This window comes from Canis aureus, chromosome 29, assembly GCF_053574225.1.
Source record: "Canis aureus isolate CA01 chromosome 29, VMU_Caureus_v.1.0, whole genome shotgun sequence".
NCBI classification, from domain to species: Eukaryota; Metazoa; Chordata; class Mammalia; order Carnivora; family Canidae; genus Canis; species Canis aureus.
The window spans coordinates 19,756,691-20,045,048 of record NC_135639.1 but is presented as its reverse complement, the minus strand read 5'-3'; the positions used below and the strand labels follow the sequence as shown (position 1 = coordinate 20,045,048).

Below are 288,358 nucleotides of genomic sequence, written 5' to 3'. Positions count from 1 at the left end.
TTGGGTATGTGGGAGGGAAAGAGTGTTCCAGATGGATAGTAAGGGGGAAAGCCCCAAGGTGAGTAACCATGGGGAGGACACAGGGAGAAAGAACACAACCATTCAGTGCACCATCTGGAGTGGGAACGGTGCAGCAGGGGAATGAAGTCAGTTAGGGGAGTGGGGTCCAGATGGTAGGTGTTTGAACTTAGGCTGGGATTTGAGTGGGATTTGAGATCCAGTCTGTGGACAATGGGGAGTCATAGGAGGTTTTAGAGCAGAGGAGTGGTGCAATCAGAAATGTGCTTCAGAAAACATTCAGCTGCTACATACATGGGAAATGTATAAATGTACTGGAAAAGGAAGAGACTTGTAGCAGGGATGCTAGTCTGAGTAGGTCAGAATTAAATGAACAAAGTGAACAAAATGAAACAACAGGGGTGCAGCCGCATGGGAAGGGAAAGAAAGGATTGTGAGGGCCCCGAGATTCCACACAGGGAGTGTCAGAGAGGACAGACACCTGGGGAGCTGGGAACGGTAACACTTCCTGGGTGTTTATCAGGTGCTTGTGCCAGGCACTGACTCACATCTGAGCCCTCAGGATCTTCATACACACCCTATGAGGTGGGCATCCCCATTTCACAGGTGAGGTCACTGAGGTACCAAGAAGTTAGACAACTTGCCCCACACACACACACGTGCAGCTGGTAAGTGGCAGCACTGGGATTTGAACCAGAGCATCCCTGCCTCAGCTCACACCCCTCACCACAAGACTGGGCTGAACCATAGCATTCCAGCAGGTTAGGGCAGGGAAGGATGAAGAACCAGAGGAAGTGGAAGGCATTGGAGAGCAAGGCAGAGACTCTGGGGAGTCCATGGGTGGAGGGGGAAGAGGCTCCCAGAAGGGAGCACTACTCACTGAGCTCTCGCTCTGTACCTGGAGCCATGCCAAGCACTTTTTTTTTTAATTAAGATTTTTATTTTAATTCCTATAGTTAACATACGGTGTTATATTAGTTTCGGGTGTACAATGTAGTGATTCAACAATTCCATACATCACTCATGCTCATCACACTGTGTGCTCTTCATGCCCATCACCTGCTTCTCCCATCCCTCCACACTCCCCTCTGATAACCTTCGGTCTATTCTCTATAGTTAAGAATCAGCTTCTTGGATTGTCTCTTTCTCTCCCTTTTTCCTTTGCTCATTGGTTCTGTTTCTTCCACACATGAATGAGATCATATAGTATTTGTCTTTCTCTGACGGACTTATTTTGCAAAATAAGTCTCTAGCTCCATCCATGTTGTTGCAAGTGGCAAGATTTCATTCTTTTTATGGTTGAATAATATTCCATTGTGTAAATATATATCACATGTTCTTTATCCATTTATCAGTCGATGGACACTGCTTCCATAATTTGGCTGTGGCATATAATGCTGCAATAAACCTGGTGGTGCATGTATCCCTTTGAATTAGTGATTTTATATGTTGGGGGGCAAATACTAGTGGTGCATTTCCTCGACTGTAGGGTAGTCCTATTTTTAGCTTTTTTAGGAACACCAAGCACTTTATTTTTTTTAAGATTTTTATGTATTTATTCATGAGAGACAGAGAGAAAGAGAGGCAGAGACACAAGCAGGCTCCTCACAGTGAGCCTGATGCGGGACTCGATCCCAGGACTCCAGGATCACACCCTGAGCCAAAGGCAGGCGCTCAACTGCTGAGCCACCCAGGGATCCCCAACACCAAGCACTTTAAATGCTTCCCTCCCTGAACACAGTAGCAATCCTGTGAGGGAAGTACTTTTACTTTCATTCCAATGTTTACAGACAAAGAAATGGAAGCCCAGAGCTTGTGCAGGAGGTTCTGGGGTTTAACATAGGGTCTGTTTAAAAATAAATAAATATAAATAAATAATAAATAAAAGGTCTGTTTGTCATCAGAGTCAGAACTGTTACCCACACTTTGCCAAGACTGACACAAGAATCCACACAAATGAGAAAAAAAAAAAAAAAAAAAGAGGCCACCATCTATGGCTACCAAGCAGTGGCACAACCACATGGCTTCAGATCCAAACCAAACACTTCTCTCGGTAATTAATGCTAGTAATTACTCTGGCAGAACTAGGGGAAGCGGGGCCACACCAGGCAACCCAGCAAGCGTTCATCCTACTGAATGGACGCTGGCTGCATAACATGCAATGAAATAATCAAAATAAATGAAATAGAAATAAAATGGTGGTGAAGGTGGAGCCAGACAACCATTGGTGGGAGAGAAACAGGGCACAAGGAACCAGAGAAAATGAAGACGGAGCAAGCTTCTTCAGAAAGTCTGAAGATGGGATCCCTGGGTGGCTCAGCGGTTTAGATCCTGCCTTGAGCCCAGGGCGTGATCCTGGAGACCCGGGATCGAGTCCCACATCAGGCTCCCTGCAGGGAGCCTGCTTCTCCCTCTGCCTGTGTCTCTGTCTCTCTCTCTCTCTCTCTCTCTGTGTGTGTGTGTCTCTCATGAATAAATAAATAAATCTTTAAAAGAAAGAAAGTCTGAAGACAGATAAGCACTTGAGAGGTGGTGAGACCCGCTCTACCTGGAGCAGGGACAGCTCTTTGTAAATACCTGTTGACTCATTATCCAAACCAAGGAAGGGACTATTTGGAGGGGAGGAAAAAATACTGAGTATATTTGCAGTCAGAAGGAGATGACCCGACTCGGGGAAAAAAAAAGATTAAATGCAAATACAGGGGAACCTGGATGGCTCAGTCGGTTATGCATCTGCCTTCAGCTCAGGTCATGATCCTGGGGGTCCTGGGATGGAGCCCCACATGGGCTCTCCGCTCAGTGGGGAGCCTGCTTCTCCCTCTCCCTCTCCTCCCTCCCACTCATGTTCTCAGTCTCTCAAATAAATAAATAAAATTTTTAAATGCAAGTACAAGAGGAATTAACAAAATAAATCAGGTTGGAGAGCCTCGAGGGTGCAAGTGGGAGAAAAGTCTGCCTTGAAAGGGAGGAGAGGAACTTTCTTCTCCAGAAAAATAATAAAATAAAGGCATGGTGAGGCAAGGACTTACGGGTCGGAGGTGGACAGCTCTCAGCTGAGGGGATGGAAGAGCTTCAGGTGAGGCCAGGATTCAAGCAACGTCCCTCCCATAGGTCCCCAGCAAGTGTATATTAAAACCCTTCCCCCAGAGCGGGGTCCCTAAAGCCGCCAGGACATTTCCTAAAAGGGAAGAGGTTATAAATGATGACTAAGCCTGAAGCAGTGAGCGGGCCCCAAGCTAAGCCTTAGTGGACCCAGCCCCAGTTTGACCGTTGATTTGCTTTGTCACCCAGAAAAGGCACTTCCCCCTCCCCAGGGCTCAGTTTCTCCTCTGCCAAATATGGATAAACTTGATGAGTGGGTTTCAAAGTGGCCCAGGGTAGACAGTGGTGAAGTGTTCGCAACATTCTATTTAAATATAATGCTTACACGTGTCACATACACCTGTCTCATAAGTGCACCATTCTCTGGATTTTCACAAAGCGGGCATGCTGTGAAACCAACACCCAGATGAAGAAGCAGAACGTCGCCAGCAGCTCCGCAGCCCCTTGTGCTCACTTGCAATCACGAATCCCCCGACCCAGAGTAAGCATGTCCTGTGCCCTGGCCGCAGGGATGAGCACCCCCTCCCTGTGTCTGTCCTGTCCCTGCATGAGGCCTGGAGTGCACTGGCTGGGGCCCAGATTCTTCCATTCAGCAACCCCCATGGTGCTGTGCATAAGGAAGATATTGGCAACATTCCCCCCAAAAAAACCAAAGTGACAAAAACGAAGGCAATTTCATGACGTTTTCATCAAGTTAAATGTGTTTAAGTTAAATGACTGTGTTTTATTCGGAGATAATGTTCTTCCATCTGTTTTGTAATAAACCTCTGTCCTGGAAGTTTGGTTGGTTTTTGGTTTTATTGTGGATGCATTTGTCTTTGTCCCTGTTTAGCACATTCAGCCTCTCGATTATATTGTGTTGAAATCTGGCTGCACCCGGAAATCCCCAAACATGGGCCCTGCTGGTGTGAATGAGCTGCGGGGTCCCAGGTGCTGTGATTCATTCATTGGGCAGGGCTCCTTCAGGATTCTGAGCTTCTTGGTTCAAGCCTCTCTGATGGCTGAGTGTGGAAGGAGACAAGTCCGCAGGTGCCCAGCGGTGCCTGAGAAGCCGCAGAACTAGAACTCCTGACTTTTCTTGAGAGGAGGATGGAGAGAGGAAGGGCAAGTGTGTAGCCCACACACACTGTGTCCACACAATGATGGTAAATGATAGTGTCAACTTCTCTTCAAAACAGACCAGATGAGGGATCCCTGGGTGGCGCAGCGGTTTAGCGCCTGCCTTTGGCCCAGGGCGCGATCCTGGAGACCCGGGATCGAATCCCACGTCGGGCTCCCGGTGCATGGAGTCTGCTTCTCCCTCTGCCTAGGTCTCTGCCTCTCTCTCTCTCTCTGTGACTATCATAAATAAATAAAAAATTAAAAAAAAAAACAAAAACAGACCAGATGAGAGGCACCTGGGTGGCTGAGTGGTTGAATGTTGGCCTTTGGCTCGGATCGTGATCCTGGGGTCCTGGGATTGAGTTTCACATTGGGCTCCCCACAGGGAGCCTGCTTCTCCTTCTGCTTGTGTCTCTGGCTCTCTCTGTGTGTCTCTCATGAATAAATAAAATCTTTAAAAAAAAAAAAAAAAAAGCTATTCCAGGGGAGGGGCCTTCACGAAAACTCAGATCCACTTTCCCCATGGGCATGCAGTTACATATATATGCAGCTGAATCTCCTTCAGAACAATTCGTTATAAGGCAACCCACCTCAAATCAATCAATCTGAGACTATGTGTCACTTCACGTCCTTGTACAGAGATGCACCAAGAGCTTCTTTCTGTAGGTAGTATCCTGGTCCATCTGCCACAGGACTTCTTACAAACATAACTTTTTTTAAAAACCTTATATATTGCATAAAGCAAAATATGTACTTATAGTTCTCTATAGTCGGTGTTTTTGCCACAGGTCAACAGGGGGGCAATCTTATTTTGCTTTGGCTATCCAGACTTCAACACCCACCATTCCTTTTCTGTTAGTCCCTCCATCTCCTGTTTGGGAGAATTCCCCATCATTCAAGGCTTTGGCTGAAGGTAAACCCAGCCCCTGCCACCTCACCCTGCCTCCTGTAATAGCAGAAGGCAAGGGGTGGCACTGTTTCTCCACTGCCCCCTGAGGCAGGCCAATGACCCAGGCTTCGCAGGGCAGATGCTCGTTCCTGGGACCCAAGCCTTGGCCAAGGGGTGGTAAGAGAGAATGTTTGAAGGGCAGATTCCGCACAGAATCACACCCTTTTGACACCAACTGTTCCTGATGCCCAACACCAGTGCCACCAACCACCCTCCATAAACCTCTTCTCCTTCCACTTTTTTTTTTTTCTAAATGTGGAAAGAGGCCATTTCTGATTCTTACAAATGATAACACAGCTGGTACTGTTCCTACCACATGTATAATGTGGCCATATGTCGGCCCAATAAGCTCTACCTCCAAAACATCACAGATTCTTCGATATGTTCTATTCTCTCTTCCCATAGATGTTCAATGAAAAGGTTGAGTTACACTAACTGATACTAACAAAAGAAAGAGAAAGGAATCTGATGACCTCACAAGTCAAAGTATCAAAGCTAGTATGAAGTTCTCTGAAAAGAGGCCAAATTTGTACCTTAAATTTCCCAGAATGGATTTGGCTTTAAATAATCCAGTGAGTTAGCATGCTGAAGTGCAAGAATATAAATAACTCCACTTCACATCTGCCTCATGAGACATTATGTCTTAGGTATTTAATTTTAAAGTCACACTGAACATTATGTTTCAGTTAATGAACCTTGCTTCATAAGGCAATGAAAGCATTTCTGCCAATTAGCATCAGGTCTACCTTATAGCCATGTCCGCTAATTCTACACTTGCACACTGGGGTAGGCAGAGAGAAGGTAATGACTTCCCTTTCGTTTCCTGCACATGGTTGTTTTCATCCACTGGTACCTCACACTTGGTCACCTCTCTACCAAAGGACACATGGTACCTCACTGGTCACCTCTCTGCCAAAGGACAGCTGGCACATCTACATCTGCATCTGTAAATGCTATTCCTTGACCCATGGTCATGGCAAATCTAATTTCCTTCAGAGCAGAATCAGCAAGAGCACTCCTCCAGATCCCCAAGACCTCCCATCACATCCAGGTTGTGCAAGGAGTGTGTCCAGCTCTGCAAACATCGGCTGCCTATGTAGGATCAGCATGAGGGTGGGGATGGGCAGAGAGGTAATAAAGCCCCTCAGATAGGAGCACAGTCTCCAGAGACACTGCCCAGTGAGGTTCCTGGTTCCATCCTTTACTAGCTGTGCCATCTTGAACAAGTCATTTATTTCCTTCCCTCTTTAGCTTCTTTACATCCAAAATTGAACTGTTAGCAGTGCCCCATTTTATAGGGTTTGGGGGAGGATTATAGGAAAGGACAACTGTGTAGTACTTAGAAGAAGACCCACACTTAGAAAGTTCTCAGAAAAATAAGTGTTTTCTATTGCTCTGCCTCCAACATATGTACTTTGTAGAGATTTTTCTGCCAGTCTTTATAACAAACCAATAGACCCAAATGTTCCTAATCATCAGTGTCAGGGTTTGGTTTGGTTTGGTTTGGTTTTTGCAAGCAACGCACCTTCCTTACCAGATGTTCTTTGAAGCAGGCACCCAAGATGGTGATGGGCTGCCTTGTCACCCAGGCTCCCTCACCAGGTTGCAGCAAGTCTAGTGCTGTAGAAGTTAGTAAGCAATGTGCTTCCGATGCCCTTGAAGGAGAAGGCTAGACCACGTCAGGGAGTGGACTAGAAGGATCAGGGATCGGATCCCTGCCCTACACATCCCTGGGGCAGGCAGCAACACAGCAGTGGTGCTGGAGACAGAGTGAGAGGCAATGTTCCAGGCTAGTGGCAGCTCCGCCGAGCCCCGCAAATGGCAAGTGTCCCACCACATATGAAGGAACATGGGGTTCTGTAGTCTGCAGGTGAGAAAGACAGGGAAATAATTGGCACCAATGAAGCTGGAACATTCCAGGTCCCGGGAATGCAAAGATAGAGGAAGTGGAAGAATGGAAACTAGTGAACTGGCACTGACTAAACATTTTGTAGAAGATGGTACAAGCAGTCTTTTTAGCCATTCCCATCCCCATAAGTAAGGAAGAAACTAGTTCAGAGAAGCCAAGAACCAAGCCAAGGTCATACAATGGGTAAGTGATAGGTATTCTCCACCCCACCACGTTAGTACTTCTGCCCTCATGAAATCCAGGAGCCACCAGAAGGTTGAGCAGAAAATAAAAGCTGGAGCTCAGGCAGGCAGGATCACTCAGAAATCCAGTCTCTGTCATAGAAGTGGGGACAAGGGAGAAACCCAACTGACAGAAAAAAGGACTCAGAATCAGCTCTGCATTCAGCTGGGCAGAGGATGAGTAAGGTCCTGGAGTCTGAGAGAGGCCAGTCCTGAAGGTGGGAGCTAGAGGACCTCATTTTTAGACTGAAGGGATGAGAATAAGAGAGGAGAAGCCAGGACATCATGACGGTGGTGAGAAGTTAGAGGGTATTGGTTATGATCATGGAACAAAAGAAATCCACCGGCTCATGTGGGGTCTCAACAAAGGATTCTGATCTTACTGGTGCTGAGCTCCAAACCACTAAACTAATCAGACTTCCTGAGGCTACAGAGTGCAAAACACAACACATGGAGAGGGCAGAAAAGGTTTCTAGGGTCTGAATGAACATAACCCTTTAGCCTTTGCTTAAATAGGAAACAGCACTGTGGATGGGAACCCATAATGTGTATTTCCTGCTGCAGATAATGAAATCCACATGGAGTTCCCTTGTCCAAGACAAAATGGGACAAAGTCAGGGGAAAGCCACAAAAGGCTGCAAACCAGAGTCCCAGAGGGAGAGGGATAGGAAGTGAGATTGTTGATGGTGAGGATGAAAAGGCTGCAGCCACTGTGGAAGACAGTTTGACAGTTTCCTACAAAACTAAACATACTCTCACACACGCACCAGCACTTGTGCTCCTTGGTATATACCCAAAGGAGTTGAACACATGTCTGGACAAAAACCTGCACATAAATGTTTAATTCAGAATTGCAGCCTTATTCATATTTGTCAAAACATGGCAGCAGCCAAAGTGTCCTGCAGAAGGTGAATGGATAAACTGTGGTAGCTCCAGACAATGGAATATTATTCATCGCTAAAAAGAAATGAGCTACCAAGCCGTGAAAAGACAGAAAAGAATAGAGGAACCCTAAAATGCATACTTCTAAGTGAAAAAAGCCAATCTGAAAAGGCTACATACTGTGGGATTCCAACTCTATGACACCCTGGAGAAGGCAAAACTATGAAGCCAGTTAAAGATCCGTGGTTACGGGGGATCAGGGAGTGCGGGATGAATTGCTGGAGCACAGAGGATTCTTAGGGCAGTGAAAAATTCTGTCTGAGGGGCACCTGGGTGGCTCAATTGGTTACACCTTTGCCTTCGGCTCAGGTCATGATCTCAAGGTGCTGGATGGAGCCCTGCATCCGGGCTCCCCGCTCAGCAGGGAGTCTGCTTCCCTCTCCCTCTCCCTCTGCCCCTCCTCATCATTCGTGCTCTCTCTCTCTTTCTCATAAATAAAATCTTTTTTAAAAACTCTGTATGATACCATAATGATGACTACATGCTATTATTATACATTTATCCAAACCCACAGAATGCATAACACCAAGAGCGAAACATAATATAAACTATGGATTTTAGTCATTGTAATGCATCGATGTAGGGTTATCAATTGTAACAAATGTACCACCCCAATGGTGTTAATAATGGGAAAGGCTGCCCCTGTGTGGGGACAGGGAAATCTGTACCTGCCTCTCAATTTTGCTGTGAACCTAAAACTTCTCTTAAAAAAAAAAAGAATAAGTCTTTAAAAAAAAAAAAAAAAAGGCCAGAGAGCAAAGTTGTGACTTTCCAGCCTCTGGCACGGTGCGCCATCCTGGCAGAGGCCAGCTGGGGTCGGCGACTTCACCTGGATGGACTCAGGCAAGCCTGGAGGTCGGAGGCAGGCACGGATGTGCCCCTGGGCCAGAGCACCGCGGAGGCCTCAGGGAAGCTCTGCAGACACCCCAGCCTGTCCCACTTACACTACAAACTCCCCTGTGCTGTGGTCGCACCGGGACAGGTGTCTCCGTTGAAGCCCATGCCCCATGGGACATGCATCGCTCTGCACCCATCACCCGCAGCCCGGGGTCCCACCCGAGCCGGCATTGCGCGCCATCCTCCTTAAACGAACTACCTGCATCCCTGCCTGCAGTGGCTTCTGAGAGGACATTGCGCGGCAGTGTCCTGAACACCCGTCGCTCCGCTCCGGCACGTCCTCGGAGGCCGGCCCTCTCGGCCCTCTCGGCCCTCTCTGAAGGACCACACTGCCACCTGCCGACCGCGCAAGGCCGCCTCGGCTGCAGCTGCGCCCCCTCCGCAGGCTTGCTCAGAGGGCCGGGCGGGGCGCCCTCCGCGAGGCCCCCCTAGCCCCTGGGGGGCCACACTTCCAGCTGTGGAAACTCCAGGATCTCCCCCCTATGGTTTCCCAAGCATTCTCCTTGGACGATTCATCTTTTTCTTTATTTTTTTTTTTTCATCTTTTTCTTTAAAAACGTTTCTCTTGGGGGCACCTGGGTGGCTCAATTAAATGTCAGACTCTTGATTTCTGCTCAGGTCATGATCTCAGGGTCCGAGGATCGAGCCCCGAGTCAGGCTCCGTGCTGAGCGCAGAGATTGCTTGAGATTCTCTCTCTCCTTCCTCCCACCCCCCCTCTCTAAAATAAATTTGCTAAATAAAATCTTTTAAATAAACAAAATATTTCTCTTGTTCAGAAAGGTGTCCTCCCCATCCCCCTGAGTGTATTGCAGACTCTTCTGACCCTGGGAGGAAGGAAAGGGAGGATAGGACGTTGGAGATGTCATCTCCCACTCACTCCCTTTCCAAGAAGCTTTACCACAGCCCCAGATCACCCGAGCAGGCTTGGTCAGGTTTTCTATAAAGAGGTTTATTTCACATTCTAACAATTCAGACATGAGGATACATCTTAGAGTCATAATGTCTCTGCGTGAAAACCTTCTTTGATACCTTCTGGGGAGATTGAGAAAGCACCAGCACCCACATCTCACTTTAAATAGAGAATTGCATGGTGTGTGAATTAAATCTCAATAAACTGCAATTTCAAAACCAAGTCCCTCAGGCTGGGTTGGAAGTCATGGATGTCCAGGCTGCTAACATGCTACTCCTCTAATGGAAAAATAAAATAAAAATTCCCTCAGAAAAAAAAAAATTCCCTCTCAATAAAAAAATATGATAGAAAAAAACAAGATGTCTTCCAATAGGTAGAATATTATTCAGGGATAAAAAAAAATAAGCTATCAAGCCACAAAAAGACATGGATAAATCTAAATATTGCTAAGTTAGAGAAACCAGTCTGAAAGAATCTACATACTATATGATGCCAATTATATGACCTTCTAGAAAAGGCAACACTACAGAGACAGAAAACAGGTCAGTGGATGCCAGCAACATGGGGAACAGGTGGGAAGTCTGAGTAGGTGAAGCCCAGGGGACTCCATGAAGGCGGTGAAACTACTCTGTATGATCCTGTAGGTGTGGACACACAACACTGTACATGCACCAAAACCTGAACCATACAGCACAAAGAATGAATGTGAATGCATGCACACTGGAAAAAAATCAGTTAAGAGTTTGGGAGGCCCCAGCATGGAATGAGGACTGTGGCAAGACGCTCCAACTGCATTCAAATGTGTGAAGCAAGCTCACTGAAGGGAGAGGAAGGAGGGTGCTATCTTAAATCACTTTGGAAATGAGTGGTGTCTGCAAAACCAAAATAAAAGGAACTGCATGGAACTGCATATAAACACTGAACTCGAGTTGATAGAGTTTTTCCCACTGTGGCACAGGTTCACAAACCTAATACTGCCACACCTGTACATCAGAATTCAGCAATTAGGTAAATGGATGGGGATGGTTGGAGCCAGCTTTCACACTGGTGGAGTGGGAGATTCCAGAGAAGCAGGGGTGGGTGATCACGGATTAGAGCTGGAGATATCAATACCACATCTAGCTTAATGTAGACACAGATAGTTACATGTAGAAATTGATATATAAGTAGATAGATAGACAGACAGACAGAGATAGTTAGTGTACATACATACATTTCCTTGCCCTTGGCTGGGAGGGCCTACAAACAATGACAGTCCAGTAGCAAAGAATCCATCCATTATCCAGATGGTAATTTTAAATACTTTTCTCCAATAAAAGGAACTATGGCTCCTTGGAGAAATGGCTGATTCTAGAACTGAGGTGAGAAATACACAAGATGAGCCTGGGGCCGGAAAGTAAGAACGTGCCTAAACACACACACACACACACACACACACACACACACACCTACGGAAGTGTATCAAAAAGACAAAGGAACCAGGTGAAAGAGTTCCCCATGGCCAAAGCTAGAAGAATTTGCAATAAAATTCAGTAATATTAATTATAAACCAAAGCATAAGTCAATTTGGATACAAAACAATAATTGAAAAAATGAATGTGAGAAGAGACAAATTTTCTATGCAGAATTCCAAATAATTGATGTAGACAGTCCACCCTTAAGAAAACTGAGCATAGCTTAGTGGGCTACACATAGTGACTTCCTTCCAAAGAGTACAGTATGGAAATAGGTGATTAAGAGTGACTATAGGGGAGAAACCAGACAAACACCACCTCAGCCAGGTGACCAAGGTCAATAGCAATAGGAAAAGTCATATTCTAAGTCTGTACCCTTGATATGACGCAATAAAAATGACCCTTTATCTCTGTAGTTTTCCTCCCTAAAACCCATAACCACAGTCTAGTCATGAGAAAAATCGCAATAGGGGGACATTCTACAGAACTCCTCAAAACTCACAAGGTCATCCAAAATGAAGTCCAAGAAACACAACTAAGAAGAGCCTAAGGAGACATGACAACAAAATGCAGTATGATATCCTGAATGGGATCCTGGAACAGAAAAAGGACATTAGGCAAAAAACTAAGGAAATCTGAATAAACTATGGTCTATTGTTAATAATAATACATCAACATCAGTCCATTAACTGTGACACACGCACCATAATATGTAAGATGCTAATAACAGGGGAGCCAGGGTCAGGGTGTAAAGGAACTCCCTATACTATCGTCACAGTAAATTTAAACAGTTCTAAATGATAAAGTGTTTTTTTTTTAATAATAACATGAGAAAATCAGAGAAGGAAAAAATAGGGGAAAATAAGCAGAGAATTCAAAACAGGGTGCTTAAAAATTTGGGTGTCCCAGGTAACTGAGTACTTGTACTTTACCTGTCTAGTAGGCTAGTGTTTTGTGCAGAATTTTTCACGTAGCCCTCACAAATATGCTAACAGGGGCAGCCCCGGTGGCACAGCGGTTTGGTGCCGCCTGCAGCCCAGGGTGTGATCCTGGAGACCTGGGATCAAGTCCCACATCGAGCTCCTTGCATGGAGCCTGCTTCTCCCTCTGCCTGTGTCTCTGCCTCTCTCTCTCTCTCTCTCTCTCTCTCTCTCTCTCTGTGTCTCTCATGAATAAATAAATAAAATCTTTAAAAAAAAACAAATATGCTAACAGCAAATATCATATCATCCCCATTTACAGACGATGATGGGGTCAGAGAAAAGTAGGTAATTTGCCCCATACCAGCTATTAAGAGGTGGGACCAAATCAATCACTCTTGTAATTAGCTCAGCTGTAAACATATTTGGGATGCCTTCACCACTGGATCGATCGATAAATATATAGTGAGTACCTCCTGTGTGCCCAGTCCTGGCTAGTCCCAACGAGCTACAAGTCTAGTTGGAGAGATATGGGAAAAGTTTGGTTTTAACAAGGAAATATCCACTACCGTTTGTGAAGAAAGCAAATGCAACAAGAATTTGGAGCAGGGACTTTCAGCTGGAATGATCAGGAAACACTCATATAGACTCCGAAGAAGGGAGAGAATTAAAAGGACAGGAGGGAGCCCCTCGCAGGGTGGCTGGAGCCAGTGGCTGTCCCTGCTGGTAGGACAGGGACTGGGGATGCAGCACTTGCTGGAGGAAAGAGCCCTGGCTGGAGAGCCAGACCAGGAATCGGTGCAACCCTGGTGCGGGCCTTCAAGCTGACCTGTTCCCTCCTAAGATCCCTTCTCCCTCTTAAAAAATAATCATAAAATAATAAAAGATAAAAGATGCTGAGAGTCCACACTAACAATTAGAAAGAGATCCTCAGGGATCCCTGGGTGGCTCAGCGGTTTAGCGCCTGCCTTCAGCCCAGGGCATGATCCTGGAGTCCTGGGATCGAGTCCCACATCAGGCTCCCTGCATGGAGCCTGCTTCTTCCTCTGCCTGTGTCTCTGCCTCTCTCTCTCTCTCTCTCTCTCTCTCTCGTCTCTCATGAATAAATAAATAAAATCTTTAAAAAAAAAAGAGATCCTCAGCCATATGACGCGGTGAGTCTTCTGCAGCATCTCCTTTCATGAAGAGAGTGGATGCGCACACCTGAGCCCCGGTGTCTGAGAGGTGCCGGGCAGCCATCCTCTCACTGGGCAGCGGTCACTGGACTTGAGGCCTGTCCTGGGGTGACAGGCCAACGAGGAGACACAACTGCTGCCCAAGAACCAAATTCAGGTCCCACATGTTTGTTTGACCCACACAGGTTTTGGGTTTTTGTTTCACGTGAGATTGGTTACGGATGTTTAAAAACTAGGGTATGTCACACATACACACACAAGTTTCAGCTCCTCTTTAAAACCACATTTAAAGGGCAGCCTGGTGGCTCAGCGGTTTAGCACTGCCTTCAGCCCAGGGCGTGATCCTGGAGACCGGGGTTCGAGTCCCACATCAGGCTCCCTGCATGGAGCCTGCTTCTCCCTCTGCCTATGTCTCTGCCTCTTTCTCTCTCTCTCTCTCATGAATAAATAAATAAATTAAAAAAAAAAAAACATTTTAAAAATATCAAAATGGGATGTTTGGGTGGCTCAGTGGTTGAGCGTCTGTCTGCCTTTGGCTTAGGGTGTGATCCTGGGGTCCTGGGATGGAGTCCCGTGTCAGAGAGCCTGCTCCTCCCTCTGCCTATTCTCTGCCTCTCTCTGTGTGTCTCTCATGAATAAATAAAGTCTTTTTAAAAATTTAAAAGTATCAAAATGAAAAATAAAATCACATTTTAATACTTCGCCTGTGAGCCTTCCTCATCACAGGGCATGTGAGGTGCAGGCGGGTACCTCCTGCCTCCTTCACACCAGACACAAAAAAACACAGGATACAAATGTGGGACTCAATGAATTATAATGAACACCCCCCGTAAGTATAACCACATGTTACTTATCACCAAAAATGTTGCTGTGAACAATTCTAGATGGCAATTGCACATTTTTTTTTCTACTGTTAAGTTACTGGATCATTTGTTTGAATACTAAAGGATTTATTATTTTTCTTTAAACTATGAGAGCTTTATTACAATATGTCCTGTTGGTCATTCTGGGCCTATTTATTCGGTTTTGGGGTGTTCCTCTGCAATGTGTAATTTCAAACTTTTTGAGTTTTTTAAATCTTGGAAATATTTTCTAAAGTTATAGTTAATTTTTGTTCTATTTCCTTAAGTTTTCTTTAGAGAAACCTATTACATAAATATTAAATTTTTTGCTTATCTTTTATAACTGTCAATTTCTCTTAAATCCCTTTTATTCATTTTGGTTTTATATTCATTTTGGTTTTATTTTTTGTTTTCCTCTTATTCATCTTCTATTGATCTTGAAACATTGTTGCATTTATTCATTTCGGTCTTCCTGCTGGTTTTTCCTTCATTTTTAAAATGATTGCTTTTTCTCATTCTTTCTTGAGTTCTCAATTTCCCATCTTTTCTAATTCTGTCTTATGTTGTTCTGGCATGTTATTTTTCAAACCAAAGATATATTTTTGAAACATTATCATTTTCACTTTTTTATGGGCATGCCTTGATGATGCGATTTCACCGTAGGCAGGTCATTCTGCACATTATTTTTAAGTTCATAAGAGCACTTTACCTCAATCTTTTTTTCTGTAGCCCATTTTTAGGTGAAATTAATTCTCCTGAACTTCTGGAAGAGAGACTTGAACTAGGATAGTTTTATTCAGGGCTCTAGAGCCAGCGGCCTTTGCTGTTGACTTTGTGATATGTTAAAAGACACAGCACTTACTTTCTGCAAGGTCCTGGCTCTGTTCCCACTGGTCCTCTTTCCTTTGTCTGTTCTGCACCAGACCTGCCTTCTCTGGGAGCCTATCCCTAGTTTCTCCTGAGTGTGGGACTTTGTCCTAGGCATTCCTGGGACACTGCCCGCTCCAGCCCTGCTGGCCTTACCTCAAATCCCTCCTGCTCACCTACTGATGTGTGCAAACCACCACCACTACACACCCTCCCCACTCCGTGTTTTGGTGACCACTCTTGAATTGGCTCACTGAGATTTCAACTTCCTGATGGTTATTTGGGGGCTCTTGGCAGACCTTCGGCTTCCTCCTACACTGATGCTGACATGCTCACAGCAAGGGTTTGTGGGGATGCTACACCTACATCTGGTGTAGACCTCATCCATGAGTTTTATTTTTGTTATCCCAGCAAAACACCATTCTTATGGAGTGATTTGGGGAAATCCAAAAACTACAACACGACTGCCAAAATCTGCATTTTTGTTTTTAAACACAGATACTGTGCATTTAATCCCTACTCTGTACTCCAAATACTTTCACACCTAACAAGCACAGTATGGGCTTTAAATGCCAAGCCCCTCCCCTCACCCCCCCCCCTTCCCACCACCACCCCCATCTCCCCTAGGAGCAAAATAGATTGAAATAGATTCAATCTATTTTGCATGAAAAATGTTACAAATTGCTTCTCACTGACTCTTCATGTCCTTGCTGGCCTAAATCCCCCAGCTGTGTGGAAACAGCAAGGGCAAAACCGTCCTCCCGGCTCACAACCATGCCTCCTTACACAATTGCCCATTCCTGTCTTCGTGCTGCCAGGATGGGCCCTCAGGCTGGACAAGCACAAAGGGCTGGGTGGTGGGCAGGCCCCTCACACAGTACAAATGACATGGATGGATTTTACCAGAGGGAAGTCAGCCCCTGAGGGCTGTCCACAGCACAAACCCCATGTCTGTACCCCTCCTGGAATCCTCACCACCTTGTACATTAAAACTTCACCAAGGGATAAACTGAACAAGAAAAAAAAATCAACTTCCCTGGAATTATTCCATAAATTTAGCATACTGCCTGCTTTTACACCTAAACTTTTTTTTTTAATCATTTATTTAAAAGTAAAGAAGAGTCTTTTGACTCACGTTTATCTCATCTTCCCTTTAAGCACTTGCACATTGTGGTTTTATTCCGATTCTCCATCTTTCTGGGATCAGCTTGCCTAGTGTTGGCACTTGGCCTTAATGTCAAGACACAGATCCAGGCAGGAAGTTCCAGGAACCTGGCACCAGGAACCTTTGCTTCTTGGGCGTGAGCCAATTAAATCAAACTTTTCTCTAAGGCTGCCTTGGGAAGTGACAGGCTTAACAGCCTGCTGAACAAACAGTGGAGCTGCTGTCACACTTGAGTTATGGTCTGCTTGAACTCCAGATCAACTGCAATTCACAGCTCCCGTTTCCTGAGAGAGGAAAACCTTCAGGATATCAGAAGAGATGATGGTCTGAGTCCTAAAGGAGAGGTCTTCTGACTTTTAGAGGGATGATGGAGGAGAAACATGATTAATACATCCTATCATTTAAGGAGAAACTTAAGTCCAATCCTATGGGACACAGAAAGAGGAGCAAGTGTCAAACACACATATTCAAGAATTGATCTTTGGTGGATCAAAATGCATCCTGTTATTTTGAGTCCACATCACAAATACAACCTGAGAACTAGCCATGTATCTTGCTTCCTCCCACATAGCAGGTGGAACCAACGATCCTTGAGAGAAAAGAAGAGAGGAAGGACAACGGAAATGTTGGCAAGTATTTTTAGGCACTCTGTCAATTTAAGGATCATCGTTATCAGTGAAACTTTCCCTGCTGACATTCTGGTTCTGAATGGTAAAAATAGATTAGATCACTCTATTTTCTGCTTCCCCAGCTGCAGAAAGTAACAGATATTGCCAACCATGCTTTTGGTGGATGGCCGAAGCATGCTTATATTGTTCATCTTTCAAAGCCATTCGAATCCAAGATATGGTTTAAGATTTAATGAGATTAGTTTTAAAGAGCTAGCCATACAATGAAATATCACAAATAATCAGATCTGTGTGCACCAATATAGAAAAATAATTGGAGGGGATTCCTGGGTGGCGCAGCGGTTTAGCGCCTGCCTTTGGCCCAGGGCGTGACCTGGAGACCCGGGATCGGATCCCACATCGGGCTCCCGGTGCATGGAGTCTGCTTCTCCCTCTGCCTGTGTCTCTGCCTCTCTCTCTCTCTCTGTGTGACTATCATAAATAAATATTAAAAAAAAAAAAGAAAAAAAAGAAAAATAATTGGATATACCGCCAAATAAAAAAAAATTTGGTAATATGTATAGCATGACCCAATGTTTATGCATGTGATGTGTGTGTGTGCATGCATACATATTCTTTCTTTTTTATGATTAAGGAGGTTATTTAATTTTAATATTTTTCAGATATTAAAACCATAAATCCAAAATTGTAAAATATTCACGTATTTTAAAAATTTCCCTCCGTTTCAGAGAACTTAAATCCGCATTTTGAACTGATAATCTCATCTTGACAGCAGAGAAGATGTACTTTCAGAAGTTACTAATTAACCCATCAAACCAAACATAACTTGAATTTCCTAACAGATTAAAACTAGATTTAGGTTGTATGTACACAACACTATCAATTCAGTCAAAGAGGTTTCCATTTCTAATATTCAGTGTTAAATTCAGACTGGAAGCAGTCTGTCACTTTTTTAAATCCAAGTATAATTGACACACAGTGTTGTATTAGTTTCCACATACGTATTCTTTTATACACATATACTTGTTCTACATGTTACTGAATACTTAGCACAAAGAAGTTGGAAAAAACATATACCAGATTAGTGGCTGTATCTCCAGGGTATGTCTTAGGTTGGGTTCCTTAAAAAGCAGGCCCTGACACAAGGATTTGTGTGTAATTAGTTTATTGGGGGGATGTCCCCAGGAAATACCGGTGGGGAAAAGGAAAAGTGAAACACAGAAGGAAAGGAAGAAAATAAAGGGTGTGTTCTTGAACAAGTTACCGTGGTGGGCAGCGGGGCTCCATCCCACTGGGCAACCCCACGAGTCAGTGTAGACCACACCTCAGACATCCCAGTCAAGGGCTGAAGAAGTCTGTTCTCCTGTGCCCAACTATGATGGTCTGTCATGGAACATCAGCTCTGCAGCCCTCTGGGCTTGCCCCATGTGTGCAAGTCAAGAGAAAGCCCAAGGATGGGGAGTCGCAGGCACTTACCACAGAACACTGTGCACAAGCAAGGAAATATGATGGCTTTGGTGTGCGGGGGAGACCCCGCAATGTGTGACACCGGATGGACCACAGAAGACTCACTTTTGACATACTCACCAAAATATTGGGTTTTCTAGAGAAAAGAAAGGGAGGCTTTCCAGTTAAGCCAGAAAATATGTGGGGAGGCCAGGGATCTGCCCTCAGAGGGAACCTTCTACCTAGAAAACATCTCCCCCAAAGGCCACCAGCCCTAGGAATGAGCTTGTCTAACACGCAGGGTGGACAGTGATGCGAGGAAAGACACGGCTGAGACAGAGTACATTTTGACATTTTATTCACTGATCATAAATACAGTCCCATGAATCAAGGAGATTGTGAATGATGTACTAGCACCTGGAACCATCAGAGAGCAAGCGCGCAGGGCTTCACCATCACGGGCCAGAGAACTCACTGTGGCTGCTCGAGGCGTCCCCCCGGGTCAAGTGTTCAGTTTTGGGGGGACCCTCCTTCCAGTGCAGCAATTTTATTCTTGGCTCGTTCTCAATAATTAAAAAAATCATAAAAGATCGAGTGTTTGCAAGAAAATATCAAAGAGGATAAGAAGATTTTCAGTTCTCCTTAGAATCTCAAAGTAAAAAGGGGAAGAAAGGAAGGAGAGGAAAGGAGACAGATGTCAGGAATCTGCCAGGTTTCTTCCCTTCCCTGGAGCATCTTACAAAAACCCAAACCAGGGAGGCATTAATGCTGTTTGGAGATGGGCTGTGTCTCCCTGATGAGCCACTCGAGAGCTTCCTGGCGGCCCTGCTTCTGCAATTCCTTCCCGATCACATCCCTGCAGGTCAGGTGGTAGTTGTTGAGCCAATCACACTACAAGAAGGGAGAAAGCCAAATGCGGTATTCACACCCCTCCCAAGGATTCCATGGGCAAACAGGGAGGCCCCGAGTGCCAGGATTACAAGTTGAGGACAAAGATACACAAAACCTTCTCCCCCTACTTAGGGACAAGTGACTTCCTCGTGTTCTATTTCCCTGGAAATCGATGGGACAAGGCCACATCACTTCCGGCAAAATGCTTCCAGAACAGTCTACTGCGTGTGAAGGAACCATACTTACCTGAGAGCAAGTCATGGTGTTGGGCTCCCCTGAGTCAGAGTAACCTGGAACCAGGTATTCTTCTCAACAGGACCCCCAGAAGCCACAACCACAGGACATTGTAAGAGGGATGGGGCAGGCAATCTGGTAGGTTCTACGCCCACCTATGTGGCCTTGTTCCCAAATACCTTCGCCATCTCAGGGTGGCAGTGGAGGAGAGAGTACTGAAAACTAGCGCTGAGATGGCCAGTAAGAGCCCTGCTAAGAGACATACCTGAAGGTGTCCCACCAATGCACTGAGTTTCCTATTTGTATCCACTGACAAAGCTGAATAAACTAGGATCAGCTGAGCCCCTATGGGTCTTGGGAGTGTGGCTATCTAGATGAACCCCAAACCTTTGGCGACCAAGGACTGCGGTGCTACAGGATGGGGCTGGGAGCTTAACTTTCAGACACTCAGCTGAATGTGCCCACCACCCCAAGAGATTTTTTTAAAAAGAGGTAAGAATGAAGGAGGTCTGACAGGACTTGGTGCCTGGGTCAGAGCTGATTCCCGGCACCTGATGGTGAAAGTTCTGTAGCCATAAAAGGGTGAAGTCTCCCCCTTGGGGCAGGGTGGGTGTGAAGGCTAGAGTGAAGCAAGTTCTACCCAGAGGACTACCACCTATTCTCTTCACTGTCCATGAAGTGGGCCTGACCAGACACTCAGCTGCAGTGAGGATGGCAAGAGTAATATCATCATCTATGCTGCTGTTGTGATGACCCACACACCATGTGGGAAGGCAGTGGTATTACAAAAGGATGGACATCAGGGACTATGGTCTTGCCCACGTACAAGGATGAGCTCAGGGACTAAGATGGGCAGACAGATGCAGTGGTACTGCCAGGGGGCTCTGACCCAGCCAGGGCTCCACTCCCCACTATTAAGAATCTACTAGCCCCTGCTGGGAGCTGGGGAGCAGGACAGGGTGTCAAAAGCTAGCAGACTGCTATGGGTCAGAATGGGCTACAAGACAGCCTGCAGCCCAAGGCAGCCAACCCTGAAGCCAAGGTCAAAGTCCCCTAAGACCCTTTCAGTTGTACCCACATCCTCAGTGGGGCCTGACCAACATCCCAAAGGCCTTGAAAGTCTGCAGCCGCCCATGTTCATGACCAAAGTCCTCAGCTGCCATCTGGTGATAAAGAATGGGAATGCAAACCCAACCCACAAAGTCCCTAAAGAAACCAAAAAGACTGTTTGGGAGATGGTAACGGGCATGACCAAGTATCATAAAAGCCAAATGGAAAGAATCTGGTTGTGGGTAGTAATGTGCCTTCAAAGAGAATGAAGCCCCAGATTTATTAAGGGGTACATGGAAAAAGATTCTTTTGCTAAAAGAAACAACAAATGTACTCTGCTTGATATGTTAAATACATCTACTGCTCTTTGTAGGAACTTGCTTATGATCTAAGGCTAAGAAGATACTATCTGCCCTATAAAAACTAATTGGTAGAAAGAACAGTTCAGTGACTTGGCCGTGCACAGTGTAGTAATGAACCAATGATGACAACAGAGCCCACTGGTCTATGTCCAATGTCATGGGGTGGACTGAGTTAGGTTAACAAAACTCTCCCTCAAAGAAGAATGGCCTTGCTCCTCCCCATGTACTATTTCCCGGGACAAAGTAGAGTATCACTGGGAGGAATGGCTCCTGATAGTGCACTTTATAGGGACAGCAAAGACTGTGTGACCTAGAGTTATGTGGTAGGAAGCCACTGCCATGGGCTGCCGAGAGGAGAGTGACTTTTTACAGGATTGCAGGAGAATCCCTTGCTAAGACCCTGGAAGCTGTATCCAAGCCCATGAGAAGAGACATTGGCTCCTACGGTGCACCAAGGATTCAAAGCAGGATGGCTTCCATGCCCACTCATATGTTCATGTTCCCTTTCACCTGAGTCACCCTAGGGGGGCTCAAGACGAGCCCCTGGATTGCTGAAGGAACTCTTCCTGCCAGAGACACACTGGACCCTGTGCTGCCGACAAGCTATCTCCTGTCCAGCACCATCTACATGCTGAATAAAGCCACAACAGTACCCCTCGTTTAAGTGCCGTGAGTGGGGACATCTGGCTGGTCAAGGACAATGATGGTTAAGCAGAGGTGCCCATGCTAAGCAGGAAGTAGATGGCCTTTTTCTGTCACCCATCTGTGAGCTGGATAAGGGAAAAGAGGCTTCTGGCTGGGGAGTCCCATTCTACAGTCCAACAGCGAGGCTTCCTCAGGCCTTGGAGGCATTTGCTCTGGTGCCAAGCATGAGGCCCAGATGCCTGAAGGGGCACTTCAAGGTCCCCAGGATGAGGCCAGTGGCTCTTCTGGGCAACAAAAATTTGCTCCTACAGTAACCTGTCATGCTTGTCCTGCCTTTGGCTCCCATCAGTCACCTGCCTTGCTCTGGAACTTGTGTCCTCCTGGCTTCTGGCTTGGGAACGGTTTGTCTGTCCAGTGCTGACTGTTCCTGCCCTGTTTCTGACCCTTTTCTCTACTCTGATTTTCATCACCTGCCTGATCCCTCAGGCCTTACTCTGGGTCCCGGGGCCTGCCGCCTCACCTGGCCCTGTGGGCCTGGACACCCACCACAGGATGTGAGGGGGGGTTCAAGACCTGCAACCCTCTGAGCTTGATAGTGGGCACCACTGTGCTCCAAGCTTTACAAAGAGTTTCACAGCCTGGAGTGACCAGATAGTAGGCACCACCTCTCTTCTCTCTGTGTGAAAACTGGGCATGTGATAATAGATTTTGCTTTTCATTCCCTTAATGTTTCATTCAACACGAGAAAACAATCTGGCATATGCAATGGCCAACAGGCCCTACCACCCATCCGGCTTTTCAGAGAGAAGACGCGTGGACCATGGTTTGCTAAACGCACCTCAGCACACCTACAGGTCTGGGCCTCAAGGAAAGCAACATAGACCAGTCCCAGTCATAGACTTGCAGCCCCACAATGGTGCAAGGAGGACTATCTCTACCTGGAGAGCCAACAAATAAATGCAGGACAAGCACCTATAGTCCTCAGGAGACCCAGGATTTTCAGACTCAGGTGGCACACACCTCTAAAAAAGTGAGAACAGACTAGAGAATATGAGGTAAGCTCTCCACCCCCACTCTCATTCTGTCTCTTCCAAGCCACCCTCATTACCTCTTTGTCTGTAAGAGAATCCACATCTATCATTTTGGTCTGTATTGGAACCAAAGTTAAAGGTTCAAAGGTCAGGCTTCCCCGGTTATTGAAGTTATACTGTTGGAAAAGGAAGAAAACACAAGTTTTTACTCCTCTCTACCACAGTGAACCACCATGAGGTCATTCCCCCCAGACATGATCACCGCCCCCATGCCCTGGGGCCAGGTGTGACTAGGAAACCAAGAAGGGGTAAGCCGGTCGGCATTTTCATAGGCCCAGGAGGTACAATGAACCCAGTTGATGCCACTGTCCTCGAGCTGCTCCGCTATGCCAAGGAGGGGGCTGTCAGCAGCAGGTCTGCAAGCTAATGTCCACTGTGAAAGAGAAGCAGCAGGGGCAGAGCATGGTAGAGTCTGGATGAGGGGCATCATTGGTTTGGGTTCTCAAGACTCTATCGGAGTACAAGTCCCCAACATCACTTTTATTTAAGTTAACCATGTGTCCTGCCTTGACTAGCTGGTCTCATCAGGTGACTGATAACAGGTCTGTCCATGCTATATATATAGCATGGAATGGCCAGGGCACCTGCCAGCATGCTGGGTCTCTGCTCCTGGCAAGGCCTGTGGGACTGAGTGAGGTGAGAGGCCACTCACAAGGACAGTGACTTCAATGTGGAAGCAGAGAGCAGGCTTAGGAAGCCACTTCTTAAAAAAAAAAAAAAAAAAAAAGGAAGCCACTTCTTGCCAACTGTTCCATTTCCACCATCACCACAGAACAGGAATAAATGGGTCTTCTAGGTAAAGCCTAGCACCTCAAGCCTTGTAACCTCTTGATAATAGTGATGGGGAGGTGAAGCACCTGTCTTGTGGAGGGCAAAAGACCTGTCTAATCACCAGCCTGCGGGGCCTGACCCATGGATAACTGAGGGTTCCTCAGTTTTACCCAATAAAAATCATCTGAGACATTTGTTGAAAATACAGTTTCCAAGCCCTGGCCCCGGGTTTGGGAGGAGCCGTTAAACAAGCACCTCTCTCAGCCCCAACACTTGCCCCCAGTAGAGGAAGCATCATGACAAGAAGCAGTCTCCAGTAAACTCAGAGAGAGCTCCAAATCACATCTGGCAGGGGCCTGCCTGGGGCCCATGAATTCCAGCTGTGGATCCCAATTCACTAAGGTTTTTCTTTCTGGTTTCGCAGAGGAGAGTAATTTCTAAGGGACTCCCTGATATCGGGGCAAGGAAGATCCAGTTTGGCTCCAGAATGGCACATTCGTGGCTCCAAAGACAAACATCTTCATTTTGCCTCATTAGAAATTAGAAAAATTTTAAATAAATTAATAAATAAATAATCACCTACCTTGGTCTTCACAGGAACCACCAGGACAACATTTTCAATGCGAATTCCAAAAGCCCCATCTTCATAATACCCCGGCTCTAAAAGAAATCAAACCCAGAAATGAAAAGCAGCCCATGATGGACACGTGCACACAGAGGGGAAGGGCTTGCTCCTGGAATGACAGTTCCACTCTGAAGGAGCAGGGGAAACAGGTCAAGAGCCCACTCAAGTCCAGCCACAAGAGCCCAGAGATGCCTCCTCCATAAGGCTACCCCCAATAGGTACTCGAAGAACAAAAAGGTTCCTAAGTCCCTGAAAACAGGTGCCAGGGTAGGGAATACAATTACAGAGGGTTCACCAAATAAATCACTGGAGCACATTCACGATGCAGGCATTAAAATTTATGCAGAGATCTGGTAATGATGTGGGAAAAGTAGTACATTAAGTAAGAAAGTAGAATACAAACAATATGCCATCCAGTAGAATCGGAATGATTAGAAAAAAAAAGATACACACATATATAAAAGACCAACAGCTATAACATCAAAATATTAAGCAATGTTTCCCCCTAGGTAGTTGGATTCCAAATGATTTTCATCTTCCACACACTGTCCCACAGTCTCACCTTTTCTAAAATGAACACGTACCACTTTTATAATCATAAAAAGTTGTCTTGTTAAATTCAAGGTGACAAAAGGGGGAAATTATATCCAATTTACTTTAAGATCATCAAAATATAAGAAACAACAGAGAGCCTCATACAGGCTCAAAGACCCGTGCACACCCTGGATGTGAGGGACACTTACCATCAGTGACGATCATGCCTGCCTCCAAAGGCTCATCAGAAAAGGTTTTATAACTGATGCCACAAGGACCCTCGTGAACATTCAGAAAAGACCCAACACCATGTCCTGTTCCGTGCAGGTAATCCAGGCCAGAATCCCATAAAGCTGAGCGGGCAAACGAGTCAAGAAGGTGTCCTGAAAGACACATAAGAACCACTTGATGATATTTGTCCAGTACTTTTCAATTTGCAAAGCACTTTAGAGATTAGATTTATTATGCTTGGCTCCAGAAAGTGAAACAGAAACCAACGTGTAAAAGTTACTGGAGGGCTCTGATTTCAACCCAGCTTAAGAAAGAACTAACAATCAGAGCTCCCAAGGACGGCCACTCCCCAGCCAGTCTGGAGCTCAGTCTAAAGCTAGAGAACTGTTTGTCCAGGAAGCCAGTGAAGGGGCTGGATACCTTGCAGCAGCTCAGGGTGTTGATGATACAGACATCCCCTTCCTGGCTCTGGGATCCTGAGGCTTCAGGATTACAAAGAGGAGACTCTAAACAGACTACAAGGAAGTAGATGCCAAGGGAGATGAATGCAGGCCCAATCTAAGCAGATCCAATGCCCAGCCATCAGTCCTCATCTGGTATATATGTGAAGTCAGGTCCCCAGAAAAATAAATCCTGACAAGGATCCCAAAAGGAGGCACTGGTCCACTGAGGCAGGACAGATAGGAGGCTGTATCAACCTCCACTCAGGTCTGGAGGCCTTCAGCCCTGGCTGCTCTCTCCTGGGATCCACCTATATGTCTCATCTAACACCTTAGGTGGTTAGGAGAGGTACACCGCTGATGTCAGGCCCAAACCGAAGCCTGGCTCCCTGGGAGGTTCCCTGAGCTCAGTCAGTGGTTCTAGGAGACTCCATGCAACACTAGCCCTGGCTGGGCCTTACATGACAAGAAAGGAAATGTTCTCCTACTCAAATTTAGACATGTTTGGTGCCTGAACAAGAAAAAGCCTGCCATATGACAGAAGGAACCACCTACCTTTGGTTCCAGTCGGGAAAACGGCTGCACTCACAGCTATGTGGCCCTTGAGGACATATGTGAAGCATTCCTGCCAAAGAAAACCCAGGAGGCATGTTGCAGAATGAGGACATGATGCTTCGGTCCTGTAGTTTCCCGGCAGTTCAGAAAACCTTGCTTCTGAAGGTTTTTAGCAACACCACAGAGAAAATCAGAGTAAAAAGAAAAAACTTTGGTGGAAAAAAAAAGGTGGGCCATAGGGCCGATTTTTTAGAAAATCCTGAAATTAAATTTAGTTAAAAGAGAACTGTCAGAGAGATGAGTCCACAGGTCCTTCCCTTGTAATGAACATTCTGATACACTTTAAGCCTGAGAAAGACGAGGAAAAGTAACAAAAAATCCTGATGACACCAGCTAACATTTACCGAGCTAGTCCCCTGTGCCAGGCATGGTACTAAGCACTGAACACTAAACGCCACACGCTATGCTGGAGATTCTGTTGTCACCCTCACTTGACACAGATGAATTAGCCTGCCAATGGTGTAGCTCGTAATTGGCAGCATCTGACCTTGAAGCCAGGCGGTCTTGCTCCAGCATCTGTGCCCCTTACCAGTGTTATACTCAGGGCTTAGCCCTACTGCCTGGAAAAGAAGAGTGCTGCTTGGAAGTTTAGTGGCTTGCCAGTAAGGTACAGAACCATGACTAAACCCACACCCTTCAATCTGGTCTCGAGCTCTTTAGCCTGCACAAAAGAATCATGCCAAAGGTATGTGGCACGGAGGTCAAATTATTTTAAGGTGCTCGTGTCTACAAACAGATGAGGTACAAGACTAAAACTATGAAATCTGCTCTGCAGCTTAGCATAAAACTCTTCCCCTGGGATATACTTCCTATAGGAGCTCCTAGAAAAACAGATTCACTCAAGAGACTCAACCAACATTCACCTGGTAGGGACTGATCCAGGAACTTACCAGGGTCATGGCACCTTTACAACCAGCCCTGGAGGCAGGTATTCTTACCCCCCTTTTTATGGAGGTGGTCTAAGTGCTTTAGGCAAGTCACGGGGCCAGTGTACAGCAGAGAAGACCTGAAGTCCAACCTCCAGACTCCTGGTGCACATCCCTCTACCTCACTGCCATCTCCTCTCCACGCCAGACAGCACAACCTAAGCAGTGTGTACCATTGCAGGGGGTGCCTGAGGTAAGCCATAGATGGAAATGCTGAACTTAAAAGAAGGCAGGTGGCTTTCAGAATCAAATCAAGACCGTGTGTAAAAAGCAGACGTTTCACTACCCCACTCCCATCTCCATAGAGATTTCCTGACTCAAGAGAACACTGACGCTGTGTAAACTGAAATCTGAGTGGCTCTGACCTTAGCAAATGGAATGCTTTTAAAATTTCTCCAGTAATTAATTAAATGGACATCACGAAGCAGATAAGCCAGGCTCCAGAGTAATGAGCTGTTTTACTAACTGACAGACAAATTTTACTTCATTATACAATTCCTTTTCATAAAAGCAATGCCATTCTTAAGAAAACAGGGAGGGCTCTCTCGTTTTCTGCTCCAGCTTACCTTCTCATAGGCTGTAGGGGTCCCAAAATGCATGGTCCGTGTCACGTCTGTCGTCCCATCCCTTTCCAAAAGAAAGGACAGATTAGTGTTCACTAAAAATAAGCTTTTGCTCAGGGGCACCTAGGTGGTGTAGTCAGGCATCTAACTCTTGGTTTCACCTCAGGTCATGATCTCAGGGTCGTTGAGATCAAGCCCCACATCGGGCTCCATGCTCAGTGTGGAGTCTGCTTGAGATTCACTCTCTCCCTCTCCCTCTCCTCCTCCCCTCCGGCTTGTGGTCTTCTCTCTATCTCTCTCTCTCTCTCTCTCTCTCTCAAATTAATCAATCTTTTAATAAATAAATAAAATGAAACAAAGTATGAATGCTAGGATGGTCGGAGGTAGTGAGAATGAACTCTGTCAGGCCCTGACATAAGCACTTTTGGTCTACAATGTGAGGACAGTCTCATCGGAGACACTATCACGGGGTTATAAATGAGGGGGAGGAGGACAAAGTAAATAGGAGCAAATAGGAGACTGCTTCTATCAAAACAGGGCCAACCTCTAATTCCTCCCATCAGGACAGCAAAGGACTAGACCCTAAAAATACCCAAAGGCATCTCTTAGAGTGGACTAATTCACACCCCTAACATAGAAATGGGAATTTTGCAATCCTACTAAAATTTAAAACTGAATCATCTCAACACCCTGAGCTCTAAGCTATTATCATTAATGGTAACCAATGTGTCCCACGCTAGGCTGTTATTTCCACATATGTGGCGGACCCCACCAAATAATCAGGCTCTCCAGGGACACCTGGGTGGCTCAGTCGGTTAAGCATCCGAAGCCCCATGTAGGGCTCTGCACTCAGCATCAGGTCAGTGAGATTCTTTCCTATTCCCTCTCCCTCTGCCCTTCCCTCCAATCTTGCTCTCATTCTCTTTCTCTCTCTAAAAAATAAATAAAATCTTTAAAAATAAAAAAAATACTCAGGCTCTCCATCAGCCACAGTCCCAACTGCAGTGGGAATGGAGCATTAAAAGGCCTGGCTTGTGCTCTCTTAATGCAGACAATATCTATTCCAGCTCCTTCTCCTGGGTTCCACATTCAGATCCAGCAAAATCTTGGGTTCTTCTCTGAGAAACTTTCTAGAGGCTGAGTATGAAAGCTGCGAGACATCAAGATGGAAATTCAGAAATTCAGGGGCAACCCTAGTTTCTCATTTACTCATTTAAAATTAATCCCTCACTTCGTAAGGCCCTGGGGCCGCTGCAAGTCCAGAGAGCTAGCACGCAGTTTATGAGCTACGGAAGAAGCCTTTCCAATGGTTTTGAAAGCTTGCTTTCAGTTATTTATTTAGTATTTAACAACTTCCGGCCAAGAACTAAACATTTCTATCAAACAGCCTTTTGTGGGAAGAGTCACCAATGGACAAGTTCAAGCAGGGGTGAAAAAAAGGACAAGACATGAGAATGATTCCATTAGTGCCTGGAGCAGAGTGAGATTCCCAGCTGAGCACCCTTGGCTGGAGCCTGGCTTGCTCCCTATTCAAGTTTTTTTACCCAACCCCAATCAAGCCGTAGTTCACTTACTTGTACTGAGCTCCCGAGTCAATCAGGTATACTTCATCTAGGGACAAGGTCCTATTCGTCTCAGGGACAGGCCTAAGAAAGTTAATTAAAAATTAATTATTCCACAAATTTACTTGCTGAATCTGGGAGAAGACATACAAGAGTTCCTTATACTACTCTTACAACTTATGTAAGTCTGAAATTATATCAAAATTAAAAGTTACCCACACAATTATTCCAAATAATTTAATCTTCTAGAACTACTCAAAGACCCAGTCAATCTATCTCCACAACTGGATAAGCAGCTCAAGAGAGGGAAGAAGAACGTATTTCTTCACATCTATCTCTATTTGTATCTGGAACAAAACAGGTATTCATGTAATAATTATAAAAGCTACAGAAATAATAATCAATAGATTCAAGAGGACCATGCTATAGTCCTGAAAACTGGGAATGGAGCGGCCAAGAGTCATTGTCTCTGGGTGTGGGAGTCCAGGCCCCTGCCTCAGATTCCACGTCAGGGGCCTCCCCATGTGCTCCCCACACCACCAGACAGGCAGAAGGTAAATGTCTCAGTTTGGGAGAAAAACTAAAGGGATTTTAACTGGGAAAAGGAGTGGATCACAATGTTCTAATGCCGAAGCACTTTTTTTAAATGAACATGAAGTATTTTTAAAGAGTGATCTGATTTCCAGATAGTACCACTGCACTGGGAAATGCTAAAGGGAGCATTCCAAGTCTCTGTCCTGCATCTGAGAGAAGGACTCCTTCATTTCCAGGCACCACCTCCTCTCTTCAGCACCAAGGGCATCAGTGGTCACACTCAAGCCAAACGACTGAGAAAGACAATCAGATATGGAACCAGCTCCAGCGCCCTGCTTCTCAACAGGCTTCCCACAGCCCACAGGGTAAAAATGCCAAAGCAGAAGCAGACTTCTCCCCCTCCTTGATCTGAAATTTTTTCATGTGTTAATTATATGCAAAATTCTAGGATAGTATCCAGCCAAGAAATTCATCACCTGAATTAAACATAAGACAAAAAAAACTATAGTCCTTTTTACATTTTAATTTTGGAACAGAAGCATTAATGTAAGAGAACTGCACAATCACATCTGTGACTGTCTCCCACACACCACTTCAAAATTTGCCCCAAGACTAAAAGGTCTAAAAGCAATTATTAAAAGGGGGGGGGGGGGGGGGGCAGGGATCTCTGCCTATATACAGCCCGGTGAGACAGACCAAGCATTCCTCCACTGATTGTGTATATCACAGACATGAAGCAAAGAACTCAAAATGCTCAACACAAGGCAAAGCGATTCGACTGGACAAATCTGAAGCTAAAGCCTAATGACCAAGCCAAGTTTCATTTCCCAAACTCATCAGTGCTCCTCCCATCTCAGAGTACAGGGAACACTCTGTGCTGTGAGTCCACAGGATCTTGCACATCATCTGCTGATATTCCCCATAGGCTGGGTGCCAAGCTTCAAGCCCGCAGGGAGGAAAGAAAGGGTGCTACTTACCTCCCTATCACAAGAGGATGCTCAATAACCTAGTGATAAGTTTTTCAGTAAGGAGGTGATGGATGGAGCTCACAAGATGTTTGGACTCATACATCAAGAAGGCTACCATTATCAGGAAAGACAAACACTAAAATATTCTGATCACCATGATCAAGAGCTATGAATACAGCTTTTGTGACCTCAGAAAGGAAAGAGGGGACAACCCATTTGACTATATCATGGAGAAGATCAATGCCATACACCTGAGGTCAAGGCTCCCAAAAGGCAGACTTGGAGATTTAGAGGAAACAAGAGATAACAAGTCCTCGTGTCCCATATAAGAACAGTTTCAACAGACACATAGAGGTGGGCATTGGGGCCTCTGGTAAAATAATGTCTCTCCCCTGCTCAGGCTTCTGTGCAGAAGCAGCAGCAAAGCCAGGCAGCGTGCTCCTCCGCATGCCTTACGCGTAGTGAATGATGGCGCCATTGGGTCCCGTACTGGAAATCGTTGGGAAGCTCAGGTCCACAAAGTCAGCCTGTTGCCTAGAACAGAAAGACACAGAGAGCAAAGCGGCTTAAAGGATTTTATTGTGCCAAGAATCAGGGCCCTCTCAGTCTCATTTAACTTGCCAAAGAAATAACCATAAGGTTCATGCCCCCACACCCCCAGACATGGTTCCTTACCTGCGAAATTCCTCGGCTTTGTCAGCAGCTGAGATCTCAGACACACCACCTTTGGGCACCTATAAGAGAGTTGCTTATAAACCATCTGGGGCAATATATCAATGCATTTCGTACATATTAAAGGGCATGCATTAAAAGCTTATTTTTTTCTTCACTTCCCATGTCCCAACTTTCTACCTACAGGACACAGCTGATGTCTCATCTTTAATGAGGGAATTTCCAAAGACTCTTATCAAAACTATCTAAAGTAGAAGGGTTTCTATCCTTTCAATTTTTGATTCAACTATTTGCCTCTGTGTTATGCCCTAAAACCTCCCCAAACAATCCATCTAAGTTTAAAAATTCAAAAGCATCTCCTGCTAGGATATCGTCCTAAAAAAGTCATCCTAAATAAAAAGATAAACACAAAGATAGTATTACAAGCTGATAATAGCGCAAAAAAAAAAAAGCTCTAAATACTTGAAAATAGGAGGAATGGCAAATTGGTCTAACCACTAAACACAACCTCTCTATTTGGATCCATTTTTCTGTTGCTATTGTTTTTTATTTTTTGTTTTTTTGTGGTTTTGAGTGTAGGTGACACACAATGCTATGTTAGTTTCAGGTATACAACAGAGTGATTCAACATCTCTGTGTTACATTATGCTCACTACAAGTGTAGCTACCATCTGTCACCACACAATGCTTTTACAATTTGGATCCTTTTTTTTTTTTTTTTTCCAATTTGGATCCTTTTTAAAGGCCTCAAAGCACATGGAAAATGCTCACACTATGGTACTAAGTGAATAAAATAAAATACAAAATCATATCTATACACTGAGAGACATGTAAAATTGATTTACACAGAACAACAGCCAGAGGGAATAAAATAGTTACACAGGTGGGAGTAAGGGTGATACTCTTTTTCCAATTTAAGCTACTTTTAAAGAGTTGTTTATATAACACTTAAAGGGAACATGAGATTGTTTAATAACAGCACAAAGCAATCCCCCTGCTGTCAACCATAAGGAATGAAAAGGTAAGAAACTCATGGCCGAAGAGTCAATATACTATCCAGAGTTTTACATCTCAAATTGAAGTCTAAAATGTACACAAAGATCTTTTTCTCTTAATACAATCAGCTTGTCTATAATATTATTGTGAGTCATTTTTCCTTATAATGAAATTCCACTTATAAGACAATGCCTTGACCCAGAAAAGGTCCTCTCAGTTAAGGAAATTCTTTCTTCATCAATGTTACTATTTTCAACAATTAAAAAAAAATTCTAAATACACACCAAATTTCCTGAAAGAACTACCAAGAGAGAGTACTAAAATTAGATCAAGACCTTAGACCTCAGGGTCACCAGAGCAGAGGGCCACGGTTAGAGTCACACATTTACAGCTTCTGAATAATTTACAGCCATGTGGTAAACAAAGACTAAGAACCAACCTCTTTCTCCAGCCAGTTAAAGAGTTCACAGAGGGCAACAGCATCTTTAATCTGTGCAAACAATGGAGACATTTTTTTTTTAAAGTTATTACTGCAAATCAGCTGGGCAAATTCAGAGCCCAGCCCTAGCAGGATACCGAGAAGGCTGGACCCACAGGGCACGCCCTCTAGCCATCAGGACTTTTCATGTAGGCACTCCCTATAAACAACTGGGCAGCAATTCCCACCAGCAGGGAAAGGGCACAACCAGGAAAGGCCCTCCCGGAGAACAGGGGCAAATCCCTCAGCGGTCAAGCCACTGGCAAAAGCCATCTGTGGGCCTTGCATCCTTCTAGACCCACCGCTGGCCTTGAAACATATGCTGGGCCTTTTAAGAGACATCATCATCAATGCCTTTTTTTGTGGTGTATGTTAGACTCTGTAAAGATCTAACCCACTGAGTGCTTGATTTCATTCTCTCATTAACACTGGAAGGCTCAGAGAATTTCTGACCTTGTGCCAGGCTCAAAGCCATGCGGCAGGCGAGGGACTGGGATGGGCCTTCTGACACCCGCTCTTCTGCACAGGCTGCTTTACTCACGTGAGCTCGTCTCATGCCGTCTGATTCAGCAGAATTCTTCACAGCTTTGGCAATGCAGATGGGGGTGTAAGGCATACAGCATCGATGATCCTAGGGGCACAAGGGCCGGGAAATCAAACCCGGCTCCACGCACCCCAGGCCAAGGCAGGCACGGCTTCACCCAGCACATCACATGTAAGACAAATCATGTGAAGAGCTCCCACTCAGGACCCACCTGGCTGTGCCTGGGGATTGAAGACCCACCCCTTTCGGTTGAGGACTCTGAGCATGACGAAAGGGGCTTGAGCTCTTCCAAAAAGATAAAGTCCATCAGAGTATTTCTCTTCTATTGCCCCCATCCTCAGCTCTTGGACACTGCTGGCTGCCAGCCATCAGGAAGATACTGCTTTTCAAGCCTCCATGGTCATGGTCATGATCATGGTCAGACTTCACTAACGATCAAAGCTTGACCGAAATAACCCCTTTCTTGCTGCACAAAGGAGGCTTTTTCCCATTGTCTGAGGACACACACGACTGATGAGGGAGGGCTCCCACTCCTTCCTCTATCTTGTTCCGGGATCACACATCACCTGCTCTTCATGGTATGGGAAGACCCTATCCAATTTAAGAATGAGTTGGAACCCAGCCCTGTGTTATGGGAGAGGGATTCAGGACCACATCTGTGCTCTTGCACAGAGCTTGTTGAAAGGCATTCATTCTCTCCAATCTCATTCCCTCACTCTCACATGTAGACCTCCTGAAACAAAGAAAGCAGGCATGACCCCCAAACTCAGGTCAAGACTGACTCACACGTACTATAAGGGTGGTAGGGTGCACTCGCAAGGTAGGTCTAGGCTTTTCCCAGGATGGAGCAGAGAGGAGATACCCCTGGGCTTGCCAAAGGCCACTTGCAGCCAGAAGCCCAGGGCAGGACAGTTGAAAAGGCTACATACATCCAAGGTGGCCTGGATTACAGTCCTGCCTTGAGCCCTAGTGAAAATGAGCAGACAGGTGTCCACTGCTTAGCACTACCCAGCAGGGACTCAGTAAAGGGCAACGCTATCACTATCATTTGACCTTCAACCAGTCTCTAACTTCCCATGCCACTCTGGGTCCCCAGCCTCCTTAGCTGGTAAATGTGGTAGGGAAGGGGCATATGTTGTGTTTCCCAGATTTCAGGTGTTCTCATACCACCTACTCAGCTCCCACCCTGGCTGCCTACCCTCTAGACCTTTATTTACTTAATACTTCTTTAGACCATCTTTAAATCAACTTAGTTTGTTAAACTCTGTCTTAAGAAATAATTTTTATAACATCATGGTCTCAAATGCTAGAAATATTTTTTTCTAGTGTACACTAAATTGCTTTTAAAACAGGTAACATGGGCAGCCCAGGTGGCTCAGCGGTTTAGCGCCACCTTCAGCCCAGGGCATGACCCTGGAGACCTGGGATCAAGTCCCACGTCAGGCTCCCTGCATGGAGCCTGCTTCTCCCTCTGGCTGTGTCTCTGCCTCTCTCTCTCTCTCTCTCTCTCTGTCTCTGTCTCTGTCTCTCATGAATAAATAAATAAAATCTTTAAAAACATAAAATAAAAAAATAAAACAGGTAACACTTAAATAAACCTAAGCATTCATATTTACCACCTAAGATCCTCTCTCATGCTACATTTTGGAAAACACAGAAGACTCAATGAGTTCTAAGGGCCCTCAGACCCTCAAGATGGCTCCAGCCCAAAGGGCTCCTTTAGGGACAGGTCATCCCTAACCTGACAGCCAGTCCCAGAGATCGTCCAGAACAACCTCTGTTTCAAAGACAAAGCTGCAGGATGCCAGAACTGGGAAGGGGCTGGCAGCTGGTAGGTGCAGGCTTTGAACGGGCCTCAGCAGGGTTACCAACCTTGGGGATGGCCTCGCTCACGGCATAGCTGGCCTTGTCGCTGACCCACACTTTCTCCCTTGGGGAGAGATTGGCACACAGAGCCTTGAGCTCGCTCAGGATGGACTTGTAGGGAAGCACCTGGATTCTGTATTCGGCTTCCAGGCCCAAGTCAAAAAGCAGGTGCTCCTTCACACTGGGGTCATCTATGCGGTCACCATCAATGAAGAGCCTGCAGAGAAGCGAGAAGTGAGGTGGCAGAGAAAAGAGGGCATGTGAGCGAGAGGGAGGAACATGGGCCCACAAATACAACAGGCTCCGTCTTTTAGCAATCAAAACCAAGCAGCTTCTCCTTCTCTGTGTTCCTTTCCCACATCCTGTTCACCAAGTTGTCTCTATCCCTGTGTATGTTATATCCATCCACCTCGTTCCTCCAGCCAGTCCCCGATGTCCTTCCTTCCCTCCACTAAGATCTCTATAGTCTAAATCCCATCCAATCTGTCCAGCTTTGACTCCAGCCCTGCCCAGTCACAGGCCAGGTTCACGCTGCCACCATCTCCCTGCTGGATTTGTGCCACAGCCTCCTAGCTGATCTCCCTGGATCCAGTCTTGCCCCTAGCCATCCCATGTTCACAGCCATAGTATTCTCTATGATTTGCAAACCCAATCATGTGGTTGCTTGTGAAATATCCATTCAACAGCTCCCCAGTGTCCTCAGAACAAAGGTCGGAGCTCCTGGACTTGGCTTACAGGCCTTCCTTTCCATGGCCCCTTGGCCCCTGCTCGCCTTCCGGCCTCACACTCCTGTGTTCCAACCACACTAAGCCACTCCAGGTCCTTCACAGCCATCGTGCTCTCCCCTGCCCAGAGCCACTGACAATGCTGTTCTCCTCTGCTTAGATCACCATTCCTCATGGCCCCCATTCACCTAACCAGCTCACATGTGCCCTTGATCTCTGCTTCAGTATTACTTGTCAGTCTCCTGTGACCCCCCAAGTTTAGGCCAGGCCCCATATCCATCCTACTGATAAGTCAGTGCCCACTTACATGCCTGAACCCCCTGAAGAGACACTCATCTCCCCAACTCTAGCCCCAGACCCTATCTGTCTGATGCAACCTAGCAGCCAACAGAGACTCTAGAAACTCATAAATGTTATGTGAATAAAGAGAGCCATCCAGATAGAAGCACAACCACAAGAAGGTCACAAGCAATTCCTTGGCAGATAAATAGACAATTCAACAAGGCATAACCATCTTCCTGTGTCATTTCCGACCTTCAAATGCCTGAGTTTATCTGAATTGTGTACCCAGGATTGTAGCACTGAGCCTATCCATCCCTTTGCACTGGCTGCTACAAAACCTAGAATCCAGTGTATGGCCTGACCAAGACTTTGCAGAAGCAATCTTGTGAACTAACCATTCCGGTTTTGTTCTGATGTCCCTGCCTATTTTTTTTCATCTCCTAGTACTAGAGATACTTTCATGGATTTCAAGTCATCTGGAAGATTAAGAAAGAGGCGAGATGTAAAAAACACCTACTGTGTAGGAAGATCAGAAGGGAAAGGGAGAGAGAGGCAGGAAAGGGGAAAAGCAGAAGAAAAGCAATGCATCAGCAGGACCTCAGGCAGCGATGGGGTTGACCAGGAAGGGAGACAGAGCATCTGAGGAGCTGTGAGGAAGGAAGGACTCTCCCTTGTGGGGCAAACACTCACATGATCGTCTCCAATCCTATGATTGCATAGGAGAAAAACACGGGATTGTGCTCCACGTCCGATCCTCGGAGATTGAACAGCCCTTAAAAAAAAAAAAAAAAAGACTCTGTCACCTGCCTGACTTGAGATTTTAACAGGAATTTTTAAGTACTTTGGCATCCATGGAAGGCTTCTACAGAAGGATTCAGTGACACTCATCTCTCAGAAAAGCAGGAAACCTTGTTTCCTGGTTTTACCTCTGAGCTGCAGTTGCTCATGTCCACCAAATGATGGCACCAGATCTGTTCCTTATGCTGCCACAGCACTGCCCCGGGAACGGAATGCAATGGAAGTTAGTCCAAAAACAGGCAAATTACCCTCCAAACAAAAGAGTTGAAATGGTCTGCCTGGTGGTGACCAGCCAAGCCTGGCCTTGCCACAGGGAAAACCTTTGGCACTCCCAAGTAAAGGGAAAAGGGCCAAGCACTCTCTCCCTTCTGAAGACATAGGGTAGAAAAACTGAGACCCACCCACGATGAGGGAGCTCAAAGAAGGCCCTCTGGCTAAGAGTCGAGGAGCTCCACGGAGGCGGAACTTCCCAGCACAGGAACAAAAGCAGTGAGTCAGCAGGGCTTAGGCCCATGAATGAAACCCAAATCCAAGCCCACCCAAGGGTAAACTGTGGTACCAAACCAGAGTGGAGGACCTGCCTAGAGCCAGTGTCAACGGGCGTTTGGGGAAGTCATTGTATGTTTAATCAGTACAGGGGCCAGCAGAGACCATAGCTATGCTCCCATAGCTTCCAGCTGCCTAATTCTTGCTCTCCCGAAGAACATAATGTTAAAAAGACCCTGGTGAGAAAAGAACTGCCTCTATTTTAAAATAATGGCCTCTCACAGTAAAGCAATGAAGCAATATTTTTTACCTATCAGACTAGCACTTTTTTAAAAATGACAGTATCTGGGACTGGCAAGGGTGTGCCAGGGCAGGCATATTCATATCCACCGTAAACATTTCTGGCAGGTAACTGGCAAGATGGGTCCAAAGCCCTACCATGTACATACCCTCTAACCCGTAATGCAACCCCTAAAAGCCAACCACAAAATAAGAAAATAATCAGAAATATACAGAGACTCTGATGTACTAAGATTTTGATGGTAGCATCATAATAAAGTCATGGGAAAATCAAAAATAACCCAAAGGCCATCCTTAGGGGAATGGTTAAGTAAGTAAGTTATGGATAACCATATGATGGGATATTTATATTTACTTAAATTATGATTATATATGCTTAGAGTATACAGAGACATTAGAAAAATCAAGCTGTAAGACATATACGCACAAAATATTAATAGTGATTATCTCTAGGTAACAAAATTATAGTGGATATTTTTCTCTTCTTTTTATTTCCTCTACATTTTCCACAATAAGAATGTGTTTCGGGCGGCCAGGGTGGTTCAGCGGTTTAGCGTCACCTTCAGCCCAGGGTGTGATCCTGGAGTCCTGGGATCAAGTCTCACATCGGGCTTCCGATGTGGAGCCTGCTTCTCCTTCTGTCTGTGTCTCTGTCTCTGTCTCTGTCTCTCTCTCTCTCTCTCTCTGTCTCTCATGAATAAATAAATAAAATCTGTAAAAAAAAAAAAGAATGTGTATTTTTTTAAGATTTTATTTATTTATTCAAGAGAGACACACAGAGAGAGAGGCAGAGACATAGGTAGAGGGAGAAGAGGCTCCCTGCAGGGAGCCCGATGTGGAACTCGATCCCAGAACTCCAGGGTCATGCCCTGGTCCCAAGGCAGGTGCTCAACCGCTGAGCCACCCAGGTGTCCCAAGAATGTATTTTCTTAAAATCAAAGGGAGAAATTAACTTTACATTTGTTATTCTAGCCAATATCTAGGTAGTTAATTAAAGATATCAATCACTGATATATGACATACATGTCAAACATCACTGATATTTGACAAAGTTTGGGGGTTGGGGGTTGGAAAAACAGGACAGTGTGTAGTAGGGTATCTTTCTCTAGTGAGAAGATAAACAGATAAGGTAGTGCCTCTTCTCAGTTACCTTGGGTTAAATCCAATCAGAAAACAGAAGACAGGACAAAAAGAGTCAACCAAATGTCTTCAGGTTCTAGAGGATGACAAGGTACTAAACAACTGCATAAGGGTTATTTAATGTCTAAAGATTCAGAAACTGCTATTGTTATCAAAAAGGTTGGTGAAGGGACGCCTGGGTGGCTCAGTGGCTGAGCATCTGCCTTTGGCTCAGGTCGTGATGCCAGGGTCCTGGGATTGAGACCCACATCAGGCTCCAGCCTGCTTCTCCCTCTGCCTACGTCTCTGCCCCTCTCTCTGTGTCTCTCGTGAATAAATAAATAAAATCTTAAAAATAAAAAAAAGTTGGTAAAGAATTTTCAGTTCCTGAGTTTTCTGATGTAGAAATATTTCTAGAACATCCGCACTGTGAAGACCTGAGGGAAATACAGGAAAAGTGTAGAGAAAAAAAAACAATCTCCTATGATGCCATTTCTACAGCTGGAGAGACATATGAATGTTGACAGACACAAAATGTTGGGAAGAAATGTCCTTCCTTGGTGGTGTCATAGTCCTGAAGAGACTGGCCAGAGGTGGACATCACAGATTTCACATCAGCCCCAGGCTATAATACCACTCTGAGCCACGCTATGTCCCTCTCTCCCATTCTCTATCATTCTTTCTCCAACCTACTTGGTGTATTGGGTACTCATTTGGTGACGTGGTCTTTGTCTATTCCCTGGCCACTCAGAAAGCAGACTGGCGTGAACACCCAGATTCCAAGAGAACCAAGGGAGAGACCAGGTAATGTGCCCACACAGCAGAGCCAGAGCACTTACACGCAATCTCATCCAGGGCAGTGACCACAAACCACACGACATTCCTCTCAGCCATTTTCAACCGAAGGTCTGCAACCTTGTCCTTCCAGGAGATGCCTGCAAGAAACAAATGTGCTTGTGACTCTGGCCCTGCACGGGAGCCAAGTGAAAGAACCCATCCCAAACATTCTTACCCAGGCCATCTTATACAGAGCATGCTGCCTGAGGAAACAGGAGGCCTGGACTCAAGCCTCTTGTCCAAGCCTGTTGACTTTCGAGAGCCCTGACTGCCTCACCCACAAAATTAATGCATTTGTTCATCCAACAAATGTCTCTGAAGTATCTAGACTTCGTGGGCATAGATATCTGCCAGACATTGTGCTCATCACTGCAGTCACAGCTCTAAGTGATACCCAGCCCCTGCCCTCATGGGGCTTACAATTTAGAAGGGAAGACAATCAATACAGCAATAGTTATCTTGTGTCAAGACTGAATAGTGGCAGAAGCACAGGAAGCTATGAGAAGATACTGCCCAGCAGAGAAAACTCATCCAGGCTTAGAGGCCCAGGGGAATATCACCCACCACTTGACATTCTTGGAGCTGAGAGACTCACCTCGTGGTGCTAAGACCTAGGAACTCCCTGCAATCTGACTCTGTGACTATTAACTTCCAAATCACCCTTGTCCCATCACAGCCAGGGGCTGGCTCCCTGCAGCTCTCCAGATGAAACTGCAGCCCTAGAGAGGCGCACCCCTTCACCACCACTATCACCACCATCACCCGCCATGAAACAGCACTGACAGCTCAGGTTACAAGCCTGCCCCTGGGAACTGGGGAACCATCTGGTTCACCCAACACCTGGCACAGTGTCCTGCACGTAGGAGTCACTCACGTTTGCTGACCAAAAGTCTTACCCCCAACATCTGTTCTCCCCTCTCGTACAAGTAATAGGTTGGAGCCTCTGAGTCAGTTAAAAGAAAAAAATTCAAAACATGCTCATGGAAAATGTTTAGCTGACCCCAGGCCACTCACTGGACCGATCCCCCTCAGTCTGTGATCCCCTCCGGTGAGGGCGTCACAGGGAAAGCAAGCTGGGGGCTGCCCCCGCAACCAACACGGCTTTGAAGATCAGCTCGGGAATGCTGTTTAAAACTTGGCAAGAGCCTGGGCTGTAATGCTTTCTTCCCAGGACCCCTCTGGGCAATCTGCCTACATTCCAGACATCCCCCATCCACCTCTCCTCTTCTGTTTCTACCGCACAGCTCTCTCCCCTGCAGCCCCACCTCCCTGGCCTCTCTCTGCATCCCTCACTGTTCTATAAATCCACACTTTCAGCTCCCACCAACAGTTCACAACTTGCTCTTCACCAACCACTAATATACAGGCCAAAGAAACCCACCCACAACCCAAAGCCTCTAAAGCAGAAGGTTCTAGATACAGGGTGGGGGGCCTAGGAAGGTAAACCTCCAAATGCGGGTGGAAGAAAAGGAAATGGAACCTAGAAAGCCCCCAGCCCTGTTTCCACTATCAGACATGTTAGAGGCAGTTAGCAACAGAGTGGTAAAAAAGCCATCTTAGCAGCGGCCAAAGGTCTGCCCAGAAGAGCGTGGCAAGCATAAATTATGCAAATAAGTGGCAAGTAGGTGGCCACTGTGGAAACAAATAAAGCTCCTGCTTTCATCAAATGCCGCACTGTGCCAGGGTGAGGCAAAACCGCCCACCAGCTCAAGCTGGATTCTGATTCAGAGGACTGGGATGGGGACAATGGTGACGGGCAGGGAACAAGGGCTGGGGGCCCTGTTGGGCGCAGCAGCGTTCTGACCTGTGTAATCCAGGCCCAGTGCGAGGAGGGGCTTGCATGGGCGCTCAGGACGGTCTGTCCAGATTTTGTCCACAAGGTTCTCCTTGACAGGAATGAGGTGGTGGCCTGCACTTCTCAGAACCTTGGCCATCTTCTTCCAGTAATCTGGGGAGAAGTACACGTAGCCCAACCATACATGAACCAAATGCCATTTCAGCTGAGGCAGGCAGCAGTGCCTTCTGAAAAGCGGTCCTCCCATGGCCTAGCACTGGGTATGCAGGATGAGTGTAAAAAGGTTATTTTCACCACCAACAGCCTTCCCCTGCCTCTCTGCCAAAACTCTTCTCTTCACCTTGACCTTTATCATGACATCAAGTCATGCTGAGCCCCTAAATGATCCAAGTCCACAAGCAAACAAAGGGAATGGAGAGGCATCTAGAATCCACTTCCTCCCCGACACTGGAAGGACCCCAGCTCACTCACCTGTAGGAATGATCAGTGGGTCCACACCAACCCTGGATCCTTCAGGAAGTACACTCACCAGCCAGTCTTCCTGAGTTGGTGTGTCCTTCAGACCTACCAAGGGAAGAACAGGTAAGAAACAATTCCCAATGGACCCAAGCTCATAGTCCTACCCAAAGGATGCACTTCACCAACATCATGATCCTAGGGTCTTTATGAAGCACCTTCTATATGGTAGGTTGGCAGCACTTAGAGAACCCAAACTTTGCTTAATCCTGGAAGATTGCAAGAAGGATAAGATGATGTATTTAAAAAGTATATGATGGCACCAGGGGTGCCTGGGTGGTACATCTGGTTAAGCGTCCGACTCCTGGTTTCAGCTCAGGTCATGATCTTAGGTTTGTGGAATCTAGCTGATGTCAGGCTCTGTGCTCAGCACAGAGTCCGCTTAAGAGTCCTTCTCCCTCTCCCTCTGCCCCTCACACTCACGCTCTCCCTCTCTTTCTGAAATAAATCTTAAAAAAAAAAAAAAAAAAAAAGCATAGGAGTAAGAAGACAAAAAAAAAAAGGAAAAGGCAAGATTTTCATTCATAAAAACAGCATCCTGGGAATCACTACAACACTGGCACATATGTCATTGCAAAGAACATCTTCTCAGCCTTTGGTCACTTTATCACTACTGGTCACTTGATGAACACTTGGGTCGTGACTGGTGAAGGCTGGGAACTGGGAACCCCCCCCCTCACATCTCACACCAGAAAACACAGGACATGGTGCTCTCCTCTCACTGTAAGGTAGGGTGGCAGATAGGAGGCTCCCACCCCTGAACCAGGCCTGACTGGGGTCTGAACACAAGTCTCAGCAGCAAAAAATCTTTCCAAAGATTACAAGAGGGCCACACAGGTCTCATCACCATCATCTTTACGATGGCTCCTTGGCTTCCCAATTCCTAAGAGCAAACAGCCCTTCCCATTTCCAAGAGACGAGTCATGGGACACCAAATAAACCTCAAGAAAGGAAGTGAAGTTATTTTTGATATTCCAGTTTTTCTTTAATCTAAGCCAATACCTTCTACATTTGGATGTATGCTTCTTAACTGATCAGATCTTTACTAAAAAGTTAACATCTTGGGGAAATAGATCTATATTTAGAGTGAAAGTTCGTATATTCTAAAAACAGTACTTATCTTCACTGTTTTCCCTACTGACTGCTGATAACCACATAACCACAGAGGGGAAGTTCAAAGGTTTATAAAGAAATGAGCTCATGAACCTCAATTCCAAAAAACTGCCTAAAAGCTGGCACTGAGCTGTTATTTTGCTATTTGATTCTTGGCTATTTTTTTCCAAACCACTAAAAAGCCACTTACTAACGAAGTTTTCTTTTAATGCCCTTAGTATGACTTTTATAGGATGAAGTCATGCTATTTCCTAGCAGACAGATATCTGGCAAAAACTCAGGGATGAATCACTCCTCAACCAAACCCACCAGAATTGCCCTACACAGGAGAGACGCCTGAGGAAAGGGGGGCTTGGGGAAGACACAGCCAACTACAGGGAGACTTAGAAGGAAGGAGGACTCGTCCGCCAGGCCACCACATACCTACGAGATGGAACAGGCAGACCTGACAGCTAGAGATGTGGGCCCCAAAGAGAGATACCCATACCCCAGGGATACACTGAACGATCCCCTGGGGTGTTAGCAAGAAGTATTAAGATGTCTATTTGTATTTATTTTTGTCTAAAAAAGAAAGAAATTAATCTTTGCTCACATTTGAAATGCAGATGTTTATATATAAACATATAAACAAGTATACATATATGTTGAAGGTACATGAGCCAGAGGCATGCAATAAACAAGTTTAAAGGCCACTAGCCTATCCATTTGTACCAGCTCCAGAGCCCCCAGATGTCTGCCTCTGTGTGTGCATGTACACGTAGATATGAGAGAAAGAGTGTTTTCTTATGCCATGAACTGGAATGTGTCCCCTCAAATTCCTATGTTGAAATCCTAAGGGTGGAGTTCTAATCCGATAGGATTCTAAAAAGAAGAAGAGAGGTTCTCCCTGCCAGATAAGAACTCAAGAGAGAAGGTGGCCATCTGTAAATCAGGAGGAGGGCTGTCACTAGAACCTGAGCATGCTGGCACCCTGATCTCAGACTTCTAGCCTTCAGAACTGAGAAAATACATTTCTGTTGTTTAACTCACCTAGTCTATGGTATTTTGTTATGGCAGCCCAAGCAGACTAACACACCCTGAATTCTCAAAAGGGCCCATGACCTCACAAAAGGGTTAAGATCCAGAGACCTTGAGGAACTCTAGGGTCCCTTCCCAAAGCTGGCCAAGTAAAGTTGGGCTGGCCACACCTCTACACACCCATCTTCATGAGCGTCCAGTTGCTGTCCATCTGCTTGGCAGCCTGGAGAAAGTAGCGTCCATCAGTCCACATGGCCGCATGCTCTTCTGTAATGATGGCCGTGCCTGGAGTAAGGGAGCAAAAGAACGAGAAAAATTTCTGACGACCACATAGAAGCTGCACACAGTGGCAGCAGGCTGAGAAGCACAATGAGAAGTACCAGCTCCTGTGCGGCCAGCCTACCACCACCACTCACGCCAGTGGGGCAGATGGGCCTCTGACTCCAGGAAAAACTCTAGGCAAGAGAAGACAATGCCACTGAGAACCAGCTGTGGGTCAAGCTTTGAAGGAGACCGCCCTCAGGCAGCCCAGGTTGATGGGTCCCTGGAGCTCCCCATCTGCACAGCACGAGTCAAGAGGACTATGTACCTACGGTCAAAAAGGCCTCATGATCAACAAGACAGAGGGGAAACGGACTCCAGCACAGTGGTCACAGTGCTCTGCTCCACCAGTTACGCCAAGAGAACTGCTTCACCTTTCCTGAGAGAAATCAACTGGACTATCAGTATTCACAGCGACTCCTGGATGCCTCCCATCCCTACCTGCCCTCAGTCCCTACCGCCTGACAGAACTCAGGGCTTCTGGCAGACGTACCAGCCAAAGGCAACCCTGAGGTGCCAACCAACACAAGCACTTAGACCAAAGGAAGCAGTTCTTTGCCAAGTCTAGCTAGCGTAACACAGGAGAGTCTGAAGGGGGGGAAGCACCCTAAAACTCAAGGGCACAGCAGTTTTGGAAAAGTTAGGGCAGGGCACCAATGTAGCTCAACATTACCCTTTGTTTTTTAAACTGAAAGTGAAATTACTGAATCTGGAAGTCAAGCACTTAGAGAATGACATAGGACCAGCAAGCTTAGGGGGGGTTCGGGACGCTGTTAGTGTCCCATTTCTTATTCAGAGTGCTAGTTACACAAGTATTTTCAGTTTAATTGATACAACTGTCTGTATGTATGCTATATTCAATAAAAGTCCAAAGCATTTTTAAAGAAAAATTTTTTAAAACTTTAATAGCAAAAAAGAAAAAGAAAACTTTAATAGCAAAAGCATCGAGAAAAGGGCCACTAAAAGGTAAATTCAGAGAGTTGGGGGATGCTGGGAGTTCACACCTTTCTGTAGAGGCTCAAGGGGGAGTGTCTGGTTTGCATTTTCTTTTTGGTTCTATCACAGGCTGAAAGTTGGCCTGGTTATTTTGGGGAAGCAAACAAAATACAGAAAGAACAGAGAGAGAATTTAGCAACTCACCCGCAGAGCCATCAAATCCAGAGACAAAGGCCCGCCGACAGTCACATGGAGCAATGTACTCACTCTGGAAAACAGAAAGGATGCTGAAGTGGACCTAGAATGGCCACATGCTGACTGTTCTCCATGTGCCCGGCTGTGTGCAAGGGGACACAGCGGACTCGGTTGGCAAAGCCTTGGCACCTTCAAGGAACAGTCTAGCTGAAAAGTCAAGCTGAACATGAAGAAAACTCTGCTCATGCTGCAGAAGACCCTAATTAAATATGGGCTAAAAGAGCTATTCCCACTAGCCTCTATTTCTTCTTCTGGAGAACAAAGCAGATTAAGACAAAACATAATAAACTGCTCTTTTCTGAGATCTTACTCAAAAAACAAACCAATAGCCTTCTCTCTTCCTTGCCACTGTCATTTAGGCATCTGTTATTTTTCTGAAAAGAAAGGCTGAATTTCTGTTTTAGGTGCCAATAGTTCTCTTAGATCTCTTTAGGCATGAGCTTGTTTCCGAACTTCTGGGTGTATTCTCCTCTAATGTGGCGTCACCAATCATTCCCATACAGACCCTGTCCCTTCCCATTAGAGAATAAATGGAAACACTTCCTCTGATCCAGGAGGCTTCAGCAAAAGAAAATGTCATGTCCCAAAGCATGTTTTTCCCATCCCCTTGCCTCTAAAAGGAAGGGGTTAGAGACTGAACAACACGGGAAGTTCACATTTCTGTGCAGATGGTGCCTGGTCATGGTGGGACACTTCTGGCAACACAGTTAAACACAGTAAAGTAACTTCCCCAAAGGTAGCAGGGGCTTTGAACTCAGGCTCTGAAGCACTCTGCTGTGCTGCACCCATGTGACATGTTATCTCTCGTCTTCGCAACAACTCTCTGGGATAAGACTACTGGCAAATGAGAAAATTGAAGGGTGAAGACAGAATCTTTAAGCAACTTGCCCACTCACAGGTTAGTAGCTGGGCCAGGATCTGGTGTGCTGGAAACCAGAGCTGCTGTTCCTTCTACTGTTGGCAGGGGTCTTCCGAGCTAAAGGACCGAGCAGGGTTAAGAATGCTGATGATATGGGGCAGCCCAGGTGGCTCAGCGGTTTGGTGCAGCCTACAGCCCAGGGCCTGATCCTGGAGACCTGGGATCGAGTCCCATGTCAGGCCCCCTGCATGGAGCCTGCTTCTCCCTCTGCCTGTGTCTCTGCCTCTGTGTGTGTGTGTGTGTGTGTTTCTCTCTGTGTCTCTCATTAATAAATAAATAAAATCTTAAAAAAAAAAAAAAAAAAGAATGCTGATGATAGGGAATGGGGCTGCCAGACCAAGGCATTTTTTAGGTCAACACAAAGTAGGGGTGAAAAAGCATCCATGTCTCGCTCCCACTCATTTCACCGAGGCAGCTGCAGCCACAGCCTCAAACCGGCCAGAGGACCACTCTCCATGGAGATGCCCAAAGGGCCAGCAGAGGAAGCCATGACAGAGGGAGCCATGACAGATGACAGAGCTCAAGGTCACACCTGCCCTCCAGCAGACCCAGCTGCGTGGTCTACAACAAGGCTCACTGCGTCTCTCAGGCTCAGTTCCTCATTTCTAAAACAGGTCCCCTCAGACTGCGAAAAGCCACAGCAGGCACATGTTTTATCCCTCAAACACAGAGGAATGCTTGATCTTAGCACTAATACCAGCAAGAATGGCCGCCAGCAGCATCTATGAACTGCAGAATTCTCATTTGGTTATTAACGCAGTAATCATTGGGTGCAAGACTAAAGAAAAAGAAGGCAAAAATGGAGGGTAGAGGAGAGCTCCCGCTCTCCCAGGATCGTTGTGAGGAGCAATAAGTTAATGTCTAAAACGACTCACCAGAATGCTGAGAGTGCTGCAAGTGTGCAGTGGAACAGATAGTATTAGTTTCTTCATGAATGATGAAAAAGTGTCCAAGAGGCTGGGAAAACTAAGGAAACAAAAATAACCTCCATGCTAAAACTCACAGTACACAATGGGGAAGAGGCAAGGGGCACTCCTGATGGCCAAGGAGTCTCCCCTGCTAGAGGCTCAGCCACCTGTGACACACAGTGAGGCTGCCAGCAAAGGGCTGGCAGAGAAGGGACTGCTCGTCTGGGCACAGGCAGACTCTTCCACTCAAGCACGCAGCTCTCCAGGAATGCCCCACCCCTAGCGGGACAGGCCCTCTCAAAGGAGTTGCCTATCAGCAAAGGCAGGAGGCAGGTTTCTCCAAAGGGAGGTGGAATTAACAGCAGGTGGACATGTTTGGTTTGGGATCAAGAGGAGGTCTGGGCAAGAATGTCTAGACATGACCTAAGTAGTCAACCTGCCAGGAAGCCGTCACTGACCGAAGCTGTCACCTCTATACCAACAAACTAGGCAAAAGCCAGACAAGCACTGGGCCTGGGCCTCCTACTTTTCCCCCAGCTGTGAGGCTGGCAAAATCCAAGAACATTCTCCCGGGAGATATAATTAACCCAAAACCTTAGCATGCCAGGAAAGAGAAACAAGGAAGTAGAGCTATTGGCTTTTTCTCCAAAAACACCATTTCTCTCCATCTCTTAAGACCAGCACCCAGTTCAGGCCTCCATCATCTCCACCTGGACCAGGGACCCACCAATCCATTCTTCTCACACACTCAAGAGTGAGCTTTCCAAGATGTCTACATATGCCATGTTAGCATCCTGCTTAAAACCTACCAAGAGCTTCCCATCAAACTTAGGGTAAAATCCGAACTCCAGCCCAGTCCCCAAGGCACTGCCTGACCAGGCCCTGCTGTCCTCTCAGGACTCTCCTCCACTCTCTCCACCACCTGAAACATTCAACCCACACCACCGGTTTTCTGCTCTTTCCCAAACTCGTTCCGGCTTCAGGGCCTTTGCACAAGCTCTTTCTTGTGCCTATCAAAGTCCCTCTCTGATCGTGGCCTGGCAAGCTCCTTCTCGTCACTACATTTCAGATCAGATATCACCTCACAGAGGGGCTTGCCTGAACCACCCAAAGTGGCCACCTGGCCTTTACCTCTCTGTATAGCACATTTTTCTATGCTCTTCTTCTTTCTTACATTATTATTAGCCTGCCCCAAAATATAAGTTCCATGAGATCAGAGTATTTGTCTATTTGTGACTGCCCCTGTCCCCTATCACAGCATAGGTAGTATATATTCATCCTCAATCAACATCTGCCGAATAGGGCAGCCCCGGTGGCGCAGCAGTTTAGCGCCACCTGCAGCCCGGGGTGTGATCCTGGACACCCGGGATCGAGTCCCACGTCAGGCTCCCTGCATGGAGCCTGCTTCTCCCTCTGCCTGTGTCTCTGTGCCTCTCTCGCTCTCTCTCTCTGAATAAATAAATAAATAAATAAATAAATAAATAAATAAATAAATAAATAAATAAATAAATATATTTTTTTTTTAATATCTGCGGAATAAATGAACAAAGCGGAAGGAAAGATGAGCCTTTTTCTCTGTACCTAGCTAAAATCTTAGCCTTCTCTTTGAAGACAGAGGAAGGGCTACAACCTAAGGAATGCAGGTGGCCTCTAGAAACAGGAAAAGGCAAGGAAACAGATTCTCCCCTGGAATCTCCAGAAAAAATATAGCCCTACTGACCCACTGTAGACTCCAGAGCTCCAGAACTGTAAGATAACAGATTTCTGTTATTGTAAACCACTAAGTTTGTGATAATGTTATAGCAGCGGGAGGAAACGAATGTACTATTCAGACCAGAAGGGATTGTAACTGTGGTTTCAAACTCAAGTGTCTTACGGTACAGGCAAGTAAACTAGACAAGGAGGATTAGGAATTGACTTTTCCAGACAGCAGCTCTTCTCACCTCTGATGCCTGTCATGCTGGAGTACAGGCCACATGTTGCCACCCCTCAGTATTTCAGAAGCTAAATATATGAGTGTTGATGAAAGGTCACCTATCTTTCAAGTGTTGGCATCTAATTCAAACAAGTAAATAATATTCAGCCAAATAAAGCACAACTATAAATAAGGAAAAAAAGCCTTAACCACCCCTCAAAATCCAGTTCAAATACATCCTCTTCCACAAAGCTTTCTAGCCCACTCCACTCAGAGAACTCCCACACGTCAGAAATTTGCAGGACAATCCACACTGGCATTTATCCATGCCCTGCCTTGGGTGATGATAACAAAATCCCTACTATTGCCAACAACTATATTCCCCTCTAGGACTTCTTTTCTCAGGTACCCAGGCATCTAGGTGGGGTCACATGCCTAGTTTTCACCAATGAAATGTAGGGTTGGGGTAATGTCTGGGTCAGGGCAGTAAAAAGGGGGTGTGACCTCTTCATACTCCTCCGCCTTCCACCCACTGGAGTAGTGGTGTTAGAGGATGGAAAGAGCCTGGATCTCTGAATGACTCTCTTCCTAGTAGAAGAAAGTCACCCACCAACCAAGAACACCCACTCCAGACAGCTATACAAACAAGAGATAAGGCTCTACAATACCAGGCCACTGAAACTCTGAGATGTGTTACCACAGCTAGCATTACTCTAATTAATACAGTAGATAAAATCACTCTGTGATAAAAATCACTACTCCAAAAAAGTTAAAAATAAAAAAATCACTACTCCACCCTAGGAGAGAGCCTGTTTAAGAGATACAAAACAGGAAGCTGACTCCAGGAAGAATGGAAGTAGGACAGAGGTTAGGAAAATCTGATTCAAGTCTTCCAGAAGGAGGAACCATAAAAATAGCCAAAAACTCAAACTGGCAGTCACCTCTGACAGAACATGACCCTTTGATTAAACACACCCAAGAGCAGAATAATGAAGCCTTACAGATGGGGGGGATAAAGAATTTGAATTTCTAAAGGGTAGTGCTGGCACAGTTCTGGCCCCACTCAATGATTCTCCAGGTTTAGGGCCAGAGGCGCCCACAAATCCCAATGTTTGACTTAGATAGTACATGAAAGCATTCAGATTACCAGAAAGAATGGACAATTTCTCATTGTAAAAGTCCCCCTGGGCCCAAACTCATGATTACCACATCACTTGTCCTGGGTTTACAAAGAACAAACTCTTAGAGTTGCAGAGGACAGTGAGACGCAGACTCCTGGAGTGCCCAGTCCTTGCGTAATTATGCATTTGGGGTGCTCTCTAGCACGGAATAGTGTGTGGGTGTGCATATTTATGTTTTGGAAAGTACACAAAGGACAGAATTCAAGATTCCCCTTCATTCTCCAACACCCTCCCTTCCCCACCCAGAGGAGAAATTCCATCAACCCTGAATCTAGCCTGAAATGAAACAATTAGGAACAGAGAACAGCAGCTTCTCTATTCCTGAGAAGGCTGCTGCGGCAGGTCACACACAAAGCCAACCCTTGCTCCTTGTCTTCACAGTCCTGGCAAGGCCCCAGAGTCCCACTTAGCAGTCACCCCAACTATGCCCCACCTCTCCACAGGAACTGAAACAAGGAACTCCGCATTTCTCATTTGTTTCTCTGGATGGCATCACAAACTCTCCCGGGTTCCAACCTTCCCAAACCCCTCTGCCATCTGCCTATAAGGTCCACATTCAATCTGTGCTCTACTACTTCTCCCTCCAAATCCTTCCCGTCCTCTCTGCTCCTAAAGGCCACCACCAAGTCCAAGGCCTCTGTACCCCGACTCCGGGATCCTGCAATGGTCTCCCAATGGCTTCTTAGTTCCCAGAATGTCCCTTCTCCAATCCACACTCAACACAGCTCCTTTGATTATGTCACTGCCTTGTTCAAAAGCCCTCAACAGGATTTTGAACTCTCAGTTTCCTCATCCAGAGAGATGAGGCTCAACAGGCTTTTGACTCTCAGTCTCCTCATCCAGGGAGAAGCCAACTAATTCTAATATTCTAATATTCTGGGATCATTAGCAGGGGATGAAGAGCTGGGGAGAGCCTGGAATATCACCTGTGGTTCAGCCACTCTCATTGTCATTCCCCCAGTTTAACAAGGAACTGCTTTGGACGGATTAGGCCCAAATCAAGATACTGGACCAAAAATAGCTTTAAAATGAGAAAAAAAAAAAAAAGAAGAAGAAGAAGAAGAAGGCTCACAGACAGCACCCAGAACCAAGAATAAAACTTGGCTTACCTTGGCTACAAGGACATCTCCTACTAGTAAACACATACATTGTATCCTAACTCCAGGTAGAAGACAAACTGAAATGCCAACACACCCTTAACCAGAAACTTTCAACATTTAATTCAAATAACATTCATGGTCCAGTCTTTCCTACAACAAGGCCTCCCCTGGAGGTGAAGGCTCACAAACAAGGCAGAGCTGTAAGGAGTCTTTGGCTGGGACTCTACAACAGGCTCTACGACCCTCTCAGAAGAGAGACCCAATTTCAGACAGCAGTGTGCTAGGGGTCAGGGATAGTGAAATTTGTGGGCCACCTTCTGGGATAAGGCATCCCCATATAGCTAGCTGGTAAAACATTATTTCTGACTTTGTCTATAAGTTGGTTTCTGGAAAAGACAACATTTGAATCAGCTACTGGCTGATGATTGCCACCCCAATGTGTTTGGCATCCAAGTCATTAAAGGTCTGAACAGAACAAAAGTATGGAGGAAAGTCGAATTTGCTCTCTCATTTAAGCGGAAACATTGTCTTCTTCTGCCCTCAGACATCAGCATTCCTGGTTCTCGGGCCTTTAACTCAGACAGGGACATACACCACTGGTGCCATCTGCAGGCTAGAGAACCAAGAACGCTGGGGGTGTAGTTCCAGTTCAAACTCGAAGGTCTGAGAACCAGGGGAGCTAATGTGGGAGCCCATCCCTCAGGATGTCTCTCTATAAATAGGTATCTCTATACATCCTATTTGTTGGGTCTCTATGGAGAAACCAGACCCATACAAGGACTTACAGAAGATCCCACACCAGTTGCCATATAATGTGCTCCCACCTCAGGAACCACCATCCTGCTCAACACTGAGATAAAACAGCTGCAATCCAATCAGTCCAGGGCAACTGCCTGATGCCTGAAAGGCAGAAAATGAAAAACATCACTGGTGCATCAGCATCAGCAAAAGCATCACTGGTGATCAGAATCCATGTGATACGAAGCCCAAGTCCAAAGGCTAAAGCCTGAACTGACAGGAGGCAGGAAAGACCCATCAGAGGAGGCCCAAGCAGGGGGAAAAAGGATTTCCTCAGGAACAAGGCTAGAGTCTGCCCTTCTTAAATGCTGGGGTGCCTGTTACCTACACCTCCTACCATGACTCTGGCCCAGGCTGAGTTGGCTGAATTACTTATTCATCCAGTCCTGAGGCAAGATGAAACTTTGGTTCCTACGAAGGTAGCGAATCTTGTTCATCTATTCTAAAGAACAGAAGTGAATGGAAGAATTGCTATAAACCCCTGCCCTAAACTTGCACCCAACTCCCCCCCACCTCCCCACTGCCTACTAAAGCTAACGGTAATGTACTCCTCCACCATTGCTTCCTCACATGCCACCAACTCCCGCTCTAACCAGATCTTCTATTTCTCCTATACTCATATCTCACACTCTCTCACCTCCCCCTTCATCCACTTTTACATGCAGAACCCTAGTCTTTGGTGGCTTCTCCTCTCTACACAAGGATCTCCCTTTCCTCTCACCTGTTTGAGAAGCAAGTAAGACCCATCATAGCATGAAAAGTGCTGTTATGGATCAATGGACCAAGGGATTCCATAGAACACTGAGTCCCTGAGCCTACCCTACCCCCTGAGATGACTGTGGGAATTCCATGGAATTCCAATTCCATTTAAGTCTAGAAAATGCTGAATAAATACTTCATCCTCTCCTTAGAGTTGCACAGTGCACATTTGCATACTGAAAGCCCTGAAAAGTCCTACAGTTAAAAAACCATTCAAACGGGCCAAGGACTTCAATAGACATTTCTCCAAGAGCTGTACAGATGGCCAACAAGCATATGAAAAGATGCTCAAGGGCAGCCCCGGTGGCTTAGCGGTTTAGCGCTGCCTTCAGCCCAGGGCATGATCCTGGAGACCCGGGATTAAGTCCCACATCAGGCTCCCTACATGGAGCCTGCTTCTCCCTCTGCCTGTGTCTCTGCCTCTCTCTCTCTCTCTATCTATCTATCTTTAATAAATAAATAAAATCTTTAAAAAAAAAAAAAAGATGCTCAATATCACTAATCATCATGAAAATGGAGGATTAAAACCACAATGTGATATTACCTCATATCAGTTAGGATTCCATTATTGGGGAAAAAAGAAGAAAAAGAAAATAACAGTATTGGCAAGTATGTGGAGAAATTGGAACCTTTGTGCACTGCTGGTGAAAAGGCAAAATGGTACAGCCACCAAAGAAAGTAGTATGGAGGTTCCTCAAAAAATTAAAAATAGAATTACTGGGGCAGCCTGGGTGGTTCAGCAGTTTAGCACTGCCTTCAGCCCAGGGCGTGATCCTGGAGACCCAGGATCGAGTCCCATGTCAGGCTCCCTGCATGAAGCCTGCTTTTCCCTCTGCCTGTGTCTCTGTCTTTCTGTCTCTCTCTCTGTCTTTCATGAATAAATAAATAAAATCTTTAAAAAATAATAAAAAATAAAATAAAAATAGAATTACTGGAGCACCTGGCTGGCTCAGTCTATAGAGCATGACACTTGACCTTGGGGTCCTTAGTTCGAGCCCCACATTGGGGGTAGAGTTTACTTTTTAAAAAAATAGAATTACTGTATGATCCAACAATTCCACTTCTAGGTATATATCCAAAAGAACTGAAAACAGGATCTCGAAGAGACATTTATATACCCTACAGCATTATTCACAAGAGCCAAGAGCTAGAAGCAACCTAAATGTTCATCCACACATGAACAGATTTTTTTTAATGTGGCATATAAAAAAAATGTGGTATACGCACACAATGGATTATCATTTGGCCTTTAAAAAGGAAATCCTGTCATATGCTACACTATAGATGAACCTTAAAGACATTATGCTAAGTGAAATAAGCCAGTCGCAAAAAGATAATATTGTATGATTCCACTTATATGAAGTATATAAAGTAGTCAAACTCTTAGAAATAGAAACTAGACAGGCACCTGGATGGCTCAGTTAGTTAAGCATCCACCTTTGGCTCAGGTCATGATCTCAGGTCCTAGGACTGAGTCCCGCTTCGGGCTCTCTGCTCAGCGGGGAGTCTACTTCTCCATCTCCCTCTGTGTTTGCTCTCTCTCTCTAATAAATAAATAAAAATCTAAAAGGGGAGGCGAGCCCGGTGCATGGAGCCTGCTTCTCCCTCTGCCTATGTCTCTGCCTCTCTCTCTCTCTCTCTCTGTGTGACTATCATAAAAAAATAAAAAATAAAAAATAAAAAATAAAAAATAAAAGGGGAGGCGAGGGTGGGAGTTGTTCAACGAGTACAGAGTTTCAGTTCTGCAAGATGGAAAAGTTTCAGAGATCTATTACACAACAATGTGCACATAGTTAACACTATTGTACTGTACACTTAAAAATAGCTGCGATGACAGTTAATGTTAAGCTTCCTTACTGTAACAATAAAAAGAAACTGCTCAGCTCATTTACTATTTTCTTGACCACTGAATACACTTTATCCAGAACATCTTATGAGACACAATAGAAATACTATGGAATACTATTGGGGGAATAAGGCTCTAAACATCAAAGTATACTATCTACACGCTGTTGCCTCAAATTATCCAATCCCTTTGGTTATTCATTTCAGCCTTTCATTTGCTCCTGAGGCCAGGAAATCTTATGTTTCCAGGCAGGGGTCCAATATTCCTGCTATCCCAGATTAACACTGGCCTGATATTGTCACAACCATGCAGTCTGGCACCTTTGGGGAGGGACAGAAAAGAGGCCAGTTCAAGTTGACATTTTGGGGAACTTTGTTCAACTTAAAGTAATACTCTTACACGTTTCCCCTCCATCATGGTAGACCCTCATCAGTCCTATCTACACTACATGCCATCCCACAAATGCGTGCACACGCACACACTAGAGTTTTTTGGGACGGAGTCATCAGCTCAAGAAAATACAAAATACACCAAGTTACTATGTTAATCAAGTTCTCACTCAGCTGGGTGATGGGCACTAAGGGGGGCACTTGGCGGGATGAGCACTGGGTGTTATGCTATATGTTGGCAAATTGAACTCTAATAAAAAAAATTTTTTTTAAGTTCTCACTCAGGACTCTGGACTTGGGATTAAGGTTCTAGCTCAATCTGGTATCTTCAAAGTAAAAGATCAAGATATAAACGTGGGAACTGTCAGATGGACCCCTATTTATCATCTACCTTGTTGCCTAAGAAAGGGAGAAACTGATCTATGGCAAGAACTGAAACCCTCCCATCCCAGTTGTTCTTGGCCTCCTGCATTCCTGCCCTCAGTTTCCATGAGACACTCCATCTGAGGCCCTGACATTCCACAAGTCCAGAGACCACCATTCATAAGCTAGAGTTTTGCCAAAGCAGTGGCTCTGCCCATAAACCTTTATAAAGTCTTTTTATTTTTCAAAGGACCTCAAGGCAGTTTCTGCAACCTATAACTAATGGATCCTAGAGCACCAGCTGTATTTCCCACCATTGCTTATGCCCTCGTTGGGCTTTTGCCATGGGAATTTGCCATGTTGTTTCTTCAAAGTACTCCAACCTTCCCCGCTTCTCTGCCTTTGCTCCTACTAATCTTCTCACCTAGAATCCTTTCCCCTTCCTCTATTTATCCAATTCTACCCATTCTTCAAAATCCAGTTCAAATGCCTTCCCTGCTCTTGAAGCCATCTATCATCTTCCCTTTCACCCTCAAACTTCCACAGTGTTTTGTCCAGATTTTCTTGATGGCACTTCCACGTCCCACCTTGAATACAGACATGTCTCTACTCCAGTACTCAACTGTATGCTTCTTGAAAACAGGACCATTCTCATCTTTGTGTCATGTACCATACCTAGGGCAGTGCCTTGCATATAAGCAAAGGCTATAAAAAATATATATGTATAGATGAGTCTATGGAAGAATAATACTTTGTATATTGTCTCATCCCTCTGAACAGTATTTTGTATACTGTTCCCTTTGTAAACCTGCAGTCCCATGACCATGGTATAGGCACTTAAACACTTGCTGACTCAATGACCTAAAAGAGTAGATACTAGAATCCTTCCACCCTTCTGCCCTTCAGCCCCATCACATGCAGTCTCCACCTCTCTAAACCCAACTCCTCCCATATTTAGATCACTAGTGTTCTCAGAGGTAAAGGGCATTTACTGAGTTGCTTCCATCAAAGGTAATGGTTGGGGAGGAAGGAGAGGAGAAGGTAATATTCAAAATTATCCCTAAAATCTGTTGGGGTATAGATCATGACTACTTTCTGGCTGTTCTTCCAGCCATGTCAGAGGGATGGGAGGGATAGTCTGGATGGGGAGAAGGGAGGCAGGACAGGCAATTCTTATAAAGAAAGGGTGTGGCAAAAGAGATGGGGTAAAGTGTGTCAGCAACAGAAAGGCCCAGACCTCTGCCCCTTCATTTGTCCACTAACGCTTCCACAAGTTATTGAAAACTGAGTGCATTCACTGGAAATAACGGAGCCAGGAACAAATCCACAAGCATTCATGAGAGCCTACTAGACACAGGTCCCTGTCCTAAGCCTTGGAGGACATGCTCAGCTATAGACTGACAACTAGAATCCTACAAACACCCTGGGGATGAGGGAAAAGAATGAAAACAGAGTAGAGGCTGATGAGGTACATCACTGGCCCATCTCCACTCAGTACCTGGTGGGCATCTCCCGATGGGATAATGTAGGCCTGGATCGGTTCTGTCACATACTCTGTGTTCCTCATGGCTTGTCGCAGCTGCCGAAGCAACTCTGAGGTTACCTTTGGAGCCATCCTGCCGTCTGCAAAAACAGGAGAGTTAGTTCCAAAACCAGCCTGCTCTATGCAACTCATGACTAGCTCAAAGAGAGCCCTAGAGACATACCTGCCAGCTGCCTCACCCCAGCTGCATCTTCAAACTGACCACCTCACCACCAGACCAAAACCAAAGGTCCCTAAAACTCTCAAGTTTATAGTTTTATATACCACTTCCAAACAGCCATTTGCGGCAAGTAAGTTGAGCTACTAATACCCATTTCCAAATTGATCAGTTACCCCTTTCACTTCCAGGACTATATTACAAAGAGATATATAAATGCACAAAGATACCTGTTTATCTTTGTAGTTTTTTTTAAAAAAGTAGAGAAAAATACATAACTAGGTAAATAAACTATAATACATATAATACGTATAATAGTACACTACTAAAATCATTAAAAGGTACACAGACCAAAAAAAAAAAGTTATACAGACCTGTATTTCATTTGCAAAGATTGAAAACAGATTACAAAATATGTATAGATCGTTCTTATTTAAAATTCCGTATGTGTATATCCACAGAGAAGTTTCTAGAAGGCCAGTCACCCCAGTGTTAATGAATGGTTACCTTTGGACAGGGGGATTTTTATTTTCTTTTTCTGGTATCTTACTGTTTAAGTTTGACTGCATTAAAAGAAGTATGTTTTATGTTTCAGTTAAATAGCCAACTATAGATGAAGAGTAGAAAGGTCAGACCACTACAAGTCAAGAGTCTAAGTCATGTGCTCTAGTGAATACTTACTATCAATTGGGTGTGCAACGTCAAGGAGAAGGGGACAGGCCTCAGTGGTCTGTGTTCACCTCTCTAAAATATGGTGAGAGCAGAGTAGATCCAAGGTTTCCAAACTGAGCCCTGAAAAAATCACAGGGGTCCCTAGGAGTCTATCCCAATAAAACTAGAGTTTTTTGGGACAGAGTCACCAGCTCAAGAAAATACAAAATAGAAACAGAAATATGAAAATCATTAAAAAGAAAATGTTAAATGTGGTCTTACTAGAATTCTTAAAATTTTACTAATTTCTAGGTACTCAGAGCATTGCATCGACTATTTCGATGTGATAAAGGCACAGATGATGCAAGCAGACTTTCAAATCACTTTAGTTAGTTCTTCAAAAAAATCTTTTCTCGGGATACCAGGGTGGCTCAGAGGTTGAGCGTCTGCCTTCAGCTCAGGGTGTGATCCTGGAGTCCCGGGATCAAGTTCCACATCAGGCTCCCTCCATGGAGCCTGCTTCTCCCTCTGCCTATGTCTCTGCCTTCTCTCTGTGTCTCTCACAAATAAAATCTTTAAAAGAAAATCTTTTCTCAAAAAATATTGGTATCAGTGTACAGTTCTGATAAACCATACTGTATAGTAACTATAGATCTGACTAGATAAGGACTATATCTAACTATAGTCCCATGAGTTATAACAAAACAACTTCACAAAAAGCCAATTATAAAACAGCAACCATATTTTCCTAATCCCATGTAGTGACACAAAACTATACTATTAGAATTCAAGTAGAATAATGAGTTTTTCCAGCTCATTTTTTAAATAGATTTTTTTTAGAAGAATTATAAATTCACAGCAAAATTGAGCAGAAAATAGAGTTCCTCTATACCTCCTTCCTCCCAACATACAAACATCCTCACTGCCCCCCTCCCCGCCCCACAATCAAGGCCACCGCCAATGGAACTAGAGAGCCTTATGTTGAGTGAAATAAGTCAGCCAGAGAAAGGCAAATACCATATGATTTTCCTCAGATGTGGAATTTAAGAAATAAACATGAGGGGAGGGAGTAAGGAGAGGAAAACCAAGAAATAGACTCTTAACTATAGAGAACATGGGTGAAAGGATGGCTTTTGGGGATTAAAGAGGGCACTTGTAAAAAAAAAAAAAAAAAAAAAAAGAGGGCACTTGTGGCAGCACCTGGCTGGCTCAGTGGTTGAGCGTCTGCCTTTGGCTCAAGGTGTGATCCCGGGGTCCTGGAACTGAGTCCCACATTGGGCTCCCCACAGGGAGCCTGCTTCTCCCTCTGCCTGTGTCTCTGATTCCTTCTCTGTGTCTCTCATGAATAAATTAATAAAATCTTTAAAAAAAAAAAAAAAAAGGAGGGCACTTGTGATGAGCATCCAGTGTTCTAAGTGTTGAATCACTAAACTGTACACCTGAAACTAATATCACACTATATGTTAACTAACTGGAATTTAACTAAAAACTTGAGGGTAGCCCCGGTGGCTCAGTGGTTTAGCGCCTGCCTTCTGCCCAGGGCGTGATCCAGGAGACCGGGAATGGAGTTCCACGTCAGGCTCCCTGCATGGAGCCTGCTTCTTCCTCTGCCTGTGTCTCTGCCTCTCTCTCTCACTCTCTGTGTCTGTCATGAATAAATAAATTAAATCTTTAAAAATAAATATATATATTTTTTTTTTAAACTTGAAAAAAATTAAATAAAATTTTTTAAAAGATCCCTCACCAGAGTGGTACATTTGTTGCTCCTGATGAACCCTCACTGACACATTATTATCCCCTTAAATCCATAGTTTGTATAAGAATTCACTCTTGGTGTGGTACATCCTATAGTTTTTGGGGTTTTTTTTCATCCTATAGTTTTTGACAAATGCATAATGTCATGTATCCAATATTACAATATCACACAAAATAACTTAAGAGTTTTCATTGCCCGGGGATCCTTGGGTGGCTCAGCAGTTTAGTGCCTGCCTTTGGCCCAGGGCGCGGTCCTGGAGTCCCGGGATCAAGTCCTGCATCGGGTTCCCAGCATGGAGCCTGCTTATCCCTCTGCCTGTGTCTCTGCCTGCCTCTCCCTCTCTCTCTCTCTCTCTCTCTCTCTCTCTCTGTCTATCATAAATAAATCAAAAAATAAAATAAAATAAATTTTAAAAAGAAAGTTTTCATTGCCTTAAAAATCCCCTCTGCTCAGTCTATTTAGCCCTCCCCTCACTGGCCCTCAACCCCTGAAAGTGACTCATCTGTTTATTGTCTTCATAGTTTTGCAAGTCAAATAGCTGGAATCCTATAATACACAGCCTTTGCAGATTGGCTTCTTTCACGAAGCAATATGTACTTAAGGTTCTTTTGAGTCTTTTCATGGTTTGATAGCTCATTTCTTTTTAGGGATAAATAATATTCCATTGCCTGGATGAACCAGTTTATTTATACATTCATTTACTGAAGGTCATCTTGGTTACTTCCAAGTTTTGGCCATTATGTACCAAGCTGCTATAAACATCCGTGTACAGGTTTTTGTGTGGACATAAGTTTCCAGCTCCTTTGGGTAAATACCAAGGAGCATGACTCCTGGATCATAAGCTAAGGATATATTTAGTTTTATAAGAAACTGCCAAACTGTCTTCCTAAGTGGTTGACCATTTGTATTCCTGCCATTAATGAATGAAAGTTCCCAATGCTCTACTTCCTCACCAGCATTTTAGTGCTGCCAGTGTTTCAGATTTTGCCAACTCATTTTTTTAAACAAATAAAAAATATTTTAACCAAAAATATCCTAGCATACAAAGCTGTAAGTAATGAAGAGTTACACTGGGGCCATTATATCTTCCAGGACTGACACCCTATAGCTTGAACTTGGCTAGGTATGGATCTTTCTAAGTTTCTTTTTTTTTTTAACATTTCCATCTGCTTCTTCTCCATCATTGCCAGCATCTGGAGCTACAGAAGTCTCCATCATTATGGTTACATCCAATAGACTCCCTTATGAGGCATCATACTGATCTTAGGACTCACTGAAAAAGTGCCTCATTCTCATTTTGCAAGGGTAGCTTCAACCACCAGCCTCAGAGCTCCATCTGAGTCTCCAAAGGACAGTACTTAGAGTCACTGGAAATGGTCCTATTCACAATTTGAACAGGCCCATGTTCCTTGCATTAGAGCTAATTCTGAATACAGAGGAGCATCCTTTCCTTTTGTCTAATCTACTGAACCTGTAATTTCTCATCTAAGAAAGAGAGATCACAATGATCTGATCCAAACTAAGCTTATATGTCAATACCTCCAACTGGGTTCAAAATAAAGCCTATAGTGACCTTGTAAGCTTGCGAGCATCTGAAACTTTATTATGACATTTTTCAGGGGTTTCAAATTGTATTTCTGAGCAAGTTATCATTAAAAAGAGCCAAGCTAAAAAGTAGACTTCCTTTGGAGCAGTATTTCAACCTTGGCTGCAAAACAGAAGTACCTGAGGGACTTCTAATAATTTAATTAGTCTGGAGTATAGGCTGGGCATCTGGAATTTTAAAGAGCAAATACATGATAGAAGCCGATGTATTTTCTGTCAAGATCATTAATTTCCTTATAGAATTTGGTTTCTATTTGGGCATATGCTGACTTAAGGATTTTGATGGCACTGACTGGGTTTTTATAGCTCTATCGTGTGTATCAACATTATTGGTCACTGACTTCATTGACAAAGTCAACAGAACCAATGGCAAGCACAAAATCCTCAACAACAAACTAAAAACCATCAAAGATGAAATGGAATTGGTCAAAGGCCTCCTTTGGTTCCTAGGCACCATAACCTGCCTCCTCACCAGCACATCCTGGCCTCCATCACCATCTCCTGCCTCATCATCTCCTTTTCCCGCTCCACTGGCCTCCTCAGAATCATCAGCACTGCAGGGTTACTCTACTACAGAATTTCACACTTCCCTAAAAAATGCCACCTGCCATAACTGCTGCCCCCGCCCCCCTCCTCCTCCTCCTCCTTCTCGCCCTTTGCATTTGGTTGGTGTCCTGGGTCAGAGGCAGCCACTTCTTTGTCACAAATATATCTTTGTGTTTGATATGTGTCCCAATACCACAACCTGCAGTTAGGACATGGTAAGCAGCAGTGGCAGCCACAGTAAAGGTGAAGAAGACAGTGACAGGCAATGGCCAAAGCAACGAGCTGTGGCCATGGAGGCAGCTTCACGGAGGTGGTGACAATGCGCCAAGGTGGCTTGGACAGCTGTAGCCACAAGCACCAACAGGCCGTGAAAGAGACTGAATGGATCAGCCGCTAGCTGAGGAGGGGACAAAGCTGACACCATTACAAGATCCAGCCATGGAGGTGGCAGTGGCTGAAAAAGCAACTAAGACAGAGGAGATGAAAAATCTTACAAGGATTAAATAGGTTACTATATACAAAGGCCTTAGAAACAGTGCTTGGCACATAGTAAATGTTATGTGTGTACAATTAATAGAGCTAGATACACAATTAACTAACCCTGAAAGCAATGTGATAAATAGTGCAACAGGTATGCATATTGCTTCTCCTTAAACAGGGACATGTCATCATCATTCCTGAATCCATGTATTAAGCCCACCACCTAACACATATGGATACTCACTCAAGGATGGCTGAGTGAATGTCCCAAATTCATGTCATGATCTTTCCAGACTCAATATAATCAACAGCAATGAATCTTCAGTGAAAGAAGCTAGGATATTAGAAGACGTCGTATTAACAGCATCTGCTCATTCCGCATTCTATCACTTTGAGAAATTTAGAAGCAGCCAAGAGTTAATCAGGGTGTGCTGGGAAGTAGGAAGCCAAGAGCAACAAGCCTAGTCCATGATGTAACATTAGCCCATACGCTGCCAGGTATTTTTAAATCATGCTTTAAAGAGAATGACTCATGTAAAAGTCTCTTGCATATGTGGGCCTGCTTTTAGAAATAGATTCCGAAACCTTGAGCCTTTATCATAAACAAAACTTTTCACTGCTTAGAAGTATATGAAAGGCACACCGTATTTACCTCACTGGGTGGGTAGGAGAAGTCAACTTCACAACATGTGTGGAAGTACCATGCACAGCATCGCGTACATTATAAAAGCTCAAGAAATATTATTTGAATCTATATCTGAAGCACCAGCTGGGTTTCTTACATGCCTTTTTGTAAGAATAGAAGGGGTTGGTTTACTCCAATTTCAGCATCTTAACACACACATGGATACCAGGCTGCTCTTCCAGCATCAATAGCTTTAGAGGCAGTGGTTTGTTTCTCTGTCTCACTGCTGAGGGAGGACCAAGGGCTTTACATACTTAAATGATTCTCAAAATAACCCTTCCAAGGGAGGTTTCAGTATTCCCATTTTACAGATAAAGGAAAAGAGTTAAATATTTGCCCCATTCAACTCAATCATCAGGCACCAGGACCTAGTATCTATCTAACTCCCAAGTCTGTGCACTATTATACCATATTATCTGGAGGACGCTCTGCTACGCTCTCTTAAACTATTCTAAGACCAACAGAATCGAAACAAGTGGATTCCAGTTTCCACGGGATCTGCAACCTCAGTCAACTGATGGTCCCCGAACTTCTATTTCTTCAGACATACTAAAGAGAAGGTCTCTTTAAACTCTACATTTGATAATTCTATCACTGTTTCCTTTACTTTACTTTTTTCCCCTTCCTTTTTCCTTCCTCTTCTCCTCCCTCCTAATATGGCCTAAAATATGTTGGATATATGTATCCATATTTTTAAAGAAAAGGAACCTAGTTGCATGCAATTATAACACTGCTCTTCTATGGTTTATGAACTTCAGATAATCGAGTTTTCCAGTTGACTAAAAGTAAATGCTCCTGGGTACCCCAAAGAAAAGCACTAGCTTTCAAGGGATAGAAATATAGTAATATACCACTTTTCAGAATTCAAGTTTCTGGCAACCTAACAACACAACTAACCAGTTCTGGGAAGAGAGTATGGTTCCAGAAATTTTTCCCAAAAAGATTTTCCTGAATGCATAATTTATATAGCAGAGTAATATACTATAAAATTTTCTCATTTCAAAATCTTATGACAAAAATTGAAAGCCAATCTCTAAGGCAGTAATAAAAGTTTATGTTAGAGACAGGAAAAACTAGAATAGTGCTTTTGCGGGGAGGGGCACAGGGTGGGGGTTGGCAGAGGGAGGAAAAGGAGAGAGAGAGTCTAGAGTCTCATGCAGGGCTCCATCTCACGACCCTAGGATCATGACCTGAGCCAAAATCAAGAGTCAGACACTTAACCAACTGAGACACCCAGGCACCTCTAGACCCTAGAATAGGGTATTTTCAATAATAACCTATCTACTCCTCTACCACTACCACTTAATCACCAAAAATAGGAAATATGAAAATTATAATTCTCTTAACTTATTACCTTAAAAAAAGTGGTAAATATATACAAAAACAGTAACCAACTACCCAGAACCCAAAGGATAAAATGGTTTTTAATTTCCAGATTTCTGTCCCCTCAGTCCCAGCCATGAGCAATTATTAATCCTTTACCCTCTCTTCTCTCCCAATTTGGGATTAGGGTACAAGGACCTAAAATTGTTTTCGGACATCCCATCTAATTAATAGGCAAAATTATTACCTGTTTTCACACCTGGGTCTCCTGAGTGTATCACTTCGTTAGGCTCAATTATTCTTAAATTTCTCAGCTGAAAATCCTGGTGATTCGCCCTTAAGAGAAAGAACAGATATTGCAGACTTTGACCATAGGAAACGTGGCAAAGCTTAGTTAGAGAATATCTACCTCACTTAGCAATTTTCCTTCGTGAGTCATTAGGACTCTCACCCCGGTATCATAACGAAATAAGTAAAAGTTTCAGATAAAACTTGCAACTTCAACAGCACCATGGCAGGCAAACCTTCTCATATCTAACCTCTAATTCCTGAATTCTCTTCAGCTATGTCTAATCTCCTGTCTAAGTAGTCTAAAAAGATTTTGTTTGCAATGACTGTTTTTTTTACATGTATAAATTCTGTTTGGTTCTCTTTAAATTTGACTGCTCTTTCTTCATGGTGTCTCATTCTTTCACTATGGTTTCTATTCTTTCTCTCAGCTTTAATTATTTGGGGCCTTTATTTTATAATTCACTTCAGACTTTCCATTAGCAGGTCTGGGGATGGTTAATCTTCAATTTGCTGGGTCTGCTGGCTCCCTCTTAGTAACTTATTCCTTGTGTGTTTTGTAATCTTTTATTAAGAGCTTATCTTCAGGGCAGCCCTGGTGGCTCAGCGATTTAGTGCCGCCTATGGCCCAGGGCCTGATCCTGGAGACCCAGGATCAAATCCCATGTCAGGCTCCCTGCATGGAGTCTGCTTCTCCCTCTGCCTGTGTCTCTGCCTCTCTCCTCTCTCCCCCCTCTGTGTATTCTCATGAATAAATAAATTAAATCTTTAAAAAAAAAAAAAAAAAGAGCTTATCTTCAGTTGAGACTACTTCATCTATGAAAATCAGACATGTCCTAGATTGTGTGAGCACTACTGTCACTGTTGTTTGCTTATGAGACTAATTTCCACTTTACTTTCTTCGAGAGAAGATTTACACACAGGTCTCCAATCAGCATACAGGATAGTCTGATGCCCTGGACCCCAGGTATGAAGGCCTACAGAGTCTAATAACCTCCTCAGGCTCAGCTTACTAGCTACCATTCAAGCTTTAAGTTCCTCTAAATTTTTGGCACCTGAGGATTTCTCTCTTTCTTTTTTTTTTTTATATTTTATTTATTTATTCATGAGAGATCCAGAGAGAAAGAGGCAGAGACACAGGCAGAGGGAGAAGCAGGCTCCATGCAAGGAGCCCGATGTGGGACTCGATCCCGGGACTCCAGGATCATGCCCTAGGCCAAAGGCAAGTGCTAAACCGCTGAGCCACCCAGGCTGCCCGGATTTCTCTTTTTCAAGTCCATTCAGTCAACAAATATTCATTGAGACTCTCCTATATAATCCAGGCACTCTAGACACAACAGTGAACAAAACAGACATCGTCACTGATCTCAGGGGTTTTAGAAGGGTGTGTGGTAGGGCTAGAGGATGCTGAAAAGAGGAGGATCCAGGAAGAGAGGCAAAAGATACAAAACAAGAATATGTTCTATCAGGGGGTATGCATTCTATGAAAAGAAGCAAAGCAGAGCAAGAGGAAGAGTGAAGGTGAAAGGTGATTTTATATGGGTTTTCTAGGCAAGGTCTCTTTGCTAATAGATGATATTTTAGCAGAGTCCTAAAAATCAAGTCATGTGAATGTCTAAGAAAGGAACATTCTAGAAAAGGGGAATAGTAAGTACAAAGGTCCTAAGGCAGGAGTATGCCTGGTATACATCAGAGAAAGCAAGAAGGCCAGTGTGGTTGTGTGCTGGCAGATGAGGAGGTAAGTGGTTAGGAGATAAGATCTGAGAGGCAACAAGGAGCCTCTTATTGGTTATACAAAGAGTTTGGATTTTACTCAGTTATGAAGTTAAAAGTAATTTTGTTATAATTTTACCACATTTTTATATGTTAGTAAAGGGAAAAGAGTCCACATTAGCTCAGTCTATGACACAGCCAGAACCAGAAGACCAGACATTTTCACCAATCACTCCAGACCTGTTCTCGGAGAATTTAATTGTGTTGGGCAGAATGAAATGTTCTACTTTAATTTTGTTGGACAGAATGAGATATTCTTTATTGAGAGAATCATATATTCTTTCATTAAAAAGTAAAACATACCAATATTTCTTATAAATATAAGTTCAAATATCCTTAAGAAAATACTAGCAAAACTGAATCCAGTAACATATAAAAAGGATCATACATCATCACCAAATGGGCTTTATCCTAGGAATGAAAGACTGATTCAACATATAAAAATTAATGTAAAAAAAATTAATGTAATACATAATATCAACAGAATAAAGAATAAAAACTACATGACTACCCCAATAGACACAGAAAAAGTATTTTGACAAGATCTAACACCTCTTCATGATTATAGTACTCATTAAAGGGAAGAAGAGAAATTCTTCAACTTGATCAAGAATATTACAAAAATTCACAGCTAATATCATCTTTAATACAAAAAAGCTGAATGTTTCTCCCGTAAGATCAAGAACAAGAACAGAGATGTGAATTTTTCTATTTTAAGTCAACATTGTACTAAAGGTTCTATCCAGGGCAATTAGGCAAAAATTGACATAGAAAGCATCTAGATTAGAAAAGAAGTAAAGGGACGTCTGGGTGGCTCAGTGGTTGAGTATCTGCCTTAGGCTCAGAGTGTGATCCCGCTGTCCTAGGATCGAGTCCCACGTTGGGCTCCTTGCATGGAGCCTACTTCACCTGTTTCCGCCCCTCTCTCTGCCTCTCTTTGTGTCTCTGATGAATAAATAAATAAAATCTTTAAAAAAAAAAGTAAAATTATGTCTACTTGCAAAGGGCATTTTATCTTCAAATAGAAAATCCTAAAGAATCTACCCAAAAAAGTTAGAACTCATCAAGACTGAAGGCTACAAAATTAATATACAATAATAAAATTTTTTCTATATACTTAAAATGAACAATCCAAAAATGAAATTAAGAAAAGTTCATTTGGGCAGCCCAGGTGGCTCAGCGGTTTAGCGCCGCCTTCAGCCCAGGGCGTGATCCTAGAGACCTGGGATCGAGTCCCATTTCGGGCTCCCTGGATGGAGCCTGCTTCTCCCTCTGCCTGTGTCTCTGCCTCTCTCTCTCTCTCTCTGTCTTTCATGAATAAATAAATAAAATCTTTAAAAAAAAAAGAAAAAGAAAAAAGAAAAGTTCATATACAAAAGTATCAAAGGAAGTATCTAGGAATAAATTTAACAAAATAAATGTCAAACTTATACTCTGGGGACACCTGGGTGGCTTAGTGGTTGAAGGTCTGCCCTGAGCTCAGGGTGTGATCCTGGGATCCGGGATTGAGTCCCACATCAGGCTCCCCACAAGGGGCTTGCTTCTCCCTCTGCCTGTGTCTCAGCTTCTGTCTGTGTCTCTCATGAATGAATGGATAAAATCTTAAAAAAAAAAAAAAAAAAATTCAGCTAGTCTGTATGCAGAAATTGACAGAGATCCTGAAATTCATATGAGAATGCAATCCAGGAAGCCAAATCAATATTGAAAAAGAACAAAGTTGGAGGATTCATCCTTCCTGATGTCAAAACTAATAAAATATACTAATCAAGACAGTGTGGTATTAGCAAAAGGACAGACTTACATATCAATGAAATAGAATTAGTTCAGAAATAAACCTTCACATTTACTGTCAATTTTTGACATGGTGCCAAAACTATTCAATGGAGGAAGAAATAGTCTCTTCAACAAATAATGCTGGGGCAACTAGACATCCATATGCAAAAGAATGAAGGTGAACCTCTACCCTCACACCATATATAAAAATTAACTCAAGGGACGCCTGGGTGGCTCAGTGGTTGAGCACCTGCCCCTGGCTCAGGGCGTGATCCGCAGTCTCAGGATCGAGTCCCACATCAGGCTCCCTGCCTGGAGCCTGCTTCTCTCTCTACCTACGTCTCTGCCTTTCTTTCTCTGTGTCTTTCATGAATAAATAAATAAAATCTTTTTAAAAAATTAACTCAAAATAGATCATAGACATAAATGTTTTCCTAGAATACATAGAAATCTGCCTGACCCTGGACCAGGCAAAGATTTCTTCAATATGACATCAAAAAACATAAGCAAAAAAAAAAAGCATAAGCAACTAAAGAAAATAGATACACTGGACTTCATTATTAAAGACTTCTGTACTTCAAAGGATACCATCAAGAAAGTAAAAAGACAACTTATGAAATGAGAGAAAATATTTGCAACTCATATCTGATAAGAGTCTAACATCCAGAGTATATAAAGAACTATTACAACTCAACAATAAAAAGACTACCCAATTTTAAAATGGTCAAGTGTTTCTGAACAGACATTTTACAAAGAGGATATACAAATAGCCCATGAGCACATGAAAAGATTTTCAGCATCTTTATCCATTAGGGAAATGCAAATCAAAACCACAGTGAGATATAATTTCACATTCACTAGGAAAGTTATAATAAAAAAAAAATAGACGGGATCCCTGGGTGGCGCAGCGGTTTGGCGCCTGCCTTTGGCCCAGGGCGCGATCCTGGAGACCCGGGATCGAATCCCACATCAGGCTCCCGGTGCATGGAGCCTGCTTCTCCCTCTGCCTGTGTCTCTGCCTCTCTCTCTCTCTGTGACTATCATAAATAAATAAAAATTAAAAAAAAAAAATAGACAATAACAAGTATGGGTAAGGATATGGAAAAATTGGAACCCTCAGACATTGCTGGTGGGAATACAAAATGGTGTAGTGACTTTGGAAAACAGTCCAGCATTCTCCAAGAAGTTAAAGAGTTACCCTATGACCCAGCAATTGCAGTCCTAGGTGTGGGAAACTGAAAACAAAAGTCCACATAAAAACTTGTATACAAATGTTCATAGCAGCATACTCCTAATATCCAAAACACAGAAACAACCCCAACGTCCATCAACTGAAGAATGGATAAATCAGTGGTCTATCCATACAATGCAATATTATTGGCAATTAAAAGGAGTAAGTACCGCAACATAGTAAACTTTGAAAACATTTTATGTTGAGTGAAAAAAGACAGTCACAGAAGACCATATATTGTATTAATCTATTTTTTTTTAGATTTTATTTTAAAAAAAAAAGATTTTGTTTATTTATTCATGAGAGACACAGAGAGAGGCAGGCAGAAACACAGGCAGAGGGAGAAGCAGGCTCCATGCAGGGAGCCCGATGTGGGACTCAATCCTGGGACTCCAGGGTCACGCCCTGAGCCGAAGGCAGACGCTTAACCTCTGAGCCACCCAGGCGTCCCTGTATTAATCTATATGCATGTCCAGAAGATGCAAATCCATAGACACAGAAGGTAGACTGGCAATTGCCTAGAGCTAGGGTGAAGCTGAGGGAAATGAGGAATGCCCGCTAACATGTACATGGTTTCTTCTGGCAGGGCGATAAAGATGTCCCAAAACACTGTGGTGATGGTTGTACAACTCTTGAGAATATTCTAAAAACCACTGAAATGTACGTTTTTAAAAGGTGAATTGTGTGGTACATGAATTCTATCTCAATAAAGTTGTTATAATATTTTACAAAGTAACCTCTTGTTTTTGGGCAGAGATCCATGTCGCATAGTCACCTGGCAAGTTGCTGGTTTTCCTTGACTTCATATTTTCACCTTTACAAGACGGTGAGCCAAGGAAGTCGGTTTCTCTATACATTTGGGAGTTAACTGGTCCCCGTGACTAATGAGGATACAGGACAAGAGAGTTGGAGGGAAGTTATTCAGAAGTAGCTCTATTCATTCACTTTAAAAGAGAACAAAGATAACTTGCCACAGGCCACATACCTCAGCTGCAAAGCCATAATAAGAAATCAGGTCTGACAGGTGATGCTCAGGGAGAATTTGAAGTAAAGCTCTCTCCCTTAGCATCACTACCTCCACCCTCCTGTCAGGATCATGAAGGAAGCTAAACATGAAGCAGTTAAACATGACAGTTTTTCTGCTCCTGTGACACCGTGATCTCTGAATCCAAGATCCAGCCACCCTACGGATGCCTGGGTGGCTCAGCGGTTGAGAGTCGGCCTTTGGCTCAGGGCACGATCCTGCGGTCTCTGGGTAAGAATCCTGCATCCAGCTCCCTGCATGGAGCCTGCTTTTCCTTCTGCCTCTGTCTTGGTCTGTCTCTCATGAATAAATAAATAAATAAAATCTTAAAAAAAAAAAAAAAAAGATCCAGCCACCTTTCACTTAACTTGGACAGACACGTTCTCAGGCCTCGCAGCTGCAGCAGGGCTACCATGAGATGTTAGAGATACAAGGTACCTCAGGTACCAACTCAGCTTCCTCCTCTAGACAAACTGAGGAGATCAAAGGACTCGCTCAAAGCCTCACAGCTAGGTGGTGACAGGGCTAGTCTAGAACCACAGTCAAGGCCTCCCAACATCCAGCACAGCACTCTTCCCCTTCCCAGGACTTCTTCCACCTACACCTTCTCAACATCATGACGTGGGTAAGGGGAAGGAAGTGTGCAGAGAACTGCCTGCTCGATCTTTGCATCAGGTAGGCAGGGCACATCTTTCTCCCTCTCTCTTCTTTCTCTTTTCTTTAAAATAAAGAAATCCCAGCAGGGTCATGCTTACCGGCACCCTGACCCTCAGTCCACGATGAGAACCATATGTGTCTATCACACGCAGGATGGGGCAAAACAAGCACCGAGTTGCTCAATCACACCTCAGGAGTTCAGATAAGAGTAGATTGAAACAAGTTTTAGGGTATGTAGTGGGAAACGTGGTCTTTTCCTACCCCAAATCCATCCCTCCCTCCTTTGGTCAAAGCACAATGGTTTCTGAGACCGCCCGTTTCTTTCAGCCTACAGAGTTGGGATGAATGTCATCCCCTCACCCACCAAGTTCTGGGACCCAGGCCTGGACAATCTATCCTGGGGCCACACAACTGGTTCAGAAATAAACATGCGGTCAAATCAGCCCCCTGGAAATCAGATCTGGGGTTTGCGCTCCAACCATTAGGAAAGAAGGCTCTATTTCTGCTGGGGCTGCCAGCACAGAACGGGCAGACCTCCCATAAGGAGAAAGTCGGCCTGAGAACGAAGCCAACAGTTAGGAAATCGGAGCCAAAGAGAGGCCAAGATGATGCCAGGGTTGGTCTCCTGGACTCAGTTGCACTAGAGGCCAGCTCAACCCCTTTTTACCTAAGTCCATTTTACCTGAACTGCAAGAAGTTCTCATGCTTACACTAAATAGCCCTCAAATTCTGCCACAAGGGGAAGGGCCTGGGGCAAAAGGCTTGCGGTCCCTCAGTTGCCTTCTGTGTGAGACAAGGAAGCTGTGCCAGCAGATGCTCAAAGACCCTCCTGCCCCCCAAAATACTGTGATTCTATAAACCTACTCTTGGTCCACGGATGTGCCTAGGATCTAAGTCATCCTTATCCACTTACCTAACCCCATTTCCAGCACTTAACACAGCGGGCAACTCCTTCCACACCAGGATGGCCACACTTCCCCCCATCCTTCCACAAGATAGGTCTGGTTCTCTACCCATCCCAATCATGACACAGCAAGGCCAAGGCCAGGTCAAGGTCAGCTTGGGATCTGTCCACTCACAATCACTAATACAAGCCACGGTCTGTGTTCAGCAAGTGAGCCTGGCCATCCTGCCAAGGGTAGTCATCAACTCCCACCTGAGCTGAGGACGGCTGATCCCTGATCCCGTGTGGAACGCCAGGCATCTTTGCTTCCGGCCTTTGTGATCTCCCAACATTTCTCTGTCCCCCACTTTGTTAGCTGCTGTAATAAGCATACCCTAGGTGGGCGGGGGGGATGCATAGGCTGAAATGTGTCTGAGACCAGGAGTTTATCCTTCCCGGCTCCCTGTGCCCAGGGAGAGCCCAGGGAGAGCCCAGGGCGCGTTACTGGCGGGATCTTCCTAGAGGTTATGACCCAGCCACCGAAACCATTTGATGGGGATGGGCCCGCAGGTGCCTATCCTCCTGGCGGTGGCAAATGAGTAAGGCGAGCTGCTGGTGTCCGTACTGTCAGGGCTGTAACCTCAGGATTACAGTCCACGGGAGGAGGGGAGAAGGCAGGGGCTCACCCATGCCCAGGACCCCCGGAGGCGCCTGGACGGGCCAACTTCCTGCAAGAGCGGGGGCCTTCCTGCCAGGCCTGGGGAGGAGGTGGGCCACGGCCGCCGCCCCTCGGGCCGAGCGCCGCAGCTCCGCGGGCACAGGCGTCCACGGGCCGGTATCCGGCTGCCCGAGGGCGCCCGCGGCCCTCCAAAGCCGGCCCGGAACTTGCCCGGCTGCACGGCTCCTCCCGCTGCTCCCGCTCGGGGGGCTCCCGCACGCCGCGGCCTCCTCCAGACCGCGAGGCGCCGCGCGGCCGCTCACCCTCTAGGTCCTGCCCTCCGGGGCTGCAACCTGCGCGCCCGGGCCCCGGGGCCCGCGCCCTGCCCAGATGCCGGCTCCCGGGAGGGTCCCTCACCTTACTCGCGGGGCCTTCCTGGAGGCTGCCATTCGGCGGTGACGTGCCCCGGCCCACGTCAGGGCAGCGCGCACCAGCTGATCGCCCTGCGAAGCGCAGGAAGCGGCACGGCCGGCGCGCACGCTGCGAGCGCGCGAGCCCAGCGGCCACGCCCCCTTCTGTGGCGTGCGCTCGCGCCGCGCCCGCCCCGCCCACCGCAGGCCACGCCCACCCGCAGGCCACGCCCACCGGGGCTCCGCGGGCGCCGGGGGCGGGTCTGCGCTTGCACCGCCGCAGGCTTAGCCCGTTGGCCTGCAGCGGGGGGAGGCTGGAGGCCGTGCTGCTCGGCGTCGTTCCTGTGCATTTTTCTCGGTGTTTGCCCAAGAGAAGAAAGAGGGGCTTTGCGGGCGGGCGGGGCTGAGGCGCGACGAGCTGCCCCCCAGGGAGGCTCCAGCCGTCGGGAGGACAGAGGAGAGGAAGCCCGTCGTGATAGTACTTGGGCGAGGCTCTAGGGATGGGCCCCAGAATCACGCTCCAAACAACCTCAGAATACAGCGGGCCACCCGCTTGGAGAGCTAACGGGCCCCTCAAACTTAACACGTCTGAACCACGCTCTTGGCCCAAAGCATCAAAAAAAAAAAAAAAAAAACTGTGCTCCACCAGTCTTGACCACCTCAAGTCAGTGGCTACTCCATTCTTTCAGGATGCTCAGGCCAAAATCCTGGAGTCATCCCTGCCCTCTTGGTTCCAACGTCACATCCAGCCGGTCAGAAAATCGTGTGGGCCCGTTTTTTAGATAAATCTCTAATCCGACCCCTCTCACCACCCCCATCTGTCCCCTCTCTGGTCTGGTGCACTTCTGTGATTGATTACACTGACCTCCCTGCTGCCACCTGGCACCTGCACACTATGGCCTCAACACCGCAGCTGGGTCAGTCCTTTGAAGTCTGAGATCATGTTGCTCCTCTGCTTAGCGCTTTCTGATGGTTCCTCACGTCACTCAAGCCAAAAGCTCTACTTGATCTGCCCCTAACCTCACTTCCCTCTATTCTTACCTTGCTCGCTCCACTCCAGCTAAACTAGCCTCCTTGCTGTCCTTGAAAAAAACTAGGCACACTCATGCTCTTCCTTCGGACTTGCTCTTCCCCCAACTATTAGGGCTCTCTTCCTTACCTTTCTCTCACCTTGCCTTCAAGTCTTTGCTAATCCCACTGTCACTCCTAATCCCCCTTACCATACTGTTTTATTTATAGTGCTTATCGCCTTTTACTATAATAAAAATTTACTTGTGTGTATTGCATTCTATCCCCTCTTAAACACACACACACATACACACGAAATAGCCATCAGTGCAAGGATTGTGTCTGTGTTGTTTAATGGTGAACAATTCCTGCCATGTGGTAGGTTCTCATTGCATATATTCTGCAGGAATTAATGTCCTTAGAATGTACAGTTCTCAAGGGTAAGGGACCCTGGTGCTTAGAACAGCACCTGGCACAGAATCAGCACTTAGGAAATATTTACTAAGTGAAAGTGACCGCATTTTTAAAGGTGATCTACACTTCTTGCTTTGACCTTGGTGAAGGCCTAATACACCTGTACCAAATAGTTTCTGCAGCCTGCAAGAACTTGAAGTTCTGGTTATTATTGAATAAGCATTTAGACAAGCTAAATTAGGCCCCGTAGAAAAAGTCTGAAAGAACTAAAAGATGTGACACCTTGGAAAGCAGCAGACGGCTGTTCCATATCCCCAAATTTATAGAGCCAAGAAGAGACAGATTGTAAATAAAATGACTGGTTCCAGCCCACACCTGATAGATGGTGGGAAAGATCAAGTTGTAAGAGAAAAAAGGAAATGTCAGAGAGACAGAGAAGTGGGACATAAAAAGAAGCAGGTATTTCGTAATCACATTGCCTAGGAGGAGTCTGCTCAGAATTTACAGCATCTGGCTTTAGGGGAGAAAGAGAATACTTTGTGTTCCCTGGACTGGATTTGAATTCCGGTCTGCTGTATAACCAGGCACCCCTCCCCATCTTAAGCTTCTTTTGGGACAAACTCAGAGAAAAGTTGTTGAGCTAGATTATCACAAAAGGTGATATGTCAGGCTCTTCTGACTCTTCAGTCCTCACATGTTTGAAGAGGTGGAACAATCACTAAGATTTACTGAGCACTGTGAGCCCAGCCCGCAACAGCCCAATGAACAGAGGACTGTTATTCTCATTTTGTTGGTCAAGGAGACTGAGATTTGCACAGGTTAAGTCACTTGCCACAAGCTAGGCAGTGGTAGGGCTCTGTAAGGTACATTCAGGCAGCAGGATGGATTCCTAGCCCCCAAACCCTTAAACACAAAGGAACAGAAAAGGTCACCTCATCGAACTTTCTACACCACACACCGGAAAGAGAGAAGCAACCAGACTCATCATTCAAATTCAGACTGGGTGGGCCTTAGATGGAGCCAGAAACATTAAGTGTGTAAAAACATATTTTAAATAAAGGTTTTATTTATTTATTTGAGAGATTGAGAGCACAAGCAGGGGAGAAGGGCAGAGGGAGAGGGAACAGAAGACTCCCCACTGAGCAGGGAGCCCGATGCAGGACTCCATCTCAGGACTCTGGGATCATGGCCTGAGCTAAAGGCAGATACTTAACCAGCTGAGCCACCCAGGTGCCCCTGTAAAACCATGTAGGTTGAATCATGCCCCCTCACACACACACACATACACACAAGTCCTAGTTTGAAGCCCCAACCCCCAGTACCTCAAAATGTGATCGTATTTGGAAACAGACCCATTGCAGATATAATTACTAAGATGAGATCATACTGAAGTAGTTGGCCCCAATCCAATATGACTGGTATCCTTATAAAAAGGAGAAACCTGGACACAGAACACCACGTGACAATGAAGGCAGAGATCCCAGTGATATATCTACAAGCCAAAGATGGCCAGCAAACCACTGGAAGCTAGGAGAGAGGCACAGAACGGATTCCCCTTCATGACCCTCAGAAGGGACCAACCCTCTCTTGGTCTTGCAGTCCCAGCCTCCAGAACTGTTTCTGTTTGAGCCGTCCAGTTTATAGTACTTTGTGACAAAGTTTATAGTACTTTGTGACTAGGAAACCATACAAAATGAGTTTTTTTTTTTAAGATATTATTTATTTATTCATGAGAGACAGAGAAAAAGAGGCAGAGACACAGGCAGAGGGAGAAGCAGGCTCCATGCAGGGATCCCGACGTGGGACTTGATCCCAGGTCTCCAGGATCACACCCTGGGCTGAGGGCAACGCTAAACCACTGAGCCACCAGGGCTGCCTACAAAATGAGTTCTAAACATTCAAGCATATAAACTGCGGAACTTATTTTGGCCACACAATATTCATCCAATCTCCTTCCGCAAACCAACCTATTTCCCTCCGAAGACCCATCTTTCCTCTTCCCTCACCCCCTCATTCTCAATCTCAATTATTCTGGTGAAACATTTGGGTTCCAGGAGTCTTTCACGACCTGGGCATATGCTGCAGTGAAGACTCAGAGATTGCTCTGGGACTAGGGCAAGGCAATTTTCACAGTGAGTGCTGGAACAGGGCTTTGTTCTTTCCTCTGCCAGGCAAGAACCTGGATGTGTGTTCTCTGGAACGACTGCCTCTACATGCAACATGTGAGTGGCACCAAAGCAGCAAAAGGCAGAGCGACAAGAGAAGAAGGGAAGCAGTAATGTCATAGTGTTATTTAAGCCCTGAATCCTGCCATGCCTGAAACCAAATCTCCCACTGGACTTTTCAAATGTCAGCCAAAAAATTTCCCTTTGTGTTTAAGTCAGTTTGACATGGATTTCCTGTCACTTGAAATTGAAAGACTCCTCACTGAATCATTTAAATAAGTTATGTTCTATCTTTACAACTGAATTTTATACATGAAGTAGATATAATTTTATTAATATTAATAATCATGAACTAAGAAATGGAAAGAACAGATTACAAAACAATGTAATATCCCATTTTTATAATTATATGTAGATACATATATGTATCTACTAATATAGATACATTTTTATAATAAAAGGAAAATGATCCACAAAATAGTAACAGCACTTATCTTGAATTTGGGGTGTTCTTAATTTTGCTTCACTTTTTAATTTTTTGTGATTGGTTTTGTTATTTTTTAAAAAGCCTCAAAATACTATTCATTTCTCTGACTCTTTCTCCTTTAGAGATGGAATGAAAGACCTATTCCATTCTCCAGATCTGAGCACCACAAGCATACACAACCCTCCAGGATTCAGCTTGATAACTGGTTGATGGCTTCACCATTGATGGGGGGAAGGGGGCAGCATCCCTTTTGATAAACCCCCAGATGAAAGAACTGAAAAAATAAAAACTCTTATAGGATATCAAACAAAATTACAAATTCGGAGGAGGGTTTTAACCTTTTCAAATGTTCCAATTTGTCCTAATGAAATTGAGAGCTATAGAACCAGTGATGAGTGAGGCTCTCATAAACTGTTACAATATGGCCTTATTTTTTGTAAAGTTAACCAAGAAATAGGCTTGTGGTTACACCCTAGAAAGGAATGGGAGAAGAAAAGCCAATCTGGGGGATTGTAGAGTCTGCCAAAACAATGTACTGTAAATTAAGGGTGGGTGAATGCATTTGGCTCAGCTCAGAATCTACTCACCCTTTGTATTCAATGAAAACTGAACTCAGACCTCTGGATATCTGAGTTCTATTTACTCTTGGCAAAGTTCAGTTCTTCTGTTCAAATGAAAAAACTTTTTTTTTTTTTTTAACTTAAAGAGACCCAAAGGATTTCTTGGACATCAAATGGTTCTTGCACAAACAACATCATGATGAGCTAAGTGTAAATGAATCAGGAATATACAGAGTAAGTGACTAGAACATGCAGACCTCCCCATGATATAGGAAAAGAGGCTCAAGGAAACACTATGTCTGTCTCTTCCTTTAAGGAGGATTCTTTTTTACCATATTTTATCCGTTTCTCAAGAAGTCTTTCAAGGTCCTTTAGAAGATGTGGGAAAAGGATGAGAGTACATCCAGCTGTTCCTGATGTTGACGTTTCACAATCCCTTCCTGGCTGTGCCTTGAAAACGGGGCTTTGGATAGAAACAGTATGGCCTTGAGGTAAAGGTCAAGAGACCAGTTCTGGCCCTAGCTGGGCCACTAAATAGGCGTGTGACTTTAAAACTGGCAGATCATCCTCTTCCCTGGTTTCCCAGGAATTTGGATTTGACCAGCCCCTTCCAGACTTGCTGTGCTTCCGATCGAGTTCTAATCAAAAGACTTGAACTAGGCAGTCTGGCAGATATGTTTTGTGGGGTTCTCACTATGGTCATTTTTCATAACAGTGTTATTGGAATATAATTCACTTTCCATACAATCGATCCATTTAAAGTCTGCAACTCCATGGTTTTTAGCATATTCCATTTTGGAACACTTTCATCACCCTAAAAAGAAACCTGCACCCCTTGGCATTTTAGTATATGTGCTGCTGAAGCGAGCACCACCCTTTGGCATTTACTTCCCATTTCCCTCCATCCTGTCTACTCTAGGCAACCACTGATCTACTTTCTATAGGTTTGCCTCTTCTGGACATGTTATATAAAAGGAATCTTATAGTATATGGCCTTTTGTAACTGGCCTCTTCCATTTAGCATAATGTTTTCAAGGTTTATCCATGTTGTAGTGTGTACTTAATTCCTTATTATTGCCAAATAATAACCCATGTAATGTTTATCCATTCATCAGTTGATGGGCCTTTGGGTTGTTTCCACTTTTGGGATATTGCAAATAATGCTGCTATAAACATTCACTTACAAGTTTTTGTGTGGACATGCTTTAACTTCTCTTGAGGATATACATAAGCATAAAAATGTTGAGTCATGTGGTCACTGTATGTTTCACCTTTTGAGGAAGTACTAAGCTGTTCTCCAAAGTGGCTCCACCATTTTACATGCCCACCAGCAGTGTATGAGGGTTCCAATTTCTCCACATCCTAATCAGCACTTCTGTTATCTTTTTTTTTTATTTTAATCAACCTAGTAGCTATAAAATGGTATCTCGTGGTTTTGATTTGCATTTCCTGAGAGCTAATGATGTCGAGCCTCTTTTCATGTGCTTATTGGCCATTTGCATATCTTCACTGGAGAAATAGCTATTTAGATCCTTTGCCCATTTTAAAATTGGGTTGTTTTTCAGTATTGAGTTGTAAGCATTCTTTATATATTCTAAGATGCAAGTCCCTCATCAAATATATGATTTGCAAATATTTTCTCCCATCCTGTGGGTTGTTGCATTTTTAAATTCTAATTAGATAAGCAACATTTAAAAAAAGAAAGGTTTGCTATTTAAAAAACCCTATCTTCAGCTTTTTTTGGAAAATCAGAAGATGGTTTGGCAAAACTGGCCCTTCCTTCTATGCAGCAACAAATAGCATGAACAGAACAGAGGCTTGTCCCTTAAGATGGGACAGAGCTGTCCATTTGACCATGTAGGCTCTTCTCTGTTACCTGCCAGACCCGTATAGACATCCTAGTTTGTAACTTCTGGAGATTTTGACAAAGCATAGCCTAAATTTCAACTCCACTGAAATTGCCCTTGTAATTGAGTTAAATCAACTGCATCTTGCCAGAATGTTTCACCTTTGGCACTTAAACACAGAATCAAAATGCCCTGAATTTAGCACCACCTAGCTAGTCCTTCACTCTTCCTGTTGAGTGATTTGGATTTTGCAAGGCATGGGGCAATTCACTGGGGCTTGGCAAGGTCTTCAGAATTTTGGCAGCCCTGTTGGTACTTATGTCATGAGTGTCCCTTGCCATAAAGCATTCTCATTACCAACTCAACAAGCCAAACTCAAACAAATGGAATTGAAAAACAGGGTAGCAGTCTGCCTGAAGAGCTTCAAAACACTGCATAAAAATATCAGGAAAACAATTTCATGCTTAGGACAATAGCCAAGAATAAAAAATCACAATTTCTGTTGTTAACATCCCTTCCTCCAACCATAATTTGCCTGCTAAAAGTAGCCCCTTCTCAGAATAAAATGAAGATCTCTAAAAATATGTATTAATAACTTTACTTAGTCATATGACATTCTTTTCTTCTGTTTCTCATTAACCTTTGTCCAGATTTTTATTCATTCATCCCTTCATTTAAATCTTTTTATCCCGGGCAGCCCAGGTGGCTCAGCGGTTTAGCTGCCTTCGGCTCAGGATGTGACACTGGTGAGCCGGGATCGAGTCCTACATCAGGCTCCCTTCAAGGAGCCTGCTTCTCCTTCTGCCTCTGTCTCTGCCTCTCTTTCTCTCTGTGTCTCTCAGGAATAAATAAATAAAATCTTAAAAAAAAATCTTTTTATCCTTACTATTATTTTTTTAAACAGCTTCATTGACATGAAATTGACACACCATATAATTCACTCATTTAAAATACACCAGTAAGTGGCTTTTAGCATATTCAGAATTGGGTGACCATCACCACTATCTAATTCAGAACCTTTCATCCCTCCAAAAGAAACACCATATCTTTTAGTATCACTCCTCATTTCCCCCAACCCCCACAAACCTTATAAAACCAATAATCTGTTTTCTGTCTCTATAGGGTTGCCTCTTCTGAGCACTCCACATAAATGAAATAATACAATACATACATACACCTTTTGTGTCTGGTTTCTTTCATTTAGCATAATGTTTTCAAGGTCCATCCATGTTGTAGCCTGTATCAGTATCTCAGCCCTTTTTATGGTAGAAGAGTATTCCATTGTATGGATATGCCACATTTTATTTATCAATTCAAATGAATACTTGGGATATATAAGGAACTCATACAACTCAATAGTAAAAAGTGATAATCTAATTTATAAATGAGATTTTTCCAAAGAAGCCATACAAATGACCAACAGGTTTATGAAAAGGTGCTCAACATCACTAACCATGAGGGAAAAACAAATCAGAATCACAATGAGATATCACCCCACACCTGTTAGAATGGCTATTATCGAAATACAAGAAATAACAAAGGCTGGTGACAATGTAGAGAAAAGGAAACCCTTGTGTACTGTTGGTAGGAATGTAAAATGATACAGCTATTATGAAAAATAGTATGGAGGTTCCTCAAAATATCAAAATAGAACTACCATATGATCCAGCATTCCCACTTCTGGGCATATATCCAAAAATCACCATCTTGAAAAGATATTTGTACTCTCATATTCATTGCAGCATTATTTACAATAGCCAAGACATGGAAACAACCTAAAGGTCCATCAACGGATAATGGATTAAAAAAGTATTATATGTACAATGGAATATTATTCAGCCTTTAAAAAGAATGAAATTTTCCATTTGAGACAAGATGGATGAATCTGGAAAACATTATGCTGAGTGAAATAAGCCAGACACAGAAAGACAAATATTGCATGATCTCACTTATATGCTAATTCTAAAAAGAAAGTTGAACTCACAGTAACAGAGTAGAATGGTAGTTACCGGAGGCTGGTTGGGAGTGATAGTAAGGGAGGAAGAGGTAGTATTGATCGAAGGATGCAAACTTTTAGTTATAAGATGAATAAGTTCTGGAAACCTAATGTACAACTTGGTAAATACAACTAATAATATTGTATTATATATTTGAAATTTGCTGAAAGAGTAGATCTTCAGTATTCTCACCACAACAAAAAGTAATTATGGGAGATAATGGATATGTTAATTAGTTCAATTGTGGTAATCATTTCAGAATGTATACATATATCAAAATATCACATTGCACACCTTGAATATATGCAATTTTTATTTGTTATCAGTAAATAAATAAATTTTAGAATAGACATTTGGGTTATCTCCACTTTTTGGCTATTATAATTAATGTGCTTTGAATATTTATGTATAAGGGTTTTTGTAGTTATATATTATTATATATATATATATATATATATATATATATATATATATATATTATATATCATTGCTCTTGGTTATATACCTAAGAGTGGAATTGCTGGGTCATAGGGTTACTCTATGTGGAATATTTTGAAGAACTGCATAACTGTTTTCTAAAGGGGTTGCACCATTTTATATGCACACCAGCAATAAATAAGCGTTCCAATAGTTCCATATGCTGGTCTGTTCTTTCTATTCTTTATGTATATATGCCTCCTTCTTCCATCTACTCTTCCCATATTTCAAATGATATTCCTAATGGCTTTTGCCACTGGAGAAGCAAGGTCGCACTTCATATTAGAGTGAACGCTCACTTAGCCTCTCCTTTTAGGGAAACCGGCAGGAAAAGTTACAATTTTAAGTTCCGCTATGCCCTAGTAAATCAGATTTGTTTCCATAGTGCACCATAAGCCTGAGTCTCTAAGCACCTATTCTAGATATTTTAGGTACAAACCAAAAAATATATATATATACTAATTCAATCACTTATATTAAAGCCATAGGGCAGCCCAGGTGGCTCAGCAGTTTAGTGCCACCTTCAGCCCTGAGTGTGATCCTGGAGACGCAGGATCGAGTACCACGTCGGGCTTCCTGCATGGAGCCTGCTTCTCCCTCTGCCTGTGCCTGTGCCTCTCTCTCTCTCTCTCTCATGAATAAATAAATAAAATCTTTTTTTAAATTTTAAAAAATAAAAAATAAATAAAGCCATAGATTTATGGAATTTTGGAATGGAAGGATCCCTTCACCAATGCCTTCATTTTATAAATGAGGATGTTCAAACCAAAAGATTCATGTAAGCAAGGCTACACAGCTGAGTTACTGCAGAAGACTGGTCTTCTGCTTTCCATTTATTTATTTATTTGACAGAGAGAGAGCACAAACAGGTGAAGTGGCAGGCAGAAGGAGAAGGAGAAGTAGACTCCTTGCTGAGCAAGGATGTGGGGCTCCATCACAGGGCCCTGGGATCATGACCTGAACCAAAGGCAGATGCTTAACCAACTGAGCCACCTAGGTGCCACCTCCCCCCACCCCATTCTTCTTGTAGTTCAGCCCACAGTCTCTCAGTTAGCTGTTCAAACCCAGCTTAGCAAACCCTGGATAGCTATCATTTCAAGAGCAAGGGCTACATCCATACACATGACACAAGTGAAGAATTAGGTGATTCCCTGGATAATTTCTACCGCAAAATTCACTCAAGTGAAAACTGCAATCAAATGTTGTGAATTGGGTACCCAAGGGCTAAGTCTAGTCCATAGATTTGTTTAGTTCATCCCACATGGTATTTTAAGATTTTTAAAAAATAGTTGCCAACACATAAAAATGAAGAGATTTCACCCCACCACACACACACACACACACAAATCTATTAAGATTGGGCCTGTGGTTCTAGCTAAAATTTTGCAACAAGCTTGGTGGGCCCCCATGCCTCCTGCTATCGGCCTTGTTCCTGAAATTAATGAGTTGGGGACTCTTGATCCAAATCATTGAGACATAAGTGAGACATTAGTGCATCTGCTGTCCTCAGGAGGGCTCTAGGCAGTTTCACCATAAACATCTTTGCTGCAAGCATTTTTGCCACATTAACTAATTGGCCATAGGCCATTTTGCTATACAAGATGGAATAAAATCATGAAAAATAAAAGAGGGACATACATTTAAAAGAACCTAATGAAACATGAAAAATAAATAACAAAATTTAAAAGACTATTACAAAATGCAAAATATTTGAATATATTCAAAACATATAGTGTAGATTCATGGCAATACTGCACAAATAACTGATTTTATTTTGTGGACTGTACCTATGCACTCGTCTTCAAAGTCTTTTGTTTATAGTACTACATATACTTTTTTTTACTTGTTAATTCAACATTCATCTTTTCATTCAGCATCACACTTTTTCTTTTCCCCTAAAATTTCTTCCTTCATTAAAAGAGGTAGCCATTTCAAAATACTAGGATGAATATTTGTTACCGAGCTTTGTATTGCATTGTGAAAGCCTCCTTTAAAAAAAAAAATTCTTTACATTTTTGAGAGAGAGAGAAAGCACACAAGCTGGAGGGTGGGGGCAGGAGGGGGAAAAGGAGAAGCAGATTTCCAATCCCAAGATCCTAGGATCATGACCTGAACCGAAAGCAGATGCTTTACCAACTGAACCACTCCAGCGGTCTTTGTGAGAGCCTTTTTACTGGCATTTGCTCTTGGCATATTATCTATCACATGTCTGTTGATAGATGTTCTAAAGTTCTATGGGAAATGTGGCTTCAAAAGTGTGCCACTGTAGAGACAGACCATAATGAGGGCTAAGATTTATATAATAAAAAAAAAAAAAAAAAAAGAGAGAGAGAGAGAGAGAGTACTGCATCAATGGAGAAATGAAACCACACTGTCAACCAATTATTTTTTTCTTTTATGACGCCAATGCCTCATGGCCAATTGCTTACACAGCAAAAATGTTTGTGGCAAAGGTGTCTATGGCAAAGATGCTTACAGTAAAAATACCAGACGTGCTGCAGGACTACTCCCAACCTACATGACTCTGGTTAAAAGAGAGAAAGACAAACACCAGACAGACTGACAGACAATGGTGGGCTACTGAGTGAGGTCTTTGTAGGCTTGGAGGGCTTATCTGGGAAGCAGATGATCAAAAGAGGAGCGCTAGAGTGCTGAGAAAGAGCAAGGAGGAGGCTCTAGCCCTCTGCAGGACCTCCTTTTGGCTGAAGTTCACAAAATAAGCCACAGATGCTTATTTGTGGAGGTCTTATTTGTGGAGGTCTTACAGACCTCCACAGATTTCAAAGAGAAAGAACAACAGTGTTGCCTCAGAGCACAAGCCTCCACAGGAGAAAGGCTGGAAAGAGTGTGCAAGTTCTGTGAGCTGGGGCCCTTCACCTCCTTGGGTGCAAGGAGCTGGGCCTTACTTGTCTCCAGAAAGTGCCATCTAGTTTACTCTCTGTTCAGCACATCAATTCCTATAATAAATTGCACATTGCTTATTGGGCAGAAGAATAGGTGACCCTAGAGGTTGTCTAAAGGCCAAACAAAGGAACACAGGAGAAGCACTTTGCACTGTATCCGGAGCCCAGAAAGAACACAGTGCATGTTAGATGTGTTATTACTGGTGAACTCCCACAGTGCATTTTAAAACCCTGATTATCTATACATCTTCATAAAACCATGACTGTCAAACCGGAGTTCTTGGAGACCTTCTAGTTTACTGAACTTATGAGAAGAGCAGTTTCCTTCTCCAGAAGGGTGGCCCTGACCAGTGTGTGGCCCTATCAATCTAGGGTTTTGTCAATGCTCTGATTAGGTAAAGCAAGGCACACCTGTACCTAGGAGGGTAGCTCTGCCCACAGGGTAGTCCTTACTGTTATGCTAAAGAGTCACCTTTCTGGGCAGTTCTGGCTCACCATTTAATAGAAGTTAAGAGGCCCCTGGGTGAGGCTCCAATATAAATGAGCTCAGAACAAACGGGGGTGGGGGTGGGGGGACATGATTTACATCCTCTCCCTTCTTAGTAGAGTTGCCTGAATGTGTGGAGTGGGACGGACAGCTCTCAGGTTGGAGCTCAGCACAGCTGTAAAAACAGCCTGTCCCCAAGGCTCTTTGCCACAAAGAAGCTGGGGAGTGGCCTAAGGAAGTAAGAGCAAAGCAGGAAGTGCTCTTAAGTGGAGAGAGAGTAACACAAAAAGTTTCTATTGTATGACCTCATCACCAGCCAGGTCTTTTCTTCCTTTCTTTGGAATTAGGAAGAACTGGAATCATGTGAGTGTCAAATCATAATAAAACAAAAAATTGTTGTAGATTGAAAGCTCTAAAGATGATTTTGTTGGAGGTCGTGATCACTAGTTCTCAGGACCTCTCAACTGCAGGCAGGCTTTAAAAATCTAGCTGCTGTGCTGGGTGAGGCCCTGTGCCCCCTCCACCTCATCAAGGACTCTCTCTCTGGACTCCAGCCCCACCTTCCAGCTCCTCTGAGGGACCTTCCTTTGTGCCTTAGACCTTTGCACAGTGTTCACGCCCCAAAGGGCTGCATAGTCCCTGAAACAACAAACAGTGCTTGGGGTGAGGAGGCTGGGACTGGCACTGAGCTGAAAGAAAAGGGGGTCCAACTAATCTCAGAGGAGCAGCGGGACAAACTGGAAGAAGGAGCCCTGGCTCTCACATGACCTGGCTCCGCCTTGTGCTGAAATGCATGACCTCGGGAATCAATGCCCCATGGGGCCATAATTCAAGGAGTTGTACTCTTTCTTAATAACGTATGCACTTTCCCATACGTATTATACTTCAATTAACATTCTACTGAAAAATACTTTTAGAAGAAAATACAGGAGACGACCTCAGGGTAAGGAAAAATCTTGGGGTAAGGAAAATTTTCTTAAATAAGATGCAAAGATGGGCAGCCCAGGTGGCTCGGCGGTTTAGTGTCCCCTTCAGCCCAGGGCGTGATCCTGGAGACACAGGATCGAGTCCCATGTCAGGCTCCCTGCATGGAACCTGCTTCTCCCTCTGCCTGTGTCTCTGTCTGTCTCTCTCTCACTCTCTCTCTGTGTCTCTCATGAATAAATAAATAAAATCTTTAAAAAAAATTTTTAAAGATGCAAAGAACACAAATCAGGAAGGAGAAAAAAATTAAAAATCAATCCTACAGTTTTTTTTAATTAAGAGGGAAGCAGAAATAATAAATGCAGTGAACCTGCAAACAGCTTCAGTATGATAAGGAATAACATCATGAGTGGGTAATGTTTATTTTGCCATGAACCATGCCATACCCTTTGCCAACTTCACCCATTGAAGCCTTATAATGACCCTGTCACGTCAGAACTGTGATCTTCCCTGAGTCCCCCCACCCTCTGTCCTTGGAGGTTGCCCCAAAATGCTGAGTTCATTTCAATCTCTGGACACAGTTGCATAGTTCCTCCCTCCTGGAAGTCCCTTTGCCTCCTCTTCTATCTAGTTCTGCTCTAGATAGAACTACTAGCCCACCCAGAGCCATCCCGATTCTCCAAAGTCAACTTCTTCTGTCACTCTAGGCCAGTACTGCCCCATAGAACTCTCTGCAAAGTCAAAATATTCACTTTGCACTGTCCAGTGTGGTGGCCACCAGCCACATGTGGCTACAGAGTACCTATTGTGGTGAGGATGACTGAGAAACTAAAATGCCTCATTACATTCCATTTTAATAAATTTACACTTAAATAGACACATGTGGCTAGTGGCCACCATATCAGATAGCACAGCTGTGGACTGTGCTGATTTCCTGTTTGGCCTTGATTTTCTTCCTTCTCCATGAACTAAATACAAGGTTGGTCAGTTGTATATATTTTATTTATAGGAGTCTTACCTTTGGACTTGGACCATTAGCATAAAGAGGAAGTTAAGGTAGGAAAAAGCTACCTTTGTGGCCCTACTATTGGTATAGGGTGCAGAGCACAGAGCAGAATGGTATCCTGCTAAAATCAGTTGTCACTCAGAACAGAGAGAGGTAAAATGCAAAGCCAAGAACACTTGGAACCCAAAGTAGCTGACACTCTACTAGGGGGGGCAGTGTGGGGTGAGGTAAGGTTCTAGGGAAGAAGCTAAGAGCTCCCCTGTTAGAGAAGCCAGCCCCCAGAGCCCAGATGTGGGCAGCTTCAGCTCTAGCCAAGTACTTAACCTCCTTTGAGGCCTCCTGCGTTTCCTGGAAGTTTCATCTTGCACCTCAGAAGTGCCTCACACTTTCAGTAAATGCCCAGGTCTGAGGCAGAGCCCAGAGATGGTTACACTGCATCACAGCAGGTGGGAGGAAGCCCAAGCACCCCTGGGTGCGAGCTAGAGGCCTTAACAGTGAAGCACTCCTGTGAAGCTGTGAGCTCTCCAAGCCTCAGAAACACCCTCACTGAGATTTGCTCTCTGAAGTGCTGACTGACCCCAGCAGTGGTTAGAGGAGGAGGTGGGCCAGGGACCTTGATAGGGGCCCAGTCACTGCAGCATGTCCTTAGGCTCTGCCCACCAGTCTTGGGTGTTTTCCATGGGGATGGATGAGGAAAGGGTCAGCAGGGACACTGTCGGAAAGGGAGAAAGGGCTCCGAGTCCATTGAGACAGGAAGATGGAAGAGATAAAGGGGCCTGTTGAAGAAGTTCATCAGATCCGCCCCCCCCTCTCCCGCCCAGAGCACAAGCACTCCCACAGGTCAAATGGAGATTTTTTTTTTTAAGATTTTATTTATTCATTCATGATAGACATAGAGAAAGAGAGAGAGGCAGAGACACAGGCAGAGGGAGAAGCAGGCTCCATGCAGGGAGCCTGACGTGGGACTTGATCCCGGGACCCCAGGATCGTGCTCTGAGCCAAAGGCAGGTACTAAACCGCTGAGCCATCCAGGGTCCCTCAAATGGAGATTTTGAAGCAGACAAAGGCTGAGTCACAAGATGAAGATAGAAATGAAAGTGAGATGATTTGGGGAGCTTGGCTGTTGTGGCAGGTCATCTACACATTAGGCATTCTGGGAAGTCCTTGAACCGAGTTTGAAGGGGCCCCAGGACCTTCCTATAGGAGAGAGCTGGAGAGACCCACTATCTCCCAGGATGCCCGGACTGTCACTGGAAGATGTCTTTGGGCTGGTGGGGCTAATGGAGGAGCAGGAAGGTTCCTGGGTATCGGGGTGTGTTACAGATGGGCACCCTGGGATGCCAACTGCCCCTACCCAGTCTGGGAGAAGAAAGTATGTGGGGTCTGTAGGCTGTAGTCTGCCATCTGTAGTAACCCCCACTCCCACCTGCTATGCCCACACTTACCCTCCCTGTCCTGAGAGAAGGGCATCGATAGAGGAAAGGCCCAACACAGAAACTTCTTCACCTCTCTAAGCCCCTATTAGGAAAAAGATAGCCTTGTCTCTTCTCTGAATTCTGTCCTGTGCCTTGACCTTCACAGACAGGTTCTGCAGGGTGAGGTCTCCTGTCTCTGCCACCACTGCCTCACTTCCCCTCATTCCTTGCTGACTCTCCTCCACCTACCACACCCCTGCACAGGGACCACCATTAACCTCCCAGCATCCAAACTGAACAGACACTGCTGAGGCCTGATCTAACTTGGCCTCTGAGACAAATCCCCACTCCTTCATGAACTGCTCTTCCTCGAGGCCTTCTTGATACAGTGTTGTCTCCATTTCTCCAGCCTCCAGGGTCCCTCTTCCTTTTCCCACTTTGGTAGGTGTCTGGGGTCCTTCTCACTCAGCCTGCACTGCTCCTGGGCACAGCCCTACACTGGCCCTGGGTGCTTGCCCTGAACCCACTAGACTCCACTGTCATGTTTTTAATCGTCATATCCATATTACCAGTAAAACCTGATTTCCTGAGCACTGTGTCCTCATTCCTAACTTTCTATTCAACGCTTTGCCCAAATATTCTGCAGGCACTTGAAACCCAGTAAGTCCAAAACTAAAATTATACTCTGTCCTTGAGATTTGATTTTCATATATTTACAAATATTCAATACCATCCTATTCACTAATAAAAAGCCAGAGCCTAAGGAGATGCATTTTTGCATTCATTTATTTTCTTTCCATTGACAGTACATGGATTTCCATTCAGGCAAGTCCCTTGCCCTCCCCATCCTACCTCCAGCCCATATGTGTCTGGGGAAGATGGTGCCAGGCATGGTCCTGGTTTACCAGCATATCCTAGCCTCTTTGGCTCAAACTTCGGCTTAGGACTAGGTAGTACATGGCTCACGTTGAGCTAGTGAGATATGAGATACACTTCACCCTTACAAACTTGAACAATTGTTTTTATCCTAATGGGTGTAAATAAGGAAGCATGAACCTCTGAGTTGAACATGAACATTCTGGAAGCCATCCTGGGATCATAGGCAGACAGCCTTATGGTGAAGTAGAAAGCCTGGAAGTCTGGGGAGAAAGAAAAGCAGCTGGGTCTTTGGTAAACTTCAGCCCCACCTTGAATCTAATGGCCACCTTACCACTGGGCTTATCCAAAAATTCCTTTCAATTTTAAAATTCCTGGACCTAGATTTTCTGTTACTTGCAACCAAAAGCACCCTAAGCAATACAACTAGTAATAAGCCTTCAATAACTGTTTGTTGAGTTGAACTAACTGCCAAAAATGCATTATGGGTTGACCTTCCAGCAATATTATGCTTTGATTCAGTTAAGCTACACACATCTCATTAAGAAAGCAAGCCAGTGGCAGAGACTGCTTATTTCACTGGCTTCCAGAAATGCCTCTAGTCATACCATGGAAATAGGTAGCCATGCTATTAACACATGAGCCTGGTTTTCTCTCTCTGTTTCAATTTCCTTGTCTCTAAATCCAGGTGATAAAACTTGCACTTCCTTCTACCGCCCCTAAGTCATGAAAAAGTTGGGAAATTAGAGGTATTAAATTTTGTAATTTTTTTTTCACAGCAGGAGGTACGAATGCTATCTATATAAAGCATGCTTTAGTAATCTCCTTCTCACCTTTGGAGGGGCCATTTGTTTCTTGGAAACTTGTCAGAAGACCTCTCAGGTTAGCTCCTTACATTAAGAAACCTTCTAATAAGGTATCAAAATCACAAATAGCTCATTATGCCCAAAACAAACCTACCAAGCTATAAGAAAATCTGGAAAATGAGAAGGATGAACTAGATAGAGGTTTTTAATCACACTTTTCTAGCACACTGGTAAATCACAACCCAATTGTAATGTGAGTTGTTAAGTAATTTCTTACTAATAATTGTCTAAGTACCATGTTTATTGTAATAAACATCTGTTAGTTTCGCCCACCCAGCCTCCTGGTTTCTGGTAACAGCCCCTCAATTTTCCTTTGGGGAATACCGCACACCCACTCTTAGACTATGTGGTTCAGATAAAGCTGATCCTAACTCCACCCCTCCACCCCCCATGGTGGAGAGAAAATATGCAATTTTCACCAGCCAATCAGCACACCCCATTGACCCAAAACCAGGGGCTGATTCAGGAAGAGCGGGCAGGCACTGCTTCCGAGTCATTCCAATGAGTCTTAATCCTAGGATTTATGCTGGAACTATTGGGAAAATAAAGCTTTCTTTTCACAGAGGGTGCTAAGCTTTGCAAATACAAGCCTAAAGGCTGCCAGCAGCCATTTATCACTCATGAAGAGACTCTGTCTGAAAACATCAATACAAAGAAAAGCAGAACCTGGAGATGGATAGTGTAAATCTTGATGAAACAATTTGAGCCCCTGGATCCAGCCATGACTGAAGCATCTGCTCCTGGACATTGTTTTATTACATAAGTCTGTAAATTTTATCTGTTGCTAAAGTGGGTTTGTGTCAAGGTTTTATTATATACAAGGATTCTGAGTTTGTATTTTTTGGAAAATAAATTGAATGAAAAAAAATTGAATGAAGTCAAGGTTACTCTCTCAGCCCCTGGGTGGCTCAGTCCATTAAGTGTCTGCCTTTGGTTCAGGTCATGATCCCAGGGTCCTGGGATCAAGCCCTGTGTCAGGCTCCTTGCTCAGTGAAAGTCTGCTTCTTCTTCTCCCTCCCCTTCCTTGTTCTCTTTCATTCTCAAATAAATAAAATCTGAAAGAAAGGAAGAAAGGAAGAAGAAAGAGAGAAAGAGAGAAAGAAAAGAAAGAAAGAAAGAAAGAAAGAAAGAAAGAAAGAAAGAAAGAAAGAAAGGGAAATCAAGGTTACCTTCATAATAACATCTCTCTTGCTTACTGTCTGATATGCTTTTTTGAGTGAGAAAAGTAAGAGCCAACACCAGCAATGGCATTTGACCTACAGTTTAGGTGCCTCTTAAAGTGAGAGACCAAAAATCTGAGCTGGCCAAAGTAATGTGTCCTGTTCTTTTTTTTTTTTTTTTTTTTTATGATAGGCACACAGTGAGAGAGAGAGAGAGGCAGAGACACAGGCAGAGGGAGAAGCAGGCTCCATGCACCGGGAGCCCGACATGGGATTCGATCCCGGGTCTCCAGGATCACGCCCTGGGCCAAAGGCAGGCGCTAAACCGCTGCGCCACCCAGGGATCCCAATGTGTCCTGTTCTTGACCATGATTCTTCTGAGGGTCTTCGTAAGACAAAGACTGAAAACCTCTTCACTGTGTTATTTCTCAAGGTTCCTTCCAGATTTCTGTCTATAGCTTTTTAGATTTCCCAAAGCACTTTCCTGCTCAACACACAGGCACATGTGCACTTTACACAAGCCTAGGCACCAAACAGAAGTTATGATACCACTTGACAGACAAAGAAATTGAACCTAAGATGCAGGGACCTGCCCAGCCCCAGAGCAGGAGAGAAACTCAGGTTTGCTCATTCTAACCAGCGACCTTTCCTCATCCTGTGAGGGCAAAATGAGATCATAAATAGGAAAGCACTTTGGAAAGAAGGAAACTCTATGGATGCCAGATGTATTACTATAAAGCCAAACCTAAGTACAGAATGACCTTGTTATCACCCCTGGAGTGGGGATGCTTACAGATCGGGCCTGCTTAATCTCCTGGTCCCCTGGGGAGAGCATCTGCAGCTTTCTCCAGCAGGGCTAAGTCTTGCATGTTCCTGACATCACTTTCTCCAGAGGGGACCCATCAGGAAGAAAAGAGTGACAGCTCCTTCATTCCTTGAAAACATCACCCCCCCAGTTATGCCCAACTCAAGCCAATCCACACGTCAGAGGGTAATAGCGTAGATGTCAGGATTCAAAATTTATAGACAGTGTGGACATGTGTGATGGTTTGTTTGGGGAAATGGATTCGTCATGTGCAAGATATATGGCACCAGATAAAACATCCTGACAATATTACACACTTGGGGATGGGGGTGCACGAGCATATTATTTTGAAAGCACACTGTTATGACATTTAAAAATTCCAGAGTGAATGCTGAGCAGATCTAGAGGCTGATGTGATGCGGGAACACGCAGCTGTGCAGGACCATGAAGAATGAGCCGTTTTGCATCACAAAGTGCATTTTTCAGTTTCTTCTCTCTCAAATCACGGAGTTCAGAGCATTTTAAGCAAATGTGATTGGGGTCTATTTAAAAGTGTGTAATGTAAAAGTGATAATAAAGACTCGTTTTTGAAATGTTAAAAATACGAATACTCTTAAATTAAGACTTTGTTCAAAATTGCAAATTTTTTAACCTGAAAGCCAGTGAATTGGAAACTGCTTATTCTCTTGCCAGCTGGCCAACATAAAAGGCCACCATCCTTGGTTAGGAGGAGCCTTGGATCATGAGGATTGTTTGTTTTTTACTTACAAGAGGTCTTACAAAGTACAACTCTCATAAAAAAACTTCCCTATACTCAGATGCACTAAATGTATTAGAGGGCTTGTTATGTGCAGGCTTTCACACATCTGGTATTTGAAACTTCACGACAGCCTAAGAAATAGGTAATAACACCCTAATTTTACAAAGGAAAAACTAGAGGCTTAGAAGATTTGAGTCACTTGCCCAAGGTTATATGGGAAGGAGGCTTCTATCTAACCCCTCATACACGAGCACCTCAACTCAAAAGAGATGGAAGGGGCAGCCCTGGTGGTTCAGCAGTTTAGCGCCACCTACAGCCCAGGGCCTGATCCTGGGGACCCAGGATCGAATCCCATGTCAGGCTCCCTGCATGGAGCCTGCTTCTCCCTCTGCCTGTGTCTCTGCCTCTCTCTCTCTCCTCTCTGTGTATTCTCATGAATAAATAAATAAAATCTTAAAAAAAAAAAAAAAAGAGAGAGATGGAAGACAGGGGCGTCTGAGTGGCTCAGTGGTTGAGCATCTGTCTTTGGCTCAGGTCATGATCCTGGGGTCCTGGGATCAAGCCCCACATCAGGCTTCCCACAGGGAGCCTGCTTCTCCCTCTGCCCATATCTCTGTCTCTCTCTGTGTGTCTCTCATGAATAAATAAAATCTTTAAAAAAAGGGGTGGGGGTGGGGGTGAATGGGTGACGGGCACTGAGAGGGGCACTTGATGGGATGAGCACTGGGTGTTATTCTGTATGTTGGCAAATTGAACACCAATACAAAATAAGTTTATTACTAAAAAAAAAATAACATACAACAACAAGAACAACAACAACAAAAAAAAAGGGAGGGGGACACTTGGGTAGCTCAATGGTTGAGCATCTGCCTTCAGCTCAGAGCATGATCCTGAGGTCCTGGGATCAAGTCCCATACCTGGCCCCCTGCGTGGAGCCTGCTTCTCTCTCTGCCTATGTCTCTGCCTCTCTCTGTGTGTCTCTCATGAATAAATAAATAAAATCTTAAAAAAAAAAGAGAGAGAGACAGAGAGAGAGAGAGATGAAGGACCTTGGTGCATGCATCCATTGACCTCCAGGCATGTACAGGCACTGAGCTGGGCCTGAGATGATGTGGACAGGAAGATTCTAGAACCAAGATCTCAGATGGTCAGACAGCAGCACAAGATACAGGGTCCCCGGTTCCAGGGTGGTCCCAGCAGACTTCAATATCTGGAGATTTGCAGGGTGGTAAGACATAGGAAGTGGACCGGGGTGTTCCTCCTACCAACTAACTCACCTTCTCTTAGTGAGTTCAAAGCTCTGAGAGAGAACATCCGTTTAGGTCACTGAATCACTATTAATCCCTTTGTGCAAAACTTTTATACCAAGCTACCTTATAGCCAGTGGGCCAGCCAGTGGACTAGCTGCTTTTAGGACAAATGTTCACCACTGTTCCAATCAGCTATAATTTTGCGGGTGGGATGGAATGGGAGTGAAGTCTTACAATACAGAACCACCTATCTATGCTTAAGGAAAAGCTTAAGAGCATTTCTTCTGTAAGGAACTGTCATTCATCCAACTTTCCCTTCCTGGAATGCTGGGGAGTCTAACCAGACTGGACTTCCCAGGGCTTGGCCTGAGCATGGAGCCAAGAGGAAGTCTGAGACCTAAATGAATGGGGAGCAAGAACCAGATACAAAACCAAGGGTCAGCTAAGAAGATCGGGCAGTAACAGTAAGAGAGGAAAGGCCCATGGAGTCCCTCTGAGATAAATGTCCTCGGGGCCTACATCAGACCTGTGGGCCTGCAGGTAGGAGTAAGGGTCACTGGTTGGAACTTTGGTTTGGCTTTTAATCCTTTTGCAACACAATCCACACTTTATATACTGATCACATATACAAATAAATAACTAAAACATAACTTCACAAGACAATGTTTTGCTAGATGGCTTGTATGCTGTTATTTTATCTCTTTTATTTCATTTTTTGTTTCTAAAAAATGTGACTCACTAAATTGATTTCATAGCTCATTAATGGGTGATAGCTCATGGTTTGAAAGCACTGGCATGATTATATTTATATACATCCTTTGGCTATTTATTTTTTTTATCATTGGCTCTTGGCAATGCCAATGCCAAAATCTTTCAGGAAATGCAGTGTTTTAAGAAGTGTACCCTTCCCATACAACCCCTTCTCTAAGAACTGTTTCCCACTCCCCACCCCCTGGGAAGGTTCCCCAAAAGGAATGAAACTTTAGATCTGTGTATCTATAACATAATGTTTCCATTCTGGGGATATCTCATTGATCCAAAATGAACAACAGTTTCTCCCAGGAATTTGAAACTAGACCATTGAGATGATAGTTAGATGATAGGTGGTCCTTGAGACGGGGCTATAACATATAGTTGTATGGGTTGTGGACTACACAATGTTAGGGATTGCCAATCTCATAGAGCATAGTGTGAAAGGTGCCTCCTAGACTTGCTTAGTGTACAAAATGTACAATTCTATGTGACAACCCTGCTAGAGTTGGAAGTTCATTAATACCAGGGATAAAATAGCCATATTCTAACATTTCCATGTAAAACAAAGTGAAAAGCATTTTTATGAAACTACCAGGGAGGCCTGAGTGGCTCAGTGGTTGAACGTCTGCGTTTCACTCAGGGCGTGATCCTGGGATCCAGGATGGAATCCCACATCGGGCTCCCTGCATGGAGCCTGCTTCTCTCTCTGTCTATGTCTCTTCCTCTCTCTCTGTATTTCTTGTGAATAAATAAATAAAATCTTAAAAAAAAAAAAAAAGAAATTACCAGCTAGAATCAGAAATCATTTGAGTTAAAGAATTATCTCTGTATAGGAAAGTACCTTGATAAGCTGGTGCCAAGACATCAGGGGAGGAGGGAGGCCACACTGCTGGAGACAAAGAGAAATATTTCTTGTGTTTCTCCTAAAACGGAGAAAGAGTTGAATAATGCGATATTGGGAGGAAGCTGGTAGGCCAGTGCCTGAAATGCCAATCTATAAGCAGTAGTGAAACCTCACATAAAAATGACACTGGAAACATGAAGAAAATGGGTAATTTGGGTTTACCAAAACTTCTTTCCAAAAGACAAGGGTAGGTTTGTAATAGGTATTTTGTTTAGCCACATGGGTTGGGGTGAGCCACCAGAGCATGGCTGCACAACAGATAAGTGGTTTTTTTTCTTTTTTTAAAAAGATTTTATTCATTTTATTCATGAGACACAGAGAGAGAGAGAGAGAGAGAGAGAGAGGCACAGACATAGGCAGAGCAGAAGCAGGCTCCCTACAGGGACCATCCTGGGTCTCCAGGATCAGGCCCTGGGCTGAAGGCAGCGCTAAACGGCTGAGCCACCCAGGCTGCCCCAGATAAGTGGTTTTAAAAGAACTTCCTTGGAGGGTGGGTCAAGCTAACCACAATTTTTTTATTTTACTTACTGAGCTGTGCATGTTTGGGGCTGGAGTAGAATTGCTCAGGAGGACAGCAGAGGCCAAGTGTGAGCCTCATCCTTTCCTTCCTTTCCTCCACTCAGCACCACATCAGACATGGCTTCCCTTCCAAATAATGATTTTAGAAGACATCATATTATTAATATTTCCAGAGGGTCAGATTGTTGATCTGTCCATAGTATCCAAGAGCTTTTGTCTGGTTTTGGATATAAGAGGAAGGAGCAAGAGGGAGATAGCAGTTATGTGCTAAGGAGAGAAGTTCAGACGAGATGACTGAACGAGGTGTGTGACTTAAGAATGACAACACCTATGGTTTGTTTAAGGTTTGCATCACCAGAGTTGTAAGTGCTTCCTCCACTTCCTCCACTTCTTCCTCACCAGTCCCTCTGGTGAGGAAAGTACAAACTTTCCTGCTTGTAAGTAATTTGTGTGAGGGTGTAGGTGTCGTGTATATACATGTGAATCAGGAAAGGGTCTGTGTTTCAAGTCTGGTCACTGTGGAACAGAACAGAGATCATATGAGCTGAAGAACTGACTAACTCAAGAGTTAAAGGAATCTGTAAGATCCATTGGGAATTCAGAGACATTGTGGAAAAGGCTTGGGAGACCCATAGAACAAGGAATTGAGAGTTTATTCTAGTTTCACCTAGAACTCAGGGAAAACGGAAATTTCAGTTAACATCTGGTTTACATACAGCAGAGCGATGAATGCTAGTCTTCAGAGAGAGAGAGAAAGGGTTAAGCAGATGACATGGAGAGACCACGTTGCTTCTTGTATTAATTGAGTAGGCTAAGCTGTGGTAACAAGTACACAAATTTATAATTACTCAAAGACAATAGTTTGTTTTTCACTTACTCAACAGTTTGAAGACAGCTCTTTTCCATTGATGATTCAGAAACTCAGGCTCCTTCCAACTTGTGGCCATACTATCCCTTAGGGTCCAGGACCTCATCATTATCTATGTCCAGCCAACAGAAGGGAGATACAGCAAGGAGGGAACACAAAAACTTCTTGACTTGGAAATGGCCTGTATCACTTCCACTCACATTCTGTTGGCTAGAACTCACTCGTAGTATGTATAACCTAGGAATTGTGATCTAGTTGTGCATTCAAGAAGAGAAAAATAGCTTTTTTAGCAAGCAGCTGTCAATCTATCACAGTCTGCCCTTCCAGACACAGCTATCCATTTGCACCTTTCTTCCCACATAGAGAGCCTACCCCCATGCCCTACTCAAGGAAGGCAACCCAGAGCTCCATTCAGTCACTACAACTACTTCAAAGTCTGAGACTCTTGAGAACACAATATCTTCTCAATCTCCCTCTTGCAGGTGGCTTCTCTCAGTCCAACAATTTATTAACTAAAAGACCAGTCATCTGCTCCTCTAACCCACATCCACCATATTCCATGGGGGAACAGAGACTTGATAACTTCAGTAAGACTCTCATTTAGAAAAAGGAAGAATGGGAGAGTCTTCGGTTAACAGCATGATGGATCCTGCTAGGTGGGCAGGTTGAAGCCCTTCTGCCTACTAAGTGGGGGTAAGTGCTTTGCTTGGTCCTTTAATCTGCTCTCTGGGAGGATTTCATTGTCTATTTTTCTCTAAGTCCTCTTATTCCATCCTCCTGGATATCCTTCCTTGTCCATCATTATTTCTGGCCACTTCTGAAGTATATTCTATGAAAACTGTACTGCCTTCATAGCCCACTTTCTTCTCATGCAAATTTCAGAACAAAGAGTAAGCTCGACCAATTAAAGATGATTTCATACCAGCTTCTGACTTCTTTTGTAATATGATTCCCTCCAAAACTTAGTAAGCTTCTCATTTATTTGCTTCCATTGAAATTCAAGTGCCAGTAACCACACCCAGAATTTTTTCCTGGACATGGTTCTGAAGCCTAAATTATTTTTTTCCTCCTCTCCATAGCTCTCTCTGAATTTAATGGCAACTACCTTGAGGCCATCTGAATAGACTTGAGTGGAAAGGCTACACCTTTAATCTGTTTTTTGCTGCAGGGGCTGAGCTGCTATATTTAACTGAGGATTTTTAATGGGGTTTTGTCCTCTCCAAGTCTAAGGTTTAATTTTTTTTTCCTTCTAGCCTTATTTCTTTCTGTTTGGGATCCAGAATCAATAGGCTTTTCCAGATTGGGGGGCTGTCTTCATGCCTTTCATTTCTGCTTGTAAACTGGTCAATTATTGCCAAGGACCATATTTTTTTAGCAGTGTAACTTGTTATAAGCAGCAAGGAGCTCAACTCTAACACATATTAACATTCTGTCTCTTTCGAATGATTTCCCCTAGAGCTATGGCTCATCTTGGTTCTGCATTCCAAATGATTGTGGGCAACAGTTTTAACATCTATTTTGCCACTGCGTAATATGGGTCACCATTTTTGCAGCCTACTCTATTTTCTTGTCTCTCATGGCACAACTACTAAGTAAATGCCATATATTTTAGGTGTTTCTTACAATATCACTCCCTCTCTAACACTGATTCCTATATTGCTTCAGGAAGGTAAACTGTTGTTAAAAATAAACCCAAAATGTATAATGATTTGAGCAAAATAGAAATTTATTTCTCCTCACGTAACAGTCTGAGGCAATCATTCCTGGTTGTTGGACGATGCCCCTGCACAGTGATTCAGGAATCAGATTCCTTTGTCCTGTGGCTCTGTCCCCACCAGAACTTCCTCATTATATGCAACTAGTCTCAGAAGATAAGGAGACCGTAAAGGGGGCATACCTGCTTATTGGAAGGTTTGACCCAGAAGGGCTCCACAGAACACCTCCCTGTGTTCTATTGGCTAGAACTCAATCATGTGGCCTTTCTCAGTTACAGGGAAGCTGGGTGATGAGTCCCTGGCTGAGCAGCTATTTTTCATTTCTCCCCTAAACCACATCTCCACACTTCCTACCTTCCTTTTTTTTTTTTTTTTAATTTTTATTTATTTATGATAGTCACACAGAGAGAGAGAGAGAGGCAGAGACATAGGCAGAGACAGAAGCAGGCTCCATGCACCAGGAGCCCGACATGGGATTCGATCCCCGGTCTCCAGGATCGCGCCCTGGGCCAAAGGCAGGAGCTAAACCGCTGCACCACCCAGAGATCCCACTTCCTACCTTCCTTGATGCGACCTCTTCTCTCTCTCTAGTTGTAGAGTTTGTTCTGTCAGTCCTCAGTTAAATTTCTTGAGTATTCAGAATGAGTTTATTGTTATCTAGTTGTGTTCCAGAGACAAGACAAGCCTGGCGTCCTCCTACTGGGCTGCCATCTTAGCTCCCCTCCTGAGCAGACATTTTCCAATAACAACTGTTGCGTTCCAGGGCTCTACAAACTATAGCTGTCAAGTCAAATCCAGCCCATTGCCTGTTTTTTAAATAAAGTTTTATTGGAACATAGCCATGCTCACTTATTTACATATTATCTGTGGCTGCTTCCACATTCTAACCACAGGGCTGAGTATCAGCAACTGAAACTATATGGCCCACAAGCCCTAACGTTCCTATTTGGGCACCTTTGCAATTTTGCTGACCCCAGCTTTATACTGTGGAGGCTGGAATTATTTCAACCATCTTACCACCACAAGGGGGAGTCTGGAACTGCTGGGGCCCCCAAATGACAGCTGAAAATAAGCCAATCAAACAGAAGGCAGAGCCTGGAGATGGAGAGAAACCAAGTCCTGTTGACCTAATTTGAGCTATGAAGCCAGCCACTCCTGAAGCCAACCCAGCCTTGGGCTTTTTAGTTAGTTGATCCGATACATTTCTTTTTTCACTTAAACCAATTTGAACCGAGTTTCTGTCTCAACAGAAAGGGCCCTAACTGATAAAACCTCTCCTACCCTAGCAATGGCAGGGAGTGGGCTAGAAAGCGATGCTTATCTTATACTTAAGAAAAGTAGCAAAACTTCACTCTGACTTAGCACACCAATTGGTCAGCTTGAGCTATGGACAAGTGCTACTGAGGCATAACCAACATGTGACACTTCCCCAATTTAACCCTGGAAAGCTATTGAGTCACTGATCACTGGGAGCTTCCTTTGAATATTTCATGTCTCCGTCTGAGCGGATCGAATTTCTCAAAGCAGTGAACGTGAAAGGCAAGGGTTCAGTAAGGCAGCTGCTTAATCATCCCTCAGCCCTAGGAGACCTTGGATAAAACCTGGCCAAGAAACAGAGCAGAGATTTTTTTTCAGTCTGGCCTGTCCTGGAAAGGCCCTGTGTCATCTACACAATGAAACATAATAAGTAGTCTCTCTTCCAGGACGAGCCCTCAGAGTTCTCTGCAGGTGCACTGGCAGAGCATGGAGGGGTTGGCAAAGGGCAGGTGGCTTTGTTCCCCCTGCTGCCTCCTCCTTAGAAGTTGCTCATTACAGAGTGAGACGGTGGTGTTATATAACATGAACTCAGCCTAATTCCACTAGAGTAAAAGGAAAAGCAAAGTATCTCATTGTCCTCAACGCATAGCAGACAGAGAGACCACATATAGAATTCTTTAGACCTTGACAGATGGGCAGGGCATAGAAGTCATAATATGCCCTGATTTCCAGTGAGGTGCCCCTTAATGAAGGCAAACACTTGTTATATGATGAATCTTCTAGGGTAGGTTAGCAAAGCCTGTATTTCTAATAATTTTTGGCATTGGCCAAGCAGCCTCCCTCCATGGATCTCCAAGAGCTTTGCAAAACATTTGCCGCAAAATGACTTTACACATGCACATACACACATACAACCACACATACTCTTTAGAATCTCCCTTATGAGTAAGTGAAAAATAATTATACACACTCCCTTTTAATTAATAAACACATACTCCTATAACCACTTATCTCCTGTGACACGAATAAGAATTACATCACCCAGGAGATGGAAATGTTTCCGGATGCTTTTTAACCCTTTGTAAAAGTATGGGAATGCTGTGTAAACAATGTGATTTCCGAGAAGAAGTATGTAGGGCAAGAATATTATATTCCACTGAAGCACAAAAAAGCAGAAGCCCCAGAGGCCGTGAAGGTGTGGACAGTCCTGTGTAGCAACACCTAGCTGAGCTCAATCATATGTGTCTAGGTACCTCGTCAGAGCCAATTGATGGGGTCTCAGGATTGGCAGCAGATCAGAGGAAGGTTGACTCAGGGACAGAAACAGTAGGTAGACCATAAAGAAAGTTTAAATCATGATCATCTAGGAGAAAAAACACAGGGTGAAGCTAGAGATGCATAGGTGAGGAGAGAGGCTAGTTCATGTGTAGAAAACTAAGTCAGAACCTGAGATGGTCGGGTATGGAGGTCAAGTGCAAGGTAAGTCAGGGCAAATGGTCCAGCAAAGAATATGTATATAATGAGAGAGAGAAGAGAGATTTATTTTCAGAAACTGGCTCCTGGGATTGTGGGGGCTGGCAGTGCTGAAATCTGTATAGAAAGCCAGCAGGCTGGAAATTCAAGTAAGAGCTAGTGTTGCAGGCTTGAGTGCGAAACATGTAGGGCAGGCCCATAGGATCTCAACTCAAGCAACACTGCTGTTAGTCTTGAGGGAGAACTCCTCTCTCTGCAGGAAACCTCAGTCTTTGCCCTTGAGACCTTCAAGAGATTAAATGAGGTCCACCCACGTTATGGAGAGTAATCTGCTTTACTTAAAGTCAACTGATCATGTTAACCATGTCTACAAAGTACCTTCCTGGCAACATCCAGACTCGTGTTTGACTGCACACCCAGGCACCATAGCCTAGCCAGTTGACACATAAAATGAACCATCACATGGTGTTTAATGGCACCCAACAGAACCAGATGCTTACTAAGTTCCTTACATCATAGAGATTTAAGGCTAGGAGAGACTATGCATGAGGAACTTAAAAAAACAAAACAATACAAAACAAAACAGGCATTGGTGAACAATGACTCTTGGGTCATCCAAAGAGAAGCAAGGACTTAGGTCTCCTAAACCCCAGTCCAGTGCTTTTTCTCCAACTGGAGCTTGGCATCCTGAGCCCCAGTGCCAACACCCACACAGTTTCTTTTTTGATCAAACTTGGTTGGGTGTAAAAACAAACATATGCCTTTAAATTAGAGCCAGCTAGATCACATTCTAATCATCCAAATATCTATTTCTTCAATAACTTCAGGAGGAAGTTAGGGATAGCAGAGGCTAAGGACAACAACAAAACGCAAGAGTTTCCAAGAGTCTGGAAAACATATGTGGATTTGGAGCCTTGCCCTTATGGGTTTTAATTCTGAGTCAACCTCATCTAAGCAGCAATTACTCTGGGGATTTTCATTTGCACCTATGTTCATCTATTTGCAAAAAATGAGTTTCATCGACATGGGCCTGCTTGTCAAGATAGAGTTGTTTACTTTCCCAATTTTTTAGGGCTAAAACAGCAAAATCGGCTTGTTTCTAACTTTCTGTGAATGAAATAACAGTGCTTTCCATATAGAACCATCTGGCTCATGCACAGCATGGATCGTTTGCATCAAACCCTGCCTGGCATCCCTCTGAGGTCAGAATCCTATAGCTGTGGTGCCTCCAGAAAGTGCTCAGAGCCACAAAAAAATTTGGCAAAAATAATCCACAAGAGCATCATGAATGCAAGAACCCTTTCCACAACAGAACAATTAACAGAGAAGCCAGGCACTTTTCTGAGGGAACCAGGGTGTACTTGAAGAAATCACTCAGAGACCAAGGCAGAGAGAAACGATCTGCTACCTTCTCCCAACTTGGCTTGCTTTTATTTCCCTAAAATCACAGTTTGCAATGTGTGGGTGCTACCATGCTGTTTTTTTCCCCCTAGCAGAAATAACAACCATGAAAACCTCCACGCTGCATTGGAGCAAGTATTTGTCAATTTGAGTGGTACGTATTGAAGAATGATGAGAGCTGATTCAGTGCTTATTATGTGCCAAGGAATGTTCTGAGCATTTTACATTAACCAACTCATTGAATCCTCAAAACTACCTGTTGAGGTAGATACCATTAGTACTCTCATTTTCCCTTTTATTTTTTTTTTAAGATTTTATTTATTTATTCATGAGAGACACAGAGAGAGAGGCAGAGACACAGGCAGAGGGAGAAGCAGGCTCCGTGCAGGGAGCCCGATATGGGACCTGATCCCGGGACTCCAGAATCATACCCAGAGCCCAAAGCAGGCGCTAAACCCCTGAGCCACCCAGGGATCCCCCTGTACTCTCATTTTCTAACCGTGAAAATGAAACAGAGAGAGATTAAGTTAGAGGACTAAATTCCCGAAATAAAGGTCATAGTTCATCAGTTCTAAAACAAATTTTTGTCACGTTAGTACCACTGAAATTAGGATGTGCCCTAACAATTGATGGCACATTAACACTGTGTTCTAATTTAATTGGCATATTTTTCTTCTTTCTTAACGATGCTTAAAACTATATATCTTTCCTTTGGTGAGATAGGGGAGATCTCAAGACTTAGGCAGTTTGGTTCTGGAGTCTACGTTCTCAAGCCATGGGGGTAGAAGCAAAGGGGAAAAACAGGCTTTGATTTCAACCAGGAGTTCAGGAAGTGCCATGAATAGAATTTCCAAGAAGACCACACCATTTACATAGTTCTTAAATTGGTCATTAAAAAGCAAAACTTTACTTAGTTGGTTTTGAAGTGGAAAAAAAGCCAAGGCAGTCTAAGCTAGTTCCTTGCTCTTATTATTTTTTCTTTAATCCTCAGTGCTTTTTGATAAACAAAAAGCTCATACTCGTTCACTCCCTCTGACATCCCCAGGAATTCTGATATGCTGAACTTACCATCACCCCACTCAGAGTGAAAATCGTTGGCCTTAAGAATATCCAAAGATTTTCTTGTTCTGGGTACAATTATGCATGGGATTTGATCCACCTTTGTCGTTCCCTATCTTCTTGAGCATAATTTTATTCACACAGCACTAGACTTAGAATTTTTAAAAAGAGTGAGGGTGAATCAAAGGGTGAAGAAGGAGTTAGTGCGTGTGTTTGTGTGTGTGTGTGTGTGTGTGTGTGTATGTGTGTGGTTTCAGTTTTTTGTTTGCTTCTTGCTTTGTTTTATATTTTGGGTTGATAGGAAGGAAATCACTATCTAAAAAAAGAAAGAAAATCTGTAATTTAAACCAATTTATTATTCCCAGTTTTTCTATCAACAAAACATTGATTTTTGTTGTCCAGGAAACTAGAGGGAGTTTCTGGAGAATTAATTACCTCATTCCAAACTCAGAGGTCACTAAGAACTCTCTTTTCAACTCTTGTTTTCGTAGGAAACAAAGGCCCTTCCTTGTAGCTCACCTGAGTCTCTCTCTCCAGTCTGAAACCTGAGCCTCTACTCATTCCTGGGATTTCGCACTTCCTGCTGCAAACCATATGTTAGGTTATAACGGGAAAACCCTACAGTTACAGTTGGGGAGGGTGAGGGAGAAACGATGAGGTCACAAATCCCTGTAGGAGGCAATCACAGCTCTACCCCAAAGCTGCTAGAAAAACATGTTCCAATAAATTAGATTGTTTTCATAGCCCTTCAACTTCAACATTTGGCTCCTAATGGTTGGAAGTGTCTCTACCTCTATTCTGTGTTGTAAGTGGACTCTTTCTAGACATCTGCAAAAGCTAGTGGCTAGCCTGCCCTGACCTGTAAACTGCCTGGATTTTGTTCCTTGCACCTGGAAAGTTATTTTAATTAGATGCATTTTTATTCCTCTCTTTCCTTTGGTGGAGACACCACGTACAGTGGGCCTGGGGGGAGGCAGGGTCTCTAGAGTCACCAACTCAGAGTAAGACGTCTTAGGGGGTTTGGTGTGCTGAGGACCCACCTAGGATCCCAGCAGAAGATGCCTGAGGCACCCGGGTGAGAGCACCAGGGGAGAACTTCCCCTCTCCAGGGCACAAGGACGGGAATGAAGGCGTAGTGACACACACCACTGTTGGAGGGAAGACCTCAGCCCCCAGGAATACTCCAGGTGCCAGTCTGAGCCAAAAGAAAGTCATCACCATGAATGAAAACACAATTATTTTCTCTGAAGTGGAGGACAGCAGGTGTGTTTCCTTAAAAATGACTGGCAGAGAACTGATTCATGTCAGGATGGTGAGGAGAGAAAAACAGGATTTGAAACCTAGTAGACCCAAATTTGAATCCTGGCTCTGCCACGTGCTAGCTGGGTGATCTGCAGTGGATTAGAGAAGTTATCTGAACCTCTGTTTCCTCCTCTATAAAATGAAGAATACAATTTAAAGTGGGACTCTTATGAGAATTAAATTATGTAGTTACAGTGCCTGATACAGAATGGCACTGAATAAATGTTCTGCCCCTGTGCAGTGCATTATCCAGAAGTTTATGACTTAATGTCTCTGCATGAGGAGATTAGGGCCACGTCTTTGCTTGTGAGGGAGCATCTCTCTGAGACTGCAGTTATGCTCCATTTTTTCCTTCTCAAGTAAGTTCTCACTTATCCCATTCTTCTTCTTCTCCTTCTTCTTCTTCTTCTTCTTCTTCTTCTTCTTCTTCTTCTTCTTCTTCTTCTTCTTCTTAAGATTTTTATTTGTTTATTTGAGAGAAAGAGAAAGCACAGTACAGGGGAGGGGCAGAGGGAGAGGGACAAGCAGGATCCCTGCTGAGTGGAGAGCCCAATGCAGGGCTCTATTATCAGGACCCAAACACCACAACCCAAGCAGAAGGCAGATGCCTTCCTAACCGACTGAGCCACACAGGTGCCCCGACTTACCTCGTTCAACACATCTCACCCACTTTTCTCATAGTGGGACTCCGATGTTAGATCACTATCTTATGTACTTTCTTTCTTAAAGTTATTTATTTATTTGTTTGTTTATTTATTTATTCATACACAGAGAGTGAGGCAGAGACACAGGCAGAGGGAGAAGCAGGTTCCAGGCAGGGAGCCTGAAGTGGGACTGGATCCCGGGACTCCAGGATCACACCCTGAGCCAAAGGCAGGCGCTCAACCGCTGAGCCACCCAGGGATCCCTCTTGCCTACTTTCAAAAACAACTTGAAGGATTATTCTCTCTTCCAGTTCTGTTCTTTGAATTTATTTCCATAACAAGCACATTTTAGAAGCCACATAGTCTATGGCTGCTTCCATGAATCCTTTCTAAGGCCTCGATGCTTTTAAAATCCCCATTCTAGGGCAGCCCAGGTGGCTCAACAGTTTTGGCGCTGCCTTCGGCCCAGGGCCTGATCCTGGAGACGTGGGATGGAGTCCCACATCAGGCTGCCTACATGGAGCCTGCTCCTCCCTCTGCCTGTGTCTCTGCCTCTGTGTGTGTGTGTGTTCTCATGAATAAATAAATAAAATCTTTAAAAATAAAATAAAATCCCCATTCTACCTAATTTGAGAACCCCATCTCCTCCATGAAGCCCTCTCTGGCTGCCCAGCACCCGCCGCACCCTCCCTTCCCAGAACTCCTGCAACACTGCTAATCAGCACCAGATGGCTTAGCAGGGAGCACTCCTTTTGCTCCATAGTGCTGTGGTCATGGCTCTTGATTGCTCTTAAGTCCCTCGGCTAGGGTTGCCAGATAAAATACAGGCTGCCCAGTTAAATTTGAATTTCAGAGAAGCAACAAATACCTTCTTAGTATAAGTATGTCCCAAGTACTGCATCCATATTTTTGTTTCCTACATCTGGCGACAGTAAGGCCAGACTGTCATGCTTCTGCATCTACAGCAGCACTCAGCATGGAAGTGAGACTGTTCGAGGCCATATGGTAAATAATTGTTGGGAATAACAACAACAATGGTAACAGCTAACATCGATCAAGTATCAAGCACCCACATTTGCCAGATACTGTGTCAAATTCATAGGCAATGTCAAGAAGAGGACAAATATACATACATATATACATAACACAGGTGGAATACAATCTTTTTTCAAAGCAATGTGACTTAGAGATCAAGGGGTGGCCCTCTAAGCCATATAACCCAGCTCTGTCATTTACTGTCCCTGTGACACTGGGGGACCTAATCTTACCTAATCTTTCCTAATCTTTCCGTAGTCTCCTCATTCATAAAACGATATCTTTCCTCCTGTTACCATTTAATTGAGACAATACACTGGAGGTAAATAAGATAATATACTAAGGACAAAACACAGCGCCCAGCACGCAGCGAGTGAAGTTTTCAGGAGCTGTTAAAGACACCTTGGTGGTGGAGATGGTGTCACCCTTATTGAAGTTTCTATAGGGAAGCTCTTTGACCTGAGTGGTCAATAGAGTCTTCATGGACTGGTAAATTTGACAAGTCAGCGGCAATTCCCAAGAGCAGGAAAGTGGAAGACAATTTTAGGAAATGGTGAGTAGACTTATTTTCCAGAAATCAGCAAATGAGCTGCTTCGGTTTGCATGGGATTAATTAAAAACTTTCTTTACCATCAAAGATGCTCTGTTAATCTAAAGAAACATTAAGCTCTCACAGCTAAAAAATTTGCTGTCTTGACTTATAGCGATTTATAGACTAAAGACACAAGTTTAATATTCAGTGATAGGATGAATTTTTTAGAAAAGGAACTGCCAGATACTATTCTACCTTGATTTCTTTTTTTTTTTTTAAAGATTTTATTTATTTATTCATGATAGTCACAGAGAGAGAGAGAGAGAGAGAGAGGCAGAGACACAGGCAGAGGGAGAAGCAGGCTCCATGCACCGGGAGCCCGACGTGGGATTCGATCCCGGGTCTCCAGGATCACGCCCCGGGCCAAAGGCAGGCGCCAAACCGCTGCGCCACCCAGGGATCCCCTACCTTGATTTCTAAGCTTATCGAAATGAGATAACCAAGGCGCCGAGATATTTATTGACTATGACTCTAGCAGTTGACAATGAAAAGAGCTGTACTTTGTTGGTGATGTACCTTGAGAATCCTCTCCAGAAGTACATTTTGCCCCTTCTTCCCTACAGGAAGACTAGGGTACAGAAGCACGGGCCTAGTGCTTGGGACCGTTTGCAGGATCTGGGCTTCCGCTGAGGTTTCTGCTCAGAGCTGGGGCTGTGGGAATGAAACCAGAGAGGGTGCCAGATGGCAGGGTGTGGGAAGTCTCGGGCTGGAAAGAGATGGCCAAGATAAACAAGCGACTGGAGGTCTGAAAAATGAATGGATAAACATCCAGACCAAAGTCAACAGTGCTGGAGAATCCAACCCGGTCTCCACAGCCGGGGAGGTTTTGACACATGAGTTCAATCTCAAGTCCTTGAAAGAACTTTTGTACATCTGATTCTGAAGCATCCCTGCCTTGGGGCATTGGGTATGCGGAGATCACACAGTTCCTGCAGCAATGCAGGAATTGTTTGATTTTCATCAGAATGAAAATTAAGATTGCTGCTTAAAAATCAGTGGATGACTAGATCTTGTCTGATATTAAAGAGATAAGGTTCATTTTGGAAGTCCAATAAAGGTATCATGTTTATGCTTTTAAAAGAATCCTTATCTTTGAAAACTACATGTTAAACATTTACAGATGAAACGATAGGATGTGGATTTGCTTCAAAATAATCCAGGGTTGGAGGCTGGGGATTAGGCATAAATTGATAATTATTTAAACTTGGAGAGCATTACGTTATTTTCTCTAATTTTATATATGATCCTTGAAATCTCCCATAATACAAAGATTTAAATAAAAGTTGTCAAAGACAACTTATCCAAAAAATCTAAATGCGAATCTAATAGGATATATGTCTGGTGTTTTGTCTTTTTTTTAACATGAAGGACTTTGGTTTCAGGTCTACATGGAAAAAAATGAAATGGCACACTGGCAAAATTAAGCCATTTGGAGCTACAAAACAAACACCTTATATATCTGAATATTTCACTGCAGAATGCCTATGCTCTCCTGCAGATTCACAGATAATGTGTATAATATTACTGGTATCCTCACTTGCCCTGATAACTGGATTGTATAGACCTAATCTTAGGAAACTGTAAGTTTGAGGGATAGAGTTTATATTGTGGATCTGAGAGATACTTCAGACTAGCAGTTATCACTTGGTTGACTGGCTGGTGGCCTGTTTGCAGTTCAGTGAGGTCTTGATAGACTGGGGCAAAAAGAGGAAACAACAACTTGAAAGGACAGAGTCTAACACACTGTCCAAAAAAATCCCCACGGGAATTCTTCTCTGACTCAACTCATTTCCTCCCAGTCCTCTGGTACGATGGGGTTTTTTGTTGTTGTTTATTTGGTTTGTCTTTTCAATCCCCAATAAATTTGAATTATTGTAACTCTGATGTATGCTATGGGAAAGAAAAAAGAAAAAAGCAAAGTATTTAGAACCCTTGTTTAAACAGGATTAACTGATTCATCTTTGAAAGTAATACATGACCATTTCCTGACCAGCAAAAGACCCCAAATCCTATGCAACCAGGGTTAGAATTTATGCCACCAAAATGCCTCGAGTTTGTTTCCTGCCATTGGGGGCTGGATAGAAATGCCCTGCTGCTTCTTCAAGTATGGTTGGCACGATCGTAGACTATGTAATCTTACTTAGCTTGCAAACGTTGTTAGAAACGCAGCACATGTCATATCATATTGTTTTTAATGCAGTAAAGAGTCAGATGATCCTGCACAGCTTGCATAGCGCGGGAAGGCCCTGTGCAGGCCTGGCTGCTCTGCTCAACGAGTCCAAATCAATTATGCTCTAATCAGGACTATTTCCGGAACTGGTCAGATGGACGTTCAGAGTGAAAAGGGAAAATTGCTATTTCTCTCCAAATCCTGTTTGCATCCGTCGACTCCATCTCAGACACATCCTGTTTGACCTCTGGTGTAGCTGGGGAGGGTAGTTGTTCTGTTTGACTTTTGACTGTCACTGATCTGAGCACCTCGCTCTTTTTTATTTTTAGGAAAAACTTGAATGAGTATTAATAATCATCATTCTCTGCCCATAAGGATGGATACACAGTCAAGGCTATTTATTTTATCAAATAGTGGTTCCTAATGCATCAGAATCCCCAGGATGCTTGTTTAAGATTCAGATTTCCAAAAACTAACTAACTAACTAAATAACTAAATAAATAAATAAATAAATTTCAGATTTCCAGCTCTACCTTTAAGGCACAATCTCTGGGAAGTTGCGAGTCTAACAAACCACACAGGTGATTCAAAAGTGCAGACAAGTTCAAGGACTTGCATCAGAGTGAGAACTGCTCAAATCCACACAGATCCGGCTCCCCTGTTTATGTCTTTTTTTTTTTTTAAGATTATTTATTTATTTATTCATAGAGACACACACAGAGAGAGAGGCAGAGACACAGGCAGAGGGAGTAGCAGGCACCATGCAGAGATCCTGACGTGGGACTGGATCCTGGGTCTCCAGGATCACACCCTAGGCTGCAGGCAGCACTAAACCGCTGTGCCACCGGGGCTGCCCCCTGTTTATGTCTAAATGCTGGAAAAATTGTCTTGGAATTTGGGCACCAACAAGGGACCTCCAAAAGAAATGTTGACCATCACAGCCATACACTCTCAGGGAGTGGTCAGTGAGAATGGGAGGGTCAGCCCAAAGGCTACTGTTTTCACCAAGGCATGTCAAAAGGAGAAAAACAAGCGTAAGATTAAATTTATTCAAATATTTTGTGATTATGTTAGCCATATCTTTCTTTAACAGATGTTAAAATATGTCTTGCTCCATTTGGGTTGCTGTAACAAAATACCACAGACTGAGTAGCTTATCAACAACAGAAATTTATTGTGCACAGTTCTGGAGGCTGGAAACTCTGAAATCAAGGTGTCAGAATGGTAGGCTTCTGGGGAGAGCCCACTTCCTGGTTCACAGACAGGGCATTCTCGCTGTTTCCTCACATCGTGGAAGAAGCTAGAGATCTCAAGGGAGTCTCTTTTATAAAGCATTAATCCCATTCATGAGGGTGCTACCCTCATGAACACCTCCCAAAGGCCCCACCTCCTAATACCATCACTTTTGGGTGTTAGAAATTCAAGACATGCATGGGAAGGGGAGATATAAACAATATATTTTCTTTTAGGGACTTATTTTCCATTTATTTACTTATTTATTTTTGGAATAATTAATACATAATGCCCCTTGTGCAAAATTCAAAATGTTCGTATTGACAGAATCTACCCCAGAATTCTGCTTCCCAAACCCAGAAGAGCCACTGTTATAGGTTTTGTGTATCTTCAAGAAATGTTCTATGCATGTACAAGCAAATACATTTATAGAAATTCATTTCTGATACAACAGGTAGCATCCTGCATCTTGCTTTTTTTACTTAACATATTACAAAAATAATTCCATATCAGTACATTTGGGAAATTTTTTTAATTGTTTTTTTAAAGATTTTATTTATTTATTCATGAGAGACAGAGACAGAGGGAGGCAGAGACACAGGCAAAGGGAGAAGCAGGCTCCATGCAGGGAACCCAAAGTGGGACTCAATCCTGGGTCTCCAGGATCAAGCCCTGGGCTGAAGGCGACCTAAATCACTGAGCCACCTGGGCTGCTGGGAAATTTTTTTAAAATTAAATGATAGTGACGGTATATTGTAGTTGAGCATTTTAAAAATGCCCTGAAGACTACACACACACACACACACACACACACACACACATACACACACGCATTTAGCAGCCTCATACTGGAGCCCCAGAGTATTTTACATTTTTTTCTAGCTGTGAAATCTGAAAACTGAAGCTAGCATAATAGAAATAGAAAATAATAATTTAATCATATAGTATTATAACAACATTTTATAATAAAATATTAATGTAATAATTATTTATTAAACCATGAGATAAGAAGAATAACAAACATTTCAGAATCAAATATTTCTGAGCTAATGTGCTACTTCTGTCCTTTCCAGCTGGAAGAACTTGGATAAGTTACTAACATCTCTGAGCCAGTTTCCTCATTTGGCAAAACTGAGGGTTGGATGGGAAATGAAACCTCCTTCCTGAAGTTGTGGGGATTAAATAAATAATGAATAGAAAGCACCAGGAGCCTCAAACCCAGGGAGATTATTGGTGCATGGGGCACAGCCATAGAGCTGGCAACAGACAAATGCTGCCGAGAGACGAGAGACGACGTGAGGAAGGGCTGCAAGTATGCACTGACTCTGGCAGTTGGGAAATCAGTGAAGACTCAGCAGAACTCAGCAGAGTATTACCAGCAGAAACAGAGCTGGCAAGAGGGGAGTGGCAGCTGCTGGGGAGAAGAGGACATACGTAGGTGGTGAGTGCATGCATGGTTGTTGAACTCGGGCACTACATGGTCCACTCTCACAGCAGGCAAGGTCTTGGCCAAAGAAATACCGACTGGCCAAAATAAAATTCAGCCTTCTGGTCCTTTATCTACATTTTACAAATACCTGGAAGGGAGGAGGAACTGTATATAAATACCACAGACTGAGTAGCTTATCAACAACAGAAATTTATTGTGCACAGTTCTGGAGGCTGGAAACTCTGAAATCAAGGTGTCAGCATGGTAGGCTTCTGGGGAGAGCCCACTTCCTAGTTCATTTCTTTTCTTTTCTTTTTTTTCCCATGCAAATCCTACCTGTAAATGTAGGATGAAATGTCCATTGGGAAAAGACAAGAGTTGGGTGTTACTGAAGCAAGTTTTAAGAAGTGTTCTATACAGTCTTGAAAAGCGAGATATTGTAAAATATTTTTTTAAACAATGATGACAGAAGTGATGTGTTTTGTTCTGTTTCTCATTTTTTGTTTGGTTGGGTTTTTTTGGAGAATTTCAAACATGTATTAAGTAGAAAGACTGCATAATGAGTCCTAAGATCATTCATCTCCAACAACTATCAACTCATGGCCAATTTCCCTGCGTATTCCTGCACCTCCCCTTAATATTATTTGTTTTTTTTATTTTATTTTTATTTTTTTATTTATGATAGGCACACAGTGAGAGAGAGAGAGGCAGAGACACAGGCAGAGGGAGAAGCAGGCTCCATGCACCGGGAGCCTGACGTGGGATTCGATCCCAGGTCTCCAGGATCTCGCCCTGGGCCAAAGGCAGGAGCTAAACCACTGCGCCACCCAGGGATCCCTTCCCTTAATATTATTTGAAGCAAATACTATAAACCATGTCATTTCTTCTCTAAGTATTTTAGCATGTAACCCCTTAACACCATTAAATAGCCAATAAGTGTTCAAATCACTAACGGTCTCATGGATACCATCCTTTCTTTTAACGGATTATTTGAGTTAGGATCCAGATAAGATGCATACATTGCAGTAGGTTGTTTTTTGTTTTTTGTTTTTTAATCAGTAGGATGTCCCTCCATTTCTCTTATTTCCCCTTGCAATTTATTTATTGAAGAAATGACGTCTTTCTTTTCTTCATAGTCTCTTTCAGTCTGGATTTTGCTGATTGCATCCTTGTGACAGAGTGGAACATATTCCCCTTACTCCTCCTAGCTCTTGTATTTCCTAAAAATTAAAAATTACATCTGAAGGCTTGGTCAGATCCAGGTTTGATTTTTATGTGTGTGCTTGCATGTCCTTTTCTATTTTTTGTGCTATTAGCAGTTACCAGTGTTCAATGCCAAGTTTCTCAGTGTGTTTGGTTTTCTTGTCTCTTTTGTTTGATGTCATCCAATGAAATGTTGCTCCTGGAAAAGGTCAAGTCATAGGTTAAGGTCTCCAGGCTTTGGATTGCTAAGGACTTTCAGAAATCAATCAACCCAATTATGCCTTTTCAGAACGGTTTTTTTCCAGTTTGCTGAGCTACAATTGACACATAACCCTGTATTCAATTACAGTATACAAAAAAATTATTTGATATATATCTATTTTGCAAAATGATCCACACAATAATTTTATTTAATATCTATAACCTCACATAGTTAAAGATTTTTTTCTCATGATGAGAACTTTTAAGATCCCCTCTCTTAGCAACTTTCAAAGATACAATATTGTTAATTATAATCACCAAGCTGAATATTACATCTCCAGAACTTATTTATCTTATAACTGGAAGCTTATACCTTTTGACCATGTCCACTCATTTCCCCCACTCCCTACTCCCTGCCTCTGGCAACCTCTGATCTGTTCTCTGGATCTAAAAGTTCAATTTCTTTAGATTCCACATATAAGAGAGATCATACAGTACTTGTCTTTCTCTGTCTGACTTACCTCACTTAACATAATGCCATAGAGGTCCATCATGTTCTCACAAATGGCAGGATTTCCTTCCTGTTTGTGGCTGAATAATATTCCACTGTGTATGTATTTGTGTGTGTATGTATATATATACACTACATTTTTTTTTAATCCATTCATGCATCGATGGGCTCTTAGTTGTTTCCATGTCATGTCTGTTGTAAACAATACTGCAATGGGCATAATGGTGCAGATATCTTTTCTAGACAGTGATTTCATTCCCTTCAGATATATATCCAGAAGAGGGGCACCTGGGTGGTTCAGTGGTTGAGTGTATGCCTTTGGCTCAGGTCTTACTCCTGGAGTCCTAGAATAGAATCCTGCATCAGGCTCCCCATGGGGAGCCTGCTTCTCCCTCTGCCTGTGTCTCTGCCTCTCTCTGTCTCTCTGTCTTTCATGAATAAAAAAATTAAAATCTTTTAAAAAAATAGGAGGAAAGACTTCCTTTTATTCATTTTCTTAAAGATTATTTATTTATTTATTCATGAGAGACACACAGAGAGAAGCACAGACAGGCAGAGGGAGAAGCAGGCTCCATGCAGGGAGCCCGACGTGGGACTCGATCCAGGGTCTCCAGGATCAGCCCTGGACTAAAGGTGGAGCTAAACCGCTGAGCCAGCGGGCCTGCCCCAAGACTTCTTTTTAAAAAAAATTCTATATATATCTAGAAAAGGGATCGCTGGATCATACGGTAGTTGTATTTTTTTTTTTTTTTTTTTTTTTTTTTGAGGATCTTCCTCATTGTTTTCCATACTGGCACACCTCCCACCAACAGAGCACATGGGTTTCCCTTTCTCCACATCTTCATCAACACTTGTCTTTTGTCTTTTTTTTTTTTTTTTTTTGTCTTTTGTCTTTTTGATGACAGCCACTGTAACAGGTGTGAGATGATAACTCTTTGTGGTTTTGATTTGCATCTAATGATGAGTGATGTTCATGAGCATCTTTCCATGTACCCATTGGCTATTTTTTTTTAAATTTTTTTTAATTTTTATTTATTTATGATAGTCACACACAGAAACAGAGAGAGAGGCAGAGACACAGGCAGAGGGAGAAGCAGGCTCCATGCACCGGGAACCCGATGTGGGATTCGATCCCGGGTCTCCGGGATCGCGCCCTGGGCCAAAGGCAGGCGCCAAACCGCTGCGCCACCCAGGGATCCCCCCATTGGCTATTTGTTTAACTTCTTTTTTTTTTTTTTTTTTTTTTAAGATTTTATTTATTTATTCATGATAGTCACAGAGAGAGAGAGAGAGAGAGAGAGGCAGAGACACAGGCAGAGGGAGAAGCAGGCTCCATGCACCGGGAGCCCGACGTGGGATTCGATCCCGGGTCTCCAGGATCGCGCCCTGGGCCAAAGGCAGGCGCCAAACCGCTGCGCCACCCAGGGATCCCTATTTGTTTAACTTCTTTAGAAAAATGTCTATTTAGTTCCTCAGCTTATTTTTTTTTTTATTTATTTATGATAGTCATACAGAGAGAGAGAGAGAGAGGCAGAGACACAGGCAGAGGGAGAAGCAGGCTCCATGCACCGGGAGCCCGATGTGGGATTCGATCCCAGATCTCCAGGATCGCGCCCTGGGCCAAAGGCAGGCGCTAAACCGCTGCGCCACCCAGGGATCCCCCTCAGCTTATTTTTAACTTGGATTTTTTTAATTTTTTGCTGTTGAGTTGTATGAGTTCTTGATATATTTTGTATATTAGTTCTTTATCAGATATACGATTTGCAAATATTTTCTCCCCTTCGATAGGTTGTCTTTTCACTTTATTGAGGATCATTACTGTGAAAAAACTTTTAATTGCTTTTTCTGCCTTTGATTTTGGTGTCAAAAAAAAAAAATCACTGCCAAGAACATTGTCAAGGAGTTTACCTCCGTGTTTTCTTCCAGAAGGCTTATAGCTTCAGATCTTATGTTCAGTTCTTTAATCCATTTAAGATGGTCCTTTATTTGTATTTTTCTAAACACCAAAAAGGGGAAATAGTGCAGGATGATATTTCCTTAAGCCCCACTTCTTTCTTATGAACTTCACCCTGTTCTTGTGTTTCTTTTATTAAAATGGCTCCCACCCTGCAATCTCCTCCCAAAACTTTCTTTTGGTTAATGTTCCTCTTCCTCCTCTTCCCCTTCCCTTCCAATTCTATATAAGAAAACCCGAAGAACTATTTATCTGGCAATGACAGAAGTCTTCTTAAAGAACAGAATGATTCACAAAAATACAATGCTCTTTGATTGTCAAGAGGGAGGAATGGGTGGGAACTCTGTTGGGTAATCATTTTTGTCCCTTAACAAATGAATGAAAGGAAGATCAATTAAACTAGGCCAAACTCCAGCTGGGATGCAGAGACCCCCAAAATGTGACAAAGGGTGTACCTGGGCAAAACTGTGAGGTGCTGGGAAAAGAAGGAGCCCATGACAAAGCACACACTGCATTGCATATGAATTAGTTGATCATAGGCACCTTGCTGGACCAAACAGTGTTATATTTGGGGACAGAGACTGTTCTGAGGCCTCACTAGTAACTGTGTTAAGGGAGCCAGTTATTCTTTCTGCATATAGAGCTGGCATTCCTCCCCTTGAACTACATATGCTGTGGTGTGCTACCTTTTTCCATTTCTAAGTAAGCCATCCATGGCCAAAGCCCAGCTGGGAAGTGCTGGGCAAGAGGCCTCTCATCCCAAAGTGAGCATGTGATGGGCAGAAGAAGACAGAGGAGCCAAGGGAAAGCATTCCAAGCTCCTTGGAATAGATGTGTCTTCCAGTCTCTCCCCCCTACTCCCCCCTGCAAGAAAATTAAATCCCAGTTCAACAAGGCAGAAAGGTGAAGTCCTCCACAGGACTTGATCATGTGTTAAACTTGGTTACTTTGAAAATGATAGTCTGGTTTCCTTAAAGGTGCAGTACACAGGAACTCGATTGACATGTTTCATCACCTCCAGTGAAAGATGAATGTCAATTCGAATAGATGGTAACTCTCTTTTACACAGAGAAACTCAAACTAGGAGAGGCAAAACTGGAGCTGTGGGGTTGCCCAGGCTTTGGGATTAGACAGACCTTGTCACATCCTGACTCCATCAGTTTTTATCGTGTCTTTCAGAAGCTGCTCAATCACTCTGTGGACCACATTTTCCTTATCTGTAAAATAATCATAACTATCCATGCCTACTTCATAAAATTGTTGTGAGACATGTATAGGGCACTTGGTATTGTGCTAACAGAACATGAGGTTCAATAAAACTTTTTTATTGTCGCTACTAGTAGTTCTTGGAGAATCAGACTTCATGAATGTGCAAGATTTATTTAACAAACTTCACATTTTTGGAATAATTTAACATGTATTGAAAGGTTGCAAAGACATCCAGAGAGTTCCCAAATATGCTTCACCCAGATTTTTTAAATGTCAACATTAAATACTATTGTGGTACATTTGCCAAAACTAAGAAGCCCACACTGGCACATTCATATACTATAAGCTATTACTATTACCATTACTATTACTATAAAACTTGACACTTTCCAGATGTCACAGTTTCCTATTCCAGGATATAATCTAGGATGTCACATTGCATTTGGAAGAATGTCTTTAATTGGCACAACAGTCAACATTGTTAGTCAACCAGTGACTCCATGGTCAAAACTTAAATGTACCTTTTTAAAGTCCTCGAAAGTTCTTGAAAATCAAAAAAAAAAAAAAAAAATAAAAAAAATAAAAAAAATAAAAAAAAAAAAAAAAAAAAAAAAAGAAAGTTCTTGAAAATCATTTATTCTCTTAAGTAGGTTTTTTTTTAAACTTATTGACCTATTAATTGGTGTAATAAATCTTTTGCATGGTTGGTGAAATAGTCAAATTCAGGTTAGCATCTGCCAGAATTATCACATCATTCACTTTATTCAGATTTAAAATTCCTAAGATTTTACTTTGCTCATGTGTGTGCTCATGGCCTGCAAAGAGATCCAGTGTTTAGCATTCAGTAGATGTTCAAAAAGTGTGTGTTGGTAAGCTAAATCTGAAAGGGAATTCAGATCTTCTGACAGCTTGATCTGCTTACAGGCACATTTTGTCTTGGGCTCGATCTTATTTTGAGTGATCTCTTGGAGTTTGATTTGCCTTTGCCTGTAGAACCTGTTTGTACAAGTCTATGCAGAATCTGAGCAAATAAGACTCACTGTTTGGCAAACTATTATGAATTTCCCTACTACCTTTCACTCTTGTCCCTTGGGGGTATCAATTCTGATGTTGAAATAAATCAGTTTTACTTTTATCTCTGAAGAAAAAACACTCATGTGCATGAATTCAATTTCTTGCAGGTTAGTTGTGGTTGTTGCTGTTTTTTATGAACGGTATTAACCAAGGATGATGAGAATCACCAGGGTAGCTCTGGCAGTGAGAAAGATAGTAATAAGCATGTCTACCCAGGCATGAGCTTCATGGTGTGATCAGGTGGGTCTGCTGCAGCCACACTGTGACCTCAGAGGTAAGTTATTACAAGATCGCTGAGGCAGAGGCATGTCTTCCTTCACAGTGTTGACAAATTCTGTACTGCATCCAAGCCATTCATTTAATCATTCTTGTACTCAACTTAAAATACCCATCGAGTGACAACTACAGACCATCTACTAGATGTCTGATACTGATGCCCTGCAAAGCATCCACTTACTTGAGGGCTTGTTATAAATGCAGGATTTCAGGACCCATCCCAGTTACCTGAATCAAAATCTGCATTTTAACAGCACTGTAGGTGTTTCTCATGTGAGAAGCACAGGACCAGATGACAGGTGTAAAAGCCAGGATCCTATCAGAGGACAAATGATATATTTATTGAAGGGACTGTTGACAAAAATTTGGTCAGTTACAGGATACCAATAAAGAATGGTGAGGCACACTGGCATTAGTACTTGCAGAAACCTACTACCAACCCAGCAAGAGCTGCTCAATAGAACCAATGGTCTTTGGCAGCAAAGCAAAGGGAAGCAAACATTACCAAACTGTGCCTTGGCAAGGAACGAGCTAAGGTATAAATACCCCAAGTTTTCTATCATTTCCCTGCCAGCATCTCCCAACCCAGAAGGCAAGCCAGTTGGTGCACAGTCTGTAAAAGTCATGTGCCCTGGACAGAGCATAGTAGAAACGGGTAGAATGTGTTTGTGGCGGTGCCAACAGAGAATATCCATCACACCATGAAACATGGCCTCTGTTTCAATGAGTTTGGTCTCTAGAAGACCTTATGCACCTGTGGGTTGGTGGTGATGAAAGCCTCTATTGTTCCAACTTAAACAAAAACTACCTTTTCAAAGTGACCTTGAATGTAATATTTTAGGTTTCTCTTATAACATTCCTTAGCAATCTAACCATATCCCTGAATAATTATTATGTGAAAGGCACTCACCTAGATACTAAGAAGGAGAGAGAAGTGTTAGGTACGGTCCCTGCCTTCAAGAAGTTTGTTTTTTGGGGTAATCAATGCTTCTTACATAAAACTGCAAAAAGGCTCAAAGAATCATCCAGAATCCAGTGAAGCAGGATATGAAGTTGAGACTCTGGAACCAGACCCCTCAGTTCTGGCATTTACTAGATGTGGAGCTGTAATTATGCTGCCTAACCTCTCTCTGTCTCCTTTTCTTCCTCTATGAAGTTGAGATGATAAAATCAGTTACCTGCCTCAATGAGCTATGATGGTACAGTCAGGATTAAATGAGTTAGTGTGTGAAAAGTGTTTTCAGTGGTGCCTAGCTCATCATCAGCCCTCCATGTGTTAGTTGTTGGAAGCTAAGAAATAACCACGTCCTCAATGGCAGAGAACCTAAAAAAGCAAAGTATCAGGTCCATGACATGAAGTTGCCCTTCTACATGTATTCATTTTTAAAAATTATTTATTTATTTATAGAGTTATTTATTTTTAGAGAAGGAGAGAGAAAGTAAGCAAGCATGAGCAGGGGTAGGGACAGAAGGAGAGAGAGAAAGAGAACCCCAAGCGGACTCTTCGCTGAGTGCAGAGCTTATCCCATGACCCTGAAATGACAACCAGAGCTGCAACCAAGAGTCGGACACTCAACCAACCGTGCCACCCAGGCAGCCCTAAATTTATGCATTTAAGTCAATTAAAGGATAAAAATCATAAGTTAATAATCATCGAGTTGGCACAAAGATAAGGAAGCACTGAAACACTTAAGTTTGAGAAAGCCTGACCCTGAGTTATTTCTAGCCCCAGGCCCATACAACGCTTTTTCTAAATGTTCGTAGAGAGTTAAGAGACTTTCTGAGGGGACAGGTTCCCACAAAGCCTTCCAGGTTGAAGGAAAATGAAATGTCGGGAAAAAAATAGGAGTGCTTTTAAGAAATTGAAGTTAGGGATGCCTGGGTGGCTCAGCGGTTGAATGTTTGCCTTCAGCTCAGGGTGTGATCCTGGGTCTGGGGATCGAGTACCACATCGGGCTCCCTACATGGAGCCTGCTTCTCCCTCTACCTATGTCTTTGCCTCTTTTTCTGTGTCTCTCATGAATAAATAAATAAAATCTAAAAAAAAAAAAAAAAGAAATTGAAGTTAGTTATGTATTGAAAGCTAACTAAAGGAGTTCTAAATACATATGGGGGTGCAGCTGCCCTGGCTATGCGTGCTACACATGACCGTGCCAATGGAAGTCATGTACACATATCGGAGGGCAGAAGTTAGCTCTTGGGATTCCATTTAGCTACCTCTTTGTCAAGATTTCCAAAATTGCAGGCTTCTTCTGTTAGATCCAGCATTGTTTTTTTTTTTTTCTTTGCATTTTGATGAACTTTTGACCTAAATTGTATTTCTAATCTCCAGTCATTCAGAGGAAGGCCATTGGTTAAACTGGTTAAACATACGCATGCACGCACGCACACACACACATTCCATATTACATTTTCAGGCCAATTGAATTACAGAAGGAGCCAATCTGAAAAGTTATTGAATTAAAACCCTAGAAGGGAGAGATGGGTTTTATTGTTCGCGGTTGGCATGACAACTTGATATGCTAGAGAGTAATAAGTGCTGAGTTCATGTCTTGGAGACTCTGACAAGTTCAAGGCAGGGCCTTTGCCTCTAAGCCTTGTTGCCAAGGTAATGCAGCATAAGGCCGGAGTCCACTGAAATGAATACCTCTGACAGCTCATGCCAGCAGGAGCTATCTGATTAAAAGGGATCTTTTAAAAAAAGAAACAGTATTTTAACAAGAGCAGGAGGAGAATGCAAAGGCGGGATATTGAAATATGGACAAGAGAAAAATCTGAAAGGAAAGCAGTCAGTGGGTGCCAAGAAGTAACTCAATAAAGGAGTCTGTTTTATTAGCAAGGGGTTGGTGATGTGTGAAGGTCTGCAGGCAAGGATTCTAGCCCGCCGGGCCATTTGGTTAGTGAAATGATCCTGCCCCAGTTTGGTTCCCTGGCTCAAGTTCAACAGAATGATTTCACTTGATTGGTGGCCGCTCCCCTTCCAACCACAGATTTTAATTTGACAGATTTCCTTCTCTGATAACACATTAAAGAAAATGGTTTCTGAGGGACTTTACAGGTCACACATATGTCTCAAAATGAAAAGGGAATCCACAAAAACCTCAGCCCAGAGTAGAGGCCACCAAATGCCACTGCCTTCAGTCACCAGAAGAAAGAATCCTCAAGTTCATGATCATATTTCCAATAGGGATTTGACCCAGGCTCCGAGTAAGCTGACTCTCTTTTACACTTCCAGGGATTTAATGGGGATAATTAGTAATTGCGGACATGTGGGTAAGAGGGTAAACGGTGGAATCTGAACGGAATTCAGAATCCCAAATCTGCAGTTCTAATTTAAAGTCCCTATGAATTCAGGTCAGAGTATTATTTCATAAACAAATGAGGGAATGAAGTTTTACTACCCTTTTCCCATCCTACACAAGTAGGGTCTATGGTATGATCTATAATGGAGAGGATATTGGCCTTAGAGTTACCAAAATCCAACTCCTGCCTCTGCAAATGACTTGCTGAATGATGTCTGACACAGTATTTAACATGCTCTGTCTGTTTATTGAGCTATAAGGCAAGGCGGATTATTCTAGCCCCTTCCTGTAAGAACAGTTCTCTACCTGGAATGTGTAGCCAAATCACAGGGAAGCCTCTTTTTAGAAATTCAGGTTCCCAAAAAAAAAAAAAAAAAAAAAGAAAGAAATTCAGGTTCCCTGGGCCCTGTCCCTATTTCTACTGAGTCAAAATGTATACCTTTCAAGAGCTCTACACATGATTCTAATTTGAATCTCTGTTTAAGAATTACCAAAGATTATATATAACTTGTAAAGATGAATAAGCTAACATATGGGAGTTGTCTTAAGCTCCTTAATCAATCAAAAAGGAAGGGTGCTGCTAAGTTCAGCTTTTTTTTTCCAGCTTATGTTTTTAATATTTAAAACAGGGCAAAGAGATTAGGAATGTAGGAAAGTTGGCATACGTAGGGGAGTTCACATTTCTCTTCACCGTTTGAGGTATTTGGAGATGTCTAAGCTTTAAAAGAAAAGCTGTTTGAAGTAACTCTCTTTGTTCAGGGTTTGCATGCAATATTCCCCTCCATCTTTATCGATCTGGAGAATGATAATTGAGGTTTATCTAATGCTTACTGGCATAATTCTGAGTGCTTTTGTAAGTGTTAACTCATTTGATCTTGAACCCTCTTGTACACTGAAGAGAGATGAAGTAACCTGAGATCATTGATAGCAAAGGGTGGAGGTGGGCTTTGAACCCAGGAACCTCACTCCAGAGGCGCACTCCTAGTCACCGTGTTGAAAGCATTGGTAGGTCAGACATTTCCATGAATAAATTGTTCAGCCTATGTATGAGAGATTTTCTAGCTCTGGGTCACCACTTCCTAAAATGTAGTCCTTAGACTTCCTATGTCTGGATCATCTGAGGTGCTTATTAAAAATTCAGTTTCCAGGGATGCCTGGGTGGCTCAGAGGTTGAGCATCTGCCTTCGGTTCAGGGTGTGTTCCCAGGGTCCTGGGATTGAGTCCCACATTGGGCTCCCTGCATGGAGTCTGCTTCTCCCTCTGTCTATGTCTCTGCCTCTCTCTGTGTGTCTCTTATGAATAAATGAATAAAATCTTTAAAAAAAAAAATTCAGTTTCCAGGGACCAGTCGCAGACCTATTGCACTAGAATCTCAGATATGAATAGATGGCCGGGAACTGGCATTTAGAAAACATACTTCTTAGGTGATTTATTTCCAACTTCATTGAGGTATGACTGGCAAATAAAAAATGTATATATTTAGGTTGTACAATGTGCTATTTTAAAGGTGTATAACATGATTTAATATACACATGTATATTGTGAAATGATTACTACAATCAAATTAACACATCCATCATCTCATATAGTTAACCTTTTATGTGTATGGGTGTGGTGAGAACACTTTAAGATTTACTTTCTTAGCAGGTTGGGTGACTAGGCCCAGTAAAATTTAAGAACCACTGGCTTGGGATTAACATTTGAAAGTCACCATTGTTGAGGATGAGGGTTGGTAGAACATTTTGGGAGCCATTGAACCAAAGCTGTTTTCCAGAGACACTAGGCACTGCCTGGGGTGGTTCATTTTTGTGGCTAATGGGTAGTTTGCACAAGACACAGCTTCTGCCCAGAAACAACCGGTGGTTGTCTGTCACGGAGGGAAGCCAGCAAACTGACAACATGAATTTGCCTTCAGAGCCCTGATCTCAGTTGCCTTCAAGGGGTTGCTACTTATTGGTAGCAAGGCTAGCACTAGCCTATAACTCTGATGTTTTCCTTTGTAATATCCAAGTGTCAGGAAGTGTCTGTGTCACCCAACTGCACACCCTGTCTCAGGCACAATGGCAGAGTCAGGGAGCAGACCCTTTGGAATGCAGTCTGGCCCCTCTGGGGCTTTGAATTGAGCTGGAACTTGCAGACTCCCACAAGAGATCACTGTGGTGTCTTTTTCAGATGGGCAAAGAAAAGGAGGCCAAGAGGCAAACCCAGAAGCTTTGAGGATTTGTACTTTGGAAGTAGTTCACAGTGATTTTTTTAAAAAATTAAAGATTTTTATATGAGGCTTCTTGGGGCATAATTCATATGCAGTAAATTTAGGTGGGTGTTTTGTTTTGTTTTGTTTTTAGTGTATGGTTCAATGAGTTCTGGAAGCTATACTCAACGTCATAACGCCAATGCCAGTTCTGTGAATTGGACTGATGTATACAGTCAGCTAACCAACATTTAAAAAAGACAGAGAATAATATCAATTCCCCCCAAAATTCCTTTGAATCCATTTGCAGCCAATCCCACCCTCTTTTCCCCATTCTTTAGCTACCACTAATCTAATATGTATCCAAATTCCAGAATGTCACATAAATGAAATCTTATAATACACGGCCTTTTGTTGTTGTGGATGTCAATAATTCTTTCCTATTTATTGCTAAGGAGTATTCCATTTATTCATTGATTCACCAGATGGTGGGCATTTGGAGTATTTTCACTTTGTGACAGGAATTGAGATTTAAATGAGCACTAATTCAGCAAGCATACAGATTAAGTAGATTCTGGAAAGTGAAATGGTTTATGCCTACACCCTCTGATAAAAATCATCATCACACTGGAAATTCCAACTAACACCTAAAGAAGAAGCAGCTTCCTCTGTGGCTCTGGAAACAAATGAGAAGGAAGAGAATGCATTCAGTGGTGTTGGTCCAATGATTCCAAGAGCATTTGAGGTCCTTTGAAAGCCCTAAAATGATACTACCACTCTGAGACACATGAGGGCGCTCTAACCAGCCAGCATTAGCAAACCCTTTTTCATTCTAACAAAGGTTGTTTGTTTTTTAATTTATTGGAATGCTTTGTTGAAAACCCTGGTGAATTCTCACTCCCACCCTTGGTCTCATTGGCCACTCTTGGATGATAGAAAAGAATTTGGCATCCAGTGAATCTGTCTTTGACTAATCCTCAGGGGTTTATTGTACCCAACCACAGTTTTATGGTGAGGCTCCAGTCGGCTTCCCTACTTAAAGTTACATGGAAAGGCTTCCAAAGGAACTCAAGATCAGAATACCTCATAAATCACAAAGAGAACTGAGATTGTCTCTAATGTTCCTTTTTAATTTTATTGTTATTTTCAGGCCTCCTCAGATTGTAGCACACGAGTGTTAAAAAATAATTGCTGGGCAACATTTTAGACATTCTGGAAAGACTTGTGAGTCACTCCTTTCACATGGATCAACAATTTAGCTGGTTGCGAGTTGTTCATTCTCATCAAAGGAAGCACTGTGATCCATATAGAGGAATGCTATCTTTATAGCAAAGCAGCAGGGAGAGAGGACAGGGTTACTGGTTTTGGTTTTCTGAGAGGCTGTTCAAAACCAAAACCAAAAAAAAAAAAAAAAGATTCTGGATACATTTAAAATTTTTAAAAAATCAATGACTCATTTGTTACAGAGGAGCTAAGTCCAAAATAAAAGACACTTCATGTAAACTGCATTAGAAAGCTCTGATGAGATTCTAAATGAATTTCATGCTGGGGGTGCATGATTTTCTTGCAAGGTCTGGGAAGTCCTAAGGATCCCTCTCTTAGAGATGGGGGTTGATCCCATCATTTGCAAGGATGTTTCTGTAGGACTTTGTACAATTAAGAGAATAAAATGCTTACTTGAAGAAAAAAGTCTTTTACTCAGTCAAAACTCCTGAACATAAAATACAATTGTTGCAAGCAGAAAATTATCTTTGGCTGTTATGTCCAAGTTACATAATAGCATAGCCTTAAAACTAAGAAGAAGACAGGGCAGAGATGATTCTAAGGACAGAGTGTGGCCCTGGCCTGGATTCATGGATGCTTGGCACCAATCAGGAGAACCACCCTGAGGTGTTCTCTTGCCATGTGAGTAGAATCCTGAACCACCACACCTGGGCCTACACACAGTCCCATTGTAGACTTTGTCAATCACTCCCTTCAAAAGGCATTCTCCTGTTCTATCCTTACCTTATCCCTTGGATCCAAAGCTCACTTGCTGTGTGAGTATTGTGGTTAAATGTTTAGACCAATAAGTCGTAGCTAGCTATGTTATCTTTTTTTTTAAAGATTTTATTTATTTATTCATGGGAGACACACAGAGAGAGAGGCAGAGACACAGGCAGAGAGAGAAACACGTTCTATCCCAGGAACCTGACGTGGGACTCGATCCTGGGTCTCCAGGATCACGCCCTGGGCTGAAGGCACCGCTAAACTGCTGAGCCGCCCGGGCTGCCCTAGCTATGTGATCTTAAAAAAATTACTTCATTTCTCTAAACCTCAATTTCCCCCACTATAAAATGGAGATTATAAAAGTCTCTATTTCAGAAGGTCCCCATAATAGTACCCACCAGAAGTTGTTGAGAAGATTAAATAAGATAATGCATATAAAGTAATATAACCCAGTGTCTGATACATAGTAAGCCCTCAAGAGGTTGACAGTATTGTTAGCATTATTATTATCAACATTATTATTAGTATTTCTGATTTGCTCCTCTCAACTGTCACCTGAACTCCCCATCCTGCTAAATCACCTTCAGACTCCAGTTAGAAGAATATTCTTAGTCAACCAAGCCCTTAAAACTCTCCTGTCCCTGCATCTGCCCCAAGGATTGTCCTCCCCTCCTTCAAGGGCTCACAAACCAAACTTAGGCTGTGCTAACAGTCTTGTCCCATCACACATCAGAGTTGTGCTAGGAATGCCAGGCATGTCAAATGGCCATCACTTTAGCTAACCATCAGTTCGGGATGGATTTACCTCATAGGTGACACGCACTCCTTTTTATTATAAATTCCTTCACTAGTCATCCACCAGGTGAGAAACACGACATCAAGAGCATATTCTGTTTATCTACGATCATCTTACTATAAATGAGATGCAGAAACAATACAATGTGAGTGGAAAGGTCTTCTTTTTTTTTTTTTAAAGGTCTTCTTTTTAAGGAGAGGCAATACCATTTTATATCATTCCATTTCTGTCCCCAGCAAGCAATGGAATCAAGGCCCAAGCTGACATCTGTAACTCCAAGTTGTGCAGGAGAAGCAGAAAAAGAAAAGGAAATCCAGGGCAGCCCGGGTGGCTCAGCAGTTTAGAGCTTCCTTCAGCCCAGGGCCTGATCCTGGAGACCCTGGATCGAGTCCCATGTCGGGCTCCCTGCATAGAGACTACTTCTCCCTCTCCATGTGTCTGTGTCTCTCATGAGTAAACAAATAAAATCTTTTAAAAAAGAAAGAAAAGGAAATCCAAAGAGACCGTGATCCCAGTTTAACAAAACTGCCTCTGGCGATAAAGTTCTGCAAAAGATGAATGAAGAGAAGCAAAATGAATGAATGAAGAGAAGCAAAATGCCTCAAAATAAATCTGTTAACATATCCTTTTTAAGAATGGGAGGGGGTGGTTCCTCCCGACAATTCAGAACAACTTACAGTCAAATTGTATTTCAAACAAGTTTTCTTGATTGGTTCACGTGGTATTTGGGAGTGTAGGTTCTGGAACTGTCCAATGGGGTATTTTCCTCTATCTTTGAATCTCCATAAGACTCAGTTTCCCTTGGGATCCCTGGGTGGCACAGCGGTTTGGCGCCTGCCTTTGGCCTAGGGCGCGATCCTGGAGACCCAGGATCGATTCCCACGTCGGGCTCCCGGTGCATGGAGCCTGCTTCTCTCTGCCTGTGTCTCTGCCTCTCTTTCTCTCTCTGTGACTATCATAAATAAATAAAAATAAAAAAAAATAAAGTTTAAAAATAAAAAAAGACTCAGTTTCCCAAAGGTAAGACGAAGACAACAATATTGTGCGCCTCAAAGCATTCTCATTAGAATTAAATACAATCATCTGCTTATACCACCAAGCACAGTGCCTGGAAATAAGAAAAGGGATCAGAGAAGAAGGACAGAGAGTGACCAGGTCCATGCTCATGATGAGATGGTGTGAACCCAACAGTGTAATTAATTCAACCATATGCACGTGAGATCAAGGACAGCAAGAAGGCAAAGGAGCTTTAGTCCATGGACTTTGATGTTGTGTCTCCCTGTTCAGCATCTTTCAACATATTTCCTCATGTTCCACTGTGTCTGATTAGATGTGTTTGCTGGACAGCCAAGTTGCAGATGAAAGGAGTAGCAAACAAAAAGAAGCTGAGGCACTTATATATATGCATAGAAATAAACCCACAAACTAAAGGGACTTTTGAGGCTCTTTAGGTCAACCCTCTGAGGTTGGAGAGGGTAAGTGGTCTGCTCAAAGTAATGTAGCTAAGAAGACACCAAGCCAGGACTGGAATCTGAAGGCATCTTAGGGTACCTCCCAAGTACATCAGACTGCAAGAGGCTTGAGATAATAATAGCAATGCTACCTTATTTTATATCTTATGTCCAATGAAAAATGAAAGAGAAGATTCTATGCAGGCACCTTTTGAAGTTCAACTCACAATAGGCCTTACACTTTAAATGGGTCACTCTGTATCACCATGGTGATTCTTCCAAGTTCTCCTGGAATCATCAGCTGTTTTCTAATGAGGGCACTCCCCAGAACTTGCAGCTCCACCAAACAGATGAACGTTTCCTGGTAGAAAATGCTTAGTGCCTTAAGCAGCTTCATCAGCAATTACTTTTTCTTCTCCACTTCCTAGGGAAATGAATCTAAAACATGCACCTACATTTGCTTTAGATGTCATAGAGTTCTTTAAAAACCTCTTGATTCTACTGATGGCAACTCTGATTTCCTGGGTGTTGTGTGATTTATATGTTGAAAAACAGCCACCTTCTTTTAACTGAGCAGTAAGCATATCACAACTAAAAAGCTTAGTAACAGTATGGCTGCTCCTCGAAAATTTTAAAAAAGAGCTGAGTGAAGTAAGCCAGTCGGAGAAGGACAAACATCGTATGTTCTCATTCATGTGGGGAATATAAATAATAGTGAAAGGGAATATAAGGGAAGGGAGAAGAAATGTGTGGGAAATATCAGAAAGGGAGACAGAACGTAAAGACTGCTAACTCAAAAAAAAAAAAAAAAAAAAAAAAAGACTGCTAACTCTGGGAAGCGAACTAGGGGTGGTAGAAGGGGAGGAGGGCCGGGGTGGGAGTGATTGGGTGACGGGCACTGGGGGTTATTCTGTATGTTGGTAAATTGAACACCAATAAAAAATAAATTAAAAAAAAAGAAAATTCATAAAGAAAAAAATAATAATAAAATAAAAGTTCCTCCAGTTGAAGCAAACACTATCAAAGAAGTGTAGATGTATGGAATCTGTTCCCATGAATGGATGTCCTGAGAATACTTAATAAAGACAGTTAATATGCCAAAAAAAAATTTTTTTTAAAAGAATTACATATGATTCAGCAATTCCAATTCTGGGTACCCATTCAAAAGACTTGAAATCAAGGTCTCAAACAGGTATTTGAATATCCATGTTCATAATAGCATTACTCACAGTAACCAAAATCTGGAACAACCCAAGTGTCTACCAATGGATGAATGGATAAACAAAATTTGATACATATAATAGAATATTATTTACCTTGTAAAGGGAAGAAACTTCTGACAGTTGCTACAACATGGTTGAATCTTGAAGACAGGCTAAGTAAAATCAATCAGGCATAAAAAGACAAATACAGTATGATTCCACTTATATGAGGTATCCAGAGTAGTCAAATTCATAGAGATGGAAAGCAGAATGGTGGTTTCCAGAGGTTGACAGAAGGGAGAAAATAAAATATTGTTTAATGGGTTTAGAGTTTCAGTTTTGCAAGATGAAAAATTTCTGGAGATTGATTGCAAGTAATGTGAATATACTCAAGACCACTGAACTGAAACTCAAAAATGATGGTGATGGTAAATGTTGTTATGTGTATTTGATCACAGGCAAAAATTTTAAATAAAAATAAATGAGGGGCAGCCTGGGTGGCTCAGCGGTTTAGCACCACCTTCGGCCCAGGGCATGATCCTGGAGACCTGGGATCGAGTCCCACATTGGGCTCCTTGCATGGAGCCTGCTTCTCCCTCTACCTGTGTTTCTACCTCTCTCTCTCTCTCTGTTTGTCTTGAATAAATAAATAAAATCTTTAAAAAAAAATAAATGAGAGAGTGAGAGAGAGAGGGATATGAGTGTCTAAGTCCTGTATACTTATTACAAGCCCATGTATAGTTATTTTAATTGCCATTGGTCTCATTATACTTGTCAATCATAATTGTGAAGGCTCACTGGAAAGAATGTCAGGGCAGCCCAAAGCATCAGCTTAAAGCAATATAAGAAGACAGCAGATGACAGAACAACCATAACCAAGTATTTATGTTATTCCCCTGAATTTTTCCAGCTTTGACTCAGCTCATATTGATCTCTAGTAAGCTAGAGAAATCTGTTCTTCCAGGTTTGTCAATATTCCCAGAATTTCTTTGTGTAAAATATGATTAGAATCTAGGGTTGATAATCCTGAAATTATTTGACTCATCTCTAAAATGGACAAAACCAAAAATTCCTGAAGTTCAAATTCTTACATGTGACACAGTTGGAAAAAAAAAAGTTTTTTTTTAAGATTTATTTATTTATTTATTTATTTATGAGAGAGAGAGAGAGAGAGAGAGCATGTGAAAGTGAGGGGAGAGACAGGAGGAGAGGGAGAGAGAATACTCAGGCAGACTCCCTGCTGAGCACAGAGCCAAAACCATGAATTGGCCACTTAACTGACTGAGCTACCCAGATGCCCCTGAAAAAAAAAAAAAGTTTTATATCTACTTTTTTTGGATTGAATTGTGTCTCACCCTACCTCCCCACTCCCCCAAAAAATGTAAATTGAAATCCTAAACTTGAGTACCTCAAAAAGTGACCTTATTTGGCAATGGGGTCCTTACTGATGTTACTAGTTAAGGTGAGGTCATCCTGGTGTAGGGTGGGTCCCTAACCCAATATGACTGGCGTCCTTATAAAAAGGGGAAATTTGGACACAGACACACACACACACAGGAAGAATAGCATGTGAACATGAAGGCAGAAATCCGCAAGCCAAGGAATGCTAAAGACTGTCAGCAAACCACCAGAAGTGAAGGGAGAGGGACAGAACAGATGTTTTCTCTCCACTCTGGGAAAGAGCTAACCCTGCCAATACCTTGATCCTGGACTTTTGGCCTCCAGTACTGTGAGACAATAGACTTCTGCTGTTTGAGCCAATAACAAATAAAAAATAAGAATAAAGCATTGGCATAAGCTTCCCTAACACCACCATTTCCTTTTTCCCTTAGATCCCCTTTTTTCAACTCTCCACCTTCTCATTTCCCTGACTCTTGAAGCTTTTTGCTTACTACATATATCACTATGTATTAAAAAGTGTTCAAGCTTTGTTTTCATTTAATTTTATTGTCTCCTTTTATTATGAAAGTAATACCTAGTCATATTTCAGGGCACCTGGGTGGCTTAGTTGGTTGAGCACCCAGCTCTTGGTTTTGTCTCAGGTCACAATCTCAGGGTCCAGGGATCCAGCCTTGAGTTGGGCTCTGCACTGGGTTTGGAGCATGCTTAAGATTCTCTGCCTCTCCTTTTCCCTCTGCCCCTCTCCTCACAGTGGCACAAGAGCATGGTCTCGCGCTCTCTCTCTCAAATAAATAAATAAATAAATAAATAAATAAATAAATAAAATCTTCTAGAATTTGCTTTCACATAATTCATAAAGGAAATGAAGTGAAAGGAAAGACACTTCCCTTTTGCCCCCACCTGGGCACACCTCATTACCTCCCCAAGGGTAATCTCTGTTCAAGTTGGGTATGTAGTCCTCCAGAATTTTTGGTGTCTATACATGCATGCATATATGATTTGTGCATTTGTTTTTTTTTTAAAAATATAATCAAATAACATATGCTGTTTACAGCTTGCTTTTCTTCAATTAACAATATATCCTAAACAGCTTTCTATATTAGTTCATTTAGGTATGCCTCTTTCTGTATGTTCCTTGAGTTATCTAACCAATTCTCCAATAAAGGAGGTTTAAATTATGTCCAGTTTAGTACTATTGTAATTAGCACTGAAATGAACATTCTTGTGTTTATATCTTTGAATACATATTTGAGTGCATCTACAGGGTTAATGATTCTGTATCCAATTTTACAATGGGGCAGAGGGGTGTACCCACACCACCAAGCAATTCTCAATACCAGCTGTGTGTCCTACAATTTAACTCAATTCTCTCTCTCTCTCTCAATCTCTGTTTTGTTTTGTTTTTTTGTTTGTTTGGTTTTTTTTGAGAGAGACAAAGGGGGGAGGTAAGGAGTGGGGAGTGCAGAGAGAGAAAATCTTAAGCAGGCTCCATGCCCAGAGCCGAGCTTGACACGAGGCTTGAACTCACAACCCTGAGATGAAATCAAGACTTGGATGCTTAACTGAGTGAGCCACCCAAGCACTGCTCAACTCTATTCTGACACATCCACCTGGAGATAGCATCAGATTCCACAATTTAAGGGCTCAGTCCCTCAAGACTGCCCTTCACTTCAGACCAATTGCAATTCCAGATGCTACTGACCTATACTTTTACCCTATTGCTATAGATTGAAAGTTTCAACAACTCCCTTTTTGGGTTTTATTAATTTGCTTGAGCAACTCACAGAACTCAGAGACACATTTTACTTACTAGAACCTCAGTTTATGATAAAAGGATCTAACTTGGGGACTGCTGGATGGAAGTGATGCTGCATAGGGCAAAGTATGGGGAAAGAGCTGAAAGCTTCTGTGCTCTCTGATGCTCTCTGATCCCTCTCCCTGCCAAATCTCCATATTTTCATCAATCCAGAGCTCTTGGAACCCCATTGTTTTGGGTTTTTATGGAGATTTCATTACATAGGTACAATTGATTAAATTATTGACAATTGGTGATTGAACTCAATCTTCAACCCTTTTCTCTTCCCTGAAGGCCAGAGGGTGTGGCTAAAAGTTTCAACCCTAAAATCATGTGGTTGGTTCCACTGCAACCAGCTCCCATCCTTAGGTGTGGTCCAAAGCTCATCTCATTAATATAACAAAGGACACCTTTTATCTCTCTTATCATTTAAGAAATTTCAAGAGTTTTAGAAGCTACATGCCAGAAACAGGAAGACCAAATATATGTTTATTTTATATTATAAATCACAGTATCCCAAGGATAAGTTCCTATAGGTGGAATATCTGAGCCAAAGGGTGTGTACACTTTACATTTCCATAGATATTCTCCGTGGACTTTATTATCAGACGCACCTGGGGTTGAATCTGGGCTCTGTCACTTTCTGGCTATGTTACTTTAAGCAAGCTGTTCATTCTCAACCTCAATTTCCTTGGCTATAAAATGGATATAACTTAAAGTCCATTGCAGAGTTTTTCATGGATGAAACATGCTCAATTGATAATGGTTAGCAGTTAACTCACAAACACTCATCTGTGTCTTTCTGTTTTATTGTCTCCCTCCTAACTCTTCTTGGATTTTTTTCAAAGATCACATTTCATTTCATGCCAACAAATGTTTATAGAGGTCTAATATATGCAAAGTTTGACAAATGCGGAGGGGACTGTAAGTTTTTTTAAAGACACAGTCCTTTTTGGAGCTTACAATATTATACAGGAGAAAAAAATCTCCCAGGTCTTAGTATATGGCAAGCCCTTACTTAATATTGCTGGAATGAATGAGTAAAGGAAGGAAGGAATGTGTTGAATAACACCACCCAGTCTGGGAAAGAGCTCAGCAGTGATGCTAGCATCCATAGAGTGGAACGTGGAATCAGGAGCGATGGAACTGGAGTTGAAGCTTCTCAAAATTTTCTTCTGAATTCCACCTAACGGTGAGGGAGACATTGGGGCTGAAAGCCAAAGCATTTGGCAAGAATATCAAATGGAGTCGTGTATTTTATCTTGAAACTTCACATAAAATTTGTATTCTACTCCATTATACGTTGTTTGCCTCCATATAAATAGCATCCTTCTCCTCGACCCTGGGGCAAAATGGACACTCCAGCAAGATGTACTGTATTTATCAGGTGACTTGAGTTCCTCCTGACATGCTGTCAAGAGTGTGCTTATCTGAGTTTGAGAAGCATGAGATTAATACAGGTGCTGAATGAGCCCTCACTTCATGCTTCACCAACTATCTCCCCGTCTGTCTGTCCTGCATGCCCATCTCATACCCACAGCAGCCCATCTCCCCACTATGTGCTAAAACTCTCTCCCTTCCTGTTGTCTCTTTAATCCTGATTTTGTTTTCCTAACTAGTGTAAATGTTATGTTGAAACTCCACAACTCAAAAAATATTGAAGAAAATGAATGACTCAAATGCAAAACTCCTCCAGTAACCATTTGAGGTCATTAAGGTTTCGTGGGACACCCTTCATTTATCCCCATTGTGTTGGCTTTTGGTCTGTCTCATTCCTGTCATCTATGACAATAGACTCTTAGAGGGATGCAGCTTGTTTCATTTAAGTCTTGACAAGCACCCAAACTAATGCCGTGGTCAATTAATGTTGTTCTGGTTCTGAGCACTCAGTTATGTGCTCTCCTCTGTGCTTGAAGGACACTGTAAATGGAACATATGTTTTGAATTGCTTCTCCGGAGCTCAGGGTGACTCTGATCTGTCTGCCTCTTCTCTACTCCCCCTGCCTGGGCTCTGGGTCAAGGCCTCATCATTTCTCACTTAGATTATTGCTCTAGTTCCTCGTGTGAAATTTCTTGCCTTTCACTTTACCCTCCTTGAAGCTGCGAGAGTGATTTTTCTAACAGAGGTCAGCCCACACCATTCCCCTGCTTAAAACTTAGGTGGCAATGATCTGCAGTTACACGCAACGACATTACGTTTCACTTAACAAGAGTGAAAGCACCAGACACAAAAAAGTACGTACATTAAATAAAGCGCAAAACCCAGCAAACACAACCTGTGGCGTTATATATCATGGTAGTGGCCAACAGGTACACGAATAGGTGCTCAACATCACATCATCAAGGAAACAAAAATCAAAACCACAATGAGATGTCAACTCATGCCTGTTAGGATGGATAGTCCTAGAAAAAAATAAAATGAAATAAGTGTTGGTGAGGACAATGAAGAAAGGCAACTAATACACTGTCAATGGGAATGTAAATTGGTGCCACTACTGTGGGAACTAGTGTGGCAGTTCCTCAAAAAGTTAAAAATCAAATTACTGTATGATCCAGCAATCTTGCTCTGGGTATTTATCCAAAGGAACTGAAATCAGGATCTTAAAGAGTACTTTCATTCCCATGTTAATTGTAGTATTATTCTCAATAGCCAAGATACGGAAACAACCCAAGTGCCTATTGACGAATGAATGAATAAAAAAAAAATATGGTACACATTACAATGGTATATTATCCATCCTTAAAAAAAGAAGAAAATGCTGCTCTTTGCAACAAATGGACCTGAAGAACATTATGCTAAACAAAATAAGCCAGACACAGAAAGACAAATACTGTATTATCTCACTTCCCTTTGGAGACTGAAAAAGTAAAACTCCTAGAGGCAGAGAGTAGAATGTGGTTGCCTGGAGAAACGGAGGTGGGGAGATGATGTCAAAAAGTATAAAGTTTCAGTTCTGAAAGATAAATTAGGTTTTGGAGATCTACTACACAGCCTAATTCCTACAGCTAACAATACTGTATTGAAAACTTAAAACTTACTGACATATATAACAGGATATCTTATGTTAAGTCTTCTTACCACACAAAGATAATTATAATAAAGGTGCGAGGAGGTGACGGGAGGTGTTGGATATCTTTATGACCTCAATGGAGATGATGGGCACATCGTATGGACACCAATACTCACTCATACATTAAATATGTACAGCTTTTTACATGTCAATCAGACCTCGATGAAACAGTTAAAAGAAAAAAAGAAGTCAGGATAGCAGTTATGCTTGGCAGGGGTGGGGAGCAGTAGTGATTGGTAGGGATTGTGAAAAGGGCTTCTGGGATGGTGTTAATGTCCTACTGCTTGATGTGGGTGCTAGTAAAACAGATGTGTCTGGTTAGTGAAAATCTATCACGCTGTACACTTATGTTCTGGGCACTCTTCTGTATGTCTACTCCTTCAGTACAAAGTAAAAACAAGCACTATTGGTTGCTTCCCCTCAGCACAACACACAGTATCCCACATGTGTCCCATCTGTCCCCTTCTCTGCCACCTCCAATCATCTTGCCCAGTGTTCTGACACACCAGATGACTCAATGTTCTCCAAACACAGCATGCTTCCTATTTTTCCCTGATGCTACTCACTTTGACAGGAAGTCCTTCAATTGAAAGTTGACTCATCCTTTGATTCTCCGTTCAAATATCACCTCCTCCATGAGATCTCTTCCTGACCAAGCTCAGCAAAATTAATGGTTCCCTTCTCTGTTTTTTTTTTTAAGATTTTATTTATTTATTAACAAGAGACACAGAGAGAGGCAGAGACATAGGCAGAGGGAGAAGCAGGCTTCTCTCAGGGAGCCTGATGCAGGATTTGATCCCAGGACCCTGGGATCATGACCTGAGCCAAAGGCAGATACTCAACCACTGAGCCACCCAGGTGTCCCCTTCTCTGTGCTTTTATTTATTTTTTATTTTTTTAAAGACTTTATTTATTTACTCATGAGAGACACAGAAAGAGAGAGGCAAAGACATAAGCAGTGGGAGTAGCAGGCTCTATGCAGGAAACCCTAAGCGGGTCTCAATCCCGGAACCTGGGATCACTCCCTGAGCCAAAGGCAGACACTCAACCGCTGAGCCACCCAGGCATTCCTCTCTGTGCTTTTTGTCATCCCTTTCCTGAAGCTGCAGTGACCCTACTTTATATATATATATATATAATGTATATATTTATAAATATATTATATATATTTATATATATAAAGGATTCTTGTTCTAAGGGTATGAATTATACTTAAGGAGTCACTAAGATAGACTGCTGGGCTTAGGAATGGCCTGGAATATCCAGGCTGTGTATAACACATTGTATTATAGTAATTTCTCTGGATCTGTGCATCTATCCAGACCAGAGTTTCTTAATCTTTTTTGTGCTGTGAATCCCTTTGGCAGACTGGTAAAGCCTATGGATGCTTTTTTAAAGTAAATTTTTATAGAATCCATAAAATTATAGACGGATAGCTCAATGAATTTGTATAAAGTGAGCACATTCATGTTGCTTATATCTGGATCAACAGATAACCCAAAAGCCCCACATGCCCCTCCCAACCACTACCCCACAAAAGGGTAAACACTATCTTGACTTCTAACTTCAGAGATGAACTAAACCTGTTTCGAAACTTTATATGAACTGAATCATACAGCATGTTCCCTTTTCAGTCTGGATTCTTCTTTTCAATCTTAGTTTGTGAGATCCAGCCATGTTGCTGAATGTAGCAATTGTGTATTCATTCTCATTGCTGGGTGGCATTTCATTGCATGAATATACCACTGCTGATTTATCCATTCTTCTATCGATGAACACATAGTTTGTTCACAATTTTATGTTGTAATGAATAGTGCCGTTATGAACATCCTCATACATGGAAAGCATATATTATGTACTCACTTCAGAACACTGTTTTTAAATGCATAAAGCAAGATACATGGCAGTACAAAATAATTAAACTAATAGATAGCTTTTAAAGTATAAAAGAAAATTTGAGATAAAGTTATATTTGTGCTTTTTATTAACACAATTCCCAGATTTGACAGTGGGTCTAGTAACTATTATAATTTTGAAGAAATAATGTGCATAAATGAAATTTAAAATTTCTGCAAAACTACAACATTCTATGAAAATGTCCATGATTTCTGTTGGTGACAAAGTCATATACAGTGTGAATAACTCTGTGGTTTGTTGTATAAATTCATAATTGAAGGAATGTTAAATTTCAGTTAGAGATTGGTAAAAAATAGAGATGTGATTTTTTTTTTTCTCATCCAATTTCAGGAAGTCCCTGAATTGACCTCTGATCTAGACTTAACCCCCTTAAAGGCAAGGATTATATCCTAACCATATTAAAAATTCAGAATCTGACACAAAACTTGGCACACGGTAAGTGCTCAATAACAGTTTTTCTTGAATGACAAATTCACATGACAATAGCAAACTCAGGTTGAGCATATAATATGTGCCAAGTACTGGGCTAGGGTCTTTAAATGTTCTTCTAAAAATCCTCACAACAACCTTTTAACTACTGCTCCCATTTTACAGATGAGGAATGGAGACTTGGCGTGGTTCTATAATTTGCCAAGATTTTACAACCAGTAAGTATTAGGCCAGGAATACAAACTAAAGTATTTCTAACTCTAAGACGCCCCAGCTGTCTTTTATGTTTTATTGCAGATCAATGAATGAAGAGATAAATAAATAAGTAAACAAGAATTAAACAGGATGGTTTTTCAATGCCGAAATTCTTTTTATCCAAAGGAAGCAGAGTAACCATTTTCCTGGAAAAGGGATTCTCTGAGGGAAGGCTCCCGAAATTTAGGGAAAGGTAACCAAGTGCTTAAACATATGTTTCTGAATTCAGCTATTCTAATTCTATTGTTTTTTAAATAATATAAATAACATTTATACACATAAAAGCATTCATATATATGGAAGCATTTAAAGTATAAAATTAGTTAGTGTCCCTCACCCTTCTAATCCTACTTCTCAGAACTATTTTTTTTTTAATTTGTATTTATTTATGATAGTCACACAGAGAGAGAGAGAGGCAGAGACATAGGCAGAGGGAGAAGCAGGCTCCAGGCACCGGGAGCACGACGTGGGACTCGATCCCGGGTCTCCAGGATCGCGCCTTGGGCCAAAGGCAGGCGCCAAACCGCTGCGCCACCCAGGGATCCCTCAGAACTGTTAACATTAACAGTCACCTATATAGATTTCCAAACTTTTTTCTACAACATGCATCATATATTTATATCTATAGGCATGCACAAATATATACAAAACACAATTATGTACATACATTTATGTTAGTATGACATTACTCTTTGCATGTTATTCTACAACCTACTTTTTTCCAGAACAATATATCACGGACATCACGTCAGTGTCGTATACTCAAGGTCACCGTCATGTTTCATTAATGCTGCAACATATTCCATTTTGTGGGTCTGTTATAATTATTTTTACATCTAAATCTATTGAAAGATTTAGATTCTTGCTTCTTTTGTTTGCTATTGGAAACCATAAGCAGTGTGTAACTCTGTTGTTTAAATGCTCCTACAAGGGTTTCTGTAGAGTACCTTCTTTTAAGTGGATTTGCTTGGTTAAAGAGTCATATGTTTTTATTTTTTATAATTATGGCCAAATTCAAGAGGAGACACTCTGAAGCTTTCACTTTCAGGGAACTTTCTATGAAGTTTTAACTGACTGTGAGATCCGCAGCTCTGCACTATCTCACTTCTTTTTCTTTTTTTAGATTTATTTACTTATTTTAGATGAGGGAGGAGGAGAGGTGGAGAGAGAGAGACAGGGAAAGAAAAAAATCTCAAGCAGTCTCCCTGCTGAGCTCAGAGCCCAACATTGGGCTTGATCTCAGGACCCTGAACTGAACTCAAGAGTCAGACATTTAAACCAAGTCACCCCTGTGCTATCTCACTTCAAAATTCATAGAATTCCTTTTGCTCTGATAAAGTTAACACACTCTGTGTATTGCTACACTCTTGCCTTCCAGTGCACATTTTAGCTCCTGTCCAAACTATACATTATTTTAGAAGCAAATAATTTTTTTTTGTAGGAAAACTCAGAAGCCCCTCATGCTTCAGAGTAAGGATTAAACTCTTCCTCTACTGCCGATTTTTTTCCTAATTGGCCAGCATACATTCAGCTACAAATTCATAAAGTCCATGTTCAAGCTTCCTTCTTCTTTTTAGTTGTGCAAACAAAAGAATATGTGAATTTATTGAGAAGGGAAATACATAGGAAGTGATTACTTATTTAGGACTGGAAGCAGGGGAAAAATTAAGATTTCAGAACAAACCATTGTAAGAAGGACCTGATATCATGCCATAAACTCCTCAAGCCTCAATAAATATTGATCTTATTGTATTCTAAGAAAAAGAATCCTCCCAGTCTTTTTATTAAGCACTCTCTTTATGAAGGCATTTTATATAAATTATTCCTAATTCCCTCAACAAACTCACAGAGTAGGTTGCAATTTTTCCATTAGACAAATAAGGAGACTGAGCTTCACAGAACTGATACAATTTCACAGCTAGCTAGGTACTTGAGATGGTGTCCAGACTCAGATTCCCCTGATTTTTTTCCACTGTACTCTATCATTCTATTGCCATCAAAGTCACCAACTCAGAACTTCAGAGGAAAGAACCAAGACTAATGAGTCAAAGTCCTGAGATGCACAATTTAGCTGGGCACAAGAGGGATGAGGAGATGAATGCCCTTTCATGCAAGAGTTGGGCAATTGGTTTTCTGTCAGGAATATTATAGACAAACTTCCTACAATGGACCAGAGGCTGCTAGCTCAAATACCCTCCAACTCCCCTTCTAAGTCTATAAATGTATAATTCGACTCTCACAACCATTTTACAGATAGAGAAACGGAAGTTCAGAATCATTAAGTAACCTGCTCAAGTTCATAGCTAACTGACGCAGAACTCAGGAGTCATGGTAACCCTTCTGAGGACCTGTCCACAGAACACACCTACGTCCAAGATTGCAGACTTTCTAGCATTTTGCCTACATCATTTTGAATCCCTTTACTCATTGTTTGTGACTTTGGCTAACCGAGATTCCACCTTGATTTCCTACACAATCCATGATCGGGGCAGGAAGAATAATGCCTCTGTTTTTCCCTGTTGTCTTTTCTTCATTCCTACCTGCCCCCACCCTTTCTCTTCTAAGAATAAAGGCACAGGGGGTAGAAGGGCTTGGTGTATCCCACATTTTTTAACATCTTGGATTTCTAATCCAGCAATAAAAGTATTAATGCTGTATATAAAGAAAATAATAGCATGAAGGAAGGGGCCCGTCATACTCTTAGAAAACATAAAAGCCAAGCCCAACCACAGGTACACTTTGTAAGAACTCTGACAATCTTCCAAAAAGCAGTCAAGGTTGGATCAATTCTTCATTCTATTTCATGGAAAAGAAAAAGAAAAAAAAAACAAACAAACAAACCTAAGTGACATCTTCAAGAAACTACCAGCTTCTAGGCTGAATGGCCAGACTGCACGGAGGTAGCTCAGAAAATCCACACTGGTATTGGAAGAGACTCTGAATGTTTGAGAAGCTTATTTCATGTATGTGCTACCCTTATGCCATGCCCATGTTGCTTCTAGGCGGTTCCAGGTCCCACACTGGTCTCCTAATTACCTCCCGGGCAGAAAAGTAAGAATAACCTCTCAGAAAAAGAACTCACCTGGAGGGTATTATGCTGAGTGAAGTAAGTCAGTCGGAGAAGGACAAAAATTATATGTTCTCATTCATTTGGGGAATATAAATAATAGTGAAAGGGAATATAAGGGAAGGGGGAAGAAATGTGTGGGAAATATCAGAAAGGGAGACAGAACGTAAAGACTGCTAACTCTGGGAAACGAACTAGGGGTGGTAGAAGGGGAGGAGGGCGGGGGGTGGGAGTGAATGGGTGACGGGCACTGGGGGTTATTCTGTATGTTGGTAAATTGAACACCAATAAAAAATAAATTTAAAAAAAAAAAGAAAAAAAAAAGAAAAAGAACTCACTTTTCTGAGATCGCCACTCATTTCCCCCTCTCAAATCCACTATGAGCAAGTGTAGGCCCTTCAAGGGAGTTTGAAAAGCGAAGGCCTTGCTCATGCATTTGGGAGACGTAGATGAGATCTTCATTCTTACTACTTAACTTAATATAAAATCTGGGTGAGTACATTTCTGTCAAGGCTGCTGGAAAGGCTCACTACATTTAGTTAACAATTAACACCCAAGCAATTAGGCTGCTAGAAAGCCTATTTGTTTCGATTACCTGGTTCAAATGTAACTTTAAACATTCAAAGCGAGGATTAGAAGGAACTCCAGTGTGGGTAGAAGGAAAGATCAGCTGCTGTTTCACTAACTGGGCAAGCAAGGTTGAAAGGTGGTGGGAGAAGTCCAGACTGGTTGTTGAAATTCCAGATTCTGGAGCAATTTTATTATCTGAATTCAAAACCCAAGCCTGCCATTTGCCAATTCTTTGATCTTGGGCAAATTACTTAATTTCTCACTGCTTCATTTCCCTTGTTTCTAAACTGGGATAATAGGATAATACCTCATGGGATTGTTGCAAAGATTAAATGAGATATCTACATTATGAAGTACTTTGAATAGTACTTGGAAAGTAGTAAGTGTTCAGCAAGTCTTAGTAATACTATTTTATGTTTTAATGGTAAAAAACGGTGATTCTCCCACCCTTACTGCAAATTTGAAATGAAAATGATTTGTGCAAACGTATTAAATTTATATACAGATTTTGTTATTTTTGGTTTTTACAAATAGCAACCACTGTTAAAAAGAAAAAATTAACTAAGCCAATCTTTTGGCTTTTTACATTTGAGCTCCATTTACAGCACATAATCTTCAAGTGATGAGATTTCATTTTTACTAGTGCTGTTAAACTATAACAAGCTCTTTATCTCACCCTGGGTGTGGCTCACACTCAGAGTACTATTGGCTTTGTTTGGCATACTATCTGTTGTGACTTGATTTCAGTAATCACTACCAATAAAATTGTGAGAAACTTGTCTTGTTCAAAGATTATTGCTTATAAGACATGAGTTAAGTCATTAATTTCTTAGAGTCTTAGAGAGTTATAGGTCTCTTTTCTCAAAAAGAGTGAGGGGAGAGGTCAACCAATGACTAGGATTAACCCAAATGATTAAAAGGACAGGATGTTCCTTATCCCCTAGGGGCCACTGAAGGAAATGAGAACTAAATTTAATATTATGAGTTCTCATGTTCATAAATTGATGTCTTAGGCTTATGTGGCCTAGTAATTCTGCCCTGCTTTGGAAAGGTTTACTCTGAAAGTTTAGTCTGAAGATAGAAATTCAGGGGCTGGAAGCACTAAGTAGAAACTATGAAATAAAAGAGAGCTTTGAGGGTTTCCAGCAAAGTATTTATCTCATGAGTAAACTCAGGGCAAATTCTGAAGTAAGATTGATGTGTCACATCCAAGCCAGCCTTCTCCTTCCCACCTCAGTGGTAGAACTGATGTCAGGCATGGAGCCCTTTCACCTGCCTTTGCTTGCTGAAGTGTGTTATTCAGGATCTGCTATCAGACACTTACACTTTAGTGAAAACTTAGGTCAATGTGTTACTGCTCCCCAGGAAAATTTGTTTTCAAAGCCTTAATTATACGCTGCAAGGTTGTTAATTGCTGTGACATGGATTATATTGCAAGCAACTGAAACCACTCTAAGCAAAACAGAATGAGGTTCACAGCTTGTCATATTATATTGATGGAGAAGCCAAACAATCAGGTTTCGGAAATGACACAAGCCAAGTCACTTCTGTGAGATCTTTGCAGAAGTACCTAATCACATTCTCTTCAGGAACCTCCTTCAAGATGAACTCTGATAATTTTTTTTTGTTGTTGTTGAGAGAATGAGAGAGAAAGAGGAGAGGGGCAAAGGGAAAGGGAGAGAGAGAATCTTAAGCAGGTTCCACACTCAGTGCACAGCCCAACACAGGGCTCCAACCCACCACCCTGAGATCATGACCCAAGTCAAAATCAAGAGTCAGACACTTAACCGACTGAGCCACCAGGCCCCCCAAACTCTGATCTTCTTGAGTCTTTATGTCACTCTACTCAATATTTAAATGCTAGTGAGAGAATATCTGGTTGTTCCTGCTTGGAGCCTACGCCTTGCCTAGGGGGAGGGCAGGCTCCCAAGACTACAGCTATGGGGTGGAAAAAGTTTTCTCAAAGGAATACTAAAGCACTTTTACTGAAAATGGAAATAGACACTGTGCATACAAAAACATACATTTACTATAATCACCAGGTAAAGAAGTTTTACTCACCTGTAAACAGGCATAGGGCCCAGACACATGGCATGAGAAAAGAGGAGGCATTTAGGGAGCCATCTTTCTTCACATGAACAACCCTCCAAAGAGACCCCTTCCTGGTCTCCAATGATAGCATATGAGATGGAAGGGACCTCAGGATTCTTTCAATGGTTTTCTCTCAAAAGCTTTTAAATCCCCACCTTATGATTTGATTGTGTTTAAGAATACCACTGACTTCTATGAAAGTATACTTTGAAGTCTCTTGGGATGGGGCTAAAATGTGGTTTCTAAAGTAAATATATGAATGAACACTAATATATCTAAATCACTAGTTTCAACTGTAGACCACCGGCCATCTACAGTGCCGGTTAAATATGCAGTTTCCTGAGTACAACCTATTAAAGCAGAATCATGGTGGGGAGGGGTTAGGGTAGGGGCTGATTCCAAACTTTGAATCAATTTGAATAGATGGTTTTGATGTACACTTAAGAACCACTGAACCAGACTTAACAAATCCCAATATTTATTGAGCATATACTCTGCCAACCAGCATTCTAGAATCTAGACGTACAACAAGGAGCAAGATTAACAAAGTTCTTGCTCTTTTGAAGGCTCTTTTGGGGAGGAAATTAACAATGAACAAATACCTCCAAAAAGTTAACTGACAAGACAATTTGAGTAGAATAAGTATTCTGAAGGATAGAAAGAGGGTAATTTCAAGCTAACATGTCCAAACCAAAGTATTCACTCTTACCTGTCATGCAACTTTTTCTCAAGTGTCATCCATGTCAGATAATGATTCCCTCATCCACCCTGATGCTCAGATCAAACCTAGAGAACACTCTGGATTGATTCCTCTCTTTCTCTCCTTTCCCTTACCTCCCAGGGGCATTCTATTGGCAAATCATATCAGGTCTACCTCCAGATGCCTAAGTCCACTCACTTCTCATCTCCACAGCCACTCTAGCAACAAGATCCCATTTTCTCTTGTGTGGATGATTTGAATGGCTTCTTAACTGGCATCTGATCACGTCTCTCCAGAGTCCTCACGTGCAGCCAGAGTGAAATTTCAAAAATGTAAATAAGATCCCATCCCTCTTTTATTTAAAACTACCCAAAAGTCAAACTCTCACCCTGATCCACCAGACAAGTACAATCTAGCCCCCATCCAGCTCTCTAGTCAAATCTGGGGCCCCTTGGTTACTTATTCATAGAAACCACCATGCGGGTCTCTCGGCCCTTCAGACATACCAAGCTTGTTCTGGCCTCATGACCTTTGAACCTGCTTTTCTCTCCAGCTGATAACTTCAGATCAGGATTTTGGCTCAAATATTTCCTCCTTGAAGAAGCCTTCTTCAGCTATCCTACCAGCACCCCACCTCCACTCTAGTCACTTTCTTTTTCTTTTCTTTTCTTTCTTTCTTTCTTTTTTTTTTTTTTTTTTGAGAGAGTGAGAACATGTGCGTGTGGGGTGGGGAACGGCAGAGAGAGGGAGAGAGAGAGTTTTTTTAAAAGATTTTATTTGTTTATTTGAGAGAGGGAGTGAGCACAAGTGGGGGAGGGTAGGGGCAGAGAGAGAAGCAGACTCCCTGCTGAGCAGGGAGCCAGACATGGGGCTCAATCCTAAGACCCTAAGATCATGACCTGAGCTGAAATCAGGAGTCCGATGCTTAATTACTGAGTCACCCAGGTGGCCCCTTTTCAATAGTCTATTTTCTTCATAGCTCTTAGCATCTGAAAATATTCTTATTTATCAGTTAGCATCTTTGTTTTACCAGTATAAGAAAAGGTCATGTCTGCAAGGATATTTGTCTGTTTTATTCCCTGTGCTATCCCTAGCACCCCAAATAGTGGCTAGCACATAGTAGGAGTTCAGTAAACACTGCGGTCTCGATGAATGAAAATAAGTGAGTGAATTAATGGAGAGCAACTGGAGGTATAGCTACTTGAGCAGGCTGTCAATAAACAAAGGCTGAGTTTTCAGGGTTATGGTTTGGAGATGACAAAATTCTAACTTTGCCCTACACTTCATTCCAGACAAACAGGTTTACTTGCTGTTCTACCAACATACCTGATACTTTCCTGTCTCTATTTAATGAAGAGACCTAGGTCATGCATTTACCATGAGCATGGCCCTGAGCAAAGTGTAGGGGTATCTGACTAAGAAAACTCATACACACCTCTTCTCCTGCCACTACCTTTCTTTTTTTTTTTTTTTTTTTAAGATTTTATTTATGTATTCATGAGAGACACAGAGAAGGCAGAGACACAGGCAGAGGGAGAAGCAGGCTCCTCGCAGGGAGCTCAATATGAGACTCGATCCCGGGACTCTGGAATCACACCCTGAGTCAGAGGCAGACGCCCAACCACTGAGCCACCCAGGCATCCCTCTCCTGCCACTTCCATCATCAAAGGTCCTGCTCCTCCAACTTTCTGCATCACTGTCCTGCTCTTCTTCCTACTCTGAGACATCCTCCCTGCTTTCTCCAGCAAGCATCAGCCTCTCTCTTCCCTGAATCCTTTTGAACTCTTTGTATATATTACTTACCCTGAATCTGGTATACTCACCAAATGTGTGCCTTGGGCAAGCTCTTCAAGCTCTCTGAGCTCTAATTCCTTCATTTGAAAAATAGGATTAATAATATTGATTTAGCAAGATTGACAAAATGATTCAATATAGCATATATACTGTGCCAAGCACAGCGCTTGGCGTGTGATCACTCATTAAATGATAGTGATAACAATGATTATTTCTTCCTATTGATAATGAAACTATAATAATGTCTTAATAATTATTAAAATAAAAAGTTACATTATTGACAATAGGCAGATATTTATTGAGTATTCACCATTTGCTAGAAGCTTCACATGTATTATCTCATATGTGGTTATTTTGCAGTCTAGTTGCTTCATACATTTGTATTTTATTTCTCAATTAGATGTTTAGGGCATAGGCTATGTCTTAAGGTTTTTGGTTTTTTGTTTTGTTTTGTTTTAATCTTCCCAGTGTCAGACCAGTGCATAGTTCATAGCAGGTGCTCAAGAACTATTCATTGCAAATGATATGATGATCTGTAGCTCTGAAATTTAGTAACTTGTATTATGTCAGAATAGAAGCTGATTTAGGAAATCAGACCAATTTGGCTTGCGATTTAAAACTTGAGTTTAAAAAACAACAACAACAACAAAAAAAACAAAACAAAAACCACTTGAGTTTAGGGCAGCCCGGGTGGCTCAGCGGTTTAGCGCCGCCTTCAGCCCAGGGTGTGATCCTGGAGTCCTGGGATCGAGTCCCACAATCAGACTCCCTGCATGGAGCCTGCTTCTCCCTCTGCCTGTGTCTCTGCCTTTCTCTCTCTCTCTCTCTGTGTCTCTCATGAAGAAATAAAATCTTAAAAAAAAAAAAAAAACTTGAGTTTACAACAAAAAAAACCCCAAAGCTTGAGTTTACATATGTCAGCTGCTACAGTAGGGTGCTGGTAAAAACTCTGCCTTCTATTCATTCGATAAATACTTTGAACACCTACTATGTGCCATACTGTGTTATAGGCAAAAATTCTGAAACAGGGAAATGATGACATTCATTTGTCTGAGTTTCTGGCATGTTTATAAAGTCTATTTTTGCAGCTGCTTATTCCTTCCAAGAGGCTGGCTCATAAGCTTTATCTAAGCACTTAGAGAATATACAAAATATACAGCATAATGAATAGTTCGGCTCTGGAGTCAGAAAGCCTTAGTTTGAATTGCAGCTCCACTAATGCTTTACTCTGAGATCCTGGGCAAGTTACTTATGCTCTAAGCCTCTGTTTCTTCATCTATAAAATGAAAATAATAATAGTATCTACCCTTAGGGATTATTATAGGTATGAAATAAAATAATGCATACGAAGCAATCAGTCCTGGCATATTGTAAGAACACAATATATTAGCTATCATTAAACAACTAGTTCATACTTCCATACCAAGCATACTAAGGATACTGGGTGAGAAGAATGCAACTTTAAATTCTTTTTTTTTTTTTTAAGATTCTGTTTATTTATTCATGAGAGAGAGAGGCAGAGATGTAGGCAGAGGGAGAAGCAGCCTCCCTGTAGGAAGTCTGATGCGGGACTCAATCCCAGGGTCCCAGGATCCAGACCTGAGCCAAAGGCAGATGCTCGACCAAGCCACCCATGTACCCCCTCTTAACTCGGTTTTGAACAAGGAGAGAGGAAATGAACATATACTTAAGTTCCATTATATGTCAGGTATTAGAGTAGAAACTCTCCATGTGTTATTTAATCCTCACAATAACATGGTCAAATAGATGTTATCTTACAGATAAGGATGCTAGGACTCAGAAAGTTTATCTTACCCAAGTTATGCCTTAGAAATGGTGGAGCCAGGGTTAGTCCTCCTCTGAATGCCTTTCACATAATGAAAAAGGACCCGCATTTCATTCATTGTGATTCTGAGATTCTACATACATTGCATTTGTTCCTATAGGATAGCAGTGCCCACATTTTGGTACATGAGAATCACTTGGGCTGCTTTAAAAAACCCTCAATCCTAGGCTCACCATAAAAGATTCTAATTCAGGGATAGGGCCCAAGAATCAGTATTTCAGGAAATACCCCCAGGTAATTTCTGTTGCAAGTGGTTACTGATCATATTCTAGAAATAGTGCTGTAGGATTAAAACAGAATATAAGATCAGGTAATTAGGACATATAAATTAAAGATTAGTAGCTGAAATCTTAAGGCCTATCACCATGTGATAAAATGTAAAGATAAACTAATTTGTTTTAGGTTTCACGCACCAATTGCCTGCTTCGTATTCATCTTACAGTTTTTCTACACAGAAACTGATTTTGTATGAGTTTTTACGTTTTATCTGAGAGCGGGCTTCTCATTCAGAGTATCTTGCTTGTAGTAGTTGTTTATTGGCAGTTATTTATTTAGCTATGGTGATTTTAAAAGTCTCACCAAATGGAAAATGAATAAATGAGGATAAATATCTTTTTTGAAAAAAGGAGAAGACCACCAAGGGTGATATTTCATTAATGTTACAGAAATTTATCAGGCCTGATTATTTAAACACTTGTATAAGGACCTGTCAGATATTTTGCTGATGTAATTCCTTTAAAATAAACCATATAGGTCACATAGTACTAATAAAATATGTTGATGAATTTTTGAGTATTGTCCTGATTATGTCTCCTCAGGGAATGAAGAACTCATTACCATGAGTTTCATGTCAGTCTTTCCTACCCTGTTTCCAAATACTTTCCAGATAGGCCTGGCATTAAAGAGGGATCAAAATGTATATATATGGCCAACTTTCAAATTAATGGCTCATCTAACCCCGCTGATTAAGTATATGACATTACATAGCATGAAAAGGTTTTGTGCTGCACAGAGTTTACTTTTCTATCTAAGAATTTTTTCGAAAAGGTAAATTTTGGCGAAGGAATGGGGAGGGCTCTCTATACAAATTCTTAGCTCTTCATATTCAACTGCAGATGCATATTCCCCAGTCCAGGAAAACAGCCTCAAAGTGAGAAGTCGTTAAATTGGAAACAGCAGGGTGCATGTGAGTGTGCGTGAACACACACACACACACACACACACAGATAAACCTGTTTGCTTTCTGAAACAATAAGTAGTAAAACAGGTTGTTTAGGATAAAGTCCCTTGAACTAGATAATTGCTTTTAAATACATCTGCCTATAATAATACCTTATATTTACATAGCCCTTTGAAAACTTCAAAGCATTTTTCCATTTATTATTTCATTTGAACTTCACAACCACCCTAGGAAGTAGGTACAGCTGGTATTATAATCCACCACCACCTAAAAGATGGCTACACTGAGGCACAGGCATGTCAGGAAACTCGTTTGAGGTCACATAACCAGTTGGTGTCACAACTAGAACTAGAGCCCTGGAATTTTGAAACTTAAGCCTGTGCTTCCCTGGCAGAAAGTGTCTTGGCTACTGCTTGATCTTCCCAGAGTTCATGTGGAGATTTGCGGCTACAATTTAATTGGAGAATACAAGTCAGGCATGCCTAAAGAGCTCTACAGAAAGGAGATTGTTTCTCTTAGATCATGACTGTGTCAGAAAAGGGAGGTAGAGAATAGAGTCAGTTGTTTTAGACAATGCAAATTACAAACAAACAAAAACACTTTGTGATCACTTTCTGGGTATTTTGGGGGCTATTCATTCATTAATTCGTGTATTCATTTTTTAAAGTATCTATTAAGTGCCTTTCTATAAGAGACTCTACTCAGCACTTTTAGGAAGATACAAAGAAATGCATTTAATGTGGGGGGGGTTGAATTATGCAGATAGTTGCCATTTTATTCATTGTCTACCACCATTTGCTAAATGAAATGCCTTCCTTGCAGAGAAGCAAGATGCACAAAAACATGAAAACATTGAGCAACTAATTTCCTTGGATTTTGTCTCTATACAACCCATTCTTTTTTTAAATTAAGGTGATAAATTGTCAGATACACAAAACACCAAGTTTGCTATGTCATCTAATGTAACACAGACTTTAACTGTAATGTCCCCTTGAAACTAGGGAGAGTGGGCTTAGGTCAGTACGGGGTTCTTTACCAGGAACACCAGATCAGGATTGAAGGGAAAATGTTACTATCTAGCAAAAAAAAAAAAAAAAAAAAAAAAAAGCTTCCAAAAAGCATCTCTGAAGGCCAGAATTAAGTCTGTGATACTTTCCCCTGCCTGGCTCTTAAACTTTTTCCTCTTGGCAGGCATACTTATGGATGTAGACAAAAGGGAACAGAGGCACCAATGGGCCCAAGGAAACAACTAACAGAGTTGAAGTCCCTGTCATTTAAGTGCAAGGTAAGCAAGAGCTTGCCAGTGAGTGTTGTTTTCTTGGAAGTCACTTAAATTTTTTTTTTTCCTGTACAAATTACTTTCTAATGTAAACCTGAAGGCAACATTAGTGGCAATATTTGCACACATTGTAAGTACTTGATATTCTTTAGTTTATAATACATGTACACAAATAGTGTCACTGAATGAAACTACTGTTTTTTGTTGTGACAGATCCTGCTGAGTCCCCAATGTGGGTATGTGAAACTGTGTGTATGTTCATACGTGTTGTTTATTTGCCTTGTGTGGTGAAGAGTGGAGAGTTAGAGTAAACCCCAGCTCTGTCCTTAACTCTGTTGTCATTTTCTCTGGGTTTCCATTTTTTCCATTTATAAAATTTTAGTGAGCTCTAGACTCTGTTCCAACTCTACCATCCAGTGATGCTCAGTTTTTATTTTTTTAAAGATTTATTTATTTATTCAGAGAGAGAGAGAGAAAGAGAGAGAGGCAGAGACACATGCAGAGGAAGAAGCAGGCTCCATGCAGGAAGCCCGACGTGGGACTCGATCCCAGATCTCCAGGATCACACCCTGGCTGCAGGTGCCGTCAAACCGCTGCACCACCGGGGCTGCCCAATGCTCAGTTTTTAAATGCATTCATTATTATTAAATGTTATGTACCTCACTCAATCCATATTCTTAGCAATATAGTAGGGTCCTGCTTCAGGAAAACTGGTCATAGGTACAAAAATCTTAAGTCAGACAAAATTAAGTTTATTCATTTTACAAAAATGATTACTCGGTCTGCAAATTAATTTCCAAAATGGCAGTTAATAACAAATTCTTTAAAATAAAGATTTATTTTCATTCCAAGTTTTCATGAAAAGTAATTTAGAATGAGACATACTTGCATTAAATAACAAAAATATAAGCATGTAAATGTTATAAAATCATAGAATTTTGGAATGCTAAAGGAGCATTTCAATCCAACGTCATCATTGTACAAAACAAGCAACTAAGGACCAAAAGTTTACATATTAGCTCGAGATCACACGTGTAGTTAACAAAGGCCCTGCAAACAACATCAATCGCAAAACATTTTCCATATTCTTCTCTATTGGTATTTTGAGACCACACCTCTACATTTACCCATGAAGAAAATAATCATAGCTGTTCGGTGCTTAAGTCAAGGAATATTAATTATTGAATAAAATTTAAAGTTATAATGCAGACTATCAAGTTCCTCCTGTATGGGCACATTACATTTTAACAGTGTAAATAGTAGATTCACGTGCATTTAAAGTAAGTTAATCTACTTATAATTTCTTAATTCTGCTGATTTTTGAATTGCCACTGAAATGGAATAGTGCTCTGCTATTATTGTCTCGAATTATTTTAGATTTTTCAGTTTTTCAATAAATATCGTGATTTTTATAACATGAATACACATTGACATCTGTCAATAATATATTTTCTGATACCAACATTCACTGAAATTCCAGGTATGCTTATAAGTGTTAAAAGGCTTGATTTCATTGCTCCCAGTCACATGAATGAGTTTTATTTTATAAATCTTTTCAAATTCTTGTATTAAATGCTAGCAACCTCCTCTAATTGGGTATCATTTTAGTGCAATGATTGGAAATGAAATACTAGCCCAAAATACTAACCGGTTTCCAGGCACACTGCTTTATTTTTTGCCATGGACCCCAATGTTTGGAGTCAGCAGGGCTCTTTAAAACTAATGTGCGTTTACAGCATTTCATTGATTCACACTAAATCAGTCCCCTCCATCATTTGGTTAATTTTAACCTTAACCTCCCACAGCTATACTCAGTCCCAAAAAGTCCCTGCCTCTGCTTCTTATGAAGCAATAGTAGAGAAGAGAAACAAAACCCATTCCTTTAAGAAAGATTCCGCCTCTTTTTTTTTTTTTTTTTTTTTTTTTTTTTTAATAAGCAAGCGCCTAATGGTAACTGGGGAGCCTCTACTAAGTCACACACTTTACTACTCAGCATTGGAGAAGCTGCTGCGGCTGGGCTGCTGTGGCTGCCGCCGCCGCCGCCGCCGCGGGTCTGAGGCTGCAGTGGGTTCCAGTGCAGCACTGCAGAATCCACACCTACAGAAGACACACACGTCTACTACCCCGGACCCAGGAAAGCCTTGCATCTTCCGCGGGTAAGCCGGTCTTTTATCCATTTTGTCCAGATACTGTGGGAAAGGGAATGATCGTGGAAAAGACTGCTCATCAGACATGCTTAAAATGGATTATGCTAATTTATCTTGGGGGGGGGGGATGTTTAGATTTGTGACTGGCAAATGCTCTATATAGTGGAGACTATTGTCTGATAAGTGCTCTTAACATACTTTTTTTTTTTTTGCTATTCCTAAAAAGGCTAATCTTGATGCATGCAAAAGCTGTTCATTTTTTGCTTTATAAACACAAAACAAAAAACAAAAAACACCAAACCCCATCCAGCCACTCCCAATCTCTCTCTCAAATACTGCAGATATTTTTAAAGACCAAATAAAACGACAGGCTGAGCATTTTCTAAATATTTTCTCCCCAAAGCCAGGAAGCCTTCCCTGGATCCTTTACGGGTATTTAAAAATCATAAGGCATGGTTAGATTTTGAGCAGATGGGAGATGGTGGTAGACTGGAATTTCTATAGCCTTAGTCCAGTGGAGAGAGAAAATGAGGATAAATGAAATCACAGTTTGTGCCAACACAAGATTCATTTTCCACACTTCATATGTGGGAAGAGGAAACTACATTTTAATTAGCACATTTTTAGGGAAGAGGGAGGGGATGAAGATGAGGGGGATGGCATGAAGTATTTGAGGGGGAAGAGAAGAGTCTGCAGAGGAGGAAGGAAATGAAGTGGACTGCCGCCAGTGCCTTGGAAACCAAGGGAGATAAGGGTGGGGAGTGAAGTTTGTTCTGTTTGGTAGGGTGGGGTCGACTCTGGGGACCATGAATAACCAGAATGGCGCTTGGAGGGGTGTGCTTGCGAGTGGATTCGTGTCCGTGGAGGACACGTGTGCGGGAAGGATGTGCAAATCGTGGGTGGCAGAGGAAGGTGTGCAGCGCCGGCAGGTCTGTGTCGAGAATAGGCTGGGGTAAGAATGCATCTGGGCGACGGGGGGGGTGGGGGGGGCTCAGGGTCACCTGTGGATGGACCCGCATCCCTGCTATTGCGTGCGGCAAAGTTTACCCAGCGCCGAATTCATGTTGAAAGCTGGTGCTGCCTCCCTCGACTCTGCCCCTCCAACGAGCCAGCTCTCATGAGGTCCCCAAGCCAGGAGCCGGAGTAGGGGTGAAGACCCCCCCACTGGTCCTAGTGGAGCACGACCCAGAGGGCCCCTGCCCTGCTCCTCCGCGGAGGTGAGGAGGCGGAGGAAGCGCCCAACAGGCAGGAATGCTGAGAGCCTAGGCCCCTCGGACGGGGGCGTGCAGAGGCTGAGGCTCCGCGGGGCCTCCCCCCAGGACCCGGCGGCCAGAGTCGGCGGCCGAGGTGCTCGGAAAGCTGCGGCGCGGCCTCGGGACGCGGAGGGCGCCCAGGGTAGGGCGGGCGACGTTTGCGAGGCGTCTCTCCTCCTCCTCCTCCTCCTGGTAGTCGGGTTTCCGTCGGGGCTAGTTCCCCCTCCGACCCTCAGGGGACGCCACGGATCGGAACTGCACCGCCGGAGGAGGACGTTGACGAGGTGCCAGGCAGCCGCCCAGCGCCAGGCCCTCCCCAAAGGCCCCGCCGGCCCGTAGGTCCTCGCGGCCGCCGCTACACGGACGCGGTGCAGGCGGGCGGGGAGGGGGCGGCCGCGGGCGGAGCCAAGGCTCGCGAGGGGCGCGAGGGGGCGCGAGGGGCCGCGAGGGGCGGGGCCTCGAGGAGGCGGGGCCGGGAGTCCTGTGATTCCGGGGGGCGGGGCTAGGACGCTCGGGGGGCCCAAGGGGCGGGACCAGGGGCGTTGGGGGCTGCGAGGGGCGGAGCCAGGGGCGCCTGGGCCCTGAGGGCGGGGCTCGGGGGCGGGGCTCGGGGGCGGGGCCAGAGGACGCTCCGGGGGCGCTCGGCCAGTCCCGCCAGAGCGCGAGCGGCCGGCCGGTAACGGTCGCCAGGGCGAGGGGCGGGAGGGGAAGGAAGGGGGTTTAGGTGATTTTTTTTTTTTAAAAACAGTGACGGAGAGCTAGAGGCATCGCGGCCCAGGTGTCGCCGCTTCCTGCTACGGAGGGCTCGGCGCCCAGGTCCCTCCCTCCTCACGCCCCCTCGCCTCCTGCCCTCCCCCGGGAGCGGAGCGGCGCTTGAGAGGCGTTCGCGGCGGATCGGGCAGCGGCTGCAGCCCCGGCGGCCGCGGAGGAGGAGGAAGGGAAGCACAAAGCCCGCCGCGCGAGGCGAGCCGCGAGGTAATCCCGAGGAGAGGGAAGGCGCCGTCGTCGAGCCCCTCCTCCCGGCGGGGACGGCTGGCGCCCGCGCGGCCCGGCGGCGGGACCCCTCAGGGGGTCGCGCGGGGGCGGGGAGCGCGGCGGCTCGCGGGGCCGAGGGCACTTCCTATTGGCTGTCCCCGCGGCCTCAGGTGAACTTGTCTCTTCCCGGGGCGCGGGAATGGGAGCCTCGGGCTGCTCGGAGGGGGTGGACCTGCGGGGGAGGGCCTGCGGGCGTCTCGGGGTGGGCCCGACTCTTGGGCCTCCTCTGGTTTCCCTCGAGGGGGCAGAGTGTTCTGCAAGCGGAGAGCTCGTTGGAGCGTCGGTGACCCGGGGGCCTTCGGCTCTGAAGGTGTGCCCCCGAGGTTGCGGCGCTTGGAAAAGGTGGAGGGAAGGGAAGGGAAGGATTGTTGGTTTTTGTTTTCCCCCATTAAAAAAAACTCCTTTCGGCGAGCCGAAAAGTGTGCGGCCCCCTCTCTCTGGTGTGATCCGCGTCCCCATCCGCCCAGCGCGCGCGCACGCCCCTGCAGAAGCTTGCACGTTAAGGTGGTGCTTCCCGCCTGCCCGGGGTGACAGGCAGAGTTGGCAGCGGGTCCGCTCTGCTGGTGTTTGGGGCACAGCCAGCCGCTTTGGAGGTAATGCTGTCGGGACTGAGGCAAGACCTCAGACACAGGTAGAATCAGCCAGGCCTCTATTAAATTGGCAAGAATGGCCTCAGGTGAACTTTTTTGTTGCAGAGATTTAATTGCAAGTAGGTGTCGGCTCAAAATGGGAGCGTAGTAAAAACCACTAATTTCTTTGGCACATGTGCTGTGGCAACGGACCGCTGAAGTGGTAAGAAGAGAAATAGAACTTAACCGGGAGGCTTTGAGTTGGGATTATATGCAAGTGTGATGAAGGAGTTGAGAAGATTCTGGGAGTTGGAACCAGCGACATAAACGTGTGTGCGTGTTTACGTTATCTCATACAACATTTCAGATTTATTTTTTTATTTTTATCTTTTTAATTTATTTATTTACGATAGTCACACTCAGAGAGAGAGAGAGAGGCAGAGACACAGGCAGAGGGAGAAACAGGCTCCATGCACCGGGAGCCCGACGTGGGATTCGATCCCGGGTCTCCAGGATCGCGCCCTGAGCCAAAGGCAGGCGCCAAACCGCTGCGCCACCCAGGGATCCCAACATTTCAGATTTAGCAGTCAGTATGAGAACGGTTGCTTTTCTTGGAGTGAAGTGCCTCTACATAATGCTTGGTATGTCCTAATCTGGGCTTCAGAAGACTTGTAAAGAGAGCGTTGTTAAAAAGAAAAATAAGAGCGCAGGGTAACTGGTCATTAAATTAAGATGCTTGACTATTTAAAAATGTGTAATTAAGGTATGGTACCAACTCATTTATAGGGTTACTTTTGGAGCATACGTGTAAAGTTTTTTGTATCCAGATCTTGATTGCATTGTAATTGCCCTCCAACTCATTTTCCTTTGCTTAAATTGAGCAGATTAATTTTGCAGAGGGAGGGCCGGAAAAAAAAAAATGGCCACTTTTGTTGCATTTAACTTTTCATCTTTTCATAGAGTTCGCTCTTTTTATCATCCCAGAGTTCACTTTTTCTTTTTTTTCTTTTTAAGGATTTTATTTATTTGAGAGCTAGCGAGAGTTTGAGCGGGAGTGGGGGGGGGGGCGGGGAGGAGGGTAGGAGGGCTAGTGCGTGAGGGAGAAGCAAGCTCCCCGCTGAGCAGGGAGCCAGATAGGAGGCTCTATCCTGGGACCCTGGGATCATGACCTGAGCCGAAGGCATATGCTTACCTGACTGGGAGCCACCCAGGCGCCCTGGCCAAAGAGGTCACTCTTAAAACTGACCTCAAATGCTGGCATGTTGGTAATAGCTGTTTTTAAAGAAAAAAAAAAAGTGGTGTATCAATTTTGAATGTTAAATGTAACTTATCTCTTAATTTAAACGTATTGGTTATGAGGCATTCAGTTATGTTGTGGCTTTTTACATGTATGATAACATGTTTATTGGTAAACATTTGACATGACAGGTGATCATAAGACACCTGGGAAATACTTATTTCGCATGATAGAAGGATTGTATTTCCAAAATATGTTTTACATTCTAAAAAATGAAAAAAATGTACACTTTTCTACTTCTAACCCCATTTTTCAGTAATGCTATACTGGGAAGAATGCGCACTTACTCAGTGATGTTTAAGATGTGGATATGGTCTTTGTAAAAACCAAAATGTCTTTTGAGACTAAGACGACATAGCGTCAGCATCAGCTGCTACACACACACACTCCTGAAATCTAGACTCAGGGTGGGGGTCAACTTCTGCAGTTATGAGGCTTCCTGATGTAGGTGTATCACGTCTGTTTTTGTTATACTTTAACCTATACAGGTTGTTAGCTGTTTAATCTGTTCTTTGGCAAAGCAGTTGTTTAGCAGTATTGAGCAGCACTGACTTGTGTCATCAGGGTATAGAAGGACTTCTGTTAAGGGAAGAAATCCCATAAAAGCGTAGAAACTCAACTCTGAACAAATTAAGTTTGTAGAGTATTGGGGAATGATAATATCAGAACTCTGAATTGTTTCAAGCAAAGTGTTTTAGAATATGAATGCTTCATCTTTAGTATATAAAATGAGTCTTCAGAAGGTGGTTATATCTATCATGCTATGTAGCAAGTGAAGACTAAGCAAATATTTGTAACAACCAATATTTATTTGCTCTACCTCTGTGCCAGGCAGATTTTATGTGATTTTTTTTTTTTTTAAGATTTTATTTATTCGTGAGAGACACAGAGAGAGAGAGGCAGAGACACAGGCAGAGGGAGAAGCGGGCTCCATGCAGGGAGCCTGATGTGGGACTCGAACCCGGGACTCCAGGATCATGCCCTGGGCCCAAGGCGGCACCAAACTGCTAAGCCACTGGGGCTGCCCGGTTTATGTGATTTAATTTACTTACTCCTCACAACCCAGCGACTAAACAGAGACACAGGTTAAGTGTTTTGCCCAAGGAGTATAGGTACTAGGTACCACAGGCTGGTACTGAACTCAGTCTGACTCCATCTAGAGTGAGCCCATGTAACTAGTGGGCCTTGCTAGTATACTTGCAGTAGTAGTTAGAAATCAGTGAAAAGTCTTCGGAGTATTCCCAAGACTACAGGGGTGCCCTTGTCTTCTTTAGCCACACCTTTCTGTATTAATACAACTAATAGGTTGTTTAAATATGAAGGGTGGTGATAAATCTGCTTTAAGTAGAATCACCTTTTGACTTTTTTTTTTTTTTAATTTTTATTTATTTATGATAGTCACAGAGAGAGAGAGAGAGGCAGAGACACAGGCAGAGGGAGAAGCAGGCTCCATGCACCGGGAGCCCGATGTGGGATTCGATCCCGGATCTCCAGGATCGCGCCCTGGGCCAAAGGCAGGCGTCAAACCGCTGCGCCACCCAGGGATCCCTACCTTTTGACTTTGAAAGAGGATTCTCTTTTGATAAATTTCACTAGGCTAGGGCAGCTTGGGTGGCTCAGCAGTGTAGCACTGCCTTGAGCCCAGGGCTTGATCCTGAAGTCCTGGGATGGAGTCCCATGTCAGGCTCCTTGCATAGAGCCTGCCTCTCCCTCTGCCTGTGTCTCTGCCTCTCTCTCTCTCTCTCTCTCTCTCTCTCTCTCTCTCTGTGTGTGGCTCTCATGAATAAATAAATAAAATCTTAAGAAAAAAAAGTTTCACTAAGATACTATATTTGGGTTAGAGTAGGTTGTCTTTTTAATTATTAAAGATGTTAAAGGCCTTTTTTTTTTTTTTTTTAAAGCTTGCCATCTATGTTAGACCCAACAGGCACTATTACCCTTGGAGAGATTCTGGTTTTACACCAAATCAGTGGGGCTGATCTTCTGATTATCAACATCATATCAACCTAAGATGGATTTTAACTTAAATTTGTTCTAAGGTTCACCTGAGTTGCCTCCTAAAATTAGCCTTCAGATATAACTTGTGGCTTATACTTTGTCATTTACATTCCTCATGGAACTGTGTGTTGCTGCTTCACCAATGTAGTTAAGTTAGGCAAATAAATTACAATCTAAATTAGCTGGTTTAAGTAATGTTTAGAATTATTATTGTAGAGAACTGAAACCTTTTGTTGACAGTTTAGTGAAATATGTTAGGAAAAAATGTTAAAAAACTTGCATATGTTGAATTAAGAAAGCCCAAGCTGTATTGAAGACACAGGTTACTTATCTGTTTCTCATATAAATAAATACTAATTTTTTTGTCTAGAATTAATATTCAATGCTGTTTCCAAATCCTTTGGAATTACTAAATGTGTAGACTTTGAATAGAAAAAATTTAAAATGTCTACTTAGAATGCTATTCTTTCTTTTAAACATGGGCACCTTATTTAAAATTGAGTTGTAGACTATGTTATGTCACTGAGGTTCAAAATGAGTGCCCTGATACTTTCTTTCATGTCTTCTCTGTTAAATGCTTTATCATTTGATCTCGGGGTCCATTCCAGTATACTTATAGATGATATTGTTATGAGGTCTTTCGGGTTCTGCAAGTGACTAAGTAACCTCTGTTGGCCAAAAGCCAAAACAATCTCAAATTTTTACTGTAATGGGTTGTATATATTCAGAATCCTTTATATCATACAGGTTAGAAGTCTTTCATTGACTGTGGCTTGAAAGAAAACCTATAATCTTTTATCTATCCCTCATATGTAATAACTAGATGAATTTATTTTTTCCTTCTAGCAGTAGCTGGTTATGGACACACGTATGTAACTATCCTACTTGAGGGATGCTCTTCCTTTCATGTAAAGTTAAAAATTATTCATCTGGCATTCATGCAATAAATAATTTGAGTATCAACAGTATGCATTGAACAATTTTAACTGAAAATTATGTTAATTAAAATTAAGTGTTGCAGAAAGAAAGACTTGTGGGCTCTTTTTTCATGTGCATTTTAATGTTGATTTTTTTTTTAATGTATGAACAAGTTTCAAAATACACTTCAAAATTAAGTTAATTGCACAGTTGAACACATATTTGAATGTTAAGATGATACTGTTTAACTTACCATAAAGCCTTAAATGATGGTACAAATAATAAGAATCAGTCTCTTGTTTCCTTAAACTAATTTTTGTTGGATATCTTTGAAAAGGTGCATTAATAATCTTTCAGGTTTCTAGGACATTGCTTACTACACTGAAGGAGCAATTTAATGAGGAGTATCCTAGAAACCTTAAAGAATGAATATGGCTTTCAATGTTACCTAGCATAACCCAAAAACTAGTACCATGATCACAAAAGGTATATATTCCTTGTTAGGAAGACAGTATAGACTTGTTTCTGACTATGCCAAAGCTAAACTGTTACTGTATAGGCTTTGATGTATAGTTACATCTTTATAACGCATTTAGATCTAAATTCAACTTTAACCTGATGTCAAACTGATCTGCATTGCCACCATATACTTAATTTTTTTTAAAAAAATTATTTATTCATGAGAGAGACAGAGAGAGAAAGGGGCAGAGACACAGGCAGAGGGAAAAGCAGGCTCCATGCAGGGAGCCCGGGTCTCTAGGATCACACCCTGGGCTGAAGGCAGGCGCTAAACCACTGAGCCACTCCGGGATCCCCTTAATTTGTTTTTAAAAGTTGGAGTTAAAGCATAGTTGGAAATAGACCTCCCTGATATAAGATGAACTTTGAAATCTCTTTGTTTCAAATTGTCCAAAACCTGGCCTGAGGATATTGGTGTATAGGCAGTACATTAACTAGCATTTAAGATTGCCTTCTCAAATAAGACTACAGTTTGAACCTGGGGTGATGAAATTCACTTTTTCTGCAGTAGACATACATGATTTCCATACAATAAAGATTTCTCACAACTAGCTAGGCAGGCGTTAAAACACCTTTTGGAAGTTTAAGGGCAAATGACATAACATTCTTAAAACCAATGTCTCAAGAAGTACACTGCCTATATTAATAAAACTTTGAATTTTAATGCTTACAAGGTGAATTAAGGCAAGTAGACATTAAGGCAAGCAGTTGATTAAACAAGATGGAAATCTAACTCCAGGTGACATACATAAAATTGTTACTTTATTCTTTTGGCTCCCTTTCATACTCATTTAAATGTGTTCTTGTAAGTTTTTTACTCCCCCATCCCTTTACCTCTTCGGAAGAGAAAAGGACTGTTCAGGAGACAGTTTAATTCTGCTCCCAGGCTGTTGTGGGTTACCTGCTAGGGGAGCTGGAATTTGAACAATGTAGAAGGCAATCAGGTTGGAGAAGTGCTGAGTTTTTCAGTATCTTGGGGCTTGGTGTATGCCTTTAATTTGTCACCGTCAGCAGTGTTTCTGTGACGTTTTTCCACAATGGCTCAGTTATCCTGTACAAGGACAGCATTTCCTTTTTCCTTTTTCCATACAGTATTCTCATCCTGTCATCTTTTGATCTGCTGGAATGACTAAATGCCATACAAAAAAAAAAAAAAAAAGTTTACTCAGTATTCTTATGGAGAAGATAATTAGGCTTACTTGGTATGTCTGAAGAAATATATTTTGGGATCAAGTCCTTCCCAGGGACTCTTTCAAGAACGCTCTATTTTTAATCTTCAGAAATTAGAGCCAGTAACTGTTAGCTGCATTGTCACTTCTAATCTCATTTGTCTTACTAGTACGTGAAAAGATTCTATAAGGGCAACCTTTCTTAATATCTAAGGAAGAGGTTGGGGAATGGTGACAGTCACAGTTCATTTGGAGTTGTGAATGCGCTTAAGTGCATAGGACAAGCACTGTAGGGAAGAGTGAAAAGGGGGGAGAGATTGGCAATGAAGTTGATACATTGTCCGCATTCCCAACTTTTTTATTTTTATTTTTTTTGTAAATTTTAAAACCATGTTCTTTTCACTTTCCTTCCTCCTATGACTTTTATTGCCAGAGAAAGGTGGAATTTTCAAGGTGATTCCTTTTTTTTTTTTTTTTTTTTAAGATTTTATGTATTTATTCATGAGAGACAGAGAGAGAGAAAGGGGCAGAGACGTAGGCAGAGGGAGAAGCAGCCTTCCTGCAGGGAGCCCAATGTGGGACTGGATCTCTGATCCCAGGATCACACCCTGGGCCAAAGGCAGCCGCGCAACCACCGAGCTACCCACGCGTCCCCTTCAAGGTGATTCCTATCTGATTGCTGAGAAGTTTGGCTTTCAGCTGAAAGGTGCACTGAAAGGAATTTCCTTCCATCACTCTCCACCACTATTTTTTTTTTTAATTTCAAAAAAAGATCTTGAAACAAGTATGTGTGAGAAACCTTACTTATCATGTAATAGTTGGGAGCCATTATGCATTAAAGTTAAAATACATATTATTAATATATCAGAAATCCATATTTAAATACTTTTTTGCAAAACTAAATCTACAGTAGTGTTGTGTTAGGATGTTTCTCTTTAAGTGGGTATCAGAATTTATTTTTATCCAAAAGTTGAAAGTATTATGAAAGACTTCTCTTGTCTCAGTGAATGTTGATAATGAAAAAAATCATAGTTCTTAAACTATTATCATTAAATACTTTAATGAAATACTAGATAGACAATGAATTGGTCACTAGCCACTGAAAGACTGTCACCTCTAGAGCAGAATGTAGTAGGAAAGGAACATTTTATTACCTGAATAAGAACAGTGTCTCTGCTTGACATAGCGAAGGCTTTGAGAAGCTGTTTACTTGGTAATCACTTGAGTTAGGTGATTTTATTGTGTTTGAGGTTTTATAATTTGAATTACACTGGGCTCTATAAAAAGTGTCTGGTTGGACCATCAGCTTTTGATGAATGCAATTCTGGAGGGATCGTGACTATCAGTTAAGTGCTTTGTAGAGAGAACCCTGTTTTGTATCACACCTGACTGTCACAGAACATGCTTCTTTGAGCTTGTTTAATTTGGGCTCAAAGGGAAGAGTGCCATCTACTGAATGGCCAGCATCAAGTTGAACAGCCCCATGTTCTTACAGAACTCTCAGCTGGCTACTGGAGAAACCAGACTCACACTGAAGAATTTGACAGGATCTTAGTACCAAGTGGAATTGTTGTTTTTTTCTTTTTCTTAATTTTAATTATACTTTCCAGCAGGAGGCCTAAACACATGATAAAGAACTAATTCACCACTTGTTGGGAAAGAAGAAACTTGAAGAAGTTGAGACTTTATATTAAATAATAGTCTAGCAATCATGAAATCATTATTAAATCAAAAGCGGTAAAGAAGAGGTGCCTGCGTGGCTCAGTCGGTTAAACATCTGCCTTTGGTTCAGGTATGATCCAACAATTCTGGAATTGAGCCCCATCAGGCTCCCTGCTGAGTGGGGAGCCAGCTTTTCCCTCTGCGACTGCAGCTCCCCCTACTTGTGCTCTTTCTCTCTCTGTAATAAAATCTTTTTTTTAAAAAGTCAAAATCATTTTAATGAGATATTTCATTAGTGGTTTAGGTTATTGATGGCTTCTGCAGACAACAATAATATTGTTTAAAATTTGGTCCGAAAAAAAATATAAAATAAAATTTGGTCCTAAAATCAAATCATTTGTTTAACTGGAGGTAAGGGTTTTAAGAGTATTTGAATACTTTCATAGTGTTTTTTGCTCTTGCCCTTTTACTTTGTCTCTGTTTCTTAAGGCAATTATTCCTGCTTGAGTGATTTCATTATTTCAAAGTGGGTTTTGTTGTTTTGCTTTACTCAGTGGCCTCCTGTTTTGTCATGTTTTTCCTAACTGCCGGAGACTGCCAGTGGTAGTAGTTACGGTTAGAACTAGAGGTCACAGAACCAGGTATAGGTCAGTGGAACTTTATGACACCTGGAATAGGCTTGTCAAAGCCAAACAGGAAGGAACTTCAACAATATGAATTTAAAGAAAGCTTTGAAATTATGATGATATCTTTGTTATATATAATTAATCAGTAACCATTTTCTTGGCCCTTAAAACCTGCCAAGGGTTATATTAAGCACTTTACATAAACTATCTGAAATTTAGTTAAGTAACTTGCCCAAGATCATAAGTTGATAAGCTTGATCCCGCGGCTAATTCCTTTATTTTTTTTTTTTTTTTTTTAAGATTTTATTTATTTATTCATGATAGTCACAGAGAGAGAGAGAGAGAGGCAGAGACACAGGCAGAGGGAGAAGCAGGCTCCATGCACCGGGAGCCCGATGTGGGATTCGATCCCGGGTCTCCAGGATCGCGCCCTGGGCCAAAGGCAGGCGCCAAACCGCTGCGCCACCCAGGGATCCCGGCTAATTCCTTTAAATGGGATGCTATACTGCTCATTTATTTAAGCTCGTTCTTGTTGGTGACTGCACAAAAGAATTGAACCAAGTTTGGAAAAGTATTTATGCCTCTGCTGGAAAATACTGGTAGTTTTTTGTTTAGCTATTTCATCATCACCTTTTTTTTTTTTTAATTTTTATTTATTTATGATAGTCACAGAGAGAGAGAGAGAGGCAGAGAGAGAAGCAGGCTCCATGCACCGGGAGCCCGACGTAGGATTCGATCCCGAGTCTCCAGGATCCCGCCCTGGGCCAAAGGCAGGCACCAAACCGCTGCGCCACCCAGGGATCCCCTCATCATCACCTTTTTAAAAAATAAATAGGATTGAAATTTCAGTAGGATCAGGAAGTATATATGAGATAGACCTTCAAATATTTGCCATTTAGTTTTACCTAAAATATTCATTTCTTTGTTCCTTTTGCTATATTATTTGTTAATTTAAAACCACAAAAGTTTATAATTGAAACAGTGAATTGTTTCATGTTACTTAAAATATACTGCTTCACGGGAGAAGGGATTGACTTTACAGAAGGGTTTTATGCTGAGGTTCTAGGGTGGTTGCAGTTGAGCGGATGGGGGATGTGTTAGTTGTCTATATTTTGCTTGTTCCTAAATATTTTTAGATAATAGTACTTTTTAACATGGTAATAATATTCCATGTCTACAGCATAATAAAAGTCAACCATGTGCCAGTCTGAGGTCTTGGGAGAATTTCAGTTTGCTGTGTACACCAAGTGTACTCTGAGGACCAAATGAGTACTGTACCTCTCATATTTGTATTAATAGTTTTGAATGCGTGTATCCTCTTGAGCTATTTAATACCTACAATTGGAGAGTGGTTTTGGCTTTTAAAACCTATTTTGACCTTTATTACCTTAACAGGTTAGGAATCATTGTTTTGGTATAATCAAAAGCGTCTAAAATTGCATTTCAGTGATGGTTGTGCTGTGTATTCTAAACCAATCACTCTTTAAGGACCTCTGACTCTTCCCTTTCATATGTAAGAGAATTATGTTTTGCCTTCCAGAAAATCCCCATAGGAATATCAGTTACATAATTCCTTGGATTCTGACTCTACATTCCAGTAAAACGTAGAAAAGGTCGGCAACAGCTGCTATGACAACACAAAAGATCTTACTTACCCAGTGTGCTGAATGCTGAATGTCAGGTACAGATAACACAGGCTCTAGGTCATCTCCTCAAGAAAGAAGCCCCACAGATCGAGTGGTCAGAAAAAAAATCTCCCACAACGAGGACAAGGGTGGGCCATGAAAGGCAGGATAGGATTTCACTAGGTACAGGCTATGAAAAGAGTTCTTGGCAAGGCATTACTGTCCATGAAAATAATATTTTTTCTGTAGTATGATTGGAGATAGTTTGTAATAGTGGTTCACAGTCTCTTCTCATGTAAGGCACTTGAAGGCTACAATATACTCTTATGGGTAATAGTGCCAAGGACACACTTCCTTTTAGGGTATATTAGAATATTGCAGGGAATTATATATATATGTGTATGTATGTATGTATATATATATATAATATATACATACACATATATGATATATATATTTGGGAGAAAGTGGTGGTGAAGGGCATGTAGTTTTTTTTGTTGTTTTATTTTTTTAAGTAGGCTCCATGGAGCCTAGTGTGGGCCCAGACTCACAACCCTGACATCAAGAGCCACACTGAAACCAAGAGTCAGAGTTGGCTGCTCAGCCAACTCAGCCACCCAGGCACCCTGGTCATGTAGATTTTAATAGTGCTCCTTATGAACCACATGAAAATGACTATCATAGAAACATCCTAATATTGTTATTTTGAAGTAATGCTTAGGAAAGTTGGTACTTGGAAAAGGACTTTAGAAATTCTCATCAGGGACACCTGGGTGGCTCAGTGGTTAAGTGTCTGCCTTCGGTTCAGGGTGTGATCCTGGAGTCCTGGGATTGAGTCCTACATCAGGCTCCTTGCATGGAGCCTGCTTCTCCCTCTGCCTCTTTCTCTGTGTCTCTCATGAATAAATAAATAAAATCATAATAAAAACATAGAAATTTTCATCATTTCCAAAACTCAACAACAAGAGGCTCCTTTTGGGAGAAGGTGTGCCTTTTTTAAAAATCCAAGTTCATCCATCATTTACTTTGCTGAATATCAGAATATAATTCTGCTAATGGCTCTGTTAGATCTCTTCAATCTAATGTATAGATAGATTTGTTGATATTATGAAATATAATCATTTCTACTTAATTTTTGTTAATAGTGTCTGGTTTTGGATTTTAGAGGATTTGTTCCAAAGGTCTGAATTCTTCGATTTTGTAATGCTTATCACTTAGTGTAAGTGTTCAAGATATTCTGAGCAAGTCTCTTTCTTTCTTTCTCACTTTGGTTTACTTATAAATTATGTAGGGGTTGGGATAGATCATCTTAAGATCCAAGTGGTTTTACTTGGAAGATGACTGAGAAACCTATGATTGTTTCTTTGTGAAGGTTTTGAGACTATGGATAATAGATATTAGAAGGCCAAGACCATAAAGTCCTTGGCTCTGTGTATATGTGGCAGTTGAGAAAAGGACATTCAGACTCCAGAACCCCCAGAGTTTTAGTTCTTCAGAATCTAAGGGCCCTTGGCAATAGACAATGGGTAGATCCTTTCTGAAAACAATGAAATAAGCAAGGATAGCAATTTTTTCTAAAGCAAACTTTGGAAACATAATGGCTTATTTTTCAAAAAATGGTGTTTTTCCACTCCCCTTCCATGTTTACTATATTTAGTTCCTTGTAAATATTTCCGATTTCTGTTCAACTCTTCTAAGCAACTTTGTTTTCTTTTATTTGTTCATTTATTCATTTAGCAAATATTTATTGAGCACCTATTAAGGGCCAGGCCATGTCTAAGTTTTGGGAATTCAGTTAGCAAAACAGAAGACCTCGCCTGTCCTGGTGGAGTTGGTCTTGGATGTAAATAGAAACAAACAAGTAAAGTATGTATTGTATTGGTGTAAATGTTATGGAGAGATACAGAGCTGGGAATTAAAATAAAGGGAGTGTTTGGGTGTAAGGCAAATTTAAATAGAGTGGTCATGCAAAGCTTTCACTGAGAAGGTGACATGAGCAAAGACTTGAAGAAGGTAAGGATGTATGTGATAAGAGGGGAAGATCGTGGCAGGAAGAGGGAAAAAGCCCTGAGGCCCAAGAGTATCTGGCATGAATGAATCAGAATGAGGGATGGGTATTGGGAAGTTTTTGGATGACTTTGAAAAGGTAGGACATGATCTGACATAGTTTTTCGAAGGATTATTTTGGCTGCGTTTTGACACTATGCCATATCGGTACAATAATCTTGGTGAGAGATGACATATCTGGTACAGGTGGTGAGATGTGATGGGATTCTGGATACATTTGGATGATATAGACAATAGGATTTGCCAACTGGGGTGTGTGGTATATGTGAGTCAAACTTGAGCACAAGGTTTGGTGTCTAGGCAGAAGTTTGCAGGAGGAACAAGTTTGGGGGGCAAAGGAAATAGGAGTTCAGTTTGAGACCTATTAAGTTTAAAATGTGTATTAAACATCCACTTGGAGATACTGAGTAGGAAGTTGCTGTGAGTAGAAATATCGTTATCCTTACTATATATAAACTTGATAGTTGTCATTATTTTCCTCTTTCACTTTTAAATATTTGCATATTTAATTTCTTTGACTAGAATAAACTTTACTGTAGTAAGGTTTTGATCTCTTGCTGTTTATCTTCTTTGAAGGGATTCAATCTGTCCTGTAAAACCTTAAGTTTACTTTAACTTCGAAAGACACTTGGTCCCAAAGGAATTCTTTTTTTCTAGAAATAGCACAATTTGCTTTTAATCAAAATGTGAAACTCTTGTTACTGTCCTTTGAAATGTGTGTGTGACTGTAAAATAGAACAGTTTGGCTGTTCCTCAAAAAGTTAATACGGTTTAATGGTTAAAAATAGTAACATTTAGTTACCATTATGACCCAGAAATTCTACTTCTAGGTATATACTTGGGAGAAGTGAAAACCTACTGTTCACACAAAACACTTATACACTAATGTTCATAGCAGCATTATTCTTCATAATCTTAAAGTGGAAACAGTTCTATCAATTGATTAATGGGTTAATGTGGTAGACCATGCAGTGGAATTCAGTCAAAGAAAGGAAGGGAGTGAGTTAGTTACATTCTAAAAAATGGATGAACCTTGAAAACATTGTTAAATGAAAGAAGCCAAATATGAAAGGCCACATATGGTTTGGTTTCATTTATATGAAATGCACAGAATAGGTATATCCAGAAAGCAGATTAGTGTTACCAGGGCCTGGAGGGTAGGGGGAATAGGGAGTGACTGCTTAATGGGTACTGGGTTTCCCTGTGAGATGATAAAGTTCCAGAACTAGATAGTGTTGATGGTTGCATAGCATTGTGAATATACTAAAAACCACAGAATTATACAAAGAGTGCATTTTATGGTATGTGAATTATATCTCAATTTTTAAAAAAGGTATTAGGAAAAATATGTGTGCACTAAAGTAACTGAAACAACTTATATGGACCTTATTTCTGTAATGGAACTGCTTTTCCAGTTGAAAGTTGATGAAGCCAGACTTAACCACACTAAACCTGGTTTAGCTTGGTTCACTGAAAGGCAGAGTTAAGATACTTAGATCGTTCAGGTAGAAATCAGAACGCAGTTTGTGATCCTATCCTCAGCAAGTCATACGTGAGTTTAATTTTTTTAATTCTCAATTTCATTGAGATGGCCTAGATAATGCAAAAGAAAGCTCTCAGATGATCATTTCTGTGAGTTTCGGAGAACAGAAACCAGTTTATAAATAAGTTTATTAGATCTTAAGTCAATAAAGATAGCTTTTTTTTCCATATCTATAATTTAAAAAATATGGAGAACTCAATTCCTATTAATTTTTTTAGACCAACCAGGATATTTACCTCCTTCTTTTTTTTTTTTTTTTAAGATTTTTTATTTATTCATAGAGACACAGAGAGAAAGAGAGAGGCAGAGACACAGGCAGAGGGAGAAGCAGGCTCCATGCAGAGAGCCCGACATGGGACTCGATCTTGGGTCTCCAGGATCACTCCCTGGGCTGCAGGCGGCACTAAACCGCTGCGCCACCGGGGCTGCACGGATATTTACCTTCTTAAAAAACATTATTATTTTCATCAAAGAGTTTCCTTTTTTTAAAAAAAAATTTTTATTTATTTATTCATTCATGAGAGACACGAGAGAGAGAGAGGCAGACACACAGGCAGAGGGAGAAGCAGGCTCCATGCAGGGAACCCGACGTGGGACTCCATCCTGGGACTCCAGGATCACACCCTGGGCCGAAGGCAGGCGCTAAATTGCTGAGCCACCCAGGGATCCCTCATCAAAGAGTTTCCTGCTGAGGAAGTAGATGAAAGAATTATCTTTAAATTTCATACTGCTTACTACCCTAATGTTATTTTTTAACGATATAATTCATATACCATAAAATTTATTCCCTAATTTTATTTTAAATAAATATATGTATTCTTATATTCCTTTACTAGAATGAAAGCTTCTAGAGAACAGAGGTCCATATAACTTGGATGATTTAATATGTTTTCAGCATTTTAAGAGAACACATGAACCAGACAAGAAGTATAGGGGAGGAGAGGCACTTCTGTACTTGGCTCCAGCACTAGCTTGAGAGCTATGCAGCAATTTAAAGGAAGTGCAGGGGGGGCAAAGAGAAGGGAAATGTTTATCCCATTGAGAGAAGCAATTAATAAAGGAGGTTGACATTTGAGTTGAGTTTTAGAGGATCTTTCAAATGTTGAAATAGGGTGAATTACAGACCCAACTTGATAGAGAGGCATATAGGTCTATAGGATAAACGTGGTGGGAGAAGAAACAGGAAAGGTAAGGTTGAGAGCACTAGATCATAAAGGCCTTAGGTGCTATTTTAGGAAAATTAGATTTTATTCTGGGGCACTTATTTTAACTGATGAGGCATAATTAGATGTGTCTGAGATTGGCGGTGTGAAGAATGTTGTCATGGAGAAAGTGTTGGCAAAGAGACAACAAGTTAAGCAAATGAAGTAAGGCAGTGGCTTTGAGATTAGAAAGGAAAGAATGGGACATTGTGAAGACAAAAATATTTACACCTTGCTGAATAATGCAGAGGTTGAAGGAACATTCCATCACCATGGGTGAAAATTTAAATGCGTCTTACTTCACTTCCAATTCTCTGACTTATGACAGAAGGGAGATACACTTATAATACTAGAAATGAGGCAAATTCTTGAATGTATCTTTTCCTTACCATACATAAAAGACTTTAGAAATGTGACTATTTCTTAATTTTCTTTAATTTTTACAGCTTGTCAGTTATTACCCTATTGTTCAGTCTTGGGACTTGTTTTCACTTGGGCCTTTGGAAATGATTGAATAGTCCTCATTTTGGTGTACTAGTTTTTATGTCCAAATGAAACTACCTCCTTATGCTGTGTTTTGTATTGTAAACTTTTGTGTAATGGAATAATAAAGAATTGAAGGTACAGGGCATTTCATTATCAAGTATTGCGGGTAGTCATTACAGGACATTATGCCATCTTGAGGTTTCCTCTTACATTTAGTGGTTTATCTTGGAACTTCAAAAGTAAACATGGTAATAAGCACCTATTAGAAAAATCAGAAATATCAAAAGGGGTACATTCAAAATATTTTTTTGGTGTAAACTTAGTAGAGAATACAATCCAGTAAGTTTTTGCATATTTGCATAATGAAATAAGTAACATAAGATTTGTCTTTGATTAGCTATTTTTGTTTGTGGGTTTGTAGCTCCCTTTAATAAGACATGTAACAAAGAGGATATTATAGTAGGGCATAGTTATTTTATAAATGGTTGGAAGAAAATACAAGCTTTGACAGAACTAACTTCTAAAATATTACAGGATAAAACTTTCATGCTTAAAAAATGTAAGAATTAAAATAGCTTATTCAAAAGCAATTATTAAAAATAATTGTCATAAAATACTATGAAAAGTTTGACAATTAGAGTAGAAGCACTTACTGATTTATTTAAAAGCAAGAGTTTATAACTTGGTTCCTAAGATAAACTTACTGTGAGTCTTATTTTAGTAAAATTATTTTCATTTTTAAACATTTGAAATTAACTTTTGAGTAAGAAACATAAGGACATGGGGAGATCCCTGGGTGGCGCAGTGGTTTAGCCCCTGCCTTTGGCCCAGGGCCTGATCCTGGAGACCTGGGATCAAGTCCCATATCAGGTTCCCTGCATGGAGCCTGCTTCTCCCTCTGCCTGTGTCTCTGCCTCTCTCTCTCTCTCTCTCTGTCTGTCGTAAAAAAATAAATAAAATATTAAAAAAAAAAAAAAAAAAAAGAAACATAAGGACATGGAACAAAATCCAAAAAGGCACAAAAGAGTATACAATGAGAAGAAAGTTATCTGCACCCCAGGCCACTCAGGTCTCCTCCTTTCGTGTGTATTTTTCCAGAGATATTTTTTATTGTTTATTTTTAAATTCCTGAATCAAGACTTTGCCTGCCTACACCTGGTGGATGAAATGCTGTGTAAGAAATAGAGCCTTAGGCTCAAAACAGCCTGGAGAAATAGTTAGCCCTGTTCTCCTACGTATGGTTTCCAGATCCACTCTCTATTTTTTTTTTTTTTTTTTTAAAGAGTGTTCTTTTCAAGCTTCTATCCACTTAACAACAGAGGTATGAAGATTGGGCAGTGGAAATTATAATCCTCTGTCTCCATGTCTCATCCTAGGCAATGATCAATAACTTTATGAAATGATATATGCAAAGCAAATTCTATTTTGAGAAGTGTTCCCATAGAAAAACATCCTCTATCTAGTAGGGAGGTTAAAGAAGGGGTCAGGAATGGTCAACCTTTACCATCTTTGTGCATCTACCGCATTAGGCCAGCTATAACAGTACCTTTCTTTCTTTCTTTTTTTTTTTTTTTTTAAGATTTTATTTATTCATGAGAGAAACGGAAAGAGAGGGAGGCAGAGACACAGGCAGAGAGAGAAGCAGGCTCCATGCAGGGAGCCTGATGTGGGGCTCGATCCTGGGACTCCAGGATTATGCCCTGGGCCGAAGGCAGGCGCTCAACTGCTGAGCCACTCAGGTGTCCCAGCAGTACCTCTTTTAAAACTTTTAAGTTTCGGTACTTGGCATTGTTTTGTTGACTCTTGCCTTTGGCTTTCCACTAAGTCCTAAGATTTTCTCTTAAGCCTTAAGATTGCCTGACTCAAGCTTATGGCTACTAGACTTGGTTTCTTTTCTTGTTTTGAATGGTATTTAATAGAATGTCATTCCTATGCAGATATTATAAACTTTTTTTTTTAATTTTTATTTATTTATGATAGTCACACACACAGAGAGAGAGAGAGAGAGAGGCAGAGACACAGGCAGAGGGAGAAGCAGGCTCCATGCACCGGGAGCCTGACATGGGATTCGATCCCGGGTCTCCAGGATCGCGCCCCGGGCCAAAGGCAGGCGCTAAACCACTGCGCCACCCAGGGATCCCCCTATGCAGATATTATAAAAGTCATATTTGTGGGAGGGGATTCTTTTTAAAGTTTCCAATATATTTATTTTTGTACCAGTCATCTTTTATTGAGTGTTAATTCTCAATTAGGATAAGAAAGGATTCAGCAATGATCTAGCTCAAGAAGGGGTGCCAGGCCACCCTCCATACAGGACCCTCTTCAGTGGTACTGGCTTAGCCACTCATGTTTGAATTCCTTTTAAGAAAGGCGCAATAGTTGAACAGCATATAAGCTGCCAGCATTGTAGGAAGTCCAGCAGTGCTCCCTTTCTTTACATTGACATACTTGTAATATTGGTAGTAACCCCCTTGAGACCCTCCCCAACAAGTGCCTTTAGGAACAAAATCCTGCATCAGTATCCAGCTTTACAGCTTCACAGCTTCCCCATTTTAACATCCATGAGTTTCCTCTTCACTGGTACCACTGACGCCATCTGGGAGTCCTGGATATCTGTTGTCTTCCAGTATTTTTTATTATGGTAAATAAAACATAAAATTTACTATCTTAACAATTTTTTTAACAAAGATTTTATTTTATTCATGAGAGACACAGGGAGGGAGGGAGGGAGGGAGAGAGAGAGAGAGAGAGGCAGAGACACAGGCAGAGGAAGAAGCAGGCTCTATGCAGCGAGCCCAATGTGGGACTCGATCCCGGGACTCCAGGATCACACTCTGGGCCGAAGGCGGGTGCTAAACCACTGAGCCACCCAGGGATCCTCCATCTTAGCTATTTTTAAAGGTGTAGTTTGTTGGTAATATTATATAACCATCACCACCTTCCATCTCTAGAACTCTTCATTTTACAACATTGAAACTCTATACCTATCAAACAATAATTCCCCATTCAGCCTTCTGTATTCTTAGATCAAAAGAGTTGTTTTAAGATCAAAGTTTCAGGTGTTACAAAATCTGTTATTTTCATCCCTAATCAAGATTGTAATTAGAAACCGTATACAGGTCTGTATCATGCAACAAAGGTTATGATTGTCATTCAAATAGCCCTTGGAGTTGAGACAAGGGGCACAAAACCTATAGCCTTTAAATCATCATTTTTTTTTTTTTTAAGATTTTATGTATTTATTTGATGCAAAGAGAGCACAATCAGCAGGAGCAGCATGGGGAGAGGGAGAACCAGGCTTTGATGCAGGGCTCTATCCCAGGACCCTGGTATCATGACCTGAGTTGAAGGCAGACACTTAACCAACTGAGCCACCCAGGTGCCCCTCATATATACATTTTTAAAGACTTTTTTATTTGAGAGAGAGCACGCATGGTAGGGGCAGGGAGGTGGTTGCAAAGAGGGAGAGAGGGAATCCCAAGCAGATGCGGGGCTCAATCCCAGGATCCCAAGACCCTGAGATCAGACCTGAGCTGGAAGCTTAACCAACCAATCGAGCCATCCAGCATCCCTGATTCATATTTTAAAGTGAAGAACCATAGCCTCATTATATCCCTCAGCTATGCAAATTCTATGTTGGTGGGTTTGAGAGGAAGTTTGGTAATTATGGGAGAGGTGGAAATCTGTAAAGTGGCGCAGGCTGACCTCTGCCTTCATGATGCAATAAAAAGGAAGTTTCCCCACTAATACAAGTAGGAGCTACCCAGGTTTGCAAGTCTCTTTGGATGCTGAAATTCTGCCTTTATGTGGATCATTTAGACTTTCTACTATATTAATGATTGGAAGTGGGAATTATCTGTAAGTTTTAAAGTTTGGGAGGCATTTGGAGTAAAGAGGGGGTTGAAATTGAGACTCCTAGAATTTTGGAATCCTCTACTTTATTTTATGGATGAAGGACCTGGTCTGGTTGAGTAAAGTGGCATGTTTAAGATCATATTACTTGTGGCTGATCTGGACTCACAACTGTGTTTCTGACTGTCAGTCCAATGCCTTTTCTACTTAGGACTTTACCAGCAATCTTAACCCATTCATGCAATTATAGGGTTAGGGAGTTCACCAGAATTTCACTTGATCTTCCCTAGATCAGGTGTAGGCGGAATGAAAGACCTCACCATCCCTCAGTGATTTGAAGCTACTTTTCAAGAAATAGTTGGTACCTGTCTTTGTTTTGTTTTCTAAATCTTTCATTGAGTTAGGAAAAGGTTTTTGAAGTTTCAAAGAAACCTCTGGAATGTGTCATGTACTTTCTTGTTATTTTGACAAAAAGCTATGCTGATCTTCTGTATATTGTTCCGGTTTTAGTATACTTACCACTGAAGGCAGTCATGTACATGGTAAATGTTTCTGACATGTTTAGGAACATTATATTGAAAATTCAAACTAGATGTATTTAGCTCCCTTGACTGACTGACTGACTTATTTATTTATTTATTTATTTATTTATTTATTTATTTATTTATTTATTTTTGGAAGATTTAAATGAGAAACAGTTCCACACTCCAAAGAAAAGGGAAAGTTTTAGGTCATTTGTTTGAGTAAAATAGATTATAGGATTTATGGCCCCAATTTTCCATTATTTTCAACTAAGTGGGTCATTACATAAGGCACAGTGTTTTGTTTGAGGCAAATTATGCTCAGAGACTAAGATTGTCTTTGCCAGTAATTTAACACAGGTTCACTGCAGGAATTATAATTTAAATTTTTCACAAGCCAATAGAATACAGGATAATGTCTCTTAATTAGCCATAAAGAAATAACCTATGCCAAACCAATGCTAGATCAATTACAATTTAATTGCTGTACCTTTCTATGAATTGGATTTTGGTACAGTCAGTCCTTCCAACAAAAACTTGGGTATCAGCTGCTGGCTTAGTTCCTTACTTCTGGGGCATGTGGCTAGTGAGCGATGGTACCAGTGTTGGCAGCAAAGTGGGTTGCTCTGAAGTTTATTACTCTGTGGACCATTACATGATGTACATGCTGCCTATGTCCTTGCCAAGGCAAGGACAGCTATCCCTCTTCTGGAGACTGCTGCATGGTTTAACACCATTGCTGACCAAAGAGTAGTGTGGCCACAGCAGGAGCAAATCTTGAGATCTTCAGAGAGCAAATTTAGATTAGCAAAGGGTAGCCTTACCAACACCAAACTTTCTTGATAAGTCCTCACAGATTCTTGGTATTTAAAGTTTAAATGTCTATTATGTCATAGATGTTCTTCCAACTGATTTTATCAGTAAATCCCCAGGGGTGCCAGTCAGCAGTTGAGCTAGGAAGTGCTCATCAACAACAACAAATGTCGATAGTATCCCAATGCAGATTCCTCAAAAAAAAACAAATTCACCCTTAGATCAAAACAACTTTACTTAGGTCCTAAGCAAGTGGATTTGAAATCATAACAAACCAGTGTACAACACAGTGAAGGAGAAAATCTGTCAGGTTGGAAATGTTAGTATTTTTAATCTAATTTTGTGATAAAATCATTTATCAAGATTTTTAGCATTTAAGAATGCATTTTATCTGTGTTGCATCATACCAAGGACTTTTTTTTTTTAATTTTTATTTATGATAGTCACACAGAGAGAGAGAGAGAGAGAGAGAGGCAGAGACATGGGCAGAGGGAGAAGCAGGCCCATGCACTGAGAGTCCGACGTGGGACTCGATTCCGGGTCTCCAGGATCGCGCCCTGGGCCAAAGGCAGGTGCCAAACCGCTGTGCCACCCAGGGATCCCCCATACCAAGGACTTTGAAAGGAATTTATCAGATTTGTTTTGGATTTCTTTTTCCATGTTTTGCTACTACATCTGGTTTCATAACAGTTTTAGTAGGTAATTTTCAAGATAGCCTCATCTTTTCAAAATAAGGCCTTTGATAAAACATCCTTATAAGGAACTAAAAAGATTCACAATTATGGTTGGGGTCTAAATATAATTGCTTTTGATTTTACTGTGAGTATGTAAGATGTCTTTTGATCTATTTTTTTAAATCGATTTTAATAGGAATTGGGTACAAGTTCAACATACTTGTTGGAGAGCTTTGAATTCAGTGTTTTAATAAGTTGGTTTAAATTGCTTGGGTACTAGCTGTGTATTCTTGTGACAAAATTTGTGGGTTTTTGTTTTTAGATTCCACTTATCAGCAGAATCATAATTTTTGTTTTTCTCATTCTGACTTATTTCACTTAGCATAATACCCTCTGGGTCTGTCCATATTGTCTCAAATAGTATATGGTGGCAATATTTGTATTTAAAACCTTATAAATCAGGGATCCCTGGGTGGCACAGCGGTTTGGCGCCTGCCTTTGGCCCAGGGCGTGATCCTGGAGACCTGGGATCGAATCCCACGTCGGGCTCCCAGAGCATGGAGCCTGCTTCTCCCTCTGCCTGTGTCTCTGCCTCTCTCTCTCTCAATCTGTGTGACTATCATAAATAAATAAAAATTAAAAAAATATAAAAAAAAATAAAATAAAACCTTATAAATCAGTTTTTATAAAAATCATGTAATATTTAAGTTAATGGTTGATTTTTTAAAAAAAAGTTTCTCTTGGTAATTTTTCCTGAGATTTTGGTCTACAGAGAATAAAATGTTGATTACTAAAAACTTCAGTTACCTGAAATTCTTTGGGTCCTCTAATGAAAGGAAACCAAATGGTTGAAAAAATACCAATGGATTTCCGGGCTATATTAGAAACAGTAACTTCTAGGTGGGTCCCAAAGTCAATATACATTGACTTCAATATGCTTTATAGCGTAATGTACTTAGAATCAATATTTGGAATAACGGCCCTAATAATACCTCGCCCAATTCTTGAGTAATGAAGATAAATATGTTCATGAAAGTACATAAAATCAAAAGTTGGTGGAAAGATAGCTTATAAGATTTTGGAGAGTGTGTATGGGGGAGAAGGCTACGTTTGTTTGGCTACTCTAAGAACATTTTTTGCCGTTTCTGATCAGAATAATTACTTGAATTTCCCCAAAGTGTTTTTCTTTTGATAGCTCACTATCTTTTAAGAGGTTTAATTGCGGGGCACCTGGGTGGCTGAGTGGTTGAACATCTGCCTTCAGCTCAGAGTGTGATCCCAGGATCTGGGATCGGGTCCCACATTGGGTTCCTTACAGGGAGCCTGCTTCTCCCTCTGCCTATGTCTCTGCCTCTCTTTCTGTGTCTTAAATAAGTAAATACATACATACATACATACATACATACATACATACATACATACATAAAATCTTTAAAAAAAATAAAAGGTTTAATTGTATGGGTTTGGGCCTTCTGTTCATGTATGGTGTTTGTACATAAGGTGGTCATCAGTATAAAAAGTTAATGAAATATTTTGCTCTTTCTTGTACATCTTATGTTTTACACTATGGCACATCTCAATTCAGACTAGACACATTGCAAGTATTCAGTAGTTACATGTAATTGGTGGCTACCAAATTAAATGGCACAGCACTAGAACATCTTTCTCTTTTGTCCTACATTAGTGTTGAGGATTCTTCCAGTAGAAGTTTGCTTGGGGGACTATAGTCATCTCTATACTCTTCTATAATTAATGGAAAATAGAACACTTCTGAAATTAAAAAAAAAAAAAAAAGATCATTCTTGGTCCTCAGTTTCTCTCCTTTATAATGTGTAACCCAAAACTAGTATTGCTAAAGAAATGCAAATGTTATTTTTAAAAAAAGAAATGCAAATATTATTGAATGAGAATGTTAGAGGGTAGGTTCATTTGATTGAGCTTGAGTTGAGGCAAGCTGGAATAGAAAGGGAAGAGTTAGCACAAGGGAGTATGAATAAGACCAGTCTAACTTAAAATCCTGCTGGCCTTGAGCAAGTTACTTTACTTCTCTGAACTTTTTTACTTTATTTGTATGTAGAATTGTGATAAAAATACCCATCTCTTAGGTTGTTTCGAGGATTAAGTAAGATGACATGTAAAATATGTCATTTGTATTTTGGTACATCTGAGGTGCTCAGTAAATTTATAAATGAATAAATGATTGTTACATCCACCACTCCCAAATCCCTGTTTGTGAGAAAAGAGGAAGAAGGCATGCCTAAAATGAATGCTGGTAATATATTAAAGAAACTTAGCAAGTTTACTAAATTGATTATGATTCAGTGTTTGTTCAAAACAAACTAGTTTCTAAGCTTTGTGGTTTAGATTTTAATTGAGAGATTTGAGATTTTAGTTCAGGACCATTATCTGAAAGTTTCAGAAAGTAATGATATGAAATAGTTTATCTTCTGCATGTTTAAATACTAAGAAATGAGTTTTGCCATTACGTTTTATTTCCATATACTTATCCTGTTAGTGAGTTAACATAGCATCTGTACATGTTTCTAAATTTCAGTTATTTAAGAGGAAAATCTCAATTATTAAAGATAGTTTTTTTTTTGTCTCTTCCTAGATATGATACAAATGCTAGCACAGGGGTTATTGCAATTTTGGAATTTAAATGTGTTTTGCACCCACTTTGAACGCTAGTCGACAGAGTAATAGGTTACTGATGATTGTAAATTTTTGTAGTAATTGGAACTAAGGAAAACTTTTCTAAATGGAAGAAAACTGCCACTCAATGACTAAGCTTTATATTAAAATGCAAGTGACCTATTCTTGTTCAAGCATTAACATCTACTGATATTTATGGATAGAATGGGGGCTTTTTATGACATCAGCTGTATGGTGTGTTCTGAGTCTATTTAGGAGGATGCTGTTTTTAAATCATATTTGATTTACTCTGAGTTTTGAGAAATTTCCTTTATTTGAAAATTTAAAACATCTCTAAAAAATGGAAAGCATGGAGAGTTCTGAACAGATGATTAGATTAGATATGAACTCTTCAAAGCTTTATGCTCACCCATAGTGTAGGCCACATCTGTGGTAATGTTCTTGGAAATCGGTCACATTTGAAAATCCAGTTCTTTGCCAACAGCATCTGGTTGCACTTTACATTACATACTTTGAAAGTACTTTTTGAATTGCAAAAAAGCAAACCATATGACACAGACTTTTCTTACCTGATTGAAAGTTGTTTACAATTACGGTTGAACTTTAAGCAGACTTAACCGAAGGCATAATTATCCAAATGTATGAATTATCACAATACCTCAGCAAGAAAGGATTATATTCAACTTTTAAAAAATTGTTCAAGACTTTTACATTATTCTAGTGACCCTTACAGAGGTCTTATTTACTAAAAGTTTTAAAATTGTGGAATTTTAAAGGTGCTGACCTGATTGGAATACACTCTGTTAAATAGGCAGTCAAGAAATGGTATTGATTGATGTGATTGGCATTCCTCTACTGTCTTACAGCTCCCAACAGCTGTTACTAGTTGTGTACTGTGTATATGTTTGTCATGGTTGACTATGCCAGCTTTTGATATACAGGTATCTTATTATAGTAGCCCAGGGTTTGACAGCCTAGAAGGGATTTGTGAGATGATTTTAGTGGCATGGGTCTAAGCTAACCTGTGATCTACACAAGATATGTCTTTGGTTTCCTTAAGATTCCTTTCATGGCATGCCCATCCCCCCTTTTAGTTTTCCTCCTTCTTGACTTCCCAGGTGGCTAACTTGTGTCACATAATCCCTGTTGACATGTCAGTTGATGTTTACATTTTAAAAGTAAGATCTTCTGGGTCACCTGGGTGGCTCATTGGTCGAGTCTCTTCCCCACCCCCCATCCCGGGGTCCCAGGATCAAATTCTACATTGGGTTCCTTGCATGGAGCCTGCTTCTCCTCCCTTTGCCTATGTCTCTGCCTCTCTTTTTCTGTGTCTCTCATGAATAAATAAATCTTTTAAAAAATTAAAAAAATTAAAGTAAGATCTTCTAACAAGGCTTTTTAGGGTCCCTAGTAGAATGGTAGAGCAACAAGTATTAGGGCAGATTCTTGGCCTGGGCTTCATGCAAGGATTGTAGAGCCCCGCTATTCAATATGGTACCTACTAGCTGCATGTGGCTATTGACCACTTGAAACGTAGCTTGACTTTATTGAGATGTTAAGTATAAAATACATACTAAATTTCTAAGACTTACTACAAGGAAAAAGAATGTAAAAACAAGTCAATTTTTAATATTTATGTTGAAATGTTTTTTTTTTTTAAAGGTTTTATTTATTCATGAGAGACAGAGAGAGAGGCAGAGACACAGGCAGAGGGAGAAGCAGGCTCCATGCAGGGAGCCGGACGTGGGACTCTATCCCAGGTCTCCAGGATCACGCCCTGTGCTGAAGGTGGCGCTAAACCGCTGAGCCACCCGGGCTGCCCTGAAATGATGTTTTGAATTTTTTTTTTTAAGATTTTATTTATTCTTTCATGAGAGACAGAAAGAGGCAGAGACAGGCAGAGGGATAAGGAGGCTTCTTGCAGGGAGGGAGCCCGATGTGGAACTCAATCCCCGCACTCCAGAATCACGTCCTGAGCCAAAGACAGATGCCAACCGCTGAACCACCCAAGCGTTCCTGAAATAATATTTTGATAGTAGGTTAAGTGAACTATATTAAAATAAATTTCACCTGTTTCTTTTTAATATGGCTACTAGAAAATTTAAAAACAGCTGTGGCTTACATTATATTTCTACTGGAAAATACTGTTAAGAAGATAAGAGAATTTATGTTGTATTCTTACTGTTAGTTGCTTGTAGAGGTTCAGGGAAATGCTCCCCCAGAAAGCCTTACCTATAGCTGTTCCAGCCAACTTGGCTGAGCCAGTTAGTTTTACAGTGCTGTTTTGAGAGCTGTTGCCTACAAGCAGCTTCTCCTTCTCCTTCTCTAACTCCTAATCTATGAGATACATATTTTTTAAGTTACTCTGCATACTACCCCTAGTGATTACTAACTCCTGACTAGCTTCTTCTTGAAGACAAGTGATTTAAAAACAATTATTTAATTGCTACTGTTTATTGGGTCCCTGCCATATACCTGATACTGAGCCAGGGGTTAGTTCCTATTAATTCTTTAAGATTGATATTATAAACTGAAGGAGATTCAGATACACTGTGACTTTGCCCTAGGTCCGCTAGCAAGTAGCAGAATCAAGATTCCAAACCAAGTCTGTCTGATTATAGAGCCATTGTTCTTCTGTATTATATACTCTCATTGTGGTTTCCATTAACTATGTGTGTCCTTTATCATGAAGCTGTATATAAAGGGGTCTCTTGCCAAATGGTGTTAGCAGATCCTTTCCTGTTGGTAAACAGCTTTAGTGTCCCCCCTCTCCATCCTGGCTAGGCCTTTTCCCCTGCTAGTACCTAGTGAGTGGCTCAAACATTAATGAAGAGACTTCAGCTTAGTGACAGCCTGTTGAGCAGGATCGATAATCTAAAAGCCTCATGTGAAAGAACATCTCTCCTGTCTTGAAAATCAGTCAGCAAAAGAATGTTACAGATGCCTTCAAGAAGAGATACAGAAGAGTCTCCTTCTTAAAATGCCAGGAATATCAAATCTGCGACTTCAAAGACTGACCATATAAGGAAAGAGCTTTTTATAGACAAAGAGGGTTGAAGTAAAATAATGGGATAGAATAAGCGTATTGAGCTGGATAAGTCTTGAATAATCCTAGGTCATCTCTTAATGGCTATGTCCTTGACATTGTTGCATTAAGGATGAGAGCATGGGAAAATAGTCCATGTGTTGGTATGCTAGTCTGTAAATTGGAGTAGATGTAATCACAATTCATGAGTGCTCTGGATGGCTAGATACTGCATTTACACACTTCTGCTTTTATTTAGGTTTGAGGAAGTGTTAGTGACTTTGGGAAGATAAGGAGAGCAGAGGAAGAACAAAGAGGTTCAAGGAGTAAAACTAGATGGAGGTGGGCTGCAGGGAAGTTTGGACAAGTTCAGATTCAAAACCCTTTTATACATATACATGCATATTACATATTACTAAAAGCCATGTAAACTGTAAAATACTATTATTTCAGGAAAGAAATTGAAATACTAGGAGGAAAATAAAATTTCTAACTAGGTAGTGTGGATTAAATTTTCCCAGCTCTACCATTACCATAACTGGGTAACCTTAGGAAATGATAGAATATGAGATAATTGTTGTTCTATTTCTTTGGCTTTCCTTATGATATAAGATCATGATGAATTTGAAAAACTTTACTGTGTGCTCATATGCTATATACATGTTGTTATTGTTTTTATACTGTTATTTACTTCATCTGAAGTATTGCTCACCCGAAACTTCTTACAGAGGAGAAAAAATATGTGCACCCATGTGATGAAGGGAAGTTAGAGTTAAATGGCCAATTTAAATAGGGCTAATTTGGCTCTCATCCCTAGGCTTTATCAAAGGGACAGTGGCAGCCTTGTGGGTAAAGGGAATGTGAACCTAATTGCTTATTTAATCATCTCTTTAACCCCTTTTAAAACTTGACTTTTGTAGGTTGATTATGTAATGTGTGAGCATGTAAGCATGCATGGTATTTCTCTAAAGTGAAAAGTCCTATAGACTGACCTTTTTTTAAAAAAAGGTTTTGATATATTCATAGTAATAAACCTGTTTGCATTTCTTTGAGACTCATGGTCTTCAACTTCCGACCAAGTTAGTAAAAGGTTGCTATAACTACCAGATGGTAGTCTTTCCTAATCCAGAGTTAGATGCCAACAGACTAATACAGAATAAATGTAAGCAGAATTCAAGCACAGAATCTGAAGTATTATTTAAACTGCTCAGCTCGCAAATTTAGCATAAAGAGGGTAGGTTGACTATATTAATGTTTGACCATACAATTGCTTAACTCTCGTGGCAATTCTAGAATTCATCTTTAATTTATGCTCTTTCTAAAATCCTGGGTATAGGGATATTTTGCCAAATGCCAGTTTGAAATTTACCTGGAATCCATCCAGCTGGCAGATCAGTTGTACTAATCAGATGAGCCTGTTTCTGGGGAATTCATAGTGGCAACAGTGTTCTTAAAGTATAGTTAAAAATAAATTAATTTTTAAGTTTAAAATTTGCATGTGCTATGTCAAAATGTATATAGTATAAACATTGTAACATACAGTGCAAATACTTCATGCGTTTTTGTAAATAAGAGCAGTGACAGTAACTTCATTGTATTATACTAATTTGTTTTTCATTTCTATTTTGAAAAGTTCCTGGGTTCATAACTTGCTTCCCCCTTAATCTCTGTGAACAAGAAAGATCCTGAAGTACTGATGAGTAGCCTAATATCTTTAGGCAACTTTCTGTGTAGAATGAGCTCAAAACTAATACTGTTTAAGGTGAGCAGGTACATAGGCTGAGTCAAAGACCACTTGGCACAAGTGACAAGGAATTCAAACATAGGAGATTAGATCTGGAAAACTAATATGGACGCTTTTTTACCTCAAAATTAACACCATAAAGATATAATACATTTTCAGCCCAGTAACATTTCCCACACTATGTTCTGTAGTTCTAAGGCTTACTCAGGAAAAATAGTTTTCAAATATGTTTAGAAAGCTACTTTCTTTACTCTTCTTTTTTTAAGGTTCATAATGTACATTAGCATTAGCAAAGACTGAGAAATATTGTTAGGTACTGAGTTTACCTTTAAAAAACGAACCTCAAAAAAAAAATAAAAATAAAAAACTAACCTCAGTGTATCTCAAATGTCCCACAGACCAGGGAAATCAGTCACTCTAATAAAATGTATTAAAATCCTATGGAACTCTTGTTTCTTAGAATGTACTTGGGGGAAAACAAAGCCCTTAAGTAATGTTAGATTTCAAAATTTATTTTTGTGATTATTCTTTTCTTAAAATCACAATTAAAATTTGACAGTTACAGATATCTTGGGTTGGGGGATATAATATTTGTGTTTGTTTCATTTTCAAATCAGTATTATAAGGCAGTTTTACATAGAAATGTTCACTTAGGATATGTCTTTAAATTGATACTGATATCATTTGGGGGCATTTTGATGTTTTATTGTGAATGTAACTTTTTTTTTTTTAAGATTTTATTTATTTATTCATGAGAGACAGAAAGAGAGGCAGAGACACAGTCAGAAGGAGAAGCAGGCACCATGTAGGGAGCCTGACATGGGACTTGATTCTAGGTCTCCAGGATCATGCCCTGGGCTGAAGGCGGCACTAAACCACTAAGCCACCTGGGCTGCCCCTGTAACTTTATTTAAAAATTTACGTTGACTTATGGTAGGCCAGATAATTCTCTAACAAGCTGTTTTCTAATTTATTTATTTATTTATTTTTTTTTTTAATTTTTTTTATTTATTTATGATAGTCACAGAGAGAGAGAGAGAGAGAGTCAGAGACAAAGGCAGAGGGATAAGCAGGCTCCATGCCCCGGGAGCCCGACGTGGGATTCGATCCCGGGTCTCCAGGATTGCGCCCTGGGCCAAAGGCAGGCGCCAAACCGCTGTGCCACCCAGGGATCCCTGTTTTCTAATTTAAATTATATATTTTTTCAAGAGTAAAATAAAATTAATTGTTCAACTGTTAGGTAAAGAGATGTTTTTTTGTTTGTTTTAAAGATTATTTATTTATTTATTCAAGAGAATACACAGAGAGGAGAGAGAGAGAGGGAGAGAGAGGCAGAGACACAGGCAGAGGGAGAAGCAGGCTCCATGCAGGGAGCCTGATGTGGGACTCGATCCCGGGGCTCCAGGATCACGCCCTGGGCTGAAGGCGGCGCTAAGCCACAGAGCCACCGGGCTGCCCAAGAGATGTTTTAGTAGCAATTAAACTAGTCTGTTTTTATTTGAACTGAAAGGAAAACCAAAGATTTCAATAACTCAGGGTACTGCCATGTAATTAACTCTGTGAAATGAGGTTTTAAGACTATCAAATAAGACAGTGGCACTCTCTACCAAAGCCTGCTATTTATATTCTCTAACTTGAATATACATCAAGGGTTTTAAGCATTTCTTTGCTTTCCATGAATTCCTTAAACATGATATCTGAGTGTGCTTTTTTTTTTTTTTTTAAATGTTACAGCTAAATGTGGATCTTGAATCATCCCTAGGTTGGAAAATTACAAAGTTTTGTGTCATATTGTGAGAAATAGAAAATACTAAATATATTCACTCTTCAAATTGTGAGCCGTTGCATAAATTCAGTTAAACCAATGAAATTTAGCCAGCCATGTTTCAGGTTTGGGGACATGTAATGTATAAATGTAGTCTCCTACCAGAAAAAGTTCTCTTACCATTAACTGCCAAACCAAACCATGAGATAATATTTTATTTTCAGTTGTATTTGGAAAGCCATGTGTCTGTTAGCTTTGGCTTGACATTTGCTGAATAACTAAAAATGGCATGTTTAATGCTAAGTAGTATTTATGACTAGACCATCAAACCTCAAATGGATTTAAGGGAGGGATTCTTTTATACCGAAATAAATTTTTTTTTCCTTGTGTGTTCTGTTAGTATGAGATCCTTACACTTCCTCTCTTGTGGAGCAAATCGTAATTACCTCATTCATAGGGTTTCTTTTCTTCAGTGAGTCCATTCACTTAGTGCCCAATTGATACTCCCTTTCCACCTCCATCCCCAACCCCACCCTCTGAGCATCCCATGTTTTAAAAGAGTTACAGGTAATAGGGAATAGACTCATCTGAGTAACCTTCAGTCTAAAGGATATTGCTTGGTGAGGAAGTCTAACGATTAAAGTCATAATTCTCCACAAGAAAGGAACCAACCGCTCAGTAACAGAAATGGGATCAGGGGCACCTGAGTGGCTCAGGTCATGATCTCAGGGTCCTGGGATTGAGTCCCGTGTGGGGCTCCCTGCTCAGTTGGGAGTCTGCTTCTCCCTCTCCCTTCACCACTCATTCTCTGTCTCTCTCTCTCTGTTCCTTTCAAATTAGTAAATAAAATCTTTTACAAACAAACAGAAATGGGATCAAAAGCTTTAAAACCAAGTAAGACCAACTGACTAAACAGGAGCTGCACCATGGTGCTATCTCAGCTCCCTGCAGTGGGCCTGGTACTCCTGCTACCAATCTGAGCATGAATCCCTTTAGGCTAGTAGTTCCCAGACTCTAGTGTGCTCCAGGAAGTACCTGGAGGGCTGGTTAAACCATTGATTTCTGGGCCACACCCTACACATTCGAAAGCATAATTTGCATTTCTAACAAGTTTCCGTGGTCGTGGTGGTGCTGCTACTGGTGCTGCTGCTCTTGTTTTGAGACTAATTTTGATTACCACTGAGTTTATTTGGATTAGGGAATTTTTTGAATCTTCTATTTTTCCTTCTGTCCATTTCCTCCCTCATGCTACCACTGTTCCCAGTCAAAGCCTGCCATCTTCTGTTATGGACTGTCCCAGAAGCCCTCTTGTCTTACTAGCTTTTCCTACTTGATATAAAACTTTTGCCAAGACTGAGAGGTGATTAATGGGCCAACTTACCTGAAACATGACTGAACAAATTGCATTGGCAGAATTACACAGCACATACACAGTTTAACCAATTAATATTTGTACCAATTAATATATGTATACTTGTACAGTAATTTCTAAACAGTTCTCCATAATTAGTAGTTAACCACAAGTTTAAGTGCTCCTTATTCCATTGTACTATAAAGCAGATAGTTTTATAGCAAAGATTATATCATGGAGTCATTTACATACCTTGTTAAAGAATTTGGACTTTATTCTTTGGTAATGGGGAGCCACTGAAGGATTTATAGGAAGTGGAATGATGTGGTCAGATTTGTTTAAAAAATCTCATTTTAGGGATCCCTGGGTAGCTCAGCAGTTTAGCGCCTGCCGTTGGCCCACGGCTTGATCCTGGAGTCCCGGGATCGAGTCCCACATCGAGTCCCACCTCAGGCCCCCTGCATGGAGCCTGCTTCTCCCTCTGCCTGTGTCTCTGCTTCTCTCTCTCTGTGTGTGTGTCTCATGAATAAATAAATAAATAAAATCTTTTAAAAAAAATCTCATTTTGGCAGCAATATTGAAAGTAGATGAAGGGTTGATGGCAAAAGGATCGTTATAGTATTCCCTGAGAGGGAGAAGTGCCTAAAATAAACCAGTTGTCTTAGGGATGGAGAGTCAGAGCCTTCTACTTTTGGATGGAGAGGGAAAATAGCAAAATGAGAAGGGATTGATTACTATCTGAATGTGGAAGTGAAAGTCAGATTGAAGAAACTCCTAGATTTTTGGCATAAAGAAAATGAGGATTGAAGATCTCTTCCCTCTCCCTCTTCATAGCCCCTTGAAGAATATGTGGGTAATAGGAGTTTGATTTTTTTTTGACATGTAAGGGTTGAGAAATTTGCATAGCAGTAAGAGATATAAAGGGAGCAGTTGGATGTATATATCTGGAGCACAAGTAAGTTTGACAGGACTGGAAATACAGATTTGTGAATTAGGAGAAATTATAGTTGAAGTTGTAGGAGGCAAATGAAGTTTTCCAAGGTGAATGTACAGAGTGAGAGAAGTATTCCAAGGATGGAACTTTATTGAATACCAAGGTATAAAATTGTTCTTTTTATAGCTGCTCTCCAGACTAAGAGAATACCAGTGTAGGTGTTCATTCTAATCCCAGCACTGCTTAAGGTTACATTGATTGAAGTTCCAAGACTTCTCAGTCACTAAACCAATCACTTAATCTCTGAGTCTAATTTCTTCATCTATAAAATGAGGGGTGTGGTTCAGGTCAGTGATTCTCAAGCTTTTTTTCTGCTGGATTACAGGTAACATGCAGGGAATTCACATGCACAGCACATCTCCATGGCTGTGCTCTGAATTATGTGCAATTTCATTGCTCTTTGTCTCTGTCATATAAAAAATGTAAGTAAGTGAAAGTTATGTTAATATGAAAGTATCTTTGGGTCTGTTCCATTATGTATTTCAAAAAGCAAATATTTTACAAGATTGGATACTAAATCACCGAGTTACTTGTGACAGATACCTCACAGTTGATTGGCATGTATCAATGAAACCAGACTTAAAACCTCTAATGTGGGCAGCCCCGGTGGCTTAGTGGTTTAGCGCCGCCTTCAGTCCAGGACCTGATCCTGGAGACCCAGGATAGAGCCCCAAGTCAAGCTCCCTGCATGGAGCCTGCTTCTCCCTCTGCCTGTGTCTCTGTCCCGCCACCCCCCTGCCCCCCCCCCCCCCCCCCCCGTCTCAAATAAATAAAATCTTTAAAGACAAACAAACCAAAAAACCCCTAATGTAATTAGATCACTTCCTAAATTTTGGGGGTCACGGGGTACTTTGAGAATCTGATGAAAGCTATGGGCTCTCCCAGAATGCGCATATTTTTTTGTTTGTTTTTAATTTGAGAGATCCCAAATTAATTTTTCTGAAGTTTATCCATGGACTGTCTTGGGATTTCATGGACCGTGTGTTAAATTTCTTATCTAAAAAAAATCTTGAAAATTTTGACTTTGTGTTACAAAAAGATGCCTTATTCTTTGGAAGTATACTTTGTGAGTTATGTAAGATAATTTAAAACACAACTATATTAAATAAAAATTAGTTATTTTAAACTAACATTCTATATTCTTGGGAGAGAGGCAGTGAGGGCAGTAGTGGTAAGGCAACCAGAAGGTGACAAAGAGCACAGGCATTCAGGAGGTTTGACTAGTTCAAAAGTGTTCATGCAGTGTGTTTGTAAGTCATTCTTGCCCAAGTGACTTGGGAGTGTTTAGTGAAGTATCTATTGGGTGAACTGAGAAATAATTCTATAAATCTTTTTACAAAAACCTTCATGATTTAAAAAGAGAAAATACATTCAATTAAAATACTATTTTTTAGATCAGGAAATATTCTAGAATAACAAGGAATGTGGCTTTTAGTTTAGAATTAGCACACTAATATAGTATTAATAATAATATTATAACTGAGTTTGCTTTGGTACTTTTTTCCATCGATTTTTTTCACTTCTTAGACTCAGGAGCCAAATCTAATTCTCTTGATAATTACAAATAAGTACTACTTCAACAATTTCCATCATCTAATTATTTCATTAGAAAGCTTCCACTAATGATGAAATAATTTGATTTTGTTTTTTGTCTAAAATTATACTAGAAATTTTAAATTGTTGATCCAAACTAGTTTTTAAACATTTGAGAAAATAGTAGAAATACGTATTTTACCTTAGAGTTTTATTAATAGGTCACCTTTTATTTTTCATGAATTGTCATGTATTTCAGCTTTTTGGCAAATTGCATGCATGGGCCAGTAATGATTAATCTTGGTTCAGTGGTCAAGAATGTTGATTTAAAAAACTTATTTCCAGGCTGTGGAATAGCCTAGGGGAAGACATAGTAATTTTGTTTTCATTTGAATTGTGTGCTGGAGACCTCAGTTGGTGTGGTTGTTGGGCCAGTCCACTTTTCAGTTGAACTGCTTGCTCTTTACAGGTAGATAGAGGTCTCTTCCTGGCTGTTCTCCCTTTTTCCTGTAGTACTTGTAACTCTACTTAAGGTGTAATCTTAGCCTTTAAATCCAGATGAGTTGTTTTTATAATAAGTTGTTGAAATAATAATTTTAAGCATTGAAAATAGGATGAATATATCATCAAACTTTTAATACTTTAAAATCTGGAATAGGAACTTTTCAAATTTGTACATTTATATTTTTGAGAAAATGAGAATTTATTTTTAGCTATATGTGAATGAGTTTTTAGAGAAAGTTGTAACATTATCCTGTAAAGAAATTGTTCCCCCCTCAGTTTTTTCTAATAACCCTACTTATTTTTTAAGTATATATATCTTTTCTTAAGACTTTACTAAGTTGCATTTGAATGTTTGTTACATATTTCACTTGCCCATTTGCTGTTACTCCACCTTTTTTTCCTTTTTTTTTTTTTTTAAAGATTTATTTATTTGACAGAGCATAAGTAGGCAGAGCAGCAGGCAGAGGGAGAGGGAGAAGCAGGCTCCCCATTGAGCAGAGAGCCTCAATGCAGGACTCCTTTCCAGGACCCTTCCTGAGCTGACAGCAGACACTTAACTGACTGAGCTACCCAGGTGCCCTTGTTACTACACTTTTATGGTTAGAATTATCTAGTCTGCTTCTTAATTTTTATGTTGCAACTAAGGATAAATAGCTTGGGAAGAACAACATGGTAAAAAGAACATATCTTCTTTGAGGGGGAAGAAAATATCGCCTTTGGAACCATAGGTTTTCACTAAATAAGTTCTCTCAAGAGTAGATTGGAAAATTGTAAAAGCTACATTAATCCCTTGAAACTAAGATGCTATTTTCAGATTATCATAGAAGTTCTAAATTCTTCATTCACTAAATATTTTAATTCTTGCTGGTACTAACAGGATAGAGGATACAAAGGTAAATCAGAAACAGGTCTCAAGGAATGTTGCGTCATTTGGGGCAGATATGCTGTGTACTTAAATAACTGCAGCATAAAGTACCAAGTGGTAGGAAGGTACAGATCAGGGGCTGTAGTAGCTCAGAGGAAGGACTGATTATTTTTGATTTGGGAAGAATAAGAGAATTAGGGCCGATATACTTATGAGTCTGGTATGATAAAATTTGTTAAACAATAGGAGAAGGAAACTTCTGGTTATAAATTAATTCTATAGTGTGTGTATCCTATGGGAAACCTTACGTGATAATTTATGATTTTGTATTATTGTATCTTCTGGCCTATTAGACCATTGGCTCCTTGACAGTAAGAATCATATTTTTTTATATTTGTTTTTATAGAGCTTCATATTTTTGATTGATTTTTATTATTACATGATATTTAAGAGAATGAACCAGCAAGGAACCCGGAAATTTCCACATTGAATTAGACAAATATTTCATGTAGTTTTGTGTTCTAGTCTAACAAAGATGCTGCCCCTGTAACATGAGCTTCAAAACTTCAAAACAGAACATCCCTAGTTGATAATTAATACTAATGAAGTTTTTATTTCAAGGATAGTTGATGTTATGAAGAGGGGAACAAAATATACTCCTTCACAATAAAATTGTAAACTACAGAAGTAACACTACATCAGAACAGCAAGCAGTAAAGTTTTCAGATTTTTTCCATGAAATTAAAAAATAATGACCTCTTAATTAAAAAAGGAAAATGATTGTGATTTATACTTTGGAACTAGATAACCTTACTTAACTATTGCTCTTTCTAAAAATGCCGTACTTTGAGTACTCGGTGTTGTTTGTATGTGTGTGTGTGTGTGTGTGTGTATAGTAGTAGTAGTAGTAGTCGTTGTCGTAGTAGTAGTAGTCATGCCTTACAGTAGATTGCTATGTGGATTTGGTGAGGATTGGATTTTGCCTGCAATCTTACCAATGGAAGCTTACCATAAAGCAATCTCTGGCCTGAGGAACAATAGCACGGGGATATAGCAGATTGCTTTCCTTGAGGAGTTTTTCCAGCAGAGTTTGGAATAGAGTGCTGATGCTGATGTTCCCTCCAGACTTTGTTCCTGCTGGTGAAAGTATAGATTGTTTTAGGGTCCTTTGTTGCTACTCAGCATTTTTGAGGTTTTAGTTAATCAAGAACCTGTAAAAATTTTATCTGTTTATGTAATTATAGAGACTGGGGGATCAAAAGCTTTGAACTCTCATCTAAAGTAAAGTTTTTATGTATAAGTTAATTGGAAAGCAGTAATTATAAGAGCATGGGATTCAAATCTAGCTACTTACCATTGTGACTTTGGGGAAATTGTTAAACCTTTCTAGGCTTTGTTTTCTTTATTTGCAAGACGGAGATAATAGATGTCTCTTTAAGTTAACGGTGAGCATTAAATATATATGTAAATCATTTAGCATGGTGCCTTGTACATAATAAGAGCTTCAAAAAATACTGTTAATGAAGCATTATAAAATAGTGGATAATCTGTCCCCCTTTTGGCTTATTTTATAGAGTTTGCATTCAAGCAGTATTGAGATCTAGTGTGATTTGGAAGTAATGTCTAGCATAAACCATGAGATTTATCTATAGGTCACAGATACTAACTATTGAGATAAAGAATTTGTCATCCTAAAGACAGTAGAATGGAATTTTCACCAGGTTGCTTGGTGATATGTGTCTTCAGGGTCATGCTTTCCTAGTGTGCCAGAATAATAAGGATAGCTAGTTCACAGTAGCTTAATATGTTATTCATTACTCTTTAGTATTTACTTTCAAGGCAGTTTTAAGAGTTATTGATAGATCATTTATATGGTTAAAATTGACATAGATAATTTATAATCTAAAAAGGACCTTTGCCAAATTAACACACTTTTTAGTGACCTTGTGAGTAATATTGGGCTTAGGCAGTTTTGTGTAATATAGTTGTAGGACTTGGATTCTATAATATGACCTGGGGCAAGTCACTTGGCTAACTTATCAGCCTCAAGTTGGTCATCTATAAATGTAAATTGTAACAGTTACTGACTACTTAGAGTTGTCATGTCAAATGAGTTCTGATGGCAGGGAGATACATTAGGGTCAGATTCTAGCATTTTACAAGTCTATGTATCTGGGTTCCATTCCAGGTCTTTTATTTATTTATTTATTTTTTAAATTTTTATTTATTTGTGATAGTCACAGAGAGAGAGAGAGAGAATGAGGCAGAGACACAGGCAGAGGGAGAAGCAGGCTCCATGCACCGGGAGCCTGATGTGGGATTCGATCCCGGGTCTCCAGGATCGCGCCCTGGGCCAAAGGCAGGCGCCAAACTGCTGCGCCACCCAGGGATCCCTGTTCCAGGTCTTTTAAATCATAATATCCATGGGTAGAGGCCTAGATAGTTTTTATATGGATCCATGGTTAAGAACTATTTTACAAATGAAAATCTTACAAACTGTCATAATATGTATTCTTTTTTGAATCTTAAATTTGTAATTTGGGGCCACTGGAAAGAAACTCTTGTTATGCTCCTTATTGTTGATCTTTGGGAAAATAAGAAAAGACAACAATAGGAAAAAGACTCAGTTGCAGAACAAAAAGTGAGAGAGTCTCTTAGAAGCAAAAATGAAAAAACAATTTAAATTCCAGTGACTTCTTACCAAAAAAAAATAGTTTTGTGTGTATCTCCAAAGAATACCTTGGGAGTATCTTGGGGTGGTAAGGTAAAAATGAGTGTTTTAAAATTATATTCAGCTAATAAAACTACCACTCTGTTTGAAACATTTTACAAATATATTTACCTAAGTATGATATTTACAAACTTACTAAAATACTTAAGAATGATATGAAATATATTTTGTCTCGGGTCATATTTTATTGCTTTCAGAAATATCTGGATGATATGAAAAATGAGTCCTCTCACATATTAGCAGGAGCGTAAATTGGTATATACACTTTGGAGAGCAGTTTGGCACTATCAAAATTAATATTGCCCTAGAAATTAACCCTTGCATGTATGGTTGACTTTTGATAAGGGTGCCAAAACCATTTTATAAGGAAAGGGCAATCATTTTCAACAAATGATCTTGAGAAAATTGAATATTCTCAAGCAGAAGAATGAAATTAAATCCTTATACCATACCATACAGTAGCCTGAACCCCCACCCCTTACAGTTTTGCTTTCTGGGGTTATAGTTACGGTCAACCGTAGTCTAGAAGCAAATGATCTTCCTGACGTATGGTCAGGTCAGCAGTAGCCTAACACTATGGCTCATTGCCTATGTCATTCACCTCATTTCTTCATATCATGTAGGCATTTTACCATCTCACATCATCACAAGAAGATTAAATGCAATAGAAGACTACTAGTACAAGGGCAGCCCAGGTGGCTCAGCGGTTTAGCACTGCCTTCAGTCCAGGGCGTGATCCTGGAGTCCTGGGATCAAGTCTCACATCAGGCTCCCTGCATGGAGCCTGCTTCTCCCTCTGCCTGTGTCTCTGCCTCTCTCTCTCTCTCTCTCAGTCTCTCTCCCCCCCTCTCCGTGTGTCTCATGAATAAATAAATAAAATCTTAAAAAGACTAGTACAATAAGATATTTTTGAAAGAGTGTGAGACCACATTCACGTAACTTTTATTATAGTACATTATAATTGTTCTATTTTATTAGTAAATTGTTATTCTTATAGTGCCTAATTTATAAATGTAATTTTATCATAGGTATGTATGTATAGGAAAAAACATAATACATATGAGGTTCATTACTGGGCAGTCTGGGTGGCTCAGCGGCTTAGCGCTGCCTTCAGCCGGGCGAGTGATCCTGGAGACCCGGGATCGAGTCCCACGTCGGGCTCCCTGCATGGAGCCTGCTTCTCTCTCTGCCTGTGTCTCTGCCTCTCTTTCTCTCTGTGTCTCTCGTGAATAAATAAATAAAATCTTTAAAAAAAAACAAAAAACAGTTCATTACTATCTGCAGTTTCAGGCATCCACCGGAATGTATCCCCCACACATAAAGGGAGACTACTATATATAAGAATTAACTGAAAATAAACCAAAGACCTAAACTAAGAACTAAAACTGTAACACTCTTCAAAGAAGATATGGGGGGAAATCTTCATGACATTGGATTTGGCAGTGATTTCTTGGATGACACCAAAAGTACAGACAACAGAAGGAAAAAAAATGGACATATTGGACTTTTTAAATATTAACTTTTGTACATCACAAAATACTGTCAAGAGTGAAATATTTGCAGAATGGGAGAAAATATTTGCAAATTATATATCTGTTAAGTAATTAATATCCAGAATATATGAAGAACAATAACTCAACAAGACAAACAGCTGAATTCAAAAATGGTTATAAATGGGACTCAAATAGATATTTCTCCAAAAAATATATACAATAAACACATTAGCTGAATGTTGCTAATCATTAAGGAAATGCAAGTTGAAACCATGAGATACCACTTCATGCTTATTAAGATGGCTATTCAAAAAACGGTAAATAACGTTTGTTGGTGAGAATGTGGAAAAATTGGAAGTTGCTGGTGAGAATGTAAAATGGTACAACTACTGTCAAAAACAGTTTGTCAGTTCTTCAGAAACTTAGACTTACCATATGATTCAAGAATTCCACTGCTAGGTGTATGCCCTAAAGAATTGAAAGCATGGATTCAAATAGAAACTTATACATCAGTATTCATAGCATTATTCATAATGGCCAAAGAATGGGAGCAACTCAATGTGCATTGATTGATAAATGGATAAATAAATGTTTACATACATGTACATGTATACATACATACAATGGAATATAACTCAGCCTTTATTTATTTATAAAATATTTTATTTATTTATTTATTCATGAGAGACACAGAGAGAAGGCAGAGACACAGAGAGAGAAGCAGGCTTCTCTCAGGGAGCCGATGTAGGACTCGATCCCAGAACTCCAGGATCACGTCCTGAGCCAAAGGGGGATGCTCAACCGCTGAGCCACCCAGGTGTCCCAAGAACTCAGCCTTTCAAAGAAATTCTAATACAAGCTATAAGTTGAATAGACCTTGAAAACAATATGCTAACAGAAATAAGGCAGATACAGACAAATATTATATGATTCTACTATATAAGATACCTAGAATGGGCAAATTCATAGTGGCAAAGTATAATAGAAATTACCAGGGACTGGGGGGAGCAGGGAATAGGGGTTATTAACGTGTATAGTTTCTGTTTAGGATGATGAAAAAAGTTCTGGAAATGGGATATAGTGATGGTTGCACATGGTTGTGGATAAAAGTATTATGAATATATTAACACTACTGAACTATATAGTTCAATGGTTAAAATGATAAATTTTATGTATATTTTATATAGATTAACAGATACATGCAGAGAAGTATATTCAGGGACACCTGGGTGGCTCAGTGGTTGAGTGTCTGCCTTTGGCTCAGGTCATGATCCTGGGGTCCTGGGATTGAGTCCCTCATTGGGCTCCATGTGGGGAGCTTGCTTCTCCCCCTGCCCATGTCTCTGCCGCTCTCTCTGTGTCTCTCATGAATAAATAAAATCTTTTTAAAAAAGTATATTCAGAGATAATCAGTGCAGCATTATGAAAGAAAAATGTAAAATATGATGCCTCTTATGGGGGAATTTAAAAAATGATATCCATAAAATGGATTACTGTGCAACCGTTTAAAATAGGTAGATCTATACATTCTGAAATAGAACGAACTCTAGGTATGCCATAAAGTGGAACAAAGCAAGATGTAGAGAGCATATGTCCTATAATTTTTATAAAAATGGGTAAGGAGATATATGGAAAGAATCACAAGAAAGTGGCAAAAATAGTTTCTTCTAGAAAGGCATTCAAGGTTGGAAGGAAGACTAACTTAATTGTGCTCCTTTGTACAATTTGACTTTTTGTACCTTAAAATGTTTCACAACGTGCAATATTACTTATAAGTAAACAAAAAAAAAAGTTTAAAATGTGTTTTTATAGAGAGATCTTTTATATGACCTCCTTATCGGCCTGGAAAATGAGTAAGAGCTAAGGCCACCTCCCCGTTAAAACATTAAAGAATCACTGCTCATAGAATATCTGCTTCATTCTAATGGTCTGTGATACCAAGTGTATAGAGTAAAACATTAGATTCCTGAGGCAGGTTAAAGTGCAGACTCCTTTGCATAACTATACCACGGCTATTTTGACAAATAGCTTATATTAAAAACAAATGACTGGTTATCTTTGTTTGGCTTAAAAAGCATTTCAGAGGTTATATGTATATTTGATAATAAAGTGACGGTGATTCAAGTGAAAGGGACTATTAATTAGGATCCTTCAGAGGAAAAATCAGTAGGAATATTTGTCTATCAAAAGAGATTTATTGTGAAGAATTGGCTCAGTTGATTATGGAGGTTGAGAAGTCCCATAGTCTGCCATATGTAAGCCAGAGACCCAGGAAATCTGGTGGTATAATTCAGTCAAAGTCTGACATTTTGAGAACCAAAGAGAGCCAATGGTGTATATCCCAGACCCAGGTCAGGAGATGAGATGAAATATTCCAGCTCAAAGAGGTAGAAAAAAGTTAATTCCTCCTTCCTCTTTTGTTCTTTGCAGGCTCTTAAAAGATTACATGATACTCATCCTCACTGGAGAGGGCAGGCTACTAAATCCAACTCAAATGCTAATCTCATCCAGAGACATCTTCACATATATACCAGAAGTAACATTTAATTAGACAATCTGTGTCCAGTCAGGTTGACACATAAAATTAACAGAGGCAGTATTGCTGGAGAAGTTGGAGTAGAAAAGAGGAATTTCCTTAGAGCTTAGGAAAGATAGAGCTTTTACTTTTGCTAGTGAGCAACTATAACTTCCCAGTAGTACAGTAAATACAATCCAGATGGCTGAAAGCATAAGATCATAGCAGACGGGGGAAAAATAAACTCAACAATTTACCATACCATAGTGATCATTCTACATTTTTGCATTTAGTTCAGTGGTAATAAAAAAGATGCTTTTAGATTTAAAGTAGATGAATTTAATGCCGTTTTGGGGACACATGGGTGGCTTAGTTGGTTAAAGCATCTGCTTTCAGCTCAGATCTTGATCTCAGAGTCCTGGGATCAAGCCCCATGTTGGGCTCCCTACTCAGCGGGGAGTCTGCCTCTCCCTCTCCCTCTGTGCACACGCGATCTCTCTCTCAAATAAATAAAATCTTTAATAAATAAATAATGCCATTTTCTGCTTGATCGTAACTAATATTCTTTTGTGGCAGATGATAATAGCACATAATATAGCTTTTCACTTAAAAAAATTTTTTTTGATTTTATTTATTCATAAGAGAAACAGAGACAGAGACATAGGTAGAGGGAGAAGCAGGCTCCCTATAGGGAGCCTGATGTGGGACTCAATTCTAGGACCCTGGGATCACGACCTGAGCTTAAGGCAGACGCTCAACCACTGAGCCACCCAGGTGCCCTAGCTTTTTACTTTATGAGCATTTCTCAATCAGCTGTCCATGTGGCTTCTTTAAGGCCACTGCTGGGTGTTTAGATATATTTTATGTTTATATTTCTAGTAATACTCTAGACTTTATTAATAAAGTCTAGTACATATATTCTAATACCTGTTCTTTTTCTGTATATATAGTTTATGTCACAAAATATACTTCAATTATTCCTTTGTTTTTCTAGCTTGATTTCTTGCTGTTACTGTTTTTAACTAATCTAAAAAAACAAAACAAACCCTACTCAGTAACTGGAACTTAAAAAAAGACAAAAAACCATAACCACTCAGTAATTAAATTAGCAGTCTAATCTTGCTGTGAAGTTAACAGAACCACTGATTTCTTTTCCTTAAGCATTAATGTTTTCACTGAGTATAGAAATAAGAGTGGGTGAGATTCCCCTGGAACAGAAATTGTAAATGAAAAAATTAATGCAAAAAAAAAAAAAAAAGGGATCCCTGGGTGGCGCAGCGGGTTAGTGCCTGCCTTTGGCCCAGGGCGCGATCCTGGAGACCCGGGATTGAATCCCACGTCGGGCTCTCGGTGCGTGGAGCCTGCTTCTCCCTCTGCCTGTGTCTCTGCCTCTCTCTCTCTCTCTCTGTGTGACTATCATAAAAAAAAAAAAGAAAGAAAGAAAGAAAAAATGCTGATTTACACACTGGTAAGGAGACTCTTAATAAATTCAAATTTCATTGAAGGCAATTTGTCAATATCTGCCAGAGACTAAATGTGCTTACCCCTTGACCGACCCATCAATCACATTTCTAGGAATTTACCTTACATTTTACTTCCATAAAATGTGCATATGGATATGGCTAAGTCATATGTATAAGGATATCCATCATTGAAGAGTTGGTTTTTTAAAAAATGAAAATGGTGGATGACTATACACTGTAGCCATTGAAGAACGACCTCATTCCACGTATATGGATGGACTTAGAATAAAATGTCCACTCTATAATCAATTTAAAAGCTAAGGTGTAGAGCAGAATATGTCATACAAGGAGTTATTTTTTAAGTGTGATCAAGAATGTTTCTGTTAATATATGTGGAGAAAATGTATGAAAGAACACCTGGTAAACTGATTAAAATTCACTTCTAATGAGTGGTATGTAAATATGAGTGTGTATTACTTTTATAATTATCGGAAATCAAGAATGTAGTATCAAGATTAAGAGCTGTAACTCATAAAATAATTTATTACTGTCAAATATTGCTAATACTATCTGTGTGTAGTGGATGGAGCACTGGGTTTAGAGTTAGAAGTAATAGATTCATATTCCACTTAACTAGCTCAAGACCTTGGAAGAAAGCTAATCTTTTAGGGGCCAATTTTCTTGTTCTTAAATCTACATAGAGTATTCGGCATCTAATAAGTGCCCAATGATATTAACTGTTGTTATAGTGCTACTGAAATCTTCCTTGACTGACATAAACTGGGAAAAAATGACCAGAAGGACAAACAGGAATAAGCTATGGTGATAAAACATCCAAGGAGATGTATTCACAATATTTGACTGAACTGCTGAGCTTCTTTTCCAAGTGTTTGGAATTATTTTGTCATGGTGTGGATATAGAAAATAGTAGAAAATCGTTCTTTTCATAGACCACTTAGCTGCTTCTCATGATTATCCTTAATTTCAGAAATATTACATGTGTTACTTCTTGAGCATTACTTTTAAATATGTGTATTTTGGGCTAAGTGCTAGATACAGTGTTGCATTTTTGGCAGTCCTCAGAAATCTGAGTTGCCCCCAAGTGTCCATTGACAGATGAATGGATAAGCAAAATGTGGTATATACATACAATGGAATATTCATCAACCTTAAAAAGGAAGGGAATTCTGACGTACACTACAACATAAATGAAACTTGGGAATGTGCTCAATGAAATAAGCCAGTCACAAAAAAACCCAAATACTATAATTCTACTTCTGTGTGATATACTTTAAGTAATCAAAATTGTAGAGACAAAGTAGAATAGTGGTCGCCAGAGGCAGAGGCAGGAAAAATTGAGAAGTTGCTGTTTAATAGGTATAGAGTTTCAGTTTTACAAAATGAAAAGAACTGTGGGGATGGATGGTAGTCATGGTGCACAGTATTATGAATGTGTTTAATACAGTGAACCGTACACAAATTTGCTTAAGATGGTAAATTTATGTTACATGTATTTTATCACAATAGAACAAAACTGAAGAGAAATGGGTTGCCAAATTTCACCATATAAGTTATTGGAGGGATAGTATTATCTAAGGTCCAAAGTCTTGATAAATATTTACAAGATTAAGAACTTATTGTTTTTCCATGATTTTTCATATTATAAGTGTAAGAAAAGCCCAAATTAAGAAAAAAAAGAAGCTAAAACGTTAAGTGACTGAAGTATGGCAGCTTACCTAAGAATAAAGAGACTGATGTCAGACGACTTGGATTACAAGTCCTTATTCTGCCATTTACTATGTCCTTGATGGATTTTAGTCTTTATAATGGAGTTATAATTTTAGAGTTGTTTTGAGCATAAAATGAAACAATAGAAAATGTATTGTAACTTTGAAGGCACTATACGCACAGAAGGAGCTATGTAATCGTTTTCTAATCTAGACTTTCTTTGCACAGTATGTTTTATTAGATGACATAAAAGCCCATTGTGCCAATTTTCTCAATGGAATGAGACTATAATGGTAAAATGGAACACTTATTGTAAATCCATGCTAACCACTATGAAAGCTTTGGGCCTAACTGAACATGCAGACTAATATAATGCCTGTGGTAGCGTATATGAGCTTATGACCTGAAGACTGTTAAATTGCAAACAGATTTTTATAAGTACATAAAGATGTTAATCCAAAATCACATCACAATTTCAGGTGTTCTTAGTGAGATGACTAGCTGCATAACTTTCACCTTCCCCCAGTTCCAGTATTTAGGGTTGGAAAGGAAGCCTTAATCCTTGAGTTGACATAATTCAAGAAGAGTTCTGATGACCCTCAAATGTATGTAATATGTAGTTCCATTAGTAAGTTGCATATCAGAGTTACTTCCATTTTGCATTTGTAAACTCTCTGTTCCTTGATTGAATGGTATGTTTTCTAAATAATTGGTTCTTTAATGATCAATTTATAAATATGATAAATATGAATTATATATTATAAATATAAACAGTGTGAGAACCAGCAAGAATTTAAAAATTAGTCTTTATCTCCTATTATATAGGGAATTAAAATATTTTGAAGATGACAGTCCAGTTTAAGTTGAGGGTTTTTTCCCCCCAGTCACAAGCAGTAGTAGACCTAATTTTTATTATTTTAAGATTTTATTTATTTTGAGAGAGAGAGAGAGGGAGCACAAGCAGGGGAGGGGCAGAGGAAGAGGGTGAAGCAGACTCCTCACTGAGCAGAGAGCATGATGCAGGACTTGATCCCAGGACCCTGAGATCATGACCTGAATGAAAGGAAGATGCTTAACTGACTGAGCCACCCAGGTGCCCCAGTAGACCTAATTTTTAGAAGTAGAAGAATAGTTTTCCTTAATGTTTTAGGTAGAAATGAAAATTTTTTTTTGCAAAGTGATTGAAGGACTTGGAGTAGAAAGTGAGAAATTTGCTTTGCAGTTTAGAGTGTTAATTTGCTTTGACCAAGAGTGAACAGAAGGAAATGGAAAATGAACAAATTGGATTTTTTTTCTAGTCAACACTGAATAAATTCACAAAAGTAGTGAATATAAAACCACTGGCAGGAGTTTAAAATCCAAGAACTTTATCCCCAACTCCTACCAAGTGAAACTTGATGAAGTGACTAAGTCTGTCTTCCTCAGATGTACCCTCATGGGGCAGCCCACCTGGCTCAGCGGTTTAGCGCCGCCTTCAGCCCAGGGCATGATCCTGGAGACCCGGGATAGAGTCCCACATCGGGCTCCCTGCATGGAGCCTGCTTCTCCCTCTGCCTGTGTCTCTGCTTCTCTCTCTCTCTCTGTGTGTCTCATGAATAAATAATATCTTAAAAAAAAAAAAAAAAAGGTACCCTCACCATGCATCTAGAACAAATGGAGAACTGTTTCTTTTGGTTGGTGGTCTTCAGCCTTCAAAGGGACTATTTGGACAGTGGTTATTCTAGTGGAAAGATGGAATTATAATCAGATTACTTTTGGTTCTTTACAGTCTTTATTAGAAAGTTGTTTGGATTCCTGTAGCCAGTGGTATAAGGAAACACTAGGTTATTAACAGTTTCCAATGATTTCCTTAAGAGTTCCTTTGGTTGTAAAATCTTTTGATGCCTTTGTTGATAAGAGGTGGATGAGGTTAGTGACACGGACACAGATTCTTAAGAAATCTGTGACATTCTCATCTTCTTTCTTCACGTCCCCAATTTTCATTTTCCCTACCCCAATCCATTTACACTTTAATTGGATATTGTGTGACAACAAACTTCTCTGTATTGAATATATTACATTATTGCTATGTATCAAATATAATTACCAGTAGTTTTCCCTAATAGTTACTCTGGAAAATTCTCCTTCTTTTGAAAAGATGCAGGAAAGCATTTTTACTTAACCAAGAGGTGTTTTTTGTTTTGTTTTGTTTTTTGCTAAGTCTTTTATTGCTGTATTCATAGATTAGAGACAGATGTTTTAAACTTGGAAAATATTCTTTATAACATGCGTTGACATAAACATTATATGTTAAAAGATGTTAAATGTATTGTTAACAAGCAATTTGCTATAATGAATGGTTGTACCTTAGAAATGGGGATTTTGTATTTTCTGTTTGTGTATGATACTTTTGCATTGTTATGTTTTAATCATGGACTATACTTTTATCAAGTATATTCTTGGGACATACTGATGGGACATGCTTAAAGCATTTAGAATGTTCATACAGAAGAGAAAAGCAGCATACTAAAACCTGAGTATGGTGGATATTACCACACATGGTTTAAATATTGAGAAATACTTGTGATTCATTTATGAGATGAAAACAACCAGAAAGAGAGGGATCTGGACATACCTGTGCACGTCCAGAATGGGAATTCTTTAGAATTTTGTACATCAGCTTTTAATTTTTAATGATATTTTATTTTAAAGATTTTATTTATTTATTCATGAGAGACACAGAGAGAGGCAGAGACACAGAAAAAATGGAATTTAAAGAAATATGGAATTTAAAGGGACCGTATTTTGTTCTATAAAGGACTTTAATTTTTGTTAGTGTTTTTGACAGCCCCCTTTTTAGGGACTTCTAAGGTGAGGGATGGGGAAGATGCTATTGTGATAGCAAGTATATCTCACCTCCCCACAGAGTAAATTGTCCTGTACCCCCAGTGAACCTCTGATTTGGTTGGTATGACAGGGAGAAGATAGAGCAATCTATTTCTTAGGGATTCTTTATTTTTGTTCTCCATTCCTTCAAAGACCCAAAGTTGAGAACCAATGCTCTGGTTCTTTAATATTCCCATAGACTGTTCTTTGGAGTCATGTAGAAAACTTAAAAAAAAAATTACTGATACCCGAGTCTTACCCCTAAGATCCTGATTTAAATGGTATGGGGTACAGCCTGGGTATTGGAGATTCTTTTTTTTTTTTTTTAATAGCTCCTCATGCTTTGAAAATTCTGATTTGCTGTAAAAACTGTAAAGTTTGGAATCCACTGTTCTAGTCAGTAAAGTGAAAGTAGGCAATGAGATTTTTAAAACCTGTCCTTCACAATTTGAATAAGCTCCTTGAGGGCAGGAAACTTGTTCTCCACTCTGTCCCTAACATGTAAACTCGTGTCTGGCATTTAGTAGGCATTGCAAGAATACTTTTTGTAGAATGAAGGAATATGCTTGTTAAGAATCAGTATATTTAAAGAATGAACCATTCAAGCATTCTTTAAAATCTGAATTATATGAACTAGTGATAAGTTAGTGATGAAACAGATTAGATTCTTTTTGTGTATATATGGAAGAAAAGCTGAAACTAGATATTAAAATAGAGATAAGAATTGTTATTCCCCTTAAGTGTTTTTGCACTTGAGATAACCTATTGGGACTAAGTGATTATTCCACCTGAGGCTAAATCCTACCATGAAATATTTCCTTGATTTAGTTATTTTATCCTTTATCTCTTGAAAAAGATTTTTTCTGCTTTGCTTTCTGTATGTGTTTTGCTTTTCGTGTGTGTGTGTGTGTGTGTGTGTGTGTGTGTGTGTTTAAGTAAAGGCAGTGCTGTCTCGTTCCTTCAGGAAACACCTATTTTGCCATGTGATATAGTTTTTGTCATTTCCACTTTAATGTGAACTAAGAAGTCCTCCTTTTCCTGTGAGAAAGAAATTTCCCAGCTGTTCATAAATTGTGTAGCCTGCTCTGGGAGAGGGCAGGAGCTCAGAAAGAGTTACTTCTCTCTATCCCATTTGTTCTTATATTGCTTTTTCCATATAGCTTATCTTTTCATTTCTAGTATATACCATCTACTTGATAAGATGGCGACTTTCTGGTGACTTCCCAAGATGGTATGAGAGTTAGCTCTGTTTTTGTATGAGATCTCACAAAGATAGTACTTTGAGAACTGTGGCATTACTGCTTTGCTCTCTCCTCCAATTGATTGAAAAGGTAAATTGGGAAAATAAAAGAACTGAAAGGGGTATTATTTTGAAAGTGATTTCACAGTGTTCTCTTGATTAAAATGCTCACCACTTCCTCTCTCCTATAAACACACCCTTTTGAGCATATCACAGTTTCCTTTGTTTTGAGCCTCTCATATGTGTATGTAGAACTACCATTTTGAATATGATCTCCTGTTGATTCAGTGTAAGCACCTCTAATAAACATCTAAGCATCCAGCTAACTCATTCTTTGGGATCACAAACCCATTCTAAAGTGGAGCTGTAGGATCTGCCATGGTATTGTTACCATTGATCCCAAATATACTGCTGCTTTTGCTCATGCTGCTTCTATGCCTAGAACATTTTCTTGCTGCTGCTTTGCTTGGCTTTTATCTTTTTAACTTATAGTTTATAAATCACTTATAAATCATGTGTTAGCTCCATTATGAAATTCTTCTTTTCCACATCTGTTGCCTTGTTGCCTTGGGCCTGGATTAGGTGCCTGATGTTTGTGACTTTACATAGTATCCTGCAAAGGACAGAAAGGGAAATTCTGGGTTTTTTAGTTATATTTTGGTGCCATAGAAACAAGTTTAAGAAATGGGAAACTAAGGATCATACAGAAATATGAACTTCTTAAGAACCAAAGAAGGTCTTGTCATTTTTGTTACAACCTGTTTCTTCAGAAGAGTACAGCCAACACAGGTTTTTTATCTGGGGACATCATGATTAAAGGTTATTCTGTGGACTCAAAAAAACTTGTCATCCATAAATTTACTGACACTTCATCAAGGGTATTTGAATGGGTGTATTACACAGGCCTGGTCAAAGGGTGAGTGTGTGCTGGAAATGAGAAGTGAAGGGAATAGTACTGGGGCTAGGGAACATTTGTGTTTTTTTAGATTGCTACTTCCTGTTCAGCTAAGGAGAGTCCTGTAAGTTTGCTCTTAGTTAAGGAGATAGCCTGTAAGCTTGACAGATCACAGCTGTATCCTGTATTTTGTGTGAAAATGAATTTGCTTTCTCTCCTGTTCATTTAATTTTTCTAATTTCCTAATAAAGTTTATTCCAGTGTTTCATGGAGGAAGAGGTTGGATATGTGCCCACATAAGAATGTGAATAATGGTTAAATACTAGGTTATAGTCAGAGAGTGAATTAAATATGGGGTATGTGTGCTTCAAAAACTGAATGATAAGAAGAAACCTCTTCTGAATACATTTTTAAAAGAAGGTCTCAAGAGCTTTTGAATTTTTTTTTAAATTTTTTATTTATTTATGATAGTCACAGAGAGAGAGAGAGAGAGAGAGAGAGAGGCAGAGACACAGGCAGAGGGAGAAGCAGGCTCCATGCACCGGGAGCCTGACGTGGGATTCGATCCCAGGTCTCCAGGATCATGCCCTGGGCCAAAGGCAGGCGCTAAACCGCTGCACCACCCAGGGATCCCGCTTTTGAATGTTTTAGACTAGTGCTGTAATCGAAGTAGTTTCATTTTTTAAAATAAACCACACAATTCCTTTACAAAGAATTAAATACTTGCTCTGTATTCTAACTATCCCACTATTTTATTTTCAAAGTTTTAGAATAACCTGATGTTATTTCTTTCATCTAACCATCCTAAACAAATTTGATTGCCACTGGAACAATATAATTACGTAGAGCTCCTTCCTTCCTTGAAATTGTATACTCTAATATTTGTGGGTTTTTTTTTTTTTTTTTAAGATTTTATTTATTTATTCATGAGAGAGAGAGAAAGAGGCAGAGACAAAGGCAGAGGAAGCAGACTCCATGCAGGAAGCCCCATGTGGACTCAATCCTGGGTCTCCAGGATCACGCCCTGGGAGGAAGATGGCGCCAAACCACTGAGCCACCCAGGCTGCCCCAATCTAATGTGTGTTTAAGTTTAGTACACTAGTTGGTTATGCACATTAGCACAACTTCATTTTTGACATTGGTCAGATAGGTTTGAAATATTTTTTGACATCTCAGTTGAGGTGGAATGCTTCATTGATGTTACAGAGAAATGGCAACATGTTCCATAGGAGAGAGGATTCCAATTTGAGTATTATCTCCTAAGCAGCAACTTTAACTTTGATGGAATGGGAAAAGTACTGGCCTGAAGTCAGGAGATAAGCACTTTGTATGACTTTAGGTAGTGACCTTAGGAGCCTCTGAATTCTCACAGGTGCAAAGAGAGAATTGGACTAGATGACCTTTAAGGTCTTTTCAGCTGTTTTTGCTATTCATGGACCCTGAGCTCTGCTAGCACAAAATGCATTTGTCTCCCATATTAGTGTCTGTTACTCACAGAGACTTACTATATAATATGAAAGATAAAGAGCTCAAGTGAAGGGCATCTGGGTGGCTCAGTTGGTTGGGCATCGACTCTTGGTTTCAGCTTAAGTCATGATCTCAGGGTCCTGAGATGGAGCTCCAAGTTGGGCTCTGTGCTCAGTGCAGAGTCGGCTTGAGATTCTTTCCCCTCCCCCCATTTCCCACTTCCTCTGTTCTGCTTCATCCCCCAACTCCTGCAGTCTCTAAAATAAATAAATAAAATATTTTTTAAAAAAGAAGCTACAGTGGTCCAGAGAGTAGGGGCTCATCAAGCAGAGCCACATATTACAGTTAAGGTGTAGTCGCAGCTAATGCTGATGGCTTCCTAACAGTATACATAGTGGGCAGGGGCTTATCGGTTGACTTATTGAGTGGCACTCACTTTTATTGGTATAGTACAATCTGGAAAAGGATTGTATTTTTTTCTCTTACTGCTGGTTGGTCTTAGAGAAGTCTAAGTGAAAGGACTGACTGGAGTCAGCCTTTGGGAACTTAAAATGAGAGCATCTTCAAGTACTTTTATAAAGAGGTAAGCAAACTGGTACTGTATTTCACAGAGGGTAAATTCTGTTTACAGTGCATGTGAAAACAAATACATAGATGGAATACAAGTGCTTCTAAAAAAGAAAAAAGAAACATCCATTTGCATGAAGACCTTCCATAACAAATAGACTAGCTAATGAAGGATTAATAAGATTTTTTTAAAGATTTTATTTATTTATTCATGAGAGAGACAGAGGCAGAGACATAGGCAGAGGGAGAGGCAGGCTCCCTGCAGGGAGCCTGATGTGGGACTCGATTCTAGGACCCTAGGATCACAGATGCTGAGTGTAAGACAGATGCTTAACCATTGAGTCACCCAGTCGCCCCACTCTTAGATTTTTATTTTTGAGAATACATATCTATTCTTTATATATTTGAAAGTATGAAGTATATTACAAAAATTTTCAGAATAGTAAGGAATTTTAATAAGTTAGTAAATGAGACTAAATCTTCCACTTTTTGAGGGAAAGAATCCTCCCCGAGCCTTTGCTCTTCGATAACATCAGAAAGTAGTACTCTGCCAACAGATATATTTTTATGTCACATTCTCTATCAGATTCTAGGACCATGAGATAAAACAGTGTTAAGCAAAAGTAAGATAAATGTAATGTTTCTGTACAGTAAGAATCCAGAAAATTTTCTTACATTAGGGCAAGAGTGTATAACACTAAAATGTGTTGGTTTTAAATAGGAATTTCAGAATCTTAACCCAGCAGAATGCGATACAGGGGGGAAAAATTCCTGATCATTTGCTGTGCATTAGTAATTATACAGTTTTTTGCTTTTATTTTACATAATCACTTAATTTTGAACAATTTTAATTTTCTTAATTTTTTAATGACTGTGAGACCTAATTTAAATGTATTGGGAATGTTTCTACTTACGAGAAAAGGGTAGCAGGTTCTGAAGATTGGAGAAGTGGTTGTATAGGTCAGATAAAGGAATGTGTTAATACTTAACATTGCTGTTGCCACAGTGTTTGAACATTGTGATCATTTCAGCTCTGCTGTACATTTCAGTCTTTTTACTGTATTGCCAATGTGAAGAGTATGTAGTGTACTGATTTGGGATCTAAATTCTGTTTGATAATCTCTCAATTTATTCCTCCATGCTGAATAGTTAAAATTAGATGGATTAATTTGCTTTTGTTTTTATAGGAAATATACAATTCAACATGTGTGAGAGACTTTGGGAAAATGCTTTGGTTTCGTGAGAAAAAGGATTTAGGTTTTTCTGGAGAGCTAAACTGGCCAACAAAAAGATGACATCAAGTTATAAGCTCTTGCTACAGAAGGAGAGACTTTTTCCTATAGACTATCTTAATTTTTTTATGTAAACCACTAAATGTAGATTTAATAGACCTGTGGAAAAGTGTACATGAATCAGAAGATAGAGGTTAACAAGTATATTCAAAGTGAATACACTGTATAATACCCTAGATCAAGACATAGAACACCGGAAGCACCGTCATGTGCCTGCCCTCCTGGGCCTTATCTCCTTCTTGCCAGGTAGCCATAATTCTGGCACATCATAGTATAATGTTGCCAGCTTCTGAGTTTTCTATAAATTGGATCATTCAATACCTACTCTTTTGAATCTGGCTTCTTTTGCTCAACATTTCTGTGTGTGAAATTCATCCATGTTGCATCATAGTTTATCTCATTATTGTATGTATTTTTATGAATGTATAATAATCTATCCTTTCTGTGGATGGTCATTCAGATTGTGTCTAGTTTTGGGCTGTTAAAAATAATTCTAGGAAAAAAAAAAAATTCCAGGGACACCTGAGTGGCTCAGTGGTTGAGCATCTGCCTTCAGCTCAGGGTGTGACGCCGGTCCAGGGATCGAGTCCCATATGAGGCTCCCTGCAAGAAGCTTGCTTCTCCCTCTGCCTGTGTCTCTGCTTCTCTCTCGTGTCTCATGAAAAAATAAATCTTTAAAAATAATAATAATAATTCTAAGGGTACCTGGGTGGCTCAATCTGGTAAGCATCTGCCTTCCACTCAGTTTATGATCTTAGGGTTCTGGGATCGAGCTGAAGCTGGGGCTTCCTGTTCAGGGGGGAGTCTGCTTCTCTTTCTTCCTCTGTCCCTCCCCTTGCTTGTGCTCACTCACACTCTTTCTCAAATAAATAAATCTGCCATGAATATTTTTGTGTGTTTTTAGTGTTTGTGTGTGTGTGTGCGTGCGCGCGTGCATGCATATGCATTTGTTGAGTGTATTCCTGGGAGAGGTGTAGCTAGATTACATGGCCTATGTGTGTCTAAGTTTTGTAGATCATGCCAAAAAATTTTCCCAAAATACTTGTACTAATTGACATAAGGATTTGTACTATTTAAGAGTTCCAGATGCTCCACATCCTTGCCAGTACTTGGTATTAACAATTTTTTGCTTTTGTTTTCATTTTAACCATACTGATAGGTAGATAGCATATCTCCTTGTGGTTTTAATTTGTATTTCCCTGATGACTAATGATGACAAGCATATCTTGGTCATTTGAATGTTCTTATTTGGAAAGTACCTGTTTAGATCTTTTACTAATAAGCAGATTAGGTTGTCTTTTTCTTTTTCTTTCTTTTTTTTTTTTTTTAGTGATTTTTAAAATCTATTCTGGATAATCTTTTATCAGATTAAAGTTTTATTAGTCTAAAGTCAGTAGCTTTTTCTCTCCTCCTGAACAATACAGGGATCTTAAAATGCTAACTCTCATTCTCCGTTTCCATCTTATGTGATATTATTGATCAGGATTTCACTTCCACGTTTTTAACCTACATTTGTTATTGCTATTTCTATTTTATATAATACTTTTAAAATTACTCACTTGTTTACCATTTTCTTTGCTCTTTCTTCCATCTCTGTTCTTCACTTTTAATTTTTCTGAAATTCACCCTTTAGAAGTTCCTTTAATGAGTTTATAGAAAGACCTCTTTAGTGAGACGTTTATTTTACTTATTCTTGATAGTTCTGTTTGATTCACAATTTTAGGCTGCTAACTTCTCTCAGCACTATTATCTCTATGTTTATGACTTTTTTCTTTTGAAATCTATTGCAAATGTAATTTCCAGTCCTTTATAGGTGATTTGTCTCTATGTCTCTAGCCATGATTTCCTTAAAACGACCTCTCCCTTATTCTGTTTCCTCTTTTGAAACTCCAGTATATTGGACCTCTTTACTTTCTGTCTCTTAGTCTTTTTTTTTTTTTTTTTTTTAAACACATTCCATTTCTTTGTTTCATTCTGGCTCATTTTTTCAAATGTAGATTCTAGTTTATTCTTTCTATGTGGGTCTAATCTACTCTGCTTAATCCAGTCGCTAAGTTTTTTTCAATTATTCAGTAGTTTTTCAGTTCTTGTCTTTCTTTATAACATCTTGTTTCTCATGCTTCCAATTCTATCTTAAAGGATTCTGAACATTGTTAAAAAATTTTATTTCATATTTTTTGTCTCATTATTTTGCTGTGTGCAGTTCTTGGGGGGTGGTATCAAATTCTATTCTCTGGGGATCCCTGGGTGGCGCAGCGGTTTAGCGCCTGCCTTTGGCCCAGGGCGCGATCCTGGAGACCTGGGATTGAATCCCACGTCGGGCTCCCGGTGCATGGAGCCTGCTTCTCCCTCTGCCTGTGTCTCTGCCTCTCTCTCTCTCACTGTGTGCCTATCATAAATTAAAAAAAAAAAAAAAAATTCTATTCTCTGTTGTTTCTGCTGACTTTTGTTTAATGTGATTTATTACTCATGTGCTTTGTAATTTTGAATTTTTAACTTGGCAAGATTTTATCTATGGAAATCCTTATGCAGTCTGTTTTGAGATCACCTTTCTCCAGACAGAATTTATGTTCCCTTTTTGTGGAGTGTCAGGGGTGCCACAACTGAAAGCCACTTTATATTGTTCTCTTGGCTTAAAGAATTTTTGGACCATGTTGGGGTGTGTGTTTGTGTGTGTGTGTGTATTCAAAGACCAGATTGTTGGAAGAGTAGGCCTGTTGTTACAGATTCTCAGAGGAGACTTTTTCTTTTTCCAGTCAGCATTCTGGAAAAGACAGATTAAGGTGTTGTGGGTTTTTTGTTTTTGTTTTTGTTTGGTCTCTGTGTGTATGCTTTTTAATTCCTTTTGTTGGTAGACAGATTTTTTTTGTCTACCTTTTAACTGAGGATATTACACTTTACGATTCTGGATTTATGTGAATGTGTGGTGGGGGTCTATAACAACTGCTTACCTTGTAGAAAGAACTCTCCACCCCCATAACTTATCACTTGAAGAAAACTTGCTTTCTAATTTAGGAATTTTTTCTTCACAACATTGAGGTCATCATCTTCAGAGGATCAAGCAACTTTTTTCTTCAGGACATAGATGGTCTTTATTTTTTTAATATTGTTTATTTAAATTCAGTTAATTAACGTATAATGTATTATTAGTTTCAGAGGTAGAGGTCAGTGATTCATCAGTCTTATATAACACCCATGCTCATTATATCACGTGCCCTCCTTAATGCCCATCATCATCCAGTTACCCCATGCCTCTACTCCCTCCCCTCCAGCGACCCACAGTTTGTTTCCTGTGATTAAAGGGTCTCTTATGGTTTGTTTCCCCCTCTGATTTCATCTTGTTTTATTTTTTCCTCTCTTCCTCTATGATCCTCTGGTTTGTTTCTTAAATTCCACAGATGAGTGAGATCATGTGGTAATTGTCTTTCTCATTGAGTTATTTCACTTAGTGTAATAACCTCTAGTTCATCCACATCATTGCAAGTGGCAAGATTTCATTTTTTGATGGCTGAGTAGTATTCCATTTTGTGTGTGTGTGTGTGTGTGTGTGTGTGTATGTGTGTGTGTATACACACTACATGTTCTTTATCCATTCTGTCTATCTGTCAGTAGACATCTGGGCTCTTTCCATAGTTTGGCTCTTGTGGACATTGCTGCTATAAACATTGGGGTGCAAGTACCCCTTTGGATCACTGCATTTATATCTTTGGGGTGAATACCCAGTAGCTCAATCACTGGGCCATAGGGTAGATCTATTTTCAGCTTTTTGAGGAACCTCCATACTGTTTTTCCAGAGTGGCTGTGGCCACTCTGGTGTGACTAAACAACTTTTTATTTTTTTACTTCTGATCTTATGCATCCTAATAAATCGAATATGACTCTGATTAGGATTCCTTCATAAGTTTTAAGCACTTATAATTTGTTTATATTGTTTTGTAATAGATTTAAATTGCCTAGTTATTTTAGAAATTACTGAAGAAGAAGTATTTCTATGACTATTTCTTAATCTCAGTAATGGCTTTATATTGAGAAAGATTTGCATATTTAGATTCCTCTTTTGAGCCCTGGCTACAAATTTTTGTTTTTAAACCAGTGATCCAAAAGGCTAAAGCTGTGGCTGGTTTCTCTGTTCTGACTATACGAAAAGCATTGGTCTGGGTGCACTGATTGCTTACTGGTTTATCAGGTACATCTTGACTTTTGTGTCATAGCAAAGGCAAACACTTGTTGAATGCACAACAGCATTTTCCAGTTCCTGTAGGAAGGTATTAATTAATGCTTACAGGAATGAACAGATTTGAGTAATGTAGTAAATCATCTGCAAAAAGCTTGAAATGTATCTTTTTTTCCCCAGCTTTAATTTGTGGGGGTGTAGCAAAGGTAATAACTGTTGAAACTTGAAATTGAAGAAAGTAATTTGCTTCTGGCAAAAGGCCTTTCCAAAATCCTTTCTGTAGTTTCCAGGCACATGATTGAAAAATATAGTAGTAAATGTGTATTATCTTATTGCTTCCAGTTTTTTAAAACTTAAAAGTAACTCCAGAGGTTCTAGTTTGGGCCTTCTTTCTTCCTTCTCCCTCCTCTTTTTATTTAAAACATCAAATCATTTATTATATTGGGCCAGCAGGAATCAGTTTAAAGGGATTGAGAGCTGTTTTAGATTAATGACTTGGCAACTTAGAAATAGCCCACAGGAGTCACAGTCCTGCTTATCTTGGAGTGAGTTTTAAAAACTCAGCCATTAAGAATTGTTTCCATAAGCTGCCAAATTGAAAGTTGGAGTGAAGAAAAACCTTACACTGATGCACGTACCCCAATGTTCTTGTCAGTGTGCTTTATGGGGATCTTGTTGCTTGAAGGATGGCATAGTCCACAGGATTAAAAGCTTTATCGTGACAATCAATAAATAATGCAGCTCCATTTTTACATAGACTTTATATTGCTTTTCCTCAAAGTTCTCAATTTTTCACTTTCATGTAAGATATTCTCTTCTTAATATTTTTTCAAGCGATGGCCATTTATTACATCCTAACTTTCTATATTGGAAAAACGCTCCTTTTTCTTTTTCCCATTTGTAGGATTGCACAACCTTTCAGTAAAACAAAATCAAAATTGTTCATTTGTTCAGTGTTCCACCCCCTTGAAATAAGCCACATAGTTCCCTGTGGGTGTGCCCGGCCTTATGCTGCTGCCACAGTTACTTGATCCTCCTTATCTCTTGTCACTCGTAGCCCCTTTAAGATGCCTCTTCCTTTGCCTTCTTCCACCCAGTTTTTGTACTACTCTAGTCACCTTATTTCTCAAAGGCTTAGGAGCAGTTCTCAAGAAGGTTTTTGGTTTTTGGTTTCTTTTTCTCTGAATATTCTGAGGAAGTTATTCATGCACTGTCCAAAGGTGTGTGTTTCACTGAGAATTCCTACTCCAGTATCAGACTTCCCAGTCTGGACATTTTGCGACAGGTTGTTTTGTTTTTTTGAGTCAGAGCTTAGGTATTATAGATGTGAGTTCATGAATATAAAGTACACAGCTCTTACATTGCAGATAATATGTTAAACACAGAAGAGATTGCTATCTAAAAGAACCTGGCAAGGAATCTTTAAAGAATTCACATAAGGGCAGCCCCGGTGGCCCAACAGTTTAGCGCCGCCTTCAGCCCGGGGTGTGATCCTGGAGACCTGGGATCAAGTCCCAGGTCAGGCTCCCTGCACGGAGCCTGCTTCTCCCTCTGCCTCTCTCTCTCTCATGAATAAATAAATAAAATCTTAAAAAAAAAGAATTCACGTAATATAAATAGCTCTACTTTAATTTCAGTTTTTAGATGTTTCTCACTTAGGAGGTTGTCATATATTGTGTGCTGTAAATAATGACCTTCATATTATTCTTCATAAAAATGGGAGAATTGTTATTTATATGTATTTTTTTAAAAGATTTTATTTATTCATGAAACACACAGAAAGAGGCAGAGACACAAGCAGAGGGAGGAGCAGGCTCGGCTCCTTGAGGGGAACCTGATGCAGGACCCATGTGTCCCTGTTATTTATGTGTACTTTCATGTGGAAACCTATCTTAAACCTTATGGCATTTTCACATTGGTAGTAACCTGATCAAAATGGATAATCTGTTCTTAGCAATTTAATGTGGCATCCCTTTTACTTTTGTCAGATTAGCCCACAAAAGTAACCTTTCTTATATATCAACATCTTTCTGAGCCTTGAACTTGAAAATTTAGGTGACTTAAAAGCACAGTGCTTGTGATTAGTTGTGTTTTTCTGTTTTCTTCTCAGCCCCTCCCATTAAATCTACCTCCTTATACTTGATACCTTTAAGGATTTGAACCCATAGGGTATGGTGTACCTGTGCCATGACCATGTCTTTGTTTACTGACCTTGGTATTAACCTAGAACATTCTTATTCCTCCTTCCATGAGGATGTGATGGCAGATCAGTTTGACTGGCTTCAAGATAATTGGTCTTAATTATCTCTAAGTCATTGGTTAGTACAGTGTAAGAACAAACATTGTTCCAAGGCAGGATATAAATGGCTTTTGAGATTCTTTTCTTAGCATGCAAGTCAGAAGATTAGGGTAAAAGCAAAAGCTCATGACACAAAACTATTTAGTTTGCTAGTAGATTGTAGGGTTCCTGTAGTTTAAATTATACATACCACTGTAAATTGTTAACTAGTGACAATTTTACTTCCCTTTTGTATTAGTTGCAATTTGTAATACTTTTATTTAAAGTAAAGCCATATGTTGGGGCATGTGGATGGCTCAGTCAGTTGAGCATCTGACTCTTAATTTTGGCTCAGGTCATTATCTCAGGGTTGTGAGATTGAACCTTGTGTTGGGCTCTGTGCTGGGCATGGAGCCTACTTAAGATTTTTCCTTTTGCCTTCCTTCTCTCTCTCTGTCTCTCTCTCTAAATAAAATAAATAAAATTAAAAAAATAAACTTGTACTATAACACATGGCTTTATTAAGAAGCACTTTGTCTTCTCATATCTTTCTGCCAGAGTTGTGCATCATCTCCTCACCAGACCTTTTAAGACCAAGCTCAAGTGTAACTTCCTAGGAACCTTTCAAATTGGCTCTTTTCTCTCAGTCTGTAATATGTCTATTATAACACAATAACACAGTGAGCTCTAATATAATTGTTTAAGAATGGTGTCTCCCTTCTTCCTCCCCTAACCCACTAAGTTCTTAATGTCTTAGGATCAGGTGTAACAGCTTATTCATTTCTTGCATACTCTGCCGTATTACATCTTCAATTGCAAGCACATAGTAGGTGTTAAATGAGTTATTGTTAAAAGAATAAATCTTAACCAGAAAGTAGAAAGATTAATTGATGAATTGACTTACTAACTTAGAATTTAAAGGCAAGTTTTAAAATCTAAAATCAGAGTAGATTAAAATTAGTGCAGCTGTAGATATGGCACAGATCAAGTTGATATTGTCCAACAAGAGTAATACTTGGAGGCAGAAAGAATGATGCACTAAACTCAAGTGTTTTCTTTTTTTTTTTTTTAACTGAAGTGTTTCTGAAATGCTAAGGAGATGTGGGTTTGTAGGCCAATTTTGTTTTTGTGTTTTTGTTTTAATTAAACCTTCTATCACACTGCCAGTTTGCCTGAGGAAATGGAAAGGTGGCAAATCTACCAGCCATCCAGATACTTTCATTGAGGGCAGGTGGAACCAGAGGGGTTGAGGTATGGGAATGAAAAGGGAAGAACATTTCTAAACCTGTCTCTTGCCCTATATTTTGATAGTATTGAGGGATTTGGAACTTTTCATTTTGGAGGAGGGGATGTGTTCTTGTAATAAAGTGGCAGCATGTGTTCCAGAGCTTGATCTGAGAAATCAAGTCCTTTAAGTCATGTGGTGTGTCAACTTGGCTACCTACCTTTTTTTTTTTTTTTCTTTTTAAGATTTTATTTATTTATTCATGAGAGACACAGAGAGAGGCAGAGACATAGAGGGAGAGGCAGAGGGAGAAGTAGGCTCCCCATAGGGGACCCCGGACCCTGGGATCACAACCTGAGCCAAAAGCAGACACTCAACCACTGAGCTACCCAGGTGTCCTGGACACCTGCCTATCATAGAGCAGTGTTTAAAGCTAAGTACTTGAACATTTTTTTTTTTGGGGGGGGGGGAATGAGAATACTTCAATTTCCCAAGATTAAAAAAGGTGGCTTTTTTTTTTAATTGGGTAAATTATTTGAAATGTGAGCCATTTTTCCAACTAAAGATATTTTTTTCATATTTAGAAAGAGCAAAAATTAAAAAATGCCTACATTAGTCCCACACCCTTGGATGGAGCAAATCAAAGCAACAGTAATATTTTTAACAAGAAATTGCAGGGGCACTTGGGTGGCTCAGTTGGTAAAGCATCTGCCTTCAGCTCAGGTCATGATCCTGGGATCAAGCCCTGCATTGGGCTCCTCGCTCAGTGGGGGGTCTGCCTCTCCCCATCCCTTCTCTCTCAAATAAATAAAATATTTTTAAAAAATTGCATTTGTCATGAATGTTTGCTGTGTCAAATGGCCATAGTATATTTACATATATGTGTTTTCTGTTGTTTTTTTGCACTTTTCTCTAAAGCAGAAATTATTTGTGACTGAAGGTTTTTTAATAGCACATAAATATTTACTCTTCACCACCCCCCCATGTAGTCTTTGTCTCTTCTAAGAGGTTATTAATAAAATGCATTATTTTTGAAAGTATTATGCCATGGGAGAGTCAAAGCCACATAACTGTTTTTCCACTCCCAAGTTTGGCAATTTTCAGATAGAATACAAGCTCACTAGTTTGGTTAATTTTTGTTTTAAATGGGGATCATGCCCAATCTTTAGACCTAATGATTTACTGAATTTCTACTTCTGCTTTATTAAGCTTAACTTGCCAATTATTATAGGTTATATAGTATGCATTTTTTTATCCAGCCAAAAAAAAAAAAGCTAATTTTGAACATTTACTATATTTCACTTATTCCCATTCTTTTTTTTTTTTTTTAAGATTTTTTAAATTCATTCATGGGAGACACAGAGAGAGGCAGAGAAGCAGGCGGGGAGCCTGATGGTGAGACTCGATCTCAGGACCCTGGGATCACGCCCTGAGCCAAAGGCAGTACTCAACCACTGAGCCACCCAGGTGTCCCCACTTATTCCCATTCTTGCCTTTCCTGTAACTGCTTCATCTTTAAATCCTGGGTTACCTCATTTACAAAAAACCATCTATCAGATATTAAATAGGCTCCATATGTTTTTTGAGCTTGTCCTGTGCTAGGTGCTGAGCAGCCCTGCCTGCCAGTTGCTCATAGCATGTGTAAGAGCTACACCAGCAAACAGAAAATTGTGAGCCACTGTAATGAATGCTATGTTGGAGGTAAGCCAGAGGGCTGTGGCACTTGAGGCTTTGAACTTCAACGTGGAGGCTTTCCTTCACAAATTCATCTTTGCAAGGGAGTCAAAACCCAGTGTTTTCCTAAATGGGAAATTACAGAATATAGCCAGATAACCTATAGACAAGAGTTGAGTTTCACCAACTTGGCAAGGGTCTCATTAATTTCTGAAGCGTGAACACCATGATTGGCATTTTTATCAAGTAGTTATCCATGTTGTCTTTATTATTTCTTAGAACAGTTGGTTTGGGAAGGGAGGAGCCATAAGAGTAAAAGGTATGATTTAGCACTGCTATGGTTCTAGGGCCATCTCCAACTTAGGTTTCATAACTCCAGCGGGGCCGGCTCTTCCATGGAGATGAGTCCTACATAAAACTCACACTCTTCTTAATTGTCTCAGCTTTGGTTTTTTGTTTTGTGCGTTTTTTTTTTTTTTGGCCAGGCCTTTTCTCTCCCTTTGAGTTTTGCTCCCTCAGCTGAATCTCTTTTGCTATTTGGTTGCCCCTCCACTATCTGGATTCCCTTAAACCCAGAGCCTCTTCATACTCTGTAAAATTGGTCTATTATGAAAATCACTTGTAATGAAAAATCACTTCTCTACTTTATCTCCATTGCCATAAGTTATGTTACCTTATGTGCTTAACCTTTTTGAGTCTCCATATTCTCTTGTATAAAAGGAGCCTGATAGTACTGCCTAGGAGAGTTGTTGTGGGTGGTACACAGGATTTTTTTTTTTTAAGTTTTTTTTTATTTTTATTTATTTATGATAGTCACAGAGAGAGAGAGAGAGAGAGAGAGGCATATACACACAGGCAGAGGGAGAAGCAGGCTCCATGCACCGGGAGCCCGATGTGGGATTCGATCCCGGGTCTCCAGGATCGCGCCCTGGGCCAAAGGCAGGCGCTAAACCGCCGCGCCACCCAGGGATCCCCACAGGATAAGTATTTAAAGCACATGGCAGTCTGAATTATTCTAGTGGTACCTTAACTGCTCAGCAATCATTTCTCCAGGATCACAAGAGTTTGCACACAGTTGACTTTTAATCTATTTAATTTCAAACCCTGTGGTCATCTCCCTGCTCCCTACTTTTCTAGCGCTTTGCTTTTCTTTTTGGTGAATGTTCAGACTCAGTGTTTTTTAGCTACTTTGATCATAACTGAGTACCCATTATCCAGGCATATCCATTCAGCAGACACTTATGGATGGTTTCCATGTGCTAGGTATTAGAATACAAAGATGCTCCCGTTTAAGTAAGGGAAACTCATGGAAGCAGCCATCTGGTATGAGTTCTATAATGCTGTTATTTAAAGCATTATGGAAACACAGGATGAAAAAGCTTTAATTTTGTTATGAGTAGACCAGTAAAGTAGGTTAGATTTTAACTGGGCCTTGAATTCTCACTTCATGGTTAAAAGAAAGATCACACCAGGCAAAAGGAGCTCTTTATACAAAGACTGGTAAAGATATAAGTGTATTAAGGTAGAAGTAGTCACTACAAAGTAGAAAATCTGTGCCTCCCTCCCCCAACCACTCCAGTTCTGTCATAGTAGGAAGGTAAAGAGGAAACAAGTAGCCTTTTTTTCCCCCCCAGATCTAAAAAATTGCTTCCCTTGGTAGGGAATAAAGAGTAATGCTTTATTTGCTATTTTTTCTTTGCGTATGTAAAATGAGAGCAAACGTAGGGGTAGCACAAAAGCTTAGAAGCAGTATATGAATGGGCATATACTTGAACTGCCCCTGGAACTGTTGATTTTGCTTCTACTTCTTATATTTCTTTCTTTTGATTACTTACTACATGCCGGGCGCATTACAAAGGTTATCTCTTTTAAGCCATACAACTTTTTTTTAATAATTTATTTTTTATTGGTGTTCAATTTGCCAACATACAGAATAACACCCAGTGCTCATCCCGTCAAGTGCCCCCCTCAGTGCCCGTCACCCATTCACCCCCACCCCCCAGCCATACAACTTTTATGAATTAAGATTTTCCTTGTTATACATAGGGGAAGACTAATATTCAAAGGAGTTTAAAAAAACAAAACCAAGAAACTTGCTTAAGTTGTATATAGCCTGTAAGTGGCAGACCTCATCCTCTGAGCCAGCATTCTCTCCCAAGCTTCTAAGTTCTCTTCATACTAAAGCCAAATGTAGAGCTGCTGCCTAAGAACCTTGTACTATGCCTAACCAAGACATTACTGACCAACTGGCTGACTGGTACAGGCAGCTAAAACTTTAGAAGTTTTGTTTCTTTCACCTAAGAAGGGGAGTAGTTGGAGCAGATGAGTGTACACTTTCTTTTAACTTTATAATTTCCTTGTAGGGGCAGCCCGGATGGCTCAGCGGTTTGGCGCCGCCTGCGGCCCGGGGTGTGATCCTGGAGGCCCGGGATTGAGTCTTGTGTCGGGCTCCCTGCATGGAGCCTGCTTCTCCCTTTGCCTGTCTCTGCCTCTCTCTCTCCCTCTGAATAAATGAATGAATGAATGAATGAATGAATGAATCTTTTAAAAAATTTCCTTGTAGGCTTCTTCCATCTGTTTCATTCATGCCTGATCACTTTGTGCAATCAGGTTATTTGATGTAGTGGGGAATGTTCTAATGCATAGGTTGCAAAGGCATAACTATTTAGAGTTGTTTAAAATAAACTTTAAAAAGTGATTTATTTTAGAGAGAGAACAAGCAAGAGAGGAGAGTGCAGGGAGAGGGGCAAAGGGAGAAAGGAGTGAGAGAATCCCAAGCAGGCTCCTTGCTGATGAACCATTCCTCTAGATGGGAAAGTTCCTTCCCATAGACATTTTTTTTTTTTAAAGATTTTATTTATTTATTCATGAGAGACAGAGGCAGAGACATAGGCAGAGGGAGAAGCAGACTTCCTGTGGGGAGCCCGATGTGGGACTCAATCCCCAGAAGGGGATCATGCCCTGAGCCAAAGACATGCTCAACCACTGAGCCACCCAGGTGTCCTCTTCCCATAGACATTTCAAGTTAGTCTGAATGTCCCAGAGAGCTGAAGCTTGCCAAGCAAAGCTCATCTCTGTGTCTCTTTGAGTCACTAATAGTTATACCAGTATTTCCAGAATTTAATGTCTCCATCAGCTAAAGATTAAACTTTTCCCACCCCCCTTCTCCTACCCTAGAAATATCCTTGATCTGGTGGGTTTATTAAGAGATAAGCTCTTTTTTTGGTTTCGTGCTTTGTTTTCAGTCAACTGCAAGTTTGAGATGCCTTGTGTTTCCTTAACAAATGACACTTCGTGCTTTCCCAGCACTTTAGTTGGAGACAGCTTCTCATTGTGCTAGTTTGAGTTCTGGCACTTGAGAGCATCTTCATTCTGAAGCTTATGGAACGTCCATCTCATATTTGAAGCAGAGTGTTTATCTTCTCTTCATTTGTTAAGCCCCAAGCCCTGGTGGTGCCCCAAATGAGTGTCTCATTTAAGTTGTATTTGAGAATGTATGGGAATGAAGAGTGCATGAACTCTTATGTAGCAAAAGCGGAGGGGAGAGTCCTTAGAACAGTGAGTTCAGTCATAGGGATACCTAATTTCATATAAAAACCCAATAAGAGGGATCCCTGGGTGGCGCAGCGGTTTGACGCCTGCCTTTGGCCCAGGGCGTGATCCTGGAGACCCGGGATCGAATCCTACGTCGGGCTCCCGGTGCATGGAGCCTGCTTCTCCCTCTGCCTGTGTCTCTGCCTCTCTCTCTCTCTCTCTCTCTCTCTCTCTCACTATCATAAATAAATAAAAATTAAAAAATAAAATAAAAAAAAAACCCCAATAAGATAGCTAAAATATGTTTTGAATTATTTTCTTCTAAAGAGTCATCTTATTTTCTAACTTTCATAAGTTTTTTACAAGTCACTTTACATAATGAAAATACACACCATTTTACAATAGTGTGTGTTTGGAAATATAACAAAACGACATTTAAATGAAACATATTTGAAATGAAATTGGTGTTGGAAGGTGGTACGTCAGGAAATGTTTTGAGTTGCAAAGGAGCTTGTACTATAATTGGTAAGCCTCTGGCACTCAATAGACAGTGTTTTTATCTAAAATCCACAAAACTGATAAGGAGAGGGAAGGAAAAATTTGATTGCTTGAGAATTACCCTAGGAGATTGGATCAGTAAATTTACATGAATCCCTGAAACACGCAGGTGTATATGAGTGCCAAATAATGTCTGAACTAACCAAGAAAAACTTGCTTTTCTACATCACTGTGGTGAAAGCCTTGGTTCTCAACAATTTTCACATTTATAAGGGTATTTTTTTTAAAGGGACTAACTACACATTGGGCAAGCAACTGTGTAGTCCAAAAAGTATTGGCTGGATTTAACATACTGGGGGCACGTGGACTCCTAAGAATGTCACACCTTGTCTATGCCAGTAAGTCAGAGTGTCTATTCTTGATACTAAATCTGATGTCATTGGCAGATTTTCCTCTTTATTGGAAGGACCATATTCAGAAGGGAGAGTATTTTTTCATGTATCTTGCTCTCTGTGTGATATTGGGGTGTTTTATTTTTTATTTTTTTATTTTTCAGCTATGAAATAATACTGGCGAGTCCCAAGAAAACTAGATCTGGATTTCATTTGGTCTTTTCAACTCTGTGTGATCTTGTGCACATTCCTGACATGTTACAAACAGCTTGTGTCTCTGAATGTGCAGTATCAATTTTCAGTGGTGAAGGCCCCAAAAGGAAACAGACTGATTCTTCCATGCACAAACAGCTGGGCAGTTGTGGATGGAATTAATTGCTGATATATATTGGCTGTGTTTTTCTTCTCTTGTCATTTCCTTTGCAGCTGTGAAAGTGAAGTTTGACTTGAAAACAGACATTTCCAGCAGTGCAAATCCAAAAAGTATCAAAATGGAATTCTTCAAAATATCTGCTACCTTTAAGTTCAGTTTGAAGTGAGCTGGAGAAGAGCAAGGGATGGCAGGAGAGTCATAATTATATATATGGTTGAAAAATAATTAAAGCAAGCTTGAGTGGGTTAATTTTTTTTTTTGAGTGGGTTAATTTATGGTAAAAGTGACCTTATAATTCAACAAAAGGCTAGATTGGGCAGTATGCACCCCTTTCTGAGGATCCTAAAAGAAGCTGTTCTGAGCCACCTCTGAAAATAGTGGTGGGGGAGCAGAAAATGGAAATGTTCAGACCCCAAACTGATTTATTTTTCCACTGTGAGGAAGTAGCATTTGGCAGAGGGTAAAGTGACAACATGTATCATTAAAAATAATATTTTCCTGCTCTTTTCCAAAAGCCATTTCTTTGTTTTAAATTCAATGTAAAGATTACAAAGCTTTTTTTTTTTTTTTAAGCATGGGTATTTTACTGAAAACCCTATTTTTCATGCCATGAGTTACAGGAGTTCAGTTACAAGTAACTGTTGGCTGTGTCTGAATGTGCATATACAGGAAGTAGTATTGATTAAAATCACTTTGAACAATAACCAGATGTTTGGTGACAGTTTCAATAACTGATAAATTATTTTAGTCACTAAGTTTTTTAGGCAGTATGTATACATCTGACAGAATATCTTATTTGGAAATATATCAGGAAAAAATTAAAAATCAAAACTTAGGAAATTATTTGAAAGTAGGTGATTATAAAAATTTTTTTAAGGTCTGGTATGCATATTAGTAATTTTCATCAAAATCTCCCTTTTATGTATTTTAATAGTCTATGAAAACAAATTTACAAATCAAACCCCCCCTTTTTTAAGGCAACTCTTGCTAGTTAGTTGATAAGAAGTGCTTTTATTGTTTCTGTATTACCAGGAGAACTAGAGCATTGATAGAGAAGGGTAGGTAATGCTTAAGTTCATGATTGGGTCCCCTGTTTTGGCCAAATACCCCAAAAGTAAAGTTCTAAAGTGAACGATGTTGCCAACACCTTGAGATATACAGAAGCTGCTGTTGCTAAACTTAGAAGTTGGCATGGTTGGACTTCCTTTATAGTCGTCCACTTCCACCTCACATTCTGCTGGTTGAGCTGTGTGTTCTACCTTGCATTTTATCTTTACTTTCTTAAGAAAAAAGAAATGAGTCAATATTTTATTTCATAGCAGGAAAGCAGATCTACAAACATGAACACCGTCTCCTCCCCCCCACCCCCCTCGTTTCTTTGAAGAGGATTAACCAATTAGTTTTGACTCTGAAGCCCTGAAAAATGTTGTGGCAGTATTAACGTGCAGTTTGCTGTCACTGAGGTCTGCTTGGGTGTGTTGTTTCCCCCAGTGGGCTCCACCCTTGCTCTAACCGCACCGAGAGTGTGGATATCTCACTGTTTAAAACAAAGTTCATTTTTAGGGCGGCATTGCATCAGAATTGCCACACAAAAACCAGCTTAAGAAATGTACAGCAGCTTCAAATATTTTTGTAAGTAATGGCTTGTCTATTGTAAAACTGATAATGCACAGCTTAGGGGGAAGCACGATAAGATAGATGGCCAGTTTTGTGCTAGCTGCTAGTAATGTGCAGTGTTCTTGGGAAGGAGCCTATAGCTTTATCATTCAACTAAATTTTTTCCTGTTCACCTATTTGCTTTTTTTGTTGTTCCTTAAACTGTTTACTGAACTGTTGTTGTTTTTAATTGTTTGGGGGATGACAATGACTGTTTAAGGAAAATACTGTTAGTTTCCCAATGTGCTAATTAGTTAACATAAAAATGCTTGAAGTGGTGTTTTGCACTGAATTTATTGGACCCATTAACAGCATAATCTGGTAATACTGTATTTCGAGACATCGTGGCATGAACTTTGTGTGTAAGAGTGGGTTCATTGAATTAAAAAAAGGCAGCATCTAAAGAGCCTTTATTTCTGTTATAATGATGCTTTGTCTTCCTGCTGTTGGGTATTTGTCAGAAGAGTTGGGGAAGGCTGCAGCCCAAAGTTCTGTTCCATGCCTTGTCTGTGCCTCTGTGTTCTTTCTAGAGTTTGTGACGTGAGTGGTAAGTTGAACTATAGGAGAATTGCATTATTGAATGAGGTCCACACTTGGCAATTTTTTCTTTGCAAATGGATCTTTTTCCGCCCTCACATAATGGAGCTTCATTTGTAGCTAGGTTTTCAATGCCTGTGAAGTGTTTATGCTTGACTAAAGTAGGCATGTTGAGAGAGAGGCTGTGCTCTGTGATCTTTTCTGTACTGACTGTTGTCTTCCTCTTGTGCATGTTCATCGTGTACCCTTGTGGGATAGACACACCCATTCAGTACAAGCAAGTTGAACCACTCACTTCAGTTGAAATCAAAGCTGAATGTTGAAAATGGCAGATTTTCGTAAAGTTTGCTGGGGTGACATTGTGTCATCCTTTTTGGACTCAGACTTGTGAGCATTTCCTTGCTTCAGTTTCCTCTTTGAAACTTGGTAGTAACTGTGTTTAGCCATTTTCTAACATCACAAGGATGTAAGAATAAGGTAGAAGCTTGGTATCAAATAAAAGCACTAGACCAGGAATTAAATGGCTATTACTTTGGACACTGGTTTCTTCACTTGTAAACTTGGGAATTTGTGTTAGTTCTCTAAGACCTTTTCCAGCTGAGAATACTCTAATTCTCTTTGTAAAGACATCCCCAAAATGCTAAAGGCAATGTACTGGAATTGAGGGAAAAAATGTTTGGATAGTAATCCAGAATCATTCATATAAATGATGTGAAAACTAAAGCTTTACTTTCAATAAATTGTGTATATCAGAAATTTTGGAAATTTACATTTTGATTCTGTACTGAGCAATAGAATTCTCTAATCATCACCTCAACAAGAAAATAAATTTTCAGGTTGTGTTTTGCATCCTGACTCAGTACACAAACCACATAACACACCACTTAATTTCTGAAGTAAGTTTTTCCTTACAACACAGAAAACATTCTATTTTTTGTTCTGTTTCATTTTTAAAATGTTGGTTTCAATCTACTGAGCTAGAAGATCTCTACTGACCCTTTGACTCCAGGAGAATACACTTAGACTTTTTTATAGTTGCTCCAGAGCAAAGCTTACCAATCACTTCATTGTTAAATGTTGAAATTGGGAAATTTTCTGAATAAATCTTATTTGGAACTTTTGTAGAATGTCAATAGTTAATACCTACACTAATACTTTATATACTCTTATTACTTATTTTTAAAAATATTCTTAAAAAATAATCTGGACACCTAGGGGGCTCAGTAGGTTAAGTGTCTGCCTCTTGATTTCAGCTCTGGTCATGATCTCAGGGTTGTGAGATCAAACCCCATGTTGGGCTCACGCACTGGGCATCGAGCCTGCTAAAGATTCTCTCTCCCTCTCTCTCTGCCCCCCTTCTCTGATCATCATCATATTTTTTTCTTGTAATAATTATGTAATATAAAGAAAATGGAGTGAATTTTTTTCACCAAGGTCTATGTAGCTCTATATGGCTGCCCTTAAATCCTCTCCTGTTTATTCTAGTGTACAAGGCATATGACAGCGTCTCTTTGCAACTCTAATCTCTGAGCCCTACTCCCTAGAAGGGAATTTCTTCTCTATTTTTCCAGAGAACTTCTGTGAGTAAGTGCACATCTTTTTTTTTTTTTTAAACCAAATTAATACTATGCACACCATTATGTATCTACCTCATTTTTTTTTTAAAGATCTTATTTATTCATGAGAGACAGAGAGAGAGAAAGAGAGAGGCAGAGACACAGGCAGGGGGAGAAACAGGCTCCATGCAGGGAGCCTGACATGAGACTCGATCCTGGGTCTCCAGGATCATACCCTGAACTGAAGGTGGCACTAAACTGCTGAGCCACCCGAGCTGCCCTACCTCATTCTTTTTAATGGGTGTATACTTCATTGTATGGACGAATGAATGAATTTATTCATTCATCCATTGATAGATATCCAGATTATCTCCAAATTGTTCCCTTTCTCCCCTATCAGATATACTTAATCAGTCCTCCTACATCCTAATTGGGGTAGAACCCAAGTGCTGAAATGATGATAGTGCTGTGCAGAAATAGAAAAACCCCTTACCAACTACTTCTCTGGCTAGAACACTAAGGGTAGGCCCCACTGTCCCAGCCATTCATGAGTGGGTAAGAACTGCCCTGGGAGTCATTTTTCAGCAGATTTTTTTTTTAAAGATTATATTTATTTATTCATGAGAGACACAGAGAGAGAGAGAGAGAGAGAGAGAGAGAGAGGGAGGCAGAGACCCAGGCAGAGAGAGAAGCAGGCTCCATGCAGGGAGCCCTAAGTGGGACTCGATCCCGGGTCTCCAGGATCACGCCCTGGGCTGAAGGCGGTGCTAAACAGCTGAGCCATTTTTCAGCAGATTAATGAAATTAACATTGGGTTCAAAGTCTGGTAACTTGAGTGTAAGATTGTGGGCAATTCATTTAGCCTTCTTAGTCCTTAGTTTTGCCCTTTATAAAATGAGAGGTTAAAATAGAGGAGTTTTAATACCTGTTCCAACTGTAGTATTTACCTGTATTTTTGTAAGAGTATTGATTTAAGCCATATAACCCAATTTATATTAAGTTTCTGTTGTTTAAATTGAAAACATCTTTTGTGTATATTGTGTGATGTGTAATTTATTTGACCTACCATATGGGCTAATCTATTTTAAAGTATAAGAATGTAAAAAAGATAAGTTGAATGTTATAATTTATATAAACTCTCCTTTTCTAAAAAGTCTGTTTCAAAAGTATACAACCCATTCCAGAAAAAAGCAGATCCTTTTATCAAGCTTGAATACTTGAGAAGATTCTGAGTGAGGTGATGTTTGTTTTTAAAATGGATCCTTGTAATTTTCGATGAATCCAGCCATTCAAGGCTAATCCTCAGGGCTTTGAAACTTGGCATCAGCCTCCTTGTTTAAATTGTTTTCATATTCTAGTCCTCTAATCCATCTCCTTGTTTCATTGAATGCTAAAACTGATATTGCTTGACATAGCTAAAGTTGTCTGATTTGGTGCTGAGGAAGCAGCTTAGAGGTGAACTGTACACTATTATCCTGCCAGCAAAGTTATCAAGTTACACAGTAAAGTTATAAAGTAACAGAAGCAGGAATTTTTGCTGCATCACACATAAGATGTTTAGGATCTCCTGTTTCCCAGATTTTTTTTGCAGTTCTGTCAAAGGACAGCTGTCCTGAAAGCAAAATGGTAAAGCACTTCATTGTTCGATTTGTATAATAACAAGAAGATAAAAAGATACTTTCTCAGCCTGGAGGTAGGGGAGTCTCTGTGTGTTCATCTGCTGGTTTAGCCTAGCTTCTTGTTAGAAAACTTGATATACCTTGAATAAGTATGCTTCTCTAAAACCTAAAATGTAATTTATTATCAAAGCAACGCTGCATTATTACGACCTGTTTTCTGTGTTAATTTCCGTATCAGTTGGTTGAGATATGATTCAGTTTAGCAAAATGTATTGAGGACCATCTAGGAGCCAAGCACAGCATTAAGCAGGGTGAGTATCTAAATGACAGAGACTGTCTCACTGGGATCTATCAAAATGATAACTCTTATTTCTTCCATTGTTAGAATTTTCTAATATCCACTGGTAGGTGGAACTGGGCAGAAAAAGTTCTTCAAATTTTGAGTCTGTGAAAATAGATAAAAACAAGGTATATGTTAAGTATTTAAAAAGGTTTTAATGTGTTGTTAGGACAGTGTCAATTACTGTGGAGGTCCAATCTTATGTGTGTGGATCTGCTAGTGACATCAATGTCGCACTAATCAGATTCTAAATAAAAGTCGTGGTGGTTAGATTAATTGAGCCTTAATTTTTGCCTTGTTAATAAAAATCTGTTACAATTATTGTACCTCATATATTATGACTTAATCTATTGCATGTCTGACCCTAATCTTTGAGAATGGTCACACTATGTTTTGATGACACATCCTGATATCTCCTTTGTCAAGTTACTCCATCCATTGTGACATTTACGACTAAGGAAATTCTCTATAGTTAGAAATATACAGGATACTGCTGTCTACAGGATGTTGAACAGCTTTGTCTAAAACATTTGCAGTCATTTTAGAAAAACAATCCTATGATAGCAGAATCAGTCTAATAGATTATAGTTTGAGCTGAAGCAGAAAGCTATTTTGTGTGTGTGTGTGTAAAGAGAGAAAAAAAAAAAGTCTAATCATTACTTTGCTTCGTTATGCAATCGTAGAAGGAACTGATGTTTCTTCTTTGGAGCCCAGCTTTTGGCTGGACTCCTGTGACACACAGTGGGAATTCACTTCCTATCAGGAAACGCTGTTTTTCAATGTATTATCTTGTTGAGACAACCACAGTGAACAATAGGCTATTAATGTATTAGAACAACAAGTGTCATAACCAAGCCAATATTTGCTTTGTTTTGAGTGTTACCCTAAAAAAAAAATCTTTGGCCAGGCTTGAGAATACATTTGGCCATCAGTAACTGCTGGGCATAAATATCATGACAATTAAAAAGAACAAAGAAGAAAACAATGTGTTAATAACATGATGAACTTTTTGCAGGTTTACTCACATCTTGTGCAGAGAGACAAGAATAAATTAAATGGTTTCAAATACATCTTTCAGATACTAAAAAATGTCCACTTAAAGGCCTGTTTTGAGTTCTGGAAGCTACACCAAGAAGCTGGAACAGAGAAAAAAGCCTCAAACTCAGGTTCTCTTAGAAAATATCAAATGCTCTTATGAGATATATCACATTCAATTTTGGATATTTGTATTTAAAATAATAATCCTTATTTGAGGGCTGCCTACTTTTACAAGGCTATTTATTTCTTTAATGATTAGGAAGAAGAAAGCTCCATTCAGGGGATGGTCAGTTAATATCAAGTCACCACTATAATCATGTGATAAAAGTATAATAAAACTTCAGAGCTGGAAGGTAAACCTAGAGGTCCTGTGATCAAAACACCTCATTTTACACATGAAGCAAATCCGACCTTACTTTCATTTAGGCTTCCTTTACTGTCTTAACCCAAAAGTCTGTTTAACAGCCATTCTCAACAACTCTTGGATATTTTATTTTTCAATTGGCAGTTACCTGGTTTTTGTTGTTTGCTACCTTTCCATGTAGTAGTCATGTATTAGTTTTGTGATTAAACTGAAAACTCTTTAAAGACAGGACCTAGACCTGTGTTTTATATTTCTTTATAAAACCAACCAGCTTTACCAACCAGCTGAATTAGTGTTTGCTGTTTGATTGGATAAGTAAGGTTATTTTTTTTTAATTTTAAAATGACATTTTTGTACCTAGTCTCAAAACCCAAAAGTATAGATTTTAAAAAATTGTTCCTTTTATACCTTCACTCTTTTTTGTGATTACTTTTTAGTCAGCTTGACATTTATTTTACGTGCTGGTGAAATTCATTACCTCAACCATCTTGGATACCTGGCCATTCTGAACAAACCATGATTATTAGCTCAGTTTTCAAGGGTTGCTCTAAATTCTCCACACTGGTTTATTTTAAGACAAGTAGAGAATGGGATATTATGATTCAATAGCCCTACTCACCTCAGTTTAATAAATCCTTATTGCATAACTGTAAGTGGACAGTAAAGAAAGGAAAAAGATTTGACCCAATTACTGGGGCAGATAGACCTCAAATAATTTAAAGGCAAGACAGACTTTGAAAAAGTGTTTTGGGAGCAATACTGGTTGTGGCAGGGAGAGGGGGGTGGGGAGAAGGGTGGAGCTAATTCTGATGGAGGAGATTCTGGAAGCCATTATGGAAGGAGTTGGCTTTTGAATAAGACCTTGAAGTATGGATTAAGATTTGGATGGATGGAGATGAGAGGGAAAACAGTTTAAGTATATGAGAAATAAGGTGAGCAAAGCATCAATCAAGGAAATGGCTTTTGTTTGGGACAGTCATCATTTTCCTCTGAGTCTGTGAGGGATAAACTTGGAAGTCTCTTCCATTCTATTTTCAGAGCCTGAATTTTGGAAACCCCCAGGCTGATTCCTATATTTTTTAAAGGTAGGACTCCAAGTTGCTTTTTTCTTTCTTTGAGGGAAGGACTAAGAAAATTATGGTTTTGGAAAATTATAGTGAATATCTTTGTGCTTCTCAGTTTAACCATGAACCTCAAGAGTTGTAGTGTCCATACTACCTTTTAGATGTTTAAAATAACACTTTCTGGCACTTTACAACTCAATAGAACTCTTTCTTGACAATAGAGATCAAAAGTAGAAACAAAATATTTAACAAATTCTGGAGAGCTACTTAAGTTCCTAAGCTCCATGAAGATTGCTTTTTATTTGACAATAAAGTACTTGATGTAGGCTTTAAATCCAGCTAAATAGGCACTATAGAACTAAGCTGTGAGTCTAGTCTTTGTGAGCCTCACAAAACAAGAATCCTACTCCAAGCCTGAATTTAAAATATAGCAAGCAATTTAAGTGGACCCTTCAGGCATGTATGAGTGGATACAAAAAGCTGAGTCATAAAGTTTATTCTCTCTGGTGAATTACCATTAAAGCTTGAAAGAGCAGCAATCTCATTTTTTCAAAAAATAGTTAAATGGTTCAAAATTCTTTTTTAAAAAAAGATTTTATTTATTCATGAGAGACCGAGAGAGAGGGGGTGGGGGAGGAAGAGAGAGAGAGAAAGACCGGCAGAGACAGAGGCATAGGGAGAAGCAGGCTCCTCACGGAGCAGAGAGCCCAATGCAGGACTTGATCCCAGAACCCTGGGATCATGACCTGAGCTGAAGGCAGATGCTTAGCCAACTGAGCCACCCAGGCTCCCTAAATGGTTCTAAATTCTTATGAAAATACACACACAAAAATTGTTTTGTCTATTGTTAACACTGAATGCATAACTATAACCTACCTAAAATCAAGAAATTGGAGCTTCAGATATTAGGTGATTTTTTTTCATAAAAATTAGCATTTACTACATAATATGTAGTAGCCTCTAAAATTAGTTATTGCCAGAAATCTTTAGAGGAATTTTTTTAATGCAGTTTATATTTTAAATCTTTTCTTATATTTGGCAGATCATATGATCTACTTTCTCTGTATCCTATTCTACTCTAGTTAATGTGAAAAGTCTCAAAATAAATTGAAGGACACATTCTTTTTGGGACCTATTTCATATGGAGACTTGAGGAGATAGGATTAGGTGTAATAATACCTTAAAGGTATTAGAACTTAATAGGACCTAAGTTCTAAAGATGCTATTCTTATTTTGTTTCTAATTAAGAATATTAGACAATGTCAGTATATATATCTTGGAACAGTTGTTCTTTGGGTTTATAAGTGTTTTGTCTCTGTTGTTATCCTTACAAAGGTATTCTTCATCCTTTTAAAATCTGTACTTCTGATGTCTTTGTTAAACTTTCTTCCGTGAATTAAATGATGCTTTCTCTTTTTCCCTGATTTTGACATTAGATGTTTTGGCTCATCTTTCAGATTTTCTTTTTATTAAGACTTCAAGTTCCAGCTGTGATTTAGAGACTTAAATTGTTGTCTCTGTCTTCCCATCATCTTCTGTCTCCTCATTGTCTCCATGTCAGAAAAGAATCTCAATCTCAGGGCACATGGGTGGCTCTGTGGCAGAGTGTCTGCCTTTGGATCAGGGTGTGATCCTGGGGTCCTGGGATCGAGTCCCACATCGGGCTCCCTGCAGGGAGCCTGCTTCTCCCTCTGCCTAGGTCTCTGCCTTACTCTCTCTCATATGAATAAATAAATAAAATCTTAAAAAAAAATCAATCTCCTTTCTCATATAAATTATCATAAAATATCAAAATTTATGCATACATTTTCAAGGTTCTTATTCATATCAACTAAGCCTACTTTTCAAGGCTAAATTTTACTTTATACGTGGTCAGAGCCTAGACCTCTTTAAATAATAATAAATGACCAACACAGTTCTAGATGAAACAGTGGGGCATATATAATCTAGATACTAGGTTTCAAAGAACTCACCCACCAGTACTACTTCTTCCTAAAGCTTACTATTATAGTTGTAGTAAACTACAACTTGTAAATTACACTTGGTAGAAGATTAAATTTGCTGAATGACCAGGAAATTTTGCTTGTTTATTATTGACTTAATAATCCCCGAGTGTCAGATCCTATATCACGTTTTAATGTTCAAGTAAATTTCATTGTAAGAAAAATCTAGTCTATGAAAAAAAAATTTTACCAAAGAGTTCACATTAGAGGTAGGGACTTAGATGATGTTCATTTAGTTGGTTCCCTTAAGAGGTGGAGGCTGGGGTAGGGCAAGAGTTGGAAACATTTGCTAAAGGATCTTCACAGGTATAAAATTCAAATGACTCAAAATTTAAAAACATCAATAGGGATTAGGGAGAGGAATGGTGGAAGGTAGATAACAATATAGGACAATGGTTAAGAACAGAAATCCTAGAGCCAGTCTCCTTAAATTTATATCTCAGCTAACACTTACTCTGTGTGACCTTGGATAGGCAACTTCTCTGTCCTGTTTCTTTGTAAAATTAGTATCATAATGGCACCTACCTTTCTATGGTTATTTCTAAAGGATTAAAAGAGTTCAAACATGCTATATTCTTGAAACCATGTTAGACAACATTAGATGGTCAGAAAATGTTGACTACTGACTATTATCCCTTTCTTCAACATAAAAACATTTTCATCAAAAATTGCATTTTTAAAAATTCTGATGTAATTTCTTTTTCTTTTCTTTTTTTTTTTTTTAAGATTTTATTTATTCATGAGAGACACAGAGAGAGAGAGAGAGGCAGAGACACACAGTCAGAGGGAGAAGCAGACTCCATGCAGGGAGCCCGACATGGGACTGGATCCTGGGTCTCCAGGATCAGGCCCCGGGCTGAAGGTGGCGCCAATTTCTTTAATGAAAAAACAAACAAGCTAAATTACAAGCTAAAACAAACAAGCTAAAGGATGGTTTAAGGAATGGAGTTGCAGTGGCTGAACACGCCTGACAAGGATTTGGAATATAGGCAGATCCTTGAGGACCGGACAGACCCCTACCTAGCAACAGGCAATAGGGAAGAAGCCAGGTGTGTGGACTGTCGGTAAGAGGGAAGTTCAACAGTAGGTGTCGAACGCTGAGACATGGGCAGACCATAGAGACAGGGTATTTCAGTAATTGCAGAAGGCTAGATGGGGACCGAGTACCAGGGAGCTCTGCATGGCATCAGAAATCCCTTATAAGCCAGGTGACCTCCAGAAACCGTGGAAACTGATAAAAAGGTCTAAGACTCAGACCTGGGTATCAGGTTCAGGTATAGACTTTCAATTTTGAAAGTATTTAGAGTTACCTGACAGAGAAACAAAGGGATTTAGGCTGCTTTATAGTGAGTGGAGAGTCTGAGAGACCAACAGAGTTTCATCATTGAGAATTAGATAAAAGTATTGCAAGTCAGACAACAGAGTGGAAAGCAGTAGCAAGACTAACTTGATGTTGAGCTGCTTAACTAGTTTTACTTTTTTCATAATCCTAGGGATCCAGAGCCTGTGGCATGATGTTGAAACAGCAGGTTAGGGTTTGGTGGTCCCTAATGTGGGGAGATGGGCAGAAATACTGCATATGTCTATGTATGGCAAGAAACCTGCTAACCTGAGCAAGTGACTTTTTAGATCCATCCTTGGCTAAATGAAAAAACATTCCATTAGACTGTAATATTTTATAGTTAGATAATTGCTTTAACACTGTTTCAGCTATGCTAGAAGTAGTAGAGCCAACTTCATCTTTAATTTGTGGGCAGCATTCATTGTGAATCTTCATGGAGTATTACAAAGAAATTTCTGATCAGCTTTTGATGTGACAAGAATATTGGTATCTTCTTGAGATTTTTCTTGGAAACCTTGTTTCTCAGTCAAAAATTATAGTTTGCAAAAGTCCTGCCACTGTGGAAGATATCTATGTTCCATTGCCCTTACATATATCAGTGATGTCTGTTATTTCTAAAGAGCTAACTTGGATTCTGCAGAGGTGTGCCATCTGTCCACATCGTTATCTACATTGTTATGATGGTAAAATGCCTCGTAAAAATCAGTATTATCAGGATGGAAATTCCATTGGAATAGCATATTTGTTTCCTAGAACTACCATTAAAAAGGTACCACAAAATGAGTGGCTGAAAACAACAGAAATTTATTCTCCAATAGTTCTTGAGGCCAGAAGTCCAAAATCAGGGTGTCAGCCAGCTTGGTTTCTTCTGGGGGCCCTGAGGGAAATCTGTTTTATGCCTCTCCTAGCTTTTGGTGCCAGCAGTCCTTTGGTGTTCGCTGGCTTTATCTCTGCCTCCATCATCACATAGCTTTTTGCCCCATGTGTCTCCTCTGTCTGTGGCCACATCTCTCGACTTTATTTTTTATTTATTTATTTTTTTAAATGTATTTATTCATGATAGTCACAGAGAGAGAGAGAGAGAGAGAGAGGCAGAGACACAGGCAGAGGGAGAAGCAGGCTCCATGCACAGGGAGCCCGATGTGTGGGATTCGATCCTGGGTCTCCAGGATCGCGCCCTGGGCCAAAGGCAGGTGCCAAACCGCTGCGCCACCCAGGGATCCCTCTCTCAACTTTATAAAGACACACTAGTCATTGGGCTTAGGGCCTGCCCTAATCCAATATGAATTCATCTTAATTTGATAACAAACGCCCTATTTTCAAATAAAATCATATTTTGAAGTAATGACATGAATTTGAGGGACATTGTCCAACCCAGTACAGTATGTAAAATCAAAGTTTAGATCTAAAGGATGATTCATTTGAAAAAACTAGTATCACAAAAAGATTTTTTTACGAAAGCAGATTTCTGAGGTTGATGAACATCTCTTTTCATGGACTGCCACTTATTACAGTGATCACATTTCTAAAACGGCAGGTTATGACCAAGTATTTTTGAAAGTGGTTTTCAAGTACTATTACCTATGCTTAATAAATTTCATTTTCATGGCTCACTGTTAGACTTTCCATAGAAAGAAAACAGATGGAGTTGTGATGATCTTGAAATCCTTACTAGCCAAAATCTGAAGGTGGGAACTCCTTCAAATCAGACTTTCTTGCAGTCACAATGTATTGATTTACCTACAGCTTTTAGATTGATTTTTTTTTCAACTGTATTTTATATGTTATAACCATAAAACCTAAATTTCTTTTTTTTTTTTTTTTTAACTAAAATTCTTTAGCTGGAATACCTAAAATAGCAGATCAGAATGAACTCTTGGGACATACTCAAACGCTGTGTTCTTTAACTTTTTATATGTTTCTTTTCCCTTCAGTTTTTACTATAAAGAATTTTGCCTTTTGTGTATGTGCTCTTCCAGGCTCTCTCCTGTTTCTCTGGTCACAGTGACCTCATTAGGAGCAGACCGTTAGAAGTTTCATCAACAGTAACAAATCCGTTTTTAGATTGGACTTTTGAGTGAATGTTTTATTTTGCAAACTCCACTCATTTTTAATAATAAGCTTTGTAGGATTGTTTGCATTTCTTCAGAATGAGGAACTAGAATTTCTTGAGTTCAGAATCCTTGAGAAATAAGTAGATGTAAGCCTGGAATTTGGGGGAGTTAAGTTTTCCATATTGCTTGTACTCTGATATTCATTTTGGAAAGTTTCCTGAGGTTTTTAGATAGAGGTACAGTATTAGGTAAGAGTGAATTTGACCTCAAATATTGTTCTCAAGAAAATGTCAAAAGCAGGGGCTTTAAACTTTTCAAGCTCGCTGCTGCACAAATATAAACTTGAGCTCATGAAGTATGTGAGAGTTGATGTTTCTTTAAAAAAGCAAAACAAAACAAAAACTGTTTGCCCAGAAGGACTACTATATAGTAAAGAGCCAAAGGTTTAAAGTATCTCCAGAAATTGAGCAATGAATCTTTTTTTTTTAAATCACAATCTCCACTAATTCCACTTTTTAAAACCTCTCATTTATCATGAGCTGTCAAGTTCTGGAGAGTTTCCTGGATCTCAGTTTTAAAAATTTCACTGATACCAGGGGATTCAATAACAGAAACTAAATGTCTGAGAGGCACATTCAAGTAATCAATCCACTAGTCTCTGTCAACTTTCTCTTAGGAGAAGAAAAAAAATCCTTTTGTTTTTTTCCCAATCATTTCGAAAAGCTCCATGTTGAAGACAAACGATGACTGTGGGAATATATACAGAACATTCATCAAATTTTGTAGAAAAGGTAAAGACACCAACGCCATCTGTTTTTGGATTCTGCAAGATACTTGAGGGATTGCCTCTCTGTGGTTGATTGTTTTACTTACCATTTTTAGGCTATATATTTATTTATTTAAAAATCAATTTCATATTTGTTTTTCCAAATGATTCATGTTGGGAACAATTTGAGCTAAATCTAGATAATGATTGGCTTTGGACTTTCAAGAAAATACATTTCATCTGAACTTTCTGTATGTATCTTCAAGTTTGTAACTCTGCCCCTTGCATAGCCATTGTATTTTGTAAATTTGATCTCTTTATAATGAAAAGTTTCTTTTCAAGTTACTAATAAATGTTACTTACAGTCTTGCCAATGTCTAAGCAAGTAACTGCCCTTCTTCTCCCCAATCCCTGCTCTTCAAATATGGGAGTCCAACACACTGTTCCTTGCAACAGGTAATGCTGATAATAAAATATTGTTCATCAGGTTTGGTACTTTAGTGACAAAGAGGTTTGGTCTGTCTTATGCTTTGTCCAACAGCTGAGTGAATACTTTTAGTCTTTGGATCACCCTGCTGAATTTTGACCTGGCAAGCATCTGTTCAAAATTTTTGTACTTGATTTATATTATTTAAAATGTAACTATAGGGCAGCCTGGGTGGCTCAGCGGTTTAGCGCCACCTTCAGCCCAGGGTCTGATTCTGGAGACCCGGGATCGAGTCCCATGTCAGGCTTCCTGCATGGAGCCTGTTTCTCCCTCTTCCTGTGTCTCTGCCTCTCTCTCTCTCTCTCTCTCTCTCTCTCTCTCTCTGTGTACCTCTCATGAATGAATGAATGAATGAATGAATGAATAAATAAATAAATAAATAAATAAATAAATCTTAAAAAAAATAAAATGTAACTATTATTATTTCCAGTTGTACAAACAACTCGATGTATTTTTCATGTTTGCTAAAATATTTTATGTTGATTAGCAATGTATACTTTTTCTTTATAAAGCAAATTTTGAAACAAAATCATTCTCATAACTATGCCCTTCAATGACAGTTTTCTTTTATCTGTTTTTTGGTCTTTTGGGTTGGTTTTTATTTATTTATTTATTTATTTTTTATGAATACTGAGCCAGCTATCAAATTCCATTAGGCAGAAGACATTTAGCAACATGATGGGGTGTTGTTACCATTACCAGTTTATTTTGTTATTGTTTGTTGGTTTTTTCCTTGACTTTAAGTTTCAATTTCGGGGCTAAGGCTTAGGTTAATAGTATCTTTTACTAATCAACTGTAGAGTCATTGTTTCCTGACTTTTAAATTGAACTTTAGAATTTATCATTTTATTGTAAAGATATCCTCATCAGAAGTCATTTGAAAAGATTCTGGCACTAGACCAGAATGTAAAAGTTGTTAAATTTATACAAATTTGACAGCCACACAAGGCTTTTTAATCTTTCTTCTTTCAGAACACTTACCATTTCTATTTTGGTGGTAAATATTGTGATCCTGTAATGTATTTCCAGGCACCACAATAAAGGCTGTAATTAAGGTTGTAATAGTTGTATATACTGTTAGGAAATAACAGTCTTTTGAGCCATTCCATCTTTTTTTGTCAACTCTTTCATACCTATTAAGATCTGTAACCATGAATAATTCTACATTTGGTAAAGAACATTTGGTAATCTGAGGCATATTATTAAACGTCAGTTTTCTTATCTGTGACGTCAGTTTTCTTATACTACTAACATAATCTTTTTCTGAAAGTTCATTTGTTTCATTATAAATAGAGGCCCTCAACTCTTTCAAAATGATGCTAAATTAATTTAGGGGTAAAAGTGTAAGCTTGAACAAAATTTATTGTTACCCAGGGCACAATCAGTGTCATTTTGATAATCTCTAATTAAGGCATAGTAGTTATCTGTTAAGTTAGTGGTTAGAACTTCCAAAGTACTGGGTCATTGCCTATCTGATGGTTTTTTCAGATGGGATTTGAGCCAGTAAGGGCCTTTACTCTGCATTTCATTCTGTTTGTTTGGAACTAAAATTATGTTGAATGTTCCATAATATTTTATGATACCATTCATCTTTGCCTACCTCATGAAACTTCTTGATCTGCCCAGCTCCTAATACTCCTTATCTTTATTTCTGGCTTCCTAAGTACTGATGGAAAAGACCGAGTATATAGGATAACAAATTATGAAGAAGCAGTATTGTGTCATAGAAAGAGCCCTGGACTAGAACAACCTAAACACCCTGATGATACTTGGTATATGGTCTTGGGCACATCTCTTTATGAAGACTTCTTCCATTAATTATCTAATCTGGAAAACAAGAGATTTGGACCATTATTTGCTTCAAATAATTAAATGAAAGGCATTTCCTTGACTTTTGGTAATATGTTAGTGGATACTTCTTAATCATTGAAAGTCTAGTTACTTAAATGTGTTTTTTGTATATTTGGGTAAAGCAGATTACCACTAAAATAAACCTAATTTGTATATCTACTTTTATGTGTATGCTGGAGGGACAATCATACAATTAAGTCTGTTTACATGTGCTAAAATTTGTAAGCCATCTTTATAGTTTATTCTCCACAGTCCGTGATATTTATAGAATTCCTGCATAAAATGTTTGTGATAGGCCTGTTTTTTTCCATATATTTCATTGGAAAAGTAAATTTTGACAATGGAGCAATCTATGAATGACATGATAGTACTAGTATGTGCCATTATTATGGCAATATCTGATACTTGAGCATGGTAACTTGAGAAAAATCACTCAATGCCTCAGAGTGTAGTTTCCTCTTATCTATAAAATGTGATCCTTGAATCTAGTGTGCAGTGTTTCAAGAGAACTTTCAAAAGAATCAATAGGCATTATAACAATAAGACTCTAGTGCTTGTGGGATAATTTAATCTTCTTCCATTGGGGCACTTAGGTAGTGTCATTTGTATTACTTATATTACATATGCTATTCAGTGCTCATTGTTTAGGGTTTTTTTCTTTCTTTTTTTTCTTTTCTTTTATCTATGCCTAGTTCCATTTTTCCAAATCTGTTGATTTCCATGTCAGTTGTTTATAAAATCGGCTAGCAGTTGAAAGTAGTTTATTCCTCTTAGAATTTAAAATGAGTAAAACTTCACCAGTCTAAGGTAATGGCTTGTTATAGTTTGTGCAGGGTCCAAATTGTTTTCTAAAACTTTAAATACCTTCACAATTTTACAGTAAATTTCATTAAGAAAAACTCTAACTCAGTAAGCTAGCATTTGTTGTTGTTGCTGTTGTTGTTTTAACCAAATATGCTGCTTTGAAGTCTTGGCATATCTTTGATTTTTGTTTTAAATATGGAACAATAGGCCTGGTACTTGAAAGTACAATAATCTTTTAGCTTATGTTCTAGAAGAAGCTGTTAAAACTGCCAAGAATTGTTTGAAAAGACTTTCTTTAATAACTTTTCATAAGATTGTTTTTACCATTCTCAGCCTAGAACTAATACAAACCAGACTGATTTAGGAGGAGTTGTAATGTAGCAAAATAATTCAATTCATCCACCACTTACGGAGTCCCCCGCCCGTGGGGACTACATACATAAGCAAAGAGATCTGGAAAATTGAACTAGAAGTAGATAAAACTCAAGGAAAAATGAAAACAAATGGACATTGAGTAATACAGATGGCACTTTCTAAGTGCCCGAATGGAGGAAAATTTAATTATCCCCCAGATCACTAGGATCTTACTGCTATAGCCTGCCATAAACATTTTTTTAAAAATCACAAGCATTTCCAATTCCCTTCCATCTCTAGCATATATTCATTCCCTCCTCTCTATCTCATACAAACACACCTCTTTTCCTTTCAGTTTCCCATCTGACCATAACTTAGAGTTTCTAGAATAGTGTTTTTCAGACTGTGGGTCACAACCCATTAGTAGACCAAGAATCTATTTGGCCAGTATTTTTTTTTTTTTTAATGAAAAAGATTAAAACAGAATATCAGAATGTACTGCTTAGTAAGGGAAAGTACCATAAATTTATTCCAGTTATATATCTCGTATATGTATATATTCATATATATCTGTATATATTTGTATGTGATTACACTATAAAATGTATTTCTTATTGTGGATTGCCATTTTTAAAAAGTTTGAAAGCCATCATTCAAGCGTATTTCATCTATTTGTGCCTTCAACCTAAATTTCTTTAAACATACATGTTGGGTGGTTATTTCATAAATATTTGGATAAGATTTTTTAAATGAGAATTTTTGTTTATACCAGATACCTTGTTTCTAAGCTGCATAGCCAGAGGGAAACCTATAGTGTTAACAATAAGTTTTATAACATTACTTTATAAAAAAAAAAGATCTGTTTTCCTTCATCATTTTCAATTCAAAGAATCCTCTTAGAAGACACATGTTTTTTCCGCAGTGGAGTTCACGCTAGTTTGCACTGGTTTATATTGCTCTGAAGTACTAGAAAGGATAACTGTATATTGTAACCTAAAAATAGGATTGATTACGGAGAAGGACAAACATATGGTCTCATTCATTCGGGGAATATAAAAAATAGTGAAAAGGATTATAGGGGAAAGGAGAGAAAATGAGTGGGAAATATCAGAGAGGGTGATAGAACATGAGAGACTCCTAATTCTGGGAAATGAACAAGGGGTAGTAGAAGGGGAGGTGGGCAGGGGGATGGGGTGACTGGGTGATGGGCACTGAGGGGGGCACTTGACGGGATGAACACTGGGTGTTATGCTATGTGTTGGCAAATCGAACTCCAATAAAAAAAATATACAAAAAAAATAGGATTGATTAAAACCACAAAATGTCACTTTACATCTATCAGAATGGCTAAAGTCAAGAAATAACAAGTATTGGCAAGGGTACCAAGAAGAAGGAGCCCTCATGTACTGTTGGGAAGCTGGTGCCACCCCTGTGGAAAACAGTATGGAAGTTCCTCAAAAAAATTAAAAATAGAATACCATATGATCCAGTAATTCCACTATTGGGTATTTACCCAAATAAAACAAAAGCATTAATTCAGAAAGTTATATACACCCCTATGTTTATTGCAGCATTAGTTACAATAGCCAAAATATGGAAGTGTCCATTGATAGATGAATGGCTAAAGAGTGTGTGTGTGTGTGTGTGTGTGTGTGTGTGTGTGTGTGCGCGCACGCGCGCACACATGCACGTACACACATAACACCACACTGGAATATTACTCAGGCATAAAAAAATGAAATCTTGCCATTTGCAGCAGAATGGATGGACCTAAAGGGTCTAAGTCAGAGTGAAATAAATCAGGAAAGACAAATACCTAAAATTTCACTCATGTGGAATTTAAGAAACAAAACAGAGAGACACCCCCCCCCCCCAAAAAAAACACCCTAAGACTCTTAAATGTAGAGAACAAACTAGTAGCCAGAGAGATGGGGGTGGGGGAGATAGATAAAAGGGATTAAGAGGACACTTATCTTGATGAACGCTAAGAAACATGTAGAATCGTTGAATCATATTATACAACTGAAACTAATATAACACTGTATGTTATTATACTTGAATTTAAAAATAGGCTTGGTTAATTTTAAAGAGAAGAACCCTGGAACAGAGTTGTTTTCCATATCCCTAGAAGCAGAAATACTTAGTTTAGTTGTTCAGGATTAAGAAGAAGTAGAATCTACCAGTTTATTCCCTTAAAATAACCCTCCTTGGGAAGCACTATAGTGGAGATGCATGACTCCTTACAAACCAAGGCAATTCTGGTACTTCTTTGTTTAGAAAGAAGGTATTTGTTTAGAAAGGTTTTACCAGCCTCAAAAACAACAAAAAAAAAAATAATCGGTTCTACTAAGTAGCTGAAATTAGCATTAGAAAAGAAAGTACTAGCTTATCTCTGGGTGTGGGTTGTGATTAAGACCAGTGGCTTTAGACAGCTACAGACTAGATTTAAATCCCCAGTCCACCACTTGCTAGCTCTTTGGCCTGAGACAAGTTACTTCTCAATGATTTTATTTCCTCATTTGTAAAACAGAGATAACACCTACCTCATGGGACTAAGAGAAATAAATAAACTCATGCAATGTAAAGTTCAGTGGCTAGCATATTCTTGCCTCTTTTGTTAAAGATTAATTGACCATATAATTGTGTGTTTATTTCTGAGCTTTCTACTGCCTTCCATTGATCTAAGTGTCTGTTTTTGTGACAATGCCATACTGTTTTTATTATTACAGTTTTGTAGTGTAACCTGAAGTCTGGAATTGTGATACCTCCAGTTTTTTCTTTTCTTTTTTTTTTTTTTAAGATTTTGTTTGTTTATTCATGAGAGACTAGGAGAGAGAGGCAGAGACATAGGCAGAGGGAGAAGCAGGCTCTGTACAGGGACCCTGATGTGGGACTCGATGCCAGGACTCTGGGATCAAACCCTGTGCCGAAGGCAGATGCTCAACTGCTAAGGCACCCAGGCATCCCTGTTTTTCTTTTTCAACATTGTTTTGGCTTTTTGGGGTCTTTTGTGGTTCCATACAAATTTTAAGATTGTTCCAGTTCTGTGAAAAACACTGTTGATGTTTTGATAGAGATTGCTTTAAATCTGTAGATTGCCCTAGGTAGTATGGGTATCTTAACAGTATCTGTTCTTCCATTGTATGAGTATGGAATGTCTTTCCATTTCTTTATGTTCAATTTCTTTCATTAGTGTTCTACAGGTTTTTTTTTTTTTTTTAAGATTTTATTTATTCATGAGAGACACAGAGAGAGAGGCAGAGACACAGGCAGAGGGAGAAGCAGGCTCCATGCAGGGAGCCTGATGTGGGACTCCATCCGAGGACTCTGGGATCAGGCCCTGGGCTGAAGGTGGCGCTAAACTGCTGAGCCACCCGGGCTCCCCTGTTCTACAGTTTTTGGAGGTGTTTTACCTCCTTTGTTAAGTTTATTCCTAGGCATTTTATTTTTGGTTCAGTTATAAATGGGATTGTTTTCTTAATTTTCTGCTGTTTCATGATTAGTGTATAGAAATGCAACATATTTCTGTACATTGATTTTATATCCTGTGACCTTACTGAACTCATTTATCAGTTCTGGTAGTTTTTTGGTAGAATCTTTAGGGTTTTCCTTATATAGTATCATGTCATCTAATGCAAGAATTTTTAATGTCTTAAAGTTAGTTTGCTTGGTCTAAGTTGCACCAAGGCAGCTGTGGAGATTAATGCTATCAGAGAAGACTATTATTAGAGACAAATACAGTAATCTCCCTGGTTGTCTGTCTCCCTGGTTGTTCCTGTGTTTTAAAGATGAGACCAGATATCTCTAGTATTTATTTATCAGAGATTCAGATCCTAAGAAGAAAGTGGCTTTTACCTTCTTCCTTCTAGATCTGTCTAGAAGAGTGTGATTATCATGATAATTAAGTGAATCAGCTGTTCACATGGTTTCTGAATAGCTTTTTTACTGTTCCTTACTTGAATTTGAAGCACTATCTGTGGAAGTTACCCATAGTCTGGCAACCTTAGTTAATTCCTATATTTCCCCCGAGGAAGTTGAATCATCAGAAAAACTTAAAGCTGTTTTTTTCTCATATGTTAGTAAATTACACTTGCTATAAAATGTAGTGGTCTTTAAATATGGCCAAAGTTTGGTTTAACATAAGAAAACATAAGAGAGAAAAGACAAGCTCTAGTGACAGTAATCACAGATTGTGGAAATTTTGCCATTTTGAAAGATGTGATGTTTACTTTTGGAGATTTTGATTGTTGCTCCCTCTAAAGATTCAGTTAGCAGCTAATGACATTATTATAACTGAATTGAAGAGTTTTCATTACCTCTGAAAATAGCAATTTCCAACTTAGGACTATAAGATATTTTTACTTTAATAAAATATTGTTCTAATAATTTTTGAGAAGCTACTTTTTAAAGTTGCCACTGATACTCTGGGGAAAAAAAAAAGAGTTCTACTTGACCTCCATAAAATCCAAGTTTAATAATGAACTTATCATGAATGTCCTCCTTTGTGTTTATTAATGCAGATAACAAGGGGAGTCTCCGACTTGAAGCATGAGTTCAGATGCCAGCCAAGGCGTGGTCACTACTCCTCCTCCTCCTAGCATGCCTCACAAAGAGAGGTATTTCGACCGCATCAATGAAAATGACCCAGAATACATTAGGGAGAGGAACATGTCTCCTGATCTACGACAAGACTTCAATATGATGGAACAGAGGAAACGAGTTACTCAGATCTTGCAAAGTCCTGTGAGTTGAAATAATTATAGAAGGCTTTATTTTTCTTCTCTCTGGAAACCTTGATAGAGTGAGGTAGGAGGTACCTTAAAATATGCTCACATTAGAAAGATGATGAAGGAAGAATGACTACTAGATGCCCCTAATTTAAATACTTAATTTGCAAACTTTAATAATAAACTAGTACTGCCTTGATGGTGTAAATTTTCTTTGTGTGATTTCTGCGGGTAATGCTTCATTAAAGGACAAAAGATCCAGCTGAGCTAGGATACCCAATTCAGAGTGAATATCTGTGTAGAAAAGAAAGGACTGAATTGTTGGGAAACAAGAAATGAGTTAGGTACATCCCAAGCACGTTTTCTTTCTTTGTGTACCTTGATGCTCAGAGCGGGATAGGAAGACTTAAGGTTTTTCAGGTGGTCTGTGATTTGGTAACCTAATGTTACATACATGTAATGCAGGCATACATGTATGCATACATGCCAAAGCTAACTAAATTAAAAGTGGATTATAAATTTAAGCTTAAAATTCTGTCTGTACAGTAATATCCAAATTTGGTAAATCATATTCAAATGATTTGTGAGTTTTCTTACAAACCCTTAGTGGAATTGCAAAGGTCACATATCAGTGATGGAAAATGAGAGAATAGCTTGATTTAAGATGCAAAATGAATTAGTAACTTTATTCTTTTTTTTTTTTTTTAAGTAACTTTATTCATAATGAAGTTCATGGACTCTTTAAGGGTAGAGTTCAGCAAACATAGACACATGATGCCCATGTTGGGGTTATATTAGGTTTCCAACTTCAGTACTAAAATAAGCATCAAGGCATAGAACTGCCTCAGGTGGCCCTGGTAAATCATTTTTGTTGTGCCCTTGTGAATTTAATTACAGAGGTTGAGCCCAAGGCCGAAGGGGAATTCCACTCTGAGTAATTCAGCTATCCAGTGACCTAGATAAAAGCAAGTACAAGTTATAAAAGCAATGCAAGCTTTGAGAAATTTAAGTATAGCTTAACTTTAAACCTACCCTTTAAATAAACCCATAAAGATATCCTTTCCCAATGGAAAGGAGATTAACCAGAGGATTCATCATGAGGGAGTAAATGTTCAGTGCCTTCTTTTATGCAAACCTAAATTTTCTGTGTTTATAAAACTTGAAGGGCACATTAATTATTTGGATCAAAATAAATAAATTTTCTTTTCTAAAGAAACACACCCCGCTTTTAAGAACTAGCTTATTAGCCAAATGATTATAGTAATATATAGTATAAACTAATTGAAAGAATGAGATGAAATTCAGATTTTGTTCAAAGTTGTTAAATACTGAGATTTCTTTCAGAAGTACTCCCAAAAAGGGACACCTCGGTGGCTCAGCAGTTGAGTGTCTGCCTTTGACTCAGGGCATAATCCCTGGATCCAGGATCAAGTCCCACATCAGGCTCCCTGCATGGAGCCTGCTTCTCCCTCTGCCTGTGTCTCTGCTTCTCTCTCTCTGTGTCTTTCATGAATAAATAAATAAAATCTTAAAAAAAAAAAAAAACCTCCAAAAAGGACCATCCAGTTTTAACTATAGAGTTTAAAAGGAAAAAGTACTAAGCAGCATTTCTATGCGAGGGTTTTCATTTAATTTCCCCATTAAATAATGACAGCATAACTTTGAGTAGATGCTCTGATTTTTTTTATACCTATGTATTTCCATTTGTAAATTGGCTAGAGGTATCAATTTCACTTATGTCCTACGGAGCTTAATGAAATAATAGGAAAAATCAGACATAAAGATTATCATTTCCATATTCATTTAGCAGGAGTGGTCATTTTAAACCCAGAGAGGAACAAAGATGACTTAAAAGAATTGTGGATTGATCACTTTTTTTCCCTAGATCTTTGGTAGGGAATTTAAAATTTCCTTGTGACTTAAAATAAATGTATACGTTTTGTCTTCCTATTTGGGGATAACAGTTTTCAAATTTAAGACAACAAACTTCACCCAAGGAAATAACCCATGGTGACCTGTATTAGTATCTACTGTTAAATAACAAGTTACCCAAAAACTTAACAGCTTAAAACAACAAACTTCTATTATCTCATCGTTTCTGCGGATCAGGAATTCAGGAGCAGCTTAGCTGAAGTTGCAGTCAAGACATCATCCAGGGCTGCTGTCATTTGAGGGCTTGACTGGCCTGGAGGTTTCCGCTCTTGAGACGGGTCACTCACATGGGTTTTGGCAAAAGGCCATAATTCCTGGCCATGTAGACCTTTACCTGAGGCAGTTTGAGTGTTCTCCTCCAGAGCATGTATCTGAGAGAACCAGAAGTCTGTAGTACAATTTATGACTGAATCTTAGACATTAAACACCATCCCTTCCAGTTGTAGTTAGAAGTGAATCACTAACTTCAGCTCATATACATGGAGAGAGGAATTAAGATTCTCCTTTTAAAGGGAGGATTGTCTACTTTGATCACAATTTAGTTTAAAAGCACTGTAGTGTGCCACAATTTATTTACCCTCCTTCCATATGCAAAATGCACTCACTCTCTCCTAACACCCCTGCAAAAGACTCATCTTATTACAGTATTTACCTGAATCCAGAATTTTACAATTCAGTCTACCTCTGTTCCAGCTGCAGATGATGCTCCTCAGTGTGATTTCTTAAGTGGAGCTTCTTTAGTACAGTTCCTCTCAGTCTAGATACCTGAGAACTAAAGGGACAAGTTATCTGCTCTCACACACAGGCAGTGCTGGGGTAGGCAAAGATAACTGCTATATAGATATTCCTACTCAAAAGGGGGAATTTAGAGGTACAAAGGAATAACTGGTCCATAGTAATTGTGGAATCTATCTGAGCAAATGTTTGGAAGTTCCCTTGATGGAGACCCAGTCCTTCTATTTCTAGAGGGTCACTCTAGCTAGTGGCTCTGCCTTCTGGACTTTTCGTTCTACCTCCTGAATCATCTTTCCTTTTTTTGAATGGTAGCCTATGTTGTTGTGTTTCTTTTTTTTTTTTTTTTTTTTAATTTTTTAAATTTATTTATGATAGTCACAGAGAGAGAGAGAGAGGCAGAGACACAGGCAGAGGGAGAAGCAGACTCCATGCACTGGGAGCCCGACATGGGACTCGATCCCGGGTCTCCAGGATTGCGCCCTGGGCCAAAGGCAGGTGCCAAACCGCTGCGCCACCCAGGGTCCCGTGTTTCTTTTTTTTTTTTCAGTGAACTTCCTTCTTGTAGAGGTTTCGAGTTTCAAAGATTTATTTTCTTTTGGAATTATCTTTATTCCTTTATGCCTGAGCTTGTGGTATTTCTGCTAATACAATTCTCTTAAAACTTATGTGGGTCTCCTATGAATATTGCGGTTTACTCTTGTTAGAACGCATAACCAGTAAAGATCAAAATCAAAGATATTACTAATTCTTATAGGAAAAGAGTTTATAAGCCTTCTATTTAAAATGTTGATTACCTGAGAAGGAAAATAGAGAAACTAATAAAAACAAAGTATAATACTTCTTTTTAAGCCCCTTATTAATACTTATGGGCACCTGTTATGTATCAAATCCTGTTTAATCCTCAAAACAACTCAATCAAAATAAGTATTAATATCTCTAGTTTACAGATGAATAAACTGAAACTTAGAGGCATTAGGTAACTTGCTGAAGTTTTTACAAGTTTAGTTAAATGGTGGTCTCTGAATGTAAACTCTAAACCTCACACTCTTAACCAATAGCCTGTACCACTTAAAGCATTCAGTAACAATGAAAAAACTCTACCTGTATATTATTATTGCTTTATTCATCTTCAAATTCTGTTGCTTAGGTTAATGTAACCAACACAAGAAGAGTTTTCAATCATAAGATATTTTGGTGTCTGTAAATTTGGATGACAAACACAGTACCTTATTGCCTTGAGCTAAGAAAATAAAAGTATGTCTCATCCAGACTCCCAAGTATTACTTTATTACTTCTTTCTAGGAATTTAATCTTTTTGTCATATATTTTTATATATATATACATAAATGTTTTTATATAATACAGTATTTGTCTTAGAAATTAAGCACTGGTAAGTAAACTAGGTTTAGCTAGAGATCACATTAATATACTAGGGAGAATCAACAAGGTTTTTTTTGACCAATACACTCCCCATATATATGTCTACGGAGACCCTAGGTTATCATTAACCCCCTTATCTCACAATGAAGTGTCCAGGGCAAACCGTTGGAATTAAATGATGCTTCACCAATCTTAAGGAAGCATGCAAGTTAAAAAACTAGAAGGACATTGTGCATAGTAGATAGTTAATAAAGTTCTATGTAGATGGATGGATATATAGCTGGGTGGGCTTGGAGTCATTAAACATTAAACATTTGAATGTTGTCCATCAGGCTCCTGCTGACCTTGACAGCTTAATATGGAAAACATTTGGTGGATTTCAGAAGAAGAATCAGTGTTCTTAAACCTTACTGTTAAGAGAAGCAGTTTAGACTGCTTGATAGACCAAACCTCATAAGCTAACCTGGAGCATAAGGTAGTGCAATGGTACTCTGAAGGATAGAACAACAGGAATATATACGTGGTGATACATCAGGCACATTGACACTTCTTAATAACAGGGCAATGTGTGTAATGCTACAAGCTTACTTGAAGATAGGAGAAACTTCACCTTTTAGAGTATTGCTGTAAGGCCTAACATGTTACCAGGGTGGTGATGGGGCGCCTGGTTGGCTCATTTAAGCGGCTGAACTCTCAATTTCAGCTCAGGTTATGATCTCGGGGTTGTGAGATTGAGCCCTGCATCAGGCTCCATGCCAGCTTAAGATTCTCTCTCCTCGTCCTCCCTCTGTCCTTCCTTCCCTCACTCTCTAATGAAAAAAAGTTGAGGGCACCTTAATTAGATTAGTTGATCAAAACCACCATGATTTATCTGATCATTTTGGAACTGTAAGATACAAGAATTCATTGATTTTGTTTGTATTTTTATTATAAACAAGCTTCAAGAAAAGCTATTATTCCAGCCCTTAGCTTCATATTAAGACTTAGGCAGAGGACAAAGACCATCCAGAAGAAAATTTGGTTTATTTGTTTTTTCTCCTTTCGACAGGACCAGTGGTAATCTATTTCCAAATGAATACATTTCTTAATGGAGAAATTCTAAGTAAGTTTGATACTCTCCTAATCACGCTTGGGAGATATCTAATAACATAATTGCAGGATGCGTTGGGAGACAAGTCTGTAATCTTTTTTCTTTTTGCTCCAACTTTTTTCTCTAGTAATTATTATTGAGGTAGAACATCCGGATATTACTATTTAAAATGTATCTGTGAAATTTATCAGTATTCTGTTACTTGATGTCCAGAAGATAAACATTACTTAGAAATCAGCCTATGTGATTTTTTCTTTTTTTCTTAAAGCCTTAACTGAAATAATTGCATCAGCTCAGTTTCTTTTATCAAATTGGTCCTCTTTTCTGTGATTTTTCCTCCCCTCTTTTCTGTGATTTACAACACCTTTCATCTAATACCCCTTTCTCCTGAAAGCCCGGATCCTAGATACAGAAGCTAGGGTCTGATACTTCAAGAAAATTCTGCCTTTGGTTTTTAGTATACATGAATATGTATGTACTTAAGTACACTCTCACCTACATGAATCTCAGGTTTCCACATCTTTCATGTTTTTATAATCCTATTTATTTTATCCATACCTTATGAATTCTGCATTTATAGGATTGCTACCTCACTATTGACCATATATAAAATAAAAAGGTATAAGATTCAGATAGGGCTTTTAAGACACCCTCTTTTAACTTAAACATTCTGTTTTTCATCTAGTGATTTTTTTTTTTTTTTTTTTTACCATACTGTTTTAGACATGTGTTTAATGAGAGAGCTGTCCAAACTATAATGCTCTGGAGACAAACCAAGTTTTCAAGCAGAATTTTGTTTGAGTTGAAGAATTAAATGACTTTTCAAAAATTTGGAAGTCAGTGAAGATTCATTTCTTATTAAAAAAGATGAATTTCTCCTGTTAGATGATGGACAGACCTAACTACACAGGAAGAATTTCTTATTCAAGTAACAGACTTTTTTTTTTTTTTTAATTTTTATTTATTTATGATAGTCACACAGAGAGAGAGAGGCAGAGACACAGGCAGAGGGAGAGGCAGAGACACAGGCAGAGGGAGAAGCAGGCTCCATGCACCGGGAGCCTGACGTGGGATTCGATCCCGGGTCTCCAGGATCGCGCCCTGGGCCAAAGGCAGGCGCTAAACCGCTGCGCCACCCAGGGATCCCTCAAGTAACAGACTTTTAAGATCGTTTTCTAGAGCCCCAAATTCCAGTGCTGAAAATCTATGAGATGGATTTTGCTATCATTAACTCAGTCAAGATTAAGATCAGATTCTTTACTTTCTTTCCTTATGTTTTAGGAAAAGAAAGGGAAAATTTTATTCATTGAGCACTGAAAGATGAAGGAAGCTCTAGAAGTGTGAGAGTCAATAGCCCCAACATCCCATATCATGGTGCAGTAGAGTGGGAAAAGCAAATCATAGTCATATGACAGGTACCCTAAGTATAGTAAAGGCAAACGTTAAAAGAATTTAGGGCAGGTGGGAGAGAAAAGAAATTGAGATCCCACCTAATTGGGGTGATTAAAGGAGAGACTCCAAGAAGAAGGTGGCATTTAAGATGAGTGTGATAAAGACTGAAAACTGATAGGTAAAGGACCAGAGGAAGCCAGCATTTCCCTTTGATGAAATAGAGTGAGCAGGGATAGGAAAGTACAGATTGTGATCAGAGAGTGGTGAGCAAACCTCATAAGCTAACCTGGAGCATAAGGTAGTACAGTAGATATAGCTAAAAAGTCACAAGATGAATTATAGAGATTCTGGAGTACCAGACTATCTTGACCTTATAGGAGTCCGCCTATTTTCTCACTTCCAGTTTTAATCTGTTTATAGGAATGTTTTTATACATACATATATGCACATGATGCTTGTCTTGGATATGGGTTCACCACCACATATTAGCTATGTGACTTAGGAAACTCACTTAACTTGAGCTTCGGTTTCCTTGTTGGTAAAATGAACCTTGTGGGGTTGTTGTGACAACTAAATAACATAAAAGCAAGTTGTGCATTGCCTAGCACATAGTAGGCAAGTATTTTTGTGAAAATTGTATGGATAAGTTGTATACAATATTGCTGATTTAAAGCATTTTATGACAACACTTGGAAGATTATGTAATCATAATTCCCTTAGACTATATTTTGGTTTCAGAAGGTCACAAAGAATTTATCATCCTGTGGGTAGTCTGGCTTATTCACATTCATGTATTCATGCTTTGAAGGTGTAAAAACTCCCATGACCTCCTCTTTTCTGCTCTCTCTATATATATGCTGTTTGGTCTTTTTTTTTTTCCCAAAGATTTTATGTATTCATGAGAGATGCAGAGAGAGAGGCAGAGACTAGGCAGAGGGAGAAGCAGACTCCCTTGGGGAGCCTGATGTGGACTCGATCCCTGGACTCAGGATCACACCCCGAGCCGAAGGCAGACACTCAACTGTTGAGCCACCCAGGCGTCCCATGATCTTTTAACCTGATTCTTCTCTAGTGGACACTCTAGAGAATTGTTGATTCAGTGTGACTTTAGAAGCCCAGCATATGATTTTACTGCCCTGTGTATAAGTTAGCTTTTCATTCTACTTTGATGGGAGAATTCCTAGCTGTAAGAGGGCAAGTATCATCATAATCTGCTGCTTTAAAATTTTTTCCTCCATTACAAAATAATGCTGTAATCTAGCCTAAGAAGTTTACTCTGTATTTCTGATCACAACATACCTGCTGCTTTAATTAGTTGTATTTGGTTTCAGTGATACAACCCATCTCCTATAAATTAAGGAAAGATCCTGTGCCCAGCAGAGTTCCAGATTTCAATCTTTACTCCATTTATTTATTAGCTATGCAGCCTTGAGCAAATCATTCATTGCCTATCCTCAGGACTTTGTTGTGAAAATCAACTATAAAGGACTATTTTATTAACATTGAATTTTAGTAGGAACATGATTAACTGTCATGATAAAGATAAATTTTTATTCTTTTAATACAATATTTTCAAGCTTAATATGTTTATAGATAAATTTTTAAACCAGCTTAAATAATTTTGTATCATTAGTTTCTATATTGTTTTATGACTTAGGTAATTATCTGAATAATATTTCAAAAATATTTGAAACATTAAAAATGAATTATAAATGTTCATGGCAAAAATACTAAATCTTTGGTTATAGAAGAATTCTTATATGTTGAAGCACTTTCAACTGTATAAAAAGGCTGAGGAAATTTCATTTATTTTGAAAATTATTTTCCTATACTGTGTGGAAGTTATTTACTAGCCTTAAAGGGGAAATTAATATTTTTCTCTTAATTGATTTTAGAGGGCTTATACATCATTCTGTGACACCATGGATCATCCCAAAGCTTTAGAATGGTGATCACCATATTGTGGGATGTATGAAAGTGGAAAAAGCATTTTTACTGATGAAAATAGCGTTGGACCTGAGTTTGTGCCTTGGACATTTACTGCCTTGAACAAATTTTTCAACCTTTCATATTTAGCTTTCTCATCCCACCCAGCAGAAGCATTTCATCAGTTCATAAATAGTTGTGATTCTCCTGAACATCTGGTTGGTTTTTAATCTTAAAGCCATTGTATATCAGCATAATTGAGCAGATTATCTTAATTTATGTTGGCTGCTTGAGAGTTTAGATAAAATTTGGCCAATGTCTGCAGTTTTATAGCATGTACTTTGTATCTTAACCTCATCCTGGCTCTGACTAACCTTCTTATGCTTATTTCTTCTCTTTAGCTTAATTTTTCTAAACTATTTTTGTATAGTTTTAATCTATGAAATCTACCTTAACTTATTCCTGGAACAATATGAAGTGGGGCATTCAATAAAATGCTGCCCATTTCTCAGAGCTATTACAATGTAAATAATGAGTGGTACCCATTGTAGGTATCTTTTTTTTTTTTTCTAACTGAATGAAAGAATCTTGATTAAAGCTGCTTTCAGCTGAAGAAAGTTTAAATAAAATTGGGTTTTGAAGGGAAGATAAAGTTGCAGAAGAGTAGACTGCCCCATTGCTAGGTATTCAAAAGTTTTCTATAGTTTCTATAAAGATAAATGAGTATATCTGGAAGATTCTTTTCTTTTCAGCCTTAAATAAAGTAAAAATACTCTTGCTCACAATCATTTTATGTTCACTAAGTCTTGGAAATTTATTAATGGAGACTTCTCATTAGTGTAATGTTTCTTTGTAGAGGATATTTTATAGGATAGTTTCTCTGGTTTAAATAATATATTTAAAATGGAGTAGATACAGGCAATGGAATTAATGTTTAGAATTTGTATAATTGTGCTGATGATTAACATTTAACAAGCCTCAAATTTGTAAAAGAAAAACCATGGTATAAACTGGTCCATGAACTCAGAATTCAAATATGGTCACTATTATTTTTTTTAAGATTTATTTATTTATTTTACAGACAGAGAGAGAAAGCAAGCAAGCAAACACAAGTGGGAGGGGCAGAGGGAGGAGAGAAAATCTCAAGCAGACTCTCTGCTGAGCACAGAGCCTGACATGGGGCTTGATTTCACGACCCTCAGATCACAACCTTAGTGGAAACCAAGAGCTGGATACCTAACTGTGCCACTCAAGTGCCCCTGTCACTAGTATTTTTTAAATTAATCCCTCAAACATCCACCTGCTGTATTAGTAGAAAGTACAGCATTTTTCTCTTGGAATTTCTACTCCCCTCTAAGTTGTCCCAAGAACTTTAGTGGCTTAGTCCAAAAGGGTTCATCAGTGACTTCTGTATTCAAGAGATGGTATGTACATATGTGTGCATGTGCATATGTGAGTCATGCTAAAGTCCATACAGTCCATCATAGCCACTGTACCTCCCTGCATGTGGTAGTGGTGTTGAAAACTAGTCTTATCCTGTCCAGTGGAAGATGCAAGTTCACTGTTGACCGACATGCCTGTTCAGGCCACCATGGTGCATTAGGGAAGGATGACCTCCCTCTTCCTGTGCTAAGCTCAGTTAGGGTGTTCTGTGGTGCCCCATGGTTGAGCTCCTAAGATTACAACTGGTAGCACTCAGCTCTTTCAGTTCACATCACAGATACCTCTCAACTTGTTCTAAAAGCAACATAATCATTAAGTCAGGACTGGTCCTAATATCTGCAACCTCATAGCCTCAAACCACATTTCTCCTTCCTACTATGAGCTCCTATCCCCGCCCCCCCCTTTTTTTTTAGAATCCTTTCTGAAGGGCAGCCTTGGTGGTTCAATGGTTTAGCACTGCCTTCAGCCCAGGACGTGATCCTGGAGACCCGGGATCGAGTCCCACGTCAGGCTCCCTGCATGGAGCCTGCTTCTCCCTCTGCCTGTGTGTGCCTCTCTCTCTCTCTCTGTCTTTCTCTCTCTCTCTCTCTCTGTCTCTCGTGAGTAAATAAATAAAATAATAAAAAAAAATGCTTTTTGAAAACCTCTGCGTTATTCAACCATTTTCTAAGCAAGGCTACATCTAAGCAGGGACTCCAGGAGATCTTATTCCCATCCTTACAAGGAAGGCTACTGTTGGTGACTCAAAGGAAATTCACCCCTCTGATAAAGATTACTTTAATGATCTCCAAGGTATTCATATGTACTTCTCTTGGAGGTAGTGATTCCAAAGCAGTTTTATGCCTTCTCCCTCTTAGGTGAAGTGGGGCGGAAGTCGAGTTTAATATCTGGCAGGCATTCTGCTTTGCATGTAACCAAGATCAAGGTTTAGAGGATTTATATTGCAAGAGCTTTCATGTTTAAAGTGAATGAAAAAAGGCTTGAGCAAGAGAACGAGTAATGAATTTAATAAAATAAGTATTGGTGGGGTGTTACCGAAATAAAAAATGAGCTATTTCAAGTAATGTGAAGGATTGAGCAAGATTTCAGATGATGAATCATATTATCAACTAAAGAGTTACTAGAATAAAGAGTTTCTCTTAATGTTCAGAATTTTTATTTATATAAACACTGTTTCTGACACATGCACATAAGCCCCCCCAAAAAAAGATACAGCAGAATTCCAGAACAGGAACATATAGTGCCCAAAGTTGGGGGGAAAATGTCCTTTCTTTAGCACAGTGTTACAGAAAGAGTGTAATCAGCTCTCAACTCTTATCAGTTTGCTTTCAATGTTTGTGGAACTAGGGAATTGCCATGGAAATCATAAAATGGAAGCCGTATTATACTTAGTATGTCTTAGTGAAGATTTCTGCTATGAGGCAGTCTGGAGTCAGAACCTTGCCCCTATTCAAATAGGGACTCTAGCCTAACATAGATAATGAGGCTGCTGAGCAAGGAATAGCTCTCTTTGTGCATCAGTCTATACCTGGTACTCTAGTTCCATATTGTTAACAGGGTTGCTTCATCTATAGCTGTCTATTGTAGATGTTATAATAGCTCATTTTCTTTGAGATTAAGAATTTGTAATGACTTTTTTCCTCCTCTGAAAGCATGCTTCTTCTTCCAGTGTTTTATTATTTGTGTTTTATATTTGTTTTAAAATAGTGAAGATGAAAGGTTATTTAAAAGAGGGATGGGAAGAAGATTGATTATAGAGAAAGTTATGTTTGGATCGTTCTGCTCCAAGTGAGATGTATGTGCTTAGTGGTTATTTTGTGTGTTTCAGGCCTTTCGGGAAGACCTGGAATGCCTTATTCAAGAACAGATGAAGAAAGGCCATAACCCAACTGGATTGCTGGCATTACAGCAGATTGCAGATTACATCATGGCCAATTCTTTCTCGGGCTTCACTTCACCTCCCCTCAGTACGTCAGTTTTGGAAAGTTTAAAAAATTATAATTTTATCTCTACTTTGAACACTGTACATCTCTGGCAACATATTCTGCTCTGGTTCAGTTCTTAAGTTTATAACATCTAATACTTAGAGTAACATAATGTTGAAATCTGTTACCCTTTCTTATCAACTAGGCATTTACTAGACTTTGTGAGACTATAAAATAGTTATAAGACAAGGGCCCTGTCCTAGATAAGTGTGTAATTTTAGTTGAGACATTCCATGAGTGCAAAGAAGATTAAAACTGCAAAGTAACTATAGAAGAAAAATTACAAAGCAGTTCATAAGAAATTGTCTAATGACCTTTTATAAGGCTTTATGCTATGAACACAGACAGAGTTGGGACTTACTACTGCTGAAGTAGACTGAAAAAACTTTATGGAAAAAGAGAGGTGTGAATTAACCAGGCTTTAGAGAGTGGAGTAGTTAGAATTTGGTATAAAAGAGGGGTGAGGACATTTTATTTATTTAACAGCTCTTTGGTAAGAGCACCGGTTTGGTGAGCTGGACACTCTAAGTACTTTATATCTCAGCAAGATATGTACAGAACTCACTGCAATACCCGAAAGATACGGAGTGCCAGAAGGTACTGTCAGGGACTGCTTCATGTCAGAGTCAAGGATTTTCTTTTTCTCTTTTTTCTTTCATTTTCCTTCTCTTCCTTCATTTCTTCACTTCTTTGTTTCTTTTTGGTTAAAGATTTATAAGTAGGAGTCAGTGAATTCAAGTACTTTCCAAATAGAGGGATAGCATAAAAAGAGACGGGATGATGTAAACTTGCTAGGTTAAAGGTATGTTCATAGAACTCAGAGCGGACCAGTATGTTGGCACATACGTATTTGGGTAAAAAAATTTTTTGAAAGAGTCTTGATGTGAGGTGTAAGTGCTTAAACTAAAATAGGAGTGTGGGTACAAAAAGGAAGAGATCAATGAGAAAGGCATAGCCAAGAAAGAGTAGAGAAAACTTAGTAACAGATTTGATGTGTTGTAGTGATGTGAGGATAGAGGGGAAGAACTGTGAGTTCTAAAATCACTCTTCCAGCTTGGGAGAAACATTGTATGAGAAGAAACAAAAATTTGAAGGTTGGGTTTGTTTTGCTCTTTCTGTAATATTGAGTATCTGCTACGTTCCAAGCACCCTGTTAGAGATAGGGGATACTGTGATAAGACAGACGGTTTTCCTGTGCTTGTGGAGACAGAGAATAGGCTAAGAAAATGGTAAGATAATAGGAAGTCCCATGCAGATAATTAATAGATGGTGATCTGATAGAAGAACTAGGTGTCTACTTTAGATTGGGTGATGAGGGAGAGTCTCTGAAGAGGTGACATTTAAACTGAAATCTGAATGGTAAGAAAGAACGAACCATACCAATATTGAGAGAAAATGTTCCAGGTAGAAAGAATAAATACAGGTGTCAGATGGAAATAAGGTTAGCATTAATTTGGCAGTCTCTTCAAGGAACAAAAATGAAAGATTATGATCTGAAGAGCATGGTTTGGTGGGGGGCAAGTAGAACAAAGTGAGGTCAGAAACCTAGGCAAAGCCTCAATTAAGTTTCAGCCAGAAGGTTTCCCAGCCAGAGTCTGCAGCCAGAGTCTGGATTGTATTCTAATCTTGAAAAGCCATTTTAGGGTTGCCTGGGTGGCTCAGTGGTTGAGCATCTGCATTTTGGCTCAGGTTGTGATCCTGGGTCCCAGGACCGAGTCTCACATCAGGCTCCCCAAAGGGAGTCTGCTTCTCCCTCTGCCTGTGTCTCTGCCTCTCTCTCTCTGTGTCTCTCATGAATAAATAAATAAAATCTTTTTTTTTTTTTTTTTTTAAGCCATTTTAAGCAAGAGGGTGATATAGAAAGATCTCTGTAGTTTCTGTGTGAAGAACTAACTGGGAAGTTCCGTGGTATTATTAGACAAAAATAGGAATGTTCAGAGTTGGGGATCTCTTTGGCTTGGGAAATGGAGAAGTTCAACCTTAGGCATGCCAAAGTTGCCAAGACATTGTAGCAGTTGGAAATACAGTCCTAGAGCTTAAGGGAGTGGCTTGGCAGATGGACATAGAGGAGTATTACTCAAAGCTGTGTACGTCAATTAAATAATCATTCAAGAAGGTATAGGCAGAGAAGAAAACAGCCTAAAGAGAAATTTTCAAAAATTTGAAGAGGAAGACTGGTCAAGGAAGACCAAAATAATAAGAGGAGCTATCCTGTGAGTGCCCTAGATACCATAGCAGGAAAGGGGAGCTGACCTGCCAAGGTTGCTGGCTGGAATGTACAAAGGCATGGCAGCAGGAAATTTGTGTCTTATGGTTCAGAGGTCAGGGAATAGAAATCAGCCAATTTGGCTGGAAAATTTATGTTGTGCTGTAGAAAGCAGAAGTTAAAGTTGGCAGGGAAAGTGGGAGAGCAATTCATGGCTACCTCTGAAATTTTATTAGAAACTATACTATTTTGTATGGTGTACATATTGAAGCTATTTTGTTGAATTAGTTCACAACATTTCACAATGAGAAGATTTCACATTAGAGTGTCGACTTGGGACTTCTGTTTAAAAGTTCTGATAGCCTTGAACTCAGATTCTCACGTGGTAGCAGCTGATGGCAGAATGGTGGCTGCCCCTTCAGCTTGTAGCCTCTCTAGGAGCCTCCAGGCTGCAGCAGGGGCCCAGTTTAGGCACTTACATGATTTCCTGGCCCCTTGTAGGCCTTCAAGTTTGGGGCTTTTGCAGAATTTTGAGCAGGGGAGCAGTGAGGCAGAAGGTGACTTTTATGTGAAATAGATTTACAAGAAGAGGGGCTACAGGCAGGGACAGGAATGAGAAGGCTTATTGCCAGCATTTCATGTGAGGTGAGGCCTGAACTCAAGGATGTAGAATAAGGAAACTTGTAAGGAAAAGGATGATGGAATATGGTGATGAACTACATATGGTGGTCCAGGGAAGGTTATTTCCTGTGTGAGCCTGTCGAACTGTAGTACCATCAGTATCAGAAGACTAAGGAGTGAGAAGGTAAGAAAAAGTGGAGAAATAAAACCTTTTTAGACCTTTTTAATTTGTATGTTATTATGTTGTAGGCAGTTAGAAGCAGCCAGCCAAAGGGGATGGGGGCAGGAGGGCCTGGTCACAGATGGAGATCAGGCTGTCTCCTGCACAGAAGTGACAACTGTAGACTCCGGAGTCTGTAGTGTTTTCCTGGGGTAGAATAAACTGAGAATGGAGCATAGTGGAGGACTGAGCTTTGGGAAGGAGTCACAAGTGGGAGGAAGAGAAGAGAGCTCGTTGAGAGAGGAAGCAGCAGCAGGTGAAAGGGGAATGAGAGGTCCAGGTGGTGTCACACAGGCCTGCAGAAGAATTCCAGAGAAGAGGTGGTGAATGGTGTCAAGGAGAACGAAGACTGAGAAAAAGTGGAACTTGGTCACAGTTGGAGTTTAGCAGTTGGGTCACTAAAGCCCAAGACTAGATTTTGTTGCCTAGTGACAGCTGAAGGCACACTGCAATTTGAATGCATTCTTCTCCATCTTAAATCATTTTTGTTTGATTAAAAGTCAAAAGGGCTATTAGGAAAGTAGCTTTCTGTTGAGATCTTTTCATCATAAAATTAGCAATAACCTCAGTATGAATAACACTTTGGCCGTTGGGATCACGTGGTCATTTTCCCCTGGTGGCCTGAGCCTGCCTCCCTCACAGTCCAGTACTAGGTGAAATAGCAAAGATTGCTGATGTGCATTTTAACTCTCTGTGTACTTCTCTGGAGGAAGATAACCTAATGAAACATTGTGTGGATTGAGAAGTTTCCCATCATTATTTACAAGGCTGGGACACTCCCAGACTCAGGTTGCTTCCAGGTACCACATTACTTGATGAGAATCTCTCCCCATAACTTTTCCTTTTAGGTCTCGGCATGGTCACACCTATCAATGACCTTCCTGGGGCAGATACATCCTCATATGTGAAGGGAGAAAAACTGACTCGCTGTAAGCTTGCCAGCCTGTACAGACTTGTGGACTTGTTTGGATGGGCACAGCTGGCAAATACATATATCTCCGTGAGTCCTTTGACTTTCAATTCCTTTTTTTAGAAATCCCAGCTAGAAGGCAGCTGTACTCTTCTCTCTTTTACTCCTAAGTCCCGTCAGACTTCATCTTCTGAATCTTGCATGCTGGGTTACAGCCAACTCCTGATTTAAACCTTCTCTCCAAGGGAGAGGCTGCAGTTGACCTAGCTTTCCTCTCCATTTTCTGTCTGCCTTGTCCCTGTAGTTCAAACCGGCTGTAGAACCTATCCGAGAAGAAATCCTTCTGGCAAAGTTTTCTCTATCCATATTAATTATATTTGAGTGTGAGTGTCATTAAAAAGCACTTGGGAAAAAAAAAAAAAAAAAAAAAAGCACTTGGGGCCAAGAAGGTAGCTGGGGTCGGAGAAAATTCCTCCCTGGGCTTTAGTTAAGTATATTTCTTCCATTCATTGTCATTTGTTTTCATGTTGTCACAATTGAAAGCCAGACCATATTTGGAAGCAAAAAAGTATGAAACTACCATGGTGGAAGTGGCGGGGCTGCAAGGTCCATCTTCCTGCAGCTCTTCTCCCTCTGGCCACTCCTCCCTTTGCCCTGCATCTCTCTCTCAGCTCCTTCCCAGGAAGAGACTCAGTTCTCTTTCTTCTGCTCTTTTCTCTTAATTTCCGTGTTGTAAATTGAGATTATAGTCCCTACCACGTTCGTTTCATATTTTCTCGTGAATGTAGCTGACCCTGAGCCACCTTAGAGCTCCCAGAATGACAATTCAGGTAAGTCCAGTAAATGAGAAACTATGTCAGAAATTTTTAGCAAGCGCTTGAGTGTTGAGGAAAGAAAACTTTTCAAAGAAAGTTTCCTGTTGCACACCTTTAATTTCCACCACCCTCCCTCCACCTGCAATCTCTTACATAGTTATTCACTGCAAATATATTCCCAGTAGTATTCACACTGCAAAATACGAACACCTTCATAGTAATTCTCTATTTTTTTTCTCTTTCTTCCAGGTGAGGATAAGTAAGGAGCAAGACCACATAATAATAATTCCTAGAGGTCTGTCTTTTTCTGAAGCCACAGCTTCCAATCTGGTATAAATTTTAATTTCTGTGTTACTTTTTCTATGCTGCTTTGTGCTTTTCTGACGGCTTTTAGTTTTTAGTACAGGACAGAACAAGAGAGGGTATGGATGGAAAAAACGTTTGATAATGAATAGGAAAGAGTTTAGAAAGTTATGTTGATTTTTTTTTTTTTTTTTAAGAAAAGTTTTAGGGATCAAGAAAAACAAGGTAGTTGAAGAAACTAATGAAGTTGGTCTGATTATCAGTAAACCTATCCATGTTTTGAAGGGAATCTTTTGCATTTTTTTCCCGCCCTATACACGCCGGAATTTTTTTTTTTTTTTTTTAACCCACACACAAGTGTATGTGTATTTTATAGGTAGAGGTCAGCAAATTTCAGTTGATGTGAGCAGAGGGTCTGACTGTGTAGCATTTTATTTTTCCATGATTATCTCGTAGCCACTGTCATTGGCCTCTAGAGTGGCAGGCACTACAGGGGTTCTGGGTGCTGCCATGTTAGCAAATGGAAATTTTCTAGCCATTTCAGTAATGCCATACTTGTCCAGACCTTTAGTGAAGAGTTAAACATATTTGGCTTTTTAGAAACTGCTTCTTACTAAATTCTAAGTTTTGTTGCAGACTGCCTGTTTTTGTAAATAAATTTTTATGGAAACAAAGCCATAACCATTCTTTTACAGTTCTTTATGGCTCTACATAAAGTGGCAGAGTTGAGTAATTGCATCAGAGGCCCACAAAGTCTAAAATATTTACTGTTTGGTCTTTGACAAAAAGGTTTGCCACCCCCCTGGTTTAGCTGATGGACCACAGGCAAACTTTGATATGTGTGTACCAATTAAATATGTCTCTCTGATTTTTCCAGGTGAAAGTCAATATAATAGGAGAAGTGGTTGATCAGGGAAGTACTAATTTGAAAATTGACCACACAGGCTTCAGTCCCCATGCTGCAATCTATTCAACACGTCCGGATGTTAAGTGTGTGATACACATCCATACACTTGCAACAGCAGCTGTAAGTGGTTGAAGGCTAAAATCAACAATGGCTCTGGGAAATGTATTATTTTCACGGTTTCCCTTATGTGATACTTTACTACCTGCACTCTTTCACACCCCATCATTCAGAATCACATTCAAAATACTAATTTCTGCATACCCAGAAAATCAAAGTGCCTTTGGATCAAATGCTGACATTGTAGGAAACAACTGGAGAGATAGCATTGGCATTTTTAACTAATCAGCTAATAATTGGGTACTGAGTTCTTTGGAGCAAAGTTTCTTTCATAATATTTGGCACAACATTTAAATTGACTGTGTCCCCTAAATTGTGATTTTTGTTTTTGTTTTTTTTTTTTTTCCTGGAAGAAGTGAAGAGCTAAAATGGGAGATGGGGGCAGCCCAGGTGGCTCAGTGGTTTAGCACCACCTTTGGCCCAGGGCGTGATCCTGGAGACCTGGGATCGAGTCCTGCGTCGGTCCCCCTGCATGGGGCCTGCTTCTCCCTCTGTCTGTGTCTCTGCCTCTCTCTCTTTCTGTGTGTCTCATGAATAAATAAATAAAATCTTAAAAAATATATAAATAAAGTGGGAGATGGGCTGGAATGGTGAACACAGTGAATAGATGAGTGCTTTCTGAGCTGACTAAAGAATCAGGTTCCTAGGAGAGTGTAATTAAGTAACTAACCGTGTCCTCTTGACATGGACCCAATCACATAGGTATCCTCCATGAAGTGTGGGATCCTTCCAATTTCTCAAGAGTCCCTCATCCTGGGAGAAATTGCTTATTATGACTACCAAGGGTCACTTGATGACCAGGAGGAGAGAATTCAGCTGCAGAAAGTTCTGGGGCCAAGTTGTAAGGTATGTAAGTAGAGTTTCTATCGAAGGAGCTATTTTTGTTGCTGTTGATAAAAACAGTGTGAGCTATGCCAGTTATTTAAAGTGATTGCTTTGGGATTCTATTTTAGGTGCTGGTGCTCAGAAATCATGGTGTGGTAGCCCTTGGAGAAACAGTTGAGGAGGCTTTTCATTATATATTTAATGTGCAGATGGCCTGTGAGATTCAGGTAGGAAAAATTATCCCACACACACTTTTTTGTATTGCTTTATAATTTGCTTGTTGAGGTGGGTTTTGTATTTACTAATTTTCAAAGTCCTATTGGTTGGTAGCATTTTGTTTTGTTAAGCTTTTAATAGAAGTTCTGCTTTACTTGGATAAAAGGGGGGTCAGCTCAGTTATCTCTTGAATTGAAAATAGGAGGAAAAAATATTTCACATATAGATGCACACACTCAAATCTGAGTGCCTCATAAACATCATTTCCCCTATAATCCTACTTTTAAGATAGTATAATTCTACATGTCTCTGTTTTTACCTTGTGGTGGTGTGGTACTAATTGAGAAACAAAGGCCACTGTCAGTCATCAAAGATCAAATGTATTGTAACTACTTTCATAAAAAGTGTAAGAGTAAGGCCAGAAGTTTTATGAACTCATGCAGTTTACAACAATTGCACAGCCTCAGCCTTATTATAATAGGTTGGATAGTTATTAACCACTTTTTTCCTCAGAGAAGCTGAATGTATTTTTAACAGACCTAATTTCTATCTTCAAGAAGGTTCTTTTGAAGCAAATAGTAATAATTTTAATATATTGGAAAGGCCACAAGAAAGGGGAAAAAACTCTTCTGTCAATTTTAATGTCTTAAGAACCAACATTTTTTTTTTTTTTTGCTTCAGCAGTACTTCCTCCTCTTCTTAAATGAAGCTATGAAAACCTTGATTAAGATAACGAGCTGACTTCCTCTGCCTAAATATCGTTAAATTCACAGTATAGTATTTATATTCCTTTAAAATTATAACTTCCAGAAAAAAAAAAAAAGGATAACCATGGGAAAACTGCAAGATAACTTTAAAATTTGGCAAGAGAATTCAGTTTCTTGAAATATGCCAAAAGGAATGGCTCTAAATGTGTTTTCCATCAGGGAGGATCAGAATTCTGGAAGGTATCTTTTTCAGATAGATGGAAAAGATACTTCAGCTGCCTATTTTCACAAGTATATTGCCTTATTTTTGTTGTTAGTAGCCTGAACAGGTATTATAGGTATTTGCTGAATTAAAATTATGCCTTTTTAAAGGTGTAAAATACTGTAATCCTTACAGTCTTGTACATCTCTATTTTGCCATTGATTACAGGTTCGGGCATTAGCAGGGGCAGGTGGAGTAGACAATCTGCTTGTGCTGGATCCTCAAAAATATAAAGCTTTCACTTACACTGTAGCAGCATCTGGAGGAGGAGGAGTGAATATAGGTTCCCATCAAAAGTGGAAGGTTGGCGAGATTGAATTTGAAGGGCTGATGAGGACTCTGGATAATTTGGTAGGTGAAAAACTGAACGTAAACTTGGATTTCATGTCTTCAGATTCAAAAGCGAATGCCTCCATCTCCCTTTGGACTCTCTGGGAACATCCTCTTTATGCCTCTGGGAGCTGAGTTTGACCCTAGGGAGGCATTCCAGTGTAATTTTACCACATTTTTAAGAACCATACGGTGAAACATGCAAATGTCATCTTACTTTAGATTTTATCCTCTTCCACTAAGGTCAGAAGATAGATTGCCTTCAGACCCAGGAACAAAGACTTAAATGAGCACTGAGATTTGGCTTCCAGAAAACTGGAAAATAGCTAGGAAAATGTTTCTGGTCAGCAGTTTTGAAATTACCTTTGTCAGGAACAGTTGTGTGAGTGGAAATCACATTGTCAGCTGGAATCCGTTTTAACCAGATCTTGAAATTTGCTTAATTTCAACTGTAGTGTTATGTGGAGGATATCTGGGGTTTGAAAGGTATTTTCCCCTTTGTTTTTCAACAAATGAGTCTTTTTCATCATTCATATAAAGAATTAAGAGTCCAAATTCTGTGTTTGGTACATTTTTGATTGTTTCAAATGGGGGTTTTTTTGCTCTCGTAGGGATATAGAACTGGCTATGCTTATAGGCATCCTCTCATTCGAGAGAAGCCCAGGCACAAGAGTGATGTGGAAATCCCAGCAACTGTGACTGCCTTTTCCTTTGAGGATGACACAGTGCCACTCTCTCCTCTCAAGTACATGGCACAGAGACAGCAGCGTGAGAAAACAAGATGGCTGAACTCTCCAAATACTTACATGAAAGTGAATGTGCCTGAAGAGTCTCGGAACGGTGAAACCAGTCCCAGGACCAAAATCACAGTATGTCACTATTTTATGTGGTTTGCCTTTACTAAATATTTTGCCTGCTTACTCATTAATTGAATATTCTGCATTAAAAAATTGGAAAAGCAGAATAAAATAATAATAACCTGCCATTTATCAGATATAAACTTTGTACAGAATACTTTGTTTTATGAGCCATAAATGAATTCTCATTTAATTCTCTTGAGGATTTTTCTTTCCCATTTTATAGATGCAAAAACTGAGGCACAGAGAGATTAATCATTTGTAAATAGTAAAGTCAGGATTTGAATGCATACAGTGACTCTGGAGCCCTGTTCTTACTCCATTACTTGATACTGTTTTGCAGTTTGTACTATCCCAGTGAAATCAGAGCTATAAAAGTTACCGACAAGTTATAGTGCCAAAGCTTCATGAATGACTGCACATAGTTATCCTTAGGCAGGATCTTGTAGAGAGAGGAAATCGGTTGTCTTATCTTTTTCAACATTTTGCTTCAGATTTGCTTTAAGTTTAGTGTTTATTGCCAAATATCCTCTAAATACTCAAAATTAGTTCATCCTGTCATATAAATTAGTAACATTCGATATGGAAGTGCCTACACTTGAAAGCGTTTTTCCTTAGTCTATAAGATTTCTTATCTCCTAGTAATTAAACTCCTAAGTTTCCCAGAATTAATTTTATTGACAAGACTGATAGCCAGCCATTATTAATCTTGATATATATTAGCCTTCTTTTAGTGATATAATAAGGGGTGAAGAAGAATTCTATAAGACTTCCATCCCTATCGTTCTATTATATTAGGAGTTACTACCAAATTACCCTCTTTGTAAAATGCTAGTCAGAGGGTTGGCCTTTTCTAGCATCCAAAAATAAAAAATGAAGTCTCAAAAACAATCGTAAGGGATTCCTCAAGTCCTTTTTGTGACTTAGCCATCAGTTGAAGAAACTTCAATGCAGGCACCACCTCTCAGTGTGAATTAATACAAGATCAAGCTCTGTATCTGTTCTTGGAACATTTGAGCATCGTATTTGAAAATGCCAAAAGGATAAAAAAAATTTTTTTGAAGATTTTATTTATTCATGAGAAAGAGAGAGAGGCAGAGACACAGGCAGAGGGAGAAGCAGGCTTCTGCAGGGAGCCTGACATGGGACTTGATCCTGGGACTCCAGGATCATGCCCTGGGCCAAAGGCAGGTGCTAAACTGCTGAGCCACCCAGGGATCCCCAAAAGGAGAAAATTTAAGTAGTCATATAAGTGAGTAGTCATGTGAATAGTAATCACATTTTTTTAAGTGAGTGCTGATGGTGAGCGTTTTTCTAAGTAGTATGAGATAGACAGTGATTAACTACTAAATACTGCTTAGTGAAATTCTTTGAAATATTGGCAGCGTATGCTCCCTCTTCTTGAGTCAATTAATAGTTACCAAGAACCTTCTATGTTTCCTTAACACAAAGCTTCATTTATATATTTTTTTTATTTTTTAGTGGATGAGAGCAGAGGACTCTTCTAAAGTTAGTAGTGGAACACCTATCAAAATTGAAGATCCAAATCAGTTTGTTCCTTTAAACACAAACCCAAATGAGGTACTAGAAAAGAGAAATAAGGTAAGATGTGGTCTTCTGTGGCCAGGGGAGGCATTTTTATACCATTTTATGTTCAAATCACTAGTGAGATTAAATCTAATTAATACCGTACTTGGGGGGTTGAATAAAGAAGAATTTGAAACTCAGTATAATTTTAGCTTGTATTGAATACCTCCAGCTCTGTGCTAGTCACTGGTGAGTGGGCTCACACAGAGAAGTAGTATTAAACATATTGTTGCTGTATTAGTGAAAGTGAACCCTGGCATTTGTGGAAAATGTAATTCTTGAACCACGTAAGACAATAGGAAATCACCCATTAAGAAGAGTGGAAGAGATGAATGTGAGTTGTTGGGATGGTCAGAGAGGATTTTGTGGAGGCAGGAACGAAAGAGGCTCTGGGTGGTCAAATAGCAAGCCTCTGGGAAAAGAGAGAGTAAAGGTCATCTGCATAGTTGCCCCTAAGAACCTTATATTGTATTTCAATTCAGATTCGAGAACAAAACCGATATGACTTGAAAACAGCAGGACCCCAATCTCAATTGCTTGCTGGAATTGTTGTGGATAAACCTCCTTCTGTAAGTCCGTGAAGCAGTATGATCTTTGGTTTTCATCTACCACATTAATTTCTTTGTATTTTACATATGAACACTTATTAATATAAGCACAAGTTAAAAAGTCAAATAATTGCAAGACTTAAAATGTCACTTTGAACTCCCAATTTCCAAGGGCAAGGACTTTCTTCTAGCATTCATGTTTCTTTCTTTAAAGAAAAAAAAAAAAAAAAAAGATTTCATTTATTTATTTGAGAGAGAGCCAGAGAACACAAGCAGGGGAAACAGTCCTGGGATGCTGGGCTCCATCCCAGGACCTTGGGATCATGACCTGAGCCAAAGACAGATGCTTAACTGACTGAGCCACCCAGGCATCGCTACCTCCACATTTCTAAAGAGCTTCTTTGTTCTGCTTTTTCTTTGTCTATTAATTTTAGTCCTCGATTGATTTCCTTGAATCAGTGTCATTGACTGTAAGAAGTACCATTATTTTGTATATCACTAAAAGAGAGAAAACCCCTGACAATCATAACTGTAGGATGCCATCAATCATGAGATGAGGGGAATCCCTGGGTGGCTCAGCGGGTTGGCGCCTGCCTTTGGCCCAGGGCGCGGTCCTGGAGTCCTGGGATCGAGTCCCACGTCGGGCTCCTGGCATGGAGCCTGCTTCTCCCTCTGCCTGTGTCTCTGCCTCTCTCTCTCTCTGTCTATCGTGAATAAATAAATAAAATCTTAAAAAAAAAAAAAAATCATGAGATGAATCCCAATTTCAGAGATGAGAAAATGTGGGGGAAAGATTATATTACAGTTTCTTTGTTAAATCAGCTTTCAGTGTTTATATTATTAAATGTTTACTGCTGAGCCAGGTAGTATCCCATGATTACATTTCCTTTCTTCTATATACTTTGACTCCTGGGGTTAATAAGTGCCTCTGTTTTTCATATGCTTAGTATTTTGGGTACATTGGTTTAGTTCTTCCCAAACTTTTCAGAGACATTATAAAGCCCTTCTTAATATTATTTTCCAGAGGGTCAAAGGTAACAGGTAATCTCTCATTCCTCTGCCATTGCAGTCCAGATGTGGACTGATTGCTCTTCAGGCCAGCTGCAGAGGCTGACCCAAGGATTCCTCTGCTTCTTGCCTGTGTGGTATCCCTGTTTCCTGCATTGTGTCTTCCAGTTTTTTCACTTATTCCTTTATCATTGAGTACATCTTCTTACTAGCTTTCTGAGAAAGGATACCTAGGAGGTAACAGCCTCAAATCCTGTGTCTTACCCTCAGATATTAATATTCATATTCATATTCATATATTCATATAATAGATCTAGAATTCTAGTTTAAAATAATTTACTTCAAAACTATGGAAAGCATCACTCTGTTGTCCGTAACTCCATGTTACTGTTGAGAAGTAGGAGAAGAGCACTGTGATTCATGTGACTTTGTATAGGGCCCTTTTTTATTCTTTTAGACCTTTTCTGCATCCCTGCCATTCTGAAATTTTATGATGTGCTCTGCAGTAGATTTCTTTTAGTCTTTGTTCTTAGCATTCAGTAACCCTTTTTTTTTTTTAAGATTTTACTTATTTATTCATGAGAGACACACAGAGAGGCAGAGACACAGGCAGAGGGAGAAGCTGGCTCCATGCAGGGAGCCCAACATGGGACTCGATCCCAGGTCTCCAGGATCATGCCCTGGGCCAAAGGCAGGCGCTAAACCTCTGAGCCACCTAGGGATCCCCCAGTAACCGTTTTCAATCTGTAAAGTCCTATCCTTCAGTTCTGGGAATTTTAAAAATTTATTTCTTCAGTAGTTTTTTTCCTTCTAGTCTCTTCTGTTAAGATTTGCCGTTAGTTGGGCCTCTTTGAGCCTCTGATTTTTCTCTTTCCCCACTTTCCATCTCTTTGTTTTTTTATCCTACTTTCTGAGAGATTTGATTGACTTTATTTTCTTATTCTTCTATTTAATTTTGTTTTGATATATTTTAACAAATTTTTTAAGACTTCTTATTCCCAGAATGTGTCTTTTTTTTTTTTTTTTAAGATCTTTTATTTATTCATTGAGAGAGAGAGAGCACAATCAGGGGGAGAGGGGCTAAGGGAGAGGGGGAAGCAAACTCCCCACTGAGCATGGATCTGGAAGTGGAGCTCCATATCAGGACCCTGGAGATCATATTCTGAGCCAAAGGCAGATGTTTAACCATCTAAGCCACCCAGGTGCCCCATGAATGTTTCTTTTTTAATACCATCCTAATTTTTCATGGATACATTTTCTCTTACTGCTCTAAGGGAATCACTTTTAAATTTCAGCGATTTTTATTGTCCTTGTTTCTTCTGAGTTCCCTTTTTCTTGTCCTGGTTTCTCCCTTCCATGTTGTAAGCTTTCCTCAGGTGTCTGGTAATGCATGGTAGTCTGTGTATATTTAAGAATGGGTCACTGAAAACCAGTCAAATGCTCTGGGTATGTGCAGAGCTTGGGAACTGGTGAGCTTTGCTATAGGGTCATTGGTTATTTCTCTGGGGAATCCCCAAATGTTAATATCTGTACTACTTTTATCTGAGGCCATTTAATTTATCTGGAGAATTTTCAGTCTCCTCCCAGTCTCCCACCATCATTCTGGGAGCCCTCAGCTATGTTTGTGCCCCTCTAACCCAGTTCTGAAGAATAAGCCTCTGATCTGTCAATGTTTTTCTCTGCAAGACCATGCAATTTGAAGATGATGATCAGGCCCCACCAGCTCCTCCCAACCCCTTCAGTCATCTCACAGAAGGAGAGCTTGAAGAGTATAAGAAGACAATCGAACGTAAACAGCAAGGCCTGGAAGGTTAGTTCATTTTCAGATTAAGCCTGTTAACCATACTACTAACAATAGAGCACCTTGAGTTGGATGATAGAAGACAGTCAGTGTTTTTGTTTTTAAATATTCTTTCTGCAATCGATTGTTCTATATCATCTCTCCCAGACCTTACTGAGTATGGGTAGAGCTAAAATACAAAGAGCCACCACAGTCCATGTATGTTAACATGTAGAGGAAACAGTTTTCTTCAGAAAGCGATTGGATGGCTACCAAAAATCTCCCATAGTAAAGTGAAATCCACAGATAAGTAAAGAATTATCAGCTAAAATAAATACAGATATAGTAATAGATTTAAACATTACAGCGTCTTTTAAGTGTCTTTAATACTTTGTAAAATCTCTGTTGTTTTTGGGTATCACAAGGTGCTAGTATTATAGTCTCAAAAGCAAACTGACAAAATTTTGATGTGACTTTTTTTAAGCATATGGACACTGTCATGAGGTTGAGTTTTTCTGACTTCAGAACCCTAAGTAAGAATTATATTTAAAAGTTGTTAATGAAACCCCAGTTAATTAAATACTAGCTCCCTTTTTTTCCCCTCAAAAATAAGAAATTCTTTATAGCAGGGGCTCTCAATCTTGGGTCTTTGTATAAGCTCCAGACAGCCCATAAGCCATCTAAAAAATATATTCTTAATTTTGTATGATACACATTTGGGGAAAGGGGGCATTCAAGGGAAGGGACAAGAAGTCTGTAGCCCCAAAAGAGGGTAAGAGCCTCTGCTTTAAAAGACCATCTACAACATACAATTGAAATTTTTACCCAAAGCAGAACAGAATGAATAAAAACTTTGTGTCCATGTTAGATATCGTGTAGAAGAAATTAACATCTGGGATCATCCAGGGGACAGTTTTTATCGGTATGTTAGTGCCTTTGTCACAAAAGGGAGTCATCCTGACTCATTAATGTGATTATACTAAATAAGTGGTATTATTGAATTTGTTTATTCTAACCTAAGGTTGGAAACTGTCGTTTTTTTTTTTTTTTTCTATTTTGTTAAGTGTCCCTTTTTAATCTCTCATTTTTTGAAAGCCTAAAGATGCCAGGTAATAAATACTATATATACTCTAGAACCGTCACCTTTTATATATATATTTTTTTATAAATAGTTTCTTCCACGTTCGTTATGGCCTTCTGAATTAGCTCACTAATATTGCTCTGACAGGAATCACTAATTGGATATTGTTCAAAAATTCAGTGAGGCACTCTGCCTCATGAATGTAGCATCATTGGTGAGACTTCATCATTCTTTTCACCTGGCTGCTCAATATATTTTGGTTTTCTTTTTATTTTTTATTTTTTATTTTTTTTATTTTGGTTTTCTAACACCCTAGCAAAAGCTAAATGCATACATATTATTTGCCTGGGCTGTCAGTAGCCATGCTTCCTTACCTAAAGCATGTATGTAAACTTGCTATTAGCAGCCAGAAGTGTTAACACATTAACCTCCTCTTAATGCATAGTTCTTGATATATGGGAAAGCTGTTAGCATGCTCAGCTCATTGCAGAAGAGTTTATCACATGTCTGCAGGTGTTTGATATATGCACTGACCTCCCTAAGATCTTATGCTTCTTTGTTTTGCATGGCTTTTAACTAAACTCTCATCCAACAGATGCTGAGCAGGAATTACTCTCAGATGACGCTTCATCTGTTTCACAAATTCAGTCTCAAACCCAGTCACCGCAAAATATCCCTGAAAAATTAGAAGGTATTCACTGTAACCTCCCATAGCATTCACCGAGTTAGTCTTAAGAGTTCGTCTTCTGTCATTTGTTTTTATGTAAAGAAATTGAATGCCTGATTGCAATAAGTTTGCCATGGATTTTACTTAAAGCTCCCAATAATTTTATATTTTTTTATTAAATGGTGTGCTACTTCTGCGTTTATACTGATTTGCCTTAATCTGGATTTTGGCAACTGGTAGTTCTTAAGAATTTGTGAAATTAAAAGTGATTGGTCCTACATCTTCCAATCAGAAGCATGAAATCTTTTTTCAGTTTGATTGCCAAATGACCAAAATTGAAGAAAAATACATGTTGTCTTCCTCATTTATCCTGACTTGATTTAGAGTGAAAGTGTCAAATCATCAAACCAGCCTTACGCAGCTTTCATCCTTTGGTCTAATAACTTTGTCCCTTTCCCCTTTATACCTTGTAAGAAAATTAGCTTCATGCTAATAGATCCAAAGATAATAATTTATCTTTACTGAAGTTAAAGTAATGTCTTAGTACATTGCTAAAACATTTCAGTTTTGTAAAATAAAGATGTTAACTATAATAAAATAACCAAAAAACTCCACCCTCCCCTTTTGTAGAAAACCATGAGTTATTTTCCAAGAGCTTCATCTCCATGGAAGTGCCTGTCACGGTAGTGAATGGCAAGGATGATATGCTTGATGTTGAAGATGAGCTCGCTAAGCGAGTGAGTAGGTTAACTACAAGCACGACCATAGAGAACATCGAGATTACCATTAAGTCTCCAGAAAAAATTGAAGAAGTTCTGTCACCTGAAGGCTCACCTTCAAAATCACCATCCAAGAAAAAGAAGAAATTCCGTACTCCTTCCTTTCTGAAAAAGAACAAAAAAAAGGAGAAAGTTGAAGCCTAACTAAAGTCGTTTTATAATTATTATTATTACAATGTGACATTGCACATCTAAATACCACATTTAAGTTGATTATTAATAAGCAGTGGTAGATAAGATTGGGGGTATGTAGCAAACTGGACTTTAAGAACTGGAAAGAGATTTTCTAAAAGAAAAACCTATTATGAAAAAGTTTCAAATTCATCTCTCATTTTATATCTCCGAAAAAGATTCTGGATTTTTAAAACACTTGTTAGTTTTAGTTAGCTCTGCCCTCATGAAGTATTACTATAATTCACCACAAACAGATACCTGTCTGAATTACTTCAGGCCTTCTGCATAATATCTGTTGGAAATAAATTACCAGTGAACAAGTGAGAGAATTTTTATTTCTCAGCAGCTGCTTCACTGGGTAATCAGATTATAATTTTTTACCACCATTATTGACTGTACCTTTGGTTTCCCATTGTTTCAGTGGGCATTAACAGAATGCTTTAAAAGCTTCTAAGAATCTATAGCATTAGTATACACTGGCACATAATTTTTTTAAAAAGTTTAAGAAAAGATTCATTTGGAATTTTATTCATAGTATAAAATTTCCTCACCTGAAGTAACTTTCTTTGCCAAAACAAAAATCATTTTAGTAAACTATAATTTTTGAAAACTTCCTTTTTTATTAGTTTAGAAAGCCCCTTATTTTTCAACAAAGGGGATTTTGTACACATAACATGGGTTATTTAGTTTAACTCTGGCAAAAACAATTTTTGTATGTTGAGATGTTTGTATACCATTCATTATAAAAGCATCATAAGCATATTAGCCAATCATATAACAGTAGAGCATATTTAAGGCTGCTTGGTACTGAGTATACTTAAATATAATTCAAGAATCCAGGGACTTGGTATCAAAAGGGGACTAGAACATTTCAAGGTATAACTAGATCCATATTTGAACCTTATCATGTATTTTTTTTCTTAGTATTGCTAACAAATGAAGAAGCTCTCATATGGTAACCAAATGAAAAGGAAGAGAGAAAGTGAAAAATGAAGGGAACAAAAGTGGTGTCATACAAAGAGTTCTAGTTTGATAGTCTTGATAGGATTTGAGGCATAGCTTATTTGAAACATGTCCCAAATTTCTGAAATTCTACTCTGCCAAAATCATTGTATTTCTTGGTTGATATTTGAGTTTTAAAAAGGTCAATTCCTTTTAGCTTCTGAATCTTTAGAAGGCAGCACTAGAAGAAATCAGTGGGTCTAATCCCCCCGTGAGAAAACCTACCACTTCGTAATTTTTACAAAGTTTTCTTATCTTGTTTCGTTTAACTTTCTTTCTAATGTAAATACAAATTTAAACCTAGACTTAATATAGTTTTTTCTCCCCTTCACCCAAGTGATGTCACAAATCAATGTAAAATCAATGATCCGAAATGGTCAGTGGGTAAAAATAATCCAAAGTGTTTCTGGAGGGTGAGTTGGCATGTAAAAAATCACATTGATTACAGTGTGTTCTAGGTCTGGTTCTGTTTGTATGTGTATGATGATGCAAAGTTGAAACAGAGCCTGGAAATTTCATTCTAGATCTCACTAACTACTGGAATCAGTGTTTTAATCTCTTAGTGGAAACTTTCAGTTGCTTAATTCTGTATTTGAGGATTTTTTTATGTTCTACATCATTTATGTTGTATTACAATGTATGTAGAAACAGTAACCTGTGAACTATGCTTTCCCATAACTTTTTAAATATATATATATATCTTAAATGAATGCAATGTGCATAAATATTTTTTAAACGCAACAGTGAACTATTTGCACCTTTTGCTAATGCCTCTATTTACTTGCTTTGGCATAAAGAATGAGCCAATGAACCTCTGTGTCCTGTGGAAAATGTATAAATGTTATCTGATATTGCTCTTAGATGTAATGCTAATTAATGTTAAATCACAAATAAACAGTATTTTAAATAGATGCATTTGGTATCATGAGCTTTCAATTCAGGGGTGGTTCCTTAGCCTGTATTACTTTGTGGAATGTTGAAAGAAATTTTTTTTAAACCACAGTGAGATTTTTTTGGGTAGGACTGTTGCTTCTGAATCAGTAATGTCCTGGTAAATTTATTTTCAAATTAATTAAAAATCCACTATGTAAAAATTACCCTTCTTGTTTCAGCTCACATTAAAAGAAATCTTCCCCTAGTGTCCTATTCTTTGTCTTGATAGTGTACGGTGACCACAAATATATCTCTGGGATCTAAAGATCTTTGAAGGACTTAGGACTCCGATTCTCAGTTTTAGATCTGCTGTTATGATCTATGGATGCCGAATAGAAAATGTTGCAGAATATGTGCTGAGTTTATAATACTTACCCTTTTCTTTGACTTTTTATTTAGGTAACAATGTGACAGTAAAAAGAATGGAAAATAGGTTACAGTTCCACCACATTAACATTCAAAATAAATCTATTCCCTTCTAACTCTGGATGATTTATAGATGTATCTCATATATGCTGGTTATCAAGGTGTGAATGTAATTTTATTCTGGGTTTTTTCTCCTTAGCATAATTCATCCTAGAAGATTTTCAAACTCAATCCTTCACATGAATGACTTCTTGTGATTTTTTTTCCCCACTTTGTCCTAAAAATAGAGTGCAAGAAGGGGAAATCATGTTAATTGAGGGTTCTGGTTAATTGAAGTTTTTGCTATAATTACCCATTATAAAAATGAAAGGTTTGGGCAGAGAAGAATAGATTCATAGTCTTGGGCATATTTAATTATTACTTTGGCTTGTAAATAACTCTGTGGTGAAAAATTGCTGCTTTAGAAGAATACTCATTTCAAAACTCCCTTCCATAAAGCAACAAAGACAGTTAACTTTAAGTTATATTTGAGAGTCAATATATAGCATGAAAGGTATGCTGCCTCTACCTTTTCCTCTAGTATTTTCACTCAAGGAGTCGAACTGAATGGATCCAGTTGTGACAGCATTGATTTCTCTTAACATTAGCTTTTTTGTTTTTATAACATAGGCAAAAAAAAAAAAAAAAAACAAAAAACCACCACATAAAGGCAAAGCTGGTTGTTTTTTAAACTTGAGGGTGATACATACACATCAAATTGCAATCTTGACCAAAAATGTGTAAAAGAACAATCTTCTTTTTTGGCCACTAGAGGGTGTACTAGACCTAACAATCCACTATGTGGAGTAAGTCCTTGCTTGTAACTTCACTGTTAGTCGGTAGGCACCATGTTTGTTGTGAAATACCCAGAACTTGGAAGACCTTTCCTTTGTTGCTTATCATTCTCTTCACTAGACTATTCTCAACTTTGTTGTCTCAGCAAGTCCTATTTTACCAATACAAATACCACCAGGAAGAACTCTAATGCCTATGGTGGAGAACGGGTCGAACCAATTTTTTGAAGTGAGGTTTCAGAAAGAAGCTGTACCAAAAAATGACTCCTAGAGCCTGGGAATGGCAATATAATGCCTTCTTCAAAAATTGTCATGTTTTGACTGGGGAGGTAATATTTCTTGTTTTTTAATCCCTTCTGTTATCAAAAATTATGCTAAGTGCTATTCATGTATTGTTTCATTTGTTGTTTCCCAACATCCCAACAAAATAGATAACCCCATTTTGTAGATAATGAGACTAAGGCTTACAAAAAATGAAAAGGAGGCGCTAGCATTCCACCCATAAACATTCTGATTTCTAAAATTACTAGTGACATCTGTGTGCCAGACTCAGTGTGGCTCCAGTTTACATTTTTGTGAGGTCTTTTTTGGGCAGTTTACTTAGTTTGGATTATAAGTCTACTCACAGTGAACTCATGTTTCAATATAAGATGGGATATAGGTTTTTTTTTAAAGATTTTATTTATTCGGAGAGACACAGAGAGAGACCTAGGCAGAAGCAGAAGCAGACTCCCTGTGGGGAACCTGATGTGGGCCTCAATCCCAGGACCCAGGATCACAACCTGAGCCGACGGCAGACGCTCAAACGCTGTGAGCCACCCAGGCGTCCCAGATGGGATATAGATGATTTAGTATGAAACATTAACTTTTGATTCAGACGGCTTTCTTTTTCTCAGCAAGTCACCCCAAGAATAAAGAAATTGATGAATACCTGCAAAGTAGGAGTGGCCTGTGGTGATACTATTCTTTAATATAAGGAGTCTTCACCAGGACACCTGGAAGACAAGATTTCTGAACTTTTGCTTAAGATGCAAAAAAGACTTGGGTAAAAACTCTTTCTCTTTTCCTCTTTTTTCCTTTTCGATTTTCAGTGTTGGAGACAAGGAGAGATAGTCCAAGGAAATTGTTATTTTAAAAACCTGAAAAGACTGTTTAATCTAGTTAGAGAAGTAGTTTTACTTTATTTTTAAACCTTGACATTTTATTCTTTAAGACTTATTTTCTAAGTAAACTCTATGCCAGTGTGGGTTGAACTCCCAACCCTAAGATCAAGAGTCTCCCGCTCTACCCACTGAGCCAGCCAAGGCACCCCTAGTTATACAGATAGTTTTAAAGTTCAGAAGTATACTTTTATTTACTTACAACTTTATTTAAATAAATATTTTGGGGGGGATCCCTGGGTGGCCTAGTGGCCTAGCGGTTTAGCGTCTGCCTTTGGCCCAGGGCACGATCCTGGAGTCCCGGGATCGAGTCCCGCATCGGGCTCCCAGCATGGAGCCTGCTTCTCCTTCTGCCTGTGTCTCTGCCTCTCTCTCTATGTCTATCATAAATAAATACAATCTTTAAAAATAAAAAATAAGTATTTTTGGAGATAATCTTTCTTGGAGTAAAATCTAGCATACATTCTGGAGATCAGAACAAGGATAAGCCTTTGAGGAACTTTTGATAGAAAAAGTAACAAATTCAAATTCAGTGGTTTTCAAAGGGATTTCATTTCCAAGAGATGGCCATTAGAGGGCAATCCTCGGTCTAAATTTGGTTTTAATTAATCATGGGGAAATTTCTTCAAAATATCTTTGAGCTTCCATTTAGGACTTTTTTCTGATTATGCATCGCTGGGTGTACTTTAAGGTTGAGGAAAGTTTAAAGATACCAAATCATTTCCTTTATTCCTTCAGCCTTGTTTTCTTGTTCTGACTCATGGAGGATCAGTCCTTGCCTGACATCATGCAGCTCAGAGGCAGCTGAGCCAGGAGTTAAGCAAAGGGCTTCGAGTCTCTTATCTCCTGCTTTGCTACCGTGCCATAGTCTATCTTGGAAGCTCATCAGATCGTAACCTAGGAATAAATACACAGTTTTCTAAAGTTCCCAGCAAATTAATGTTTAACATGTTGTTACAGAAATCATTAAGAGAAATGTGTTGCAGGGCACAGTCTGTATATTATGTAATCCGTAATTGTTTTTCCTAAGGTTTCAGGTCTGCTGAGAGTTTTGCGTATTCTCTCAAATTAAGGAGCTGATTTTATTGCTGCAAGCTGTAAATTTTTTTTAAGCTGCAATATTTTAAATGTCATCTGTATCTTAAACGATAAACTGATACCTTTTGATATTCCTTCCATAGCCAAAAAAAGGTTTATGTTTTATCTAGCAGATAGATGGATATGTATCCAGTCCATAATTATTTTTAAGGCCTTTGTAATCTCTGGTTGGGTAAGTCTCGATACCAGAGCAATGATGAATGTAATTGACTAAGCTACGTTTTGTTTTATTCCTACACAAACCGCATTAGGTTTTGTCATTCTCCAGGGCCAGTTTTGACCTTGCTTACAAAAGTTTAAAAAAAAAAAAAATCCCACATTTTCAGTCCCAGGTAACTCCCATCATTAGACGAAATATTAGTTCCTTGCTAAATTCCATACCTTAAAATCAATAACATTGATTTTATTAATCTAATTTGGTAAAAAGCAAATGAAAAACCAGGATAGTGTTACTAATCTAATTTGGATATGCACTGATGAGCATTAGCTTTCTAAGAAATTGTTCCAAAACTTTTTAGCTGTGCTATTAAAATGATAAAATACTCGATAGGTAGGACAAAAATCTTGTCTATAATAATTGTTTGCTTGTAGTAGGGTGCCCCTCAGAAAGCCAGTAGATGTATGAGCCCTATGGCAAGACCGATCTGGAGTATTATTTAATTGGACTTCTTAGACCAAACGGTATGTCCTCTCAGGTTGATATTTAGAGATTTTTCAAGAAAAACTTGGGTTTCCCATAGCAGTAAAATCCTAACAGATGGATTAGAAATGAAGAAAGTGGTATGATTATAAGATGAAGGAGTTAGGAAGTACAGTTTTGTAGATTTCCCACTGGTACTCCTTTCTGGGTTTAAAAAAAAAAATGTTGATAGTGACTGTCCCCAGCCCAGACCTAGAGCAGCAGTGCTGCTAGACCCTCTTCAATGATTTGCCAGTCTAGTGTCTGTCCTTAACGTAAGAGCATTTTCTCTCGCAGACAGGATCTAAAGTAATTGGTTTTTCCAAAAGCAATAGCTTCTGAAGATTCTCACTGAGCAGGAGCTGTGGAGGAAGTCATCGTTGCATGCTATAACTCACGCTTTCCTGTTGAGTAATGCTCTAGGGGCTGGATTGCAGTGGTGGCTGGCTTGGTAGACTTTGACTTCAGAATAGGTGACCCACTCAGTTTTCGGAGAAACTTGTTGGCAGGCCCGGGCAATATCCACTGGTGTTTCCTAGTCTCACAAGTTAAAGTTAAACATTACTTCCTACCTGATTTCTATTTTGGAAATGTCAACTTCAATTCTTTCAACTTAAGTAAAGGTAATCTGAGGCTATTCCGACGACCACAAATGTTTTCCAAATATTAGCTACTGGTCGGTGGGAGTGGGGGTGGGTGGGAGGTGGGCTCCCGCTGCACCGGTTATTTGGGTATGGTAAGCCTTTTAAAATATGTTGTGTGGCAATTGAGACTTTTCATTTAAAAAATATCTTCTGGTTTTCTGTCTTCAAACCCTGTATGTGAAATGATTTTGTATTAAGTGTGGTCTCATGTCTCCATTTTGACCTTTAGGTTAGTATTGAGCAAGAGTACCTCCACGTATACTTGCTAAAGTCAAGCTAAGCATGGCTCAATTAACTGCAGAGGAACAGGGCGGACTGGGTGGGGCAAGCTCTGGAATTCCCACTCGCTGAGCAAAGTCAGGCGTGGGGAGAACAGCTCGGGCTGAAGCAGCCAGCAAGAAGCCCAGCCCAGCAGGTGAAAACGTGGAAGCTGGAGGACGTGGCAGTCAACCAAGAGCACAATCTGGTAAAGTGGTGTCTCGGTCAGGGAAGTGGACATCCCAGTCAGGTATCCGGAGCAGGAAAGCAGGACTGCAAGGCCCCTGGAGAGTGCGGGAGCCCCAGCCCCAGGCTTCAAGAGCAGCGCTTCCTCCACTTCCTGTGGGGCAATGGCAAGATCAAGGCAGGACCTCAGGCTGCAGGGGCCTGGGGACAGTTCCTCGGACAGGAACTCAGACATAAGGAGAATGACAGATGGGGATCCTGTTACCAGACTCGAGGTACACGGTACCATCAGGATCCCAGAAGCAAGGCAGCCCTGGAGCCAACACACGAGATCATGACTGGCCTGGAGACAGGAGTGGCTTAGTGTTGAGTGAGTCCCCAGAGCCCTGGAGCTGGAGCCGCCTTGATTCCTCCTGCCTCATCAGAACCGGTCCTGGTGGCCATGGCCAGATGAGGGGGTCCCGGGGCCCCAGTTGTGGAGGGGAGAGGAGTGCTCCGGAGCCAGGAAGGGGCCCGACCTGACTTGACAGTGGAAGCAGCCCTGTGTGACAGCTGGCTTAGCCACCTGCGAGTCCTGCGGGGCAGCAGGACCCGGTTATCACCGGCTCACACCAGAACCTACCTGGAGGGACTGGTCACGACCAATGAACGGGCCAGGTGCTACCAGCACACGAGCTGGGGAGACGGCCAGATGTTCCTTGGGTGCTCCTCTGCCCTGTCTGAAGTGCAGTTTCACCACAGGAAGATCAGCCCAAGTGATGACTGGCCGCGCTCCCAGGAGTCACTAGCAGATGCTCCTCATGAGTACTGATTGGGTTGGAGACAGTGAGTGGTCTGATTCTTCCCGCTACTGGAATACACGAGGCTGTAGATTTAGGCCAGCGAAACAGCTTTGACTCCACAAGGTACATCCTCCATAACCCTCTGGTGGTGGCAATTACCTTTTGCCTCTGAGTCCGAAGGCCTCTGATTCGTCTTGCCACACTTGCCCAAGATTAGGACCTCTCCATTCCCTCCTCCAGCCTGCTACTAGGGAGAGCAAGGCTTCCTTGGGCCCTCACCCGGACAATCAGATCTGTCAGCAGCATCTGCCCGAATCACTCAGTCCTCTGAGCCAGCAGCTGTCCATGGAGCACTCCTTGGCAAGCAGACCTCACGCCACCCCTCTCCCTAACCTACACACCTGGCGGAGGGCTTGCACCCTCTCAGAGGCCTTCCTGGATCTTCAGGCATCCTCCGCCACCTGGCCCCACCGATGAGGTTTCTGTCATCAAGATGCCTTTCTTCTGTTACCAAACTCCAGTAGCACTTCGGGATCATACTTATCTCACTCAGCCTGTCTTAAATTAACATTATTGATTATGTATCTATCTCTCCTAAAAGGCTGGGAGCTCTGGGAGCACAGAGACTGTACCTTGTTCATCCTTTTGTCCTCCACCATGCTTGGCCAAAAACAGAATCTGCATTTTTGTTGCTTATGTTAGACAATACTGTTCATGTTGATGACATGGCAAATGATATGTACATAGCAAAAAAGATGTTCTCCTAGATCTTAAAACAGCAAAAATCCAGAAGTGGCCTGGGAAACAAATCCTAGTTGAAGTTCCTAGTCTGATCTGGAAGGCAAATAATTGCTACAGTTTAGGCATCGTGTAGGCATTGTATTGCATGTTTGAATTACATTATCTCATATAATCCCCAATCCTGCACCGTAGGGTTAACCCCACTGAGGGGAAACCAGGGTTTACAGAGAAGCAAAGTAACTTCTTTTACATTAGCATCTAGTAAGTGATAGATCTGGGATTCAAATTCTAAGTCTGTTTCTTACTCTCATGGCAGGTTATTCACCAAAAGCAGCCTGCTTATCAGCTAGTGGGAAAATCAAGTGTTAGAACTTGAAGCGGTGTTGGAGAAGCCTTCCCCAACCTGTCTCTCTCATGGTAAAGTGGCTTCTGGGTGAGGCCGAGTTTTACCCCAGGGCAAACTACCTAGGTAGCTCTGCTGCCATTCACTAATCCAATGCGGGAGAGGCTTCCTGTGCAAGTATATAATGAGGTCTTTGTTAGGAACCCAAGGACAACTTGGGGGATCTACAGAGAGCATTGGTCTGGTCTTAGCAAACCCTACTACAGGTGTGCTTTTACAGGAACAGGGGTACGGCTACTACATCCTGAATACCAGCGTGGTTTTCCAATTCATGTATTGCCCCTTTGGATCTTAAGCAATTACTTATTTAACTGAAGGCTCCTGTCATTGATAGACGTCATTGGCACATGATAACTCTATGGGTTAAATGTAATAGCTAGAATTTACTGAACACCAAGTGTCTTAAAAATGGATTAATTTAATACAAGAAACCTCTGAGGTAGATGGTATTATCCTGTTTTACAGATAAGAAACTAAAGTTTAAAGCAATTGCCTGAGGTCACATAATTAGTAAGTGGCCAAATGGGTGATCCAAACCTACCTAATCAGACTTGAGAGCTTATACTTCTACGGTCTTTAATTCCAAAAGATAACTGCTGTCCTATCTGCTTAATTTACATGAATCTCTGGAGACAGCAGGCATCAATTAAGTAAACTTACATTGTACCGGGTTCAAGTTTTCTGTCCCTCTCAGATCATTTTGGCATATGACGTGTTACTATCTTAAACAATTATACCAATGATACCCTGAAATTTCCACCACTGACGTTGGTGTAGCATATTTTTCCTTGTCCAACAATAAATCATTATAGTTTTATAATCGAGAGTTTGTGCCCTGGGGTGCTAGAGACCTGACTTTGATTCTTAGCCCTTCACTTTTTTATAAAATGGGTATAATATAATTGCACTCACCTCTTTGGGTGGGTATAAAAATTAAGCAAAATTATAACATATGCAAAATGTAGCCCAGTATGAGTAAGCCCTAAATTAATATTGGTATCGTTATAGTGTTACCACTTTTTTGGTCTCCTGTATCTGCTGAGGAAAAAAGATGCATATTAGGGACAAGATAAAGGAGTAAATTATACCTGGTTTACCCCTTCCACTATTACCCATTTGAAAGACTTCCATTCCTGTTCTTTCCAGAATTCTTTGTACAACTGTTATCAGATGTCCAGTCTTGGAAAAAGGACAGAAAATGAGAAGGAAAGAGTAGATAACCCTTGTAACTTGCCCTTTTCCAGTAAGAAATTTCGTTGGAAGGTGTGTTTGTGCCTGGAAGGTGATAGATGAGCAAAATGTTATGTTAGTTCCTCCCAGGCAAGGATGTTCCAGAGCAGCAACTTCCTTCGAGATCACTGGGAATGCCTAGACCTAGGGCAGCTTCCTGGGGCCAGTCACTGTAATTCTAAGACGTGTTCTGGGGAACAACTGACTTTGGGGCTCTTGTTGACAAGACTGACCTTTCCTAGCTCTCTTTGCTCCTTGAGAGTCGAGTGCCATCATTCAGAGAGTTGGCCATCTGCAGGCTTTGTCGCCCCAACTGTCTCATGTTGGCAATCCAGGAAAGTCCTTTATGAACCAGCTTCAATGATGCCTCACAATCTCAGTTGCTCCTCTTGCAGATGGTCTGGTGACAGAGGCTAGTCTAAGCTGTTCTCACAGCAGCCGAGAGAAGATCCAGAAAAGGCAGTTTCACCTCAATCCTGCACTGGGCAGAGCACTATTGAGAAAGTAAATATGCTTCTTAAGAAAAACCTGAATATAGTCACAATGTAATGGTTAGTGATAAGGGAGAGGGAATGGGAGTGTGTAAAAATAAATGGAAGGAAAACCTGAGAATATGAAATTCTTCTCATGGTTAAAAAAAAAATGACCTACATTACGCATTTCACATTCATAGAGGAAAGAATACACCCAAACAGCATGTATTGAACAGCACTGACTTGGTGGTAGGATTAGAAGTGCTTTTTATTTTCTAGACTTCTTTACATTTCCAAATTTTGAATAATAAAATATCAAAAGCTCAGAAAATAAAAAATTAGGAAAGGTAAAGGAAATGCTTTCTTTAAGTTCTTTATCAATATTGAATAATAAAATATTAAATAATAAAACCACACCTATAGTATTTTACTGTTTGTGTAATAAAGGAGCAAACAATATATATATTATCTATTTGTGCATATATAAAATACCTCTGGAAAATTAAACCAGAGATCAGTCACAAAGGGTTGGCCATGGGAAACGAAACTAGCCTATGGGGGATAGGAGTGGGATGGAGACTTTTCCTATAAATCTTTTTATGCTTTATTTTTTATCTAGTACCTATGTAAAAAGTTTGCAAAGTACATAGTGTACATTTTTTTCCTATTTTTATAACACCAGGAGTTTCTGAAAACTGTCAGAAAGTGCCTCAGTAGAAGTGAACTATATGTTCACCATTTCAAACCTGCTCAGTATGATCTACAGTAGGTAGAGTATCTGTAAGATACCAAGATATCATTCACCATACCATGGTGCTATTTATCTGAAATCCCACATGTCAAATGCGTATCATTATTCGAAACCAAAAGAAAAAAAAAAACTTTTAATATGACCCACGAAGTTCCCATTTTTACCTTGGCTTGAAAGAAGCCTTAAAGCTCTATTATGTCTTTAACCAGGTTTTCTAATCGAAGGAAACAGACTCTTCCCTATACCCACCCCATTTGTTACCTCACTCCCATCTTTCAAATCTTGTTCTGATAGCTTTCCGTGTTGGTACAGCTTTGCCTTGACCTACATGCAGTTTCAAGGAAGTCAATGGATATGTATTAATCTATGGCAAGTCTCTCTAAAATGCTGGGGCTTAAAACAACAATATGCATCTATTATATCTCATAGTTTTTTGGGGTCAGAAATTCAGGAGCAGCCTGGCTTGGGCTTTTTCAAGAGGTTGTGATTCAGATGTCAGCCAGAGCCTCAGTCATCAGAGGGCTTGACTGGGGCTGGAGGCTCTACTTCCAGGATTGTTGGCCAGTTGGTGCTTGCTGGTGGTGGGCCACATGGGCCTTCCCTACGTGGGCTGTGGGAGTGTCCTCAAGACAGGGTGGCCCAAAGAGCAGACACACCAAGAGAGAAAAGGCGGAAACCACAATGCCTTGTAGGACCTGGCCTCAGATGTCACACACCTTCACTTCTGCAGTGTCCTCTTCCTGCAAAAATCAAGTCACTAGTTCCAGCCAGTCTTCAAGGGGAGCGATGTTAGTTTCCACCTTTTGAAGAGGGGAGTGTCAAAGAATTTGTCATATTTAAAAACAACCACAGGGCATAA

General features: G+C 40.5%; 2 protein-coding genes and 2 long non-coding RNA genes across 23 annotated transcripts in view; 1 reads left to right on the top strand and 3 right to left on the bottom strand.

Annotated features, from left to right (window-relative positions):
- LOC144301130 (uncharacterized) overlaps positions 1–9,473 on the bottom strand; it is a 14,709-nt gene extending 5,236 nt beyond the window's left edge. Inside the window, exon 1 of one of the 4 annotated variants that reach the window (XR_013367855.1) lies at positions 9,339–9,473. This is a non-coding gene — a long non-coding RNA (uncharacterized LOC144301130). Of the gene's footprint in view, positions 575–9,338 lie in introns of those variants that run through there. The other 3 variants (XR_013367854.1, XR_013367856.1, XR_013367853.1) reach the window with 3 other exon arrangements.
- A 9,416-nt stretch (positions 9,474–18,889) lies between these two features.
- Positions 18,890–73,423, bottom strand: XPNPEP1 (X-prolyl aminopeptidase 1). Of its 9 annotated transcripts, none has more exons than XM_077877685.1 (23): positions 73,275–73,400; positions 70,411–70,516; positions 64,818–64,906; positions 62,807–62,951; positions 57,323–57,447; positions 45,596–45,659; positions 44,315–44,419; positions 41,960–42,052; positions 41,498–41,641; positions 39,696–39,791; positions 36,844–36,925; positions 35,153–35,363; positions 33,278–33,367; positions 32,698–32,748; positions 31,266–31,324; positions 31,047–31,124; positions 29,101–29,172; positions 27,530–27,590; positions 25,978–26,047; positions 24,961–25,134; positions 24,176–24,252; positions 22,839–22,937; positions 18,890–19,439 (listed from the first exon to the last, which is right to left on the bottom strand). In XM_077877685.1, exons 5-23 carry the CDS (start codon positions 57,437–57,439, stop codon positions 19,311–19,313), a joined length of 1,872 nt encoding a protein of 623 aa, XP_077733811.1. In that variant the 5' UTR covers positions 57,440–57,447; positions 62,807–62,951; positions 64,818–64,906; positions 70,411–70,516; positions 73,275–73,400; the 3' UTR covers positions 18,890–19,310. The 9 variants fall into 9 exon arrangements, with proteins under 9 accessions (XP_077733811.1, XP_077733806.1, XP_077733807.1 ...); XM_077877680.1 differs by lacking the exon at positions 62,807–62,951 and adding an exon at positions 58,206–58,316; XM_077877681.1 differs by lacking the exon at positions 62,807–62,951.
- Positions 73,424–152,595: 79,172 nt separating this feature from the next.
- Positions 152,596–155,570, bottom strand: LOC144301128 (uncharacterized). Its single transcript, XR_013367852.1, has 2 exons — positions 154,931–155,570; positions 152,596–153,971 (listed from the first exon to the last, which is right to left on the bottom strand). It is a non-coding gene; the product is annotated as an uncharacterized LOC144301128 (long non-coding RNA).
- On the top strand, positions 153,752–277,873 carry ADD3 (adducin 3). Of its 9 annotated transcripts, XM_077877670.1 has the most exons (16): positions 155,840–156,157; positions 157,200–157,427; positions 246,951–247,173; positions 258,884–259,022; positions 262,936–263,087; positions 264,062–264,142; positions 264,993–265,142; positions 265,842–265,985; positions 266,093–266,191; positions 267,318–267,500; positions 268,091–268,348; positions 269,819–269,938; positions 270,406–270,492; positions 273,166–273,289; positions 274,936–275,031; positions 275,638–277,873. In XM_077877670.1, exons 3-16 carry the CDS (start codon positions 246,979–246,981, stop codon positions 275,928–275,930), a joined length of 2,121 nt encoding a protein of 706 aa, XP_077733796.1. In that variant the 5' UTR covers positions 155,840–156,157; positions 157,200–157,427; positions 246,951–246,978; the 3' UTR covers positions 275,931–277,873. The 9 variants fall into 9 exon arrangements, with proteins under 9 accessions (XP_077733794.1, XP_077733803.1, XP_077733801.1 ...); XM_077877668.1 differs by lacking the exons at positions 155,840–156,157; positions 157,200–157,427 and adding an exon at positions 153,752–153,938; XM_077877675.1 differs by lacking the exons at positions 155,840–156,157; positions 157,200–157,427 and adding an exon at positions 154,739–154,858.
- The last annotated feature ends 10,485 nt before the right edge of the window (positions 277,874–288,358 follow it).

What these genes read in the sequence shown, in the direction of transcription:
- XPNPEP1 (XM_077877678.1), bottom strand. Translation starts at nt 73,306, where the DNA reads ATGGCAGCCTCCAGGAAGGCCCCGCGAGTAAG. An exon ending in CATCGGGAGATGCCCACCAG is followed by an intron (nt 45,660 to 57,322) that starts GTACTGAGTGGA and finishes TCTGTTTTCCAG; the next exon opens with AGTGAGTACATTGCTCCATG. An exon ending in AAAGCCGAGGAATTTCGCAG is followed by an intron (nt 31,125 to 31,265) that starts GTAAGGAACCAT and finishes TTTCTGTTCTAG; the next exon opens with GCAACAGGCTGACTTTGTGG.
- ADD3 (XM_077877668.1), top strand. Translation starts at nt 246,979, where the DNA reads ATGAGTTCAGATGCCAGCCAAGGCGTGGTCACTACTCCTCCTCCTCCT. An exon ending in TGGCAAATACATATATCTCC is followed by an intron (nt 263,088 to 264,061) that starts GTGAGTCCTTTG and finishes TCTTTCTTCCAG; the next exon opens with GTGAGGATAAGTAAGGAGCA. An exon ending in TACTAGAAAAGAGAAATAAG is followed by an intron (nt 269,939 to 270,405) that starts GTAAGATGTGGT and finishes ATTTCAATTCAG; the next exon opens with ATTCGAGAACAAAACCGATA.